General features: G+C 38.5%; 1 protein-coding gene across 2 annotated transcripts; it reads right to left on the bottom strand.

Moving 5' to 3' along the window:
• Window positions 1-14614: 14614 nt before the first annotated feature.
• Window positions 14615-209037, bottom strand: LOC147314478 (leucine-rich repeat and fibronectin type III domain-containing protein 1-like protein). Of its 2 annotated transcripts, XM_086261430.1 has the most exons (12): window positions 207640-209037; window positions 124758-124861; window positions 93569-93785; window positions 91141-91292; window positions 90752-91005; window positions 90352-90595; window positions 90044-90201; window positions 88886-89266; window positions 36226-36872; window positions 30655-30753; window positions 26604-27570; window positions 14615-15509 (listed from the first exon to the last, which is right to left on the bottom strand). In XM_086261430.1, the coding sequence occupies exons 3-10, from the start codon at window positions 93759-93761 to the stop codon at window positions 30701-30703; spliced, it is 2082 nt and encodes a 693-aa protein (XP_086117556.1). In that variant the 5' UTR covers window positions 93762-93785; window positions 124758-124861; window positions 207640-209037; the 3' UTR covers window positions 14615-15509; window positions 26604-27570; window positions 30655-30700. The 2 variants fall into 2 exon arrangements, with proteins under 2 accessions (XP_086117556.1, XP_086117557.1); XM_086261431.1 differs by lacking the exon at window positions 30655-30753.
• Window positions 209038-288358: the final 79321 nt, after the last annotated feature.

Raw genomic sequence — 288358 nt, forward strand, 5'->3', positions numbered from 1 at the left:
GCTATGTCAAAAAGATTAAAGTAGGAATACCATGTAATATGGATTTAACCTGATCTTTATGGAGGGAGTATTCACACTGCAGGATCACAGATGAGTTTTAAAAGGTTTGAGCAAAAAAGATTTAGTATTATGAATGTTGTATTATATGAGTGACACAGGCAGAAATAAATCCTAACTTTAGAAACATCCATCCATTCTCTTCCGCTTATCCTTTTTAGGGTGGCCAGGGGGCAGGGCTAAAACACACTCATATTCACACCTATGTGCAATTTGGAGTTTCCAATTAACCCATACATGTCTTTGGACCATGGGAGGAAGCTGGAGAGAACCCACACAAACATGGGGAGAACATGCAAACTCCACACAGAAAGACCCCGGTCTGAATTGAACTCAGGACCTTCTTGCTGTGAGGCAACAGTGCTAACCACTGTGCCACATTGCTGCTTTAGAAGCAATGTTTTACTTCATGATCATACTAATTGCTACTACATGGGCTATCTTTTTTTTTTTATATACAGATAAGCTTTGTAGTATCCAGTCAGTCTTTTAATTACACAAGTATCGTAAACACTAAGTCTGAAACTGGCAGACATGATATCACAGTGGATTAAACCATGCCTGCTACATGATGTGAACACAAAAGCAAAGCCTGTTCTTTATAAGAAAACTTATGTAAAACTTTCTTCTGCACTCAGGCTCATATTTCAGCTCCGTTCTCACTCAGCTACACATTGTGATTGTGGTCTGTGAGCTGCCGTGTTGAAAGAGTGATTAGCAAAAGGTTACAAAATTAGGGCTGGTACGAATGGCTTTTATACTAATTGGCAAATTTTGGATGGACGTAATGAAGGAGGTGCTGTTTGTAAAAGGAATTCATTTATGGAGTGCAGTAAACACACAACGTTCAAATTAAACACGTGATGCTGCACTCCATACAGAATGGAGGTAAATGCAAATTTCAGATTTTTCACAACAATGTTTGGACAGAAAAAGTAAAAAAGTTCATTGGTTCTGAGAACTGATGAACTCATTTTTGGTAGGCTGCCCTGTTCTCACTAAATTATTACTAAATTTCTTCTGCAGTGGCAGACATTCAGGCTTACCCAGCCAAGTTCAGTAAAGGCAGCAGTTAATTAGGGAGGGCTGATGATTAGAGAACATTTCCTAATGCTAGACAACATGATTTCAAGTCCTGCATGTGTGTGCCTCTGTAAGCGTGTATTTGCATTTGCCCCGTGAATATTACTGCAGTGTACTCATTAAGATATAATAAAGGAAAAATAGTGAGACGTTATTATGAACCAGTAATAGCTGCATGAATCAGCCTGCAATACTGGAGTGCTTTCAAACTAATAAACATAAAGAAACAAAGCAGGTGTCAAAAATCACATTATTTTGCAATGTTTTTTTCTTTGTAAACTTTAAATGCTCCTCCAGCCTGTGCTGCTATACAACAGTTATGTTCAGCCTTATTAAAAAAAAAAAAAGAAACATGAATCGATCTTCAAAGGAAAACACAGCTCAAAGAAAATGTAAAAGTGTATCTAAAGAAATTACAGTAAGATTAAATAAATAGTTGTCATGCCGGAAAAGAACGGTGATGGCAGATAAGAAATAGTGGCCTAAAAGGCACTCGCAAACATATATATATGTTGGCTTGAAATGACTTGTGCCACAGGCGGTCTAAAACAGGTCCCTCTGAGTCCAATCTCTGCATTTGCTATGATTGACTGACGGGATTGCTTATCTTTGACAGGATCATTTCGATAAAGTTGTCCTCTAACTAGGCTCTTCTTTGTCTGTTTTCTCTGCTTTCATCTATTTCCTTTTTTTTTTTTTTTCATCTTTCATCTTTTCCACATCTGTCTTGTGAGTTAAATCTTGAAACTGCTCGCTACTGTTTATTTGAATGACTTTTCAAGCATAGCCATTGATGTGAAAGTTATTCCATTTAGCAAAATGGGAAAAAACTGAAATAAAAATCATATTTCAAAACACCAAATGTTTGAAAGATTCCCTGTTTATTGCTCTCTTGTGTTGGACAGCATATTGTGTTCTAATATTGCTTTTCTGTTACTCACAACAATCACCAACAAGATAACAAGGCCTGTCACTGTCTAAAACTATTATAGTTTAAAGCAAACATCTCTTTTTGTCTTAAATTAATTAAGAGAAAAAAATATGACTGAAGTTAAAGAATCAGTGTGAGTACACTAAACCCAGGGAGCTGGTGGAAATGTCTCACTTTTTTCTTTTTACTGCTTCCTACAAAACTGCATCCTGTACATCAGCCAACAACATGTTGCATCTTTTTATTCCTTAGTCTGACTGTAACCGTAAAAAATTTCACTCACATGTGAGATGGAGGGATTCAATTTGTTATTCAAGTAAGATTGGTGTCTGCCTGCCTCTATATTGTGCTGCACTCTGTGCTGACATCGGGTTTCACCAACTGTTGTCAAGTTTCCACTGAAGTGAAGTGAAGCGAGCAGGAGCCACGACTTGATTATTTTCAGATTGTTGCAGAGAGACAAACCTGATAAAATTCCAAATTTGATGCATCTTCAGTACAGATATAGCTTTGTCGCGCAACTTTGTCAAACCAGTGATAAGTGATATTTCAAAATAACAGTGTAAAAGTAGTCCTGCAGAGAATATTCACTGGAATCTTCAGCTTTATAAGTGTCACGCCGCTGTTTTGCTAACAAGCCTTCAACTATTTTGGTTGGTTCTCACCTCCCTTACTTCCATTTTCAGTCCCTGCAGGGAGCTCTTTTTCAAAGATAATACTCTAAAAGCCACTTTTACGCTTTAGCACCAAACAGCAGAGACACAATTAGTGATTGACATAATGGGGCATGTAGCAGTTTGGAGAGAAAGTTGTGAATATTGCATTTCCACCCATCAATTGGCCAGAAAAACAACAGATATGATAAAACATATGATAACTGTTGGATTTGTAAATACTACTAATTCCATATGCAGATATATGCCCATAAACAAGAATAATTTGCATCAAAGGGACATATTTGCGATACTGACAGCTTTCTGGTGTCCTTTTGAAGGAACCCTTGGAGTCGGGTGGCATGCAGAGATTGCATTTGCTGAAATGCCATCTTGAAAACAATGGATGTTATCTGAAGATGGAAACAGGGTTTCAAGAGAACCAGTGGAGAGTACCTTTGGACAGATCTTCCCTATCCCTGGCTTCCATCCTGTGGACGCGGCGTGGATCTCATCAAACCTCGCAGCCTTGCCCATGCTCTACATGTTAAGATCTACACCCTTTAAATGGCTTTGTTTGCTAGCAATCTAGCATTTAATAATTTTTTCAAGTCACAGCAGCTGGATTATCTGTATCTGACAGAAACGTGGCTTCAACGTGGTGAGTCTGTAGCTTTTTCTGAACTTCTTCCTTCAGATTGCTCATTCTTCAGGCTCCCTCGGATCTTGGGTAGGGGTGGAGGGTTATCTACAGTGTTCAACACCCATTTTCATTCTCCAGTTTCAGACTCTAGCTGTTTGAGCTACACCTGAACAGCCCTGTGCTGTGTGCTCTCATTTATTGTCCTCCTAAATGTAATAAGGACTTTATCCAGGAGTTTTCAGATTTAATGGCCAGAGTTGTTCTCAGTTTTGATAGTCTTTTAGTCCTCGGTGATTTTAATATTCATGTCTGCTGTGAGTCTAAACCTCTGGTCAAGGACTTTCTAAATGTTATAAACTCTTTTAACCTGACACAGTGGGTCACTGGCCCCACTCATGAAAAAGGACACATACTGGACTGGCTGCTGTCTCAGGGGTTGGATGTGTGCAGAAATATCTGACTTGCGTGTCTCTGATCATTTTCCTGTGCTGTTCACTATAATGTTACAATGCTCTGTAGATTAGCTTTGCACTCCAGCATGTAAAAGATGAGCGATTAATGGTTTAATGGCTCCTCAATTTTATGCCGCATTTCTTGATCCTGGGATAATTAACTTAAGATGTGAAATCATCAAGGACTTTTCTGATATTTTTAATTCCACCTGCACTGATATCTTGGACTCAATCTAAGCCAATGTCAGAGCCATGGTTGAATAAATATATGCACACCCTTAGACGTGAATACAAACATGCTGAGTGGAGATGGAAAAACTACAGGTTGTATGTTTCTTTACAGATATTTAGGGACTGCCTCTCTGTTTACCAAGAGACTATAAAGACTCAGTTTATCTCAGACCTAGTGTCCACAAATAGAATATATTTTAACGTTTTTGTCTAAGTGCTTTGAATCTACTATTCACACATAGGATACATCAGCAACTTGCCCAAGGTTATTTGGCATGTAGACTGGAGCAGCCAGGGATCAAACCACCAACCTTTTGATTACTAGATGATCAACTCGACCTCCTGAGCTACAGCCACCCCAAAACCACCCTTGGAGCAGTCTGAGCCTGTTTCCTTGAATCATATAATTATGGTATTTGATCACCTAAGATCATCATGCTGTCCATCAGATTCTTCCCCCAAGTATGCTGACTTGGTTTGGGTCCTACTTATCTGGAAGGACCTTTTTATGAGAACATGGGCTAAAGCTTTAAAATAGTCCCTCTTAGTTATGGTGTGCCTCAAGGCTCAATTTTGGGTCCAGCCTTCTTTGCACTGTATATGTTGCCACTGGGGTCTATTTTTTTCAAGGTCTAACTGGTCATTTCACTGTTTTCCAAATGACTTGGAGATTTATTTGTGTTTAAAAGAAGGGATATCTTCAATTTAGCTGTTATAGGTTGCCTTGAAGACGTTAAACAGTGGGTGTTAAGTAGTTTAAAACTAAATGAAACTTATCCAGGGCCGGGTCATGGGCTGCTGCCCCTGCCGACAAGTGGAAGAAGATGGATGGACTAAATGAAAACAAAACACAAAATGTCATTTTTGGCAATTCTGTTAGTAAATATAAATTCAAATTCAAATTCAAATTTTATTTGTCACGTACACAGTCATACACAGTACGATATGTAGTGAAATGCTTGGACAACTGCTCGTGACCTAAAGAAAACAAAAAAGGAAAAGGCTATGAATAAGATAGGAAATAAATATGAAAAATTAAAAAGGGTAAATTTAACTAGGAAGGAATAAAATATAAATTAAGGTTAAAAATGAAATAACTGTACAACATAAATTAGAATGAAGGGTAAATTTAACTGGGAGAATAAGATAAAATATATAAATTAAAGTTGAAAATAAAATAACTGTTCAACAAAATACACAATATAGAACTATATAAGAATGTATGAAGAAATATAAATAAATATATACACAATAACAGCAGCATATACACAATAACAGCAGCGTGATTTAAGTAATGAAGTGAAACAATGTCCAGAATGTCCAGTGTGTGTAAGAACTGTATGTGTGGGTCAGTACTGTGTGGTGGTGTGATTGAGAGACCGTATCGCCTGCGGGAAGAAGCTCCTCCTCAGTCTCTCTGTGTTGGTCTTCAGGGAGCGGAATCGCTTTCCTGACCTCAACAGAGAGAACAGTCTGTTGTTGGGATGGCTGAGGTCCTTCACGATCTTCCTGGCCTTGGTCCAGCACCGCCTGCTGTAGATTGAGTGCAGGTCAGGGAGCTCGGAGCGGATGGTGCGCTCAGCTGACCGCACAACCCTCTGTAGAGCTCGTCTGTCCTGCATGGTGCTGTTCCCGAACCAGGTTAAGATGTTTCCCGCCAGGATGCTCTCTATGGTGCAGGAGTAAAAGTTCCTGAGCACCTTGGAGGGCAGTTGGAAGTCTCTCAAGCGTCTGAGGTGGTAGAGACGCTGACGGGCCTTTTTCACCACGGTGTTGATGTGACAGGACCATGACAGGTCCTGCGTGATGTGAACTCCGAGGTATTTGAAGCTGTCCACTCTCTCCACTGGGCACTCGTTGATGACAGGGGTCTGGTAGTTCCTCTCCTGCTTAGTGCTGAAGTCAACTATCAGCTCCTTTGTCTTACTGACGTTTAGAAGGAGGTTGTTCCTCTGGCACCAGTTCTCCAGATTCCTAATCTCCTTCAGGTAGGCCGTCTCGTTGTTATCAGAGATCAGGCCCACCACGACGGTGTCGTCAGCAAACTTGATGATGGTGGTGGAGCTGGTAGTGGCCACACAGTCATATGTGTACAAAGAGTACAGCAGGGGGCTCAGAACACACCCCTGGGGGGCTCCAGTGCTGAGAGTGGTGGAGGCTGAGACATGTCCGCCCATCCTTACTGCCTGTGGTCTGCCAGTTAGGAAGTTGGAGATCCACTGACACATAGATGAGCTGAGTCCCAGATGCTCCAGCTTGGTGGTGAGTGTGGAGGGAATTATGGTGTTAAATGCAGAGCTGTTTAGTCTATGAAGAGCATTTTAACATAATTCCCCCTTCTAGTGTCCAAGTGAGTGAGTGATGTGTGGAGGAGATGAGAGATGGCATCGTCTGTGGAACGATTTGGACGGTAAGCGAACTGTAGTGGGTCCAGTGTGTCTGGTAGTGAAGAAATGATGAAGTCTCTGACCAGGCGTTCAAAGCACTTCATCACTACTGAGGTGAGGGCTACAGGGCGATAGTCATTGAGAGAAGCAGGGTGGGGTTTCTTCGGGACAGGAACAATGATGGACTCTTTGAAGCATGTGGGGATCACCGACTGAGATAGAGAGATGTTGAATATCTCAGTGAACACAGGAGCTAGCTGGTATGCGCAGTCTCTTAGGATATTGACGGTGCTCTTGGCCCTTTATCTGCTCATTGTAAAACTAATGTTAAAAACCTCAGTGTGTACCTTGGCGATTCCTTTAAAGTGTGTAGGTGAGTGTAGTAGTCCAATCTAACCTTTTCCATTTCAGACAGCTAGCCAAGGTACAGCCATACTTTCCAGCTAATATCTTTGAACGTGTTATTCATCTGTTCATGACTTGCAGATTGGACTACTGCAACTCTACTTCAATTTGGACCAGTACTTTTTTTTTAAGCCTCAGTTGTTGTTGTTGATCTTAGTTGTTTTATTGCCTTATTGTATTATTCTTTCTCTTTTATATTTTTATTGCATCGTTGTCATGTGTTTTCCTTGTTTACTTGCCTTTTAGTTTATAAAGCACTATGTGCAGTATGAGCTGTTATAAATGTGCTATATAAATAAATTTGACCTTTACCTTGACCTTACTCTAAAGTCAGTGTCACTCTCCTATGCAACCATGTTATCCATATTATCTAAAGGAGACAAATTACTTGTGAAGTTATGTGCTTCCTGTATTGATAGAACTAGTTATTCTTGACTTTTAGTCCATTACACTTCACAGCTAGTAATGTTTTTTTTTTTTTTAAACCCACTAATGCTAGCATTGACATGACACCTTACCTTACAATTCTCACAACCTTGTTAAATACACATAAAAGAAACATAACAAGCACACATTAAAATCATTAAAATATTATTAAATACGATTTGTGTGATCTTGAATTTTTTTATTTGTCACAGGGTTTTTTTAGTCATTCATGTAAAGGAACCTCATAAAATATGTTATTATTTTAAATTCATCAAAGCAGAACTCTGTCAAAATGAAAAATATGCTCTTTTATTTTCATTTTAAAGTCTTTTACTTGTGTTTTTAATATAGCGATAAGTCTGTCTTGGGCCACTGTCTATGTGTCTTTCGACACTGAAAGGAAACTGTAAGACCTCTCCCCCTTAAAAAAAATGCCTTTAATGAACATCAAGTCGTGAAGCCACACAAGGTGCAAACACATTCCAAAAAAAAAAAAAAAAAGGTATGAACAGCTGCAGACAATAAGTGAAACATCTTTTAATTCTCCCTCTCAGAGTTTTACACACAATCCTAAGATTATGCACTTTCCATATTAATGTTGACAGTTGTTTTATGCAACCATTCTGTTGTGCAGGTGTGACACCAGATGTAATAAGTCCCAGTACAATGACAGAACTGCACAGAATAATGTGACACAAATCAGCATGCTGCACTGGTTGGACAGGTTTCCCCGCTGTTCCTTCAGATACAGATTTAGATCCCTGCAACCCCCCGCTACTTTCTGCCAAATGTGGACAAACACTGCATACTTTGACTAGATTTAGCCCCAATTAAGGAGTCATATGCATACAAATTCAGAAAATATTTTCAGAGTCCAACCATATCAATGTTTTTCCTTTGTGGTTTTTCTCACAGCAGCTCCCTCATCTGTAAAATTTGGGCTGGGAGAGTATGGTAACTTTGGGTTTAATTAGTTGAACTAAACTTGATGAGATCTTGTGGTGCGCATCCAAGCTAAGCTAAAACCAGGGGAGAGCTGAGTTTTCAGTTATCTTGCACCGTGAGCTGTCCTCATTAAAACACATCTGATGGTTGTCTGCAGAAGATTAAACGAAAAACACCATGAGGTGCTCTTATTATAAATACTGAGCTCTGCTGATTACAAACAATTGCCTACATCACCCCTGCTCTTTTTGCTTAGCAAGTAGATATCCCCTTTAAAGTCCATTTCCACTTTAATTATGGTTTAACTGTAGACACTGTGGAGTTTGTAAATTAAAAAAAAAAAAACAGAAAATCAGACAATGACACATTCAGAGTTATTCATAATCTGTTTAGCAAGAACAAAACCACCTATTTAGCCTTAATTCATTCAGTGACTAAACCACCAGCCTGACCCAGGTGAAATGCAGGCAGGTAGATGGAAAGACATTTTATTCATCCAGTGAGTCATTCTGTCACTTTTATAGCTCGAGTCGTTATGAAACACAAGGACACATGGGGCAGGGTGCATAAATGATGTGCATGCATAAAGCCCATACATATGCTCATTCCTCCACATAAACAGGTATTTATTAGGGAAGTCTGTGAATGTGCAAAGGTCTCGGATTCTTTAAATTATAATATTTTTTATAATATATTAATATTTATAATGATTTTTTTTAACACAACCCCAGCTTGATGTTGGGAAATATGTCAACAAAACATTTAATGTCGATTTATGTTCATTTTGGAAACTTTTTTTGTTCTTGTATTTTTTATAAGGTTGCTAGGAAAAAATAATACAAATTCTCCCTTTTGTGTGCCCACAGTTTAAGTTGGGAATCTACTGAGTGTTCAACAAATCCATCCAGCGGTGGCTCGGTTGCTTGGCTTGTGCAGGGAGTGCCATTAGTTGAACTTCATTTCAGTGGAGTGTTGACTTCCCTCCACTGTGAGAGGCAGCCTCCGTGTGATGTGTGATCTGCGTCACGTGGCGGACCACTGGCATGAAGGGGCAAAGAGGGGGAGTGCATTTGGTATAAAAACTGAAATGGCACAATGTCAACCCGTCACCATTTAATGCTCTGTTACTATGGAGACATCATAAAGGAGCGCTGTCATACCCAGTTAAAAATATGAAGTATTTACCACTCGTTGCCATGTTAGTTCATCCTCATTGTTTGGAATCGTGAAACGTAGACAAAAGGCTGAAGTCCTTGATGCAGCTAAAGCATGAGAGGATGAGAAATCCTCCGTGCAAACATGGTCCATGATTTCAACAGTTTTAAGCCTTTCTTCAAAAGATCCTTTTAAGAGAATTTAAAATGTAAAAACTTTTTAATGCAAAGAGGAAAATCATGGTAATGAAAGTATTATTTTTATAATCTTTGTAAATAATTTGGCTAGGAGATTATTTGCATACAATAAATGCAAATGACCAAGAGCTCAAAGCCTCTAGTCATTGATTGTCTTCTATACTGTGTGCACTTTATTATACTTTTAACAACTATGTAAAAAAATTAAAGCCAGCGTTATTACCGCCACTCAAAGTAAAGACATAAAGCAGATAACAAGTCAGAAGTCTGAAGGACTCTATCGCAGTTTCCTTCTAATTTCAAGCCCTGTGTAATTTATGATAATTCAAACAGATGGTAGAAGGTTTAGTAAATGTTAGCGTTGAGCAGTTTCAGCAGTGTCCTGACAGTTTATTCTTCCATGAAATTTGTGCATATATGTGGTATTTTGGTGCCAAGCACAGAACGCATGGTACACAGGTGGGAAGACAGGAAGAAAATAGGTAGGGGGTTGTTCAAATAAGGCAGTGCAAAGCTAGTTATTGGCATTCTGGCAGAAAACGTCTATTTTTGCATAGAAAATAGGAATATCAAACCTATGTGTGTTGTTGGCACCACTCTGATGATACTTTGCCAATGAATGTCTATAAAGAACGAAATCCAAAATGTAATTTGCAACGGATATGTATGGACTACAAAAATAACATTTATTGTGGACCTTGCTGAAAAAGTCTTTGCAGGAGCAAAGATTAGATCCTAGAATAGATGTTTGAAATAGGCTCTCGAAGAGCGTCATAAGAGACTATAACACTCTTAAACAAGGATTTGCAGTACTATCTAAAACTATCTGGTAATAAGGTGTAAAGAAGAGGGTAATAATTACTAAATTAACAACCAACTTATACATTGTATCACCAATGGTTAGTAAGGTAATACTAATTGAAGCTTTATTTGGGTAGCAACTTTTTAATAACGTGGAAACAGACATACAGCTGGCTAAGCACATTAATACGAGTATAGTTACATACTGGTAACAATATAATAATCTCTAGGTAATAAAACAGCAACATCTCTGTATTGGGATTTTCATTACCTGTAGTAACCTCAAGTTAATTGTGTATTGATTGATGTTTTAACATATTTGGACATTATTAGGATGTTATGAAGTTGGAATAAATGCTACCTTATGTCCACCAGCTTTCTTTACTGCTTGAAGGTAACAGTGTAAATATTATGTATTAATTCTTCTTGTTTTTTTTATTGTAAATGTTTTATTTACATGCGTTATTTATTTATTTATTTATTTATTGTTAATATGTGTTTTTGTATTTAATTTTATTTCCAGCTATGTTGCTTTTAAGGTGCTTTACAGTTGGGATGGACTGGATTGGATGATGCTGTGGCTTATCACCTGGAAACATGCGTGTTATGGCTATTTTATATTACAGCACTAGGAAGTAAACAGCTATACAGGCAATCATAGCTCAAAAAAAATTAATGGTGGGCCAATACAAAATGCTTTGGTTACATAAACACACTCTCATTAAGCCATAAGACCTATGATTGTAACCAAAAATACATTCTTTAAAAAGCACACACTTTAGCATCCTGACTATATGGAAGTTCAGTTTAGCTGCCACTGTAAACACTACTATAATGAACATATTATTATCATTATTATTATTACTAGTGTATAATGATGTCGTCCTTACTTAAAAGTAATCAGGACAAATAATCAAGTGTTGCTTTTCTCATTGACTTTGTTTTTATTACATAAGCTTAGTCCTTTGTTTTAGGTTACAAGACTAATTATAAGCACAAAATGATGACCATATGTAGGGCTTGACAGATGTGCTGTCCTAGCAGTTTTGCTAGTTTGTGCCTCTGCGAGTGCAAAACCATCTAAGTTTTCTTTATGTGGAAAATCCAGAAAAATAATGGGCAACACTGATTTGGCCTGCTTGTTTCCTGTGTAGACTGCACGGGAGAGAAGGGAGTCCTCACAGGCAAAACACATCCAGGTGTAACAATGGATGCCCCAAGTGTGAACGAGGAGGGGATGTTTAACACTTGCAAATGAGATTCCACCAGATGTCGTGGGTTTAAATCTAGCTTAGGATGTTGGCCACATGTCCTCCGATGCTTTCTTTTCCAGCATTTCTTGTATCAGTCCACTGAGACTAGATCAAGAAGGGAAAATATATTCAAAAAGAAACTCAAAACATCAAGCCACTGAGTGTGCAGGCAGTCTGGGGGAAAAAGAGGTTTCACAGTTAAATCATTCAGCCACACAAGTAGTGATGGTACATAAAGTAAATAATAAAGAAAATGAATATTAACAACCTTTAAAAATACATTTTTAACAAACCCTCATTCATATGCAAACCTTTCTCTGAATGTCTTTCCTTTCTGATTTTCTATCATTCAGGCCCACAGATGTGAGACATGAGGATCTAAGGTTGTTTATGGACCTTTCCTGTACTGTTTCTATTATACCCTACAGCACCTTGTACAATTCCTTTGAAAGGTCCAGTACAAACTTATTAATATTTATGTGGGTGTTTTTCAGATGCACACTATCTACTAATATGACTTGGTGTTGCATTTGTAAGAGGATTTTCAAGGCTCTCTGTGGTATATCTTCTAACCTATTAAAATTATAATTAGATTTTTTCCCTACTTTTCAAGGTTTAGATTTAACAAGCACTAGAAAGAAACACTCACTGCGGCTATGCTGATAATTTCGCGACCTGCCCAGGACACCACGATAAAAGTTCCTGCTCTTTGTATTTCTTCTTCTTCTTAATTCCATCGTGCTGACACATATCTGTGTGCACACTTTTGTTTTACTTTACTTTGTGTGAACATTAACTTGAGAACATGACAAGAATTCAACATGTACACTAAGTCTGGCCCCTGTAGAGAAGATGGTCTGATTAAATTTGGAGTGCCTTGCTGAATTGATTTACATATTAATAAATGTAAAAATAATTTTCCTGAAAGCACTAGGACTATTCAGTGTAAGATACAGTTTAGCTTAATACTTTCCCAAGAATGTTGACATGAGTATCTGCTTTGATTAATGAATTCGGCAACACAACTTATTACATTTATTATACAGTATCCTGGTAATTGTGATGGGGTGTTGTCATCTTAAATGCCTCTTGTTTTATTCATACTCCTTTCAGGAAAACTTTTGAACATGTACACATGCAAAAGTGACCGTTTATAAATAATTAATTCTTCGTGATGATAATGACTCTTAGGATGGTTTTGATTTTGTTTTGTATTGCGTTGTTCTACTCTGCTGATTTCCCGTTTTAATCACATTCGCTTCCTGCTGTAAAACTCCAAGAGTGAAACATGAATCCCAGTTTAATATTGGGTGCTTTCTCAAAAGGAGACTCCAGGTTCTACATTTTCTAGAGCCTCTCATAACATACAGGATGACATCTTTTTACCCCCTCTTTTGGCCCTTTGTTCCCTTCTGTAAATCTAGTAGTACGGATATATTTTTCTTTAACCTTCATTAAACTTCATCCATTGTAAGTCTTTATGCGTTATGAATAAAGACAAAAAAATATGGAATGGACAGGAAATAGAGTTAACAGGTGGTGATGAGAGTAAAGGAGAAGGGGGAGACAAGGATGTTGAAGAGCTGATCTGGCGATGGCTGCCTGCCAAGAACTACGGAGCAGAGAACTGAGAAATGGAGTAGATCAGGGGAGCAGAATGGAGTTGTAGAGATCAGACTGGGTATTACATATGAGAGGGAAAACAGAGCAGGGGAGAGATGGAGAGATGTGTGGCCTGAAAGTTGGGACAGTGCAGTATGAGGGAGAAAAGCAGTGGTGACTGAGGTGAATAGATGAAGGGAGGAGATAATGGGTGAGGAGGGAGAGGAGAAAAGCAGACAGATATATAGCATGGTAACAGGAAGCAATAAGTGGGATGGAGAAACGCACAGCACTTCACTTTTTGCAAATGGTCACCTCCCTTTTGAAGGTTGTAATGCTCTAGTATAATACAGTGTGTTAGTGTATTAGTCCCCATGTTGGATTAATCCATCTGTCAGCATATGCAAAAAATAATGTGAATAAATATGGATAAATTTGATTAGAATTTCCTACCAAAGCTTTGCTGATTTTTCATTTCGGACATCACAAACACTATAATTTAATACATGAAGCATTCCTCTACTCAGAAGTGCTTCTTTGTGAAGATTTAAACACTGATGAGTGTTGATCTGAAGGCATCTGAAATTTCTTTTTCTCCCTTTGCTTTTTCCTCTGAACTCAGCTGACAGGAGAATCGAATCGTGAATCTGTCTGAAACAAAACCCTGGTCCCAACAGCAATCGTTGATCTCGGACATTCAATGTGAGCTCTAACATACCGCACTCCTGAATTTCATGCAATTGCTTTAATTAGTGTAATAGTATAGTAGTACTATTGCTTTTTGCTCAGTGAAAAGCTGGGTTAAGCTCCAGCCCCCCTCGGTGACCCTGAATTATTGGATAAGTGAATAAAAAATTGATTGGTTGAATAAACAGGTAGTAGTATTATATTCTCAGCCCAGAAATGAGAGCGAGTGACAAGAGAAGGACAGCTGCTGCTGCATTAAACAGCACACACACAAACACACAGACTCGCACAAACACTGTTTACACTGCCCAGCAGGTCTCTTGCATATATGTCAAAGTACTATAGCTCCCTCCACCTGTTATGATTACGTGTGAATGGAGAATAACAGAAAGCTCCATCTAAGACTGAATAAAATAACGCTGTACTGTCAAAAATGAGGGGTCTGTATGTAAAGGATGTAACTCTAATCCCCCCTTTATTTTACTTTTAATCTAACAGAATATTTCCTAATTATCTCATATTTTCAATCAGTAGATGTTCATTTTGTAAATGATATTACTAAATAGATTTAAAACATAATATCCCATCATATGTGCAGGTGTGCAGCATGCCCTAAAAATGTTAGTTTTAGTTTTTTAAGGTTCATTTTAGTTTTAGTTAACAACTACAGCTACAACAAAAAAATCAAATACTCAGAGTGGCCAGTCTGGAGAAGGTCATCCATTTTTGTTTAATTTTATTAGAAAATATCCACACACCATAAAAATTACATGTACAAAACTATAAGATTTGAAATTGCTTTATGTACACATACAAAAGATAAAGCCCAAAGAAAAAAGTAAGAGGAATACAGGAAGGGGAAAAGTGAAGACAATGTGTTTTTATTTTTTTGGGTGGGGCGTGGGATGTGTTGCTTCTGGAATAGGTCAAAAGTTTTGAGGTTCTCCATCTAGTTCCTGGTCTTCTACCGATCTGCAGGGAGCTGTAATCATGACGATAATCATTATGGAATGGCTGGGAGTGCAATTCCATGCACAGATATGAATAATGCATATCCGTGATGCCGTATATATCACATATCCCTTTTTCACAAACCAGAGTCAAAGCACGAAAATGGTAAGGAGATGCTAGTAACAAGCACCTGGAATATTCTGATGATTAATATAAAGGGATATCTGCCAGACACATGAAGATGGAACTCCTCACAGATAGAACATTAGGTGAGATGTGGCCTGTTATCGCTCATGCCGTGTGCACGTAAATGCACTCCACTGTGGTAATAATGAAAGAGATAATGGAGATGTGCAAGGCCTAGATGACAACAGCTGAGCTATTAGCAATGTAAGTTGTGCAGTAATATACAGTCATACAGCATTTTTCTTCACATTAAACTATTCTGATTTGTAGTGCAGAACTCTTTTAGAACTCTTGTAAACTTATTCTGTGATGAAGGTTAAGGTTGATGATGTTTCGGATAAAAATCTTGGATGATATCAATAATGACTCATGATTTGGAACCCTGCTACTTGGCTTGTTTTCTCTTAACCATTAATTTGTCTTTCTGGACTTCAGACATGCGGCTTTCCTTCTGGTCACTGGGTCTGAAAGACAAAAAGAGAAAGAAATTAGTTTGGAATATAGACCCAGAATTGTTTTAAAATTTCAAATATACGAGGGTTTAAAATGACTTGTCCTACTTATTTCCTCACCACAAGACACGCTTTGTTACCACCTGATATGCACAGCAGCCATACTTTTAGCCTAAAGCTAAAGGAAATGTGCCTTTTATCTGAATAACAGCTGTTCTTATTGTGTCAGGGGCAACATATCTGAAATGTGTTTTTGTTTGTGTATAAAAAGATTTTTTCTAAAAGGCCACAGGGATTTGACCACTTTTTATTTTTCATTTCTTCTGTCAGTTACATCTCTGCGGATTAGATCAAGCCAAATCCACAGACGATTACACTTCAAATTGAAGAGAGCTCTTAAAAGAGGTATTTCCTGTGCAGCCCCAGTGAGAACACATCTGCATCCCGCATGGGTTGGTTGTGCCTTGTTCCCATAAAAAGAGACAAACTAGCAACTAGGTTAGTGTTAATACAATCACCACAAACTAGACAGCTTTGTCACTTTCAGTGCTCTAGAGCACATGGAAAATCAAGTGTTTGACGTGATAACAATGATAAACCTCAACTTTGTGCAGTCAACTGATCACGTACAGCTGTTAAACCTGCAAAATAGTTATTTAATATTAATGTGCGTTTCAAAAGCCCCTAATCTGACAACAGCTACAAAATTACATAATGGGGCCTCATAATCCCCTGTTTAAACAGAATGAATATGTGCGCAATACAGTATTAAATGACTATAGATTTATTGAGAAAATGTGAACAAAGGCATCATACTCTTTGTAAAACTGGCCTCATTAGTACTGTAATGTTAGCATGCTAAAATGATTACAGTAGTGGTCACACTGTAAGTATTCCATGTGGGGGAATCTGGTGCTCATTGATTGGAGTGTAGGAAAGAGACGATTTAATGGTGATGCTTAAAAATAAATACATAAATAAATATGGAAAAGGGGTGACCGACTGGACCGGTGGTTGGTGTGTGTAACACATGGGTGACAATGCCACAAGCAACGAGCAACAGGTTAGACACCTAATAAGTTACTGTGCACACCAATAGGGCCATATTGTGCTCTTTGTGAACACCTGAAAGACTCACCCTCCAACACCATCCACACCTATCCTTCCTAAGACAAGCACAAGAAATCAATCTAACGATGGGAGTTTCTCTTCTGCCTGCATGAGCAAATTATTTTCTTCTAAAAGATAAATGCAAGGGTTCTAACTTAAAGTCTGTCTAGTTGATAGATGTGCAAATGCTTTTTATACCACCGAATTCCTGCCACAACAGCCTGGCAAATGTGCGTGTGCGTAGCCTCGGTGACACCTCCTGCTGCAGGAACAACTGCAAAGATGTGTTTTAATCATTTTGCAGGTATTCATAAGCCCGGTTGCCCCGATAACTCCCCATCAACGTCTTTATCAGGTGTATAACAGTTTTCTAGTATGTAACATTAGATTTTCAAACATGGGTGCTCGTTAGCATCACAGATGGTCTCTTGCTTTTTTTTTATTGTCACTCTGCATTCAGACAAACACATTGCATGCATTATCCTGACTACTGTGTTTAAATGCTTGAAATGAAAGTTGAATTATCAACTATAGGTGACGAAGTTAATTAATGTCACACTGTATTAAAATGTATTGAATTTCTAATTTCTGTGAGTATAGTCATAGAAAAGCAATTAATCTGCATTCGCTATACTTTATCTTACTCTATGTACTAGAGCAATTACAGCCATGCAGAATTTCATTTATCGGGAAGAAAAATGCAAAGCTGTAGCTAATTACATGGAAATTGATCAAGGTGTTTTATGTTTTGAGTTGCCATTTTGTAACCTTCTGAAAAGCACTAACATATTAGTTTGTTTCTGTCCCCGACCCACTCCCCCCAAATGCATCCTGAAGGTGCACCATACATCAAACAGAGCTGTGGCCTGCTGATGAAATACAGGTACAGCTTTTGTGCGTTACTAGAGGGCGGGAGGGAGAGAGAGAGAGAAGATTCTTTTTATACACAGGACATATATAATTATATGTTCTATATCAAGTAATCAAGTAATGCTGAGCAGCAAATTTGCAGCATTCAATTATCGTTTTCCTTTTTCCAGCTACTGCTATTATAGGGATTGTCTCTCTCTCACTCGTGCTCTCTCTCTCTCTCATGTGCATACACGTTCCTCTGATGAAACACAGTTGACTTTTACAAGTCCGTGTATCACTAAATGTCAGCCAGTTTCACTTGCTATCATGTTTGATTTTTAACATGGCTATAAATATAATCACTGCTCCCACATGCGAATCACAGGCTCTCAGTGCCAATTAATGATTATTCGGCTGTCCTGAGTGCAGCGTTGTGCTGTATACGGCAGATAAAAACAAAACAAAAAAATGCCCACTGCCAACAAATCCATCCAGCAGATTTAAATAGTGTTGTCGATAAATGGTGAAACTCTGCCACGATTGCTGAGCGCTACAGTAATATTTATAAGCGGGGACCAGGTGAAGGTAAAATTACTGCTTTGCTTATTTTTAGCTCTGAAATTCATATTCCAAAAATCACTTGGTTTGATGTGATTGTGGTGGTAGGCTGTCGACACAAATTGACAGCAATGCTTTTAAATGGCTGATTATGCTACTGACCTTCACAAACTGACACTGGAGCATTTAGAGCAATCTCTTTTGCATAACAAATCCTGCTGGTGCTCAGATGTTGCATGAAAACACCCCACACAAAACAAGAAAAACAATGGCTTTTAACATTCTGCAGCCCAGTCCTAAAAATGATTTTAGTACTGAACGTGGCCCAGAAAGATTAATTTTGTTATCTGAGGAATAGTTTACTACTCACAGACCTTGCTCCCAGGAATACAACAGGCTAAAATGCAAAAGTTTTGAACTGAATGACACATGCACCAGTTAGCTGCGATATTAAAATGAACACAGGACCTCTGGGTATGTCCCGTGGTGTCTCATAGAGTGCTGGCAGTAGATCTTTCAGGTTCTGTGAGTTTGAAGGTGGGGCCATGGATTAGGCTTGTTCTGTCTAGCACATCTGGCATATGCTTAGAGCGGGCTCCTATTTTAAGCCATTTCTGAACAGGAACATTGTCCTGCATGTGTCATGGAATTATTGGTAAAAAAAAAAAACTGAATAGTTGTTATATTCAATGAAGGACCTCTTCTTGGCATCACCTTAATATATTTGTAAATGTAAAAATTTCATTTTCTATACTATTAAAAACTTGCATCTCTTTTGGTTTAATTGACGAAGAGATGGTCTAGGAAACTGCAGGGCACGGCATGTAAAACCAGAGGTCAGGATGATACGGGCAACTGGCCAAACGGGCAGTTAGCCAAGCTAAGAGAAATGATGAACCAACCAATGCTGACGCTGGCCTGACAGCAGCCACTAGTGGGAATATGTATTTAGGTGGTCAGCTATATTCAAATGTTCTCATGAATGAAATGTCTGGTGAATGCCCTGAATTATTAAACTTATCTATTTTTTCAGAATTTGGTACAAATGTTGACTTAGACTCAAGAAAGAAATAATTAGGCGCTGTCAGTTAAAGATCAAGGTCAACGTGACACATCTGTCTCGTTCTTGCAAATCTCTCAGGAACACAGAGAGGAAATGTTATCACATCTGGCACATTTACCTTCACTTTGACTCACGGGTGAACAGATCAGAATTGGGAAGTCAGAGTGAGAAAACACATTTTAATGATTTTTCATTTTCTATTCGAAAAGGACAAAGACCAAGTCAACACTCTAATTTTCTGCAAGAACACATTTGTTTACCATTATTTGTTGGGAACAGAGGGGGTGGATTGTGACCATAAGTCAAAGCTGTTCAGATGTTTGGTGTCAACTTATTGCATTTTGCTTTAATTTATGTATATCAGTCTAGACAGATGTAAGCTGCAGCTTGACTGGTTGGTGGTGGCATCAGGGAGTAAGTAAGCAGAGAGCAAACTTATTTAGCCTCTGAAGTCTCATCGGACAATACACATCTTTTTTTCATCATTCACTTCTTCATCTAAACATATTCACCAGCTCTGTTAGCAATCTGTGGAGGTCTGGTGTACTTCACTGGGACATATAATTCGATATCTGTATCTTTCTAAGCATGTCTGTCTAACCACCTTAGGTGAATATTAGTAAAAAGACAAATCATCCAAGTTCACAAAAGCTGACTGGTGATTTTCCCTCGGATAACGCACTGTAAATGACTGATGTGCTAAAGTAGAACATTAGTCATCTGTAGTTTCTTTTAACTCTGTGTTGTTAATTACTTTCACCTCTGTGTAATTCCCCTCCTGTCATTCCCTCATCAGCCCTCAGTGTATAAGTAGTCCTGTCTCCCTCTTTGTCTGTCTATGGCAGTTTTTTTTAATATCTGCTTGTTACCCTTTAGAGTTTGTTTATTAGACTTTTTTTTTTAGCCATTTATTCTTGATTTTTGTTGAACCTTTGTATTGTGCATCTGGGTCCTTGCCTCTACACTCCACACACTGTGGCACAATGAGCTTCTGAAAGGAAAAGTGCTGAAGCCAATCTTTCATCCCAATTTATTGACACAGACCTGTGATGTTGCATGTTCTTTCAAAATGTTTATTTTTTTTCCATTTTGGTTACAGTTTTGTCAGATAAGCCCAACTGCTTACTCTCTATTTAACTTCCTGAAAAGAGCTATACTTCTTTCCAGAGCTTTAATCCTTCTATTGAGAAAGAGCTCGTGAATTATGACCAATATGGATTTAGGCATTAAAAATGCTCAAGATTTAAAATTTCTAACCACATTAAACACTTAAATTATTATTAGTTTTACAGTTTAAAATTACAGTTTATCAAATATTATGATTTGTGGAAAGACATCTGATAACACCACTCTCACTTTTGGGATCCTTCAAATATATTCTAGAGCTACTCCAATTCATTGTCACCTGACTGCAGCAGTACTGCCCTTCTCATTATTTAGCACTTCAAATGCAATAAATAATCTCATAAGAATCCAGCGTTTTATATTTTTAATAAAAAAGTGCCATTGTAAAACTCTTGGCTCACAGAACTTAATTATCAAGCTTTCATCCAAGTCCTTGTAAGTGATGAACCTTGGTGACAACCAAAGGTTGATAGGGAAAAATGTGTATTGCTGGAAAGCTGACTTTAGGTGCAAAGAGGTGTGAGAAGATGCACCAAAAATCTATCTAGGGACTGTTTGCAGTCAAATAGGCTTGTTCCATTCACACTACAGGTGACCAAAGCAATCTGGGAGTGACCAAAACAATAATTTGCAAATTACTCCTTCTACAACTTCTTGATGCCACCAACTAGGTTGCTGGCTATCTATTAGTTGGGTGACTGAGGTCAGGGAATATCCATTTTCCTCTAGCTGCTGGAGGTTGCCAAGGGGCTGTTGACCAAGCTCTGGAGATGTGTGATTGGGGGAAAAGTTATAAGATATATATTTAATTTTTTGGAGTATGACGTTAAAACCCTTGGTACTTATTAACTGTTTATGTATCTCTCCACTTCCACATGCCTTGATTTTACATATTTGATAGCAATGTGAACCATTCACCTAAAATATCTTTAAAAAAAGGGGGGGAATTCATTGTATTAGATTATTCTGTTATTATATGTTACCTTATATATATGTAATCAAAGTAGTTGAATTAGAATACTGCTGTAGATCATATTATACCCTTTAATATAGAGTGTGTGAGCTGTATGTAGTTTAGTTCTCGTTATACTTTTGAGTTAAAAGAACATATTCACTTATTAGTTTATTAGACAAGTGTGCATCACTCTGTATCCTTGATCTGCTGTGAATGTGTTACATGCTTAACTGTTGAATCATGAAGAGAAGATTGTAAGCAGGAGACTCTGTGTCTAAGACAGGGGAGATAGACAGACCACATTCCATACCCCCACCTTACAGAAAGCAGAGAAACAACTGCCGAGGTCATAACTTAGGCGCTGTAACAGAGAAAGAATGTGATGTTTTGGCTTTTACGACTAGATGGGGGCCACTAGAGACTATAAAAAGCTGAGCAGCCCGTCACCATTTTGAGACTTGCTGTGACCCTCTTCAGGCATGTCTCCCCATCATGATGGTTCTTATGCTCTTAAGTGTTGAATTGTATGGAAATAAATGATTGTTGATTGAGCATAAATACACCGAGTATTGTCCTTCCTTCAGCCCAAAGATTCAAAGAATTGGGAGATTTCAACAACTTGGTGCCGTGACCCGGATCTTTGGTGTGCTGAGGAGGGGCAGATTTGGCCTTTGGTGAGATCGTGAGGCGAGGTGAACAGAGGACCGGTCCAAATATAAAAAGGTAAGCACAGCCTGTTGTATTATAAATACCAAATGTGCATATTGGGCTTTCCAAATTAATCTGTTCACTGAGTCACATGTATTTTCACAGTAAATTTGTCGGTGTCTGGTTTTTGGCGCAAGATACTAACAACATAAGTTGAGGCTGAATCCCAGTGTGTTAAATAAACTGCTTCTACCGAGAAACTAATAAGACACTACGTTGAGCTAGTTGCAGTAAACTGCTTCTACCGAGAAACTAATAAGATACTACGTTGAGCTAGTTGCAGCCACTTTACCTTCCACATTTAATTTTGTCTAATACTGGCTTCTGTAGCAATAATACATTAGAATTTCTTCTGAAGACGCGGCCATTAGTTCAGTACATTGAAGTCGAGGTTTGAAGTTTGTTTATGGTGTCGGTTACGTCCTGGCTCTTGCCGGCTATGAAATAGAAGTTGATTTAAGGAAAAGCAGATGCTGGCTCACGGTGCAGTTGAACGCTGGCAACGCGAGAGCGAAACACAAACTATATTTTGCCCAACACAAAAATATCTCCTCATGGTGCACTTGTGACAGAAAAAACACTGTCCCAATTAAAACTAGGAAAAATAAAGATGAGTGTTTTCTTGGGGGGGGAAACACCTATAATATGCCTCGTACGTTAGTGAAAATGCATGTTATAACATCACACAAAGAATGAAACATGCTCAGAATGTACTCGTTAAAATAGATGCACATATCCACTGCACGTGACATGACGTTTCCATAGGAATATCTCGTCTTGCTGAATGTGTGTCCACGTGTTCACACATTTGTTCATCTGTGCACATCATCTGCCTTGCAACAAGATCTTTCATTTGCCATCTAGAAGAGGCATCATACAATAAACACGCTTAAAAATAAACATGCATTGTGTGTATGCATTGTCATCTGTGATTCATACTATCATTTTTTTTCTTTCTGAGTAACCAAAGACACCCTTATAGCACAATACAGCTGTATCTCAATAGACACTGCATAATCCTCCACACATCCCACTTGCTGTTCTCCTGTCTTCTGTGTATTCTTTCTCCTTTCGTTCTCCTCCTATTTCACTCCTGCCCATCGCCGTCACGTCCTCTCTTCTCTCCTCTTCTTTTTCAAACTGTTTTTCTCCTTTCTGCTCTACAAAATCTTCATTTACGTAGCTTCTTATCATCCTCAGATTCTCCTTCTCATTTCACTCTTCTACCTAACAGTCCAGTTCAACAAGCCTTACTGGCAGGATAAAATCGTGCCTGAAGCACTTGTGTATACCAGAACACCACATTAGCCTATAGTGGAAAAGCATGCATGGATATTTTGAATTATCTCACGGAGCCCGCATTTCCTGCTGGTGTTAGCATTTCTTTCCTACATTTTCACATTATTCTCCCTCTGGTACATGTGAGCTTCTCTCACTGTTAGGACATGCTCTTGTAGGATTCTCTACTTATATCATTATGGATCAGACACCACAGTAGTACACACACACACACACACAGACACACACTCCATGCTCACAGCGTAGACATTTTGTGTATTAATTTTGTGTATTTTCCTTTTCTAATATCTTGAACAGCTGTTTTTAGATATGTAAGTGTAACTGACAGAGACCTCATTCACTTGTACAAATAAATCAAATATAATAATTTTGATGATGATGATTTTCTACCATTTTTGACATGCTTAAACTGATCAATATGCCTTTTTTTCGCATAGAGGTTATAATTAATGCACAAAAATAGGATCTTAGCATGCTATAATGACCTGAGCTTAACTTTAAACATAAAATAATGTCTTTCATTTGCAGAAACCGTCATTCACTTTAACAACTTACAGAATGGAAGGTAAAAAAAATGGCCATCGTTTTTATTAGTGAAGATAATGTTTTTTTCTTTGTTTCTTCCCCCAGCTGAACGATCTTGTCGTGGAAGGGATAAGCACTATATTCATGTAGGATGATAAACCAAACTGAGGTCATTAACATTAAACGTTAAGGATTATGTGAACCCCTGTCACATGAGAAAAAACAATGTCATAAATCAGTTTGACACGTCAGTTAACGAATTACATAAATTTGTTATCAATCATGTTGCATTATGTAACAATGCAAAAGACCAACCAATGCACTTTTGAGATAATGCTGTGCAGTCTGAAGAGGTCATTACAAAAATCAATCACTTTGTGTTTAATAACAGCGTGCTAATTGTTAATTATTATGATCAGAGCTGAGTTTGCTAGTGTCAGTGTTGCTAGTGTGCAACATTTGGCTTTTCACAAAAGCTGGAATGACATCAATACCCTTTATGTCATTGCAACAATTACAATGGAATGAATCAATTTCTGTAGTTCATCACACACTAACAAGTTGGCAAAGATTTAATGTGAATGTACAAAATAAAAAGAGCTTCAGCCAAAGGCGCTAAAGGCTAGTTGGAAGATAAAAGAAGAGAAATGTTCGCTTATCAGTTTTGTCTTGTTTCTCTCTCTCTCTCTCTGCGGACAATCATCAGCATCAATAGTCAGAGGAGATGCTTACGGGTGTAAACAATTTGTGATATCTAAACCACTTCTGCAATCACACTTTCACATAGAAAGTGAGTTCACATAGATGCACACAGACAATTACTACGGTCATAGGTATATAAAAACTGTTAACTGTGATTGAAGTACTCTTAACAGCCACTTTGGTTCTTGTGTTTGTGTGCCAGACCAAGAACACTGACTGATTGATTCATTGCTGGTGCCATTACTGAATGAACAATGAAGGTGTCTGTGTCACTTTGTAATTGAAATGCAAATTTAAGCTGGAGACACCATCATTACTGGTTGTCCCTGCAACATCTCATAACCATCACTTACCAGAAGAAAATAACATCTTTGTTGTGCTGCCCAGTCAAAACACAGCAGAAATCACACATTTCCTGTTACATTTCCTTTAACGTTATATACAGGAGTAATTACATGTCTGTAACATTTTAAAAATTTCTCTTGTTTTTATTTTACTTACTGAATCCTGTGTTCAAACTGCAACTACATTTAGTTTCTGATGTAAATAAACTTAAACTGGACTAAGTAATTACTGTAGGAACACCCCCCCCCCCCCCCCCCCCCCAAAAAAAAAGCACAAGCACGTTCTTAGAAAACCATAGAAAAAACGTCAACACTTTCTCATATTCTTAATTTATTCTTAACTTTCCTATTGTTTCTATTGTTCGCATCTTATTCCCCAACTCATATCAGATCCCTTGTTACCTCATTTTAAGAGAAAAAGCTACTTATAGTTACTTATAATAGGAAAAAAGTCTTATTTTGATTAAGCTGGCAAGTCTATGGATGGCCATTTAACATTTTATGTGTATTTATTGCACTGTTTCCCCACAATCAAGCCAATTTCTCTCCATTTTTTATGATATTTATGATATCAAGAGCTATCCCTCACAGTGAGCTAATTTCCCTACATAAACACCACTGCAAAAGCAACTAATCAGATTGTGCTCTGCACAGAACTGCTGTTAAAGAAAATTATTGTTTGTTAAACGCAAAGGTAAATGCTCTCAAATTATGAGAGGAAATAATTCTGTTTGTATTTCATGGCAATTACACCACGGCCTTAAATTGCCTATTTTTTTGTGTAAACACAATAATTGGATCAGTTAAATTAAGACTAGTTGATAAAATGCTCTTTGTAGAATTATGAATCTCTTATAAGCAAGTTATTAAAGCAGTGTTTCCATCTGTGGCAAACAGAGAACAGTACATCTACTATTTGATTAAAATTCATTTGAAACAGTGTGGGTGCCATTGACACTACATGGCAGGGGGAAAGCCAAATTATGTGGAGAAAGATATACTTTCAATGAGCTAAAGCTGCATGACCATTCTAATCTCTGCTGTTTTTCATTTAAAGCCATTTAAGATAAAAGGGGCACTTTCTTTGTGCCTTTTTATCTTTTGTAGATTTCTGTCAAATAAAGATCAACATCGCTTTATGAAGTCTGGAACAAGATTTCTAAAACGACAACAACAAACAAATATTGTTGTGATTACCTCTAATAAGAGGATAAATTCAATCTATAAGTGAAGATCTCTTTTTAGGCTGAGCGCTGGATAAGTTCTGAAGCTTCAGACATCAGCTTCTGTGCTGACTAAGCAGATATTATTGACCCCCCTATCCTCCCATACAGGCAAAGACCATCCCCGGGGCTGTGCTGTTCACTCATAACCATATCCTCCTGCAGCATATTATATTCTCCACCAGTATTCAATCACAGGCTCAGGCGGGAAGGGAAAAAGTGATCTGATGGACAGAGGGAGTGATATGTATGAGATAAGGAGTGACTCAGACAGTAAAAGACCAAGAGACAAACAGGATGGGGAAGCATTTCCTGTCGCCTGTTGTGATATTGCCATAGGAGAGTATTAGGAAAGCAGATCGTTTAGCTAGGATAGCTCTCTAATTGTCTAGGTGACAGCAATTAGATAGGCACTCATTAAAGCATTGCCCTCATTAGGTTACAGACTACTCACTACAGGAGGAGACACTGTAGAATCTAAGTGTGTCTTAAACTCAGGGGCAGGACTGTGGATGGCCAAGGTGACTACTGGTGGCCTACCATATGTCACGCTAATTAATGAGCCTGGATCTTTGGGCTCAAGAACTTCTCATTTGGCTCCCACTTTGGCTAGGTTAATAAGCTAATTAGCAGATTACTCACCTGTTTAAGGGGGCGAGGAAAGATGTAAGGGAGGTTGGTAAGGGTTCATCAGGTCCTCACCTGTCCAGTGGAAAGCAGAAGACATAGAGGCCAGAGCTGCAGAATACACACACTAGACCCAAACCAGTCCTTGGTAATCTGGTACAGTTTAATCAGTATCAGAACTCTGATCACTGTACAGTTCTAGTTAAGGTCCTGTTGGGTCCAGGTTTTTCAATTCAGTTCAAGTTTTACTATGTACTGTTTTTTCCAAGGGTAACATTTTTATTAAAAAAAATCAGGGTCTGGTGAGTTAATGTCCATCTCCAGTTCAGCCCAGGAACAGTTTTGCTTGGTTCAATTTAATTGAATTATTTTATTCCACAGGGATAAACACTGGCGAGCGCCTTGAGCCAAGAAAGCTGTATATGTTCATGCCCAAAACAGACCCCTCCAGAAGCTTTTTTAAACTCTTTTTTTACCTGTTTATGCAGTCTATTGCATTGTATTCCTAGGCTGAATGTGATTGTCTATGCATTCATCTTGCTTGCTCACTGTTCGGCCTTTTCTGTCCATGCATGTCGAAGTCTTTGTCCATTCTTATGTTGAAACATATCCATATGCCCCTTTATACGTCTCCGCTTCAACACTGGTGCAGAGGCTATAAAGTAAAAACAAATCTCCTTCATGAAAACTGATTGGTATGTCACACTGCCAGCCAGATCTTGCACCAGCTGGCCAATCAGCAACCAAGCAGACACCAGGCCTTGACACAGTTGTCCAATCCAGAAATGAGAACCAGGAGAAGCACTCGAATGTAAACTGAAGACTACAGGTCTATAACCCTGTGATATTCATGGCGACAAATTAATGGGTACAGTGAACAGGAGATACAGGAACATAAGCTATAGGGCCTTTATTCTTCAGGTGGTTTCACCAGCTTTTCCCAGTGGGCAGCATCCAGTCTTCACACAACAACATCAGGGCTCTAAGAGAAAAGAAGATTGAAAACAAGGTTTGAAAATAGAACCGTGGGTATACAGTGTTAAGATTTGGAAAAAGCAAATTACTATCAGAACAAGAGCAGGTATAAAAATGGGTATCTAGAACCAGCAGATCTTTTTTTTTTTAGCTGCCTTAACTTAAAAGTTTAAGAAAAAAAAACTACTGATAAAAATTTCTGACAGTACCTCCTAGGGTAAAACACACATAAACTACTTTTATAGGTAGTGAAGGTTCAAATGTTATGTTGTTGCTGTCTTTGTTTTAAAATCACACCTGGCTTAGAGCCAGACATTTGAAAAGGACAAGGCTCCAAATCATGTTTGGATCAGTTTAGTGTTTCTAAAGGTTAAAGGATGCAATGTCTTCATATCAAAATGGCCCTTAAGAACAAATATGTACACATTAGTATTAAAAGCGTGTAGCTTGTGTTCTTTTGTATCTTAAGGTGCAACTGCTATTTGTCGAGAGATATAATAAATGCCCACGTAAGGAGGGTTTGCTGACAAGAAAAAGCAAAGATGAGCAATAGCTGGGAGAGTGATGAGGTTGTACTTGTTGTGGCAGTATGTTGCTGCAGGTGTTATTTGTAATGTGTCTGTTTGTCGGGAGAGCATTTCTTAACTGTATCTGTCAGCAAGAATATTTCATAACAGCATTTATGTACAGCCAGTGCTTATTGTGTCGGTTTAATAATGAAGAACAGTCTTTTTAATGCCTCGGACTGTATTCATCCATCACAACCACTGCATATCTCCACAGTTTTCTCCTCCATCATTCTGCACTCCACTCACCTCTTCTCCTCCATCACTCTTTGAGAGGAAAAGGTAGTATATGATGATCATAAAACAGTATGAGGGATGAAACACAACCAGACAGACAGAGGTGTTATAAATTTAAAACAGAAAAGAAAGGAGACGTAATAATGGATAGAAGCAGTTTCAGCAAAACAGCAGCCAGGAGAAACAAGATGAAAGGAATGTCGGGAAGAAAGGAAGAAGGGAGCATAAAGTAAGAAAGACAACTACTTATTTATCCTGAGAATCACTCTATAGTTATACAGTACAATGCAAAAGTCTTAAGCCACCCATTATTTCTTTATATTTTGCTTCCAAGTACCCAGACTTTCTTGTAATTTTTGAATGTGGTCTTGAGCAATAATTCTCCAGGCTTTCTGGAGGCGATTCAAACTTTTTCTTTGAACATTGCCCTTTTTCCCTCTCATTTTCAGTCCAGTGCCTATATTTTACCATTTTCAGAGGACTTAACACTGACCTATAAAACATTCAAACATAAAAAGGCATCTAACTAAAGGGATGAACCGGTGTTGTGTCTACACATAACAGAAAACTTAGCAAAGTGAAAACTGGTGGAATTGGTGGAACCTATAAAAAATGCCAAAGATTGCACATGTTGACATGCATAAAATAGTATTTTTGTGCTAACAAGATGATTATGTACAGCAGATTAACAGCATCTAGAAGTCATATCTTTATGAAAAAGAAAATCCAACAATGATCCAACACACGCCCTGATAAAATGCATCTTGCTATGTAGCTGATCCATCTACTATGAAGCCTCTTAGAAATGGTCTCAGTGGACGGGTGATTGTCACGAAGCCATACTTACGGAAGAGAAGCAAAGAGAAAAGGCTTAAATATGCCAAATTATACACCAAAACCAGGAAAAACACAAAAATCTTTCCAAATGTTCCCTGTTTACGCCAAACAACTACTGTTGTACTGCTGTCTGGGTAGAGACCATCAGCCATATCGTTCTGCAAATCTTGATTCTGTAGAAGACTGCCTATAGTTCTTAACTGCTGACAGGATGAGAAATTGTCTTCTTTTGGCGTTCTCTTTCTGGGACAGCCACTTTGCATCCTGTCTCTGAAATCACCAGTTCTATGGAACTTGCCCTTCAATTGGGGGATTTACCTAGGGCTCACTCCAAATAAAGCTGCAACTTGGTTTTGTGGAACATTAGCTTGAAGTTTTACAGTTGACCTATAGCATGGGCCCTATCCAGATTAGTCAAATATAGTATGCTTGGAGCAGATTCCATACTGTTGTAGCAGGGTCCATGCTCACAAGTGCTGGTAATCAGACACCAATAAGCCATCTGGGGCACCAGAAGCTCAAGACAAGAGTCAGTAGCAGAATACACTGTTTGGCATTGTCAGAGAAGATCTGGCAAGTTTTCATGGGTGCAACACACAAACTCAACTCTCCTGATCAACCCGCAAATGCATTTTCCTTACAAATGTCCCATCATTTAGGGGAAATACACAGGCTTTCAAGTGATTAAGATTAATGCCAAGAACGGTTGTTACAACAAATAATTTCCTTACTTTTCATAAACTAAGGGAAGTAAAGTTCATTAAATAATAAGGGATGACTCAAGATTTGTGCACATTCCCATAGCTGTCAACAATTAACCGATTATAACTAATAATTTCTCAGAATTGTTGAAATAGAATAAAAAAAACGAAACAACCAAAAATGTGGTATAACTTTACTCAACAAGATTTTTCAAGTAACTGGCAAGTTTGTCCAGTAGCCAGAAATGTAGAGCATTTTCAGTTTACTTCCACACAGGTCTTTGAAAAGCAGCAGAATTTCAAAAATGATAAACAGTAAACAAAACGTGCTTACTTTAAAAATGATAATTAAGTAAAACACTATTTAAATTAAATGTGCCCTAATCGTCAGGGGCACATTTATTCGCACTAATCAGTCATCTAAGGGACTAACTATAGGTAACTATAGGTATTTTTATGATTTTAAGATGCTATTTTCAGTCATTATAATACAGCAGAGGCAGGAATTTCAAGGATACATCTCTCAAATGTCAGTACTCAAAATCACTAGATAATGAAACACAATTGTGGTTGCTGTTATTTAGCTGCAGTTGCTAAAGGGTCAGATTGCAGCATGCTGCAAAGACGTGAGGCTGCAGTAGGGAAAGACACGTTAGGAATAATGACACAGGTAAGAGAAATGAAGAAACTGCTTGCTACAGGAGAAAACAAAAACCAGGGAGTGCTAAAATTTAAAGTGGCAGTCATTACTCTGTGTGTTGTAGTGGCGCAATCTCTTTGAGAGGCTGAGAGACCTTCAGATGTTAAAGTCCCTCCATTCCACACTACGAGGCCGCCTGTCGTCTGCTGCTGGAGGCGTCCAAGAGTCAGACAGAGAGAGGGGGAGAGAAATGGAGAATGAAACGGAGAATGAAACGGAGCCAAAAACAGCGAATGAGTGAAAGGACACAGAGAGAAAGAGGAAGCAGAGGAAAAACACTGATATAGATACAGCTAAACAGCAAAAGAAATAAAAAAAAAATCTATTCAGTGGAGAGAGAGAGAACAAGCAACAATGTGAGGGCAGTTGGAAAATGGGTAAAGAAGATGAGAGAAAAGCATGTGGGAGCACTTGTGAACAGCGGGAGGGGAAGAGGCCTGGCCGATTCCAAGAGATGTATTCAGAGAGACAGACGGCAGTGAAGAATGAGGCCGGGCATATGGGATGACAGTGAAAGGAGTGATGATAGATTAAAACACACAGAGGACAGACAGGCTACAGGGTCATGGATGGGCCACGGGGAGAACACACACTTGCACTTCACACAGACTCGCACATCCTTGCGCTGTGCTTAAGTATTTTTCTATCCTGACTAACCTTGTGGGAACATATGTACTGGCTCAAGGCAGATAAACCTTGTACATAACCACACACAAATGCAGGCACAAACCTGCAGGGATTTAGTGACTGACCCTGAGCTTACATACACAAATTTTTTCCATCTCTTGTAAGGACACTGCACACTGCATTTGTTACCTGATTTCTTGTCCTTAAATTAACCTAAATGTTCAGTCTTAACCTCATAAAAGAAATGGTTTATCTGTTTTTTCCCCCCAACAATGTGTGCGTCTTTATGTGTTTGTGCTCTAACACACACACACATTCAGTGTTTGTTTGCCTGTTATTGAACTAATAATGCGTTGCTTGACATAATCATAATATGTTTGTGTCAAGCATATAATTACTACTAATCCAGATAGAAAATTCCCCACTTAGTATTCAGGTTAAAGAGCTGCTTCTAATCCTGAACCCACATGCTGCATCCTTGTACCATAGAGCTAAAAAGCAAGGTGACAACTTGACTGCTAAAATGATCTCTGATGTGCATTTCTTCTTTGATTCATTTTCAAATTCTGTGATAGTTTTACATTTTTCAAGTTGAAAGTGCCTATATTTTATTAATTTATGGAGTATTTATATACTGAACATTTCTATGAGAATATTGTTTATTGTTTTAATGTTCAAAAACCACGTTTATCTCGTAAGTGCATCTTTCCATTTAATGCCTCCCAACCAGAAAAGCCCATTTGGTTAGCTTTATTAACAGTTGTCACAGATAGTAGTAGCTTTGTTATGTTTAAAAGTGTGTCTTTTTTAGTCCAACACTGAACATTTTGTCTTTGTGCCATAATCGTGGGACTTCTCATCCATTTAATAAATAAATAAAATACTGCATTCAATTCCTATGAATATATAAGAGCAAATAGTCTTAAAGAATTAAACTACCATGAAGAAACATGTTTATTTTTTTCACAACTGCGGGCATTTAATGGGATTTTCCTGTGTATCTGTCAGTTGCTCTGTTCCTCAGGCGCTCTGACTCACTGTGGCTCTCTGATCAGATCAATGTTGCCTTTCTCTGCAATGCAGCAACCAGTGAAACACATCACAGACACAGTTACACCCTGAGAAACTCCAACAGCCTTTGTACAAACACATGGGTATTATCCCTCACTGTAGGTTTCCCTCAAAGTGCCAACGATCCTGGAATCAAAGGAAGGAAACAAAGAACATAAAAGGCCAACTGTAACTTTTTCCTCCTGGGTAAAATGTCAAAATAAAAACAATAATAATTGGTTTATTTGCATGTCTTTTAGTCTGGGATGTTGTTTGGAGGCTTCCCTGACTAGCATACTTCAGTTAGATAAGGTTGAGATAAGGTTAATTAGGCCTATAGGGGGAATATTTGAGTTTATGCATATGGTGTTACCTCAATGGTGCAACAAAATAAAATTCAAGGGTTTTTTTTCTTTCACAATTCCCAAAATTCTAACCAGTTTTAATGAGCGCTGCCTAACTCATCTACTTTGCAACCGCAATGTGGCTATCAACCTCCTGGCACACTTGCTGAACTGTATGTGTAAAGTTGTCGTCAAAGCTTTATTAGTATTAAAAAAATTAAAACAGCTTAAAACAATGTGTTTGAGTACAGTACGGTGCACAGCTGTGCAAAGCCTCATTTCTTCATATTTGGCTTCTAAAGATCCAGACTTTCTTGTAAAGTTTTAAAGTGAAGTTAACCAGCAGTTCTCCAGGTTTTCTGAAGGTCTTTGAACATTGAATGCTTTTTCTCTAACTTTCAATCCAATCCTTTTACCTGGCCATTTTCAGAGGAACTCATAATTATGGGAAGAACATTATTTGTTTCAGAGAGACACATTTTGTGGATTTTGTTAAATCAACAAAATATGTCAGAGGCCGGCATAAAATTATATTTTTTGCACAAACAAGGTTATTTCCAAAGTGCTATCAGCACATTGTGCAGTGTATCCTTTAAACAAGTTAAGAAAATGGAACAAGTAACAGACAACAAACGTGGCAGGCCTAAATAAAAAAAAGTGTGTTAGAAAGTCATGTCCTTAAGAAATAGGAAGAAATCTAGCAAAGACCTGACACAGGACCTGAGACCTACTGTTCACTGAAGCGTGTTCAGAAATGGTCCCAGTTAATTACACGGCAACTGAACTGAAAATTCAAGAAATTCAAGAATCCTGGAGATCTATTCCTTAAAGAAATAAAAAGACTGTTCAGGCTGTGTTAAAGAATAAAGGTGGTCATATCACATATTGAGTTTGATGTTTGTTAGAATTGTGCAAACTTTTTTTTTTTTACCTCATATACAGTATTTCAATGTACGTTATTTCCTATTTCCCATTATCCTGGCAATACAAGTGGGTGGCTTGAGATTTTTTGCACTATAATGTCCGAAGTCAAAAACCAATTAATATCAATGGTACATTTTTTGTTAATGCTGGACACAATGAATTCTGATAAAAGCAACATCTAACATTGTTGTATTAATATAAGAGAGACAACCAAACCGTCAAAATTGATGAAGGTGAAAGCGCTCCCTCACTTTGCTGGCTAAGCTCCTATACTCTGCACAGATCTCTCGTTTCCTCCCTGCTATCAACATGAGGCTCAATGACACCTCATTTCAGCTCATTCACAGAGGCCAATTGAATGACATATCAACCGCTGATAAAGTATTTCCACTCAGCTCTTTAAGCCCCTCATGTGAAATGATGTCTTCATTTATTCATTCCAATGAAACCCCCATTTCCTGAATGGATTAGTGTTAAAGGGGAAATGCACTGGAGTAGGCTTAGTACAGGGAAATTTTACTTCCCCCCAAATATCCACATGATTTTCTGGATTTATATTATAAGGGATCCATTGACGGTTTCAAGCAATCTCTGAGAACATGTGCAAGTCGTTTCAGAAGTTTGGAACAAGGAAGTGCTCTTGATTACACAAAGTAGGTTTTATCTAATAGCTGGCAAAGACTGTTACGTAAAAGCAATTTTCCACCAGTATCTTGCATGCTAAGAAAACTACAGTAGAATTATAATCAAGCAGATTTGTGCATTATTGCAATCATGTATTTTGCACTACTTGGATAATTTACTCTCTTCATTAAATGATTACAATGACAAATTATCTCTCTATCGTTCTATTTCTTTCAGACTGTCTAATAAAGCTATTTTCTGATGGCATGCCAAAGGCCACTGCTGTAAAAACTAAAAACAGTATTTTCAAGCTGGCACAAGAGGCCGATCGTTGATTAGACCAAAGAGCCCAGAGATAAAAAAAACAGTGAATGGAAGCCTAAAGCTCAAGTAGTACTAATGGTTCTGAGGATTTAACCAATTTCGGTTCAGCAAATTGGTCGTGACTAAGCTTAATTTCAACCCGTCATGTGGATCATGCATATCTTCAAAATGTCTTTTTCTTATTTCTATGGATCAAACAAGCACATTTAAATATTTAATCATTCATCTTCCCTCCTCTGTCCAAGGTAATCCAGCTTTATTTATTTACATTTCTTTGTTTTATATTCCTTCTTTTTGATTGTGTGTTTTAAACTTTCAATTATACATCATCATGAAGTACTGTATAAATAAACCTAGCTGTAGCTTTTGCTGAGTGTTTTTGCTGCTCACATGAGCTTGCATGCCTATTACACGAGATGAAAAGGTTGACAAGTACAAGTTGTTGTCTTATATAATTTTACATTCATTAATAATAGCTGTTTCTGCATTGATTACTTTCTGCATTATGTATAGTGTATTACTTCTATATAACACATGTGTGCCAGACTCTGATAATCCTGGAGATTCTTCAAGTAGACTTTTCATGAATCTGCTGTAAAACACATTTCTTGGATTCACATAAAATGGTCTGTTGCATGGTCTCCCCCTTTCTCCTCTCGCTCTCTGCAATACAGTATTTAAACTAATCTGGTTATCTGTAGGGTCTTTAACACTGTAATAAATGTTTATTACAAAGAGGAAAACACAAAACTTTTATATACCCCCCCCCCCCCCCCACCCCCAACAGATCTAGCATTCAGTGCTATTGAAGTCACATTTAACTTTATAAGTGACTTGGGCTTTTTCCAGCTTGATATTGAATGTAAGCCAGTGCATACAGCCTTTCTTTTGTACTGAAGTAGCTTTTTCACTCTTTAGCACTTGGGATGTGTCATTTCTAAAGGCAAGCAGGCTTTCTTGGAGTGCTTAAAGACTAATAGTTTGCAGCGCTCTAATGTGAGAGGTGTTAACTGGAATAATGTGTGACAGGTACTCCCACATGCATTATCAAATCCCTCTCTCCTCTAACACAAAAACATGAAGATTTATTTGGTTATTATCTGTTGTCTAGCCAAGCTTTCCAGAAACTAAAAAAAACTAAAATTTTGGCAACAAAGTTGCAGCATCATTCTTCATCTTCTTCACAAATTTAAAAACTTTGAGTCAGCATGTACCCCTTCTGAGCGTTCAACAGAAGAAGTCTGGCATTTGGAAAGAGCTGAAAACAAAAATAAATGAGCATGGGGAGGTTTTCAGTTCACTATAGGAAGATTAATTCAAGACTTTTTTTCCATTCATTTTTTGGAAAAAAGGAATATGCAATCACACAGAAGAGATTTAAAAACAACTTGAGTTGCTGCTGCAGCCCTACAGACTGAAATTTGATGAATTGTCTCACCCTCTGTCTCTCTCTTACTTTCATTCTAGTGCACTAGAATGGGATCTCTCGTACTCATTTTCTCATTCACACAATGCTCTTCTCTTCATTATTATCTTACTCAGTTTTACACCCTGCATTTCACATTGTCTATTTCTCATCCACCAGCTTTTCCTGTTTGACCGAATTTCTTTGTGTCCTTCCTTTCCACGTTTTCCCCACTCCTACTCTGTCAACTTTTACTTTCTCTAAACTCTGCTCAGTTGCTTGAATTTGCTATGTCTGTATCTTTTCCACTAGCTCTCTAATACCTGCCAGTTCTTTGGGAGAGGTGGGCTCTTTGGCAACAGATGGCGGTCGAATTTTCATCTCAATGGCGACCCTGGAGGAGAAGCGGGACTTCGTGGGTGAGAGCAACTCCTCGTTTGCTGACGAGTCAGTCCTTGTCATTAGGCTCTGTCCACTGCTCTCCTCCTCGACCAACGTGACAGTGTCTCGCAGAGTGTTGCTAGGCGACATTGCCCTGGACGGTCCGAGGACTTGGTCGTCATGACTGTCAGTCATCTTTGAGGCAGAGCGAGGAAGGACTTGGACCTGACTGCCTCCTTGTCCATTGCTCTGCGGTCTTGGCGCAGTCGCAGTGATGGCTGCTTTTCCATGGCCTGCCCCTTGGTGGCTGTAAACCTTGTATCGTATCATTAAGATGATAATAAAAACAAGCACAGAAGCAACAATAATCCCTCCAATGATGATGATCATAGTACCACCCAAGAAGTGGCTGTGCAATGCTTGGCACTGGCTGAACTCTGTGTCTGTGGTAAATGACAGACAGCCCAAAGGACGAGTTGCAGTCAGCGATGTGATGACGTCATCAAACACGGCCAGGACACAAAGATCATAGCTACGTCCAGCAGCGAGGTCCCGCACCAGGAAGTCGTTGCTGCTGGATGGAATCATTCTGCCATGACAAGAAAGAAGAACACAAAGGAAAAGAAGATGTGAGTTCACCTTCACATATTTTTTTCCCTACATGTAGAGCATGTTTAACTGATTCTTCTCTATTACAATTATTCATCTTACTCGCAAGTTTGTCCTCAGGCTTCATGGTTGGTATATATATGGTTAAGTGGACATGCAATTAGTGTGATACAAGCATATTTACTGATAGCTAATTAATTTCCTTGGATTTTCAGGCAATAGTATGACCAGCAAAAACGTATCAGCAGATAAACAAATAGGAGATAATTTATCTGAATTTCAAGGGTGGGACCACACCTTCCATGAGTACATATGCCTTCCTGCTCTATAGGCTGTTTATTTTGCATTTTTGTGCTCCACCCTGCTCCCCTTGTCTCAGTTCTCAAGCCTCTCGTTAGTACATGGGAATCTGCCCAGCCCAGGAGCCACTCTCTTTCATGAAACACCGTCAATCTAACTGAGGATGTGGTCCCTGCAAATGAAATGTTTGACAGAAATTGCCACAAGTGGGATACTGAAGACAACTTAAAAAAAGAGCATTTCTATTTTTATTTCATTGAGTCTGAAACTTACTTTATTTGAGGCTCTTACTTTGTGGCTTTTCACTGAAATAAGCATACAGATTTAAACAACCTTGTCTTGTAGAAAGATATTTCTATAAGCTAAAGGTCATCTCATTGAATAACTTGCATTTTTAATTACTTTGACGACAACAACAACACTGTCAGCCAGTTTATAGTTCAGACATGACATTTTGGTTTGAGTGGATAAAGTACTACAATTGTGAACTTCAGCAGAGTCATTAGGTGGTAGTTAGGGTAATTAACTTAATAAATTACAAGAAATGAACAGTTATATATTGGCTAATTGTTTACTAGTGTAAGCTATTGGACAGAGTGCCGCAATATCTTGCTTTGGTGATTTCAGTGACATTGCACAGCGCTCTCATCGGACCAACAGAAACCCGGTTTATCCAAACCTGTGACCATTTACTACTACACTGTACCAATTAAACCAGCAAGGAAGAGCCATGCAGCAAAAAAGTCCTTTCTGAAAATGATTTATGGATCTTCTTGTTTTGCTTCCTTGTATTTTTCTGTGTTATGTTATAAAAGCTGCACTGATGACATATGCACTATCATTAGATATTTCTGTGCTGCCTATGGCACAACAGTGACCTCAGTGGCCTAATTTCCCCAGAGAGTGGGAATTTATAAGTCTATGACTTGACTAACACAAAGAGTCATCCCTCACAGCTGTAGAATTCATCATTCTCTGATTAAACACTCCTGATTCTTCTCATTGTGCACTTCATAGAATAGAATAGAATAGAATAGAATAATCCTTTAATTGTCCCACAAGGGAAAATTTGGTTGTAACAGCAGCCAAAAAGACACATATACAAACAGAGAGTACACAGCACACAGAACAGAAACATACACAATTTTTCTTACATAGTTACATTAAGGACAATGGTTACTATATACAGAGTATTGTACAGTTATTAAATCAAATAAAAATAACTACAGATAAGAGGCAAACCAGGTTGTTGTGCGAATTGGTTAATTAACTTATTGCAGTTACAGCATTGATGTAAACATCTATGTTTGTTGGGAGCAGTTCTGATTGTACAGTCTGACAGCTGCAGGGAGGAAGGACCTGCGGAAACGCTCCTTCATGCATCTAGGATGCAGCAGTCTGTCACTGAAGGAGCTCTGCAGTTCACCAACATTTACATGCATGGGGTGGGAGACTCTGTCCTGTTCTTCAGTCTTTCTCTTCAGTCTTTGTAGGAGCATGGCATTGGCTGGTCCAGTCCCAATGCCAAACTCATCAATGGCATCAACCCCAACCACGAAGTACAACTTGACAGATAACACTCTGTGTGTCGTTCTATATTTGTGTGTGTGAGTGATTTCTCATGTGGTCGTGAACTGCTGTGAAAGGACCCCTGAACTGAGATCCTAAGAATCAAATCTGGAATCTTCAACAAATAATAGCATGATCTGAGATCACGCAAGGGGGTTGCTAAAAACAGGTACTTGTCCAAAGGGGCTAACACAAGGCAGAACTATCCTAGTCATGAAGGATTCCCACAAGGGCACAACACCATTAAACTACTGGATGATTACCTCCCTCTCCACAGCATATAAGCTTTTCTCAGGCATCATAGCAAACAAGCTGAGTAGGCACATGAGTCGATACATGAGCACAGCTCAGTAGGGCATTAAAATAACAACATGTTGCCAGTGCAACAGTTCTTGGTTGATAGCAACATACCAGGATTCTAAGATCTGGCAGACCAACATGAGCAATGCCTGCACTGACTATAAGAAAGCCTATGAGTCATCCACACATGGATACAGGAATTCTTGGCACTGGACAAGGCCAACAGTGTGATAACAACATTCATCAAGAACTCAACGTGACTGCGGAAGATGACACCAGAGGCCAACTTAAAGTCTGTTGTACCAAGTAAGTCACCATTAAGTGCAAAGGTACCATAGTGACGCACTGTCCCCACTGCTGTTCTTCACATCCCAAAACCCACTAAGCCAGCTCATCAATAACAGTGGATCTAGGACACAGATCTAGGAAAGGAGTCACCATCAACCACGTTCTGTACATGGATGACATCAAGCTGTATGCCAGGAGTGAATGGCATATCGTCTCACCATCTCAACAGGATCTATAGAAAGGACATCCAGATATTATTCGGATTGGATAAGTGTGGCTGAGGCCACACTTATCCAAAGGCTGGCTTAGGAGAAATCACAGAGATTATGATCATGGCAGCAAAAGAACAGGCCTTAAGTATCAGATCCATAGATCCAGAAGTCTACCACAGTCAATAGGACTGTTGTTGCAGACTGTCTAAAGATGCACGGAGACTATCCAACACATAGTAGCAGGAAGGTTGGACCATGTACTGTATGCTAAAAGGCATAACCTTAACCATAAGTGGTGGGGATAGTGTACAGGAACATCTGTGCTGCATATGGACTACAAGACAAAATATGAGACACCAAGATTGTTGAGCACAACAGGGCTAAGGTCCTATGGGACTAGGAGTCAGGACTAGGATTTCGGCTGTTTGTTCGTTGTTTTGTAACCTCACACAGTTGCCATGGTCAATACTGTGAGCTTGAAGACATGAGGGTAAGCCTGTGTCTGGTTTTATTGCTAACTTAATGATGTATCAGTACAGAAGCTTTAGAGAGTCATAGATTATACAGAGACATGTTGCAACAGTTTGAAAAGACTTTCTGGTGGTTTTAACTTCTTCTCATCCTATACTAGCACTGAGAGGTTTTGTCTCAGTGACAACACCTATCATTCAGTACAATGCTGCAGCAAGTATATGCACCGTCAGTGCTGATATAAATGGTACAGAGCTGTGGCAAAGTCAGTGTTTGCACACAACACAAGCACTGCGGTATCTATGGTTGGTCTCTAACCGGCAGCTTGGCAAAGATCCTATTTTAAATTGTATATAAACTGTATGTATCTATAAGTAAATATCACCTCTGTCCACTTTAATAAACTTCAAACTACTGCAAACTGGGAGTTCTCCTCAAGCTGTTTAGACAAAATGATAGCTTTTTGTACCTTTTCTCATCTTTGCAGTGTGAGAAACTAAATCATAGATTACCAGGGGAGAAATTTTAGAAAATCTGTAGGAGAGTGGGGCTGGCAATGTCCTTTAGTGAAATCCATGAGGCACATGTGGGCTTCCAATCCAAAATCTGCAGTATGACACATTGCTTTCAGTTTTAACAAGTATCTTTTTGGTTAAACTTACGCTGTGAAAAGATGCAGCGTGTTTCACATGATGCAAACTGAGGTGTGTAAAAATGCCCTCAGGAGCTAAACAGTGTGACTCAAAACACATTATGTAAAAGTCGTGACTGATCAGAATTAAACTGTCATGGAGACAGAGGGAGCAAATTTTTAATATTTGTCACTGTATTGCTTCCAATTATAGCTGTGAACTACTTTTCATAATAATATAAAGTAGATAACAATGCTCAGTGAATGCTGAAGTTAGAACATACTAGCGGTGATATTCCTTCAAAATGAAAGTGCAGTATAGGGGATAACTGTGCCAATATACTGTGAAACAATGGAGAGTAGTAATAAAGACACTCCAGTGTGTAATGTGCTGTGTTCTTAGCCAATCCTTGATATTTTTGGCTTTGTTGTGATTTGCTGTCATTTGTTTTTGTTTCAGTGAGTTCTTTGTCATATTGATTTGATTTGTTTTATTCTGTTTCATAATGATTAGGCTGAAAAATATGACAGATGCATCCTTCTGTGGGACATAAGCTCATTGAAAGGAAACTATTTGTATGACTTTACATTACAATAGACAGAGACATTTTTTCTTATCAATTGGCACAAATAGTAATACATGTTAAATGAATAGGTTTTGGGTTAAGCCATAGTTTGTGAAGTCTAGCTAAAGTGGATGAAGGGCAGACAGAGTACAAGGAGTAACTGATGATAAATGATCTTTAATTTAACAGAAAAAATTATATTTTTTATTAGGTTTTATCTTCACAAGGAAAACACACTGCTCAAGCTGGCTCGCAGTCTGCACTATTGAGTTAAGTCTTGAAACCATACAGACCACAGGACCAGAGTACATGTAAGGTCATTAATATTATGTTGTAAGGATCAGTCTTATGCAGCCACACTGCGTATGAATGGATCTGTGAACCTTTTCATTCCATTCAAATTCTCTTTGCCCATAATCATCATCTAGAAGGGAAAATCTATTCCAAAACACTAGGGGAATCCCCCTGCCTATAAGTGCTCTTTTCCTAATAGGAATTAATCCAGGAAATGTCAACTGCCCTGAGGCTTTGCTAAAAGGCAGCTGCATGTGAATCGTAAAGCGAGTGGGTAGGTTGAGGTGAGGCGAATTCTAGGGAGAGATGTTATTCAAACAAAAAATACCACCACCATCTTGCTATGTTAAACTTTAACAAGCAGGATTTGTTAAGTAGAGGACTATTCATCTCCGTTTTGTGTGTTGCATTTGTGAAATTGACCTGTTCTTATAGAGATGCTTTCTGACTTATTATTTATTGGGCGATCGTGGCTCAAGAGTTGGGAGTTCGCCTTGTAATCGGAAGGTTGCCGGTTCGAGGTCAGAGGGCCCGGTGGCGCAGTCTCGCCTCTGTCAGTGAGCCCCAGGGTGGCTGTGGCTACAATGTAGCTTGCCATCACCAGTGTGAATGGGTGGATGACTGAACGTGTAAAGCGCTTTGGGGTCCTTAGGGACTAGTAAAGCGCTATACAAATACAGGCCATTTACCATTTCACCATGAATGAGTTCAAATAGGATCACTTACAAAACAGTATTGGAGAAACGTAGGATTTAATGCCTTTGGCAAGGAGTCTCGCTCAAGGAATGTTTGCTGACACACGAGGGTGAACATATTCCTTCAGCTTGGAGGATAATTTTCTTATTTACCACTGCACAGTTTTGCCAGATACACAAATGGTAGAATAAACTTCAATTATATCAGAGTAAATTAACACATGGCATTTAATTTGCACATTGGCCAGCATCTGTTTGTGTTTTGTACATCCGCTATTATACAGATGCATGAGGATTGATGCAGCATTTCCAACCAATCAATAATTAATTGTGCCGCTGAGTTTTTGATCCTGTGTAAGTGTGTCATGACTTTAAAAAGGACAAGGACTGCTGGGCCAAGCAGAAATGCTTCAGCATACCCATTTGACACTGCAATCATACTGGATGGTTTATTCAGTTAATGGGTTCAACCATAGTTGGACACACACACACACACGCACGCACACACACACACACACACACACACACACACACACACACACACACACACACACACACACACACACACACACACACACACACACACACACAGAGTTAACTTCTTCCATGATTCACATTCACACAAGCACACACTACTACTGATCTACACTAATGGTCTGTATGACTGCTGCTCTCTTGCTCACTTGCGCATCACACAAACAGATTAACAGTCAGTCATGTTTTGTCACTCTTCGGTTTGACGCTCACACCCCCAGGTTAACATGGAAACACACATACACATGAATCTGCGCCTACACATAGCTATACTAGATCCATTCAAGTACACAAAAAGAACCAATCAGATTACCGGATATTATGCGTACACGTTTAAATATACCTCAAGCAAGAGACTAGTCAGATTAACGAGTCATTTGGAAATGCAGAAAATGGCACTTTTCATTTCTTTAACGTCACTAAAATGACACATGGAAGCTACGCAATGAGCTATTGTTTATATAGAGAGAGCAGTGAGACGGGGGCCACTATTCAATCCTCGTCCTTGCAAAGCAGTACTGTAGGTCTTGGGTGCACCAACTATGTGGGTGTCTCCAAGCACACCTGCTATTTTGGTTCATGTAGGTGCAGCACAGCAGTCTGATTACAAGCATATTTGTTCCTGTGAGGGTGCTAGAGTTTTTTGCTTATGTTGCTTATGAAAATTAGAAGTATATATCTTATAAAGATCAATATTTATATCAAAGTTGACCTTTTAGGTGCTATATCGTCTGTGAGACTATTTCAATTCAATTCAGTTTTGTCTAAATAGTCCCAAATCACAACAACAGTTGCCTCAGGCAGCTGCTTGGCAGTTCACTTTTTAAAGAGGTTTAAAATACCACAAGTGGTCAGAATCTCAACAGTAAGTGTTGCTAACTTTGGGTACATACAGTGGGATGATTGCCATGCTGGCTATAACTAGTTCACTGTAAATTTTATGTCATCTGAAAATTCCAGAGATCCCAATTCTTGGGGACAGTGACTTTGTTTCTAAAAATTATCTATGTGTATGTGTTTTTGAAAATAATCGTTGTGGAAAATCAGGTTTTACTACTTTGAGAAAACAGCATGTAATGTGCTTTTTCCTCACACCACAACTTTACATGGAAACACTTACACAAATCATATCGATTAAAAAATAAACAAAAAAAATCAGATTACCCCTTAAACTACTATGTGGCTGAGTGTACACATGTATAAAAATACTGCATGCAGCAGAATAATCAGAATAACAAGTTTAAGTGATTGCATATGCTTAACAGTCATTTCTACATTTCTTTATCACTTTATCACTCTTTTAAGCTTAGAAACAAGCTTGAACCACCAGACTTCTCAGGCTTGTAAAATTACCCGAAATTCAAATTCCACTTCTATATTCCCAGATCCTGGAAGTTCTCTATGGTGTCTCTAAATTCCTGTGAACAGCCTTTAACCTGAATTTCTGTAGCAAGTTACAGGCTTCTTACTGAAAAAAATCCTACTTTTCACACAGTGTCTTTGAATCCTGGTTTAAAATAATTCCTATTAATATAAAATGCACTTCACTCTCAACAGACTACTTATAATCTTTACCGAGAGCCGAGGGAGATTTCACAGTGACCTGTGATCAGTGCAAGACATCCCCTGGGCTCTGACACAGAGCAATCTGTCACAGCACATGTATCATCCTGAATACTGAATAACTACGATAATGCTGCCATCTCTGCATATACTTTTTTTGAGGTGCAATCGGGTTCAGAGGAAATTGTTTCGACCCTTCAATCTTCTGATAGTGTGTTTTGAAAACCATCAGTCCTATTCTCTCATGTATCGCCGCATTTTTACAGAGACTTTATATTGACAAGTTTCCCACTCCTTCATCAATGTTGTTTTCATGCCTTTTCATCTCTAACGCCTTTCAATGCAATTGCATTCAAAGACTAGTAATTATTGTAGATTGCTGTCATTTCCGCAGGTTATTCCTCGCTTGTGTACTGCAAAGCACAAGTTATCTGTGCAATTCCCATCTAATGACTTGTATTCCAAAGCACACTTTGAAGATCTAGGGACAGACGCACAGTGCAGTGCAGCCATAAATGTGAGATCGCACGTATATGTATTTCAGGTTGTTACACAAAATAATTTCTTCATGGACTCGATATAAAGAAGGGGCGCTAAAAAGGTCACAAGAGTTCTACACTTCCATAAACTCACGAGATTGACCAAATCTCAATAACTACATATATTCGGTATTCAATGCCAGCAAGTAAATGTTACATATTATCACAAACATCTAGACTCAACTACCAAGTAACAACCTTATCTGTACAAAACACCAGTCAAAACATTTAAGATCAGAACCTTATGGTACTTTACAGCATCCAAAGTGTTCATAGGATGTCACAGTCTAATGCTTAGAGTCAATTACTACGTTATATAACAGACTGCAGTCGGAGTTTTTTTCAGCGGAGAATGGCACAATATTTGCTAGAAGACTTACAGCAGAGCTATAGGCCTCAGTGTCTGTAGCCACAAATAGCATTAATACATGGTAATAGACCTATTCTCAGCAGCTCTACTTTGTTAGCATGTCATTATTGTCTTGTCTCAGGCGAGAACAGTGACAGGTTTGTTAGAGGCTCTTGTTACAACAGCAAAGTGACGAGGGCCGCTGCACTGCTCAGTCCTTTGTGTGCATGTTCACGAGTGAGTGTGCCCACTCTGAGTGTGGCTGACATTTACATAAACAGTGCAGTTATGTGTACACACATCTGGGTCTGTCATAAGCCTGACATTTTCATGCTGTCTGCATTTACTTAGGTTGACTGGCAGGAAGAAGCTTTGTTTGTAAATACTGTCAATCAATCAGCCCTGGGGCACCCGCAATGGATATCCACACAAGCATGCGCGCACACAGACACATGCAGTGTCGCGGAGTCACATCCAGAGCTTTGGCTTGCAACTGTTGATCTAAGCAAAACGTCAAGTGAATATTTATGATAATGTGCCCTGACTGCTTTTTTAAATAATTTAATGTGCCAATTATTCAACCAGCGCAGACAGTCCAGAATAGAAGAGGGCAAAGGTTTGACAGCAAAGTCCCTGAAGTACACAAACTCTGTCCATCTGCTAGACGCACTGCAAAAAGAAAAAAAATCACACTAACTGTGTCACTGAGCAAAACATGGATGTTATATTAACTGGTGGATTCGGCAGAACCTCATCAAGCTTCACAGCAAAAGAAGCGGATTTCTTACAACTAACAAAAGTGCCTGCCAAAAATGGTATCATTTATTGAAACCAATCATTAAGAAAAAAAACGGACTTTCAAAAAATACGTCAAATTACTTTCAGAGCTTGTCATGTTTTTTTGTTTTTTTTGCAGCGTACCATAGCCATTAGGTATTCACAAGACCCAGGGGCAGAATTTGATGTTACAAGCTTTAATTATGAAAATAAGTGCCACATAATGATTCTGAGTGGAACTCTCCTTTGGGAGCTGGCAAACTGAGGGCCCTGTCTAGTTGCCCTATCTTAAGAGGTGAGATGTCCCCCTGCAGCATCCCCAAGGGAACTGAGTCAGTATTTTTAAAGTCCTACTGACTGGCTCGATCTGTTCGTTTTTCACAGCAGCATTCATTTTGAAATAGCCGTGCTCTTTCTTTTCTCTCCCTCTTTTTCTCTATCGCTACACCATGCACATAATTTTCCTCCCAAATGGTCCTCAAACTTCTCTTTTCATGTCTTTCCATCTCGCTCAATCCTCTCCTGATTTATTTCTTCCATCAAATTTAATTTCTTAGCTTCTCTGTCTGTTTAACTTCGATTCATTTCCTCATGCTTCGCTTACACCCATATATTGAGGCAGATTAGATGTGTTTAACTGCCTTGCAACAACAGTTTCACCTTTATAGATGATGTAAGTGGTGGTTAAACCATCAGATATTGAAAAAAAAATGTCAGATCGAAAATAAATAGCTGTCATACTGAATCAGTTTTTTTTTGTTCATGCAGTTTTGCTATGCCTATTTATCACAGTTTAGTTTCTCAAAGCTAAAGTCTAATATCTTTTGAAAGCATATTTTTGAGAGCTCATTGTTCTTCCTCCTAGCGTTATTTCCGCTCTGCGGGTTGCTTTTCTGCAAAGCCGCTTCCATTCGGCACGGTAAAGGGCGTTGTTCAGGTTGGCGCCGATCTTCTTCACGTCATCTTTAATTCAGTCCATCCATCGCCTTTTTGGTCTGCACTTTGGTCGCCGGCCTTGGGGACTGAGTCGCAGTGCTGTTCTTGCCACTGAGTTTTTGTCACTTCTGACCACATGCCCATACCATCACAGTCGTGCTCCTTGCATTTTCTCTGTGATTGGTGCAATGCCCTGCCGCTTTTGGATGTCGATGTTCATGACGTGGTCCCATTGTGTCAGGCCCAGGCACCATCGCAGCATCCGCATTTCCATTTCCATTGTGTGAAGGGTGTGTTCGTGCTTTGCGGTGGCTGGCCACCACTCTGATCTGTAAAGGGCCACAGGGCGCACTACGCTCTTATAGATCTTCGAATTGAGGCGGTCGGGCATTCGTCGATCGCACAGGACACCAGTGACCACTTAATCCAGACTGCATTAATTCTGGCTCATACGTCTGGCAGGATGTCGCCATTGTTGCTGAACATCAATCCGAGGTACTTGAAGTGAGATACCTTTGCCAGGTCTTCTCCATCGACGCTGATGGTGCTGTTGGTTTGGGGGCTGGCTTCTAAGTACTCGGTCTTCTTGGTGTTCAACCTCAGCCCATACCCACGCCTGAGCGTGTCTTCCATTGCTGCGTTTGAGAGCTCATTAACATTAAAAAATCTTCTCATTGTCGAAGTTACAGTTAGATATATAATTGTCTTCTGGATGTCTTCAGAGCTCCCCTTTAGCCCCTATATGTGTGACAAGTTGATTTTTATTTGTCAAAGCTGCAACAACTTTCCCTAGAAAATAAAATACTTCGAGAGGAAAACTATGAGGTCTAAAGAAAGTCTGTATTATTTTCATCACATGGTGATCTGAGACAAAAAAAAACAAGAAATAACTCAGTTTTGTGTTAAAGAAAGTCATACAACTCAACATTATTGCTTAATTTAGCAGTAATTGCAATGCATAAATGAGCTGTGGAATCTAAACTGATAAATCCTGAATATTTAGCTATACAAAGTTTTAACAGTTTAAATAGTAGTCATCCTGAGAAGGTGAGCCTGTATACTTTTACAAGAGAATAAGAAACTGTTCTTGCATGCACTTTGTAGATAGTTTGTTCAGGGGAGAAAGTCCTGTATCAAAACTAATTTAGACATTTCTTCTATAAGTCTGTTGAGTTTTTAAATGTATGTTAGATAGCTAATTGCACTGACTCTGAGACCAGAATAGGTATCGGTTCCTGTTTCTTTTTACTTTCAGTACATGTTGGAGCCACACTATACTGTTTTCTATAGTCAGGAAACAATTAGGACATACTGCTTTCATGTAACACTGCACGCTAAACTTGACCTTCTTACTTCTTACATCTCTGCTGTAATCTGCAGCACAAAATTTAAAGTAAATCGAAAACTGAAAGTGTTTGCTTATCAAATGGGTGCTGCATTACTTAACTGTCTGTGGATGAGAACAACCAGAAAAGCATACTGACTTCTGTAGTGCAATGTGGAAGACCTTAGTCTTTTAGACATTAGTAGCAGTATACAGTAGTTATGAGTGAGATTCATTTAAAGAGGGTGAAAATCTTGATGATGCACTCCCAATATTGTCCTTACACTTCAGGTTTGTTGATCTTCAAAAGGGTATATGTTTCAAATTCATTTATGTTAAACAGTCCTTAGTCTGAATTGCCATCCTGTTCCCTGAGAAACACATGTAAAAACCTATAATTACAGTGTATTGTGTTTTTGAGGTTGCAAGTATCAAGCTGCATCTGTGTTGCTAGCAATTTACTCACACCCAAATTAAATCTCCTTGTGATCCCATAATTGGGTATTGGTCATTGCTGAAATAAACTGTCTGTCTCTGTCTTTATGAATTTGCACATTGTTACTACATCACGGTGAGAATTTTATACTCCTGTTGGTTCCCTTCTTGTGGTTTCATGTTAATTTACCTAGCTTAGTAGATCTGTGGAGCTAGATGTGTCACTTCATAAATCTCGAGCTACTCACCTCTTTACCCACATAATCCTTTGCTTCCATTTTCCTGCTTAAAATATTCTTCATAACACCTTTTCTTAGGCAAGGCAAGGCAAGGCAAGTTTATTTGTATAGCACAATTCAACAACAAGGTGATTCAAAGTGCTTTACAGATATATCTTAGAGATGGATTATCATGGAGAAAGCAGATAATTACAGTGGAAGAGACTTTCCTATTTGTTTTCCATGGCATATGCTCATTTTAAATCAATTTATTTTATTTATGGCTTTAGAATAGGAGTTTTATTGATTAATTCGGGGCTGATGGAAACTAACATTAATTTGTTAATGAAATCCTTCTTTCATGTCTTTTTAATGACTTTATGAACATCAAGTTACAGATTATATGAATTCATTTTGGGAGCCAGAGATACTAGGAAATTTCATATTTCGCTTTTCTATGTTATAAATAAGCTGTTAGTGGATGCATAGAAGAAAATATGATTAGCTTACATCTGTACATGATGTCTATTATAAGCAAAATAACTCACTGACTCACTAGGTTAGAGATGTAGAGCAGTAAACAGCACTCGTCAGACTTTTTAATCTCTTTGACTCACATTTTCTGTCTTATTATTTACCTCTTGTCCTCAGTATGTTGCACTGGTCCTTTTCTGCTCTAACGAAATAACCCATCTGTTCTGGTTCCTCTGACTCAAAGGAAATCTTCTTAATCAAGCCTTCCATTTCAGATGTCAGCTTTAAACATTAAGCATGGTCTTCAATCTTAAATGTTCTACTCATTGCAATCAGCACCAATTTTAACTCTTACACAGATGCTGAAGTAGGGTACGGGGTAAATACAGAACATATAGTCATGAACTTGCTTCATTGTAACACCAAGTGTCATGTTTGCCAAGTTGAACCTAGTAGACCTTTCACTCCACAGCTGTCCCCGTCTCCTTTTTTAAATTCTAGTGACAGTGGATTTTACACTTTCACACACACACCTTGAAAAGTGACCAAATGATTACACATTTTATCATAACAAAGATAAATCTTGAACCTCTTCCAAGTCCAGATTTGGACAGAGTTTTCCATCAGAGATACTGAGTTGTGTTGTCCAATAGCCTAAAAATCTCCTAATTTGTCCCATGAAGAATATCAATCGAGTACAAATTTCTGAGGTTTGAGGTAAAATATCTTTCTGTAAATTTGATTTTTATTACTCAGTAGGGCAGAAATTCAACATGTGCTGATTCAGTTCTTTAGAGTGAAATGACACAGAATAACCCCTGATTACTCTTTTGTTCACAGATTTTGTCTCATTAGAATCTTTTCTCCATTCATGATCTCCTCTGATTTTATTATATAAGTACTAGTTCTACGCATGTCACTGGAAATGCATTGCTCATTTCTAAAGTTTTAAAAATACACAAAATACACACCTGACAATCGTATTGTCATCATTTTCTTTCCTTCAGAACAGGTATTTATGAGCACAGTATGGACACTTTCCTTTTATAGCTAATAACAATTACGGTATGCAGAATACCAGTTTAGACATTTTTTGGAAACTATAATGAGATGATATGTTTGTTTTGTTTTAGATCCCACTGGCTGCCAAAAGCAATTATAGGATGCCAGGGTCTGTGATGAGACATTTGGTCTTTATACCAACTTTCACAGTTTGAGCTAGACAGTGATAGGAAATCAAAGCTGGACTGAAGTCTGAAAGTGTCCAGTGACGATATGATGGTATTTTTGTTCACACATAACATTCTCCTTTTGCTTAACAGACTGTGATTTCCTGTGTGCATTGGAGCATTTCACTGTTGAATTTTAGATTGTGTCAGAATTAAGCACCAGCTCTCTTTTAGAAAAGGGTCATACCCATGATCTGATGGGTAGATGAAGCCGCTGCATAAATTCAAACGCTTCACTGAATGATGGCAGAAGACAATTCAGGGGAGATGCATAAATCTTTATCAGTCTGATTGTGTTTTGACCTGCACCTTAGTCAAAAGCTTTGGGCAGTGACCAACCGAATAGGATTATGGATTCAAGCAGCCAAAGTGAGGTTTGTCCACACACTAACTGGGCTTGGTATCCGTAACAAAGCGAGTAGCCAGACAATCCAAAGGGCCTCAGAGTTAAGCTTGTTCCAGTGCATTCAGACGGCCAAATTATATTGTTTGGCAGCTGGTAAGGATGCCAACCCCGTCATGTGCATCCCTTTCAATGTATACCATCTACGGCTGATTGAGAGAACAGTCCACCGTAGGCCGAGGATGGCTGGATAGGCACGCTGGAGGGGCTTCCAGCTGGCAGGAGAGCTCAGTGGGACTCCCCATAAGGAGCAGAGTCTGTAGGAAAACAAAGATGAATACACTTCCTTTTTTGCTGGTACCTCGAACATGACGTGAGGTATAAAAAGACAGGCATCGAATCATGTACTGTCTGGCATAAAACCATAAACAGTAGGCACAGCTTAGTGTGCAACAAATTGAGAAGAAAAGGGTTTTATTTTTTCAAATAATGTGCGGCAACTGAAACGGCTCCAGTTCCTTTTTAAACTACTGGATGTGTGTTTTCTGCCAAAATGATAAACCTTCTGTTTATTAATACCATAATCAATCATTCTGCAATACCTAATGATTTTGTTGAAACAGCTGAAAGTCACTGACCACTTTGTTAGGTACACCTATTCAAATGCTCGTTAGCACCAGTCACCTTGCAACTCAGTGGATTTAGGCATGTAGGCAAGACGATCTGCTGAAGGTCAAACCCAGAATCAGAATGGGGAAGGAAGATGATTTAAGTGACATTGTTTTTGGTATTTTCCAACACAACCTTATTTGGAGTTTGCAGAGAATGGTCTGAAAAACTGAAACTATCCAGCAAGCTGGGTTGCAAATGCCTTGTTGATGGAAAGGTCAGAGGAAAATGTCCAGACTGCTTTAACTGATAGGAAAACAACACTAACTGAAATAACCACTCCTTTGAAGGTCTGCAGAAGATAACTCTTAACACTCAACACGTCAAACCTTGAAGCAGATGGGCTACGGCAGCCGGAACAGGAAAATGAAGCTACAATCCACATGGGCTCACCAAAATTGAATAAGAAAAGATTGTAAAAACCTCCTTGGGTCTGATGAGTCTAGATTTCTGCTGCAGCCTTCGGATGGTTAGGTCAGTATTGGACTTAACATGAAAGCATGGATCAACCTGGTGCCATGTCACAAAGCTCAAATCAACTTATACTGGTTTCTTGAAGACGTCACTGTACTCAAATGTACCCCACAGTTACCAGATCTCAATCCAATTAAGCACATTTGGGATTCGATGGAAAAAGATTTACATTATGTACGAAATGTGTAATTTCATCCCATCATAATTCTACATAATAAAGTGTCTGAGTGTATAAAGGCTTTATTTCTAAAGTATTTTCACCTACCAGAATATTTCTGATTTAATGTTGAGAGCATTGCACAGAAAATAGCACCAGGAGCCCTTAAATGCCAGACTGATGTAATTAATAAAGTCAATGATTATACACAATCTTTTAAAGCTGGAATATAGTTATATGCCCTTTTTGATCAGGTAGAGTATTGAGTCTTGATTATGGTATGCTCGAAGAAGGAAAACACCCTGCCTTTGTCATAGATGGAATTAGAATATGGCATCGCATTGCTCAATATGGCACATACCTCAGGAGGCGTTGACTGGAACTGTCGTTGTTGTTGCAGATTTCTTATGTCTAGTACAGGCAAATGGATGGCACTAAAGCACTGTTACAAGTAGGTCAGTTGTTTTATTTATGCTCTTCAAAAGAAACTGCCATGTTCCAATATACAATGGCAACAAATGCAGGTGTTGCTCCTGTTTCTTATAACTAAAACGACTTAATTTCCCCTATTACCATGGTGCCGTTAAAGATTAAATTAATCAGTTTTACTTGCCGGTAGACATATAATTCAATGCTGTGATATCTAACCTTCAGCACATTGTGTCAGAGGTTAAAGGATTACCAATATGAGATTAAGTCAGCGTTAATCCCCAGTTTTTGTCTTTTCTATAAAAAAAATAAGCCAAGACTTAGCATCCAGCTAAACCCTTTATTTTTTTCCAGTCTCCTCACTAAAGCTATCCGTCTTTGGATGTCAACAACAAGCTAAACACAGAATCCGTGGTAATAATATATGCAAGAGTTACCTAAGTCTTTATCCTGTGATTAAGGATAGAGGGAGTACTTTATGAAAAATTGCAATTATAATATAGTTAGGTTAATACTTCAAAAATAATATGCTAGCATGTTGAGTATGATTAAAAACATCACTTCATTTTATTTTTATTAACTATTTTCTTCAACAGAATATTGTCACGGTGTCTTTTATTAATGTGTCGTTTTGCGTCCAAATGTACTACAGTGTACATTTTACAACAGTATAGTGCATAGTATTAAATGTACTATATCATATTTTATATATCAGCATTTTATTTTCATATATATTGCACTCACCATACAGGGTTGGCAATTCATCCTCAGTTTTAGGTACACAAAGAAGTGTCTTGGTTTAAAAAACACTGGATGTGACAGAAATAGACTAAAAAAAAGTTATTGCGTTTTAACAGGAAAAAAGTAAATAAAAAAATATATACAAGTGGAACTGTGCTAAAGATAGAACATGATGATGTCAGATGCGATTAGTACAGGAATAATCTTCTCTGCTGCTGCTCTACAGTTATGATCTTTGATTTAATACTACGACCTAACCCCGACATTTGAGGTCAAATGATGACCTTTATGGGATCATGTTATGACATCATGTCATCTTTTATATTAATACTGTACCTCAGTAAATGCCTGTGTTGTAAGATGACGCTCCTGTCGACCTCAAAATCTGTTTTAATCCTAACTGAAGTGTAAAAAAAAAAAAAAAAAAAAAATAGCAGCAGCATGTGTTACAACAGATTTTTGCTTCACAGTCTGGTTGTACCTGCAGTGGAACTATTTTTTTTTAGTTTTCCTTTAACATATTTATTTTTTCATGAACATGGTGAATAATAATATCTGTAAAATACAACTTTTTTTTTCCAGTGACACCTATAATATTACCTATAAACATGAGATAAATAAGGGACTTACTGTATAAAAATTAACACATTTTTGAGGGTGCCCTACAAGGCTCAGGCCCTGCTCTGCTATATGTTATTGCTAGGCAACATGATTATGTTATAAAATGACACAATATATCACAATATTAAAGTTATGTGGATACATAAAAGATGATATTGTCATGAAATCAAATTACACAATGTTTTTCACATGTGTTCATGGTGCACAAATATAAAAAATATAAAATAAAATCCACATGAATTCCAAAAACTAAATAAAAACACTTCAGTACAAGATTAATAGCGACCTCTGCATGACAGTTGGTACTTCAAAACAACAGAAGGGGCGTTTATATACATCGTAGACTCTTTTCTTTTTTCTTTTTTTTTCAATTTATCAGATTACAACTAGTTGGTCAACCCAAAACCAGTAATAACTCATTCTCTCATTTCCTGTGCCGCTCTCGCTAAAGTTGTAAGTCTGATAGAGCACAGTTACCCAATCTGTGAACGTCATATCTGTATGAACTACAGAAGTTACCTCATAACTGTAATCTCCCTCTCTCTCTTCCTTTCTCCCGCCCTGCTGTTTCCCATTTCATTCCCCTAGTAAACAGGAAGAGATAATCTGAGCGGAGATTATTGTAAGATTAGTTGTGTCTACTGTATGTTATTTGTTTGTAATGTGGCGTAGGGCACAAATTCATTGGCAACACATAGTCAGATGATATACGGAAGGAATGACTGACACAGGAGAGATGGACGAATTGTTTTCATGGTTAAGAAAAATTAACAACATCTAACCAAGTCGTCTGTGAAGGTTCTTAGTCATCCAGGTCATCGTAGTCAAAGGAGCTTGCAAAGAAAAGCGTCTGGACTTCTTTAAGTTACTTGAAGACGTTTCACCTCTCATCCGAGAAGCTTCTTCAGTTCTAAGGTCAAATGGTGGAGAGTCCCAGATATAAACCTAGTGGGAGTATCCCCCCACAGAGGGACAAAAGGACCCCCTGATGATCCTCTAATCGCCTGAGCCAAGGTGTGAAACTGGGTGTGGGTCCCAATCAGCCAGAGTTTCGGGTGAGTTCATTGTGAAACCTGGCCCCACCTTATCATGCGAATTCCTGAGATCAGATGGCCCAGGATGTGAGTGGGCGTTAAGGCGTCTGGGGAGGGATCTCAAAACTGGATTATAGATGGCAGAGAGTTGGTGTCGTAAACCACCGCCTCTATTCAAAGATGGTCGCTCACAGTGGACATAGATGGCTTCTTTCACTCCTCTTTCAAACCATCTGTCCTCTCTGTCCAAAATGTGAACATTGGCATCCTCGAAAGAGTGTCCTTTATCCTTAAGATGCAGATGGACTGCTGAGTCTTGTCCTGTGGAGGTAGCTCTTCTGAGTTGTGCCATGCGCTTGTGAAGTGGCTGTTTGGTCTCTCCAATGTAGAGGTCTGGGCATTCCTCGTTGCACTGTACAGCATACACCACATTGTTAAATCTGTGTTTTGGCGTTTTGTCTTTCGGGTGAACCAGTTTTTGGACAGAGGCGGTGGTTTACGACACCAACTCTCTGCCATCTATAATCCAGTTTTGAGTTCCCTCCCCAGACGCCTTAACGCCCACTCACATCCTGGGCCATCTGATCTCAGGAATTCGCATGATAAGGTGGGGCCAGGTTTCACAATGAACTCACCCGAAACTCTGGCTGATTGGGACCCACACCCAGTTTCACACCTTGGCTCAGGCGATTAGAGGATCATCAGGGGGTCCTTTTGTCCCTCTGTGGGGGGTACTCCCACTAGGTTTATATCTGGGACTCTCCACCATTTGACCTTAGAACTGAAGAAGCTTCTTGGATGAGAGGTGAAACGTCTTCAAGTAACTTAAAGAAGTCCAGACGCTTTTCTTTGCAAGCTCCTTTGATCTAACCAAGTCAAGAACACTCTGGAGATGGCAGATGCATCACGGTCAAAGCCTTCAATCAAGAGATGCCTGAAAGTAAATACATTATAACAAGACGCAAAACACTGATTGCACTCAAGACCAGGAATGCAGAATTGTACTTTTTGAGAAAATGTCAAAAAGAGCATGAAAGGTTCTGGAAAAAACAAACAAACAAATAAAAGGTGATCAGCCAGTGGCTCAAAGTGGAAATGGATAATGACCCAGAGCACACGGCAAAAGCAACCCAAGAAAAAGCCAAGAAAAAGCCTGATCTTAACCTAACAGTGTTATGAATAATGGAATACAGAAAGCCCCACAAACCATGGTTGTCTACACTACAGGTATTGGCTGCAAAACTTATAAAAATACACTGTTCCAAAAAATAGTAATGTCAAAGTATCTTACTGTATATTTTAAAGTTTTGTACTGTCTTTCTAGGATATCATTAAATTTACATAAGTAGACTGTGATCTTACATGTCAAAGGTAAAATAACGTAACAGCTCTTTAAATATAGTAAAACACAATTTACTTGTTTTTTAAATATATTTTTGTACATATGCATATTTAGATTGCAAAAATACATCCAGAAATGTATCATAATTTCATGAATATTTGTCTGTTATGTGAGAGAATGATCTGTTAAGTTCAAATGTAATACTATGGAAAAATATATAAAATGATCGAAAATTAATGAGAATAATCAATAATTAAAGGAGTATTTGAATTATAATTTTGCTGAAAATTTCATGTCACCTAGGTCTGATTCAATAATTAAGAGGTAACAAGGGAAATATAATTAATAGGAATAAAAACTAAAAAAAACATATTGTGGCGTGTTGAGGGAACAGCTAGTTCTCTCCCATCATGCCTTGGGACATGTACTGCTGTTTAGATGTTCTTGTTTTATTGTTTATGGTTACGTTACTTTTAACTGTTATCTTGAATGTTGTGTTTACGCTGTGGTGCAGCGTCACTTACAGTTGTTGTTTTGTAGAGAGAGTGCTGTACCATGAGTGACTTCTGTTGTGCTGTTTTTGAAGCTTGAGGCACATCGTAGCACCAGCAAGTGTTTTAATAAAGCGCTCCCCCTACCAGCTTGGGGTTGGATAACAAGCTCAATCTCTCTCTGTGAGCTTCTTTGTTAAGATTCCTTTGCATGCCACAATATAAAATATTGCACGGCCGCGCTGTGCTAATTATAAATTTAGAACAAGAAATGTATAGTTACAAATTGCAATTAATATAAATCTCAGAACAGAAATGGGCCTCTGCACCTGGGTTGAGGGTGTGGCCATGAAAGCAATGTGACATGCCATTGGATGTTGGGACACATAATAACATGACGCTAAGCATCGGCCAATGAATGTGAACTAACAACAACAAGGTCGCGGGTATGGCTGCGACCGTAGGAAAAAATCCTAATATGAAGATATTTTACTGTGCATTTTACAGTAATGTTCTGTTCTTCTAGAATTTCATTAAAGTTACGTAAATAGACTTTGACTTCACATTTCAAATGTAAATTAACGTTAAATCACTGTAATGTAATGAAACATAATTTTCATGATTATTAAATGTATCTGTCTGTACATATGCGTATTTAGATTGTTAAAATACATTCACAAATGTGTCATGGTTTCACAAATATCTGTCCGTTATTTGAAAGATTGAACTGTTGAATTCAAATGTAGTGCTATGGAAAAGCATATAACATGATCCCTATAAGCTTGTGTTACATCACATAAGTATTGTTATCATTGCTAGTTAGGGCCATCGTGGCTCAAGAGTTGGCAGTTCGCCTTGTGATCAGAAGGTTGCCAGTTCGAGCCTTGGCTCGGACACTTTCCGTCGTTGTGTCCATGGTCAAGACACTTCACCTACCGCCTACTAGTGATGGCCAAAGGGCCCGATGGTGTGATATGGCAGCCTTGCCTCTGTCAGTCTGTTCCAGGGCATGCAATTCATTATTATTATTTAAACCAACTGTTAACTGTATATTTCTGTACATTTACGTATTATGATTCATATTGCCACATTCATTGACCTTGTTTATAGGTAATTTCATTGTTTGATCACGTTAAAATGTTCCTAATTTAATGTCTAAAAGCACTTGGAAAGGCAGAATCCCATGTAAAATTAGCGCAACAAACTCTATTTTCATTACTGAAAATGACCGTATTTTTATGGGACAGTTATTTTCTGTTATTTCATGGTCGTATTTTGGCGCCCCAGCTGCCGGAATATTACCGTTTTTTTAAGATGTTTTTTTTCCCTATTTATAGATGATTTCATTGTTTAATCACATTAACATGTTCCTAATTTAATGTTTAGCGGCACTTGAAAAAGGCAAGATCCCATGTCAAATTAGCGCAACTAATTGTATTTTCATTACTGGAAATAACCGTATTTTTATGGGGAGTTATTTTCTGTTATTTCATGGTCGTATTTTGGCGCCCCAGCTGCCGGAATATTACCATTGTTTTAGGATGTTTTTTTAACAGTGTAGGCTTTATATGTAAATTTAGATTTGTTTGTTTGTCCCCCTGAAATAGGATTATGGATGACACTATATAATATGAGTTTTAACCATTGACTTTCATTTTGTCATGAAAACCTGTCAAAGCAGTGGTACAGCGATCTTGGACCTAAATTTTGGCTCACAAATATGGGCCAAAACTGGTGAATTACATGTGTGGCACAGTGAAACCGTGGTAAGTACTGTAATGTCCTGAGTTTTAAACCACTGGCTCGCTGGGTCCTTCAGTGTGGAGTATGCTCTGTCTGTGCCTGCAAGGGTTCTCTTCAGGTAATCTGGCTTCCTCACATAAACCAAAGAAATGCATGCTAGGTTCACTGATGATTATAAATTGGCCGGAGGTGTTATGGTGAGTGCGAAAAGTTGCCTGTCTCTGCAAAAGATGAATAACCTGTTCAGGGTGTACCCAGCTTCTTTCCCATAAAAGCTGGGATGGGCCCCCTCTAGACACCGAACTGCATAAATGGGAGAAAATGGATGGATACGTGGATGCATGGATTGCATATAAACTAATATTTCTTGGCTGTATTTGATCAGAAGCTTCTGTTTGCTGTCTGTGCATTTGGGCACCTATGTGTGCTTTCTCCACTGCCAATCTTATATTGTTTTAAAGGGCAGCTTAGAGGCCCTGGGGTGTCTGGACTGAGGAAAATGCAATATATCAACCTGCTGAATGTTGTGCTGTTAACACTTTGGTAAAATAACCCCCTGGTCATAAAGATAGATAGCCTTTTTTGTAGCAAATTTTGCCGTTCTTGTCTCAGAACACTTTATTATTTGCTTTGACTTTTAGTTTCCAAGATATAGATAAAACTGCAAATCACACTTGAAGCTTCTTAATTCCTCATTTTTTAACAAGACATTTAGGGAACGACAGAGTAGGGCGAAAAACACTCCAGTATGGGTTGAAGGTTCTGCAGGTGATCTACCAACAGTTTGCTAATTTGTAAGTAAAGTCAGTTCCTTTCAGTAATTACAGTTTGATCTAGTACACTTTGCAAGGTAAAAAACCAAACAGACCTGAGGGAGCATGCAATCTACAACAACAACAACAAAAAAATAAAAGTATCATTTTCACACAAGTCTTTAATATATCCTGATATGGGGCAAACTGATGGGTATCGTATGGCGTCTTGGGGGCTGAACAACTGCTCTCTGGATAAATTTGACAATTTGGGTGGCGTGCAGGATTCAGAGAAGCCTTTATTAAAAACAAGCCCACCTTATTTTATATCTATGTGTAACAGTGACTGAAAAACTGTACTTACTATCAGATCCTCCTGAGAGCCCCATGTTAATGAAGTTATTGTTACTGTGCCATGAAGTAAATTCAGGCATGACTTATGTTTATGTATTTATTTTGTTCATGGGGTGTTTAAGTTTGAATTAAAGATGAAATGAAATAAATGGATAAACAACCACCTGCAGACCACACCCCAACAGTTTCTGCAAAACCTTGGAATTCATGTACTGATACATGATACATAAATATGCACACTCTGAAATTGTAAAAGTACAAAAGATTGTTGTTGTTTGCACTTAGTCTTATGGCTTCAGCGAGACGTGGCACGTGTTGAAACCGGGTGTAAACCATATGCCTTTGCTATTTAATATTATTTGTCAAACTATAGACACTATGTTGATTTTGTGTTATGGAATTTGAAGACGTCATATGAAGAAATAATAAATTTTAAATAAACTGAATTTGTAAAATTTAGGTCATAGACACATAAACATCCACAAAAATCTCTGTCCTTAATTTACTGTTCATCTATACAAGCACAGAACACAAGGCCATACCACAATCTAAAATACCGTGCTTCTGAATGAATTATGTTCTTGCAACATACAGACAGATATAAGGTTTTGTAGCACAATGTAAATAAAAAAAACTCAAAGACACAAGCACAGTCACTCGTACTGTGACAGTCATAACCACGCAGGGGAAAATGCCAGTCTCTTTGTCAAGCAGAAGAGCCTGACAGAATCAATTAGCAGGCAGGGAGAATGGAGAATACTGGATTCAATTAAACTGACAGCTTTCCCCATAGGCACACCACTCACTGGGCCATTATTCAACCAAACTGTGTGTGTGAATGAAAAAGAGAGAGAGCGACTAAGAAGGTGTGTGTGTGTGTCTTTGTGTGTGTTAGAGAGTGTGTCCCTGTCTGTTTATCTTGAGGATGAACTCATTTCACTCCATCCGCTCCGAGGTCAGCTAGCTCTGTTAGGGATTTAGACCAACACAAACGCAGTCAAAGTCTAATCCTGCCTTCAGCCATCCCCACCAAGCCACACACACAGTGTCCATAGTTCAAAGAGCAGCTTTGGTATCAATACAGCAGATTCGTGGGCTACATTAGCATTAGCAGGAAAATGGCTTTCTGACACTGGCTTTTGAAGAGAGCTCCAGCAAAGGAGATATTTCTATCAGTCTTGATTATAGCCATATTTACAGTCACTGGCATGGATGTTGTTAGCAGAATTTGTGGCTTAGCCCTGAAAACTGTTTCAGAGCCACGGTAGGAGGAACCAAGGGCATTCACCCTTGCAGAAAATATAACTTTTCATAATCAATAAGGAGAATGTAGCTGGTGGTATACAAAATGTACTTTATGCATAAATGAAATAGCACAGCAGTTGAGTTTGGGTGGGTGTGTGGAGGTTGCACTTGATTGTTGGTGTTATTATTGTATGCTAAGCAATTTGTTCAGTCCATCTGTAATGCGAAGTGTTGTTAGCTATTTGAAAATATTTATCTGTAATATAAAAATGTCTTGGTGCCTGTTAATGTGTGTTTTTGTCTGGTCATTTCCATAAACACATAGAGCCCATCTACAAAAAATTACATTTGAATACAGATTATATTAATTTACAATTACAGGGAAATATTTTCCTGGATTATGTTTGTTTGCCCCATAAGTACGTCTAATCTATTTATTACTTGCTTACTTAGTGCTGGACTGTTTGCCCTTAAAACCCAGATGACAAGGTTAACAAATATAGGTTTATAAAATGCTGCACAATTAATCAAATTTACATCTTGATCACCATTTTGGGTATCCACATGCTTCACCAGCACAATGCAAAGCAAAAGCAAATCAAACCCAAACAAACAAAAACCAGCCTGGCCACATTTCTTCATGTTCCAGTCATAATAGTCCCCGCACTGTGCACGTTGAAGTTACTGGGGTGGTCTGGGCGAGTAACACTATGTTAAAATATAGCTATACAGCAAAAATCAAATGTCAGACATAGCAGAAGCATAAAAGCTTGTCCCTCAAAGCAGATCATCAAATCATAAGCAGAAAGTGCTGCACAGTTGTATCTGCGCTACACAGCAACACAGCTAAGTTATTCAGCTGCCTAAAAACACCATAAAATGCTGTTTAATACAGCATACAAGAAACACCGTCAAACACAATGCAGTGGTTGCTAACATGCACTCAGACATTCATAAACCTGGACCGCACAGCGCGTTAATTCAGATTATTTAACTATATGTACCTTAATGTATCAATGCATGATTCATTTAAATACTCTTCTGCCCAAATGTTGTCGTTTACAAGCAAAAACAGTTCAGCCACTAATATGACCACAATGCAGTGGTTGCTAACGTGCACACAAATGTCCAGAAAAGTGGAACATACAGTGTGTTAATCCATCCAGCTCACAAAGATGCACTGGAGTCACTAATAAAATCACATTTCCTTTAGCCATAGCTATTTGTTCACTAAGCACAGTGAGCAAATGGTCAGCATTCTGGACAAATGGTATCTCATCCCCACCCATTACTTTTGTAAAGTGGTAAAATGTCACAGAGGAAATGCAGAGTGATCTCACAGCTGTCAAAGACTTTGGTAGTGTTTTTCACATCCATTATGCAAGCACAAACAAAGTGACACACTTTATGTATTTTGCAATAGGACAGGCAGTTAGGTCAGGTGAATAAGGATGCATCTTCAAAGATATTTTAATTAAGAGGAATGCAGGACAGTGTACCGTAAAGCTGAAAGAAGTGCCCTGTTCATTAAATTTTGTGTTTGGTTTTGGTATATTTTTTCTTGATTCTTCTTGATTCATATGCATTTCTGAATTTCTGAAGGAGTTTCAGTTGTATTTCATGCAAAGATTTGGACATTACCAGAAATGTCGGACAACATGAATGTTCAAGTAGTGTTATGGTTATGTGACAGAGAAATAAAAATAATCTTTCTAAATATTTAACAAATAAAATTATTTTGGCCAAAATCATACAGCCCTAAAAACAATATAAACCTTTTCATGTGACTTGCTATCATAAAAAAATCTAAATGACAGAATTTCTACTTTCATGCTTTTCTTAGACCTTGGACCTTAATAATATAATTTTTCATCACTGTATAATATAATAGCAAGCATGCATCCATGTTTTCAATGTCTGCAGCTCTTGTGTCTAATTGTACAATTTTTTGGAGAAAAAGTGACTTTTTCTTTAAACGTAATCGAGAACAACATAGAATTGTGTGGGAATGTTAGTTTGGCACAGAATATCTTAGCCACATGCATTACTACACTGTGCAATAAACTGTAGTTTGAATTCTTGCTCATCTGTTGCTATATCTGTCAATCTACCGCCACTGACATGAACAGAACCTCTAATCTAATCTTTCTCCATCTCTGTCTCAAGTCTCATTGAGTTAAACTTGTGCCACAGATAAACAAGGAGAAGAAAAGCAAGTCTGATGGCCGAGTATTTAGGTGTATACCACACGAGCACCAGTGCTGTCACCTGATATCTGGCCAGCTGGACCTTTGCAGGCCCTACATGTTAATAACTGATTCTGGCAGCCGAGCATTACACAGATCTCACAAGATATTTATGGTAATTTCTGTATTATATTGATTGTGGTAAAAGATTTTTCCAAGTTTTGTGTATTTGATACAGAACAAAGTATGAATGCAAAATGAAAATCTTAAGATGAATACCCATGACTTGACTTAATACGCCCTATATCAAAATGAACTACAGTTAGGAAACTGTTGAAACAAAAGTAAGCCTCGTTGTCTATGTGTGTGAGGTGTATTGTGGGGGCTACAGAAACTCCCAGAAGCAGCACGATGTGACTCTAGTGTCACTGTCTTTTATTTTTCTCATTCATCACCTCACAGTATACCTGGAATATGGTGGTTTCTATGTACTTAAACAAAGCATGGTTACGGAGGAGCAGCTATAGCACTAGTACACCCTTTGCTACATTGGTTTTCTAGCATGAAAAGGTGCTAGACAATACAGGGACAAATAAATTCAGTGCAACCATCCAAATTTATGCAGAGACACAACTTACACACATAGGTTTAACAAGAGCTGGAGTGATGGAACATAAAGCAGCACAAAGGGAGGAAAAGCTCTCTAAACTGGAGCTGGTGGCAACTAGTTCAAAATGAATAAGTCTAACCCATACCACAGTCTGTGTGCATACATTTGTTGTCCAGTAGGTGTTTTCCATCTTAACAGAGATAACTGACTGTCGGTCAGCTTAAGGCACATTAATGACTATTGCCCCACACCTTCTGAAATGGTGAGGAAACATCAATGTACTAAGAAAGGTGGTGCTTTCTCACACTTATAATTCTAAAAAGTAAATAAACAGCAATCAAACTTAGAGTCAAGAGCATTTTTGAAAACGTTCTTTTCCCAAATCCTGAGTAAGATGGAGCACAGCTGCAGAATACAGTTAAAAGCTTTTCAGTGGCACCGTTCGTAAATTTCATTTCATTTCAGTTATCAATATATATATATCAGGAGGTTGTCAGTGGAAGAAAGTCCTTATAGTTAGTAATCCTTGGTCATCGCTGATCTAAGGACTTCAAGCAACAACTTAGTCAAGCTGTAGTTGATCAAGTGCAAATGCCCAACCACAGAATAAGTCAAGTGCAGCCAAATGTAAGTGAGTTTGATACACTGAGGGCTTTTCTTTCTCTGTATAGTAAATAGGGCAATTTTTCTGTCATGCAAAAAAAAAGAAATGTTGATACATCTTAGCACACACCTTGTTTCTCCTAATGACAAATGGTCTTGAGACTGATAGCATTATTTGTGACTCCAGCCAGACAGCCTTGTTTTGACAGTACTTTAGAGTTTTAAGTGCATTTTATTTAACAAATTCTGAGTGTGTGATAAAGTTAGTGAAGAGCAAAGTTTTTTAGGTGTTAGCTAGCTAGGTGGGAAGCATGAGTGAGACAAAGACTCACAAAGACTCAAAAGTACACAGTAAGTTGCAGGTTGTTGGCAACACTTGACGACAGGACAAATAATAAAGCACAAACGCATGTCAACCACTATATAGTGTTACACCACTAAAATGACGGGCCAACTCATCTCCCGTGCAACATTTTTATTTTTACAGAAAACTGTAAAAACAGGAAAATGTGACATTGATCAGTTCTCTTCGGCTACACTGCCTCTTCACCACTGACACTACCTTCTAGTGTAGATAACATTACTTTTTTCGAAACGTATACAGTTTAATATTCACATGCACCGCTGTTATGAACTGCTTAAATCACAAAAATACATTTTACTATACACATGGATAACATAGTGAACTCTCATTACAGTTTTATCTTGTTCTTTACTACTGTTTTAATCTATGTATGAATCTGTCTTATTAACTGTATTTATTAAACTAGTTCTCTTTCAAATAAAGGTTTTAATATATTACTATAGCATTCACTATTCATGAACTAAACATGCAGCATTTTCTCTTATTGTGCAAACATATTAAGTGTGGCTTTAACCCAAAAAAATACCTGCAATGAACTGAAGACTTTCGGTACTGTCTAACAACTGAATTGGCACAGGCTAACAACTGGGCCAACTTGGATTTAGCCTTCTACTGCATGACTTTTTAATTTTTGAGGAAAAAAATATTTCACCTTATTTTGGGCCCCCATTAATATATCAATCATAAAATTTGACACCCCCCCCCCCCCCCCCCCCAAATAGATATTGGTTTGTTGCTTCAAGGTAACACTATGAGACAAGGGTAGTCAAGCACCAAGTTATTCTATAATGAGCTTTATTAGTACAACAAGGATGAACAAATAAATAAACAACGTAAACATTTCACAGAACAATAAAACACCAAAATACATCCAACATTTGATCCTAACCCCATGCGCACGCGTACACACACACATACATACACACATGTTGTGTTTCCATCACTTTTGGGGACATTACATAAACTTACATTTATTTCCTGGAGACTTATCCTGACGCTACCCATCACAAGTCCCTGCCTGAACCTAACCCTAACCCTGACCTTATCCTAAACCTAACCTTACCATAACCCTGACTCAAGCCTTCACCCTAAAATTGAATGATTTACCTTGCAATTTTTACCCATAAAGTAGGCGAGACCTCACAATGTGAGTGTGTAAACAGATTTGTGTCCCCACAACAATAAGTAATACACTTCCACACACACACACGCACATAATTACTTTACCAACTGACCCCTGAGCTCCTAAGTGTCCCTCAAACCTGATTCAGGGATCCACTACTTCACTGTCACTCCCCCAAAGCTCACTGTCCTCACTTTCTGAGGACAGAAAGTGCACATTCCCTTGGTTTCCTTCCATAAAAGGTTTTTGCGTCCGTGAACTGTAATTATCAGTAGATTGTAAAGTAAAAAACATTGACTATGATCATATAAATGCACACAAACACATCTCTACACACATATGCTAATGCATTATATTGCCTGAAAAAAATTAGGCTAACTGCGCAGTGTTGCCTTGAGGCAACGAATGAAAATTAACAGTTTTACTGTATAAATAAAAAATAAAAAATAGAACAAACAATCAAATATGCTTCTTAACATATTCATGCACATGCAAGTATTTTTTATATACATTTATTTCACTATAAACATGTAAAATAGTGATCTTTATCTTACCTCCTAATGGAGATGTCTCTAGTGCAGCTTACTGAAAGCCCCTCCCCCCAAATGAAAGTCACACCACCTTCAACTCATCATTTTATTGGAAAGAGATGTGTCTGGTAGCATTATTTGAAAAAAAAAGTTTTTTTTTTTTTTTTGAATGGCCAGTGTGAGGCATGAAAATGTCCCATATATAAATCTTATAAAGTTTGTATCTGTCTTGTGTGAAACTTGTATGAAAAGCATACAAGAGTGAAAACAGATATAAGATCCCTTAAAAAATTATATAATGAAACTTGTATGTTTTATAATAATAATAATGGATTGGATTTATATAGCGCTTTTCAAGGCACCCAAAGCGCTTTACAATACCACTATTCATTCACTCTCACATTCATACACTGGTGGAAGCAAGCTACCGTTTGTAGCCACAGCTGCCCTGGGGCAGACTGACAGAAGCGAGGCTGCCATATCGTGCCATCGGCCCCTCTGGCCAACACCAGTAGGCAAGTAGGGTAAAGTGTCTTGCCCAAGGACACAACGACCAGGACAGAGAGCCCAGGGATCAAACCGGCGACCTTCCGGTTACAGATGTAATTCCCAACCCCCTGAGCCACGGTCGCCCCAATTTTGGATACTTACTAAAACAATATATGAAAGTAAAGAGAAAGTGGCCACTTTCATGAGTAAATCATGTAAGTTTTTACTATTTCTTTTCCATATGGGGTGGTTTGTTGCCTCAGGGCAACGCTATGCAGTAGAGGGTTAGCTCTCTAGCTTAACATTCACCACAAACAAAACATTTATCATTAATCGCCACTGCTGTCTGTCACTTTTATAACATCTGTTTTATATTATCAACCACCCAGCTTACCTGTAAAAACAGAAAAATGTGACATTAATCAGTTCTCTTCGGTGCACCGGCCGTACGCTGCCTCTTCACCACTGATGCTACTTCTTCTATTGTAGCGGCATTTGTACAAAAAATAAAAAATAAAAAATACAGCAGTACAAGTGTTTTAGTTTGTCTGAGGCAGTGTACTTCTGGTAACTTTGCAACCTATTTTCACTGCTGATTAATAGAGTCGGTAAGCTAGAGTGGCAGTTGCAGGTAGACTTTTCTCAGCTACAATCTGGAACATTCAGGCAGACGGGCAGGGCTGATAAGGTTTGCTGCTTTGCTCCCACATTAACAATATAATTTTATTATCAGCCATAGCCACAAGCTGTTACCTTAATGATACCAGCTAACATGGCTATCAGGTAATTGCTGATAGTTAAAAGGCTAACGTTAATATGTAAGCAGGTTTAAATTTATGAAAATGGTTTAATACTTAAATTTTGTCAAAACGGGAACTTTGTTGACCTTCGAAATTCCTCATAAAGTGTTGTTCGGTGTGGTGAACAATGACTCCTTAAGTTGCTAATGAGGGGATGGGTTCTATACCTGCCTGTCTGAAGATGTAATAGCTAATCAGATATTATTATATATTTTTCTACTTTAAATATTATTTTTTAGTATTATTTTTGTGACACTAGAGAGTGTATGCATTATTTTTTGCTCTGAGTATATTGTTGAAGTAAGAAAACAAGTGTTTCCATAGATGAGATACCTTGGTTGCCAGTCCCACCCTGCCCAGAGCTGGAACACTTCCAGACTACTAGGATCTACACTACTAGACTATTTTTTTCTTTTCTTTTCATTTTTTCACAAAACACAGGAGCAGCGTCTAGCTGTGTGTCTGGGGTAAAACCGTATTATTTTTCAGCTACAAGCACACTTGATGTTACAAACTGTGAACCGTTTGGTCAGATCTGTTTATTTGAATCTGAAAAATTGAGCTTTGTTCGAGTCTGAGTCTGAAATATGTTTTTAATGCACAAAATATTTTTCAGGTCTGGTGTGTAAAGGCCCTAACACGTACTAGGGGCAAATACCTGTTAACTGATATGAAACCCATACATTCAATTTCAGAAGAAGTCTGCAATGCATATAAAGTGTAATTCTAGACCACAGGGAATGAGATCCAGTGAGAATATTCGTTATATCTCTGTGCCAGGTGAACAAGTAAGCCGTACTCCAAGTCTGCTTGCCTGCTTCTGCCTTTTTGTAAGTAATATACACGCACACACACAAACACACGCACACACACACACAGAAAGGTGGACAGACTTTCAACCAGTTAGCTCCTAAACCAACTGTAATAGGTTAGATATTGAAGAACCACGGGCAGATTTCCTCCTATTTTTCAAAACTATCGATCCACAAGCCGCCCAAGGCCCATCAACCACAGAGAGAGTGAAATGGGCAAACAAGAGAAAAAGATACAAGGGGAGGGAGATAGAGAGAGGAGATTAAATTCATTTTAAGCGCACTGTTGACAGTGGGGGCCATGTGCTAATTATAGCACATCTATCATAAACAAAACCCGTGACGGGAGAGAATGAATGAACGGACTACAAAAAGGAAACATAAATGTAGAAGAGAAAAAGATTAACTATCATGGAATGAGCGGTGTTGACACTGGGGAGCATGTATTTAGTTCAGCTGGCGGATTAAAGCCTAATTTTACATCCATCTAAGTGGGCCATAGGGGGAGAGAGTGGGGCTGAGGGTGATGCTTGTTAATGGCTAAAGAGTCTTGTAAGGGCTGGGACAGACTTTGAATTCAATGACAAGTTGTGCTTGATACACGATAGAGGTTTTAGAGGCTTAGTTCAATAGTGTTAAACAGAAGATATACAGCAGCTGAATCGTTCACTAAATGCGTTTCTGAAACCCAATCAAAGCCAAACACCTCAAGTTTATTTTCTATACTTGTGTCTCTAATCTCATAGCCAGGAAAGCTCACTGAAATTTGACACTAACCACATACTGTGATGGCACTAAATCAATCACTCTGGAGGACAGCTGACAAAACCTAAAGACGTCTGAATAGCCTTGACCTTCATGGCGATTGTGTTACATTGCTTTTACTACTGCACGTTGAAGTAGAGCCTAATTTAAAGGTATTAACTACTTGAGAATATAAGAAAAAACAAAAAAAGTGTCTGAGTTATAAGCAGAGGAATTAAGCGAAAAAAAATACAAACAAAATAAGAGAAAAAACAGTGACTATAACATTGGACTGAAAGTGAAAGAAAGGCTCAGTTTTGAGCTTGCTGGATATTTTAAGCAGGGAAAACACGTAATAGTTCTGATGTTCAGCACCGACACGAGCAGACTTAGTTATGTGTTTACATTCTGACACATTTTTGCAAATGATCTACTTGGCTTATGCAACACTAGCAGCAAGTGCAACAAGATTATTAAATCAGAATGTATCCAAACGAAAAGTGCCAAGGCCCTTTAAATGCACATGTTTCAAACACATTCAAATCCCAGCCTTTACATAATTCATTCAATCCATCAATATATGCACGCCAATCATTAACAGACACTGAGATGCACTGCATGTTGTGAGCAATGAAAATGCAAAAACAATGTAATATAATACTCGTTTGCTTGTTTGTTCGTTCTCTCCTCCACAGTCTCATCTCGTTTCATCTCTTGCTCATTCCATGTTGTTGTTTGTGAACTTCATAACTTCCTCATTTTCCTGTGTTCTGTCGTTGATAGTTAAAATCATGGCCATGCAAATATATTTGGTGATTATTGATAAACCAGTCGTTACTGTGGCTGGTTAAAAATGAATATATGGTGATAGAGAACAATAACCAGAGCAGAAGAGAGCGTGAAGAAGCAAAAGAAGAAGCATGAACTAATTGACACAGACAGAGAGATGGGGCCACAGCAGGAATGCTTCCATGATTTGATATGTACGGACCAAATGTACACAGGCCAGCAGAGTATAATGAACTGAAAAGGGCCAATTAAAACAGGATGCTACTGAGACTTTGTCCCATTAGCAGGGATAGGACACTGTTTTAACAATTAACAGTGACTGCTGTGGCCCAAGTGAGGCCATTAGCTCATAGCACAAAAGGGACTCTATATGCTTAGCTTTCTGTGAATATAGTAAAAGACGACCTCATTTCCAGGAGTCATGAAGTGTCAGAATTCTTTAATGTTCCATCCATTATTACTTAAAAAAGGGCACAGATGAAAAGTATTGGCACCCTGCATAGTCAGCATTTGCAAATGTCATAAACACGCTTTGAACCAAGCTAAGAAAGTAACAATTTTTGGTGGTGAAGGTAGTTGGAGGATTGGGGGTGGCGGCATTGGGGTTATATCGGTTATAATCTTTTTCTAATATGCTTCTAGTTCCATGAGACTCCTTGTTTTGATGACATTTAGAAGATTGTGAGAGGTATATCTTTAAGGGAGGTTGTGGCTGTAGATTGCGGTGTACAGGCATTTCATCCTGTTGTTGATGCCATCCTCGTTTAATCTTCAGGGTGTTTTGCTGAGGTGTGATGTTATAGGATTATGGTGTTTAAATGAATCTGTATACCAGTGAAATGTTCCCTGTGCCAGTGACTGCAACAGACGCCTGAAGCACCATCGATCTAACTCAGTGCTTAAGAGTTAGAGAGGTGCCTTTTCATTAATTTCTGCAATGTTTTTCCTTCAATCATATATTTGGTCACTGTGGCATGAAATGCCAATTTTCTTTTAGAATTTCAATTTTTGTTAACGCTGGGCTCATCTGGCTATTAGAAAGATATTCGGAAATGAAGCATAGTGCTGATAAGCTAATTAAGTTCGGAGAGTTTGGTAGAACATTTCTAAGAAGTAAATATGTACATAACGTAAATGTGGTAAATGGCCTGCATTTGTATAGCGCTTTTCTAGTCCATAGGACCCCAAAGCGCTTTACACTACATTCAGTCATTCACCCATTCACACACACATAACGTACGTACACATGTCACAGCCTGAAATGCTCTGTCCCCTCTAGTTTTCAGCCTTGTACAAGGAACAGCCAACAAGTTCTCAGTGTTTAATAGGAAGCTATTATCCATTTTGTGCTTTGTATGTAAGTGCAAGACTTTTGCACTGTCCTATTTTTTTCAACTTAGCAGACAAGAAAAACACAATCTTGTTCACTTTGTGTTTCATCTTTAACTCTTGGAGTTCAGTTAATCTCTACTCATCCCTACTCACAAAGTTTCTCCAGGGGAGTTCAAACCTTTGCAATCCATTGTAGGTACAAACAAACCACAGTAGGTAAACAAGAATCCACTGATGATGTACTGATGAGCTATATCGGGTGTGTTCAAGATCACAGCCCCACTGTGACTCTGAATTGGATAAGCAGTTATAATGGACGGATGAATGGATGGAAAAAGAATATCCCCACCAAATCGGATGGCAAGACAATTATAAATCCTCACTTTATACTGCCACTACAGATACAGTCAGAAGGCCATTAAATGTAGAACTCCTTATGAATCCTTGATAACGTTGTGATGGAAAATTTCTAGTTTATTCTGTCCAAAAGTTTAATGTCAAGGTTGAACTATATCACTTTGGACCTGACTTTGGAGCTGATTAGGCAATAGGGCAGGTAGCAGTTGCATTACACAGAAACAAAAATTTGATTCATACATATCTGAAGGAACTAATTTAAATACTATATCTTTGAGGCTACCGAATAATATAAAATGTCCCATATTAAATAAATATATTTGCTTCTAGTTATGGATAACTGTGTTTTCGCGCTGTCTTCAACAATGCATTGCACTCAGAATAATTTAGAAATACCTCAATTCATCTGGCTGACAACTGCATTTACATCTACGTTTGTTGATGATTTGGCATATCCTGATACTCCTCATCTCGCACCCTTCGAGCACACACACACAAATGTACGCACACACAAACACACAGACAAACAAAGAGTTGTTTAGAACCCCAGAGAACTCATTGTCTGGATATTTTTCCAAACTCAGAAAGCCAATTTTGTGACAGTGCTGGTCACCAAGAAGTCTAAGTAGATCCTTTGTTTACAAGGCAGCAAACGGAAACTCCAATATGCATTTAGCCAAAGTAATCTTAGACAAAACTGCGTGCAGTATTTGCATATCTATAGCAGACAAACAAAATTCATTGTCTTTCACAGCATTCACTGTCCAGGTATGTGTCTTCTAAATCTCAATATAACTCTAGATGTGTGTGTGTATAAGTATAGAGTTCTGTTTTCCTGTTGGTTATATGTCTGAGTGCATCTCTGAGTTTCTTCAAACTTTTTTCCATCTGAATGAATAAGTCATGGAGGTCGGGCATTCAAGAGCTCGGTGACTTAGTAGTTGTGCCTTAGAGCCTTTTCCATGTGACCCCTGAAAACAGGACCTTTGTGCTGAGGCAAGCCAGGGTCCTCACACTTAATGAGGCATCCATCTTCCCAGCCTTCTACCTTCATTTCATCTTTCTTTTATCTTTCACTCCCTTTGCACCTTTTGTATATCTCTCCCCTGTCTCTCCTGCTTTTCATCTTGCTCCTTGCCCTTCCACATTCCTTTACTGTTTTCTTTCTTTCCCCAGTCACTCTATTTCTTTCCTTTTCTCTTTTTTTACCCACCACTCTTGTCTTCTCTTTCATCTGTCCTTAACTCGAACCTGTAATGTCTCCTCTGATTCTTGCAACACATTTTTCTCTTCATTTCTCACTCTTACCTCTGCCCTACTTCTTCCCGTCTGCCTTGCATTCAAAAATATGAAAATTAATGAGTAAAAGTGAAATGAAAATGAATATATGCACCTCTTTGAAGTTATTGTAAGTCACTCCAGATAAGAGCAACAGCCAAATGCTTAAAAAATGTTTATGTAAACGAGGATCAAAGCACACTACACTCAAAGCTATATTTGTCTGCTGGGTGTGTTTGGACCAAAGAGAGATGATATTTGTGGGAATAAAGCTCCCAAATTACATCAAGTGTCGGGCAGCAGACACAACATTAGCAATGAGTTTATACATTTTGTTCATTATCAGGATTAGAGGAATGAAGAAGTCATTCAATCTATTTAAAATGCTTCAGTGAATTGAAAAATATATTTCGTGGGGTTTACATTTGTTACATAAAGTTTTAACTTGTTGTTTCTCTCAGAAAGAGAAACAAATTAAACTGCTTTTCAGAAATAATGACTGATTTCTGTGACGGGGGAAATAAATCTCAGCACGATCAAAATGTGTTTCACAAATTCCAAAGTAATACTTAGATGCAAATAACTATAACTAAATTATAACTATAAAGAGCGCACTTACCTGAACTACACTTTAACACACTGACTGTGTGGCGGTTCACACTGAGGACAGAATCCAGAATCTCCTCAGCAACACCTCAGAGTAAATCATATCACAGAATATGACGAGCGTATGTTATGTTGAGGCGAACTGAAGAGGAGGACAGGGACAGGTGCTGATGATGAACTCTGCATTGTTAAGTGATAAGAACAAGTAATCGGATGTTCTGTAATCATTATGATGCTATCATTTGAGATACAACAAATAAAATACGTTTCTGTACAAAGTATCGGTATTGGATCAGTATCGTCGATACCACCCTGAATATTACTCGGTATCGGATCGGAAAGGAAATCAGTGGTATCGCACATCACTACCAGAAACATGCTTTGCCTTCTCACATTGAAACAGACGTCAGCGCGAACGATCGCATGTCCGCCATTTCCTGCCCGAAACCGGAAGTGACGTCATTATCGCGGAAAATGTAGTTTTTTATGTGTAGGCCTTAAAAGCCTATACTGGTGTTTTTATAAGTCATGTTTGACTTTATGCTTTTCTGAATAGTTTCTGGGATGCTTAGAACTCGAATTGCACTGCTGGAAATAGTTTATTTTGATGCACATGCTGTTTTCTTTGCAAATTTGCATCATAGGATTGTTTTTAGTTTTTCCTGCAGTATATAAAAATTGGTGTATCTCAAAAATAAAACTATGAAGACACTCAAAATTAATTTCCTGTTGTTGTAAACTATTTTTTGCAACTTTTTTGTAGTTAAAGTTTTGAGGGATAAACCTCTTAAATTTCTCCAAGTAGAAACTTACATAAAAAAACCAAAAACGATTTTCAATTATTTTGTAGTTTATTGCACTTTTTTGCAATTAATGTAGTTACTATGGACTTAATGCATACATATTATTAAAATATGGGCTATAACAGTTGTATTGATGTATCGCAACTTGAAATGCTCCCAGAAATGGCACTACAACATGTAAAAATATAAAGTAAGCTCTGGCGGACTTGGTTCTATGGTAGGTCTTAAAGGGTTAAGATATTTCTGAGTTAAGAGAATTCTAAAAATAGCTCACTTCATCAACTATCATATAACCCTTCCATCCATCTATTGATGTTGGGGTCATGGGGGGCTGGAGCCTGTCTCTCACATTCACACCTAAGGATAATTCAGAGTTACCAATTATCCTAACAGGAGGAAGCCAGAGTAACTGGAGGAATTCCTTGCAGATGAAAAAGACCAACCAAGAGGTACGTATCAGGAACCTGTGAGGCAAGTGTGCTAACCATGGTGCCATCATGCTGCACAACCATGTATCAGCCATTCACAATTATTATCTGGGTTTAAATTTTAAACATCTACATTCATGAGACAATTCCACCCCTGGTGACTGGAACAGATTGTGGCTGTGCCTGTACCCCACTTGTACCCCAACACGATTTTTAAATGTCATTTATATAACTGTTTTGCCTTTATTAGTGTAAACAGTGGGTAGAATGACATGCAGAAAATAGCCTGGGGCAGACTCAAACCCTTGGTACATGGGATGCTGCCTGAGCCAGGAGAGCTATATTAGCATCACCACTTTTTGTTAGTTTGAGCACATGAATCTGCCAGACTCTGAACTATATTGGATACAGATCGCCCTGTTTACAGAGTATTTATAATGCAAGACACTAAAAGCCAAGCATCGGATCAAAATAGATTTAATGATCGATAAAAAAAGACGGACAGCAAAACAGAGAGAAAATGTAAGGAGCAAAGGTTTTCAGTTCACAAAAAAATGCTAACAGATAACACTGCAGGTAAGTGTTACAGCAAGCCACTTCTGAAAATAGAAAAATATGACCCAGTGCAAGATGATATTGGATCACTTTATACGTAAATGCAGAGGCATGTTTATGTGTATTTATAGAGGGAATTTAGAAGACACTAAGAAATAAAAGAAGTCACCTGGGAAAGTAACAAGAGGATAGTTATCCTTTCATGGATAATGAAGGGATCAAGAGAATGACAGAATAAGAGGAAAAATGAGTCAGAAAGAGTGTTGTGTTTCAACTCTATACCGACAGGAAAAGGAGATATCCTACTGTACACATCTCACAGAGCATAGCATCAATAACTCTGTTGTAATCGCGTTTCACTGACCCGCAACAGACATGTTTCTCATTATGGATTCACAACCATGTCCTTGTTCTGTATGATATACAAGCAGTCGTGAATAAAACACTCGTTTCAAAGGAGTTTTTGCTCTGAACAACTGAAATGCTTTTTAACAACCATTCTGTTTCATCAGTTTCAAGAGGAGTGTTTCAAGGTTAGAATAACTGCTCTGATGATACTGTAACAACTAAAAGAGTTTAGGGACAAAACAAAAACAGATGGACTTTGAATAAAAGAATTACAAAAAAGTATTTTTGTGTTAAAAAAATTCTTCATGCAATATTGAGGCATACAAATACGACAAACACGATTTCTGATTTTCTTTATTTCTTTCAGTTAGAGATATATAATGTGTTTTTTGTTTAAGGATAAGGCCTGAAAAGCACAGAGACCTGAATTCAGATTTAACTATGTGTTCATCCAATTCACCCAAATACAGTGCAGTGCTGTGTGACTGTTTATGGTTCTTCTCTTTCTTTGTTTACATAATTCCATCTTAATTGTTGTAATTAACAAAAATGAGTGACTGCAGTCATGAAAATTACAATCTAAATAGTATGCCATATAAGCTCAAGTAGCTGATGTCAAACTTTTGAGTTGGATAATGTGACCAGTTGCAGTTATTATGTGCTGAGAGAGGTACTCATGCATTTCTTAGATTATTGCTTCATGTTACTACGGATCTTTGGGTCTTTACTGTTTTAAAAAGTAAGTAAAATTTCCATGACTTCATTTAGCTAGCTCAACCGCTGCTATACCAATTAGAAGCATTTCATGAGTCGTGTGTTATCCACTTCATTAGCAACAAGCATTGCTATACTACTTTGTGTTAAAATAAACACAACTGCACTAAATTGGAGGGTGCTCAGTGGCTACAGTTACACTGCCACTAGCATGACAGCTGTTTAAGATTTTTTTGTAGCTACATTACTTATATTTCATATAGTAAAGATTTGTTGACTATGTTTTATAAACAAATAGTAAATATAAATAAATAAATAAAAAATGAACAAAAAGTGTTTGTTAAAAATGTTTAACAAAAAAGAAACGTAGGTAATATTTTAGAATAGCCTGAGTGCTCCCTATTCCACTGGATCTAATTCAGTTTCTAATGAGCTGAGTAATAATATTAGACAGACTGACAGTTGTGAAGTAGTGAATCCCGAATAATTATATACATTAACTGATGATTGATATTGCAAACTTGATTAAGATGTCCTAACCTCTCACAGCCACTGTCCTTATACAAAAGACTAAAACATAGCTACCCAAACTAAAATATTAAGCTTCTGCAAGCGCGCGATTAGAAACTCCATCATTAATGAAGAGTTTGTTTATTCGTATTCCACTGAGTGCTGCTGGATGCAATCCATCCGGCAGCTCGTCTCTTATCCCTGCTTATCATCCAAATCCCCTCTTCACCTTACCTCTCATCCTCTTCAGTTCCTCTTTTCCTCTGCTCCTCCCCCTTCTGCCCTACAGTCTCCTCCTCTATCACACTGCCTCTTTTCTCTAATGCTTACCCATCCTTTGCTCCAGCTTCTTCTCTCTTCCACTTGCCTCCCCCACTCTTCCTTGCACACTGTATGACGTGTGTTTTTAATTACTCGTCCCTCTGTCCATGAAGACGTGAAAGCTTGGTGGGAGGCAAAGAGAGAGTGAGGCTGTGGACATGGGGCCGCGATGAGGGGAAAGAAACGAGGGATAATTAAGCATTGATTTGGGACGATGATGAAAATGGTAACATGACACCAAACAAGGGAATTATGGGTCAGACACCCAGTGAGCTGTGCTGCTGAGCTCAGAAAATATACAGGACATCAGAATCAGAATCAGAAACGGTTTTATTGCCAAATGTTGAGCAGGTTTACAATATTAGGAAATTGCTGCGGTGCTTAGTGCAGAGGTATAGCTATAGAAAAAGGAGGAAGAGCAGAAACAAGGGTCAGTATGGGATTATGGAATAAGAAGAGATAAGCAAAAAGCAAATCAGAGCAGGAAAGGGTAAGACAACAGAAAAACGATGCATAGAAAAGGCAGGAAATGTAAAAAAAAACATTTATAAAGGTGGTGAGTTCAGTGAGTTACATAACAAAATTGTCTTTCAACCTAACCTCTCTGATCTGACTCACTAGTGTTGTGTTTAATTGGTGTAAATACAGTAGATACTAGTAATGCAAGTTAAGTAAGGCTTGCGCGTGTTTCTATGTGTGTGCATGCAGTCCTTTGTCATTGTTCCTTTAAGCTCATTAGTACATATCGTTAGCTTCATAGCATAATTGCCTAAGTCATTTGACTAAGTCAATGACTTAGGCACTTATGCTATGAAGCTAACGATATACAGTGAATCATTCAATTAAATGTCAATGACCTACAGCCACACATTGCCATGAGTGCTGTATGGAGAAGTACACACATCTCTCTGTGTGCGTATTATGATTGGGATGAGTTATTTTTCCTGATACTGTATTAAGCTCAATTGACTACAAAGAAATCAACTGATAGCAGTTGCGGTAATAATAACTGTAAGTGTAGGGAAATAGCTGTAAATACAGTATCAACAGTATAACTTTGAAACAGTTCTGCTGTACTAATTTAGCATTTTGCATTCCAAGATCACATGAAATTGACCAGGTCTCACACATTAAGCTATACTTTAGTGTGAAATGAGGCCAGGCAAAACACAATCATTATCCACATCATGCAACTGAACAAAGAAAGTTTATATTATAAGAGTTTAACATAGCTTAAACTAGTGGTTGTGTTATTGTTGCGCGCACATGTGTGGAAAATAGCAGCATTTACTGTGTCTGCTCGTTTATGACATGCTAGAGGAGCTGATGGCTGGTCATCCATCGATCCATTTTCTTAACCACGTATCTAGCATAGTGTCATAGAGGCTGGAGCTTCTGACCACAAAGTTAAAGGGCAAGTTGCAGGAAACAAGCCGGAAGCAAAGAATAACAAGCAAATTCTTGGACTGCAGGTACAGAACTGCAAAGGAATTTAAGTACGTGCTAAAGAGCATGTTGTTTATTACTGCAACACTGTACTGCTGTGTTATGGCAATTCTTACAACACAAATATGTTGGTAATAAATGGTAAATGAGGTTGCAAACCCACCTACTGTTACATATCAGTAGCTGTTTTCTATCGTTTTTATTGCTTTCTGTGTTGTATCAACACATTTGCCACAGTAATAAAACAATCAATATAAAAGTTCGAGATAGAACGCTACAGCTTCGGCTATGATGACATTGTATTCTGCTATTATTGTCTATTATTCAATAGAGCCGGAAATGTTATTTTCTGTATGAAAAAACTGTCATCAGTACGCTATCTGTTAGACTATGAACTAAAAATACACGAGCGATAATCCTGCGTCTCATATCGCTCACATTGTATCAACCAGTTCTCACTTGACCTGACTCAACTCGACAAGCTCAACATGATCTCTAACATTGATTCCTAAACCTAAACAAACTGTGGCAGAAAAGGAAAAGTCAAAAACCACAGGGGTGAAAACATCAGTCCAAGATGAGACTTGACCTCTTCATATTTTACATAATATTGCATGATAGTGATTTATTTAAGAGACTGAAAATGTAACCCCCCCCCCCACCGCCACCCCTCTGCCAACAAGTGTGTATTAAGATTAAAAAGAGACAGATGAGTCACAGATGTAAGGGCTTATTTGCGTTTCATATTCTGTACATTTAAAAAGATCTGCTATATTTACCCACCTGATCGATTACATAAGCACACATTCTCTTTTTCTCTCCTGTTCTCTTTCTCTTCCACCATGTCTTCCTCATCCGGTCTCCTGCCTCCCACCCTACTCCTATGACTCTCCAACATCCTTTTACTACCAATCAAACACACACACACGCACGCATGGACACACACTTACCATTCCAAATTCTGTTCTATCCTTGACTCTAAAACCCTTTCCCACTTTTTCACAGGTCCTCAAAAATATAAATGTGCAAAACAGAAGCACACAGAAAAAAATATTGTACTGAATTCTTTCATACTTAAGTTTGATGATGCTCCCAGTTCACTAAAATCATCATACAGTACACAGTCTCCAAATCTGATGCATATGAATATCTCAGGACTGCTCGTTAAGAAAAGAACATGCATCCATCCAGACTGGAGCGTCATACAGGATATAATTAATTAGAAATATACAATGCTTACTGTCAATAGAAAATTGTATTTAGTAGTCAGTATAATCTTTTAGTGATATAAGTTTGTATATGGTAGAATACTGCATGTAGTTATTTGTATTAGGAAATATTCAACCATGTATACTTAGAGGCATATAATCAATTGTGTGTGATCTTTAACAGGCTGCAAAGGCTTGGTGTGTATTCCACACTAGGATGCACCCCCACGTCCTGGGAGCATGAGACTTATACCTTGTCTTATTGTTTTACGGCAGGATTAACGTAGTTACGTCTGTTCTAGTCTAAGTGCTTTAACTGCCTGACTTCCTCACTGTGTTATCTAGGGTGAACCATCTAGGGTGAGGGGGAGGCTACCCTCTCCCTGACAAAGGATGTTTGACCCTTTGATCAGCAGTAACACACACACACACACACACACACACACTCAATGGAGTATAAAATAAAGACCAGGGGCAAAGCTCAGCGCGAGTCTCAGTCTGGAGGCTGCCCTTGCTAGCAAGAAGTTCTGTGTGTTTCTCTTCTCTGAGTCTTTACTGAAGAAGTGTTTTAGAACATTTTCCCTAACACTTACAATCAAGCAATATATTTCTTAGCAAAGAAAAAAACCTGCTTATAACAACTACATCTGCTCTGATGACTAAGTTTAACAAATAACAACATGATGATCGGATTAGTGTTATAGGTTCACATTAACTAATGTTACATAATGTGCCGAGTATCCTGAAGCTTAACAAAGTACCTGACAGAGAGGATACACATGAATGACAGTAGTCATCCTCTCCTAGTGAAATGAATGTTATCGGTGCACGATTTCATTCACCATATCCTTAGTTTGCTGGCTTTTTCATGTGCCTGTCAGTGCAAAGATGCACAAAGCATAGACAGAGCACACAAGTGAGACCGAGAGGTGTTAAGTCACATGACTGGACAGATGTCTCGATTGATGGGTGCATGTGTGTTTTCATGTGTGTATGTGTGAAAAAGATTTACATCAACCTTTTTCTGCCCTTGCCAGTGAGCATTTGTATCAGTAAATAAGAAACTGTACCTATACTTTCTGCACTTTTACAGAGCAAAATAAAGGTTTTATATATTGTTGTGTTCAATGTATAAAAGATACGTCTCACTTTAAATGCCACTTAAAAATATACACATAAAGACACAAATTAGACAATGAAAATGATCTAGTCATGTATCTATTTTTCCGTTATTTTTTTGTCTGTTAATTAGATTGATTTTAATTAATATGTATCTGGCTTGCAGTGGTTCCATAGGTTTACACATTCACCTAACAAGAAAAAGTCCCTGGGGGAAGACAAAATCCCTTTGGAGTAAGGCATCCTGTGTAAAAAATCTACCTATTTGAACATGTGGAGCTATCGCAGTAGCAACACCTTGTAAATAAAGGAGCAGATGACTGGAGTTTCATGTATCAAACTCACCATATAGGTAACAAAACAATGGGAGAATCAGAACAAATTCACTAATCTGCTTGTTCATACATTCATCCACAACCAAGTAGGTACTGATTATAAAGGATAGTCAAGGGATTTTGAGGAGAATATCTTAAATAGAGTGAACTAATACAACAAGTAGGGCTGCCACAAACGATTATTTTGATAGTCGACTAGTCACCGATTATTTTTGTGATTAGTCGACTAATCAGATCATACATCCATTACAACGTACAGCCTATTGCACCAGCATGCATCTGCTCTTATATAACTATCATTAGCTTACAGCTTTAAGTGTTTAAGGTATGTGCTAGCTAAAAATAAAGATAAGATGATAGTTTGTTAAATTTTAATGAAATTTGCAGTTTCGGTGAAATTTAATAAACTCCTTGCTATCTAAAATATAACGGGACACCGGAGTATATTCTCCAGCATCTCACACTTCTGATAATCAGCTGTCTGCTTGACGTTTATTCAGCTGTGTAAAAACTATAACTTTAATCTCAGCCAAACCGATTTACTCAGGAACAAATAAAATACTAAAAAAAAGCCAAACAATAACATTTTTAAGTTATCTAAATGACTTATATATCATGTTTAACCTGAGTAGCTAAAGATGGCGGTGGGTTTGAAAATGATTTGCCGGGAGTCCGGTGTTCTCACGGGCTCTAGTGAGCCTTGCCCCCGGCTAGCTATCGAGCTGGTGGGTAACAGACGTCTCCGAAAACGTCGGAGCGCTTTTGAAAATATGTGGTGTCTTGATAAACTGAGCAGATATTTGAGGTTTACACAGCTACATTCTCGCCTGAAAATATGTTAAACGTTTATTTTGTGATCCAGAAAGAATAATAAGAGTAATATTAAAACTAACTAGCTGCCGCCATTGTTGGAAACTGAGCTGGACTGCACTATGAATTCTGGGACAGAGCTACTTCTTCTTCTTCGGGGTTTAACGGCAGCTGGCATTCTTGTACATGCAGTGCTGCCATCTTCTGTTTCAGTCTGTTATTACACTCTAAAATCCTACTACTTATTCCTGCGACTTTTGTGATCTTACAAAGCTTCAAACAACGCGTCGACTATTAAATCAGTCGTCGACGATTTTGATAGTCGACGTAATCATGACTAGTCGACTAATCGTGGCAGCCCTAGCAACAAGTACACATATGCATGCACACATACATGCTAACAGATACTTGATGTTATAATAATATTGATCATGCTTTTGAAGCTATATCAGGTATATTTATACCATTTACAGCCTGGACTTGGACTTGAAATGTTCAGATAACATGGCATATGTTCAAAATGGAGATGCCCTAATAGGACTTAAAAAGTCTGTGAAGGTTCTCAGTCAACCATGTCATCGTAATCTAAGGAGCTTGGAAAGAAAAGCATCTGGACTTCTTTAAGTTGCTTGAAGACGTTTCACCTCTCATCCGAGAAGCTTCTTCAGTTCTAGGGTCAAATGGTGGAGAGTCCCAGATTTAAACCCTGTGGGAGTATCCCCCCAAAGAGGGACAAAAGGACCCCTTGATGATCCTCTACCTAATCACATGAGCCAAGGTGTGAAAGCGGGTGTGGGTCACAATCAGCCAGGGTTTCGGGTGAGCTCATTGTGAAACCTGGCCCCACCCTATCATGTGATTTCCTGAGGTTAGATGGCCCGGGATGTGAGTGGGCATTAAGGCGTCTGGGAAGGGATCTCCTTCCCAGATGCCTAGATGGCAGACAGTTGGTGTCGTAAGCCACCGCCTTTGTTCAAAGATGATCGCTTACAGTGGACATGACTTAAAAAGGACGCCGAGCGCGGATCCTCTGGCTGATTTGACTTAACCATGAATTGAAGTTCTGTTTGTGCTAAACATGCATGTGAAAATGATACAAAATTCTAATAATGCATGTGTGGCACCCCTGTGAGGGAATGACCACATTAATATTATTTTTTGTAAAACACTCTAAAACACTCATGTAACGGGACATTTTTCATTGCTATATGTATTTATTTTCAGTTTCTTTAAGAGGATAGAAAATCCATGTAACAGGGATTCATTTTATGTTAGAAAGCAGTGAGGGCGGAACTTTGGTGCTTGCTCCGGGGTTCCGGGGTGCAGTAAGTGGAGCCCACCTTCCGCTGCTTCCTCAGACACGTTCTGGAGGAAAGCAGAGACGCATCGTGTCTTCCTTACTCCGCTCTTCACCTGCTTTTACAGGTAACATATTTGTCATCGTGGTCTTCATCCTTGGGACCCGTAACACATGATCCTAACAGCAAACCTGTGTCACTCAGCAGCAGAGAGTTAAATGGATATGCTTAGCTATGGTTTCTATTTTGTAGAACACATTTTTTTTCTCTTTCCAAATATTCTGTGCTCTTGATGGTCCTCAGCACTTTATATCATCTCCTCCAGACTGCTGCCTTACCTCCTCTCTCTTCGTGGCATTGTGCCTTATCCCTCCTAATGGATATCGACCATAGAAAGACAGAGAGAAGCTGTTCACATATGGACACAGTGGGTTGTTCCTTTTTTTTTCTTCAGCTCAAAGCTAAACTAGTGCAGCATTGATGCATTCTAATGGATGTTAATTTCACAATAACATATGGTAACATCAGACTTGGATTTTTAGCCATGATCTTATAAAAGATTTTCCATCACTCCATCCATTAACTTTTGATTATCCTTATCAGGGTTGCGGGGTGGCTGGAGGCTATCCCAGCTACCACAGAGCGAGAGGTGCGGTCTACTCTGGGTTAAAATAAAGTTTCTTTTAACAAGCAAAACAGGAAAAAAACAAAACTATTGCAATGGGTATAATTTTAGGCATACACTCACCGACTACTTCATTAGTTGCATCTTGCTAATACTGGGTTGGACCCCATTTTTCCTTCAAAACCATCTTAATTCTTTGTCCCAAAGATTCAACAAGCCTTTGGTCCATGTTGAAAGCATCACACAGTTGTTGCAAATTCATCTGTGAATCTCCTGCCATTCTGAGGGAGCGCTATTGGATTTAGATGTGGTAATTGTGGAAGCTTTTTTAGTGCAGGGAACTAAGTTTGAGATGATCTAAGCTTTGTGCCATTATATGTTACCCAGCAGCTGGATACACTGTGGTCATAAAGGGAAGAACATGGTCATCAACAATACTCAGGCTGTGGTGTTTAAATAATGCGTGGTAATAAGTGGCCCAAAGTGTGCATATCCCCCACTATTATTCCACCATCTGACCTGTTGGTACAGCGCAGGATGAATCTATGCATCATGTTGTTTATGGCAAATGTTGACCCTACCATTCAAATGTCACATGTGAATTTGAGACTAGTCAGAACAGACAACATATTTCCAATCTTCCGCTGTTCATTGTGCCTAACAAGTAACAAGTGGTTATTTGAGTTCGTCTTGCCTTCCCATCAGCTCAAAGAAAGAAGCCTAAAGAAAAGCTCAAAGTCTGCCCTTTTACTCTGACCAGAGACCTGCTGCTTACTGGATATTTTCTCTTTTACTAACCATTCTCTGTAAATCCTAGAGATGGTAGTGGAAAATCCCAGTAGATCAGCAGTTTCTGAAACACTCAGACCTGCCTTTCTGACACCAACAACTATCATGCCATATTCAAAGTCACTTAAATCACTTTTATTCCTGATTCTGATGCTTAGTTTGAACTTCAGCAGGTCACCTTGACCATGTCTACATGTTTAAATACAGTCTATGCAGTCATTACCCTGTGATTAACTGATATTTAAACAAACAGTTGAACGTGTTTACCTAATAAAGCAGTATAACAATAATGTTACATAGCATAAATACATATGATGATTTTTTAATGAATTAATTATTGTATGTAAAGATTAATACTTACTCATGAATACGTACTAACACATTGGAATTAGCTGCAATAGGATATATTTTTAAAATACATTATAAAATTACAAAGTAACTGTTTTTTCTAAAGAAACAAGGAAATATTTTGGTATGATGTTTATACCTCAATGTAGATTATTACTATGCTCCTCATATGTTAAATATATATATATAACTAATAGATAGTTAAATAGATAGTTGAAGCAAAATATTTTCCATAACCACGCATCTTATCTTGCTTTAGGACCTAACATAGAACCAAGTCCGCCAGAGCTTATTGTCATATTTTTACATGCTGCAGTGCCTTTTGTGGGAGTATTTCAAGTTGCTATTCATCAATACAACCATTATAGCCTAAATTTTAACAATATGTATGCATTAAGTCCACAGTAACTACATAAATTGCAAAAAAGTGCAATAAACTGCAAAAAAATTGAAAATCGTTTTGTTTTTGTTTTTTTAACAAATATTTCTAGTTAGAGTAATTTAAGAGGCTTAACCCTCAAAACTGTAAATACAAAAAAAGTTGTGCAAAATAGTTTCCAACCACAGGAAATATATTTTGAGCGTCTTCTTATTTTAATTTTTGACCGTTTAGCTATGTTTTACGGCTAACCGTGACCTAGGACAAGCTGATGGCATAAGATGTAAGTACAACTCCTCTGGTTTCATATGGAAAAAAAATTATTGCGCTAGCTTATGTGGCTGCAGTTCTGCCCGCTCCGACCGGTCTTAAAAAACAACAACATTACAAGGACATTTCTGAAAACCCCATTTCCATCTCACAAGTGTTGCAATTTCACAAATGAAGAGGAACTTTCTTTCTCCTGTCAGCACGAATGGATTCAATTCTGTCAAAGGTTCTTTCAAGACTTATTTCCCCCGAGACAGAATTATAACTGTTGATCAAGACTAAAAAGGCTAAATTGGACTTTAGATAATTTTGTAGAGCGGTAAAAACATTGTTGATTTACTTCTTCAACCACAGAAGACAGAGTGAAATATTTTACCATTCAATTTGTGGCTCACATAATAAATAAATAGTCCAAAATACGCATGTCAGATATTATTAAAGCCACCTGTCACTCACAACATTGCATCTAACATCTGGCAGATTTTCCAGACCTGTTGCCACGACAACTCCTTATATGTAAAAACCCCATAGAACTGAAAATAAGTAGGGCTTACCCAGGCTTTCAGAGAGACAGAGTTAGGCAATAATTTTGGTTTTTACACAGCAAGAGCGAATGTGAGAGATTCTAAGAGCACTTTAAAAAGAACAACTTAGAAACAAATTTAACTGGAACCCCTGGAAGTGATTCGTAGTAGGTAACTATGCGTTTTCCTTGAATGCCGATGAAGCAGTAGAGGGAAAGAAATCTCCCTCACTGAATTCCAAAGAAACATCCTGTATCAAAGGTATCAAAGAAACCCTTTATCAATAAAACTCAGAATATGAACCACCAACAGCAATGCATCCCTATATAAACCCAAGGCTTTAAACAATCAAAAAAATGATGGTGTGGTTTATACACCAACTTTTTTTCATCCTGCTGATATTTTTTTTCAACATGGCATTAAATGCATAGGCAGCACTTTACAATATGGTATACAAAATTGCAAGTATTTATCAAGGAGCAATTTTTTAAGAAATGAGAAGATCTGCTCCTTGAATGATGCAAATCAGATGTTTAATGTAAGCAAACTGTCAGTTTATATGTATCTAATTCAAAGTGGTGAATGTCTTCATTTGCTTATTTGAATCAGCGGGGATTATTTATTAAGGTCAAGGTTTTATTGTTCCCAAGTCTGTCTTAATTTTTGTCTTTTATGCCAAAGAACCAAAAGAATTAAGAGGGTGAGAGACAGAGAGGGTTAGAGAGAAAGAGAAAGAAAGTTGTTCCAAAGAGAATCCATCTAGGTTTTAAACTAAGCACTTGTAGCCAAACCACATGCAAATCTGAGTGCTGCTGACCTCAACTGAGGATACTGTCAGGTGGTGGAATGAATACTTCAAAGGCCTCCTGAACCTCACTAACATGCACTTAGTACAGGAAGTAATGCCTGGCCAATCACTGTGCCTGAGGTGTTTAAAAGAAAAACTCCCCTGTGGCCAAGCCCCTGGATGAGATTTTCCCTGACTTCCTTAACCCTTTAAAGCCTGTACCATGAAATAATTATCAGAAAGCTCAAATGTTTTGAAAATGGGGTGTTTAGTGAACCTCCCAATGAAATAAAAAATAGTAAAACAAATTAAAGATAGCATTGCATGTATGAGTTTTAAATTGTATCAAATTTGCTACATCAGACTTTTTTTGTTTGCATTTTATTCCTTAAAAATGTATTTTGCAATTTATTTTGGTTTTTCAGATTCACACTGGTGATGTTAATGTGTCAAAAAGACACGTATCTGGGAAGGTCTACATCTATGTGAGGTCGCTTCTGGTGTCTGTGGTCGCTGTTCCGCAAGTCATGTGGTTAGGTCATCTGTCTGAATTTAAGCTGATGATGGTCTTTAGTATCACTTGTCTAATTCTAATTATATACTATGTTTAGGGGCTGTAAAGCAGCCATAACAGTATTAAAGTCCATCTACCATCTGCTCATATTGTAGAATGCAATTGGATAAATGCACAAAGAGCACTAAACCTCAGAGTTGCAGCAACAACATAGGTCACATAGCCTGTCACAGTAAAAATCAATTCTGGGAGTTTTTTTGAGGTGAGTAATTTTAGTCTTCCAAGATCTCAGAAGACTAGAATTCGACCAAATCCCACTTAAAAGCCCTGCTGTCATAAGAATGAACATAATCATGATTTACTCATTTAATTTTGAGGTCTCATAAGAGTCTAACATGGCGTTACTTTTGTGTGATTAATATGTTTAACCACAAAATCAACTCCATCCATCCATCTTTGAAAGAATCTTTGATTCTTCTACAATTTCTATTGACATGACAGTTTGTTCTAAATAAACCATCAGAGCATGTATCTTCTTGATTCAGTCATTTCTTAACGTAATGTTCCTCCCTTTTCCACATTAACACGTTAACTATATTTGACACTCAGATCAAATCAGAGTCACATCTGACATAGTGCTGACATTGCCGTCCTCCTCAAACAAAGCCACAAAACATTTAATACTAACTCATTCATAAATTTATAATGTAAATGCTGACAAAGAAAGCATACAGCAAACTCATCAGGACAGCAATAAAGCAAACTAAATGACAACCGTTGTAACTTGTTCAACAGACATTTGTGACATTTGGCCCTTATTCCCCCGTATTCACCGTACCCAACAATGGCTCTGTTCCACCACAGATGTCTTTATCATTTCGCCTGATTAGACTTTTACGACTGGATGACACTATCATTATCATCTGCCCTCATCCTCATTGCATTTGCTGATGTCTCTTGATTAACTTACACAAAGCTGCAGATACACACAGAACCATGCATAGAAACCCATACACACACTTACAAACTCATAAAGGCAGATAGATAAATGCATTTTACTATTATGACACCATAGAAACATCAGACAGAAAATTTAAAGACACAAGGCAAATAATGAATTGACAGTGCAGACAGACAAACCTGTAAACGAGTGTGTCGTCCCCAGAGCTGTTGTACTGGACTTGGAACATCCTGACTCCAGATGTAGGGGTTTGACTGCTCCATCTAATGAGGGCAGAGTTTCCTGTCAGCTCCACCAATGAAACCCTCCTGTCTGCTCCTCTTGTCTCATTGTTGGGAAGTGCAACCTTGGAGGAGGTCAGGATGTCAGAAGGGGCTGGTTCAGAAGAAGGATCTCGACTGCGGCTTGTGCTGTTTGCCAGATGGGGCATTGCTGTGACGACTAGCTCCACCCTTCCCGTGGATTCACCTGCCGTGTTTGAGGCAATGCAGGTGAAGTTTCCTGAATCCTTTAGGGATGTTACATTGATCTCTAGGCTTCCATTAGGGAAGACTAATGTTCTGAAAAAAAAGTGAAATGGAAAATGAAATATCATTAAGATAGCAATCAATTGATCGATACATGAAGTCAAATGTGAATGTTACGAAAAGTAAGCTGTCTGCTGGATTCTTATTAGATAAACTGGATATTATTATAAGGTGTATCTGATACTGACAATATCATACCACCAATATCTACGGTACGTTGACAATATTTAGAATGACTGTTATGCTAATGTTTCTAACTGTGTGCTTTGGCATAACCAAAGGTGGCACTTGAGAAGAAAAATGCTACTTATGTATTTTCCTTTGTAATTTGAGTAATACAAATTACAACTGCTGAATCAAAAAAGACTTTTGAAAGAAAAGAGTTACAACACTCAAAACACTGTCAGTGATTTTATAATACATGTTTTTAATGCAAAACCATAACTAGGCACTCATACCTGTGCCAAGTGGGTTACCCAATGAAAATTTTAGCAATACATTATAGGTGAGGAGATTATGGCCTTAACAAATATTGTCCTGAACCATTTCAGATTGGCCCGCACATGTCAAGTGCCTACACCCCCCTACAATATATGACTTTCTGACATAGCACAAAACTGGAAGAGCACAATATTGCAAAAACTCTGTTGCATATGCCTGTGTGTTTGCCAGATGTATAGTGGCAAACTCAGTGGGCAAGTCATATTCCATAGATTAATACCACAACTTTAATTTTTCAATGAATTTACAATGTACAGGGAAGAAATGTAGTATACTGGATTAAACTAGACCATATGTTGTTGTTATTACCTGGATCCATTGGATATGAGTCGCCCTTCAGGGCTGATCCAGTGGACTTCAGGCTCAGGGTCACCATTTGCTTTGCACTTCAGACTGGCAGGCTGACCTTCCATAGCCACAGTATGAGGTGACTTTCGTGTTAGAACTGGTGGGTCACAAATAAACTCCTACCATGAAAAAAAGATAAGGTCACACTTCCAATGTCAAAGTGATATATTATTATTATTTTTGTTATAGAACAAAAAAGCCTAGTGTCAAACTTTGCCATTTTTTTCAATTACTGCATAAAATTATTAAAAAATTGCAAAAAGTATCACCTCTTCCGGTATAGTCCAGAAGTACTTGGCACTAAGGTCTGGGGGAGAGGCGCACGTTTCCAGATCATCTTCTCTGGTTAGTCTCCTCAACCACAGAAGTTCACAGTTACAGTGAAGAGGGTTACCTCCAAAACTCAACACAAGAGAGGAGAGGGGGGAGCCTTTGGACTTGGCATAAACTGGGATTCTAAGGAACAATGGGTCTGGGGGAATTTTCTTTAGCTTGTTCGACGTCATGTCTAACCTGTTAAAGGACGGCATACAGAAAGAAGGGGAGGGACGGACAAGAGAAGAAGGGAGTTATTTATAAAACCAATAGGGAGAGGCAACAATATACCAATTCAATGCTGCATTTGTACATCACAAAAAACACACCATTTGCCCTTTTCTATGTCCTTACCTTGCCAGTTTGTGCAGGTTGGTGAATACTCCCTGGGGAACATTTTCTATGAGGTTATGATCCATATTTAGGGTGTTGACATTGGTTAGGCGTCCAATTGTGTCCCAGGGCACCTGGGCAAGGTTATTGTAACTAAGGTCCAGGTCTTCCAGTGTGGACAGAAAGTCATCAAAGGCATGGGGAGATATAGAGTGAAGCTGGTTATTGGCCAGGATCAGATGCCGAAGGTTGGTCAGACCTTTAAAATGGTCATCCTGGTTGTCAAAAAAGAAAAACAAAAGGCAGTGAGTGGGTGTAAGTAAGAAATGATAACGACATGTGAGTGGATTATAATAAACCAGGGATCTCTCTTTTTAATTCAATGTCATCCATCCAGCCACCCATGTTACCTTTATCACAGTTAATCTATTAGAGTCTAGGTGGAGCGCTCTCAGGCGTCGCAGGTCACTAAAAGCAGAAGGAAGAATCTGGCTGATGGTGTTTCTGGACAGGGTTAGATGCAACAAGCTGGTCATGTTGGCAAAGTCCTTTCTTCTGACAGCTGGAAACAAGCGTAATAAACACATAAAAAGACCTCATCAACAAAGTAAATTAAGAATCATTATATACTGTACACAGAGAAGTCATCAGCTGGCTCATGAACTGTAAATATGTTGAGTGGGGGGCTGAAAAGTGGAATCCCCATGACATTGGGCAATAGAGTTCCTACGCGGTAAGGAGGACATTCCCCACATAGCAAAATTGGTATGTCCCCAATCTGGCCCACACAATGTGCTTACACATGGCCCACATACCACAAGGAATGATGGCCTTTTGGTGGCCCAGATCAGGTTTGCCAGAGGTGGCCCACACATGGGCCAGCACAAGACCAGCTGCAGACACACTGGTGGTCCTGTGCTGGCCCATGTGTGGATTACCTCTGGCAAACCTGATCTGGGCCACCAAAGGTCCGCCATGTTTAAGTTGTGTGCAGCCACGGGCCAGTTGCAGACACACTGCTGGCCCAGATATCAGCCTAATGTGTACCTTTATCAAGCCATGTAATAACAACATGTGCCGAAACATAATAGTGCAAAAGTAACATGACAAAACTCTGTTCGCAGTGAATGGACTGATTCTTATATAGCGCTTTTCTACTCTATTGGATTACGCAAAATACTCTATACAACATGCCACATTCACCCAATCACACACTTTCCCTAGACTGAGTGCTTCCTAATTACATTCATAAAGTAAATTGTCACTAGGTTTTGGATAAAATGTACACAATCCTGTCAAATCTGCATTTGAAATGTTGGCAACTATAGCAGTATAGTATTGCAACATGGCATTTGGATCTTCTAACTAAAATAGGAAAATAGGAACATAAATAGTGCCATCATTGCCAGACATGGCCCACATCTGGTTGATATACACCTCGCCATGACACCGGTCAGTCAGAAGTGCCAGCTTTATGCCAGATTCAGGGAAGACCTGTTTTCTATGGGCTTGGGGCACATAACCCAAACCACAATCGAGCCAGATATGGCATGCCATCACATAGACAGTGCCATCTATGCCAGGCCTGGTGCACATCTGGTTGACATACACCTTGCCACGACACCAGTCAGTCAGAAGTGCCTGCTTGATGCCAGATCCAGGCCAGACCTGTTTTCTATGACCCTGGGCCACATAACCCAAACCACAATTGGGCCAGATGTGGCATGCCATCACATAGACAGTACCATCTATGCCAGGCCTGGCCCATATCTGGATGACATAAGTCTTGCCAGAAGTCAACCAGTAGTGCCAGCTTGATACCAGATCCAGGCCAGACCTGCTTGCTATGTGGGTCTGGGCAAGTCAGGTCCCTCCAGACATCAGCCAACTTTTCAGAAAATATGACTCCTCAGCCATAAAAACTATTGATTCAATTCATTTTTCTGTTCAACCAGTTGTTGGTCCATTCATGCTATTAAACTGTTCATAAAAATAAACTCCATATGTGAATGTTAATGACATTAACAACAAACCTAACAGAAGCTAGGAAGGGGAAAAGAAGAAAGGTGATCGGAGAATGCAGGAGAATATACAGCTCGATAAAAGTCACAATTAATACAAGAAAAAAGTCAAATTGAAAGCAAATATATGGTGAGCAAATTCACAGAAAGATAAATAGACAAACTGACAAAATATAGAAAAAACAAAAGGCTAAATAAAACAGTTTAGGATAATAAGTAAAACCAACACATAAGAGGAAGACTGAATGTGGTTCTCTCAAACAGGGTAATGCAAAACTTAAATTAATTAAAATTTAAATGATCATTCAGGGTACTGTTAGATCTTTTTTTATAGCTTGTGTGCCTTTTGTTTTGGAGAACCTAGGAATAGAGCACTAACGGGAATCCAGATTAAAATAACAAGATAAAGCAGCACTTCAGTTCTTATAAAATAAGTATGTTTCAAAGTCACTCTTTGATATAAGCAGATGAATCATGAATGAGCTTAACTATGCTGAACCATAAATAACAAAAAAAGTATTAAAGTTAAAAAGAAATACTCAGGCTCATGAGAAAAAAATTAGTCATTGTCAGGCAGAGACAACAGAAAAGCTTCGTGACTGAAGCCAACATTTGTACTCACTGTTAACAAACTCTTCAGTTACAACCAAGTGTTCTGAAATAAGATAAATATGCTGCCAATTATCAGCCAGCCTTTTAGTTCATTTTCATGTATACAGCCAAACCAAGCAAACTCGCTGCAAAAGGCTGGAATACTAGTCAAATTTCAGAGGCATATTAAAATAATGAAATGCAGGACAGACTGGAACGCAGTTACCTGTAATAAAGTTCTCCTGAAGCCGTAGCTCCACGGTGCGTCGATCAATGGCAGCAGGAACAAACAGCAAGCCCGTCTTGGAGCAGAGGATAGCGAGAGATGGGGAAAGGCTCTGGCACATGCAGCGTTTCGGACACGGCTGTCCCCTGCATGCTGCTGCCAGCAACAGCAAAGAGAACCACAGCCGTTCCATTATCCTCCACTGGCAACAGGGTAACTGGAAGACAGAAAGGAAAGAGCAATAATTTAAAGTAGATATGATGAAGAAGCAGATATACATAAAAAGGATAATGTCAGAAAGTGGTAAACTGAGGTGAATCAAAGGTGAAGTCTGTCTTTGTTAGCTTGAAAAATCAGCCAGCCAACTGCAGGACTTTAAAAATCTAAACACTATGATTTGATTCACAGTTGGCAGTAGTCACCTTGTTGCATTTCAATACAAGTACATGCAATCGTAGTCATAGTTTACCAGACTGTGTGGCAGCCAACAGCTCGTAGGTAAGGCAATCTCCAAGCAAAATTATATTGTCCAAAACGGTTCTCTTCTTTACAGTTTGGGTTATATGAAAAAACAAATGTGGTTCTCAAAGTGTCAGCAAAGTCATCAAGGATGCACTTCTACATGTCACAGTTTACCAAAAAAAAGAGTTCCACTCTCACACTCTCACACCAAAAATAACTCGTGATTTTATATCTGTGTTTCAGTAGGCAGCGCTATGTTAGTCGTACCAGTTTGACTAACAGGTATATCTGTGCCATGGAAATTCTGTTCAGCAGGGGGTCTTGTCTGCTACTTCTCTAACCGGCTTCTACCTTGAAGCCTCAAAAACTCTAAAAAGAACATTATTAACAAGGCGTGACAGTCTAGTATAGCATCTGAATATTTTAAATATCCAGTGTTTCCATTTATGTTAGAGTCCAAAGAGTGAATCTTATGCATTAAAAATAGAAAGCATAATACGATCATATCCTTTTTTAATGTACACAGAACAAAAATAGTAACTTGCTTACTCATAGATATCTACTTTTCTGCCACCCTTTTTTATTTGACTCTTTCTGTGGCATGCAATGTATTTCCTTCCATTAACTGATAATTAGTGCATGCCCATGTCCTGCTCTACTACTTAAATGCCATTTTAGACCATTGTTAGGTGGTTGCCAGGTAATATGATGGTGTCATTAAAATAAAAATGATATGATGCTTTTATCAGGCTGCATAATTCAATTCAATTTTATATATATAGCGCCAAATCACAACAAAAGTCGCCTCAAGGCACTTCATAGATACAGAGAAAAACCCAACAATCATATGACCCCCTATGAGCAAGCACTTTGGCGACAGTGGGAAGGAAAAACTCCCTTTTAACATTCAGGGTAATGAGATTGTAATATGTAATATAGATTAGAGATGGCACGATACCACTTTTTTATGTCCGATACCGATACCGATATCATAAATTTGGATATCTGCCGATACCGATATGAATCCGATATAATAATAATAATAATAAATTTTATTTATGAGCGCCTTTCAAGTCACCCAAGGACACTTTACAATAGGATAAAACACTTAGTAAAACAATGGCAGAATAAGAACAATAAAATAAAGCACAAGATAAAATGAACAAACAGTGGATTCACAGTGAATATGCAGATTTGAACAGATGAGTTTTGAGTTGGGATTTAAACTGGGGGAGAGAACCAATATTTCTTATTTCAGGGGGCAGAGAATTCCACAACCTGGGAGCAGAGCAGCTGAAAGCTCTGCTTCCCATGGTGGTGAGGCGGAAGGAAGGTACAGTAAGCTGGACAGAAGAAGAAGAACGAAGTGAATGGGCAGAACAAGTGGTGGTTAATAGGTCAGACAGGTAAGAAGGAGCGAGGTTATGAAGGGCCTTGAAGGTGAGCAGAAGAAGTATAGTGTTTTTTAATCAACAAAACTGTTTTTTAAATATCTTGCTGCATTTTGTATAAGTTCATACTCAAGTTTAAAACAACAACTACACTAAAGCTATTCTGTTATACCTGTATTCAAAAAAAAATATTTCATAGTTCAGCAATACTGATCAATCTAATAAACTTAAACCTACACCATCCTCCCTATTCTGGTATTTTAAAGAGTACTTAGCATAAATATTAAGCAACCTAACTAATAGGGTTCCAACTCCCAGCAACAACAAAAATAAAAAAATAAAAAAATAGGGAACCACCCCTCACGCTCCACCTCATGATGCTTAATCGATGTAATCAACCTTAATTTGATGCAGTGTGAAAAAAAATGCACAGAAATCAATTATTTTTCAAGAAATATTAAATAGATTCAACATCTTTCTTCAACAAAATTGCAGACTGCACAGATGGTACCTTCCCAAAGGAAAAAGTACTATAGCTTACTAGGGTATATATATATTAGACTTAATAGTCACTATATACAGTAATTGACTTCTATTCATTTTACATCAAATTAAAACTTTGGGTGTCAGATAATTATTTATTAAAAGCTAGACATTTTAAATGAGAATAAGAAAGAAAAGTATGTCTTTGTGCCCCCTTTTCCCTGTTAATGCCCTATCGGCCCCCCTGGCTAAACTTTGCTAGATCCGCCCCTGCACAGTTACCAGCGTCAGCTATGTAGAAAAAGATCCTGGAGTAGAAAGTAATATTAAATACATTCTAACAACAGCTGATCAAGCTTAAACGTGCTGCTGTTGTTCAGCCGCTGGTTTCCTCTTTCTGGTGCAAAGTGGGCCAAAAGCAAACAAGAGACACGGACTTGAGACAGAAAAGCCGATCAGCTGATCGTTAAGCAGTTTCATGATTGAAGTAGCAGCAAGAAGAGGCAGTCGCTCCATATATCGTTTGTTAAGCTTAACGCAGGAATGCTTTACAAACATTCAGAGATGGACTTACACACTTGCTTTACTTCTCTCGGGATAACTTTGTCGGAGATGAAATGCCGGGTTGCTAGCGAAGCTCCAAATGCTATCCAGACCACCGACAGGTCCCGCATGCCACAGCCGCTCTATCACGTGATGCATACTGCTCCGACGTGCTAACGTTCTGAGGTGAGTTACGGAGTGTTGCAAGTTTTGTGAGGTGCTTTCGTGATATTTAATGGATCGGATTACATTTTTTATTTTTCTCCGATATCCGATCCAGTAATTTAGGTCAGTATTGGACCGATACCGATACGTAATATCGGATCAGTCCATCTAATATAGATTAGAACATAATACATTTTTTATAAGGTATATAAATTTGATGTCATCCAATTAAATAACACAATGCTTTTATAAGGTGTTATAGGTCCACAAATGCTAAAGGTGAGTCATTTTAACCCACTGATAGGTGGTTGCTAGACAACAGGATGATGTTGTTATATCTGATATACATAAGAACATTCAGAGGCCTAAGATGTACCTGTTTGCTAAGTATGGTTTCTCAACTCATCATAGCAGCTGACAGAGCGTTTGTTTATCACAGTAAGATTCTACTGTACCTCCCTCACATTTCCTTCATGCAACACATTATTCACATTTTTCTGTCATCGAGCCTTATATTTCATTTTCTCTTCACACTTAACTCGCTCCATTACTTCAACTACAAACCAAGATGAATGCATCACATGAAGCTCTTCAGTAATGTGCAAAATGTGATGTTACAAGTCTTACTCTGTCACTCTGCAGCCCACTATGCTCTAGCTGCTTGTCATTCAATATATTAATTCTATTCTGTTTAACAAAGGGGTAGAACCCAAGTCAAAACATAGCAATCATCATACTTCAAAAACAAGTTTACAAAAATTAAGAAAAAAGGAAAAAAAACAATTCTCTATCAGTTCATGTTTGAGAATATGAAACATAAGAACAGTGATTTAAATTGGCTGAAGCTACACAAAGTTTGCCTTTAACAATTGTAATGTGTTAATCTGAATCATGTATTCGTATTCTGACTATGAGTTACAGCAAAAGGAAATTTTCATTCTCTTGCTGGGACTTCAGTTTCCTTATACATATTGCCTTAATTTATCTCATGTGTACTCTGTGGCGGACAGAATCTAAACTCTGACATTGTTATTATTATTATTTTTATTTCAAGATGTTTGAAGTATTTAATTTTTAAACTGTATCAAATGTATCTTTTTTCCCTATCCAGATTGATTGTATGTCTCCTTCCTTCAAATGATATGATATCAGCTGAGTTTGGATGATACAGATCTTGATTAGAAGCCTAAAGTTTAAATGCAGTTTCTACAATTCCTGGGGCAAAAAATTGGGTTTCCCACATGGTTCTTTTAAACATGTCTCACTTCCTACCAAATTTTCATCACAGGTTTAACAGTTATAGTAATGTTGCTTACCTCTCACCACTGCCATTGCTTGAATGGACACCATGGTGACTTTTCCTTAAAAATCATGACAATAATGTATCTGTCTTTATCTACATACCACTTTCAACACTTAACAATTCTGAATGTGTCCATTCATAATAATGGGTAGCCACAAAAAAGCATTTGATCGCTCTAATACATCTCACTAGCTCTTTTTTTTATTGGCAATAAGATTAAAATAACCACGGATGGTACATTTTACATATTCGCTATACAAAAGAGACGTCCCTTGCTGAGCCTGTGTGCCTCGGGGTACTTTCTTGACAATTGAAAAGAGGCCTAAATTTTGAAAATGGTCCTCACAATAGGCTTTGTCTGAAGACTGATCAAGCTGTGAGAAACACTATTGTAAAAGTGACTGAATGAATCCCATATGTGAAAAGGGGCTCTTTCCATTTTATTGTAATGCCTCTTTAATGTGTTTATTTTCCATGAATCCTTCATGTCCTTAACCCACTCATCCAGATCCTATGTATTCATAACGTATCTTCAGTGTAATAACTGCTACACTTTGAACATTTAGATATACCTCACTTGGTTTTCTCACTCATCCAGACTATGGGGGTTTCAGGCGATTCAATTATGGATATATGTTTTTTGCTTTATGTGGAATTCAGTGGGGATGCTGGTGATGAGTCACCCACCCTTACTTACAGCCATGCCTGTTTGTCTGTAAAGAACTAATAACACCACAGAAACAAATGCAAGCTGTGTGTATTTGCTGCCACTTAGATTGGGCCATTATAATTGCTGGCAATAATTTGAAATACAATAAAAATGCTCTGCTAATGGTTTGTTAAGATACTGGTCGGAACCAGCTGAAACAGTAAATGGAGAAATTTAGGGACAAACACAAAATTAACACAAAAAAATCTGCTTTTGCTAAGTAAAACAGATCAGAAGTGATTCTAGTTGATTTCCATTTTTATTTTCTTTGTTTTGTTGGTCTTATTTCAGAACACCTGGTCGGGAAATGCTCAAAAATCTGGTCTCCACCATAATACTTTGCAGTTTACAACCACTCACAGACCAGGCCTTTCTCATCAGTTTATTCAGTCTTTTGGTGTCTGATGCTGCTCCACCAGCAGACCGCAGCAAAGCACACTGCACTCGCCACAACTGACTGACAGACAATCTCCAATATTTTGCTGTGTAATTTGAAGGATCTCATCTTCCTCCAGAAAGAAAAATTCTGCTCGTAGAGCCTCTGTGCTGGTTTTCCAGTTTAGTCTGTTGTTGATAATAATGCAAGGCCACTTGTATTCCTCCAAGATGTCAACATCAACATTCTGTGTTCCAGAACAGACATACACAACTGAAATTTGGAGGCTCGGAAGCTGAATAGGAATGGGGACAGTCACTTGTGGAGTTCCTGTACTGCACACCACCAAATCAGACATGTCACTGCTAGAGATGGACTGATCCGATATTACCTATCGGTATCAGTCCGATACTGACGTGAATTACTGGATCGGATATCGGATAAAAATAAAAAAATGTAATCCGATCCATTAAATATCAAAAAAGCACCTCACAAAACTTGCGACACGGCATAACTTGGCTCATAACCGTAGCACGTTGGAGCAGTGAGCTCACGTGATAGAGCGGCTGTGTGTATTTATAGCCTCGCTACCAAACCAGCATTTCATCTCCGATGAATTTATCCCAGAGAGAAGTAAAACAGCTTAAGCTTAACAACCGATATATGGAGCGACTGCTTCTACTTGCTGCTACTTCAATCGTGAAACTGATCAATGATCAGCTGATCGGCTTTTCTGTCGCGAGTCCGTCTCTCTTGTTTGTTTATTGCTCACTTCGCGCCAGAAAGAGGAAACCAGCGGCTGAATAGCAGCACGTTTAAGCTTGATAAGCTGTTGTTAGAATTTATTTAATATTACTTTCTACACCAGGATCTTTTTCTACGCAGCTGATGGCTGGTAACTGTGCAGGGGCGGATCTAGCAAAGTTTAGCCAAGGGGGCCGATAGGGCACGAACAGGGAAAAGGGGGGCACAAAGACATACTTTTCTTTCTTATTCTCATTTAAAATGTCTAGCTTTTAATAAATAATTATCTGTATCTTACACCCAAAGTTTTAATCTGATGTAAATTGTATAGAAGTCCATTACTGTATATTGTAACTGTTAAGTCTAATATACCCTAGTAAGCTATAGTACTTTTTCCTTTGGGAAGGCACCATCTGTGCTGTCTGCAATTCTGTTGAAGAAAGAAGTTGAATCTATTTAATTATTCTTGAAAAATAATTTATTTCTGTGCATTTTTTTCCCCACACTGCATCAATTTAAAGTTGATTACGTTGATTAAGCGTTATGAGGTGGAGGGTGGGGGGTGGTTCCCTATTTTTTTTTTTTTTGCTGGGAGTTTGCAACCCTATTAGTTAGGTTGCTTAATATTTCTGCTAAGTACTCTTTAAAATACCAGAATAGGGAGGATTGTGTAGGTTTAAGTTTATTAGATTGATCAGTATTGCTGAACTATGAAATATTTTGGGTGCAGTGTATTTTTTATACACAGGTATAACAGAATAGCTTTAGTGTTGTTGTTTATTTAAACTTGAGTATGAACTTATACAAAATGCAGCAATATATTAAAAAAACAGTTTTATTGATTAAAAAAACACTATATCATATTCATATCGGTATCGGCAGATATCCAAATTTATGATATCGGTATCAGACATAGAAAAGTGGTAGCGTGCCATCTCTAGTCACTGCCCAGTCTCACATACTGCAACCTATCTGTCAGACAGCGAGTAATTCATGAGAGGGAGATAATTTTACTGACTTTCTCTGTCTCTTCTCTCAATAACAGCAGCTTTCTTCTGGTTTGATTTCTCCAGCTGTTTCACAGTCAATTCAGATGTTTATCAGATATTGTTATGGGGCTGATCCACAGAGTTCGTTTGACAGGAAGAAGGAGATAAGCGCCAAATCAGTGAAGGTAGTGAAGGTGTGTAGACACCAGGGTGCATGATGAAGGAAGCCACAAATGGCTGTGAGCTGAACCTGTTGGAACTGTATTGTGTATCGTTCATTTGCTCGCTCCAGGCTACCCACTGGCTGCCTGCTACTTTAAAACCAATGATTTTCTTCATTACATTCAACACATCCTTCATGCTGTTTTGTAAGAATCACCTCCTTTTCTCAGTTTCACCCTTAGGTCATGCTCCTCTCTCTTTAGTTCATCCCTGTGCCCAGACCTGAAGGCTTTTAACTTTCAATTAAGCATTTCTTTCAGGTCAAAAGTGATCCATTGCTTATTGTTCACAAAGTAGTTGTGGCTGGTAAAATGGTGTATTCACAAAATTTGATATATTCCTTCATCCTCTGTCCTTCAGTCAAACTGTGAACGTCTTCTCGATGTGGTGCACTTTAGCCTGTGTCCACAAAGCAGTCCTGCAGTGTCCCCATAGCCCCATTTGCCAAAGTGTTTTACTGTTTAACAAGAAGAACACACTTTGGTGCTTTGGTCAGATCTGTCAGGGGATGGGAGTGAAGTGGCACTGGATGCTTTAGTAGCATTTGCCTACAGCAGCAATAACATTTAACAAGCAATAATATTTTGTGCCCTATGATCAACTGGCCATCTGTACAGGGTTTACCTTGCTTCTTCAATGACAACTGGAATGGATTTTAAAATACAAAATATGAGTAACTGTATTCCGTTACAGTTACCGTTTAAATGGGTGGTATTTAGAATACAGTTACTTTGTTGAAATAAATGGATTACACGGCGGTCTTTTCCTGTTTCATATGTTAGGCTGTCCCCCTCTCTATTTTTGGTAATTCCGGTGGAAACTCAAACAAAACAAGCGTTGAGAGGCTCTAATGCCTGTGTCTCAATCTCGTGGCCCATGTCACCTCACTTGCAGGCCGCATAATGACGTGAAGAAATATTTTAAAAAATTAGTCAAAAAATTATGTATTATAAAGGCAATAGTCAGAGTGTTACAGGCATAGCCCTAAAGAATGTAGCCTCATGGGCAGTGTAGTCCGTGCTGCAGCGAGAATGGACTGCCATACCAGTTTTGTGTCTGTGAGCACAAGGGAGGGAGAAAAAGGAAAAGTACGAGCTGTCACCGAGCAGAAACAGGAGATGGAAGCATGTAAATATAATAATAACCACTGCAACCAAGAAGAGTGGAGTGTCTGAGGAGCCCAGTTGTAAGTAAGGTATTAAGACCTGACTGTACACTGTGTTTGTGTTTTCGTCCGAAACAATAAGTTCCGTTGGAGCAGTCTTTCAACGCCTCTCTCTGTGTCTCGCAAGCAAAGTTGACCCAGACAACAAAGTAAAGCTAGTTTTCGGCAACGACCCTGACACAGAAACTGACGTATTAGCCAGAGGTCCCTTTACTATGGTTCGGAGCCGTGGACCTGTTTTATATACACGCCGAATAGTTTTCTATACAAGATCGCTGCAAAAAGTGCAGCCTTACCTAATGTCCACCTACTGTTACTCATTTTATATTTAGATTTAAAAATCTAAATTAGACAGAACTAAACCTTTATCTTGAGCATTTTTGCATCATCACTTCATTCCCTGCTCATTCACAGTATCATTCTTTTTATCTGACAACTAGCTTTTTATTCATTTTCATTTCTGTTATGTTTATTTATACCTGTGGTGCTTTCTGATGTTTCTCGCCTGCTGATTTTTGCTCTCCCTCTTTCTTTTTCCATTATGTGTGTCTGTAGTAATATGCGTTGCAAATTGCTTCAGATGGGACTGTAATAACACTGCTCTCTTAGTTCTCAAATCTCACAACTAATCCATTTCTGCTTGTGTGACCTTTAGTAAATTCTGCTTTGTGATGTCACATCCTTGATATTTAACCAAGATGGCGCCGCGGATGGTCGCCCTGGTGCTTCAGTGCGTTACTTTTGTTTTGTTTTTGTGCATTTCTTCTGTGTCTGGGCACTCCTCTGGATATTCGTACACCAGAGAAGAGCTCCTTAACTACAGGACTACAACGCCTGTGGATTTATTTCCAATATTTGTCGCATCTGCGGCAGATTTACTGCTGACTCTGACCAGGAAAGCGAGACGCCGAAAGAGAGGGAAGCGAGCCGGCGCACTCGTGCGTTTGAGGAGACGCGGACTGCGAACCGCTCTTCCTGGGATCTTCCTTTCTAATGTACGCTCACTCGGGAATAAGATTGACGAACTGGCCCTGATGAGAAGCATGAACAGAGACTTTGCCTCCTCCTGTGTCTTATGTTTTACGGAGTCGTGGCTCAGTGAGAACATCCCAGACTGCGCGCTCAAACTGGAGGGCTTCCATCTGCTGCGCGCGGACCGGCAGGCCGCTCTCTCCGGTAAGTCCAAAGGTGGAGGTCTCTGCTTCTACATCAATAGTGGCTGGTGCACAGATGTGACAGTGATTGCTCAGCACTGCTCTTCCTCTCTGGAATATCTTTTTATCCACTGCAAACCGTTTTATTCTCCGCGGGAGTTTGCTTCATTCATCCTGGCCGCTGTTTACATCCCGCCAGACGCAGATGCGCAGGCAGCTCAGTGCGCACTCGCGGAGCAGATTCTCCACACGGAGCGGACATTCCCGGACTCTCTCATCATTGCTCTTGGGGACTTTAACAAAGCCAATCTGAGCCATGAGCTTCCAAAATACAAGCAGTATATTAAATGCCCGACCAGAGAGGAGAGGACATTGGACCACTGTTACAGCACGATCAGCGGGGCCTATCGCGCGGTGCCCCGCGCTTCACTCGGACTTTCTGACCACGTCATGATCCACCTAATCCCCGCGTACAGACATAGGCTGAAGCTCTCCAAACCTGTCGTGAGGACTAAAAAACTGTGGAGCAACGAGGCTGTGGAGGAGCTTCGCACGTGTTTGGAGTCTACAGACTGGGACACAATGAAGGCTGCTTCTAACAGCTTGGACGAGTATACAGACACTGTCACCTCCTATATCCACTTCTGTGAGGACAGCATTGTGCCATCACGCACCAGGGTGAGTTATAACAATGACAAACCCTGGTTTACTCCTAAACTCAAAAAGCTGTGGCTGGAAAAGAGAAAGGCGTTCAGAAGCGGAGACAGGGACTGCTACAGAGAGGCCAAGTACAGGTTCACTAAAGAAGTGGACATTGCTAAACATCAGCACTCTGAGAAGATGCAGCAGCAGATCTCAGAGAATGACTCGGCCTCTGTGTGGAAAGGTTTTAGGAATATCACAAACTACAAGCCTAAAACCCCCCACTCCACTGATGACTTGCTCTTGGCCAACACCCTTAACGACTTCTACTGTCGTTTTGACGAGCCATCAGGCAGCCTTCACACCTCCAACGGCCCCAACAATAGAGACACTTTGGACACTAATTCCCCCACCTCTCCCCCCTCCATAGAGCCATCACCACCTTCAAACCGTTCACCTACAACACCCCCCTCCTCACCCCACACAAAAGAGGATTTCACACCACCTCCTCCCACCACAACTCTTCATATTCATGAAGCAGATGTGAGGAAGCAGTTTAAGAGTCTGAATGCTCGGAAAGCTCCCGGCCCAGACGGTGTGTCCCCTGCCACCCTCAGACACTGTGCAAACGAGCTGGCCCCAGTGTTTTCTGGCATTTTCAACTCTTCACTGCAGGCATGTCATGTGCCTGCCTGCTTCAAGTCCTCTACCATAATCCCTGTCCCCAAGAAACCTAGGATCACTGGACTAAATGACTACAGACCCGTGGCTCTGACATCTGTGGTCATGAAGTCCTTTGAGCGCCTAGTTCTCTCCCATCTCAAGACCCTCACGGCCCCCCTCCTGGACCCCCTGCAGTTTGCATATAGAGCCAACAGGTCTGTAGACGACGCCATCAACATGGCCCTACACTTCATCCTGCAGCATCTGGACTCCCCAGGAACCTACGCCAGGATCCTGTTTGTGGACTTCAGCTCTGCCTTCAACACCATCCTTCCAGACCATCTCCGAGACAAGCTTTCCCAGATGAATGTGCCTGATCCCATTTGCCGGTGGATCACTGACTTCCTGACGGACAGGAAGCAGCATGTGAGGCTGGGAAAGAATGTCTCGGACTCCCGGACCATCAGCACCGGCTCCCCTCAGGGCTGTGTTCTTTCTCCTCTGCTCTTCTCCCTGTACACCAACTGCTGCACCTCCACCCACCAGTCTGTCAAGCTAATCAAGTTTGCAGATGACACCACCGTTATTGGACTCATCTCGGACGGGGACGAGTCTGCCTACAGGAGGGAGGTTGAACGTCTGGTGTCCTGGTGCAGCCACAACAACCTGGTGCTGAATGCCCAGAAGACAGTGGAGATTATTGTGGACTTCAGGAAGCACACAGCCCCACTCCCCCCCATCATCCTGACTGACACCCCCATCACCTCTGTGGACTCATTCCGCTTCCTGGGTACCACCATCACCCAGGACCTGAAGTGGGAGCCCACCATCACCTCCGTCATCAAGAAAGCCCAGCAGAGGATGTACTTCCTGAGGCAGCTGAAGAAATTCAACCTGCCAACACGGACGATGATGCAGTTCTACACTGCAATCATTGAGTCCATCCTCACCTCCTCCATCACCGTGTGGTACGCTGGAGCCACTATCAGGGACAAACAGAGACTGCAGCGTGTTGTGCGCTCTGCTGAGAAGGTGATTGGCTGCAGACTCCCATCTTTGCAGGACCTGTACACCTCCAGGACATTGCGGCGTGCAGCTCGGATCTCAGCTGACCCTTCTCACCCTGGACACAGTCTGTTTGACCTGCTTCCCTCAGGCAGGAGGCTCCGGTCCATCCGCACCAGAACCTCTCGCCATAAGAACAGTTTCTTCCCCTCTGCTGTTGGACACATGAACAATAACCATATGACTGTCCCCGCCACTAACACATGAACTTACGCTGTGTTCACTGTATCATTCCATGTTTGGCACTGATCACCACCTGCACTCATGTATATATCTTTCAACGTAGCACTCTTAATTCTTACTGCCCATCTCTGCATGAGAGTAACGCATTACTTGTAACGCGTTACTGTAATCTGATTACTTTTTTCAAGTAACGAGTAAAGTAAGGGATTACTATTGCAAAATCGGTAATTAGATTACCGTTACTTTCCCGTAGGAACGCTGCGTTACTGCGTTACTAAAACCGTGATTTTTTTGCGAGAATGTCTCATGACAGTGACGTAAGCAAGTGCGACGTTGGTGACAGCAGCTGTGTGCAGATCAACAATGGATAATATATCGAGTGCGGGAGAGAGTATGAGCGTGCAGCGTTTAAAGTGTGGAAGTACTGACCTTACTTTGAGTTTGATTCCATAAAAAGTGACAAAAACATTAGCGTCCATCGTGCGTGGGAAGAAAACTTCTTTTTACAGCGAAAAAAACCCCTAAACTTCCGAGCAAGCACCGAGTAGCTATGACGTGATGGGAAACTCACAGAGACACTCGCGCGGATTCTTCAACTGACCGCAGCACACCTACACCAGGGTAAACCTCCGCCTACCACAGTCCTGCTTTACAGGTGAAAATAGAGCAAAAGGACCGCTGAGTCTTTGACTTTATTTATTTTCTGCTGTGTTTTACTTGCATCTGTTTGAAAGAGTGAGTGAAAACACAAAAAATATTTTATTTTATGTGCTGGAATGTGTAGAAAATAGGTTTAAATGTTAAACTAATTTATTCAAGTCAGAGAATGTTGCATATAATTAAATGTTTTGCTTGATGCATAAAGTTAAAAGATTAAAACTGATAAAACAAGTTAAAAAAAGAGACTTTTCCATTTGATTACATTTTGTATGATGGATTATGTAGAAAAAGTAGAATTGGGCTGAAAGATCTATCACTTTATCACCTCTTCAGGTTGTAAATCGTGTTTTTAAAAAGTAACTAAGTAACTAAGTAATTAATTACTTTTGAAAATAAGTAATCAGTAAAGTAACGGGATTACTTTTTGGGGGGAGTAATCAGTAATTAGTTACTGATTACTTTTTTCAAGTAACTTGACCAACACTGCTCTCATGTATATATCTCATGTATATCTCATGCACATATCTTTCCACGTAGCACTTTTAATTCTTATCCCTACTTTTATTTTTTCCATGTCTATTTAAGTGTTATTTATGACACCATGTTTGCACTGAAGCACCGCAGCAATCTCTTAATGTTGTAAACCTGCTCAACATTTGGCAATAAACCCCATTCTGATTCTGATTCTTTACAATGTGAATGCTGTAAATATTGTTTTTCTTTTGTTTTCCATTTTGCTGTAAATGCATTATGTTCACTGGGTTTGGAGTACTTTGATCATGTCTTGTTCTTTCTGACTGAAGAGCACAGGCTTAATCGGAGGACACAAGGGACCACGAGGGGCTGTCATCACAGCGAGCGTCAATATGACCTGTGAAGATTTTTGTTTTTTAGGGGGTTTTCTTCTCAGAAATTGGGGATTTTTTCCCCAGTGTGCATTGCTAATTACCGCTTCCTTCAGATCTCTCCAGTATAAGTGAAGTCTAAACACTCCAAAGCAATTCTGCTAGTGTGTTTGAATGTCTTGCTTTTTTTTTGCACAGAGTAGAAATCCCTGTTTTTTTTCTGCTACAATATCTGGCCTAAACACACTGAAAAATACCCTGTCTGGGAGCAGCTGATTGATTCCCTATTGCTAAGGAGAGATCATACTGTCAAGCAAAACAAAGAAACTCAGTGTGTTTGTGTCTTACTTTGCAAAAACATACAAATTCACAGTGTTTTTCTGGTAGTTTTTACAATTGCTTGTAAAAAAAAGCTGTAGTGTAATTATCTCAGAATGATGCTGGGTGCAATTAGGTGTTGTTTTTAAGCGCTGACATTTCTGGTGATATGAAGAAATTTACCAGATTTTGTTGATTTGACATCCAGTATAACAGGTTGTTTAAGGAAAAAGATTTAAATCAGTTAAGGATATTTATGTGGCACTTTTATTTAACTTTATGGCCCTATGACATTTATGCTTTTTAGATACTTTTTAGACCTTTTGTTAGCCAAAGAGGCATTTATGAATATCTGGCACATGTAACACTGATGGGTCTTGATAACATGTACACTATCTATAATTAACACATACATTATGAACACCTATGTCAATAAAGTGCTCTTGTCTGTATTATCCATCCATTCAAGGTCACACAGGGGTGTTAAATACGTAACAGCAGTACATGTATTCCGTTACTCCCAAACACTGCTTAAAGCTAACATTTTAAAAACATTTTATCACCATCTTCTGTCAGAACATGATGTCATGTGGTTGGTTGGTTGCGGCTGATAGACTTACGTTAGTTTATGTTAGCTAGCTAGTGACAGAATCAATAACTCAGAGAGAAATAAGGGCACTAAACCTTAAAATCAGGTCAGATTTGGGCTGCCCCTGGTTGAGTTTTATGTTAAGAAACTGAGGATATACTAGGGCTGCTCGATTATGGCAAAAATGATAATCACGATTATTTTCACTGAAATTGAGATCTTGATTATTTGACGATATTTATTTAACAATGACTTTAAAAAAATAATATAAAATAGTGTGCAACACCACTGAAGTTTTTTTTACCTCTCTTTTCAACCAACAGCAGTCACTCTCCTCTCCAAATAACTTCTGCTTAGCTTTCCGAGCTTCCCTCGGGTCCTCTTAATCAGTGGTCTCCAACCTTTTTTGCGCCACAGACTGGTTTATGCCCGACAATATTTTCAAGGACCGGCCTTTAAGGTGTCGCGGATAAATGAGGGAGGGGCTAATAATCGGCTCAGTCAATTTTAATGATCGTTGAAAGCCCAGATCGTAATCTTGATTAAAATTCGATTAATTGAGCAGCCCTAGGATATACCGTCCACTTTCACTGTCTGTCTCGTTAGCAGTAATTGACTGTTGCTGTTTGGCTAGCTGCACTCGAAGAGCCTGTTTGAGCCAGGTGGTTCACTGGAGTGTACCAAGTAGTGCAATCAGCTGATGCTATCAGGACAGGTAATAAAATAATCTTTCTCTTCCCAAGAACATCGAGACAGTTTACAACATAACAGCCTACTATATGTACATGACATCACAAATATAACAAAGTTTCTTACAGGAGCAGTCGGGAATCTATGGAAGAGGATTAAGGCCACTGGGGGGCAAAAAGTAGGGATGTCTTTTTTTTTAACTTATTTCTTAAATCCAGCTTCACAGACAGTTTTAGATCTAGGTCAATTTTTGAGAGCAGGGCTCAGTGGTGTAAATTAGCCTTTACATGTGTTGCATTTCATGTCCCCTTTAAGTCATCTACAGATTTAAAATCTCCATTTAAGCATTAAAAAACATTTCCAAAAACAGCTTACTCTTCAAAATACTCATAGTCACCTGGTGACTTGACTCACATGCCCCATAACACCCCAGTGAGAGTAAAATAATGACTTTTAAAAAATATATCTGAATTTATAACTGAATTTTCTGAAATGTGCACCGATTCAGGCCCCAAGTTTGCTTTCACTGGCTTAACAAAGTAAGGTCTGATTGTAACTTCTGGGTAAGCAAATGTCATCTCACTCTTCTCTTAAATGCCCATTGAAAGATATCTTTATAATGGCAGCCCCTGTCCTAGCCTCTAGCTAAGTCCTGGTGATATGATGTCATATCCTTATGAATTTCAAAAGAATCTCATTTAATATGAGGGCCTCAGGTGATGAATTTTACTCCAACTGGCAACGTTTGATCTCGCAATCAGTAAGGCTCATTCCTGCCGAAGTAACACATAAAAAATGATATACTGTATGAATATATCTTGCAGACTTTGTATATGCAAGACAGGAAGACAACGCCATTAAAATTTGTATGGTGCAATATAGTCCGCTGAATCACCAAGTTTTTTAGAGGCGAATTAACAAAAATTCACTGCTGGAATACCACGTGAATGAAAATGCTTTGAAAATCGCCAAACAATAACTCCTTATTATTCAAAACAGGTGAGTGGTTTTTGAAATCTTTATTCTTCACTGTACTCTATAGGTCATGCTTTTGCCACAAACATAGATGGAACCCATGTGTGACCTTTCGTATATCGCCACTACATCAACACCACCATCACCACATCTGTTCCTTTGGACAATCCTCAATTTTGTATTAACCAGAATAAAAAATCCACTGCAAGGCAAGGCAAGGCAAATTTATTTGTATAGCACAATTCAACAACAAGGTGATTCAAAGTGCTTTACAGAGACATTAGAAACAAAAACAAATAAAAAGCATGATTTAAAATTGATTAAAACAAGCAAACAAACAAACTAACTAAACACACACATTTCACACCTGTTCGCGCGATCTGAACCCTTATCGTAAGGGGAGCTACCAGTCCTTCTGTGGACGAGCTACTTTCTATTTTAAATTCCCTGAATTTAAAATACTCTCTAGACCCAGTCTAGACCCAGTTGGGGAGCTACCCAGAGCTCTAATCCCACACCTGTTCGCGCGATCTGAACCCTTATCGTAAGGGGAGCTACCAGTCCTTCTGTGGACGAGCTACTTTCTATTTTAAATTCCCTGAATTTAAAATACTCTCTAGACCCAGTCTAGACCCAGCTGGGGAGCTACCCAGAGCTCTAAACCCACTTAACAAACAAACAAACAAACAAACAAACAAAACAGTATATAAAATCAAAACAGATAAAATCAGAACAGTAGATAAAATCAGTAGTTAATGTAAGTTTTGAAATTTAAGCTTAACAAACAAACAAAACAGTATATAAAATCAAAACAGATAAAATCAGAAATAGATAAGATCAGTAGTTAGTGTAAGTTTTGAAATTTAAGCTTAAAAGTGTGGATTTGGTGCTTTATTCAAATGCAGCTGAGAATAGGTGAGTCTTCAACCTGGATTTAAATAAACTGAGTGTTTCAGCTGATCTGAGGCTTTCTGGGAGTTTGTTCCAGATATAAGGAGCATAAAAGCTGAATGCAGCTTCTCCGTGTCTGGTTCTGACTCTGGGAACTGATAAAAGACCGGATCCAGATGACCTGAGGGATCTGGAAGGTTCATACTGGGTCAGGAGGTCACTGATGTATTTTGGTCCTAAACCATTCAGAGCTTTATAGGCCAGCATCAGAATTTTAAAGTCTATCCTCTGACGGACAGGCAGCCAGTGTAAAGACCTCAGAGCTGGACTGATGTGGTCCACTTTTTTGGTCTTAGTGAGGACTCGAGCAGCAGAGTTCTGAATGAGCTGTAGTTGTCTGACTGATTTTTTAGGTAGACCTGTAAAGATGCTGTTACAGTAATCAAGCCTACTAAAGATGAATGCATGGACTAGTTTTTCCAGGTCCTGTTGAGACATCAGATCTTTTATCCTTGAAATATTCTTGAGGTGATAGTAAGCTGATTTTGTTATTGTCTTAATGTGTTTTTCTAAGTTTAGGTCTGCATCCATCACTACACCCAAATTTCTCGCCTGGTTTGTGGTTTTTAGATGTATAGATTGAAGTTCTCTGGTGACCTGTAATCGTTTTTCTTTGGCGCCAAAGACTATTACTTCAGTTTTGTTTTTGTTTAGTTGGAGAAAATTGTGGCACAACCAGTCATTAATTTCCTCAATGCATTTACCAAGAGCCTGTACAGGGCCTCGGTCTCCTGGTGACATTGTGATATATATTTGTGTGTCATCTGCATAGCTGTGGTAGTTTATTTTGTTGTTCTTTATAATCTGTGCCAGTGGGAGCATGTAAATGTTAAACAGAGGGGGTCCCAAGATGGAACCTTGGGGAACTCCACATGTGATACTTGTCTGCTCAGATGTGAAGTTACCTATTGATACAAAGTATTTCCTGTTTTCTAAGTACGTTTTGAACCAGTTTAGTACAGTTCCTGAAAGACCTGCCCAGTTCTCCAGTCGTTTGAGTAATATGTTGTGGTCAACTGTATCAAATGCTGCACTGAGATCCAGTAAAACTAGGACTGACATTTTTCCACTGTCTGTGTTCAGACATATGTCATTAAACACTTTTGTCAGAGCGGTTTCAGTGCTGTGGTTCTGTCTAAAACCTGACTGGAAGGCATCGTAGCAGTTATTCTGTTTTAAGAAGTAATTGAGCTGTTGAGAAACTGCTTTTTCAATGATCTTACTTAAAAATGGGAGATTTGAGATCGGCCTGTAGTTTTTCATTTGTGTCTTGTCAAGATTGTCCTTTTTCAGTATAGGTTTGATTACAGCAGTTTTTAGTGGTTCTGGAAACACACCTGACATTAAGGAAAAGTTGACGATCTGTAACAGGTCTGACTCTAAAGTCTTTGAGACCTTTTTGAAAAAACTTGTTGGCAGGACATCTAAACAGCAAGAGGAGGAGTTCAGTTGACCTAAGATGTCCTCCAGGTCTTTGCTGTTAATCGGGTGAAACTGTTTGATGGTGTTTAAACAGTTTTTCGGTGGACACAGTACATATCCTGGATCTGCTGTTGATGTACCAACTGCTTGTCTAATCTTTTGGATTTTGTCTGTGAAGAATTTGGCAAAGTCATTGCAGGCCATGGTTGAATGAAGTTCAGCTGCCACTGTCACAGGAGGGTTTGTTAGCCTGTCAACTGTAGAAAATAAGACCCGAGCATTATGGCTGTTTTTAGTGATGATGTCAGAGAAGTAGGACCTTCTTGCACTCCTCAGTTGTAAATTATAATTGTGAAGTTTCTCTTTATAGATGTCATAATGAACCTGGAGGTTTGTTTTTCTCCATCTGCGCTCAGCTTTCCTACACTCTCTTTTTTCATTTTTCACTAGTGTGGAGTTTCTCCATGGAGACTTTTTCCTTCCAGAGATAACCTTCACCTTAATGGGAGCAATAGTGTCCATTACATTTAACATTTTTGCATTAAAGCTATTGACGAGCTCATTGACTGAACCTTTGGACAGGTCAGGTGTTAATGGGAAGACCTGGTTAAAGATCTCACTACTGTCTTCAGTTATACACCGTTTTGTGATCACTGCTGTTGATATATTTGTGTGGGCTGAGATTTTACTTTCAAAGAAAACACAGTAATGATCAGATAAGCCCACATCAGACACAGTAATGTTTGAAATGCTCAGGCTCTTGGAGATCAGTAGGTCGAGAGTGTGTCCTCTATTATGTGTGGCCTCTGTTACATGCTGAGTCAGCCCAAAGTTGCCCAGAGTGTTACTCAGGTCTTTAGTCCCTTTGTCCTGAGGGTTGTCCACATGGATGTTAAAATCCCCAACAATAATTACACAGTCGAAATCAACACAGATCACAGACAGCAGTTCACTGAGGTCATTAAAAAAGTCTGTGCAGTATTTGGGAGGCCTGTAAACATTAAGAAACACAACTTTGGATGGGGCCTTTAGCTGTAAAGCCACATATTCAAAAGACTGAAAACTTCCAGGAGATAGATGCTTACATTGAAATGATTCATTAAATAAGACAGCAACCCCTCCTCCTCTCCTGCTCACCCTGGCCTCACTGATAAAACTGTAGTTAGGAGGGGTCGTCTCGATGAGAACAGCTCCACTGTTATTTTGGTCCAACCAAGTTTCAGTTAAAAACATAAAATCAAGGCTGTGCTCAGTGATTAAATCATTAATTAAAAATGTTTTCCCAGCTAAAGATCTAATGTTTAATAAAGCCAACTTAAGTGTTTTAGAGGCATTACTTGTCCCCTCGTGTTTGGGAGCAGTCTGTGGCACACAAGGTATGTTTACTATATTTAAAGATCTTTTAGAGTGCAGCTCTCTGTGTTTTGACCAGGCCACATGTCTCCTTCTGTCACCTAAAAGTACAGAAATTTTAAAACCTTCTAGTAAACAGGGTCCCAGCTTCTTCTGGGAAAAGTCACCACTGCCATAATCCTCGCAGCCCGGACCCTCCACACATCACACATCAGACTGCGGAGACAAAGCATGAAGGTGGTAAGGAGGAACTAAGGGGGGCGAGGCTGGGCAATGTGACTTCGATTGCTCTGTTGAGGGTGGGGCTCGGTGGCGAACCTTTGGCTGCTTTGGTGGGGGGTTTATGGGGGACAAAGAGGGAATCGGCCGGGGGGTAGATCTGAGCCCAGCATTGACCCGCTCCATCATCTCTTCAGTGAATTTCAGGTGTGGGGAGGAGGGAGAAAGGGAGGGGGAGGAGGGTGATGGGGGTGATGGCCTGTCAGGGGTTTGGGGGACTGGGGAAGTTCCTGGTCCTGGTCGTTGGTGTTGTTGAGAGAGTTGGAGGCAAATAGGGACCCCTCTTCTTGCCTCTTCTTGCCTCAGATGTCTCTCCTTTCTGAGGCTCTTCCTCAGATGCCATTGATGTCTCTCCTTTCTGAGGCTCTTCCCGGGTGGGGGCAGATGGAGCTCCTCCTCAAGGTTTCTGCTGGGCTTTGTCTGTTCTTGGAGTACTGTTTGTTCCTCTTTATGAGATAACTCCTCGTTTATCTCAGCCTTGGCTCCAGGCACAGATGGATGACGTATGGAATAAAACAAGTTGGAGGTGAACAGTTTCACCCCTGACTTGTTAAAATTAAATCCATTTGCTTTAAACAGATGCCTGCGTTCCCAAAAAATATTAAAGTTGTTGATAAAATGCACTGAGTGGTCAGCACATGCTGATATAAGCCATTTATTCAGTGTAAACAGCCTGCTGAATCTCTCGTCTCCTCCTCTGACCGGCGGTACAGGCCCACTGATGAATACAGCTGCATTCAGAGAGTTTACAGTGTTTAATAATCCAGTAAAGTCCCGTTTCAGAACCTCCGATTGTTGTTTGGACACATCGTTTGACCCTGTATGCAGGGCAATGTTTGTCACAGTTGGATATTCATCTGCAATTTGAGGAATTCTCTCCTTCAGGATGTTGACCATATCGTTAGGAAAGCAGAGGACTTTAGTGTTCTTACCGCACATGCTTTGTACATCCTTTACAGCAGAGTCACCCACAATCAGCGTTTCAGGCCTAGCCTTTAGCTTTCCCCGTGGATCAGTCAATATCTGCAAAGTATCAATTTATGCCAATAATAGTGGGTTTGTGCCTGTGTGCACATATGTCTGCCGAAGCTTGTATGCTCACTTATACTGTGTTTCAGGCCCTGCACTTATCCTGTGTCCACCATGCTTTCCTAGAGTACGCTGCACCATGCAATGGAGATGGATTACCCTGTCAGTATTCTTGCAGAATCACTGGAGAGCATCTTGTGTGTGTAATGTACTGTGTGTGTGCTAAAGCATGAACATGCGCATGTGTGCCTCTGCACATGTGCTTACTGACTGCTTATAGTGCAGCTGAATGTCTGTTTGAATAATTAACACATGTAATTTTGCTTAAGGATCTATTTAAGGGCGTATAAGCATGCACTCTTTACTATAGTGTTTACTATAGACAGTAGAAAAATACTTCCATTACAGCTCATAAGTGCATAAGTGTTCATGTACATAAGTGCATGCCTTTGTGGCGTCCTGTGTAACCACAGAAATGTATGTGCATGTATATGTGTGTATGTGTATGAGCGTGCATGTGTGTGTGCTCAGATGCCCTTTGGTGTGTGTTTCATGTTTTTGTCTTGAAGCATGCTCAATCACCCAGGTGGGGAAATCTCAAAAAGCTCATTCTGTTCATCTGGACCTAGTATCTAAAAACGCTACGTCCAGATGAACAGAATCAACTTTCTGCGAACTTTGCTCTATTGAGAAAACTGGGTTACTAACAAACTCATCTGTACTCACCATTAACACGTCATTGTGCAATGCTTTCCTGTGCTTAATCTCTGTATAATACTACAATGATTGATGGCAAAAGTGCACACTTTACACCTTCACGTCAGCAATATGTCAGCTGTCACTGCAACAAAACTGCACCTCATATACACCTATTTGTCTTTTCTCATGTCACCTCCTCAGTAATAAAAACCCATTATGCTTTCTTCCCACTGAATCAAGCGAAAGAACAAAGTAAAGTAAAAAGGTAAAACTAATAGCCGAAAGCTAAAATCAAGGCACAGAAAGGCATGAAAGAAAGTGAATGAAGGATAGGTGAAAACTGTGGCAAGAGCAATGGAAAGAGATAAAGCTATAGCAAAAACAAAGTGCTCCTCCAGAATGGGTTATGTGTCAAAACCAGCGTTGAAGGCAAAGCTTTCATTGGCTGCAAATAACTTGGTGGGGGCCTGTAGCTAAGCAACAGCCAATGACACATAGATGGTAACAGTGAGGAGGTGGGAAGAACGTGTGTGTGTATGTGTGTGTTATGCTTGTGGGGGTGTAGTGAGAGTGTGTGTATGGGGGCTGTGAGAAAGTACAAGATTGGTCTGGAGATCTCGCAAGTAATGAATCTGGAGTGTTGCCGTCAGAAAGGGTGAACGTGGGGGAGAGAGAGTCATAGAATGAGAGTAAAAGACAGAAAAAAAGAGAGCTTGTACTTGTGTGGCATTCAAAGTACACGAGCAGTGCAGTGGTCCACTGTTTATTTGTGTATGAGATACTATTTGCATTATTTATTTTTCAAAACAACTAAAGATCAATCAGAGAATCAATCCCAACCTTTTTAACAAAATAATATTTTATCGCTTCTTATCAGTTTGAGGTACCCCCTAAAGTATATCCAGATTCCCTCTAGAGTCCCTCTTCGCACAACCAAGCTTGCTTTCTTTTTCATCTGATACAAAATCACATGTCATTTAACAGTTAGTAAAACCTTGATGAAAAGATATATAGTGGAGGAAAAATGCTTGTTTTGAATCACAAAGTGCATATAAGAGTTTGGCAGTTTCCAGAGTATTGAAACAAAAAAAATGCAGTTAATCAGTTAAACTATTAGAGCCCCAGCTGGGTTTAAATGTGTTATTTAAATGGGTTCTTTGATTAAAGACTGAAATTAAAATTCTGCTGCCTTTTATGAAGACGATCTATCGATCTATCTATCTATCTATCTATCTATCTATCTATCTATCTATCTATCTATCTATCTATCTATCTATCTATCTATCTATCTATCTATCTATCTATCTATCTATCTATCTATCTATCTAGACAGACAGACAGACAGACAGACAGACAGACAGACAGGTTGAGGGACGAGGGCGCAACCTCTGTATAGCAAGGATCCGCCCTACCAAAGGGAGAAACTGAATTCCTGATGGCCCTGTTGTGCTGCTCTGTAGCTGACCCAGACCTTCCCATGGAGGAGAACAAGAGATGAATGAGACACTTCCTCCGTGGGCATCACTATTATTGTAGCCCATGAACTGTTCTGTTCACTCTCTGAAATGAGTTGGAAAATGTGTTCTAGTTCTTCTCCTTGCCAGGGCAGCAGCTGCCTCAGCTAGAACGTCACATGTGTTATTTCCTTGAAAAAAGGAATTAAAAAAACTATTTCCAATTAAATTTGTTTTAATTTTATTAAAAGTTCTGTGACAAATTAATGTCTTGAATAATAATTTGGGAAAATTAGCTTATTCTACACTGAGTCCGGGAGCTAACGATCTACTGTAGTAGTTAATTTTGTAATTGCTAAGTCCTCAGATTACTATTTCAAAATGCAAGGTTTTAATTTGAATGAAACGACAAAAAAATTTATTTCACTGTTTTTCTTTTAAACTTATTTTTCAGCCTTTTTTTTTTTTACACTCAGCCGTTACTCCACACTCTGCCAGAGTCTGCCACAAGAGTCATTTTAATACTTTTCTATCCAGAAGTTTTATTAACCACCTAGGAGCTGGCGTCGACATATGTGGACATCACATTTTGTCTAGACCAAAACAATAGGTTTTGCTCTACGAGGGCCTGATGTCCACTTACGAGAACATTATACTGCCACTGCTTTAAAACAAATGTCCACATATGTGGATCTCATTTTTCTCAGAATTCTTTGTTTTTATATTCATCAGGTCCCAATCAGCCCAAATAGCAAAGAGAAATTAAAGATGCATGCCGTGAAAGAGTTAGAGTATTAGGAGGTAAAATTTCTACGCTTAAATTTTTACGTTTCTACAGTATTCTATAGATATGTACTTTTTCCTTTGTAGACCATTTTAGTGACACTTGAATAAACTCAACTTGGAGCTGATGTGAATAGGTCACATGCATTGTTCAACCAGGAAGTGCAACCACATTTTCAAGTTTCATATAGTCTTGGCACAGCTTGGATTCATATTGCAGTCTGCAGACTTCAATCATAATATTTTATTGAACTTATAGTTACTGAGTGAATGAGTCTTTAATGATTAATTTCTGGTCTTTGAAGGACACATGAGTCTCCCAGGGAGCACAGAGAGATCATTGTGCATTTATTTGAGTCCTACTGTACTGTCATCCTGAACATCCTAGGCCTTCTAGTAACAGTACAGTTTTGAGGGCTGTGTCCAGTAGAGTACTTTCTTTTCAAAGTGATAATCATGAAAGCATTCACATTTTCCATTAGTAAGTGATCATTACATGTGCAGACATTATATTTCTGATGCTAATGATCAAATGAGTTCAGTAAGAGGGTCTTAACTTCAGTTTAATAAGCTTTAAGAAATATGTAGTAATTTACAGAACTGAAGGAATTTCAGTTGGCTGAGATGAACTGTCTCTTCAAAGGTAAGACACCTGTCCTCTGACAGGTAATTCAAATCTGTCAAAGTACCGGATATGTTGAAAGCAAATGCCCCCCTGGGAACAGTGACTATGATGATACATATATACATACATACACAATGCCTGCTGCACTGTGCAAGTTAAATGTACCACATGACTCCAAGCTTCAAATACAGCCATACAGCACATTAAAAATGATCTTTCTGAAAACCATCACAGGTTGCTGTGTTATGTTGTGGCAAGACTGAGGCATTTCTGATCACCTCCTTTTTCTGTGTCACTAAAGCTCAAGGTTATATCAAGTGTAGGGAATGTAGTTTCATTGAAAAGCTCCATTGTCAGGTGTTATTTCTCAATTAGATACTTTAGATGCATTTCTTTTATCTAACTGTTTGTCTGTGAAATGTAAAGAAACTTCATAATCAAACAAGTTAGATAGGAAGTTAGTTAGGCAGGGTTTTTTTCTGCCTAAACTAAATGCATCCATCCCTCCATCTATCCAACATAACTACATATGTTCTTTTTTTTTATTATAGTCTCAAGAGGAATGGGATTGACTTCTTTCTAACCCATTAGGCCTCGGTCACACAAGCCTAGAGAGTGGTCTGAGGCCCTCTGGTGATTGCCAGGAGGTGGTGAGGGATTGGGGAAGTTTCTGGCAGACCCTGGCATAAAGGTGTTGCTTTTTGAAATGGGTTGGTTGGAGTTAAATGCACAACTTCTAATTTAAAGGTGGTTTTCTCACTTTTTTCAACTGTCACTATAGTTTGGACAGTATTAAGTAAATGTTGAGTGTTTGCAGACAACTGAGCATCTTTCATGTAAACTGATTTCGCCCAACATCAGCCAGCAACGTCTGGCAACCACTCTTGAGCTGGTCTGGGTGTACACGTTTTAGGTCTGTGTGACTAATGCAACATGACTGAATGTGAGTGGTTAAAGTCATCACCTATATAGGAGATGATAAACAAAGTCGTCCTGGCCAACCTCTATTTTCACACACACACACACACACACACACACACACACACACACACACACACACACAGACAGATAGATTTCACAAATCTGAGCTGGGGAAAGTAACAGACACTTGCTAATGGCATTTTGGTTACATGAGTCCTGTTTCTATTTCTTTCTCTTAACATTTCACTTTTTAATCTCTTTTTCTCATCATGTGATAGTCATCCTCTGTTTGTTTGTTTGTTTTTCTGTTCTGTTTTTTTTTCTCTCTTTTTTTCTTTGCATGGTTCTTGGACTCTCCTTTGTAACATTTGGTTCTCTCCTGTTAGTACAATATGTAATGAGATGATTGTGGCTGCCCGGACAGTGCATTAGTGCTTGTTGTGCTGTAATACTACCATGGCATCTGGTTTATTGTAATACTAACCATACACACACACGCACACACACACACACACACACACACACACACACACACACACACACACACACTATAGTTTCTCAGTTTTATACCTACTTAACACCAATAGCATTTTGTTACTCTATTCTTCAATTACTTACTTAATAATTCTCAACTTTAACTTGTAATTTAATTGCATTAAAAATTTCTAATTCACATTTAACTTATTATACTTTTACTTACCATTATGCTAAGAAACAGTGTCCACTGTGTAAACTCAAACACTAGACAATGTGGCTGCATATGTCATTAACTTTTTATTCTTACTTTGGATTTTCTGGTGGAGTGGAGCTTGTAATAATGAGACGCAGTAGCTTTGACAAACTAAAAATGTGAAATTGTATCATTTCAAACTTTCTCTCTCATCTACTTCTGAGTAGGATCATTTCTACCCTTACTCCCTAATTCCATCCCCAAAAGCTAATCATGCAATAGCAAAAGACAGAAACAACATTAACATGACTTCTGCCATCAAGGGAATACAAAGATGTATAAGCAATTTGGCATTAGAACAGGGATAGCCATATTAAAAGGAGCAAAACTGGGGACCTATGAAAAGTGAAATAACCAAAATTTAGAGTTACTGGATTTTGTACTAATCACCAGCATCATTAAACCAAAAATAATGGTCACAGAAGCCACGCCTCCATAGTGTTTCATTTATAACCAGAACAAATATATAAATATGTGCGCTATCAACCACAAGAATTCATTCACAATCAGGAGCCCAAGCTAAAAATATAAATGGATTACCATATATTATTACTATAATGAATAGTATACTGGATTGGATACCACAATGCTGAAAGGAAGATCCCAGATTACAACATGGACACACTGGGAGTTCATTGTCTGCAAAGGACATTATTAAACTACATTATCTTTTGTTTCTTTAGAAAATGCTCATTGCTAAATTAATTATCAACTTGGAAAGAGCTAACTGCAAGATTTAAGCATCAAGATTTAGCTAAAGTCATGAAACTGTGACGAAGACAATCATCTACCTATTTCCCTATGGATGAAAATGCAGGTTTCTGATATCATGGCCTTTGAGTAAAAAAGGACTGATATACGGTTTTATCCATCATCTACCATATATCTGTTTTCTTTCACTCTTTTTTTCATTCCGTGATTCCTCTCATGCTTTCTTCCATCTGCTCCTACCTGTCCTTGTTCTTATCCTCATTTCCTCATCCTCTTTCGTCTGCTTTTTCAAGGTATTATACAAGTTTGGTGGCGAAAGATGTGTCTCAATTTGCAGATAGCAGTACCAAGCAGTTCTAATTTAAGGATTATGGTGATTGGAGAGTAATATTATTACAGGAGAAAAGTAAAAGGTAAAAGTAAAGCACAAATGAGAAGACTGAAAGAGTAGAAGACAGAAAGAGTAAAAGAAAAGAGGACATCAGGCACATTGAGAAAGGAAGCTGATCAGCATGCAATCACTGATGAGAGAGGTAAAGGTAAACGCAAAATATCAGGAAATGGTTCGTAGAAAGAAAGGGGAGAGACATGCTTGCCACTTGGTAGTCATTACAGAGAAGCTTTCTCCATTCAGGAGCTCGGTGTGCAGCTGTCGCTTCAGGGAACTGATCACATACACCCTGAGTCACAGAGACAAACACACACATATATACAAACACACACACATGATTTCTATTACACACATGCACACATGCCTTGGGCTGTGCTTTGAACTGATCCTTGCCACTAGAGAGAGGCACTATGAGAGCTGGCTGATAATAATATTATCCTATGGCCTTCATATGGTAATATGGTTTTATTGCTATGAAGAAATATGAATATTATGGCTTTCACAGGCAGCTTAGGGAATTACATGGCTGTCATGGTTCTCAGCTTCAATAGAATGTTTAGATTCTCTATTTATCTAAGGTCTCTGGGTGGGAAATCTATTAAGTTTTGCTCTGATATCTGCTGGCATGTTGTATATACCTACAAGTATGGATAAAGACAAAGTGCAAGACATGCCTCTCCACCAAGTAAAGGTCACAGTTTAGCACACAGACTAACACACTTCTAGACAAAAAAACCCAAATGAGGCTGTGTCATGATACAGCTGAATAAACTCAGATACAGGATCATTTATCCCAACATATTTGCTGATAAAGAGCAAATAAACCTGGTTTGTGCAATAAAATAATTATACTTTTAAACTATGTGTAAATTTGCCTCTTTTTTTCCTCAAGTCCCATTTTGGTGGTCTAATTATCCGAATAAGGGCTTGCATTTATAAAATTGCATTAATTCAGGTATAGCCTCTTGCCTTACATCATATTTTAAATGTATGGGGTGTTCCATAGTATCTGTTTAATTACTTTTGCATTAGGAAACAATTCATGTAGGAGAATTTGGAGAATATAAAGTGAATGTACTTTTTCATGGCAATTTTGAGAGTAAAGAACATGCTCTTATTTAAAGTGTCACACACATACAGCAGGGACTTGAGCCTATTACACATCTTGTATATGTCACCAGTCTGTCGTACAGTAGGGCTACCACCAAGTCATCCTTTACTATTTATTTATTTTATGTTATTTATGTTTTTATAATTACACCTGTTTAACTTCTGGTAAGCGTGTCCCTTCTCAATCAATGAGTTTTTCCTAGCTAGCTTGCTAAAGGAGTAATCAGTAATAGAAACTTTATCTGTTAACATGAGTGCTTGTTTACTTGTCAATACTAGCTCTGTTTTCCACAATGTCCACCTCAAAACTGATCCCAGAGCAGTAAAAGCAGTGCCAGGTGCAGCTTGTATTGCATGCTAGTCTCCCATTGGTGTCTAATTAAAGAACACATGTTTATCCACAATGCACGCACAAAGTAGAAGCTAATGGCTTCTGAGCCTTATAAGCTCAAACTTTTTTCAACAGGCTATGGACGTGCCCATCAAACTGACAGATACTACTGATTTCAGTGGAATCGTAGTCAAGCAGAGTCAAGCCTGCTTCTGAAGACAAAAGTCAATTATGGCCAGTAATTTAAAGGATGGGTGCAAACAGCACATTATGGTGTTTGAGATGTAAGAAGAAAGATCACTGAGAAAAGCGAAACCTGTTTTGTAATAGGTAAAAATAGCCAAAAGTATGGATATCACATGGTTTAAGGACACATTCATTAGAGTGTGTCATAAAAGTAATTAGGCAGATAAGAAGTAAGTTGACTGACTCTATGTCTCGTACAACCAGCAAGTCAAAAGAAAGAACTGAATCTGCATACTTTGTCCCTATAGGCTTTGATGTTAAACAATGACTCAATAAAAATTAATCATCATAGGACTACTGCATTCACACAAAATTGCTGACTCTTTTATATGGTATAAACATTTCTTATTCAGTGTATAAAATCTAAATTAGCTGACCGTGCAAAACTAAAAAAATAATGTAGAGCAATTTGTTATACAAAAAGGTAAATGGCCTTGCAAGAGCGTTATCTTCCTAACGAAAATAAACGAAACATTAAAGAAATGTACAAGAAATATGCAGATGTGATGTGTTTTAAGTGTTCCTATATTTTTTTTAAATGCTGTCTATTTGAACAATATATAGAATGGATAATCATAGGTCTATAATTACTTGTTTATAGCTTTTCCTGTATAGCTTGTCATGTTCGTCTTGATAACTTCTGGTTTGTCCCTAGTGATCCAAAGGACAAAACCATTCCATAAAATCCACAGTAATTGTGCTTTGGTAACAATCCCAGACAGTTTAAAAAATTCTCCTGGCTTGGTTTCTGACAAAAAAAAACAAGACATCCTCAAATAAAGGAAAACATAACAGTAACTATACCAATATTATGTAAAAAAAAAAACCAAAAACCCAAACCCAGACATACATAGATCTCTCTCAGGGACTTCAAAAGTATCCTTTTAAAAGACAACTCTCTGTCCTTTGTGAATTTCAACTGACAAACAGGAATCTGATGGATGCAACTGAATGACTACTGACCTGTGCTCAGAGTATGTTTTTAATCATTGCTACTAAAAACAAAAACTAATAAATAAACACTGAGGTTATGCTTCTGTTAAGCACAAACACCCTAGTAAAAGACAGTATATAATGTAAAAATATAATGGAATTTTAGATAAAGGCAGACATGTGGCAGCTAATCATCTGCAAATGTTTTACAATGAAAACTTATTTATCTCTCATCCATCCATCTATAGTCCTTCTATCCTGTATCAGGGCCAGCAAGGGCAGTCTCCCTGCTTGGCGTAGCTGTCTGACTGCCTAAAGCAGTGTGCCTAATATGCCTGCAATACAGGCAGAGAAAAATGGAGTAAAAAAAACACTGCTCTTATCACACACACACACACACACACACACACACACACACACACACACACACACACACACACATTACTTTACTTTCACATGTGAATTTGTGCACTCAAGGGCACATGCCTTGTTTTCCCATTCACTATGCATAAGAAAACCAAGGCTTGCAGCATGTCTCACTTACTGCTGAACTTGAAAGTATGAGGAAAAGAAACCATAAAACAGCTGAAGTTTATTTAGCAAACCTAACAAAAATGGATGTATATGTGTGTGTGTGAGCGTGTTCTAATGATATCAATTAGAGCTTAATGTAATATCCTATACTTACCCAATTTCCCAGAGGATCATTAAAGTTTTATTAAAGTTAATTGGCAATAACTGTTTATGTATGTTTCAGGTATAATTAAAGCAAAACAACAGTGTCACAGCTCCCAAATGAGCCGCTTTTGCAACCTCAGTTAGCACACTTTAAAACTCTACAGTACAACAAATACCAGTTAAAGCTGTAGCTAAAGCCATGCCTACCTCTATCTGGTGTTCTGTGTTTTAAGACTCAACATGAAGATAAACTGAGGTGGCAGGTAGATGGACAGAAAAGCAAGACAGAACAGCAAGCTGGATCCACAGACCTGTTGAAAAGAATAAAAAAAAAAAGACAATATTAGAGTTCAAATGTTTATAGCGATATCCCCAAAGTTGACATTGGTGACAATTTAAAGCCTTTATGAAACATCTAGTTCATAGAATTGTAGCTGAGTAAGTTACTGAGAAGTATGAATGAATAATTGCTAATTATAATCTGCAATTACTACGTGATTACACTTTAGGATGCCAGTGGGGCAAATTGACAAACACAATGGCGATTGGCCATCAGTTGTTGGTTTCACTGGGGTAATTGTTGGCATCAGTTTTGTTGTTCTATTTTGGCTAATTTAGTAGCCGCATACACTGACACTGAACTGTGTCTGAGGTAAAGGGCTATTCAGGAGCCAGTAAGGGGATGTGCTGCACGCAAACCTTTGTGAACATCAGCAATCACAACACATCCCCAAATCCAGAGTAAAACTTAGCATGGAAATGTTTGCATGAATATGTTTTCCACATATTATAGTAATCCATCAAATAGTTTTTCACAAGCTTTATATGTGAGATATTAAACACTGATACAACATCAAAAACATATTTGAAATTTGCAATGTATGCATGAGTGAATCAACTGCGCCTTTTTTTATCTCAGTGTTTGGAGTCTCTGCTGCTGTCTTTAAAGAGATCATCGCTTCTCTGTCTCCTACTTTTGTGTCTTCTCTGCTTCACACCATGTGTCTAACTGAGAAGATATCAATACTACAAATGTCATTCTCAAGTAGCAGTGCAGGAAACAGCTGTGGATGATCCAAGTCAGTAGGGTTAAACCTTAATGGATCATGAATGGGAATCTATTAAATACTTGCATGTATTTAATTGATACTACTGTATAGACTAACACACTCTATGAACTGGAGAGCTAAAAAGTAGAAAACTAGTTTCCTTTTCAGGAAGCTCTACTATATTTTACTTGGATATCAGTATTTTCTTCATGCTATAGAGGGAGGCAGTTCAAATATTTTCTAAAGCTTCCTGTGACAGTAGTTAAAGACAATCCATTTGCCATTATAGAAAATATTGATTACCTTTTGCATGTGTCAGTTTTTAGTACAAATGAGAAAAACCATGGTGGGAAGCTTAACTGTCTAAACCTACCACCATCTAATGCGGGTATGTGAAATATAAAACCTCCCACGGCTTTACTTTGACTACTCTGTAAACCTATTATATACTTTAACAAGCATCTTCAGTCACACTGTGTCTCAGCCATTATAAGTTAAATATACAGTAAATTCTTTCATGTCATAAGAGGGAGGACTTCTTTCATTGCTACCCTATATTTTTTTCCACTTATCTCAAAGTTAATCTATACCAAAAGCTTTCTAAAACACGACATCAAGTTACCAATTACATCCATGACGAACACAAGCCTAGAAGTCAGGGCGTGATGTGAATGTTCAATGCTTTAACTAAAAATACTTTTGGCATAATAAAATGTGGGCAGCGATGCAGAAATTATGTCACTTTTTAACAATTCGTCCAACATTGATCAAAGTGTTATCAAATTGAAAATGACAGTGCATACTTCTGTGTTTTGGTAGTGTACACAAACACACAGACGCACACATCAAACAGGACGGAGACACTTTGGCAGTCAGTTCCCAAGCCAGCTGAGCTAACAAGCTGCAAGTTATTAGAAAATCATTACTCACATCACAGGCCCAAAGGCGTCTCATCACTAAGACATGGAACAGCAATGTGACACAACGGTGGGACAACTGATCATTTTGTAGACACTTAACCTGACTTTCTTCAGATGGAAGAATGCAGACCAAAAAGCTAAAATACCATACTAAGCTTTTTCTTGATTTGAAACATCATGTCAAAGAGCAACGACAGCATCGAAGTTTTTTCTGTATGCACAACATGACTAACACGTCAGTGTTGCAGTTTACCTGACAGCACACAAGCACACACAACAAAGGCTGTTTGACAGTTAAAGTATTAATTATGTAATTTCATGAACACCCCCCCACACACACACACACATTCTTGTTTACCTCACTTAGTGAGGACATCTAATTGACATAATTCTTTCCCTGGCTGCTTACCCAAAACCTAATCATAACCTAATTGTAACCCTGATATTAAAACCACATTCTGAGCCTCAAAAATGCCTTCAAATTCGTGAGGACCTTGTGTGTCCTCACAAGTGACTGTTGGTCCCCACAAGTATAGTAGAATACCAATTTCTGGTCCTCACAAAGCCGTCTAAACAGGAATACACACACAAACACCTTTTGGATTGCCTCCTTTTATTTATGTGGCCTTTTAAGCTAAACATGTTTTGTTTTTCTTTGATTTCTTTAAAAAAAAACTGTATTCTACTATCAAAACAATCAAAACAATAATACACAAGGGGATACTTTGCATTATGATAGCCCTTACATCTGGTGCTACTTGCTTAAATGAGGTAGAGAAAACTATAGCAAGCTTTAGCTGAGCAGCTTTTCAAAAACAGTGTAGTTCATTTGAAAGTAGACAATTTTAATAGGCAAAAAAGGAAAAAAAAAATCCTACCAGAAAATGCGTTAACTCTGGTGAGTCTTAGGGGAGGTAAAAATAATCCTCAATCTTAAAGTAATAATTTCCCAGCGTGTATTTATAATTAGTAATGTGGAATTACTTAATTCATCTTATCAATTTAATTATAAATAGAGCCCATTGAATTACAGAATTCTGCTATTCAGTTGTTTAATTTGCTCCTTTTTTTATGAGGTGTAGCTCTTACTTCCTTGCACGCAGTACTGTGCAAACTCACAGCAGTCTCTTGACATCAACAACTAATGAAGGGCTCGGGAATTCTGGAATCCAGATTTCCCAGAATCTTGTCAAATAATCACTCATCCCTTAATTTTCCCATAATGTAGTGGTTGCTTTTCAAATAAACAGGAACGTGTTGGCTGGATCTATTGTGTTTCATTTCATGCCGTCATTTAGATTCTCTGACCTTTCAAAGGGCAGTGTTTATTTTGCTCATCATAACTCAACAGCATGTGCAATTGTGCTCATGTACAAATGCCTAGCGTAAACAAAGAATGATGAAACAAATACATAGAAAATGGAGGAGAACAGAAAACAATAAATGAAGGTCACAACACTAACTGAATGAATAAATTCAACCTGATCCTATAGCACTGTATAATATGTTCCTTCCCGAGTTGTCTTAGATTTAGGGTAATTACTGTTATTAATTACTATAATTCTGAGTATAATATTATAAGGTTAAAAAAATATCCAACTTTGAAATAGATAGTACAGGAAATAAATGATGATGCCTACCAACAACAAGATCTATTATTTGAAATGTAAAAGACCCACATGAGTCACGTGTTTCACTATAAGTCAGTGTTAACATGGATACATTGCATTTTAAATTACATTCTAAAAAGCTTGACACATTTTCCACATCGGATTTGGAAATATACTCCTCCCTTTGTTTATTAGAAATTGTTTATTATCCGTATACACCTTTACATGTAAAACAAGGCAGTTTTTAAGATAAACCTATTTCAGACTTACCATTAATAATTTTTCGGTCTCATGCTTTGCACCTGCCTTATTGTTTTATCTGAATCACTGCTCGGCTGTTTTGTAGGATCTTGAGAGCCATTGATATTCTGCTTAGTTTTCCTCTATATTTAGCATCTGCACTCTGCACTAGATACATTAGATGGTGGTAAAATGACCTGTCAGTGAGTTGGAGTGCATATATATGCGTGCGGTTTTGGGTGTGTAGGATCATGACTGAGACAGGGAAGAAGCAAAGTGTGTGTATAAAGTAGAACGTATAAAAATGAGCATCTTTGAGGTGTTCATGTGTTTGTGCCTGGATATGTGATGGCTACCACACAGGTAGTTTGGAACAGCTCTCCATCAAAAGGGTCAGATCTTAATACTCTTATTCTAATAGGAAATGGAAGCCATTTTAACAGAGACACGCATAGCTCTAACTACCTACATCCGGTTTCCATACCTCTGATGACCCAACTCATCTGAGCAGCCCTGTTAATTAAGTTTAGCCACCAGCCACACCCATTAACAGCAGCTCTCCTTGATTGATCCTTGCACTTGGTAAAATGCCAATTTTGCATAAAATTATGTTATTGGCCAGGATAATAGACCTCGGGGATCTGTTAATTCTATGGCCTAGAGCAACCTATTAGAATCATTAAAACAATAATACTCACGTACAAGCTTCAAGCTTTACTGTTTACTGTTGAAGACTAAAAGAAGGGAATACCTGTATTAAATACAGTTTGGATATTTTAGTAAGTGATTTTGGCAGGTGCAAAGTAAACTGGTCAATTATATAATATAATGAATCACAGAGTCCAATTGCATAAAATCACTTGTTTATTTTTAACCAACCTCTAAATTTGAGCCAGTTGATACTACCAGTATACGTCTTTAAAGTTCACAAAAAGATATAACAACTTATGCTCAAGTTTCAATATTTACTCTGTATATTTTATTTACTCAAAAAGAGAATGTTGGCTTCCTCAAAGTTCAGAGTCTAACACGGCAAACTGAGCAGAGTGGAAACAGTAGGAATAGTTAGCTAAATAGTTAGCTAAAATCTCAGATTACAGGTAATGGTTAACCCTCCCGCATTCCATGCAAATCATTATAACTCCTTCATCAGATGTAATGAGACAGGAAACGACTAATGACAGAAGTCTTCCAATACAGTTTTTCCATATACAGTGGGGCAAAAAAGTATTTAGTCAGCCACCGATTGTGCAAGTTCCCCCACTTAAAATGATGACAGAGCTCAGTAATTTGCACCAGAGGTACACTTCAACTGTGAGAGACAGAATGTGGAAAAAAAAAATCCATGAATCCACATGGTAGGATTTGTAAAGAATTTATTCGTAAATTAGGGTGGAAAATAAGTATTTGGTCACCTCAAACAAGGAAAATCTCTGGCTCTCACAGACCTGTAACGTCTTCTGTAAGAAGCTTTTCTGTCCCCCACTCGTTACCTGTATGAATGGCACCTGTTTGAACTCATCATCTGTATAAAAGACACCTGTCCACAGCCTCAAACAATCAGACTCCAAACTCCGCCATGGCCAAGACCAAAGAGCTTTCGAAGGACACCAGGAAAAATATTGTAGACCTGCACCAGACTGGGAAGAGTGAATCTACAATAGGCAAGCAGCTTGGTGTGAAAAAATCAACTGTGGGAGCAATCATCAGAAAATGGAAGACATACAAGACCACTGATAATCTCCCTCGATCTGGGGCTCCACGCAAGATCTCATCCCGTGGGGTCAAAATGATCATGAGAACGGTGAGCAAAGATCCCAGAACCACACGGGGGGACCTGGTGAATGACCTGCAGAGAGCTGGGACCAAAGTAACAAAGGTCACCATCAGTAACACACTACAACGGCAGGGAATCAAATCCCGCAGTGCCAGACGTGTTCCGCTGCTGAAGCCAGTGCATGTCCAGGCCCGTCTGAAGTTTGCCAGAGAGCACATGGATGATACAGCAGAGGATTGGGAGAATGTCATGTGGTCAGATGAAACCAAAGTAGAACTTTTTGGTATAAACTCAACTCGTCGTGTTTGGAGGGAGAAGAATACTGAGTTGCATCCCAAGAACATCATACCTACTGTGAAGCATGGGGGTGGAAACATCATGCTATGGGGCTGTTTTTCTGCCAAGGGGACAGGACGACTGATCCGTGTTAAGGACAGAATGAATGGGGCCATGTATCGTGAGATTTTGAGCCAAAACCTCCTTCCATCAGTGAGAACTTTGAAGATGAAACGAGGCTGGGTCTTCCAACATGACAATGATCCAAAACACACCGCCCGGGCAACAAAGGAGTGGCTCCGTAAGAAGCATTTGAAAGTCCTGGAGTGGCCTAGCCAGTCTCCAGACCTCAACCCCATAGAAAATCTGTGGCGGGAGTTGAAAGTCCGTGTTGCTCGGCGACAGCCCCAAGACATCACTGCTCTCGAGAAGATCTGCATGGAGGAATGAGCCAAAATACCAGCTACTGTGTGTGCAAACCTGGTAAAGACCTATAGTAAACGTTTGACCTCTGTTATTGCCAACAAAGGTTATGTTACAAAGTATTGAGTTGTATTTTTGTTATTGACCAAATAATTATTTTCCACCCTAATTTACGAATAAATTCTTTACAAATCCTACCATGTGGATTCATGGATTTTTTTTTCACATTCTGTCTCTCACAGTTGAAGTGTACCTCTGGTGCAAATTACTGACCTCTGTCATCATTTTAAGTGGGGGAACTTGCACAATCGGTGGCTGACTAAATACTTTTTTGCCCCACTGTGTATATATATATATATATATATATATATATATATATATATATATATATATACATATATATATATATATGTATATTTTTTTTTTCACACACACACACACACACACAAACACACATATGCAGTTTTACATTTTATTGAACTCTGTGTTACTTTAACCATAAAAAGGATAGGTGTTATATTTCTTTTGCCACTTTTTCTGTGAAGGTGAACTGGTGGGTATCAAACCTTTTGACAGATCCTATCAACTAATAATATAGCTTTTGAATATAACTTGTATATTGAATTTCAATATTTTTTTATGACTCACAGATGAATTGGGTGAATTAGCTGGGATGGTGTTAGTATTAGTAGTTGAAACTGGTCTGACTGGTATGCATCCAAAGTAGCTTAATTATGGACCTGCACAGAATGCATTAATAAATTAATCTGTCTTTTTGAAAGGTTTCCAAGACCAAAAAATTCAAACATATTCAGTATTCAGTACAGGGGAGGTGAGCATTACTCAACTTAAAATAGGACCCTAACAGACCTTGAAACTATAATAAAAGACATTTCGTTCTTTCTATCAATGGAGTGTCCTGCTTTCATCTCATTTTCTTTACTCTACTCTTTTAACATTTCTCATGAAACACATCCATCTCTTCTTAACCCCTCATTGTGTAAATGCACTCTTCTTTCTCTCATCCATTTCAGCCTGTTTTTAAACCACCACTTCCACTCCCCCACTGCTTTCCTCCCTTCTTCAGATGTGGTATAATTATCTGGTCATTATTATCAGAATCATTCTGTTTCCTCATTATAAACCCATCTGCTCTGCTTTCCAGTCCAACCAACACAACATAAACACGCTGCCATACAGATACTGATTCACAGGCATACTCTTATCTGTTTTTCTGTCTCTCTCCCACTCTCACTCTCTGTCCCATTACAGTCTCATCTGCTAAGCCACTTTAGTGACTGCACATCAGAGTAACTGGTCCGAGGTAATTATGTTGAGATAGAGGTAAAGATGTTGGACTAATTTACTGAGATCCATCGAGGAATGAAAAACTGTTGAGTAACCTCTCTCTCTGGTCATGATGAAACTGAGCCAAAAACACTTCCTCTTCTTCCTCCAATCCCAATCATTTGTCTATAATGCGCTTACAGGCATTTAAGTTATAAGTTTTATTTAAACATATTTTGAAATTAATGGAACAATATGTGTTATTTTAAATCTTTAAATAATAAATTACAACTGGGATAAGTAAACCCTGGGATCAGCTATCAGTCCCCCAAAACACAACTGCTTTGCCTTGGCTGGTGGGATAAAGTATTATCAAGACTAGCTATCACAGTACAGAGGAAAGAAAGTGCCTGGGTCTTTGGGTTCAATTTTATATTGTTAGGGGGAATACATAGTACTAATCTACTTGTCAAGGTGGGTAGGGCTGTAAATAAGAAAATGTATTATTGACCGCAGTTCTAATGGAGGATAATGATAAAATAGCAAGAAAGGAAGGATAAAGGTATAAAATTGCAGACAGTTCTTCTACTGAATGACAAACACCAAACAGAATGCAGAAGAGATGAAGAGAAGCTGCTACCATGTCTCCCTTGGTTTACTAATCATGAACTGCATTTAATCAACAAAATTACAAACGCTCTTTTTATCTTGAGAAATCACTGTCAATATTCAAAATGCCCTCATTACACCTACTTTAGTGTTTATCAAGTCTAAATTTGATTGAAAATAATAATCTGAAGCGTGAGATCATTTAAGTTTTGATAAGGTAAGCTTAAAGTAAGCATGTACAGACAGCATTACTTGAGTTTAAGCGCCAAATTCTAAAATCTAATTTATTTATCCTGCAATGAGGGGATGGTTGTTGAGATTTCTCACTACACAAATAAAATTGAATTAAATTGAACTAAATTGCTTCTTTCCTGAATAGGCTGCGTAATCTCTATTGCTTGTGTACCTTTTCTACCACACTTTTCTCTTCCAGTAAACTTAGTAAATTATTACACATTGATACAACACTCTGTGAAATGGCAATCCTTTCACTGACCATCTGTTGCTGCTCCTTTTGGAGAGTGTTGGGGATTGTCATCTGAAAAATAAAATAAAATCAGCAACCATCCCCAATGCCAGTCCATTGTGGTTATAAGTACTAAACTAGACCGACAGGTGAAATGATATATTCTAGTAAGGTGAAATGCTGAATTTCTTATTTTTTTATAATCATGTGGCTAAAACTTATATGAGATAATGACTAAAATAAACGCATATTTCAGATACCATATATTGAATAATTAACGTACAAAATTTTACGTTTTTAAATACAATAATAAAAAGTAATAATAACATAAATTTCAAATTTTTGAAATGCAGTATAAAAGTTGCCTCTGATAATTAAAACAACAAAAAAACTAATCTTTGTAATTGCCAGGTGTTTCTGTACACATCTTAACTGCAACACTGGATTTGCACTAAAATAAAAAAATTTGATTGGTTCCTTATCTCTTTGTAATAGACCAAACATAGTGGCAGTATTAGAAATACATTTCTCTGGCGGTGTCAGAACCATTTTCTATTGTCTTGTATAAACTGCTAATGATGGCCTATATATGCATAAAAACATATCATCAAACAAGACGTCCTCACTCTTTCAGACACACACACACGCACACACACACACACACACACACACACACACACACACACAGACAGACAAGCACACTGTGCCCCAGCTGTGCAGGGGATTAGAGATTAGAAGGGAGGAAGGGATGGATCTATCTAAACACAGCAGCCTATAATATAACCACAAAGATACATCTCCAAACATTTATCTTACAAAATAGTAAGCGATAAGTTGACAAATTTGAACAGACATAATGCACATGTCTGTTCAAATTTGTGTCTGCCTTACAGTGCAAAACATACAATAAACCTTCTACATTTTGGAAAACATTTGTGTAATTCTCAGTGTATGAGTATGAGCATGATAATGTCACTTTGGCTTTGCTGTTACAGCATCTCCAAACTGTTCTTTAAAGATGTTGCATTTTTAATTCCATTTTCTTTGTGTGATCTTGTTTAAATGGAGTAAAAGCACCAGATTAGGCATCAATGTTGTTTGATGCATCAATTTCCACTATTCCTCAATATAAGAAAATAAGTATTCTTTAACCCTCTGAGGTCTAAGTCGTCATATGTGCTAATGCTAACCCTAATGCTAATCCACTTTGGGAGAGCAGCACCAACCACTGCTAGCAAATGGTGCGTTCCAATATCAAACTTAAAACAATGAATCCCAAATATATTTTGAGACAATCTAAAACAGAACACTAAATTCTACACATTTTTGCTTTTTAATGAACTATTTAAAAACAAAATAATTAGCATATCATACTATCTGAAACACTTCTGTGTTTTTTACAGTAAAATGTGTCCAAGGCATAGATAACAGAAGCATGGTTATTTTGTGGCTTTAATCTATTTTCATGGTTGAGGACTAGAACTACTGACCATCCATCAAACTGTCAATAAGGATTAAAAACTGGTATATAGTTTCAAGTCCGCACTTTCGACACATCTTGTTGCTAGATCATACCTGAATTAAATGCACTGGTGCACTGTTGACTCCAGAGCAGTGTGCCGCCACTCATTTCTTTCTATTGTGCTTCCAAGAAGCCAGACTTTCTGGTGATTTCTAAAGTGATAATGAGCAATAGTTCCCCAGGCTTTCTGAAGTTTTTCCTTGTACATGCCAATGCCAAAGACAAAGATGCCACAGTTAAACATGAAATACAAAGTGATTCCCAAAGAGCTATTAGCCAAAAGCATATCTCAGCATCCTGTGCAGTACGTCCTTAAAAGATTTGAGGAGAACAAAAGAAGAAGTAGCAAGCCTAAAAATTCTCTACAGTACATAAACAGTATCTGAAAGTCATCTTCTTGAGAAATAGGAAAAAAAGTCCAGCCAAAACCTGGCACAGGACCTGAGAAGCACTTGAACTTTCAGTTCATCTATTTACTGTTCATCAAAACCTCATCAGAAATGGTCAGTGGAAACATGGATGTCAAGAAGACATTCGTAAGGAAGGCAAACAGGCAGAAAAGGCTGAGGTATGCCAAATAATACAAGAGGTGGATTGAAAATTGTTGTCAATAGGTCTTAAGAAGTGATAAATTCATATTAAATGAAATTCTTTGGTTCAGTTCATGGCCATTGCATGGGTTTCACCTGGGTGGGTGATGATGAATCAGAATCTACTACATCAGCCTTGACTCTTCTTTTTTGTCCAACTTTATGGAAATGCAATACAAAATCACAGCTGAACCTTTTGCCTCAGTGCATAGAGCCATTTGTATTTTATTGCATCATACATAAGTGCTTGCAAGTCCACAACACAAATGCAAGTGCAAGTTACCAAAAATAAAAAGTCCACATTTTGAAGTACACCTATATACACCTAGTCACGAGTATGATCTTGGACCAGTGTATGATCCTGGCCCCCTGATCTGAAACAATTTCTTCACACTCCCTTTCTTTATCTCCAAGCCACTTACAGAACCACTATTTCTCTCCATTTGGCTTGTCCACATCACCAGGTTTGCCCCATGTGTGTGTATGTGTATGTTCCATCAGAGTGAGTTGATAGGTTGTGATAGGTCTCAGTGAGAAAGCCAGACTACAGCAGTTAACACTGACCCGTCCATTGCTTTCTTTCAGCCTCCTACATAACTTGCCTCCTTCATACTATACCTCTCTATAACTCCTTTTCTTTCTTTCAGTATCATGTCTCATGCTACTGTCTTTCCCAAATATCCGACTACCCTTCCTCTATTACACTTTTTACCCAAAGCTGTCTCCTAACGTTGTTATCAATTCAGGTAAACTGCATTCCTTTTTTTTTTTTTTTCTTTTATTGTTTATTTTATTTTCACTTACTGAATACGGGACAGACTTGACTGGGGGAAAGAAGGGGAGAAAGAAAGAGGGAAAGAGAAACAGCTGAGAAGAGGGACGGGGGAGAAGGGCAAAAGACAAAAACCAACAGAACGGGCAGAGAAAAAAAATGCATATATCAATCACCTGGATCACCTGCTGAGAAAGAAAAAAGAAAGCAAGCAGAAGAGAACAAGAGTAATAGAATAAACAACATCACAATGATATATGGGAATATGACAGTAAATACTAAATGTTAAACATTATTGTGCAGCACATAAGATCAACAGAACACAGTGTGCTTTGAGGTAGGAGCCAAAAAGGGTGTAGTTTGTGGGTGTGATCACCCGTGTGTACACCTGTGAGCATGGACGCGCTTGTTTTTTGTTTTTTTAAAAGGTTCCTTCATGTAATAATCTGCTAGAGGGTGTGGGGGGGCCACAGCCCCGTCCTCCAGGGCGTGAAGCAGGTGTGGAGGAGATCAAAACTCCAGACATCCAGAGGCCCCCAGAACACAAGAGACCAAGGAAGACCAACAGAGGGGCAGCTGCATTCCAAAACAAGAATGGTGCGGAAGGTGAGACATATTGCATAAAACATGTACAGATTCTCATTCTTGGAATTAGCTTTGCATTGTTTTTTTCTGTATTTTTATTTCCTTTTTAAATGTATAGTGGTCATTTTTTTTATTTATATTACAGCACATGTTAACATTTTGTCTCTAAAGGGAATAGCAGTTGTAAATATATGCAAGTAATTTCTTTTCCTTCAGCCAGTTTTGACTAGGAAACCTTAGTCCAACATACCTTAGTACAGTGGTTCCCAAACTTGTTTTGCTAGGCCCCCCTTTGTTTTACAAGAAAAATGTCCCCCCCCCCCCCCCCCCCCAATCCCACGCGTGCACGCGCACATGCATGCACAAACACATCCTCCAATCATACACACCCTTATTTTGCTCCACCTCAAACATTTAGTAAACAATTAAGCAAATACAAGTAATCTGCAATAAATTACAGGTAGTAATATAATAAAATACTAACTCTATTATGCTACATTCACACCTAAACGAGTATTTTTGACAACGCAGCTGTTTCGTCCACACGAAACTATTTACTTGTCTTAGTTGTAGACAAGGGCAAGAATGTTAAACTGAATAATTATTCCACTTCCATCAAATGCATCAAATCTCTCGAAGAAACTCCAACTGTGTTAATAAAAGGCTAGGAGCAAAACCCCTCCAGACTGAGCATCACTCTGCATCTGAAATATCAAGCACGGATAAACAGGCTTGTGGCATTATATATACGAGATAGAGGAAATGCTTGTGTGTTTGCCATCCATTTTTTTTCAGTTATTTTTTTATTATTATGTTTTTGATTTTATTGATTATTTGTTAGGTCAGCCATGCACCACACAATTATATGATACAGCACAACATTTAGAGCCTAAGACATGTTGCAATGTATACTTCAAGAATACTTATTAAATAAATAAAATATATTAGAATAACAAATACACAATATTTAGTACACAACACAGAAAAAAACTAAACAAACAGCTACACAGTGAAGTGCTATCTGACTGCTCTGAGCTACTTTGCTGTTTGAAAGATTTTGGTTTTAGGTTTTGGAAATGTTATCCTTAATGGAGTCTTGTGTTGAAATGAGGTAGTTACTTTCAAGAGGTTAAAAAGTAAAGTAATGGATTATTGACTAATAACAAATTACTAATACGTCATGTAATTTGGAAAAAATTGCGGATTTTAGGATTCCTTGCTAAAGAAAAGAATTTGGTTGGGTCTGGAAAAAAATAGCATGGTTTGAGTTCAACTAGACACTTGTACATGTGTTACATATGTTAACCACATTAGAAGTTTCTCCATCATTAGCTGGGTGACCAACTAATTTTCTGCCTCTTGAACTGTATGCTAATCAATAATATACTGTGGTCTCATTGGTAGTTGCTTCAGTCTTTTGCAACTACCAAGTTGGGAAACATTTATCTCAAGACACGCCACCTCCACATCACCAGCAACTGTTTTCTGCCAGTTATTTGCCTGAAGCTGGAAAATTGTCATGACTTTGTGTGGTCTATGTTCATCCCACTGCTGGGAAACGCGATCGTGTAGATGAAACTTTAGGGGGGAAGGGTCTTCCAAATTGGGTTTTAGAGCTAACTAGACCTAGATAGCATTGCAACTCTAGCATCTATTATTGCTCTCTCTACATTCTCACTTTATTCAATTCAATTCAGTTCAATTTTATTTATATAGCACCAAATCACAACAATAGTCGCCTCAAGGCGCTTTCTATTCTCTCTCTATTCTAGTCCTATAACTTAAAAAAAAAGCTTTAGGCCCTGACAGACATTAAGATAAAGGCAATGTTTCAGGTTTAGTGTATTGTGTGAAATAGGTCTAACAAAACCTTGGTCATGAAGTCTTTAGAGTTGTCAGATTGTGAAATAAACACTTGTTGAGTTGTATCATTAACAGCATAAATGGAAGAAAATGTTTTGCAGCAAAACAGAAAAAAGGACATAGTACTAGCATGTCAAGTTAAACATCCAAATAAGGGAAAACTTTGTGTGTGTGTCTATGTGTGTTTGCTCCACAAAGTAGGTCAGTCGATAGCCATAGCTATAATTCATCGCCTGGGTATCTGGACCACTGTCTGTATAATATTTCATGGTTGTTATTTCAACTTGGACCACACTGAACAAATAACCAACTGGCCAATATTATCATCTGTAGCTGTGGCTGTAAATGGTAGTTAAAATGTTGCCAGGGTATTCTGCATAATTAAATTTTATATTCCAATCACTTCATTTACATACACACATCACAGGAAAAATCACTCTGTGAGAATTCGGCCACAAATTTCTGAACACTGTCCAAATTTTGACACGGAGTATCACCAGTACTCCAGCTTGTCTATTACTAAACATATCTCAGTGCGATTGTCAGATTTTTCCAGGATAGCACAGATACAGAACTTCTCAGTTGCAATAAATGCAAGTTTTAGGTTTCTGAGATTTCTGTTCCCTTGAAAATGTCCATGGCCTACACTTTGATCCTTGTCAGTACTTGATGATATCTCCTTCCATCTGTTTCCCCTTCTGTAACTTTTCCCCTTTCTAACTCTATTTTCCTCACTTGATCACATTGTTCTCAAATTGCCTGCCTTCCATTTTTGCTCCATTCTCTATCTATTACCTCCTCATTTGTGCATTTCACACTAATCTATCTGAAGAGATCCTATAATTACTGCCTAAACTTAAAGTTAATTTTAATATGTTTTATTCAGCCTGTTCCCTGTGCCTCAATTTCTGCACTGCCATTTGTACATTTATATAGATTTTCTTTCCTCCCTTCTTCAATGTCACGGCTGTAATTTTTCCTCCCTCCCACACCTCTGTCTCACTCCCCTCTGTTTTTTTCTCTCTCTGTCTCCGACATCTGCTCATCTCTTCCCTTCACTGTGCTGTGGTCAGTGCTAATCATTTATCTGTTTGCCCATCCCACACCAGCACATGTGTGTATGTGTCTGTGCAGTGATAATAAGGAGGCTGGCTGATCTAAACTTGCAATATGACCTAATCCACCCACACTAATAAAAAAGCTTCCACTTACACACGCAAATACATACACACACACACACATAGACACACACTGCTGCAGTGAGCTATGGCCACTAAGACACATCATATATACTGTTGTCCATTCCTGAACACTTGACTTCCCCCACACCTCATTATTGTGCAATCTAATGGGCGAATTTGGTCTTTCACTGTTTCATTCAACGTCTCTGGTTTGTTTTTCACTGTTATTTTCCTGACCTCCTCTCTTTTTTATCTTTATTTTTATCTTAGTGTGTTTGTTTCACCCCCCTTCTGTTTCAGTCCTCTGTATTTATTTCTTTATTTCTTTTTTTTAATACTTTAAAGACACTGACATGTCAAAGGTTAATGCAATGGTGAGAAAATGAATGAATGACAATAGCATCTAGGAAATTAAGCAAAATGGTTTACTATGAATCAATTGATGGAACCTTTTCAGTAATGCTCAGTGATCAAATATGAATATGATTAAATCATGACAATCCCTTGTACCTCACATTAACGAGATGTATCTCCCGAATGCTATCTACTTTCTTCTTTTTAAAAAAAATCTTATCTTTTGTCGAATGTTCTCCAGTTTCTCCTTTCTGTAGCTTCCTGCCTCTATCTCTGTTTTCTCTATTTCTTCCACTGGCATACCCTTCTCCATGACCCTTTCAACTTTTAATTATTCACTGAATGCTTTCCACCATGACATGCGGATCCCTTATTTTGCCAAGCGCATTCACAGACACTTACATTCAGGGTTGTGATAAGCGCACATAATGGGCATTTATCTGCAAAATTACGGGCATTCATGCATAAGCACTTGTAGGACAGCTCTCAGGCTGCTATGTGCTGGGCAAAGCTTCTCAAAAGACTGCCATTTCCTAAAACAAAATTCTCCAATGTTTACTAAATAATCTCTGCTTTGCAAGCAAAAAATGGCTTAAGGGCAGAGGCCACTTAATATGTTTGATTAGACTCACACAGCCTCATATAAAGACAATGATTTTGTTAATGCACCCTAACTTATATGTTATTCAACAGAGGCAATCTCTTAACCCTCAAGCTATTTTTACATTATGAGTTGAGGATAATGTTATCTTGTTTCTGTTCTAGTGTTTCTCTTTTTAAGAAAAAAATATTTTGAAAGTCATTAGTGAAGAAAAGCCTTTATATACACAGAGCAGATTTTTTTTTTAGGCATGTTTGTTTTAAAAATGAGAGCTTTGTCCCTTGGAGGGGCACGACTTACCATCATAATAATATATACTTTGCATCAAGATGCTGTGCTTTGCATTTGAGTAGCACACATATAGTGGTTAATACATACCTCTCTGACTTTTTTCCTCCAAAAGTTATAATATTTAAGAAGTTCTACTCGAAATTAAATAACAATTTAAAAAAAAAAATAACTGAAGAGCCACTAAGAGTGTCCAGAACTGCTTAATGTTTTAGTTATCTTCAGTTTGCTTTGGGTCAAATAATTGTATAACATGTATTCCATTTTCTGTATCAAATTTACGTTTTTAGAGTTTATACAGGTAAATTAAAAAGTCTGAAGTAACTGTATAAGAGCTTTTTCCTGGTGGCTGCTACCTATTGTGCTCTTTCCAAAGTTCCCAGAGGCACAGCTGAGAATTAAAAAAAAGAAAACGTTTGAATTACTTTAAAATGTATTGCAGCCCAAGTCTGAGACACAGCCTAAGCAGATGAATATGCTCACACAGAAGGCATTATTGAGAATGAATTTATAGACTGGAGGAGGTGAAAAGCATTTCTTTATGTATGGCAGTCTGAAGATGTTTTTATGCCATGTATGTATGCATGCATCGTTGCATCGCATAAAGTATAAGGAAATCAGCTCAGGTTGGATTCACTACAGACCAGAGCTGTGTGTGAAGTTTTGGTGTCTGACAAGAGATGACAGGCAGTGAATTTAGACAGTTGTTAGAAGGGCCCTTTAAATATACACTTCAAGGACACAAATGTGTTTATTATGAAGCACTTAAATTGTGATGTGATTGCACAAATTTGTAGTTTTCTAAAGGCATATGCGAGTAATTTCTTATAGTAATTGTGAAAAACCATTTATAAGTTTATCCTCTGCAAGTATTTTCATTGCTAAGTATTTTGTGATGAGAGTTCCAACTCCACCATCTTGGGCTACAGCTGGCAATAGTAATCCTTCCCTGCTCTGCGGCTTTGCTGAGCTCTGCACAGTGGCACATGAAGCAGTTCTCCACTAGCTGCAGGTTCTGCTTGGACTGACCCTCCTGCTCACTGCCAGTCTCCAAACCAGCTGCAGTTCAAGATGGAGGTGATAGAGTGCATCCGGTGTGGGATGAGAAGTAGGTGTGGAAAGGCTAACATTGGTCTCTTTCTTGCAGTGATATTTTATGGCTTATGTCATATTTTGGAGACTTTTAGGTTATTTTAGGTCACTTTGACAGTGCTGTATTTATTTATTTATTTTTTTGTTCCTTAAGTTTAATTTTCGTTTTTGAACTTTATACAACATAGCGCTACATCATCTTCATCCATCTTCAATGGATAGGGAGACGAGGAATGCAACTGATAAAAGAAGCTTTGCTTTACTTTTTATTTTGGTACTTTTATTCTGAATCAACATAATTTTTAGGAGTATCGCACTTTCCACGGCCTTTGCCAAGTTATGTTGGATGTAATTCAGTTCAGCAATAATGTCAATGGTGAGCAGAGAATCCAATAGCAGGCTTAACACTCACGGTGATATGATCCATAGTTTATTTATATATTCCACATTAGATTTCTACCTTACAGCAGCATATTGCATGTCACCACCAGCCTGTGTCTTTGTTTCTCTTTGCATGTGCCCATTGCTTAAAGTTTTTGTCCATCTCTGCTGCTATCCTCTGAACCTCATTTTGTTTATCTCTTTTATTCTGCTTTTAATGGGCTGTTTTCTGAGCTTCTGTGCCTCAAAGAGCAAGTTGATTAGAAGGACGATGGACGGGTGGACTGACATGAAAAATAATGTTTATTTGTGATTTAATGGTTACCACTATTAGGCAGCAGCTCACTAAATTTAGGGTTTACAGTGAGAGCATTATATTTAAAAGAAAAAGAGCTCCCGCACATAAACAACATGCACAATTGTTAGAGAAGTGAATTTTCTGACTTAATCATTAAATCTGTGAATATTTTCCAAAACCCAAGCCAAATAAAAATGCCTGCCTATTCAATTTAATCCTTTTCAGGTGTCATACATTTGTACATTAAGAGAAAGTGTGGCCTTAAGATGTATACATCTGAAGTTCAAAAGTGATATTCAAATAAAATCAAGATTAAAGATTAAGATAAAATGAAATAAGAAAGAGTGTAATTATTTCATGTTTGTGAAATAACTAAATAATGAACTGCAAGGAGGATGATCTATCATTATGCATAATATTATATTATTAATATGACCTGGCATAAATTAGGCCAAAATTAATTTTAAGCTCACACTGTAACAAAGTAATTGGCTTTGAACAGATGCAACATTGAAGAAATGCATCAATGTTTGAGGCCTCATGAATGGACAATAATTGGGATCAGAAGCAAATGCATGGTGAAGAAAATGTTGAAGTTTCCTGTATGTGTTACCAACTCACAAGACACTTTACATCGTGAGGAAAAGACCTTATAGAATTAAAGAGAGAAGCTCAATAGTTCCCTTTACATAAATTCTTTGTGACAGTGAGGACAAGTTTTCCCTTGCTACCCTCTGCCAGTCCTCTTTTATGCAGCTAGAGCCAATTCTGAGTTATTTAGAAATAGTCCATAAGGGGTAAAAACAAATAAACAGCTGCAGTCTAAATTTGTGCATGTATCTAAGGTTTTTTAACCTTTCACAGTAACAAAAATTTAAAGTAATCCAGGGAGTTGTCTCTTTAATAAATGCTTGTAGTGCGAATGAATGAATTGAATCTAACATATTACTGCAAAGCAAAGGAAATGCATGCAGTAAATTCTGTTAATACAACTTACCTACATATAAAGTGAAAGGGAATACCTACCACATGATAACTTTATGTGAGTGAGGCCTGTGAATTTAAATCAACAAAGCTAAATCTATTTAATAAATATGACTAAAACCAACTTAATGTGTCCAAATCCAAAAGATATGCTTTAACTGCTAGGGTCAAACGAAGCACTGATATCTGTATTAGCACGAGAAGGATAAAGACGAATCCATTGACTGAGGCAATGACAAGACTGATGATGACTTTCACCCATGCTGTTTCTATGCTATTATGTACTCTAAATCCTGTCAAACAAACCATTTCTGTGCATAAATTCACAAAATTTGCAAGGCCTTCAATAATTTTCTGCAAGGTCTCAAGGGCCCACTTCTATTCTAAGCAAATGTAACTACAATCAGATAAAGAGAAAGAAAACTAAGAAGAAGATGCAGGTTAATGATAAACAAGTTATTTCTGCATCTGAGAAGCAAAGATTGTGCCTTTAAAATGATTAACAACCAATTTGAGGTCTTGGGTTGATTATTAAGAATGCTGCCACTCCTCCTTATTGGCCTTTGCTTTGAGAATTGATAGCTACATTCATTCAGACAGTTCATTTAGACTTGCACATTCTTTCTACAGGTCAGAAGCTGCATTTATTTTGATTACGTTTAAGTGGGTAACATAGTAGTGCAGTTGTCGCACTGTCACTTCACAACAAGAAAGCTTTGGGTTTGAACCTCCTGGTCAGCCTTTTGCTGTGGAATCTGCGCCTGCGCCTGCGTGTTGCCTCCCACACTGTGAAGTTATGTGTATAAGGTTAACTGGTGAGTCTAAATTGGCTGCGAGTGTGGGTGTCAGCCCTAAATGGACTGGCAACTATTGTGTACCCTGCTGCAGCATGAGAAATGGGTGAATCTCCTGTCTTCTAATTAAATCAGGCGCTTCCCAGAATGTTTTAAAATTGCCTACATAAAATTTTCCCATAAACCACCATGACAGTCAGGCATTGATGACTGACAGGTGGCTGTCATCGTTGGTTGGATTAGAGTCTGATAATTTTGTGATAAAGTTAGACATTGACTGATCATTTAACTTTAATGCATTTTGTTATTGTCTATAACAATTTTAATGTTTTTACATGCACATGGATAAATGTTCACTATACACTTGCTCTGGAGACATATGAAACCTATGAAGCTGTACAGTATGCATTTTATTAATTCAAATAGCTAGAAGCAAAACAACACAACTTAGGTTCCTTTTAACTTGTTGTCAAACCAGGATTAGGAAACCTTTATTGGTGAGTGTTGTTAAAGCTAACATAATCATTTGTTTTCCAGGGACAACTGACTTTGGAGCAAATGCTTAAGTCATAAATCTAACCTAATACTTGAAGTGCCATTACCATCATTGCTAATTAACTGCAGTAGACTTGAGAAAAGGTTTTAATGGATTTGCAGGTTTCCTCTAGTGCCACCATATTCCACAACTGGAGCCCGAAAGTATAAAAAAAAAAAAACCACAAAGCAAATGTTAAATTAATTTAATTCTTTTGCCACCACAATGTGCTAAATGCTTGGACACATGGCCAAAATAAAGATCACTGACATATGGCCGCTAAAAAGGAGATTCATATTTAATGCAAAGTATTGGACTAAGATATACGTAAAGAGAGACTTTTCAGAGGTTTAACAGACGGATGAAATGAGCGCTGACTGAGTAGCTCACTTTTTCTACATGACACGTTACCCATGAACCTCCTTCCATCATGTTTAAACCACTGAATTTCAATCAACCATGCTCTACTCTGCTTTCTGTTTGACATACTATAGCCATAATATAGTTACTTTTATTAACTATATTTACAAAGTTAGTATTTTAGAAAGCGCTCATTCTGTACCAAGTAGCTCTTTTAAACTGCTGTTTTTGCCTATTAGCAATTGAAAATACAAGAGTGAGCTGATTCAGCTCCACAGGCAGCCAGCCACAGACAGTCGAGTAACCACTTTCAGCAGTAACAGTTCAAGTATGAGTCACTGAAGTGGTTGGTGAATAGAGATTTAACTAGTCTGGAAGGCTGCTGCAACAGTTAACAGTCATACTAAAACAACTCTTCACGTTTCATCTTCAAGATTAAGGGGAGTCAGTGGCAGCCAAGTGAAACCCATATATGAGCATTTAATGACTTAGGTGAAAATATTTTCCAGAATTACAGGTTTATGATACTAACAAGGAAACTAAATTTAGTATTCAGACACTCAATTGCTTTGTGTCCTCAAGTGCTTTGTCTTGACCTCTTTCCTGACCTTTCCACCTTCTGCATATAACTATATCCACTCTCTCCAAGGTTTCTAATTTGTATTTCCCATATCTTCTCTCTTACTGCCCCTTTTTCTATTCTATCATGCCAACCATAGCTACTCGGAGATAGCAAAAACAACCCTTTATGAGAAGTTTTGTGTTTGTGTGTGTGTGTGTGTGTGTGTGTGTGTGTGTGTGTGTGTGTGTGTGTGTGTGTGTGTGTGTGTGTGTGTGTGTGTGTGTGTGTTGATCAGATTCCAGCTGGCCTGTGGTGAAGCAAGCTGTCCCATTAAAGTGATCCTATGTGCCCCTCCAACCTGAAATTTGTTTTAAAACAGCAAGCACACAGAGGCGCAAAATAATTTCATCATATTGTAGGATAAATTATTAGCGTGACAAAAGAAGTCAAATCTCTAAGCTCCTTACAACAAAACAAGAACCAAAACAAACTGAATCCATTTTCTTTGAGGTTTCATTAACAAAGACTACTTTGCTTACATTTTAGTAACACATCAGACTACAGACTACAGTCGACACATGGCAAGATAATAACAGGGTTTTAAAAAAAACAAACCAAAAAAACCTGATAGAATTGCTACTAGTGAAAAAGGACCAATTTCTTCAGGGAGTCTGGAATTCTAAGATTTCCAAATGACTTAAAAAAATGTGGCGGCAAAATTGTCCCCCCCGAGTCCATTTCAAGTAAGGAAAAGGTACATAGAAAACTAATAAAAATCAACAGGCATCAATGAAAAGGTTCTAATGAGCAAAATCAAGAGTAATTAACTGTTAATGGCTTTGCCAGCGATTACACCCTCACTGATAAGCTTTCCTGCCTGTAGGGAAATCTATTCTCTAGATTTACCAACATCCTCAGTGCTAGGAGCAGTGGGCAGCTATTGTGTGGTACCCAAGCTGTAAGCCAAGAGCGCGGATGACAGGATAATATCCAAAGCATGTTTTGTTTTGCTTTTTTCATGCAGCAGAAATTATACACAGAGAGGTTAAAACCCACCCACTTTAAAGGCATCAGTTCCATCCACTTACCAACTGTGTTGCAGAAATAGAACTCACAGATGACTGCTTGAGATTCCTGATATCTATTCAGAGTTTATTTAGCTTTAAATCTCACCTTCCTTACCGGTACAGTTGTCAGATGAGGAAGTGCCACAATACTGTGAATCATTATCCATTACCCATATTAAATTGAGTCTATTCATTTTCTTTTTTAATAGTGTTATGAAGAGTAATTGGGAACACTGATAAGATCCTTGCAACATCAATACGATTATCAGAGTACCTAATCCGATCAGAGTTAATCTTATCCTAAGTTTAATCAACTGACATCAGGCCAACTAATTCCAAGATCAATATTTCATTGAACTGCATTATTGGAAAGCCGTCCATTGCCTTACAATAATCCAGCGTTGTTATGCTTTATATGTTACCTACTGCCTTCTCTGAACATGGCTGTGCCAGTTGGTCTAGCCAGTGCTCTGGTGGAAACTAAGATATCTCACTAACTACTGGGGTAATTGCCATTAAATTGGATGAAAATAACACCAGTGCCCAAAGGGCTAATAATGACTGTTGTGATTACTTGACTTTCCCTTACTTCTACCATCTACTTACTGTCTTTGGTGAAAGTACATTTTTTGATGGAGGACTTAAATGTCTTGTCCTGCTTGGCTTTCGGCAAAGTACTTTACAATTAAATTTTCATATCGGGCACACTATTAACATTAAATCACATTAGGCATATATATGAGGGACTTAGCTTAGAAAAGCCCTTTTCCACGCGGCATCTGCAACTGCAGAATCAGCTTTCAAAATCAGAAAAAACTGTGCTTATGAAGGCTAATGTCAAAAGCGTAGGAGCCTTCAAGTGTTGAATTATCAGAACAGTGTACATAATTTAATACATAGTTAATACATATCGCGGCTCTTTAAAATGAGTAGCTCATTTACTAGTAAAAGACTCAGCGCGTTCTTTTTAAACTTAAGAACTAAGTTATGTAAAGAGGCAAAAATCTTAACTACAGTTCATGTCATCAACCTTACTACAACTCAGACAATTATTTATTCATTATAGCAAAATTCATAGAGGTATCCTGGCTCCTTATATCATTATTTGAGTAACTGTTTATCTCTTCTCTGTTTTATTACGAGTACATCTTAGTTAAGCAAGTTTTCTTTCACGCCAGTGGACCGCTGAGTGTTTTGGTGAGTCAAGATGAGTGCACAAGCATTCGCAGGTGTAATCTCTGAAATACTCAGTTGTCAGGTTTTAAAGGTGTATGTAAACAGCTTAACAGAATAAGCTTTGCCCTGAGAATGGCAAACAGCTGATTTACTCTGACGATCTCCGCTGGTGTAGGCTACACCTGGCTGAGAGAGAAGAGAGAGATAGAGAGAGAGAAATCATTAGTCAGTGGAACTGTCAGGACTCCTGCTGAGACTCCACAGCTTCTCCTGTATGTGAATATGTGTGTTTTAGGGAGGAACACAGCTGCATGTGTGAGATGAAACAGGCTTGCTCGGAGTAGCTCCGTCTTTCATTCGGCACAAAAACACACTCACCACACTGATTAAATAATACATTGGCTTTAGATGATATATTCATGATATAGCCCCCCACCACCCTCCCGCACACACACTGCCTGCGGTGTGTGTAACATGTGTGACTGTAGTATTATGTTCCTTCAGGTGCTATCATGTAAGTGTCATGCTTCTGGCTTCTGTACAAGTTTTCAATGATATTCTTTCGATTCCATTATATTCATTTTCATAGTGTCTCCTGTATTTCTTTTCCCACTTGTTTTTGCCTACATGTTAGTTTTCACATGTTCTATTGTTCTCACTTCCTGTTGTACTTTGGTAATGACTCTTTTTGTGTGGTACGTTATCATTGATAGAGTTTGTAGGATAGCAGATGCTAAGATGCCACTCCTCTCATTTACTTTACTTTCTTCTCTCATCCAATTACTTTGTCTAACTCTATCTGTACATGCAGTCTATCCCATCTCTTCAGAAAGAGCCTAAAGTTGTATTAATTTAATCTACAACAACTGAAAACAAAATTAGTTATTAACAAACACTTTTTTCGCTCGTTACAATAAAATTAATTCAGTCCAAAGAATCTCACACTGTTACGCTACAGTGAGTTATCCCTCTTGACATTTACTGCAATATTGCCATAATGTCACCTTATTCTAAACTCTATTTCCTTGCCACTATACCTGCTGTGAGTGAAGTAAAAATATGCAAGCAAAGCTTTCTGAGCACTTATGACATATACTGTAAAAATGGAGGGAAGTAAACACATTTGGGTAATGTTTCTCATCAAAGAATCTGCTGCCGAAAGTGTTTCCTGCGAGCAATACTGCCGCGCTGTCCCCGAGCTCAAGAAATTGTAATGAAGCAAATGCTGCATTGCAGAGACAGCAAAAACAAAAGCGTACTGATGTGACCGATCATAATGCCCTCACTCTTCAAAAGCAAAAATCTCTTTCATCTCTCATTCTGTAAGTGAAATATGGATTTCTAACATCAAGTCAGGTGTCGTCAATGTATAAAACAATCAACCAGGATGGCTTTGTTGAACGTGAAATATACAAAAACTATCATTTTAAAATAATGTAATACATTTAATTCATTAATAAAAAAATAGTCGTGTTCAAAAATGTACATACTGTAAGCGTAATGAAACATAAGGTATTAACAGAAAACAGTAAAAATATAAATAAACACATATTTTACAATCCAGATCACAATGCTGTATGCATGACATTTAAAAATTAAGTAAATAAAGATGTCAACACAAAAGTCTCAGAGAGAGCATCTCCGTGGAAGATGTCATGTGGCAAAAAGGAAAGATTTTGTTTTACTTCTTTGTGTATTCAAAATATTTATTTTTGTGTGTTGTCTTAAAGGTAAGACTTTCCCTTGACTTTAGTATATTGGCCTCTTTATATACTAAAACATTGTGATGAGACCCAATGTATTCAACGTATTTAAGTTGCCTTGTTTAATCCTGGAGTAAAATATTAAGTAATAATTTCAAAGCAAAATATTGAACTGCCTTTAGTCAAAACTGTGAATTCCTGTTTCTTTTTTTTTTCTTTTCTAGTCTGCATGTAGTGACTGATGGAGACGGTGAAACAGTAAAGATGGAGGGATGGATCATGAAATCAGTTAAGACTGATGAATCAATGGCTCTCCCATCATAAGAACCACGGTAACCTAAGAAATAAGCCAGAACTCAGATGTGCATGTCACAGGTGCAATCAAGGTGAGATACTGTTAAACCCATTAATACAGACTATTAATAATAATTAAGCACTAAATAAGCCAGCATGGTAAATAATCCAAAGCAACACATTTGTAAGCATCAGAGATGGGAGATCCGATTACTTTTTTCAAGTAACGAGTAAAGTAAGGGGAAACTATTGCAAAAACGGTAATTAGATTACCGTTACTTTCCCATAGGAAAGCTGCGTTACTGCGTTACTAAAACCGTGATTTTTTTGCGAGAATGTCTCATGACAGTGACGTAAGCAAGTGCGACGTTTGTGACAACAGCTGTGTGCAGATCAACAATGGATAATATATCGAGTATGGGAGAGAGTATGAGCGTGCAGCGTTTAAAGCGTGGAAGTACTGACCTTACTTTAAGTTTAATTCCATAACAAGTGACAAAAACATTAGCGTCCGTTGTGCGTGGGAAGAAAACTTCTTTTTACAGCGAAAAAAACCCCCTAAACTTCCAAGCAAGCACCGAGTGCGCAACGACGTAATGGGAAACTCACAGAGAAACTCGCGGATTCTTCAACTAACCGTTGCGGCACACCTGCACCAGAGCATACCTCCGCCTAACCCGCTCCTGCTTTACAGGTGAAAATAGAGCAAAAAAAGGACCGCTGAGTCTTTGACTTTATTTATTTTCTGCTATTTTGAAAGAGTGAGTGTAAACACAAAATATATATATATATATATATTTTTTTTTTTATGTGCTGGAATGTGCAGAAAATAGGTTTAAATATTAAACAAATTTCTTCCAGTCAGAGAATGTTGCAGATAATAAAATTTTTTTCTTCATGCATGAAGTTAAAAGATTAAAACTAATAAAACAAGTTTTAAAAAGAGACTTTTCCATTTGATTACATTTTGTATGATGGATTATGTAAAAAAAAGTAGAATTGGGCTGAAAGATCTATCACTTTATTACCTATTCAGGTTGTAAATCATGTTTTTAAAAAGTAACTGAGTAACTAAGTAATTAATTACTTTTGAAAATAAGTAATCAGTAAATAACGGGATTACTTTTTGGGGAAGTAATCAGTAATTAGTTACTGATTACTTTTTTCAAGTAACTTGACCAACACTGGTAAGCATTTGAATAAGTTATTGCATATGACTTTAACCAAAATATTAATTACACCTTTTCCTTATGCTAAAACAGAACTCAGAGTTTTTTAATACATCCCCAAGCCACTGTGCGTTGTTCTGCGCCAGGTTACAGTGCACTGAAAACACACACCTTATCTTTTCTTTGTCACAGCTACACAGTCATTGCTGCCGAAATGCTCACAATTTGCCTGTGACTTTTCCTCAAACTCAAATTCAAGATTATGAGATGCTGTTTTGACCCAGTGGAAGATATCCACTGCATGTCACTAGATGTTCACTTTCAAGTGGTTGAACACTAGGTTTCTTTTAGTCAAAGCTCTGGTGTCCCTTGGCAGGTTAAGAAAGAATTTAAAACACTTTCTAACTCACACTGCACCTTGACACACAAGCTATGACATTGACTGTCCTTAGAAGTCCTGTTTTAGCATTAGTTTCTGTCATTACTCAGAGTGGAACACAGACTAAAGAGGGAGTGGAATGAATCTACTGACCTGGAAAACAATCATCTGATGGATCTTTTTTGTTGTTCAGACACTCAGACAATAAATCTCTCTACAAAGTGCAAAACCTTCTTAGAGATCTGTCTATTTGTTGTCAAGACCAAAAAAAACTTGTGACTTAACATCATTGACAGCAGCTGACTCACACTACTAAACACACGCTGGAAAAACACATATCCATCACCTCTCACACAGTTCTCACACTTGCACTCACGCACCCTTTCACGACCCTACTCAGCATGCAAAAAGAGTAACTTCCTTAGCTGAAGGAAAGACACTGCTTTAATTTTAAACACTGTGTACTTGTGTGTGTATGGGGTTAATGTAGATGTGCGTTATTAAAGAACGATTAAGGCACTGCTACTACTAGATATAAGACAATATGGCCAGGTTTTGTTTCCTTATTCCTCTCTGTACTTTGACTTATATTGTATATTCTGCTGGCTCTGATGCTACTATCACAGGAAGCTGTGGCTTGTAAAGGTTTGCACACGTCACAACCCAAACATCTTATTTCAGAGTTAATACTCCAGTTACAATGAGCATCAGAAAGAGAATTACAGTATTATTATTGTTTTTTTCTGAAGCCATCTTCACAGCCCTTCTCTGTGAGTACATACAGTATGTGAGAAAGTATTTAATCCCTTTTTGATATCCTAGTTTTCTGTGTCCTGTGTCACACTTACATGGTTCAGATCATCAAACTGATTGTAGTATTAGACAATAATACAGCAGGTAAACACAAAATGCATTTTAAAAATGATGCTTTTATGTATTAAGGGGAAAAAAGCTATCCAGACCTAACTGGCCCTATGTTAAAACTATTCACTCCCTAAACATAACAACTGGCTATGCCAACCTTGGCAGCAAGCACTGCAATCAAGTTCTGAATGATTTTAATCCAGCAAAACTGAAGGGTTTGGAGGGTTAAACTAGCCGTTAACAGGTTGTTTAAGGTCATGCCTTAATATAAAAAAAATGATACAAATAATTTTTCACATATATGTAATGCCTCATCATGATAATACATAGAAAAAAACAAGGTAGCCTTTCAGTTGTGTCATGTGAGTGCTTAAATTTAGCCAAAAGAGGTTTGTTAAAACAGGCAGACTAAAAATATACTCGACACGAGCAGTTTAAAAGCATGTTTTAAGGACACGAGTATATCTTTATGTGGTGAGGACAAAATATTTGTTAAAGCAAAGTTCAAATGTTGTTATTATCAGGAGAAAGATTTTGAATTTTTTATGCTGGGCTTCATGTGTGCAGCTTTTTACTTGCTTAGATGTGTATGTGCATCTCAGGTTTTGTGGCCGTAGTCAGAGCAGTGCTTGAGAGCAGCCTCGGGATAGAAAACACACAGTGCTCCAGTACCTACCATTGGTAACCACTCTGTGGTACAACTTAGTGCTGGAGGGCACCTTTTACCCACCAGTGCAACATAGCATCTGAGTGTTAGCAAAATGAATGCTATCGAACTCCCCCTTAAATGGACAGAGTAAGAAATCACAAGCTAGAGGAAGAACCTGAAAAAATACTAGGCAGAAAACAGGAGAAAGCAGATGAAACAGTCTATAGAGCTGAATTTAATGAAACAACAGGGACAAAAAGAGCAGAGATTTGTTTTAAAAGCATCCACATCGTTCTGCTCTCCATCTATACTCCTCCACTCCTCTTGCTGATCAGTTTCCGCTGGATATCGATTACTGCAATAACTGCACAATACTCATCAAATGCCCTCTAGAATCACTCTCACTCTGTGTTTCTAGTTTCTCTCAAAGCCTTTTATTTCTTTTTCTTCTGGTTTAGATTTCTAAGCAGTTATTTTTCTTTCTTTGGTCTCTCATAAAGAAAAGGAACTTAATCCCTCTATAGTTTTTGCCACACTGGAATTCGTCTCTCATTTCTTTCTCCTGTGTGACATAAGCCCACTAATGGTATGATGCTGTATATATTTCATTGCCATCTAATCAGTATTATCATCATTAGGTACTCAGAAACCCCAAGAGATAATCTCTATTTGCTCATTTGCGCAGCCATGTTGCTTTTCACACTGCAACTGTTCAGGGATTAGTGCACTTTTTAAGCTAAGAAAGAGCCGTGTGTATTGGAAATGCAGAGCTCTTTGGCAACAGACGAGTCAAACAGCAACCAGGGACACTGTTCTCAGAAGTAACGCACTGTGGCTGAAGACCTTTAAACCAATGCATTGGTTAGATTTTTAGCACTTATTTAACATGCTGCAGTTGCTTAAACAAAATAATAAACATGCTCATTTGAGATAAATGCCCGTTGCATTGAGTATTTGGTGTGTATGATTTTTAAAAATTAAAAGAACATTTGATCAAGAAACACCAAACATCTTAAAGACTTCTTTGTTTACTTCAAATGGAGACACATTCACCTAAACTGGATATTTTCTGTGGTTCTGCGTTTAAGCTTTGGATAATTTTCTATTTCTTTCTCTCTCTACCTGCATTTCTCTGCATGTATCGTGTTTTCTGTTCCTTTCTCTCAAAAGCTTTCCTTCCCTTATGTTGCTCTATTTTCCATTTCTCTGCCAGTCTTTATGCATTTCCTGTCTCTCAGCTGAGTGCGTTGACTTTCTTGTCCATCAGAGAGCTTCATCCCCAGAGTGGTGCTTTTATCCTCCTATCCCATCCATGTTCTCCCCTACTGCTTCTGTCTGTCTTTCTGCCTTCATATGGCTCAGTCTGTGTCTCTGACAGAGTAGTTCGGACAGTTTCCTTTCCGCCTGCATTGATTCCCAACTGGAATACATTTTGTTGTATTGAACTGTGGCATACTGATAAAACCTCTCTTGCAACCATGGAAAATCATAACTTACTTAAAGACAATTAAGTGCTTTTAACAATGTAACATGTATATTGAGTTCTGCTGTTCCAAGAAGACTTACCGCTGTCACTGAACGTGTGCGCGCTCCCTGACTAGCTGTCAGCATCTGGGTGTGGATGAGACCTGGCTGTGTTAGTGTGTACATGCATTTGTGTATGTGCGATGTCACATAAGCATGTAAGTGTGCTCCGTGTATGTGTGTTTATGAAAGATGGAGTATCTGTCACCTTAGTGATCCAGAAAATATTTAAGACAACCTGTCGCCAACTCTGTATTCAAGCACACACAGACAAGCACACAAGAGCTTTAATCTCCTTTAGCACCACTAACCCCTCCCCCTACTCTCACACACACAAACCACACACAGGACAAGCAATTATATTAACCCAACACAGGTGACCCTATCTAATATTGTGGAAAATTAATAACAAATGCTTATATATACTTCAATAAAAAGGAAGTGTGACAGGGTGTGGGTGTGACAGGAGATGGTGGACATGTTCATTCATTTCATTCATTCATTTATTTATTCATTTTCAGGCACAACAAATACCTATATTGAACATAAAATACACAAAACAAAAAACAAAACTTGCCTGAAAAAGGAGTGGGACGAAGAAAACTTATTAAATCCCACCCCTATACTCACTCATCAACAAAAAAAAAACAATAAACTTCCCGCAGCTACGCCCATCATTGCATACAGACCCATCAACAGCCCCGGGCAGATACAAGCATCTAAGCGGCAGCTCGCAACCAACAATTAGAGCCTTCATAACTGAATACAGAATATATAAATTATAAATTGCATTACCACAGGTAACAGGCAGTAATAACTACAAGTAACAGACACACATACATATACATACATATATATCTACACACACAAGTACATATATGTACATACATACGCACACTTTATTTTTTATGTTCTGTTTATGTTCTGTTTTCAAGATGATCCAAGTAAGCATTTGATGGAGGCAGCAAGGCAGAACAAAGAAAGCCTGTTGAGTACAGCGCTCAGGTGTTCGTCAAATCCTCTTTTGTATCACATGATAAGACAAGAGTGCAGTTTCTAGATTATAAAGCATTCTACATCACAGTGGATTACAGGACAAAACTACTTAAAAAGCTAAAGTTTTAATTACAACTTAATTACAACTATATTTTCCTGCTGGACTAGGAATTGATAGGAAAATGAGGAAATGATCACTTCACAAATCCCACGCCTCTGCCTGTAATCTCTTAATTTGCATTGGCTTATTGTCAGGTAATGAGGCTTACTTGGCTTAAACCAACAATCAAGATTTCCTAAAAATATAGGTGGACAATTCAGCTGTCTATGTTCAAACCTCCATAGGGAGGTTTATCTAAACAAAACCTCAGCCTGCCTCCCTATGTGAAGCGAGTAGAGGTAGTGGGGATGGGCACACTAAACATTCTTGCACCTGGGTCCAGTACCTTGTAGCTATGGCTGAAGTTGGCACTATGCTTCACAGACAGCTGATACACTGTCACTTTGTTTTCTGGGTGATGGCTGTTATTAGATAGACAGCCAATACTAGATCAAGATTGTAGATTTTGCCATAAAGAAGAGCTCTTATAAATACTTGATATAGGGGTTTAAATTCTCTGCAAGACACATACCATACCTGACTGGTGAAATGTTGCATCTGCTCTATGTGAAAACAGCCTCCATCTGAAACCATACAGGATATTTTGTCCCCATTAGTGGTGATAATTCTTATGTAAAAATATGCTGCTGCATTCTGCACTACATCTACAGTGTCTTCATTAGGTACCTCTGTTTAACTGCACACTAATGCAAATATCTAATCAGCCAATCACATGAATTTAGGTATGTAGACATGGTGAAGACAATCTGCATAAGTTCAAAGCAAGAAGAATGGGGAAGAAAGGCAATTTAGGTAACTTTGATCGCTGTATGGCTGCTGGTGCTAGACAGGATGGTGTGAATATTTCAGAGACTGTTGAGGTGCTGGAATTTTCATACACAGCCAAGTTTTACAGAGAACTTTACAGGACTTTACAGAAAATGTTCAAAAAAGAAAAAGAGCAGTTGTCTGGGCGAACATCTCTTGTTCATGCCAGAGATCAGAGGAAAATGGCCAGATTGCTTTAAGCTAAAAGGAAGGCAACAGTAACTCAGTACTTGTTGCAACCAAGGTTTGCAGAAGAGTATCTCTTGAAGCTTGAAGCAGATAAGCCACTTCAGCATAAGGCTACACCAGGTGCCACCGCTTACAGTTAAGAATAGGAAACTGAGGCTACACTTCACACAGGTTCACCAAAGAAGATTGAAAAATGTTGCCTGTTCTGATCGTTCTCAATTTCTGTTGCAACAAACCTAATGGTAACATCAGAATGTGGTGTAAACAACACAAAAGCATGGACCCATCCTGCAATGTATCAAAGGTCCAGATGGTGATGATGTGGTGGAAAAGGGTATTTCTTCCTAGCACACTTTGAGCCTTTTACATGCCACAGACCAACTGAGGATTGTTACTAATCATGTCTATTCGGTTTTGACCACAGCGTTCACATCTTCTGACATCTGCTACCAGCAGGATAACACACCATTTCACAAAGCTTAAATCATCTCATACTACTTTCTTCAGCATCACAGTTTTTACAAATGATTTGCCGTATGTCCTGGATAAATCTCATCTTGTAATGTACGCTGATGATTCCACCATGTTTTATTCAGCCAGTAGCCACTCTGAATTGACAAGCGTATTACAACTAGATTTGCTGAATGTGTTTGATTGGATAAGTAAAAACAACATGATTATAAACGTGACTAAATCCAAATCCATGTTAATAGGAAGTAGAGCACGCTTAGTCAACAGTCCACAACTAAATCTTTCCATAGCTGGATCGGCATTAGAACAGGTCACCCAGATTAAATTACTTGGTGTTACCATAAACCACCACCTTTCATGGTCTCAGCACATCAATTCTGTTATTAAGAAAATGGGACAGGGCATAGCTATAGCTAGGAAATGCTCCTTTTATATTACTTCTTCAGTTATGAAAGATGTGATTAACGCATTAGTATTATCTCATCTAGAGTACTGCTCAATCATCTGGTCTGCAGCTAATAAGACAGATCTGAATAGACTTCAGTTAGTCCAAAATAGGGCGGCCAGATTAGTGTTAAGGTGTTCATACTATACAAGTATTGACAAAATGCATGATAAACTTTCTTGGCTTTCTGTACAAGCTAAATTATACTATGGCTTACTTGTATTTTTAAAGAAAACAATACTGTTAAACACACCACACTTTTTTTGTGCTCAGTTGCAGTATCCAGATGAAATTCATAATCATGCCACACGATTCTCAACCAACCACAATTTAGTAATTCCTCGTGTCAAAAGTAACTTTTTGAAAAACTCTGTTATATTCAGAGCATCTTTTCAGTGGAATAAGTTGCCTGAGGCAATAAGAGAATTGGCTTCAATTCATAATTTTAAAAATCACCTAAAAGCCTATTTAGGCAGTTTTTAATGTATTTGTAAAAATTGTAGAGGGTAATATCACTTGTAATGGAAATTGTGTAATTTGTTTGAGTGTTTTGTTTTGGTTTTCTGCTTTTATATAATTTTTAATATTCACATGTTTACATTTCAGAATTGTAAAACTTTACTGTAGATCTAATTGTGTAACATTTTATTTGGAGATATTTGATGGCTTGGGCCCCAGGAAGACTAGCAACCACTGTTGTGGAAGCTAATGGGGTTCCTTATAAATAAACAAATAAACATTGAGTTCACTGTGCTCAAATGGTGTCACCAGATCTCAATCCAGTAGAGTATCTTTGGGATGTGATGACTGGGAGATTCACATCCTGGATGGGCAGCTGACAAATCTGCAGCAACTGTAAGGTAAGGTAAGGTAAGGTAACTTTATTTATACCTAAAGGCAAGGTAAATTTGCTTTACAGAAAAAACTGTGAGATGTTATCATGTCAATATGGACCAAGTTTCAAGAACTTTGCTAAATCTATGCCATGAATTAAGTCTACAGGTCCAACGCAGCACTAGCAAGGTTTGATAATAAAGTAGCTAATGAGTTTATATTGCTTAAGTGTTTCTGATCTACGTTTGAAGTTCATTTGAGAGAATCCAAATATATATAGTTAGAATATATATTTATATATAGTCTTCTGTATAGTCTTATATATATAGTCCACATATTTTGAGGCAGGACCAGTGTCATTTTAAACCCACATGAGACCAGAATAGCATTAAAGTCAGTCCAGCAGGCATTCCCGTCAGGCCACCTCACCTCACTCATGTCGAACTGAAAAGAAATGTACTGTTGTACTTCAACTGAGCTCAACCTAAATATGCAACATACTCACCAAGTCTCTAAGATACAAGGCACCCTAGAAAGCAGGGCCATTTCAACCACTTTCCTTTATTTCATCCTGTCAGTCACCACTCAAAGCATATGACCAGAAGAATGGTTTGAATTGAAAGCTTCACCCTGACCTCAGCTTACACATAAAAGCAGTTCCGACTCTGCACCACCTCATTTCAAAACCCTCACTTTTGAGGTACGCTGAAAGTACTTTCACGCCATTACTTGGTGAAGCAACAAGAGCCAAACCATAAAGACACATGTTCCTCTTACATTTTAAAGGATACAAGATGTGATGCCTCATCTGCACCACCCTTGTTTTTAAAGATAATAATGGAAGGTGGCCACATCATAATGAAAACATCACTAGTACAGTACAACACAGATAAAACAGGTCCTTGCTTGCACCTTGAAATCCACCCCATAATGTGGACACAAGCACTATAGATAACAAAGGATCAAACTTGAAAAATCAGTCCTGCAATGGTCCACTTCCAGAGCATCTCACGTGAAACTTCACACGATTTATATTTACGCTACATTTGTGGATTAAACTGAGAAATTGGAGTGAATTGCTGGCTTTCACTGTTCAAACAAGCACTCTATCACATCTCTTTAGCACACTGTGAATATTCTGTGCATGTGAACTGTCGATGTCATTATTATTATTAATTGTTTCTGGCTTCAGTGGTACAAAAAACAAGAACCTGCTCGTACCCCTTTGCCTAATTTGCAACTGAATATGGACTGCATGCTTAGTTCTAATGAACATTATACACGACTCCTGCCATGATAGCAGTATTCTCATTACTACAGTTAGATATATGTAGTGTTAGAACAAGGAAATGAGAAAAAAAATAATCCTCTGTTTGGAAAGTAGTGTGTGTGTGTGTGTGTGTGTGTGTGTGTGTGTGTGTGTGTGTGTGTGTGTGTGTGTGTGTGTGTGTGTATGAAACACACTAAGTGGCTGAGAGATAATTAGAAATAACAGTCTATGCCACATGCATTCTTAAACACATTTGGAAATTCCACCAGAGTCATGAGCAGCTTTCTATTATACAACCCATTAAGTCATTAAAATGTAATTTACCGCATCCATGTTTGTGAAAGAAGGAGCTAAGACAGAAAATATAATTTGTGTTTCTGAGGTGGCATGGGAGTTCAAATTAATGCACGATGTTATAAATAAATGACAGCGACAAAGTTGCTAGCAGGAGATGAGGTTGTCTTAAGCAGTAATGAATCACGTGAGTTGAAATCAGGCAAAGAGCTGTGGTGAGAAGCAACTAGGATGCAGGTTTGTGTGCTACAGGGGAAAAGGTCTATAAAGGGATTTTTTTTCTCTTTAAAAATATCTTGTTTTTCACATGGAATGAATGATTGAGACACATTTTCTGTGGGGAATATGGTAAATAGTGATTAAGACTCAGAAACTTCTCCCACATGCCAACAATCAGCACACTTCCTCCTAATAGCAACCCTTAGCATTATTGCTGTCTTGTTAAATAAAACACTTTTCAGCAACCAAGGCATTTCTGGGTCACTAAAAAAGAGGCACAGATCAAAATCATGCAAAGTGAAACACACACACTTTGTATAACACGTATACACATTCGCACACTGTGCTCACAAATGTATGCAGTAGGTAAGCGCTAATGCAACAGTCGACACTGGTATTCAGTGCATATTAAGTCGTCTGAGTCAGCCTGCCTGTCTACACAGTGGCCTAGAGAGCTTACAAGATGTAGCCATTTAAATAGCTTTTTGACTTTGCTGCCTCATGATTTAACTAACCTTAAAAACAGTTTATCGTAAACACAATAATTCTTGTCGTCTTATTGGCAACTGAGTCTCCAATTTTGCACTTGCCGCCCTTAAAAGTAGGATGCGGTTCAGTTTCTTTCTTCACAACAGACTTTTACTACTCACTAATGTCATTAATCAGTGTTATGTCCAGTTTAGATAGAGAACCCAAGTAGGATCATTAGTAACACCATCATATTATGTCATGGTATGTCATGTCACAGCATATCAAATTGGCTGGTGTGAAAAAGGTAAATTACAAGGTTATATTAGCTCTTGCAATCTCTTGTAATACATCCAAAAATTAAATGTTTACTTAGGAAAAAAGCTAATTTTTCAAATCCAAACAACTTCTCATAAGCACTCAGTGACTCACTGACCTGTGGGAACTCTTCTGACATTATTCGTTTGAAGTCAAAAGCCATTCTTGTAGGGATATATAGATAAAAAAAAAAAACGTTGATATATGGAACAGATTTCGCAACCACAAACAAATCACTTTAGATATCTGATCTTTTCCCACCCACTGTCACTTTCCCTTAGTCTGCCTTTTCCTCCCTTCTTCCTTTCTCTTACATCTTTTGCTTCCCACTGATGCCTATCTCTTACACACATGTATCCCCGAAAAAGCTATCTATTACCTCACAAACACACACCTCTGTCTACATCCTTGTTCCTAAAGTCAAAAATAAAACAAAACAGTTTGTTACTACTTTTTCTGTCCCTTGGTTTGGGTATTCATAACACTATATTGAATCCAACTCAAATCAGAAGCCTTTCAAAGCCTTCATCTGAACTTGTGTTACTCGTTAGGTCTTTGTGACACAAGCCAATGAGCAACCTTTGATCACCAGGGAAAAAGGACCATTCTCTAACCATTTGCCAAGTGGTTGCTGGATATCACTGGATGAAACTGTTACAAAAAAGACTTCCTAAAATTGCTTAGGGTTAGAGTAAGGGTTTACTGACCTATTTACTGGCAGAGCATATGCAGTCAGAGTAAAAGTTGTGCCTTACTGCAGAAACCAACAAAAGGTGCAGCTTTAAAAGAGAATGGTCTGCATTTTAATTTTCACTACTGCCTAGCGAAGAGCTGACAACTTGGTGTCTTCCATGCAAGCAACCAAAGCAATTGCAAGGAGGATTTTGGTTCAGCACCAGACACCTTTTTGTGACTAATTTCACCTGTCAACATAGCAGAAAGTAACCTTGTGAAACCTTGAGCCTTACATATTACATTCAGGGTACATATGAATTTACCCTGTATATCTTATATGTCATCATCTGAAAATATTGTTTAAATTCCTAAAAATGTAACTGTGACTGTCAACACATTTGAATATGACATACCCACCCGATCACTTCTTTTATGAAGAGTCAGCTTCAGAGCAAAGTCAGAATGTGACACCACTTACATAAGCTGAGAGCTCCATCCCCCTCTCAGCTCGACTAAGCTCCCACTTCACAAGGTCACACTGGAACTGATGGGCCACTCAATCAAGCAGCCTGTTTTACCCATCATCTGTCCAAAATCTGTTAAGTACATACTTAATCCTAACTGTACATAGAGTAGTACAAAATTTTCTCCAGCAGAAGGAGGCGGAAAATGCCAGGATGCTGCATGTGAGCTCTAAACCATGTGTTAATGTGCGTTTATCAGTAAGCCACATGACTCGGGTGAACTCAAGACAGGGGAATCTCCTTATTTGTGAACTTATAGTATATGCTAGAGCATTTGACACTTTCTTGAATTCAGTTACAAGGGAAGATTGAGACCAGTTAAATATGAACGTAGAACCAGCTGCTGATTGTCTTATGTTGTCATCAAGGCTTTAAAACGTGTGAAGCCACAAGGCTGGCTCTGTCTAAAGCATTGGTGGACAATTAATCTTCCCAAAGGGTCACATGAGAAATTGGGACTATTGTGGAGGGCTACACCAATAAGCTTATAAGGAGATAAAATTAATATTGAGCAGAACTGAGTCCAGCTTATTGGTGAGGTCTTTCACAACAGTCCCAGTTTCTCATGTGCCCCCCTGTGAAGATTAACTGCCCACACCTGCTCTAAAGGAAACTGAATCCGCCTGCCAGTACTTATTAAGCTTCTCCTTAAGCCATATTTTACCTGTTTAATTTGTGCTAAAATGTAAAATCGGTGTTTTTTTTGCAGGACTACAACTTTGCAGTAGTGTCTCATGAGGTTGCCAGGCAACCCACAGAGCCGCCAGCATGTCCTGTCCAGGAAAAGCTAAAAAATACTGCTCCAAATAACCTCACAAAAAACTATTTAAGAGCAATGGCAGTTTAGTCATTAAAATCCTTTGCATGAAAATTAACTACATATAATGACATTAAAGAAAATGATTAACTGATGGACCAGTTGGTTGACCAAAAGACAGCAGTGAAAGCTCACTACAATTTAACAGTTAACATAATTGTGCATTTTGCTTTTCAAATGAAGCACTCAATTAAACTGTAGAAGTTATTCCGCGTGTGTTTGTGTGTGTTTGTGTGTGCGTTGTAGTGAACTGTATTAACGCAAGTTGCTAGATTTGCTGCAACATTATGAGAAAAGTGTGTATTTGTCTTAGCTTTGATTATTTTGTCATTAAACATTAAAAAGCATTATACTAATGGAGTGTGTGAAGAGAAAAGCGAGACAGGGAGGGAGATGATAGCTTGAAAGCCCACTTTAATACATCACTTATCAGTGCCCCTGTTTTGTGTATGTCTGCAACTGTCTCGATCACTTACAAAACCACTTACATTTACACAGTGGCGTAACACTGAATTTCCTAAACGTGTGTGTCCATATGTGTGTGTAATAGGCTCTCCAAAAAATCTTGCTAAGCCTGAAAGTATTGAGAGCTGACACTTTTTGGAAAAATGATGCGCCATCACAAAGGAAATGGATAGAATGGGAGAGGACATACTGGTTATAATCTTCCAGCATTCAGGCCTTTGTGGGAGATTAAAAACAAAATACACACATATGTATTAAATACCAAGAGAGGTCATTACCACATTAAATTACACAGAGACTACAGTTTCCAATTGTATAAGCTCCAATAATTTATGTAAAACCAGCCTTTGAAGTTCAGTCGGTTTTAAGATGAATACGTCGTCTACACACAAAAAAAAGATGTTTTAGAGACACTTAATCAAATGAAGACTTCAAAACTTTCAGTACTAACATAGTACTTTTAAGAGCTTACAGTTTCACTACCCCTCAGCCTCCTAGACAGACCTATGATATCATTTTCCTACGTCGCCTCATTCTTGAGTTATCATATTCACAAACGTAGGTGTCCACGCCCACTGCCCACCCACCTTCTGACAGGGTGAGAAGAATAACCACATAAAAACAATAGACGAACCCTTAAATTAGCATGAATCCTTAAACATACAGATGCACAAAGAAGACCAGAATGATTTGATATATAACTATTATAAGATAAAAAATGAACAAACAAATATTCCATATTCTTTTTAATTTCGATTCATAATTGCCTTTTAAGGAGGAGAAAAAGTTGAATGCTGACTGACTAAAATCAATTTTTACCTTGAGAATTTACTGTACTTGTATGGCTTGAGATGACTGTTGCTGATACCAGCTCTCAGAGACTTTGTGTTTTGTTGAGAGCTGCTTCATAGTGTTAACGGAGATGATGCCCCATTTAACATTTTTATAACATCTGAATAAAATAATTTTACTGTTTGACAAACACATTGAGTTTTAAATGTCATGGCAGAATTTGAATAGTTTTAGATTTTAGACATACCTAATATTACAGTTACTGACCATGGCTATATTAAGAAAATCTGGATACCATTCAAACATGGCACCCCATTTGAAAGTTGATCACTTCAGGTCTATATCATAAAACCTTAGTCGTGTTTTGCGACCTACTTTCTACAGGCTCGCCTCCCATAAGCACAGTATGACATAACTTCATCATATTCGCAAACTCAATGACAACTGTGAAAGTAATAAAACAACTGTGCAGCTGAGTGAGGAGTGAGGACACTTCTGTTTTTATGCTTCAGTTATCACCAGACAATAAGGCATTAATTGATTCATTCCTGTGGCAAGACGTGTCTTTATAAGATGTCTTATAGGGAGTTTTTGTGTTGTTATTTAATCATATTGGATTGTTTTGTATTTGCACCTATGTAATTAGTTTATGAGTCTGGGGCGTCAGATCAGATCAGTTCAGCTTAAGTAATCTAATTTCCTAACATTTGGTTAAGTGTTCCAACCTTTTGTGAAGTGAAATCTTTATCTGTTGACATTCATTGTATACATTAGTAGTACTGTGATTCATTAATTGCATAGATGATTGTAAATGATGGCATTGTGTATACATCAGTCTACTAAAAGACCTAATTGTTTGGAACTACTTTTCCTTGAGAACTAAGTCTGTCTGGACACCATATTTTTGCCTTTTGTTCAACAACCACCATTCTTAAAAAGTTGGGACACTGTGGAAAATTTTAATTGAAAGTAAATTTTAAAAAAATTGCTGAAACAACTAAAATTGGGTTAAGAACTATGTCTCTGGAAACTGCTGGACAGATGATATTCTTAGACAGTCTTCTGTCAACACTGATACACATCACCAGCTGCTTCTTTTCACCTGTCAGTGAGGAGCTTGCTAGAAGGGCACAGCACATGTCATGGTTCAAGCTGTCCCCCTGGATCTCACATGCTTCATAATTCTGCTCCTTTAGGGTCTTAGGCATAATTTAGATTCTGTCGACCATGTTGCCCTGAATCTTCAACAGTGAAAAAACAAACGGGTTCTATTCAGTGACCGCTGCATTTTCAGTTAAAGTAAATATTTCCAAATGTCGGAAACTTTTCTCTTTTGTGTCATTGCTGGTCTGTTTTTGCCTTTAGTTATGTTTCAAATGGTGAAATTTGTGCCCTTGAAGTCTGCAGTAGAGTACTATTTGCATTCATAAGTGCACATAAATTGTGATGTGCTGAATTATTAATTTGCATTTGGGTAAAATTATTGCTGCTCAAAGCATTTGAGCTGCAGAAAAGCTAGGCTAACTATTAGCATTTAAACTGCACGTCTGTTACCATATTAATGAGACACAGTCTGACTTTACAAAATTGAAGTGGACTGCTTCTAATCTACCGAGACAATTGTAGGCTCCCCGAGGGATGCACAGGGGTTTTTTTTTGTTTGTTTTTAATTTAAAACTCAACGGTGACATTGACTGCAAAACCACACATTTCTCTGGTGCAGTCATCTCTTGATTCCCAAAACATCATGCAGACAAGCAGCTTCAGGCTCATTAATAATGACTACAGGTCTAGGCAGGCTTGCTCTCTCGCTCTTTCTCTGCCTGCTTAGGTCTGTGATAGAAACGAGACGCCTCTACAAGGGTTTCTACAGTACAGCTGTTAACACAGCCAGCGCTGGTAAAAAAAATGACCCGTTTCCCTGCAGACATAAAGTCACATTGATAAAAGTCTCTTTGCAGCAGTCTTTCGTTCCAGGACCTTTCACAAACATGATAATGCTACTGTAGAAATCAGCAAGAATGCTGCTACAGTAGGGAGTAACAGGGGATGACAGAAGTCATCCATTGGGTTAAGTAAAAATAATAAACTATGGGAGACAGTAGAAGAAGAGAGATGTGAGGTGCAAGAGAAAATTTATAAATTAAATGAGCGCGAGAGTCAAAACTACACAGCAATAGAAGAGAGCAAGGGACAGTGAGTGAGAAACAGAGTTGAAACATTGTGCTGACAGTTACAGCCTGTCAACACACACGCTGTGGGATTTTGGTTTTTGTTTTTGCATGTGTGTGTTTGTGTGTGCATATGCGTGTGGTGTGATATTTGAATATGCTCTGCCAGCTATCACAACGAGTAAAGGCACAAGTGACATCTCTCTCTCTCTCTCTCTAACTCTCTCTCTCTATGTCTTTCGGAAAAGCAAGGGATATCACTGCTGCCTAGCAACCACGTGTTAGCCTCAGAGGCTATGTCAATATGTTATTTTACTTTCTATTTTTGCCAAATTTCACACTTCCCCTTGATTTAGATCAGTGGCCCAGCTAATACAACGGGTCGACACAAGCACGTCAATGTTTTTAGACATTTGTGTGTGAGTGCATGTGTGTTTTTAGGTGTGTGCATGCCCAAACTATTTAGATTAGCTTCATCTGTGCCAAATCAAATGTCAGTAGTAACTGGATAGGATGGCATGATAACAGACTGATAAATATCCCTGAGATACTATAACTACTTACCAGAGAATGTATTCATTAACCTGTTCCTGGCTCAAAGGGAACAGTCACCCTGGTCTCCAGTGTCAGCCTTCATTTCATTCACTGCTTCATTGTGCTTCACTGATTGAAACTCTGCCCCTCAACATAGATGACTAGAGCACATGTGTCAAACTCAAGGCCCGCGGGCCACAGCTGGCCCGGCGGACATTTATATCTGGCCCGCGAGATCATTTTATATAGAATTATTATTATTGCTATGCATGGACCAGCGATATGAGGCGCTATTAACACACAAACTACAGATCCCATAATGCAGCGCTGCAGCCTCCTTGTCAAACGCTAGGCTAGCTTGGAACATTCCCGCATCAATCAAGTCAAACTTCTGTTATTGAGAAGCTAGCCCCTCACATTGGCGAAGAGAAAAGTTGATTCTGAAAACAAAGCCTGTCAGCACCGGTGGGTGACTAAATATATGTTTACAAACATTGCCGGTAAACCCGTGTGTCTTATTAGTGGAGCTAATGTGGCTGTAATTAAGGAATTTAATTTATTATTATTTTTAAAAAATACTACTACTACTACTACTACTACTACTACTAATAATAATAATAATAATAATAATAATAATAATAATGGATTGCATTTATACAGTGCTTTTCGAGACCCTCAAAGCGCTTTACAATTCCACTATTCATTCACTCTCACATTCACACACTGGTGAAGGCAAGCTACAGTTGTAGCGACGCTGCCATATCGCGCCATCGGCCCCTCTGGCCAACACCAGTAGGCGGTAGGTGAAGTGTCTTGCCCACGGACACAACGACCGAGGCTGTCCAAGGGGCTCGAACCGGCAACCTTCCGATTACAAGACGAACTACCAACTCTTGTTGGTGTAGTGTGAAGGTTCTCAATCATCCAGGTCATCGTAGTCAAAGGAGCTTGGAAAGAAAAGCGTCTGGACTTCTTTAAGTTGCTTGAAGACGTTTCACCTCTCATCCGAGAAGCTTCTTCAGTTCTCAGGTCAAATGGTGGAGAGTCCCAGATATAAACCTAGTGGGAATATCCCCCCACAGAGGGAGAAAAGGACCCCCTGATGATCCTCTAATCGCCTGAGCCAAGGTGTGAAACTGGGTGTGGGTCCCGGGTGTGGGTCCCAATCAACCCAATCAAACCCAACTCTGGCTGATTGGGACCCACACCCAGTTTCACACCTTGGCTTTTGTCCCTCTGTGGGGGGACACTCCCACTAGGTTTATATCTGGGACTCTCCACCATTTGACCTTAGAACTGAAGAAGCTTCTCGGATGAGAGGTGAAACGTCTTCAAGCAACTTAAAGAAGTCCAGATGTTTTTCTTTCCAAGCTCCTTTGACGGCATTTATGATGCGATGAAGGCATTTCAAGTGAAGCTGTCACAAATGCACCAGTACAACTTGCCTCACTTTCCCTGTTGCCAAGTAATGTCGAACCAAGTCAGCCCAACGGTGTTCCCAAACACGCACCTTACTGATAAACGCAGCGCACTAAGTTTGCATGGCGCTTTGGTGACTTTGAAGCACAAGATGAGAATTTCGAGCTGCTTCACAACCCATTTACAGTTGACGTGGAAACTGCACCTGTGCAGATTCAGATGGAGCTGCAGTGTAATGATACACTCAAGGGAAGGTACGACACTGAATGGCCCGCAGAGTGTATTAGTTCCATTCCTGAAGCTCCAGCTCCGTCTACATGCGGCTCGAAACCTTGTGTATGTTTTCATTTATTCTTTCTGGGGTTTTTGGCAGCATGTTCATATTTCTAACTTGCATAATTTTGACAAGATATATTTTTATGGACAGCAAAATATTTAAAGTTAAAGTTGATTTTTTAAAGTTTATTTATTCTGGAATTATATTCCTGTCTGTATTCATATTTATGTTTACAAAACATTGTTTTAGTGTGTTCAATAAATGTTTACCTTGTTTGGCCCGTGACCTAAAGTGTGCCTTGAGGTTTGGCCCCCTGTGCAATTGAGTTTAACACCCCTGGACTAGAGGGTCGAATCAACCCAAAGCAACCGCAAGATGGTAATAAAGGGGGCCACGATTCTAACTGGTTTCAGTGCTAACCTCTGTAGACAGACTATATAGACAAAAGTATTGGGCCACACCTCTTAATCTTTGAATTCATGTTTTTAGTCCCAGTGCCACAGGGACTCAGGCACCAAACCACGCTGTCTGTCAAACGTCTGCGCAAACATTATCACTCTAGAGATCACTGAAATTGTGTTCAGCATTGTAAAAGGATACCAACACTTCAACGAGTCAGTTCTACCTCTGGCATTAACATCAGCACAAAAAACTGCATGCAGTGATCTTCATGTGACCAAACATTTCCTGTATGTGTAATACAGCGTCAGGTTGTTCTTTAAGAACTTCTGAAAGCACAGTGATACTTTGGATATGGCACTTCACTTTGTGGTGTTTTGTTGCTCTAAAACTGAGTGAATTGAGGTATCACAATGCATTGCTACAAATCATATCCTGGAAGAAAAAGCTCTGAATTCATGCTTGTGAATTTTACATATAACCACTTGTGCTGGTAACAGTCAACTGAACACTACTGCTTTGGCTGTTCACGTCTGCAGTTTGTGTCTTTATGTTCATGATTAAAGGGAAATCAGTGAGTGGAGAAATGTACAGAGATATGGAGATATGCCTACACAGGGGACAGGGATTCACTGAATGTATGAAAATGCTCGTCTTAAACTCATATGTAGTGACTTTCAGTTGCAACATATGAACCCAGATGAACATGTGGGAGATTTTCTAATTGACAGCACTCTCTGCTACCGTTATGAAAAGACTAGGGCACTTTAAATTGATGTCCTTGAGTTTTCTTCTCAAATTTTGACTTTGTTGACAGTTAACTGGGGTGAACTAATGAGGGGAAATACAATTCATAAATCTATGGAGCACATTTCACTCCCCTATGATATAAACATCCACAGATTCATTTGAGCCTTGATAAATTTGTTTTCTTGGTTTTGTTTTTAGGTATACATTTTACTTTTCCTTACTTTTCATGGCCCTGCTGAGTTTTCTTTCATGAACTGTATTTGTGTTTTTGTGAAAATCCCAGAAGGGTTGATTGTTGGTCTGACACCAACAACCACTCAGAGGGATTTGGATTCCCACTGTAATATGCAGTTGAACAGCGACTGAACCTTGTAACCTTCTCCACATACCTTATATATTATTTATTTGTAAGCCATTGTCTGGAGAAGCTACAGAAATGGGAAGTTGTACATAATAAAGTACCTTTGACATATAAGTATATACATATTATTTGATATTTTTTTTATAAGCAGGTACAGGTTAAACTTCTGAATAGTGATTCATCACTCTTACACCTTACCTATCGGTGTCCTGTTATAAAGCAGTTTTATGTTCTGGCTATGAAATTAAGTGCTGTCTAGAACGGGGCTGTTTTATGTTGATGTGTTGTGGATGTTGCCATTAATGCGTAGAACGCTGGGAACAACAGCTAATGGGGATCCTGATTAAACAAAACAGACAAACAAATACGACCTCAACAAAAAAAAAGAAAAAGCAGATATCAACTGTCCACATATACACTTACAGGGAAGAACTTTTCTTAATACTACAGACTTAACACTCAGAAACTCACATAGTGGTGCTGCATAATTTATGTTTACCTTAGTTTCTGTTTCGCTTCTAAATCAACTGTGAGAGGTTTTTCTCAAATGCTTTTTCAAACTAAAGTCTTGTTATTTGTCAAACTGCCACTGTTTTTTTTTTTATTACCAGGCTCAATTTCCATCTGAAGTGTCAGAAAATATTTTGTTGCCAATTTGTGTTAATACACAAAGCACTGTTTTTTTTGGGGGGGTTTTTTTCAAGTCATAAGTCCAGGGTATTTTATGCAAATAGGCACTATTATACTAAGGGCCAATATTTATTTATTTAGTTTTTGGCAGACCAGCATGTGACCATTTTCTTTTGAGTGTATGGTACTCCATAATCATGGAGCAGTCTGGTGTAGTGAGGTGGAAAGGCTGAATACAGTATTAGAATTGCAGCAGTACCCACTCCAACACACACACACAGGAGGCACACACAACTTTCTAAATAACTTTCATATTGTCAATGGCTTTTCTTTTTTTGTTTTTTTGTTTTTTCTTCACTGACTGTACACTGATTACAAAGGAAACTAAATTGCCCGTGGTTTCCACAAATTTCCATTTTTCCATAACTGAATTTCGATTTTTTTTTTTTTTTAATTTCTTTCTCACAAGGCAATCCAAGAACATTTTCAGTCGAGAATCCAATTAGGTTTAGTCTCTTGCTGTGAAAACAAGGGTTATTAAAGCATATTGTGTCTCTTGTCGAATTGAGAACCACAAGGGATAAGTCACTGACCTATTTTGGGCTTTGACCTAAAGTGTTAAAAATACCCCATCTGTGCTTCGTGGAATTTCATCCAGTTACTGTTCCTTCTTTCCTTTAGGGCTCCCAGGACAACATAAGGCACCACAGAGATACTGAGAAATAGAGCAGAACTGGCAAAATTAGATCTTTCTTCAGACTCAACTTAGCCAGCTCCTTCCTTGAATGCACACATAGGAGGCCACACAAAGTAATACAAAGGAAATGAAAGGATGGCAGACAGAAGAAAACAGACAGGGACAACAATATACATGCAGAGAAATTGAGACAGAAAAGCCGTAAACGCAGTCAGCCGTATCCCCAGCAAGTAAGTTTGTGTAGTTTTCTGTTTTTGCATTGTGAAAATGTCTACATGAGTAGAATTTTTTGGTCAGCTGAACTGAAAACATTCCTGTAAGAGCGTGTTTTGAAAATCAGACTACATACAACACCGGTGTTTTACATAATTGATGCTAATACCATTGGGGTTTTTTTGTCTGCCCTTTGTTAGTTTTGAACATTTGGCCAGCACGCAGTTTATTGTCACATCATAATGTCTTATTTCGTTAAAAATAATGGCAATCAACAACAGCAAGGCCGAGCTCGTATACCGATACATCCCTAGTATCAATAGTATCCCTAGAAGTAGGCAGGCTATCCAGCTGTACGAAATGCTGTTTCTCTGCATCTCTGATTTGTTTTTTCTTGTCTCCCCTCCTTTCCCCGTATCCCTCTTCTCTTGAGCTGTGTTGCCTGTCTCCATGTCCTCCCGCTCACATCCTTTCAGTTTCAGCTTCTTTAAAACAGTTGGTAGTGTGAAGGAGGACCAGTGCGAGAAATCCATTGCCCTCCGTTGCTCTTTTCATCTTGTATTCACCACTTTAAATGCATACTTATGATGCATATCATTTCTATACCACTGCACTAAAAAGGGAAAGGAATACGAATCGAGTTTGAAAAATGACTCCTAATGAATTCTCTGCAAGTTTCATTGACTCTAGTGTCATGGAAATTGCTAGGCACACCTGATAAATTCTGCATTTAAAGAAAATGTAAGAAATCAGGCCGCATAGCTGGGTAAGCAACTGAATTAATGGATGGATGGTTGAATAGATTGATCAATGGAAAGCCTCGGGTCGAGACGGTACCTGCTTTAATACCAAAGCACCATCCCATCATTTTTTCTTGCTTTTCTGCTACCCTGCCCGGTGCATTCCCTCCAATCTAGTCCTGCTGTTAAGGCCACTTTGCCTTTGCATGTTTTTGTGTGTGTGGGGGGGGGACATTATGGATTAATCCTGTATTAATCACATTTTTTGACACAATAACCATTTCATAGAGTAGTAAAGACTAATCCTGATGAAACCTTTCTGGGATTCAGCAACAGATCACGTCACTTTTGCATATGAAAAATGCAGTATGCATACTGTTATACTATTTAAGTAGTGAATCATATGGGTGAGTTCCTTTATTAATCCTTACTGTTTATTGACCATAAACAGAGGAAATGAGACTACCCATATTCTTCTCACATACCCCGCTTTTCATTTTGCAAAATATCTTTCTTATGAAATTTTGTTCTCTTCCTATGAGAAGAACTTCGTAAAATCATATTGCTCCCCTCGTCATGTGCAGAACCACAAGGGAAGGGATAGAAGGTAAACATCCTCTGTGTTGGAAATGTAAACTGTTGCTTATATTCTTCCTTGTAGGGGTTTGAGGACTGAATGAAACTTCACACAGATATGAAGAAGTAACGCAGAGATGGCAAAATTGGATGTTTCTCCAGGCACAACCATAACTCACTCCTTCTTTGAGCGGATGCATTTAGATTTTTTTCTCTAAATGGAGCATAACAGCTTTATCTATGTATCGTTACGCGACTGGTTAGAAAGTCCCAGTGAACAACACAAGATTCCTGCAGGGCACTGAGGCTACGTAAGACACGGCAGCGCAGTGCAGTAAAGCAGGTTATCCTGAATCTACGCTTAGTGCCACCAGCCAGCTGGCTTAACACAATTGCTACTTTACAGAGGCCACAGTAATGCAATGTCTGAGCCAACAGGCTGACATGGTTCACAGCAGTCACACTGACTAACACACACAGAGGTGAGCAGCCTTTGTGTAGCCAGATGGTGACACAGAGCATCTATTTATAGCCTTTCAGAAAAAGTGGAAGGAAAGACAGTGAAAGACACAAGAAAGAAGCATTAGGAGCAGCCTCACGCAGCCGGGGGCATCAATCCTTTTATTTGTGACGTGTGCATTGATTCAACGGTTTAAAATGCACCGTTTGAAAACCCGAGTTTCGAGTTAATGTACCGCCTGAACTTCTTTCACATTCAGATTAGGTGAGATGTGACAGCTGTGAAGACCTTAGAATGTTATTCACATCATTTTCATACTCATCAATCCATCCAGAAAGTCCTCAAGCCCCACCGATAGCCTTTTATCATTCTAGAGGCGACCACTCATATCGGGGTAGAATGCATCCATTATGGGATAAAGGTGATCACTCAGAACAACAGCGTATTGATTTGCAGTGACCTTTCCCTGAGGAGTACATGGGGAACCTGAATGTGCCAGCAAATCTCAAAACAAAGCATTTATTGCCACTAAATACAACACAGAGTGTCCGGGAGTGATGTGTTTCTTTCAATTTCTAATAATGTTTGAAAAATTCAGTGTTAGATAAAAACTTAAATTTCAAGAAGTCATTCATATTTCCCTGTTATAAGGTGCCCAAAATACTTTAAATAATTAAGACAACTTATAATCTATATTTATATACAATATTTCATGGTTATGTAGTGACATAAAGTCGAACCATACTTAACTTTTATCTAAGTTGTAATGTCTCCTTGAGGGTATTGTATTTTTATAGTAGCTGAACCAAGTTGAAAATGTTTTCTTTTTCTTTCTTTCTTTTTTTAACTTGCATGTTGCATTTTCTGCTACGCCAAAATCACAGAAATGACAGAACTATTCCCAGATTATTTCTTCTGTAGGGTTTTATATGTTAAATGTCTTTTCTAGGGAAAATAGAAATCTGTTTAAGTTCTCTGAAGCATAATTTACTGAATTTCTTTGTTTGAATCAGCTGGCAAACCTTGTTGACAAACCCATGTGGTGTTAATATTTCTTTCTAAACATAAAGCTTCCACTTTTATATTAAAATAACCATAAAATCCGACATACAACATCTGACCTGGCTACTATATGTTTAGGCTCCCATGTTGTCTTTTTAGCGATGTTTCAGATATTCGGGGAATACAAGTGCTGCTTTAGGTAGTACAGGTGCTACGGCTGGTGAGTCATGACTAATACATAGGGACCAAAACAATGGTGGAGAGCAGTGTCGAGAGAAAGAACAGCGAGGCATTATGTCAGACTCACAAGCCCTGTCCAGAAACAAACGTCAAACTCACCAGTGCATCTGTACCATGGATTCTCTAGAATACTTTGGATTACTCATGAAACTGACAAACAAATAACATGCAGCTTGTGAGTTAAGTGTTAAGGAATGACGTTGGCACTGAAGAAAGACGTAAACATCACGCACCACAATGAAAAACTCGAATACTGGAAATCAGTTGCAATTATATGTCTTTTTGTGTGTGTCACAGATAACGTCTCTTACAATGTGCCATTTGCTTCTGATGTGACATTTCTTATCTTCTGCTGAACTAAATCCGTATAAGCCATTTAAACTCTCTAAATGGTTGATCCTATTAATGTGCTGCCACGTGCCGTTATTTTCTGGAATTGTTGCTTTTATTTATAGGCCAGTCACAGCTCTTCAGGGACATTTTGAAGGTCTAGAAAATATCTGCAGTGTGATCGCCTTCGCTCACGTCAGTATGGAAGCAGATAGGTGAACAGTCACTGTGTTGTAAGAAGCAGGAAATGGTAGCTGTTTAGGGTTTTGAGTTTAAGGGCTTTGAATTCTCTGCCGTTATTAAATATTCTCGCTTTTTTAGTTCTTGGTTTCCTTTTTACATTTTTGTCTTTACGTATTTCCTTAGTGTTTTAAGTTTTAGTTCTAGTACGTTTTCAGCTATTATTAGAGTTTATTACTTCCCTCAGAAATGACCTCTGTGCTTTCCTTCTGTCATTAACCCATGTCAAGTTTACTTTTGTGTCTGTCCCCTGTTTCTGTGTTTTCAGTTATGATTGCTCACTTCCTGTTTTACTTTTGTAGTTAGTTGTTCCTTGTGTGTTGCATTTAGTTTACTTCTTACTACCTACTTACTTTTTTCCCTCTGCTTTGTTCCGTTGCCTTATTATTCCATGTGTGGGTTTGTTTTTTGTGGCGGCGTTTTTGCATTATTTTTTTTAATGGATAAAAACCGATGCTGTGTGTTTCCTTCCGGTCTTGTCTTTCATTTGTTCTAAATCCTCCCTTCTTTAATTTTTGGAGCTTTCAGGGTTTTTTGTTTAAGAACTTTCTGCATCGCCATAAATAATGGATTATTTTTATGTTTATCCACCTGTCTTATGTGTCTGCATCTTGGATCCACTCCCAATCCCTGGGATTCATGAGTTTCACATTGTTACACTATGCATTATTTTTGGAAAGGCTGGACTCATTTCTAGCAATAAAAATGACTTCAAATCACAAATATCTGCAGCTATTCTTTTAAAGAAGATGTTCTTTAAGGTTTCTCGATTTCCTCTTGCCCAGACATTTTTTCAAACATGTAACTCTGTTGGCAAGACACCAAATGCACCAGATTAAAAACTTTCTCAATGCATACTTCAGGTTTGAGAGTGAGATTATTTGGCACTTTTTTTGTTTTTGTTGTTCTTTCTTCTTACAGTTTTTTACAGATGCTAGGACACATTTCTCAATACTTAGGTCACGTTTGCAAAACTCCTCACACAGTGAGCACAACAGAAGTCTATGTGGGCTAAACTGAGGACCAGTTATCATTGTTTTGGCACAAAATGCATTCAATGACTACATCTCTCAAATTTCATGAATCATCTTCTCACTCAGACACAACAACTGCCAAAAACCTTTGTACGTACAGGACATTTTGCATGTGCTTACATACTGTTTTCAAAACTGTTAAACTCATGGTCAAAACAATAACACAATGCAAAACTTGAAAAGACAGCAAAATCCAACGGCAATATTTTATTGAAACATATTTTAAATCTAACAATGCAGTTTAACCAGCCACAGCTGATTCTCATTGTGGATGAACATCTACACAGTTGTTACTCCTTCAATTTTTCAACTCCTTCAATTCTGGCAGCCAGAAGATTCTGTCCTAGGTGTATTACCCTAGATGACATAAGATGTGATGTGGATGAGAACCTGTGGCCAAATAGGGAAGACCGAGTAGATTAGCATTACTATTGTATGTGTATCAGTGGATGGTGTGTATACAAATTCTTGTATTTTGGGATTACTTAGTGCAAAAAAATAAAAATACATAAACATAAATACATGATGTCTGATTCATTCCAGTAACATATATTGAAATTATAAACAGAGATGTGTCCTTGTTTTACACAGGAAAACACTGTGTAATGCTACATGTTGTTAGTGTTTTTTAGGTCATTGTTTTGTGGGTGACAAAGTGTGTTTGTCGGCTGTCAACCTTTGCTAGTGTTCTGGAGGAATGTGTTCATTTGAGACCTGAATGAAGTGTTTTGGTAGTTGTAGTGCATTTTGAATGTGAAATGAACTGCTTTGCCAGGCTGAGGGTCAGTTAGGAGAAATGTGTGAAGAGTTTTGCAAAAGTGACCTAAGTATTGAGAAAGGTGTCCTAGCGTCTGTAAAAAACTGTAATAGTGGATCTAGGAACCTTCCATCACTAAGCAACTTGAAATGTCTGTCACATGAATTTCAGAGCAGGTCTGCTTTTTAGTGGAACACTCTTATTGTGGAGTACCCACTGTTTCAGGAGGATCCGCTGCTGTGGTCTGTGTTTGATTATGTAATCATCAAGTGCTACAAAACATACTAGAAAGACACACACATGAGTATTCACTGCTGATCATCCACAGAGGGTAAATAAGAGAGCGCTTGCGTATTTCTTTCTTGTTACTGAGTCTTCTTTGACTGAAATGGTATTTAAAGGTGGTAAAGTATAGAATATAGTATATTGCCTGGGTGCTTTGTGTCCATATTTTTTCACTGCAGGTCAATTTTACTCTTGTTATTGTAGTATTTATGGCTACAAGCTGGTCGGGGTGGTTAGTTCAAAGAAATAATGACAGAATTATATATTTAACTATATTAAAATGACACCTTTTTCTTTTTTTAGTTATTGTAAGCATCTTTTTCTTGGTCAGACTGGCACTCAAGAAAGCTCCAAGCCCATACCAAGCCTGTCAATATTTTGCCAACCCCTTACTTGGTTGCAGTGGGAGATCACAAGCTGTTCTCCGGTCTTCTGCATTGTTAGCTGTACTTTACCATTTGAGGTTATTGCTGTGCCTCTGGTATTCTAATTTGAAAATCCATTTGTTACAGACTTACTGGACTAAAACGTCTGAAAGAGGACTTGGTTATAATTAGTGTACTTATGAATAAATAGAGACACTCTTTCTCATTAGACAGTATTTCTGCTGGACAATTAGAGAGACTTCACTAGTGTTATTGGCACCGCAAGAAAGACGAGTGGATGATTTCAATGTTGTATTTAGTTAAAATGTCCCAGTGATTTGTAATGTAGAATAATCTCTCAATATCCAGAAGCTGGGGTAAAGCATCTGCTAACTATTCTTTTTATTGTCTACAGCTTCTCATACCTTGGTAAAAGTATGGATTGCTAGCCTGAGGTTAGGCAGAAAGAGAAAATTAAAATATTACTTCTAGCAGATGCACTCAAACATTTTGACCCAATTACATCTGCCTAGAAGAGACAAAAGAAAAAAAAGATGAGGAAAAAAAGAACCAAAAAAAAGAGTTGAGAGAAGACAAAGAACAAGTCTAAAGCAAAGGACAATGAAGAAGAAAATAAGAGGGAAGGAGGGGAGAGATGAGTTGTTTATGTGCTGCTCAAGGAGAGGTCAGCTGTGGCCGATAGACACTCGTTAATCTGTCATTACTCTCATCAGGCCCCTGGCACTGCCACACTGAAGCTATGTGTGCGTGTGTGCGTGTGTTTGTAAGGGCAGTGAGTCTGATTGGGATTCTGGTCGCTGGCTGGGGAAAAGCTGAGTCACCATGGCGACCTGGAGCCAAGGAGAAGAGAAAATGGGAGAGGAAGAGGAAGACGATATGGTGGGATAAGATGAAGGAAATTGGGAGGGGGCAGAACAAAATAAAGGCAAAATAGGAAAAAGAGTGCACTGGGTAAAGACATGGCAGCTTCTCTGTATTTAGCTTATTGTGTTTTGTTTTTTTAATTATTATTATTATTTGGCTGTTCAGTGAACAAGTCTTGTTAAAAAAGAGAAAACACATAATCGGGACAAACATGGTTTTCTCACCATCTCCTTGTTTGTTACTGTGTATTTGTCACATTAATTGATTTTTTACCTCCTGGACAAAAAAACAAGATATTTTATCCTTTTTGAAGGTGTTCTTCTGAAACAAATTTCAATGTAAAATTGACCCTGTGTTAACTTACACAGAAATGTGTTCAATAATATGTTCAACATACTGGCCTTCATGGGAAAAGAGTTTAACCCAAGGCCAATCTGACTTGATTGGGTACACTGTTACACTGCCTGTTAACACAAAGCTCTAATTATATACTGTATATTTAAAAAAGTCAGCATGGCAGAAACTCAATCCATTTAGGCATGAATACATGGTCAAGCTGAAGTTCACACTGAGCATAAGAATGGGGAAGAAAGATGATTTAACTGTCTCTGAACCTGGTATGGTTGTCAGTGCTAGACAGCCTGGTTTGAGTATTTCAGAAACTACTGATCCACTGGGAAGTTCCCACACAAGCATCTCTAGAGAATGGTCAGAAAAAGAGAAAATATCCAGCAAGCAGTAATTCTCTGGGCGAAAATGCCTTGTTTATGTCACAGGTCAGAGGAAAATGACCAGAGTGCTTTGAGCTGATAGGAAGACAACAGCAACTCAAATCGACACTTATTACAACTAAGGAAGACGAGAATCTCTTTAGAGCAGATCGAATCTTGAAGGAGATAAGGTACAGCAGCAGAGGACTGCACAAAGTGCCACTCCTGTCAGCTAAGAACAGGAAACTGAGACTCACAAAAACGTGATAAAAGAAGAGGGGAAAATGTGTGGTATTATGAGACTTGATTTCTGCTGGGGTATAATAAAGGGAAGAACAAAAATTGACATTAACATGACAGCATGGATGCATCCCGCTATCCTGGTTCAAGAGCATTGTTGCTGACCATGTCCATCCCTTTATGACTACAGTTTACTTCTGATAGCTGTTTCCAACCAGCTAGCACTCAAAAAATATAAAACTGGTTTCTTGGACATGACAGTGAGTTCACTGTACTCAAATGGCCTCCACAGCCACCATTAATCTAACAGGGAATGGGAGATTAGAGTCAGAGTCATGGATGTGCAGCCGATAAATCTCCAGCAAATGTTTGATGCTATCACATCAGTGTAGTTACTTGCCCCTTGTTGAATTTATGTTCATTCATGAAGAATTAAGGCAGTTTTGAATGCACAAGGTGACCCAACCAGGTACTAACAGGAGGTACCTAACAGAGTGACTGGTGAGTGTATATTTGCCTTACCAGACCATAACCTTGGAGTTGTAGAGTCTTTTGTGATTCAGCAACAAACAAATTCAGAAAAAGTCACAACGCTAATCATGTCACCACATTTATTAGGCGGGGTGGAACTCATCACCTCAGCACTCAAGAAATAGAGGAAGCCCATCTAGCACATGATTGATGCAAAAATGCTCTATTTAACCCAATCTGTGATCTTTGCCCAGTCGATTTGGTCCCTACACTTAATGAAAAGCTAACCGAAGGCAATAAAAATAATAATAATGAAAGAGAAAAGAATAAAAAAAGAATGATGATGATTACACCTGAGACATGGGTTTGATTCATACCACTAGCACTCCTGCCTCTTTCTTTGATTGCAGACAGCATGTTTTTTTTATACTAAGTTCGTGGCAAAAAGACTTTCCTGTGCAATCCATTCAAGTTAACTATAAAATTTAATTTGTGGCATGGTGTCATTATAGTGCCCAGGTCTTTCTGTTACTTCGATTGTATTTTCATCTTTGTGGTAAACAGAATGATATTCTTTAGGGGGGGGTTGACAAACCTCTAAACAGTGAAGAAATCCAAAATGACTTTGAGCAACACTAAAAAATATAATGCAAGATTTAAGTCTTGGAAACAACTAGGGGTTGAGAAACACTCAAGTATCATGAAGCTAAAATTAATAACAGTAGCTATTATCATTTCACAGCAGAACACAGAAACACTAGAGGCTAACTTTCTGAATTGTGCTTTAGATGGATTACTATATATCTAGAACCTATTATGAAGACGCCATAGTATATAAAATGCAGAAAGCAATCGTAAAATGACATAACCAAAGATTTAAATTCCCTCATAGATTGTCCACTATGGGGTTTGCTTCCTCATGTCAGCCTGGCTCATATGACAGTGTAATAGCACTCCCATCCCTGTGGGATCCCCACAACTCCTGGGATTCAGTGGGATGCCTGCCTCTCAATGGCCCAAAGCCATGCTGATACCAGTAGAACAAAAACATTGTGTTACAGAGGAGTTATTCTGTTGCTCTCCTTTACATTGCATTTATCTGGCTAGAATTGCTACTTTCGTGTGCAGGCTGAAGTACTATATGTCTACAACTGCTGGATGGATTGCTGTGAAATTGTACAGACAGCTCTGCTCCCTAGAGAATCAACAGGCAATCCGCTGACTTTTCTTGTAATGCAATGCTTTTAGATTTAATACTTGTTCTCATGCTGCACCACCCGGTAAACTATAACATGACCTGGATGGATTAGGACAAGAATGTGATTCCTAAACAGCGTAATGAAATGTCCACATATGTGTATTTCTGTTTTTGAGTCAAATGTCTCAAACTGTCATGGTCCAGGACCTGGACTCTTGGTGTTTTTTAGTTTGTGGACTTTTAAATTCCTCTTTAGTATTTGATGTTCCACTTGGTTCTTAAGTTAGCTTGTTCTTGATTGACACTGTCCTAGGACTCTTCAGTCTTAGTTCTTTGTTTAGGTAAAGATTAATTTCAGTTAGTACTCTGCTTTAGGCTATTTGTCTCTAGTTTTAGTTTTCTTAGTCTTTCCCTTCTTGCCAAGTTCATATGTTTAGTTGTCTCTATGTTACTTCCACTTTTATTTTGAGTCCTGTGCTTGCCCTTGTGCTTTGTATTTCATTTCACATCCTGTCTTGTTCTTATTGATTGGCTCCATCTCATCTTGTTTTCTTCAGTTCTGTCTTGTCCTTCTCATTATCTTCAGTGTATTTAAAGCTTCAGTTTACTTTAGTTCCTTGTTGTGTTGTACTGTTTGACTGCGTGTGTGTTTCCCCGTTTTGATCGATGGACTTTGTCTCTCTGTCGCATGTTGGCATTTCAAATCTGTGTTTGGGTCCACATTCCACAATATTTGACACTAATACCTTTGGTGGGGCTTATATTTTTGTATTTATCACTATTATTAGGTCACTGTTTAATTTATACAGCATTTAATAATTAATATCAGTACCACTGGCTTCAACTATACTTTAGGGCTAATTGCTATAAAGCAGTAAACTGAGGTAAAAGACAGTGAACACTGCAAAAAATGTATCTTGCTAATCACTAGGTTGTTAACACTGATCTAGAATATAATATTACACTGATATTAGCATTTAGCTGAATACCCCAATGTGGCCAATTACAACTTTGGGGAGCTTTTAACCTCAGGAAATCATAAACTCTCCATATTACAGAAAGACAACAGACTGGCATGGGGTGTGCTCTATATAGGATGGAAAATATTCTATTACAAAGTCTGTAGCATAAAAGTAATATACTATGCAGAACTTATTTGTACTACTGTGATCTCACAGTCACAGATATCTGACTGATATCATATCAAAGAAACCTACCATGAACTTGAAAGGTGATTCTTCTTCTCCTGCCTGACAGACATTTAAGACTCTTAAGCAGACAAGGAGACAGACACTCTGGACAAGGGAAAAACTTTACACCACCGCAGACATTGACATGCCAGTCACTGGCTATAATTGATTTTCTTTTAAGGTGTAAAAAAGGTTGCAAACCCCAGTATTGATGTAGCCTCTATCTTAACAAGAAGAGCAAGTGTGCGAATGTGAAAGCCTTCAAGAGAAAAATAGAAAGAGATGAACTAAAAAACTGAGTGAAGATAAGGGACTGAGTGAAAGCGTTTGGAAGATATAATTTGTAAATGCATACAGCAAACAGCAGATAAGTGAGCAATTTAGACTGTTTCACAAGAATAATGGCAGTTGATAGGGATCAATTGGTAAATTACATACAGCACTGATTGCCAATCTATAAAGCTGCTGATCTTGCACAGCTATTGCAAACACACAACCCCCCCCCTCCCCCCCCCCCCCCCCCCCACACACACACTTGTGTATATAAGGCTAGGTGAGTGATCACATACAGTAACTTGCTTGCACATGCATGCACGCACAACTATGGAGTGCAGTGACAAAAATAGTCTGCGAATTGCACTGTCAACAACACCAAATTACGAGACAAGCAGACCTTTGCACATTGAGACAGAGTACCGGGCTGTGGTCGACTCCTTTGTCACGTGGTGTGGGCAGAATCATCTGCAGCTCAACGTGGCAAAGACCAAGGAACTGATCGTGGACTTCAGGAAGACCAGGAAACACTTGACCCCTGTTTCAATCCAGGGGGTCAGTGTTGACATTGTGGAGGACTATAAATACCTTGGAGTACACATTGACAATAAACTGGACTGGGCTAAAAACACCACAGCACTTTACAGGAAGGGCCAGAGTCGTCTCTATTTTTTGAGGCGACTGAGGTCCTTCAACATCTGCCAGAAAATGCTGAGGATTTTCTATGAGTCTGTGGTGGCCAGTGCGATCCTCTATGCTGTTGCATGCTGGGGGAGCAGGCTGAGGGTCGCAGATGCCAACAGACTTAATAAACTGATCCGTAAGGCCAGCAATGTTGTGGGGATGGAGCTGGACTCCCTCAAGGTGGTGTCGGAGAGGCGGATGCTGTCCAAGATAAAGACAATGTTGGATAACACCTCCCACCCACTCCATGACATGTTGGTCAGTCACAGGAGCTCGTTCAGTGAGAGACTGAGATTACCGAAAAGCACCACTGAACGACACAGGAAATCATTCCTGCCTGTGGCCATCTCCCTGTACAACGCATCCACTTAACACACTGTTTGCTGCTACAACTACACATGTTTCTTTTCCAACTATTTATTTATAAGTGACTTATGTATGTATGTATGTATGTATGTATGTATATATATGTATATATTGTACTATTCTTAGTTAGCGTATTGTCTGTCTTGTCTTAATGTTGGTTTAAAATGGAGCACTGTAACAAAAAATAATTTCCCCCAGGGATCAATAAAGTATTCTGATTCTGATTCTGATTCTGATTGAAATCAAATGCCTAAAATGAAAACTGGTTCTTTGCATTTTGCCTGTTAATAGTCAAAACACTCATTTAGTTTGGACTTGACATCATTCCACAGGAGTTTTTTGTGGTGCTTTTAAGCTGGTTTATCTTACAGTAACAAGAAAGTAATGATCCAAGAAAATACAATATGGGGAGAGTAAGGAAGTAAGTAAGGAGAGAGGAAAAAAGAAAAAAAAAGCATTCAAAAGATTTAAGGCTCTTGATTAGGATATCACACTCATATGATATAGACTGAAGAATACTGGGACACAATGAAACCCATTAATGAGTCTCTTGGATGCTGTCAAAAAGATTTTTACATTTTTAAGGCAGAATCAAACTCCACAGTCTGAGACTGTAAAGCCAAGCCAGACCTCTGCATCCACCCTTTAGACCAAAAGTGGTGATTCATACAGTATCTATCCTGGAAACTTGTAAAAAGTAAGGTAACAAATGTACTGAATGATAAATAATATTGCTGACATGACATCACAGAGTAAATGAACAGGATTAAGATGTTAAAAACTGTACTGCTGACATGAATTCATTTCATGCAAGTAATGCTGCTCGTTAGACACTGCAGCTGCTAGTATAACTATTTTCATAAAAATGCCAAATTTGATCATATATGGCAAATTGAGCTTGTCTCAATACATGCTCAATGATCCAGGTGAGAATATCCTGGAAAGTTGACTCAGAGAAAACAAGTTCATTTGTTTCCAGATGAACTGAGTCAACTTTCTGGGAGAGTAAGCTTGCATTTATCTTTATACAGACAGCTTTATTTTAGCTTGTCTATAACAGTTAATATGTTTCTGAAAAGACTGCCATTGTTTAAATTCTCAGTGCAGTAAAACATAGTACTTTTCTACATGTTTGAGTTTGTTGAATCGGAATGCTTTTAAATCAAGGTTTTGATTGCAGATAGAAACAGTTATTCTTTAGTGTCAGCTGAGGCAAAACTTCTGTTTGCTGTCTCCACCTTCTCAGCGCTGTCAATTGAATGTGTATGAGACAAGCTACAGCGTAACTATTAATGCGACAAAAGTGCAACTAGTTAATGATATGATCTGTAGAGTTCTTCTAAAAAGCAGATTATATGCCTCATTAAAATCTTCCACAACATAAGAATGTCAGATCAGTTCTTGGGAGACTATCCTCTCACTAAAACAACCCCAAGCAGTCGTTAACCTACATTTTCAAAACATAACCTGTTACATAAACTGATATGGATAGGGCAGCACGATGGCGAGGTGGTTAGCACTGTTGCCTCAAAGCAAGGTTCTCAGTTTGACTCCACCATCTGTGAGGAGTTTAGATGTTCTTCTCGTGTTTGAGTGGGTTTTCTCCCGGTACTCCGTTTTCCTCCCACAGTCCAAAGACATGCAGTTAGTAGGGTTAGGTTAATTGGTGATTCTAAATTGCCTGTAAGTGTGAATGGTTGTCTGTCTCTCTGTGTTGGCCCTGCGACAGACTGGCGATCTGTCCAGGATGTACCCCGCCTCTCTCTGTGTGACAGCTGGGATACGCTCCAGCCCCCCTGTGACCCTGATAAGGATAAGAGGAAGTGAATGAATGGAACCAGTAGATTCTTTTTAAAATCAGGAAACTTCCACAAATCTGCTCTGTGAATGTGTATATACATGTCTGCTGTTGTCAAATCTTTAAATGCACCTTTATAATCTCAAAAATCGATTTTTTTTAACTTAATATTATTAATTGTATATATATATATGATGATTTCCTAACATCTGCGACATGTCATTTACGGCTAATTGTGCCAAGATTCACAATTGAAGAAAGCGTCTCTTATTTTTGTGCTCGATATTGAAATGAAGTGACTGTGCCCATGTTTAGAAAACTGCACAACCTTTGTAAAAATTAACCCATAAAACTGACCACACATCTATCAGAACTATTAAGGGATTGTACTCAGGTGCTATTTTGCCCTTTTTAGTATATCTTTTAGTATATCTTTTAGTATATCTTTTAGTATATCTTGCAGTTTGTGTCTAAACTTAAGCAAATAAACAGTGACTGAAACTGAAACTTTAATATGGGCATGAATGAGAGTCAGTCCCCACACCACAGGGTGACAGATATGCCTCTGTGTCTCACACCTACCACCTCCCTCCTCAGGATGGGACTTAAATTTATACACTGCTCTTTCTTACAAAATAAACCTGTTTGGTGGACTTGATAGTATTTCAAGTTTACACAAAGTGTACATACACAGCTCTGGTTAACAGCAAAAGGCTCTGTTATTGTATTTCTAGAGAAGCATCAAAAATGATTTGTCCCGAAAGAAGAAAATGAAGTGTGTATAAATGACTACAAAATCTATTGATCCTTGGTATCTTTCATAGAAAGGGCAACACCTGAGGGGTAAACTGTAGCTAAAATGAGAGCTTATTGCTTTGATTAACAAAACTAAATCACACAGTAAAATAATATTTTAGATTTTCTACAGGCGGTAGGTGTATTTTTAAACAAGGTTCAACATGAACATTGAAAGCAAAATGCCTGTTTAAAAAAAAAGTAATTAGCTAAATTATGAAGAACGCTCTTTTTCTATACTATGGGAAATTCAACAAAGCATCGTCTTAAAAGTTTGGACCCCAGGTCATTAATAAAATAATCATTATCTACAACTGTCACTATCCCTGTAAGATTATAAACTGTCTAATTAATAATGCATACGATGATAACAGTAGGGATTAAAAAGAATTTGTTCTCTGCCTTAAGCTACAGCTGTAGACACATCTAGCATCAATGACTTTATCTCTGCACCAAAATACACACATACTGTAACCTTGCCACCTTACTGACAGTGTAATGAAATATCGCTTTATCTGTCTACCATGATTAAATAATCATCACCCGGTGCTGACGATAAAGCACTCACCTTGCCTCAATCACACATCAGGTCTTCCTGAGTCTCCTTCAAAGTAAAGAAGAAGAAAAAGAATTATAGAACAGAGACGGGTGAGAAGAAGAAAGAAAGAGTTTGGTTTCAAGCGATTGTTGTGGTGTCCCAAATTGAAACACAGGATATTCAAGAGAGTGTAGAAAAAATAAGAAAGGACCCATGATGATTTTGTCTTAAAACACTTATTATACACCATCCCACATCACTGTGATATAAAGCAGGTGTTTATTATGCAGTCTAGGCCAAATGAAACACTCACGGGAATGAAAAACCACAGTACAATTACGGAGATTAACATAGTGAACAGTCTGTAAATTTTTTTTTCAAATAATCACACCAGAGAATAAAAATTTGAAAACATGCTGTTTTACTGATAATGAAAAAGAAAGATCACCAGTTGCTGCATTGTATCTAGTATCGCTAAACTCCTTTGAGTCTGTGTGTGCATGTGTGTTTGGGAAGATGGGTGGGGGATTATCATTGCAAGACGCAGTCTGCTGTAGTGGGAGCTAGCACACAGGCGGATACAAAGGTTAGGACTCTAGCAGGCAGGCACGTGTGGGGGGGGGGGGCAAAAGGGCCTTGAGCACCCGCCCCTTTCCTGATGGGTGCCCAAAGTGCCCTTTTGTTGAGGCAATTTTTTTTTTTTTTTTTTTTTTTTAATGTGTGTGTGCGTGCGGAGTCCTGTCTGTGCCCCTCAACGATAATATTTAACTATTAATCACAGTTTTGCTAAATAAAAGGATCTGGTTTGCATCAGTCACATGATGGCCATTAACCAATGATCGCCCTTGACGGCAGAGCGCACTGGTTACGAGCCGGGAACGAGCTCACAAAGAGCACCCGGAGCTGTAGGAGAAACACAAATTAACTCAGAGACAGACTGATGCGACAAAAACCAGTAAGTAGGTGTACAGCGTACACTGTTGTCCATAGCACACAGGAGTTATGTACACGTTGGTAAGTTGTCTTGTGTCAACTGACGAAACAAACGAGCGTGCTGTGTGTGTAACAGCGTGACAAACATTACCTGTCCTTTTATTAACTGCACAAGTAGTGCTGGTCATAGCTGCTGGCTACCTGTGTCAGGCTGTCATGGGTCTGTAGCTCTGTCACCGTTTTAGTGAACATATTTAGTTTTTAAGTAAGTTACAGGGCTTTTCCTGCTTTTCAGGAGGGCTTATATTTCACTAAAAACTTTCTAATATGCATGTCCACATAATTATGGATTATTATAATTATGATATTTAAACACACACTGTATTTTAAAGAACATACATTAAGAATCAGATTATATTAGATTTATATTTTAAATAAGAGAAAATGTTGATTTTACAGCAGTAAAATTATTGTATCTCTACAGTTTACAGTTTTTTCTGATTGCGTAAGCACATTTTTTGTAACTATTGGCTAATTTTGCAAAACTCTACACACAAATAAGAAAACCTGTCACCCAATAATCAAAACATTGTAGTTCTCTTGCAAAAGCAAACACAGCTGGATTAACTCTTCACACCTTCGTAAAAATGGTGTTTCCGTATCAAACAGTACACACAAGCCATCATCTACTAAGCACACAATGCGCCAACTGCACACTGATGGTATGAATACAAAACACATCTGGCTTTTGCTTTCTCTGTGCACAAGGTAGGCTATGTCAGTTTGAGCTACTTCTGTCATAGATCCATAAGCATAGAGGGATCCAAACTTCAAGTACTGGTGTTTATTCACACACATCAAAACAAACACAAGTGTTTATTTCCAAGTATAGGATTATTTGCAATCGCTATAATGACTATATGGGTTACTTGGTCTGCAGTGAACATGCTTTCTCTGCCCCCAGCATCTGGTCATCTAGCAATTCTGTAAAGTAACAATTTCAGTATTTTTACATCAATGGTATTGGTGTGTTTCTCATTGGCATATGGCAGTGCTACAAATCTTTGTGCGAAGTGACTGTACTAACCGATTCTCATTTCAAGATGTCCTTATGATACTTGCTACAGTGTAGCGGCTCGAGTTAGGCTGGACCCGTTGGCCAGCTACCCTCAGGGTCATTCCACGGTTGATTACATGGTCCACTATTGTAGCTCTGATGTCATCAGCAATTCTATTTCTTACTCTTCCTACCCTTCCTCTTCCCCCTCCTCATCTTCCTCTCCCCCCTCCTCGTCTTCCTCTTGCTCCTCCTTGTCCTTGTTGTCCTCTTCATCCTACTTCTTCACCTCCACGTCCTCTTCCTCGGCCTCCTCTACTTCTCACTCTTTCTGCTCCCTCCATTGTACTCCGCACACACAGCTTACCTGTAATATAGTGCTTAGGCTGATTGCAAAGTGAACTAATTATCTAAAAAAGTTTTCACATGTGAAAGTGTGCCAGACAGTTGGCAAATTAGTGTTAATGATAGCCATACATGTGTATACTTTTGCTAGGAGTGTGTTGGAAATTTGGTAATTGAGTGTTGTGCAGTGAATTGTGCCTACAGTTTTGCAAAGTGTGTGTTACAAAATTGCAAACTGAGTGCAAAGCAGTTTTTGTGCTTTTAGTTTTGCAAACTCAGTGAGTGGTTTTGCTATAAGTCTGAATAGTTTTAGAGATTGTGCTACAGGAATCACAGTTAGGGTTTAAGCATTCAGAAAAAACTGTAAAAATGTAATAAGCTTTGCCCCTGCACAGAGTGGATAGTGAAACAAATGGAATCATCATAAATACATTATTTCATATTCATTACTTTTTTCCCCTCACTGCTTTATTATTGTAGCTCTAATAATAAATAATAAGGGAAGGATTCTGGATCAGCACCATGATGGAAACTTGTGGCCATAGTATATACAGTATTCTGAAGTGTTCTGAAGAAGGTCTAAAATGTCACTGTGTGTGTGTGCATGTGTGTGTTTTATGTGTATAGACTTTTTAAATTATTACTCGTGATATAACATTGTCCAGACATGCCTGGTAAGGACATGAGGAGGAAACAGTAACAAAAGGAGCTGTGTGAGGCTGCTAAAGGCAGTGGATCCCTCAGCAGCTGGATTACAAAGAGCACAGGTAACATTAACACATGTACCAGTTGTTGGAGAGGTATTCCAGTATAAAAATAATAATAAGCACAACTGGAATGTTTTGCTTCTATAACATTTTTCTGTCATCATTTTATTATAGATTAAGTGCAGGAGTTGTTAAGTGTGGATAATTAAATAATAGTTTATTGCAATAGCAAATTGTGCTTTGTTCTCAGATGGACAGCAAGTGGAGAGTGATAGATGAGATGAGGAGATGAAGGAGGAAGACAACAAGGCCACCTTGCAACAGTGATGTAGTATGATGCAATCCCATATTAGATTCTTGATGAATGTGTTGTTATTCAGCCTGGTTCAATGTGCCCCTTTTTAACTTTGAGCACCCGCCCCTTTAAACGTCTCTGCACGGCCCTGCTAGCAGGTGTGTTTGTCAGTCTGCACTTGATGCAAACTGGACGACAATATTCACATATGATGTCAGAGCGATTTGCTACAATACAATCATAAAAAATTAGATGGTGGCGATAGTTTAGATTAAAACGGAGACAGAGTTCAAAGACAGGTTTGATCTACTGATTACTGAGTGTTCATGTAATAAGATAGTAATTATTAAACCATACCCAGTGTCTTAGCCAATGTGATCCCATGATAATATGACCTCGGATTCAACTTCTAAATACATATAAAAAAATTAAACATGAAAGTGTAACAGCTTTAAAAAAAAAAAACAAGTAGAAGATATAAAACTGTATCTTCTTTATAAAGAAAATCACAGTGAAAGGCAAAAAAACATGTTTGCTTCAACTTTTCAGCTGTATGTCTCCATTTTTGTGGTGGATCGACACCTCATTTAACTGCAAGCGCAAGTTCCCCACTTTCACTGTAAATAAAATAAAGAGTGAGAGAATAAAAGATCCAAACCTTGGTTCAGAGTGACAATAAGCTCCTGTGATCATTTAAAACCCTGGGGACTGAAATCAGAGAAAAGTCACTATAAAGAAGATTTCATACACACAGTTTCTGTGATCTTGAGCAGTGCAGTTTATGTCCATGGATCTTATTCCTCAAAGCTCCAAGACAGTTCAGTCTATGTGGACTTTCAACTTTTCTGTTTAGTTAACAATGCATGTCTTCAACTACAACGCTGCGGTATTTTAATTTTTTTTTTATATTTTATAAATAATCACAGGAATCTTTAAAACCAGTCTAAGAGAAAGGGAATTCACTCTGGAGGTCACACTTTCATCTTAAGTTTTTTTTTTAAACCACTTGACAGGAAAAGCGTGTTCACTATACATCTGAGCTTTTATTCAATTAATCAGTCTTAGACTAAGCTGGTCGGCCATAATCCTTAAGATTTTGTTTATTAAAAAACAGTTGAGGTTTTTTTTAGTACAATTTGTTCACATTTTATCAGCAACGGATTTCAGTGGATTTGCATTCCAAGTACCCCACGATGCTGTAGTTCTTTTTTAAATTGCTGACTTAAAGGCATTTATACCAATAATGCATCCATTGGACATGTCATACACAAATTATGCGTTGTGCATGCCATGTATTTGTCTTCTTTTATCAAATGTGGTTCATTTAAGGTTAAAGGTTAAATTTGAGAAAAGATCATGGTTTTGTCTTTAAGAGCACAGTTTTCTTGTTTGCAAGGATGACTATTTCATGTTTTGCAACCTTATCAGTTACTGAAGTCTCTATAAAGTCAAAGGAATAAAAAAGAAACATTTGAATACTGTACAAAAACAAACAAAGAACAAAAAAACTGACATTAATGTAATCGGATGCTCTTGGGTAAAATTCCACTCAGGATAAACCCACACATTTTACCTCATTTATTTACCTTACATTACCTTGTTCAGTGAGTTGCTAAGTTCTAATTAGCAATACGCATTTGTTCATGAGCTGATCCATTTAACATATACTATGTGGTAGGAATGTGGTTTCTAAAGAGGACATGAGGGACAGCTATTAGGTGGGCATGTGCATTTTAAATCAACACACCAACACTGCCTCTTCTTACTGAGATGAAGATGCACCTTATGTTGAAATCTTAGTTCCTGCACCATGGCCATTTAAAATACCCTAATATTACTGTCCTCCAGATGCTGTCCTCTTTCCTGAATCATTTCAGGATAGACTGACTGAACGACTTTGCATGCCCCCCCAAAATACTGATAAACATTCTGTCATTTTCTCCTCTAGTACTTTTTACTTTTCCTAGACTGCCCTCGAATATCACTAAAACTTTAAAGTATTCACCGTGATTTTAACTTCCCAGATTATCCGCTTCATGATTCATTGTGGTGACTCTTTAAATAAATAACATGAACTGAAGATAACGAGCCTAAAGTAAAGAAGAAACTCCAGAGAGCACAGTGCACACAGCATGGGAAAAGAAAATCAGTTACAACAGAACTGACATACCATTTAATAGTAATATTATAAGTGATTTAAATAATAAATTGTGTATTGTTTTTTACCATTAAGTCTCAGTATTGCTGTAATCCTCACAATAGAGTGGGCTGGCAAGTGTACAAGCCAATACCAATACCAGATAAGACTGATGAATCTGGAGTATGAATAATCCAGATTTATCACAGTATTTTCATGGGAAAGAATAGAGACAACACCCTATAACTTTATTGTAACAGCTGCCAGCTCAATGAGTTGGCTGCAAAGCAGAACAGCTGGGACAAGGGCATCTACAGCTGTCACACACTCGACTCACACACACAGACTCACACAGTTTCAAACCTGTAAAGGCTTGCACCATTAAACCGAAGCTATAAATGTCCCGTGAGCACCGATGATACTCACCCTGAACTAGAACACTAATGTTGGGAAATCTGCATAAATCAGACCAATCAGGGTTTGTTTTTGTTTTTTTGCAAAATGCCATTCGTAAAGGCCAACATCTTGGCTTAACAATCCTTCCATTTTGCTTTTGTTGAGTAATTTGTACTTCACTACAAAGTGATTTATGGAGTATATAGCACAACAGCAGCAAATAGCTCCCAGATGAAGATAGCTTGATCTAACTGAGGGCAAGCAGAGGGGAAGGGCTCGTCCAGGTGTTTAGCCACATGCTGGTCTAGTGAACCAGCTGGTTATTATAGGCATTATCCATCAGAACTGAACCATCATCCATCAGAACCAAGGCTTCTGTCACAACCAAAACCTAACATTATTTCCCTGTACAAATACCTATGGAGTCAGCGATACACTGAGGTGATACTTCTTTGTTGAATCATCATGAAAGGAGCTCTTTGTCACATTTATTTACATAAATGGAATTTGAAGAGAAAGTCTACTGAGCCATTTAACAGGCAGTGATGAATTTTTAAAAATGCAAATAAACCAAAAGAACCCTATAAAATGTTACACAATAATGTTAACTCAACAATAGGTATTCATTATCATAGATATTTAGTATTTTTAGGGTACATTTGTGGTACATTTTGTGTTTGGCTTCTTCTAGCTTCCATCAGTGGTTCCCCACCTCATGATGCAGTGTCAGCTGTTTACCACATTAGCTCCTGCTTGTGCTCTCGCACACAGGCACCAGCACAAGCCACTGTCAATCAAACCAACACTCAGCGTGCAGCAGGAGCTTCACAGGCACCTTTAAAGTGGAGAAAGAGGTGGGGATGGTAAGCCTGAACCGAATGTAGAATAAGAGGTTAACCATATGCGTATATATAAGTTGTGTTTTGCTGCATGTCTACATGTAAACACATGGAAAGATTTTCGTGTTAACCTGCACCTGCAGACAGTTTATGTCATGTACACATACATATTCAAAAGAAATCTAATGCACATTCTGCTCTTGTATAAATTAAAAATCTCTTAGATGCTGAGAGCAAAAAGACTTTGCACATATATTTTAAAAAGCAAATGTAGGATGGCTTTATATTGCAAGGGGTGGCAGGAAGGGCAGTACAGTACTATAACAGTTAACACTGTCAAGAGGGTCATAGGTTCAAACCCACCAGCTGGCTGGATCCCCTCTCTATGTATCGTCTGCATGTTAACCTTGTGGCTGTTTTTTCTGGCTGCAACAGCTTCCTCCCACAGTCCACAGTAGGATCAGATTAACGCTAGAATTTCAAACTGAATGCCAATACACAAAATAATACCGTGTCAACTACTATTTACATGTTCAGCTGCTAGTGAGCAGGTTAGGTTTTTAAAAGGACCGTAGGAGTGAACAGTTGTCTCTCTGTGTTGCTCCGGCAAACTAAGGTGTACCTCTCCTGACCTAGCACATTGTGCTCCCACTCCAGGAACTGGATAAGCAGATAAGGAAAACTGATGGATGGACGAGGTCTCGGTAACATATTTGGGATCCCTCCCCATTTGTCTGCTAACAGTTGGTTCTGGCTTCTTGGTTTAGGAGCCAGTAAGCAGAGAACAGAAGGACTATTACCTTAAAAAATGGCATACAGCAATGTAATTTGGACCTCACTAGTTATCCAGCTTGATCACTGACCTCTCTTTTGTTCTTTAAGGTCACCTAGCAGTTTTGTTTTGTAGCCTTTGTTGATGTCATTATCCTGTTTGTTTATTTATTTATTTAGGTTCATAATAATCTTGTTTACTTTTTCTCATGTGCGATGCCCCGACCTCGCGCCCAGTTCATAACACTATACATAAATGAAGTGTCTCATTACCAGCTTCACGCATTATCTGATGCTTTACTGATCTAAAGAATTTCCGCAGTGTTCTTTTCAATCTATTTATAATGTTCACATACGAACACACTGAGCACTTACAAAGTACTCTGCCTTTCAGAGGGAGCTAAAAATGCAATTTCTGATTAGCACTGCCAAGCTTTCCAGAAAGCAACAGTGAGATAATTCCCACAGTGTGTCATGAGGGAATTGTAACTAGCTAAGCATACAATACAGTGACTGCACAGTCAATACTGCGAATGTGAAGTCAGAGAGCAACAGTGTTGAACAGACATTCAAAATGCAGTGCAAGGACATTTTGATCAGACTAAGAGTCAGATTATAAAGTGGTCCAGATTAAAGCTATGCTTCCAGCACCGCTAAACAATTATTATTTTATTTAAGTTTCTTAGTTCATTAACATACTTTGCACAAGCTAGAACTATTGCTGAGCTTTATAAGCTTCCTGTCCTTAAGAGTGCCATTATCTACAGAAGATTGCCCTCTAAAGTCTCTAATTATTCCTCGAACTATGTTGCAGAGTATCGGGTTCATGGTGCGCCAAGTGAACCATTTCAACCCAGCAGGGTCTGTCCTTTTAGCTTGCGTTAATAAACACCCACTCTGTGAACTGCTGAGTGGGCTCAGCATCAAGGCTGAGGGGTAAAACTTTTGTTTTTAGCTGCTGCTTCAAAAACCCATGACCAGGTGTTTCTCCTGAGTTCAGGTGTAGCTAAAATGACTTCAGGATGGCAAACTGTTTATCTGTTGTTTGCCACAGATAATGCAACAACAACAAGCCCACATCACATCCTATGGTAAATATTCACTGTCATTAAGATCACAATGAGAAGGTTTATGTATTTAAACAACAGCTCATGATGTTTTCTTTTGCACCTACATATTTGTGCAATTTCAGTGTTTTAACAAGCATAATCAGGGGACTGTCTATCAGATAACACGTAAAAGCATTTGACTGCCTAGTTTTTTTTATTTTTTATTTTAGCCTGTTTTAGATGCTTTCGAAATCTAAAACAGGCTTCAGAAAGTATGAACTTTAGACAGAGACACAAAGATACTCCAGCACTTCAAAACGTGTAAGAATAATTATACCTTGTGTAGTGATAACCCTTCAAACTGGGAGGTTAAGGAAATTCTCTCAGCCTCTCATCCTTCCAACAAGAATTGATTAGCAAGGTCAATTTTATATTTATTTTTTGTTTATTTTTCACAGTACATGCAAAGTCTTAGTAACGTGACTCCAACTGCTGGTGTTACAATGTAACATGAACAATTTATACAGCAAACTATATAACTGCAATAAAAAACACACAAACAGAACAAAAACGAAAGAAAACAACAAAAGAAAACAAAAACATCAGTAACGCATTAGCTCATCTGGCTCATGATATGTCACAGGCTATTATAATGTGTGAAGTACAGAAAGAAAGTGATAGGTTTTCTTGGCTGTATTGCACAAACTAATGTGAATTAAAATCCACTGAGAAGTCAAATCGGTTTGTAAACAGTCATCTCTGGGAAAAAACAGTCTTGTTTCACTAAAATCTGACAAATCCTCTATGGGAAGCAGCAATTTTTGTAAAAATGGAAAAGTGCCCGTAATATAACAACCAATATGACCTTGACTGTGAACACAATTTGGGTGAAGACCCTTTAGGTGATCATCGTGTGCAAGCTGCACAAATATTTGACCAATAGCCTTGGAGGACTAGCAATTCTGGTCAGTTGTGAAGGGACGGACACTTCGCCTTTACATAACCTCATCATTCCTAAAAAAGAAAAATAACTGTGGGAACCCATTAAATAAAGCTATCTTACAGGCTATATTTTCAACCCCAGCCAATCAAACATGTCTTTCAAACTGCATCAGATTTCCTGTTTTTACCTTCTGTGCGCTGCACTGTTTCATGTTCATTTACTATGAAAAACCGCCTGCAGCACTGAGTATAGAGAAGTGAATGTAAGCAACAACTGATAAGCAGCAACAAAGTGATAGATCATTCTGTCACAGTAATTTGAAACTCCAGCTGCAGATCTCTACATTATCACTTCAACGCTTGCCCATAAACAAACACATACTACCACAACCGTGCCCCTGCTGTCACCAAAAGTAAAGAAAGTTGATCACAGCGGAAGAGAAATATATAGCGGAAGAAAGACAAATTACAAAAAAAAAAAAAATGGATGCACGCAAGTGACAGGTAGATGAAGGAAAACCAAGTGGTGAAAAATGCGTGAGTGAGAGGAAAACAGTGAGCGGAGTGAGAAGTGGATAGAGATAGAGTGGAGCATCCATCCATCATGCAGTGCTGCTTCTGTCAGACACAAGTAATAGATGTAGAGATATAGAGGAGAGAGCTGACACTCCTCTTCAATCTATCTCCCCTCACTATCTGGGTTAGCTTGTCAGGTCTGCACTGTCACCCTGACCAGGACGTGACATGCGAACACATGCCAACAGACAGAAAGACCCACATTTATACGGAGAACATCTGTTTTAAAGAAAAATGAAGTGAGTTGGGGAAACATTTTTTCTAAATCAATTATCCATTTTCAGCTCCTAAATAATTCACATAACATTATGCAACTTAATATTAATAAAGTTTGAATACAAAAAACTGGTAATCTAGTTTATGTAATGTAAAAAGCAAATCAATGCAGTAAGCATGATGTCATTACTGTGAGCATTGCTAAGAAATATTTGTTCATCCGTCAATACGTCAACAAAATTCAACTTTCAGTTCAAATGCTTCTTTAAATGATTTATATTTATTATTTAGTATTCAAACGACTCCAGTGCAGTTTGCATGCTGTTAAATGTTAAACGCATAAAGGATGCACTCACAGTAAAAGCCTTTCATTAAAAACAACTGATCAATACTGTAATTGCAAAGCAACAACATATGTCTTTAGTAATGGCAAGTGTGTTTAACTGCAGTTTGCAGCTCATTTAAAAATTCTGCTTTTTTATATATATATTTTTTTCATGACTTAATCTGGAGCTCTGTTTAATTTCAGCGAGCTAACCATCTCCACTATAGTCGTGGCCATAAGCAAGATTTGTCCAATGTGATTTTTGCAAACGCCCTGTTATACACATAATTAATGGAAGCACCAGTGGGACAATGGGAATATATTAATATTTTAATGCAATATGTTGTCTACATATCTAAATATGACCAGATGTATTTTTGTGGCTTCAATATAGCTGTAAAATCTTAGCTGATTTATTTATTTATGTATTTATTTTTAACAAATCAACTTTTATCTCTCAATTCCAGGCTCCTTTTACAGCAAATGTCTTACCAATACAGGAATACAGATTATGGAATTGTCACTGTTTGATGCTGAGTATCTCCAGATATCCAAAGCAAAGGTATTGTATGGGAATTGGAAATAACTGGACAAATCATTCTACAGGCAAAAAGATTGCTGATGCACACCAGTATATAAGAGACAAAGGCAAGGCAAGGTGGGTCAAAGGATGATAAAAATAGATCCCCATATTATTCTTGACAAAAGAGGTATTCATAGCTACTACAACCTATTTAGGCCGATGTTCTGTACATTATGTTAGATGGAGGGTATGGAAGAAGGTTAACATTTTCTACACTGACACAATTGATTTACATGGTCACAATAAATCAGCAAAAATAGCCCATGTTGTACCTGCTGTAGACAAAGTTAGAAAACTGACTGTGGTTTAGCTGAGCAATATTGTATACCACTGCCTGCCTGCTCAACACAGCACCATTCTAATACCATGCTGCTTGGCATTCAGCACACAGCTCCCTCTTGCTCTCCCTCTCTTTCTCCTGGCACCATCCCCCCCCCCCCCTTCTCTTCACCTCTCTCTCTTTTCAGCAGCATCTCTCTCCTGTTCCTCCCTGGTGAGGTGGGATGGCGCCACTGAACCAGCATCTGTTGCCATGCGCATGTACAGAGACACGAGCGCACACGCACAGACTGTGTAGACATTTAAACCCCTGCCGTAGTGGACAGCATGTCACTGTGTTGAATACATCAAAAAGACATAAAACTATAAAACAGCACGATGCCATATCGCAGTCTTAACACCTACAGCTTTATTGCAAAATATTCATTATTTTTTTCCATCTCCTCGTCTCTCCCTAAGTTTCTGTCATTCTTCTTCCGTTACTTTTTTTAAACTTTTTTTTTTATTTCATTCTCGTTTGTCTTCTTTATGCAAACAAAGAATTTGGTCTTAACTTACCTGCCTCACTGAATAAAGGTCAACTCCTGCACATAATCCAGTTGGATTCAACAATGTAAACATTACAAAAACCACTACATGTGTTTTCCTTGCACCCTATAGATGTATACATTGCTTCCCCACAGTGATGAAACAGATTTTCCGTGGTCTCTAAAACTCAGTGAGTTTCTCTGTGTGAGTTCCATTTATTTTCTGCTGACTTTTTCACACAGAGGCATCAATCAGTTGGTCTTACACTCCTCCAGAATTTACACTTCTCTTCAGGTTCATTTTTCAATCTGACATTGACAGAAGGAGAGGATTTTATATGATGCCAAAAAATAAATGGGTTTATTGTTCCAAGTTACTGTATTTTGAGCAGGGTTTTGATTGCTTTTCTAGCTAATCATAAATTGATAAATTATGAGAATGAAAAGTCGGACTCACACTAATGGAGCACTATTGTCATTCAGTATTCATCACTTCTGTAATGTATCGTATGATTTTATTAATAGAGACAGTACCTGATTGTGCTGCTGTAAAAATACACAAGACTGAGACAGATTCTTGTCCACGCTTCTGAAAACCTCGATCCACTCCTTCCTCGCCAAATCAAGCTTTCCGTTTTCCAGCTTGGACTCAGCATGGTTCAATAAACTGTAAACATGATCAAGAACCCTGCATTGTCAGCTGGCAGAAGCAGCAGTGTTATGGCTTTTTTTTATAGTCGCATGTCTCCCATCAATCACCCACCTCTGGTGCTCTCAATCTGAAAGAAGGACCCACCTGTTTGATTATCTGAATTATAATCACCTGAATTATTGTACAGTACACATTTGACTACTGTGGTTAAAAGTAATGGCATAATAGAAGCATTTACAACCCAAATAAATCAGAGCAATCATGAAGGGACACAAGTCTCTGTCCCTCCACTATGTAGGAAATATTTGCCTCAGAACTGTTTACACACAACATGCAAATCCACTGTCTTTACTAAAGCCATTTCAAAGTCTGTTATTTACATTTTTCAGAAATACGCTTAATGGCTATCTTGCAGAGATATAGATCAGATGATTTGCTGTACAGATGAAATTCTCTACAGCAGGAAATTGTGGTGAAAGTTAAGTACAAGTGAAGCAATGTTGCCTAAAAATTGATACATAACTAAATAAGATAACATAAAATAGTTTTGAGAGGGATTTTTTTTTGTTCTAAAATACATTTAATTAATATGTCATACGCATACACAATCACCAAGGAGCTGAACGCTGTTTATGCATCAGATTGTGGAGCCAACCATGCAAGACCCAGTGCATAGCAACAGATTGGATTCAAATTGCATTAAAGAACATGATATATTAGGCACACAGCACGACAAATATAACATAATATATAACATCATTAATTCAGTGAGCTGTAAAGATGCTGAATTTTCTAGCAAGAGCAAAACCACCACTAAGCACAAAACTGTCCAAGGTGGACTTAAAAGAGAGCGTGGTTCTGTCCAAAATCCTTGTCATGCAGTAATCTCTACAGCCTTTGTGGCATAGAGGACTACATAGTGAGTTATTTGCAAAATTGCATAATTGAAACTCATCAAATGAATCAGCAAAACAAATTAATACTGACAAACATTCCTCTAGTAAAACCAAAAATTAAAAGTTAGTAAATCCAATACTCGTAGTACTACTCACATAGGAGTTGATAAGCATACAGCCACATTACACATAGCAGTTGTAATATTTCACTTTCTGTACACTTGATTATCTGAGGCCGGCATAATGGTAAGCAATGTCTTGCCAGTCGCTTGGATAGAGATCAGTTGTAAACTACTTTTCATCACACAGTACAAGAAAAAGCAAAATGACTGTGTACGCTACTACCCAGTGGTAGTACATAGAGTAGGTAGTGATTTTGGACCAAGTCCATGTGTGGCCAAGACTTTTTGTTGGTTCCCTACACACATGAATGGGATTAAAAAATCAGACAGATCACGTAGGCTTTCCAAATCTTCTTAAGCCTAATGGATCCCATTCTCTGATACAAGAGTCGTTTTGTGAAGCTCTTTACTGCTTTACACCTATTTCTTTACCAAATACTTTGTGTAGGAAATACCTCTTTTATGCTAGTGCGAATCGTCTAATAAAGTGGTAAATTAAAATTTTGTCGTTCACTGTGGAAATCCCCACACAGCTATATCCCTGGTGCTTTGTCAACATGTCTCCTTGTTGCTGTATCGATAGCTGACAACCAGGTAAGACTCAGTTGTGTAATTTTTTTTTTTTTCAAAATGTAGTACCATTGTAGGGACATCTCAATACCCTATGACATAGGCAGCCATCACGCTTTCCTCTGTCTTTAACTTTAACCAAATTCAATTCAATTCAGGTTTATTTATAGAGCACCAATTCACAAGAACAGTTGCCTTCTGGTGCTTTATACTGAGACCCTATAAAATTCTGTGGTTGGGGCAGCTATGGTATTAGGTTTATATTTACCATTTTTAGCATCTGTATACTGAGGACTGGGGTGTGATGAAACAGATGTTATACTGAAACACCGTAATGACCAATAAAATTATTACTTTTACTTTATGAAATTAAATCCAATGAACCTGTGGTCTGTCATTTATTTCTCGCTTTCAGCAATGAGTTTGGTCTCCACTGCACTTAACGAACAAAGGCATTTGCATGTATTCTGATTTTCTGACTCACAAATGGGTAAAGGTGTTTTTTTCAAAATACCCAAAACAAAACAGTTAAATTGGTTTTCCACTCGTGAAAACAAAAAGCTTTTCTCACATGAATAAATATATTAATATTCAGAGCAGTGTCATGGATTCTCTGACTTCAGAGTGCAAATTGGTCTGTTTATGATCATTAAACCATCCATTTTTTTAACCAACCAACAACATCATTCATGGACTCAGAGCATCTGCTTTTGGGAAGATAACCTATAGTAATAAATATACATTCATCCACATATATCTCCAGTAATTCCAGGACACAATAGTTTATATTTTTAACTGCTTCAGGTGAAAATATTTCATATTTATATTTCATGTCATATTTTCATAAAACTGTGCTTCTTGCCATTAAGAAATGAAAATAAAACATGGCTTTCATCCAATTTTAGTTTTTCTTAACCGCCCGAATGAACTCTCCTGTTGTTGGCAAGCACAGAATTTAGATGTTTCCTGTAGTTAGTCACCCGTTTTACACATATGACGGGAGGGATTTTGGCTCACTCCTCTTTACAGAAACTCTTGGCTGCTGCTTGGCAACTTGAAGCTTCAGATTTTCTATATGATTGAGATCTAGAGGCTGATTAGGCCACTCCATGATGTGAATGTGCATTTTCTTTAGCCACTCCTTTATTGCCTTTGCAGTTTGTTTCAGTGTTATTTTATTGTTCTTATTCTGCCATTGTTTTACTAAGTGTTTTATCCTATTGTAAAGTGTCCTTGGGTGACTTGAAAGGCGCTCATAAATAAAATTTATTATTATTATTATTATTCTGGCTGAGGGAAGGAGGTTCCCATCTAAGATGTTGGCCACTCACTCTAGTGAAGTCGTCTTTTATGTTCAGCAGAAAAATAGCCCCAAAGCATAATGTTCCCACCTCCATGCATCACCATGTACCCCAACCAGAAGCCTTGGACGAACCTTGATGTTCGTCTCCTCCTGAAGGCCCGCTACACTGCCTTTAGGTCAGGAGATGCACACGCCTACAGCACAGCCAGGGCTAATCTAAAGAAGGGCATCAAAAGAGCCAAACACCATTACAAAAAGAAGGTAGAAGAACACTTCTCCAACTCCAACCCCCGACGCATGTGGCAAGGACTCCAGACCATTACAGACTATAGGACCACCAAACCCTCCCCCGCATCCTCTGATGTCTCCTTCCTCAACGAGCTCAACAACTTTTATGCTTGTTTTGAGCGAGGGAACCACACAACCACAACAGACATGACGCCAGACCACCAACCTCTGACTCTCTCCCCCACCGATGTAGGAGCGGTGATGAGCAGGATCAATGTCCACAAGGCTGCAGATCCTGATGGCATGTTCTCAGAGCGTGTTCTGGGGAGCTTGCAGGAGTATTCAATCTGTCCTTGGCCCACACTGTGGTACCGGCCTGCTTCAAATCCACCTCCATCGTCCCGATACCCAAAAACTCCAACCCATCTAGCCTCAATGACTACCGCCCAGTAGCACTCACCCCCATCATCATTAAGTGCTTAGAGCAGCTGGTCCTAGCACACTTCAAATCCTGTCTCCCCCCCACCCTGGACCCCCACCAATTCGCATACTGCAGGAGCACAGAGGATGCAGTCTCCATCGCACTGCACTCTGTCCTCTCACACCTGGACAACAACAACACCTATGCCAGAATGCTGTTTATAGACTTCAGTTCAGCATTCAATACAATCCACCCCTCACAACTCATCAGGAAACTGACAGACCTGGGCATCAGTTCTCTCATCTGCAAATGGTTACTGGACTTCCTGACCAACCACCCCCAACATGTCCGGCTGGATAACAGCTGCTCATCTACAATCACAATGAACACGGGTGTACCACAAGGCTGTGTGATGAGCCCTTTCCTCTACTCCCTCTTCACCCACGACTGCAGACCTGCTGATGGTTCCAACACCATCATTAAGTTTGCAGATGACACCACAGTGATTGTCCTCATCAGTGACAATGATGAGGCCGCCTACAGGGAGGAGGTAGATCGTCTGGCTGAGTGGTGCGACACAAACAACCTGCTGCTTAACACCGAGAAGACCAAGGAGCTCATCGTGGACTACAGGAGGAATGCTGACCCACATCCACCCATCCACATTAAGGGGACGGCTGTGGAGCGTGTGAGCAGCTTCAAGTTCCTGGGAGTCCACATCTCCGAGGATCTCATCTGGACGACCAACTGCTCCAAGCTGGTCAAGAAGGCTCACCAGCGCCTCTTCTTCTTGAGGACTCTGAGGAAGAACCACCTGTCCTCAGACATCCTGGTGAACTTCTATCATCGCTGCACCATCGAGAGCATCCTGACCAACTGTATAACAGTCTGGTACGGGAACTGCTCTGCCTCGGACCGGAAGGCGTTGCAGAGGGTCGTGAAAACTGCCCAGCGCATCGCCGGAGCACCACTTCCTGCCATAAAGGACATCTACAGGAAGCGGTGTCTGAAAAGGGCTGGGAAAATCATCAAAGACCCCAGTCACCCATCACATGGACTCTTCACCCTCCTGCCCTCTGGGAGGCGCTACAGGAGCCTCCGGACTAAGACCACCAGGTACCGGAACAGCTTCTTCCCCACAGCTGTCAGACTCCTGAACTCTGCCTCCTGACATCTGACCCACGTTAAAGTCATGGACTGAACATACACACACCCACAACCACCTACACACACACACACACAATGGACAACTGTACCCTCAAACACACAATAATAACATGGACTGAACCACCACTCACAACCACTAGCATTTTATATAGCCTCTGTAGAAATTATCCACATATCTCACTTGTCTTAACTGCACTACTGTATAGCTCTGTGTAAATAATCATTCTGTACATACGATAATTTTTAATCCTACAACTGTTTATAACCTGCATAGTTCACATTTCTGTATAACTGTATATCTCAGATTTCTGTATAGTTTTTTATTTCATATTTATATCCTGTTCATAGCCTGTACATAGCTTGTACTCACTACAGCCTGTACATACTTATAGTTATAGAATATTCATAACATACTTCATACCGTGTACATTATAACATACCATAATAGACCCATTTCTGTAATATACTTACATATCTATATTATTGCTAATATATATTGTAATATATCTATATCATGGCTAAAGCACTTCTGGATGGATGCAAACTGCATTTCGTTGTCCTGTACCTGTGCATGTGCAATGACAATAAAGTTGAATTCTATTCTATTCTATTCTATTCTATAACTGTTGGAACAGTGTTCTTTGGATCATACTCAGCATTTCTTGTCCTCCAAACACAGTGACTCAAGTTGAAGCCAAAGCCAGCTTGATTTTGGTTTGATCTGACTGCAGTACTTTCTCCCAAATCATTTAGATGTTCACTGGCAAACTTAAGACAAGCCTGTACATGTGCCTTCTCAGCAGGGTGCTCTTGTGGACACTGCAAGATTTCAATTGATTACGCTGTGGTGTGCTACCAGTGGTGTTCTCAGTGACTGTTGTCCCAACTGTATTCAAATCACAAACAACCTGTGTAGTTTTGGTCTGGTCCATCACCTTTCTCATTATCATCCTCATCCCATGAAGCAAGATCTTGCATGGGGCTCTACACCTAGGGAAAGTACGGTTCATTCTATATTTCTTTCATTTCTGAATAAGCGCACCAGCAGTCGTAACCTTCTCACCAGGCTTCTTGCTGATGGACTTGTAGCCCGTTCCAGTTTTGTGCAGATCTACAATTTTGTCCCTGATGTCCTTTGATGGCTCTTTGGTCTTGCACATGATGGTGGAGAGGTTGGATTTAAAGAAATTGATTCTGTGGACACATGCACTTTTTGTATAATGAATTGAGCTCATGACTATGTGCAGTTGACTAACTATGCAAGCCAGAATTCTGGCTAGGTTGTAGGGATTCAAATATTACTTCTCTTAATGGCATGCAGATCAATTTATAACTTTTATGCAATGTGTTGTTGTTTTTTCTGGGGTTTTAGTTGACATCCTGTCTCTCTCCATTCAAATGAAACTGCCATAAAAACTAGAAACTCTTCATTTCTTTCTAAGTAAGCAAACTTACAAATTCACCAGGGGATCAGCTAAGTCCCCTCACTGTACACGAGTTTTAACTCCTATTATACAAAAGGATGAATGAAGAGTATGTTTGTGTTAGTTTGTGGAAAAAAGTCAGCTTTAAGTTTTTTTGGTTTATACTTGCCATGTTTAAGGCTTAAAAGTTTAATCTCAACAAAATCTTTGTTCTCTACTAGAATTTTACTGCTGCAGTCTAAAGTGGGTCATGATCAGTGGTACAGTATGCTGACAGCAAGTGCTCTTCATGATTCCATTAACTTCCAACTGTGTAATACTGATCATATGCATAAAGAACTTCACTGTGATCTGAAAGGCATTAAAATATCATCATCAATTGAATCTTTCAAAATATTCTGCCTAGACAGCAATTTGAGCTACATTCAAACACGCTGCACTAACACGAGCCAGGAAGAATGACACAACATAGGCAGGAAAGATTGAATTATCAGAACAAAAAAAGGCTTCAGCTAAGCCACAGGTATACACATTCCAATGAAGACAGGAAAACCAGAAAAGCCCTCCCTGCAAATGTTGTATATTCTTGCATGTGTGTTTACATGTGTTTTAAGGTGGCTTAGAGCCATTGCAAAACCCAATCAAAATGCAAATGAAGCAGTTAGGGATAGGAAGAATTTACCAGGTAAAGAGGAGCTGATGAGCTGACACAGCAACTTAAATTATTGGCTTCGTAAATCTATCCTTCCTGCCTTTTTTTTTTAATGGTTTCTCCTCCTGTCTTTATATCTTTCTGTCTCCATGGTGCAGCAATGGCAGTTGCGCAGCAATCCATTGGATAATACCACATAGTGTCTCCAGCATAGATTGATGGAGTGTTCTACACTTGGCCTCCATCTTTTTAGAGCTTTCTTGAGCTCTAGCTTTCCTCACTCCTCTTGCACAGCGTCTTGATCCTTCTCCCCACCTGCACCAGTAAGCTAACCCCTCCTCACCTCACCAACTCCCCCCTCATTCTATTTGATTCCATTACTTTCACCCTTCCCCTTATATTCTCTCTACTCACCTTTCCAGCAGAACCCTCTCTCTGGCCATTATGCCCTGCCTTCTCCCCCTCCCTATCACAGAGCCCATCTCCCCTTCCTGCTGCTTCTCTGTATTCCACCTCAGCACCCTCTCTTCTGCCCTCTTCCCCTATCAGATCCCTTTAAGCCCCTCCTGTCTCACTTCTCTCCCTGTTTGTTCTCGTCTCCACAACGGTTTGGTTATTCAGTTCTGCCTTTCTTTCACAACCAAGTCACCCTTTCCCTCTTTAAACTCTCAGACTTCTCTTTTCACCCCATGTCCTGCCACGGTCTCTTAACATATCTCCTTATCTGTTTGACACATGTTACTTCACACTTTACCCCTCAGCAACATCATCCCTTCTCGTCTCACCGTCTCTCTTTTCCTCCTGTGTTTAATCTGGAGAGAGGATATCACCATCTCTGAATCGTAGGGGAGAAAAAAACCCACCAGCGCCATTATCTTCCCATCTGCCATCTCTTCTGTCTCTCTGTCTGTGTACTCAACTCGGCTCTTCTAAAATTACAAACCAACCTCTAAAAAGCGATGCGGCATTTAAAAAAACAAACAAACAAAAAAACAAAAAAAAACGAGAACATGCAGACGGGGGAAGGTGGTTGAGGGAACGGGGAGAGAAAATGGTGCGATAATCGGACAGAGGGGAAAAGTAGATAGACACTATCATACCTGCGCGTCTGCCTCTCCTCCTGTTGTTGAGGCTATGTCTCCTCTGGTTATTTGCTCCCTTTTCAAGCCAGGTGAAGAACTCGAAAGAAAATACTAAATAATCCCCTTTCTGATCGGAATAATTTTCAAGCCCAATAAGAAAATATATCCACTTTTTTATGTTGTTGTCTGACACCGCGCAAGGCTAACCGCGCTGCGGGGCTGCTGGAGGGGAGACGGGGCAAGGCAAGCGTTTCAATTTAGTTCCCGTTGAGTTTGCATCAAAAGCCCTTTACGGGTGCAAGGCCGGTCGCAGTCTATAACCTACAGCTATCCACTGTCCGCTAGTGATCCGCTGGGACAGGACTGTAAGAGAGAGGGGGGAAACGCCGTTAAACCGGCGCACCGCTGCGTTGAGCGCTCATTTGGACTCCATACGAGCTCCCCCCTGTTTCTGTTTAGACTCCGTTAATCGGTCATTTGAAGGAAAATACACAAACGCTGGAGGTTAGTATCGCTGGGTTCCCGTGTCTAAAGAGTGGAGGAAAAGCGATGTGTAGTAAAGGAAACCACGCTGGACTCATTTGCCGGTCTCCCCTATGGGTGATCTCCGCTTCCCCATTCAGCAGCTGCCTCTGCTGTCCTAAGGTCCAATCTTACTCCTTCGCAGCTCTTCGTGTTTCATCTGTAGACGCCTGAAACAAAAATCCTGTCAGGGTAATGATGGGTAGGTGTTATCCGTCCCAAGGTCTTCCACAGGTAAAAAATAAATAAATAAACAAAATAGGTGCACGAATTTGTAACTCTTCTCTCCACCCCCCAAAAACAGAAACTATAAAATCACATAGCTCAGTGAAACCGCTGCTCCCCTTTTTCCTCTACACAAGTGACTTTGTCTTGACCTCTCTCTGCTCTCGGCGTTGTTGTCTGTGAGGAAAAACACAGGACCACACCGCGGGCAGCCGGAGGATGGTGGACGAGGCGTTATAGGTCAAAGAATAAGGTGAGCTTCAGATGGAAGGAGAAACAAATTTCGCAGCGAAAGAAAATCCCACATTTAACGTCCTTTAGCTCATTTTAAAAACCCGCTCTGATCCGCTACGATGAGCAGTCCCTCCTGCAGTTACTTTCACACTGTGCGGCGGTTTTTCCCGGGAGGCGATACGCCCACCAGCCCCGCTCCTATCTGTCTCCTTCCCTCCGTATCTGTGTCCTGCTCTGTCTACTGACAAGTCGCTGCTCCGGGATTACAAGCTGGTGATAACAGATGGATGCCTTATGACGACGGTGGGTGATGCCATCGCCTGGACCTCAGCCTGCAGTAGCTGAAGTTTAGGGTCTGTCAGGACACACAGTAGACAGCCACACTGTCAATAGGTTCTCAACGTGTGGAGCAGGGACTTGAAGAGGACCACGTGAATGCAGTTCCAGCTGCAAAGCAGGAAAAAGCTTACATTTTATCAGTTGTTATTAAAGGTAGGCTATCTGCTCATGTTCTGGAATGCACTACTGTTGACAATAAAAATCACTGCCAGTAGTCTTGGTTCAAGCCAGTACATATGCACAAACACTGCTCACTTATATCTGCATATCGCTGTTTGACCCTAAGCATAGCTCAGGTGCAGCTGCTCTAGGTTGCCAGTGGAGGCAAGAGAGATGAGATGCACAGCTCTTGTCTTTAGTCAGGAACCTCCATGTGATGGGAATGACTGGCTTTACTTTCATCATATGTGATGTCAAAGGCTTTATGCCTGATAAATACTTGTAATTACCACTAGGAGGAAGAGAGGAGCAGACACTGAATTATGAAACATAAATAATATTAAACGGGTTATGTTAATAAAATTAAATATCACATTCATCAAAGTCTTTCCGTTAGGTGTCCCGGATACTGCGGATTAAGAGCTGTGGTGATGAATGTTACCATTAGAGATGGCTGAAACAGCAAGCGCAGCGGCAGATTAGTGTGCTCACTTTCCAGATTCTGCAGGATTTCATAGATTAAAAATGTGAGTGTTCTACAATTATCTGATTAGCAAGAGGGATAAATTATATGGTGCGTTATTGGCAGTACACCAAACAGTTCAAGGTTGCGGTTGCTAGTGGTGGTGGGGCCGGGAGGACAGGGGATAATAAAGAGATAAAGAGAATAACAGAGGAAGGCAGAAATAAACAGATTTAGAGAATGGGCAGAGATCAGACAGGGGTCAGGAAAAATGAAAACTCTTAACAGTTTGTTTCATCTTTAACCTCTGCTGAAGTACTGAGCAATATAAGCTAAAGGCTAGTGTTATAAAATCAAATAAATATGTGCATTTTTGAGAGAGATTGGCTAAAAGGAAGTAAAAGGGGAGGTGTAGAGGCTTTGTAAGTGTATATAAGGGAACTATATACAGTAGTAAAAGTAACTCCTGGTGGCATTTAAAAGCAAAATGTGATGAGAATTTAATAAGCCTACAGCAGTATTGCCTTGGCTACTGGTTAGAGACTCTTTTTTTTCCAGATGCTTCTTTCTTTATCAATGTTTTAATTAGACCGGGTGTCCCCAGGGTTTAAACAGCATTAGCAAATTTTGGAATCCTCAAATGAAGAATTATCACTGACCTAAAGGATCCTGTCAAGTTGCATTAGTGAGTTGTATAAATACTGGTGAATAAACTAGTAAACCAAACAACTTTTCACATACAGATCGAGCCGTGATGCTGAGTGAGAGTGAACAAAAAGCGAGAAAGAACGAAAGAAAGAAAGAGTGGGCAGAGGGTGAAAGAGATACAAGAGACAGAGGAGTGCTCATTGTAGAATTCTGTGAATCGTCGCTGCCTTCAGAAAAGCCACAAGGATTGCACATGCAGGGCATCACTTGGTCAGTGTCCTCCAATAACAAACCTCCAATTATTTTATCAAATTTTTCACAAAGTTAGACTAAAATAACCTTTAGTTGTCACGACTGCACAAAGCCCCGAAATGTCAAAGCAGCTGGTTGTAGACACTCATTGAGTCAAACCAAACTGTTACAAAAGCATCTGCACGGACCAGATTTTAACAAAGGAAAGGACAAATATGGAGAGAGTAACACAATCCTGACGCAAACTCTGGCAACATGTTCATCCTTAAATAGAGAGTAGGCCTACACGATGGCAAGCCACCAGAGGAGTGTGACTAACAAACCCTAAGGAAGGAAATTGTTGGAAAAATTCAGACTCAAAGAACAAAGAACTGGAGGGCAAGCCATGGCCAGACTTCTCTCAAGAAAATGCATAATTAACTCTTATTTCCAACGCAGTTTGAAAATCACAGATGTTTACTTCCTCTAATTCTAATCATTACACTTGTTTTTCTCAAAAATATGAACAAAACATTCCAAGAGTTACACTCCCTCCTGCTCTGTTGCCACAAATTAAACATATCTACAGTGCACAGTTTTGTTAGCTGAGCAAAACTGAGGATAAACCAATTTAACAAGTTCAATTTTTAGTCTTTTCTCTTTTTTAAAATTATTGTAAAGCGACATAGCTTTGGGGATGTGGCTGTATGGACAGAACCAGTCATTTAACACCAAGCGTCTCTGGGAAATTGAGGTAGGCATGTTTTATGATATGAAAAAGGTTTTGCAGCTCCAACTATAAAAAGCATGAAAAGCTCACAGCATAAAAAGGCATACCCGATTTAAATGTAGCCAATCTCCTCTTTAAAGTAATCTCCTTGTGCACCTTTGCTAATTTGAGATTAGCCCCCTGGAAGTCCTGTTCTGATAACTTCCATGTGTGTATCTCCAATAAAACAGGATCTCCTCCACTTTATCGAAACAACCCACCAACTTGAATTTTACTTTGAGATACAGGACAAAGTTTAACTGTGGTACTGTATGAGTATAAGTATGTGATGACATATATGAGGACAGCAAGACAGTGTCGAGGTGTCCTTAGTAGCAACAGATGGATTAAAGGTGAGGGTGGGATTACATCAGGGATTAGCTCTGAGCCCCTTTTTGTTTGCAGTGGTGATGGACAGGTTGAAAGATAAGGTTGGGCAGGTATATCCGTGAACTATGATGTTTGCACGGGCATTGTGATCTGTAGTAAAAGTAGGGAGAAGGTGGAAGAGAGTCTGGAAAGGTGGAGGAATGCACTGGAGAGATGAGGAATGAAAGTCAAAAGAAGCGAGACCGAATACAGATGTGTGACTGAAAAGGGGACATGTGTAGCAGTGAAGATGCAGGGAGCAGAGGTAGTGAAGGTCAACCTGAGGTCAACCATCCAAAGCAATGAACAGTGCAGAAGGTAAATGGAGAAGAGAGTGCAGGCAGGGTGCTATCTGAAAATAGCAGCAGATCTGCTAAAAGTTCAGAAGTGCGCCGAGAGACAAGCCTGAGGGGGAGATTGCCCAAAGCTGAACCAGGTGAGGTTTTTGCTTTTTATGGGCAGAGGTGCAAAAGTTCATTTACTAAATCCCAGAAAGTTGACCTTATTCATCTGGAAGTAGGAATCATTAGAATGAACAGAATCAACTTTCAACAAATCAACTTTCTGGAATTTTCTTACCTGGATTATTGAGCATTCACCAAGGGTTAATGTACTAAAACAAAAATGACAAATGTTTTGAGTTTGCTAAGTTTATGTTTAGCCTATGTGTTGTGACAAAGAGGCCCACAATTACTACTTATATTATGATTATTGATTGCTAATTTTAACTTTTATTTATTTATTTATTTTTAAATGCCACCACGTTATTGTAAATCAATGTTTTACATAGTTATACTATCCCTTGCTGCTTTGTGGGAAATTTTTACTGTGTTTTTACACCACTGTGGCAACTTGCTGTGTTTCACAACAGTAAAGCCTGTGAAACTGAGATAGAGTTGAGATAAACACAAGAAGAAGTAGAGACAGTGTAATAGAGGAAGGAGGAAGGGAGGGAAGGAGATAAAGAGAGACGGAAAAGCCTCCAACCAATTCAGCACCACGGACAGTGCTGCAGCGGGATTCAGCTGCACAAGGCCGGAACAAGCTTTATCCTCATAGAGAAAAGCCAAAAGCTCTACTCAACACGGTCTGATCTCTCTCACTCCAACTCTTCCGCTCTCTTACACACACACTTATCCTTGTATTTCTCTTGCTCTGTCCTCTCTTAGACGCATACTGATGCGCATGCACTTGCAAACACACACACATACTGTACAGTGTGTTTTTACTCTTTGTGGATCAACATCCCGAAGTAGTCGACAATATGTCAAGCACGTGTGTGTGTGTTTATGTAAAATTCGATGCTCAGCGTGGTAAGCACTTTTTTTCCTCCATCATTAGTCACCAAATTTAGAAACGAGGCACAAGTATGAGACGGGTTCAAAAGGACACAAGTGCATTTGGACTTAGTGGCAGTAGGGAAAGGAAGAAGTGTGGAAATAAAGAAAGTTAGTGTGAGCTAAATAGATCTGGGGTAGCAAAGAAGATAACAACAGGGTATGCGACTCCTTTGTACATTATTATTGGTGTACGGTGCATATGTCATTACCCCCAGCTCTTCCCATACTGGTACTTGAACAGCACCCTTTGCCTCTATTTACTCCCCTTGCATCAGTTTTTGATATACACAGTGAAATCTGAAATAGGAGAGTCTGGAAAATTTCAACTTAGCATTATGAAAGTGGAGGTGGAGTGGGTGGCATAAACTGCTTGACTGATTTAGGTTAAAATATAGCCTGTTGCACTATTTGCAAGACATCAGAAGAAAAACTTCTTCTTCATTTTGTACAAGTGTTTGGAGACATTAATGGCACCAGCTGAGAACACTTAGCTATGGATAAATAGATGCCAAAGCATGTTGAACAGAATTCAGCGATTTCCACTGAATTCTGTTCAACAACCCTCCATGCTAGAAACTGACGGCAAAGAGATACTGACAAGAGTCACTGTGTGTCAACCTGGGAGTGAGACTTCCCTCTGACTGGTCTCCCAGTCATGTCTTTTGCTATGGCCTGCTTTTAGAAACAGCTTATCGGAGAGGAGCCTCGTGGTACTTTCCAATAATCATACAGTAACAGACTAAATTTGGATTTAGCCTTACTGCCATGTCCGCTGGGTAGTCACACATTTTTTAATCCCCTTAACTCTGTAGGTCCCTGTACAATGATCAAGCATCAATCAACATCCTGTCTCTTTCCTATGGTCTCTCTGTTTAGCTCTGACAAGCAAGTTACCTACAAGTCTGTTTCACAACAATGACTGGGTGTGAATATTGCTGTTCACTGACTTGTGAAGTACATGCTATAATATCAAGATGTGTTTTTTGAATATACTATAATAATGAAAATAAAAATAATGAATGGACTTGAAATTGGGGTTACTCCATAAATTCAAACCAATGATAGACAAATATAAAAAACAGGAGTTTAGTGGCACTTAAAGAGTAATACATTTCTCAGTGCTAAAGTTCAATATGTCACTTCTTTGTATCCCTAAAATAGTCAATTTTCACAGACTGCAGGTAAGCTCAAACATTGGGATGAGATTTGTTTTTTGCAAAGTATGTGTCCTCATTCTGAACATACAACTAACCCATGGTAGATATGTAAAGAAACTAAAATACACTGGGCTGAGAAACCAGTTCATGCAGGCCTTTATCCAGCAGTGTCACACTGATAAATTAAAGTATAATGAAATTGGAAGAAAGGATCTGTTCCAAAGAAACAGACAACTGGCACCACAAAGGGGAACTTCTTCACCTCAAACCTGCAAATTAAAGAAACACATGCCTCAGAGGAACTGGAAAAAGCTTCAGCTCAGTGCCATTCTGGGTGGCAGGAGAAAATGTATTGCTTAAATCATATGCTGTAAAGAAAAAAGAAACTGAGTCTATGCAGTTTGAAATTCTTTACACTTTGGCCTCTTTTTAGTTATTTTAGTTATTAAGCCTTCCAGACTTTTGAGTCCAGACTTTAGAATGTTGGCCTCTCCATCTGACTTTGTCAACATTACATTGAACTGTTCTCCAATGGAAAAGAAACTGTTTTTGTGATCCAGGGAGATATCCAGCTTATGTCAAAAGAGGAGAAATATGCTGATAAATAAACTCAGAAGTTTATTTCAATGCAGCGTCTTTTTGGGTGACTAGCTGGTCACTTGTCTCTATGGAAAAGCAAGTGCTTTGTTCAGATGGTGGGCAATCTTTTACTGTGTGGACTTTACTTCTGTGCCAATGCAGGAAAGTGTTTAAAGTAGATCTAACTTTGCTTATACATTTACTTCAATCTTTCTTCTTCTGCCATTAGACCTCATGGCAGTCCTATGAACTTTTTGTGGAACACTGATTTTGGATTGAGGACTGTTAATGGGTGAAGGTTTTGAACTTTAAACCCTTTAAGAAAATGTTGCATAATTGGTTTTATTTGGTCAAAGAACCAGATATGTTTATATTTGATTTTGTTTTGTTTGTTTTTATCAATTTATGAACAATAAGAATGTTTCACCAAACCTGCCACATATTATCTTCAGAGCTCAAAATGTTCTTTTGATTTTGAAAAGCATTTGCTATTTGCTATAATGACAAAAATAAATAAAAATGGAAAATAGAAACCTTACCTTAGCATCTGTTTCATGTATGGAGAGTCCAACTTAGTGCAATGAATTGCACTCTTTTAGGCTTCAATAGGTTGGAACTCAGAAGCAAAACACAAAAAAGGCAGGACAAACTGAAAGTTTGGCAGTTTTTGAGTGTCCTGGCCGGACTGGCTGAAGGGGAGTGATACAGGTGATGATGGCGTGAGGGAGCAGTGAGGCGTGCCAGCGACTGGCAGAAAGTGGACAAGCAGGTTGAAGGTTACATAGAGCTTGTAAGCGGGTTGATGAGCAAAAGAGTTGCCTTAAAGCACAGAAAGAGACAGTTACATTGACAGTTACTTGAATAGATTTATAAGAAACTAACACATTAAAGTGTCTGATACCTCATAGCTGAAGGAGAGGTGACTAGCTGAAGCACCAGTGCGGACACACTGCCAATACCATAATGATAAGCAGATGTACCAGTTGTCTTCAGTGAAGGATCTGAAGGAGGTACCATGCTCATGGTGCACACAGGGACAGAGAAGAACCGAAACAGAAACACATAGAGGAGACGATGGTACCTTTGTGGCATTGCCAAAAACAAACAAACAAACAAAAAAAGTGTCATTTGACCACAGGGGGGAGGGCATTGCAGTTTGTAAAAAACATGCTTTCCCTATCAATGCTTAAGGCTATGCTTTTAACATGATCAGAGCATGTTGCTATGGCAACTGTGCCCTGCTCACCTTATTGCTGTATGAGTTATTTATAAAAAAGAAATTCCAATTAATTGTGATGTGGGTAGTTATTTAAGTTATTGTATAGTGATAAAGATATTAAGTAATTGCATTTTAGTAGAAAGGGAAACTTTAAAAAAAAATCTCTAGTGTAAAATCAGGAGAATAAAATAATTTCTTAAGCAGCCTGTTTATTTCCAGAGAATTGGAGAAAGGGGATGGGGAGAAAGAGATGTTATAGTGCTGTCCTTCAGACTAGCAAGGTTGCAGTTTAATGGAGCCAGCACGAATGCCTCTCCTGACACATCCACCCCACCATGACCGTCAGACAGAAACAGACCAGTGGCCACAGAAAGAGAGAGAGAAGAATAAGGACAGAGCCATACTGAGCATCATAGATAGATCGACAGATAGCTAGGTAGGTAGAGAGAGAGAGAGAGACTGCCAGGTCATGGCCTGATGTACTGATGGAGAGAGTGCAGACGGAGAGAGGGATAGGGGCCCTGACACTACCATAACATGGCCATTCATTATATGTGAAAGAAGACAGAGTGATGAAGCAGAGACAGGAGAAGAGAGAAAGAGGGGTGTGTTTAACATAGTAACATATGTGTTACACTGGAAATGTTTACTTAAATTCTGAATATGACTTGACACTTCAAAGCTGTATTGCTTTTTGGTATTTTTTGTTTTTAAGAGAAAGATGAGAGGGGTGTTTTGTAAATAGCTTGTTGTAAGTTGGACTTGACTTGAGCAGATCAGCAAATTAAGGACAAAGGGATTTAGAGAAATATGCAGTGGCAATAGTACAGACATTCTGTACTTACGCATACGTACACATAGTGTTAAACTCCAGTAAAAGTTGAAGTACTGATTCAACGTCATTACTCAAATAAAAGTGAAAAAAAAAATACTCAAAGTTAGAAAGTAAAAACAACTCTTTGGAGAACGTTTGTACCAGCTATTTTTGTGCAAAGCTGGCTGAACCTGCTACATTAATGTTATAATAAAATAATATTAGTAGATGGCAATACAAACTTTGTTTTAATCCACAATTTAATTCTAGTAAATTTACTCAGCTCGACTCAGTTAAGTAGAACATGAATAGAGAAAAGGAAGGAAATTTTTTAAAAAGCTCTGTTTTCTGTTGCCTACATAATAGAGGGTCTCTTTACCTCTAAACAGGGAAATGAGTACAGTCAGGGGTTAAAGTGGATTCAGCAGGTGGGGCGTCATAATTATTTCTATTGTGTGCTCCAGCAGATTTTGTTAATGTACAGGCTGCAATCAGCTGACCTGTGCCGCTGCTGCTCTGCGGTTGAACCAGATGTCAGCAGGTGTTTCATTTCAGTACACTATCTATGCTGTCTTTTTTCTAGACGGTATGAGGTTGGTATGAAGATGGAAGTCAGTCAATGAATTTAAGCATCATCAGCTAAAACTCATATTAATCTGTGCTACACTTGATGTTGCCTGACCCTGAGCATGAAACCACAGCCACGGTGCACCAGTCAGACACTGTTCTTTACTTTAAATCCATCACATTACATCAAACTAACCTGTTTATCCTTCACTAACCTGCAGAGTATTTTATGCAACCTTTCAAATAACACAGTCTGACTCAGTTTGATGTGCAGCACATTTCATAGTATAAAAAACATAATGTCACATGTAGAGACCCATGACATGATTTAAAAAACATGAGGACTTACTTGTAAACTTTTCATTTTCGGTTTATCATATACCATTGAGCAGTTCTTACCTTCAAATCTAACCTCTCTTGTTCCTCTCTTGCCCTTTTCTTTCTTATCTTTCTCCATCTCAGAGTGAAGAGAACTAATAGAGACTGCCTTTGAAATGACCTGTTATTTTGCTTGTCTTCTGTAGGGCTAGCTGAAGTACTGCAACCGCACCTTAAGCTCATTTGCTCTTGCTCAGATGTTGTGTCCGAGCAAGAACAAATGAGAGTGCACAGTGAAAGACGGTAAGTAAGTAAGGAGGATCAGTAAGGAGGAGAGATCCTCCCCCACTCAACATCTTGAACTCTAGACTCTGAATTACTATAACGCTTGCTATTATATTCTGTTTTTCATTTATATGTCACATGACATGGAAATTTCTGTGACTAGAGATTAAGAGATCTTCACAGATTTGTCTTGCTTTTGAAGTTGTTTTACATGTATGAATTTTTACAGCCCCATTTGCAAGATGTTGAAACCTGTTTCTGACATTAAAATAAAAAAGCAAAAATGAATTTAATTTAGAGCAATTATGATTTCATAAAGAACAAAATTTGCTTGTTACAACATTTTACATGTTGTCTTTAGTATTTGTAGTTTTTTGAAATGAGGTTAAAGTAAAATTCAGAAGTTATGCGGCAGTTCCATCTCACTAAAATACAATTTATGTATAAATGTATTAGTGTGATTGAGCTGCTCTTCAGGAACGTGCTCTAAAAGTGTATATCATGTGTGTAGTAAATAAATACCAAAACACACTGAAAATAAACCATGAAAGAAAAAAGACCCCCCAAAAAATGAAATGGAGAAAAGCAAAAATAAAAGCAGCTACAATTTAATTTTGTGGCAGTCATGGTCGTGGTGCTTCATAGGTACTGGAGCTCACTGATTACACCCATGTGCATGATTGAACTGTAACTGGTTGCTAAGGTTAAATACAACTGACTGAATGAAAGGGCCTGTGATGAGTTGTGTAAAGTGTGACATCATTTTGAACACCTTTAGATTTCCTGGTGCGACAGGTAGATGTACATAAAAACATGACAAATGTGTAGCTACTACTATACTCTAACAATATTTATTTCTACATTATTTTTCTTTATTTCACATGGGTTCTGCTGCACACTAAGCAGTGGTTGTACTCGACATGTTGGCTTAAGGATTTTAGAAAGTTTGCCAACTTCAGGTATGTTACCATAGTCTTCTGAAATACTTTTAACAGGGAGATTAGTGGAATGCATGAGGACGAATATAAAGACTTGCAGGTTCTCATTGTGTTTCAGATCTGAATTATGATGCATAAATATTATGAACACTTAACACTGCATGTAAGTGAAACATCTGGCACATGTTTGAGGAAGATCTGCAGTTCTCTATGTATTTGTAATCTTATTCCATTACCCTCTATGTCCTGAACCTGTAAAGAGTTCCTTCTTTAGAATTTGCTCTATTTTTTGCTTCTCTTAAATCAGGACAGCTTCAAATTTGGAGATGATCCAAACCCATATTTTCTCATATAACCCACTGGTGAATGAAGCTGGGACTCTTAGTCCACTAGATTAAAATCACCACAGTCACTGACCAGCAGCACTTTGGTCACAAGATGAAGGTAAGAACAGAAATTGCTTTATTAGCTTCCAGGTTGTTGTCTTATTCTGAGTATATGGTTTGAGCATGTCATGCAAAAAGGAAACACAATGTGCAATGAGACTAGCGCTCACTGAAAAATAAAAGAAAGAATGACTGTAATCAATCATGCACGATGTAAAAGACATAGCACACTTTTACTCACTAGTCAGAAAAACAAATGAAAAACAACGTAATTAGAACAGACTGCTCTTGTAAATAATAAAATAAAGAAATCACATTTATAAATAATGTGGCAGTAGCACTTTCTTTCTGGGTTGAATATGCATGTCCCTGCAGTGGTTGCATGTGTAACCATGGGGAAAGTCTGCTGTGCAGGATGTTTGGAGCGTGGCTTTCATCAGAAAATGCCCGTAAACGGAACATCACACAGGGTCTTATTACTGTGATCTTGAAAAGGAGCTGTTTACTTTGACGGGACATGGTCTCCACACTGAAAGAGATAGTTTTCACATCACTATGTAGTCTGTGAAAAACAAAGTATAGCCCACCATTCAAAAGCTTATAAAACTGACTTTAGCAGCAATAACTTGAAGTTATTGCGTTCTGTATGATATTAATAATCTCACACATCATTGTGCAGGAATTTGGGCCCATCATTCTTTACACTTTTGCCTTAGTGCATTTAAGTTTCAGGTGCCGCCATTGCAGCCCAATGGGGCTGAGGTGTGGACTTTGGCTGGGCTACTAGTACACTTTGTCATTCTGTTGTAGATTTGCTGACGTGCTTTGGATCTGCATGATCCACTTTCAAACAAACTTTAGCTTTCAGACAGACGTCCTCACATTTGACTCTTGAATACTTTGATACACAGAGGACTTCACGGTCATTCGTCTTTGGTCTTGTCTGTCCAACAAAAATTGTTCTGAAAGTCTGGTGGATTGTTCAAATGCATTTTTGTAAATTCTAAGGAAACCATTAATACAGACTTCATAAATGAACCCAAACAGTCCTCTCCACCCTGACGGCAGCCACAGCATTATTGACCTATTTGCATAAAGCTTTATTTAAAACATCGTGTTATTCAATATAAAAGTTCAGTTTTACTTACCTCTTGAGTGAAAGTCCTTGTTTCAAATTGGTTCTGAGAAAAACACAAAGGGCTGAGATGTGGTTTTGACAGCTTCAAAACTAATAAAGATATGAGGTTTCTAAATGATCTGTTGTCAAGATTTGAATCAAGCAGTGTATTTAAAATTCTGATATGAAATATTTACTGATTTTGTTTGGTTTTAGCTCTTCTGCATGAGATAGGCCAACAGTGTCTTCTAGTGGTTTGAAAACTGTATGCGTTATGCTCAATCATCCAAATAAGAAAATGCCAAAAAGTTGATTCTGTTCATCTGGATGTAGTGTTTTCAGCAGGCAATAAGTATACTTAAATGCTACATCCAGATGAACAGAATCAACTTTTTGGGATGTGTGTTATGTGCTTCATGTAGATATATTCTTTCCACACTTGAAGAGTGGCAGAAGATTATTCCTGATACAGATTTTTAGGATCTCACAGTCAAGCCCAGGGAATCATCTCTGTAACTTGATAAGTGGTGGAGGTCTCTTTGTGGTCTAGAATCCCCTCTTGGGTCCCTGCCTTTCTTGGATCTTGGTACATCTAGGTGTTTTTAAAGACTTGTTTTCTTGGCAACTGTCTGTTTATCGGTGTTTCCAGCCATGTAAAAAACCGAAATTTGAACTCTAGAAATTTAGTTTAAAGTAAATTTTCCCCGGGCGCTGCATTGGTGGCTGCCCACTGCTTCACTGGGTGAATGGGTTAAATGCAGAGGAACTATTTCCCTATGGGGACTAACACATACACATTATTATTATTACAAAAAGTCAAAGAACAGAGAATTACAGTGATAATAGGACCTATAAAGATCTTTAATTGCCCTGATCCTACTGGGTAACGAGAAAACATAGTAAATTCTAAAACTTATATTTAACTCACCTGAAGCATTATTTCTGCATCCGTTCCAGTTCACTACATATTTGATGATATTAACATGATCCTTGTAAATGCACTAGTAAGTATGCAGAACACTAACGTGTGCCTGCATTTGCAGGTAATTGTTATGCATTTACAATGTAAAATTGTATGTATATGGGGTTCATCAACACTTTATAGTCTGAGTGCTTTGTTAAAGCACTCAGACTATAAAGTGTTGATGAAGATGCTCTTTCCAGAGTGTTTGTGCCAAGATTAGACACTCAGCAGGTAAATAAACTGAGTAAGTGTGTGTGTGTGTGTGTCAGATAAGAAAAATATTTAACATGGACAGGAGCATACCCTAAACAGAGATAAAGATGGCAGTGACTCAAAATCCTTAAAATTGAAAGTTTTATTAAATGCATTAAGTAAACAGCAAGTCTTTGGAAGAGAAAGGTTGAATACCAAAATCTTTAACGTCACACAGAGACAAAAACATATGAGTATGGATGGGAAAAGGGTTTTACCGTTTTTAGACAAGATGGTTAAGAATTAGAAATGAGTATATTGGGGGGACATTTATGGAGACTAAGCTGGAGAAACAGGGGTGAGATGGTTGGACATGTGCAGGGATAGTGGATATATATTGTACAAAGGATGTTCAACTGCCAGGCTGGAGAAACACCTCTGAAAGATTCATGGATGTAGTGAAGGAGGACATGCAGAAGGGACAGGTTGAGATGGAAGCCAGAGATTTGCTGTGGCGACCCCTAAAAAGAACAGCAGAAAGACGAATAAGTCAATATGTGCCAGTGAAGTGTTGCTCCCTGAGTTAAATACTTGAAGGTCAAGTGTAATCTGTGACTCATTCAGTGATTTCAGGTTCCATGTGACTCTTCTCATCCCCAGTCTTGTGGATTATTGCGGCTTAGTACATTATTGTGCCTTTATGTTGTATATTGTATTCATTCCTTTGATAAAATCACCACCACAGACACCGTAATAGTCACTAGCCAGAGTGAATATTTGCCTTCTGAAAAGATCATTAGTCAGTGTGTATGCGTTTGTGCGTCCGTCCGAGCACGCATGCGTGTGCCTGTGAAAACCCAGATTCAATCAGTCTAGTTAATTAGCAGCAGATGTGTTGCTTCCCAAATTAGAAAGTGATGATTCAGTGAAAGCACACCAGCACTCTGCTGTCTTTCTCAAATACATTTGGTGAAAAAAAATCAATGGAAAGATATTGATTTGTTTTTTAAATATACATTGAAAGGAAAGCGCTCAGTGCATTTTCAAATAATTTAGCCTACTCTAACATATGCAAATATGAGGTATGTAGTTTTGTGGTTTCCTAGTGTTTATTATGAGAAGAAAGCTGGAAGGAGCAGTAATGGTAGTGATAGGTGTCAAGCCAAGATACACATCTGGAAGCTCTGGTGCTCATTGTACTACATTTACTTGTAAATACTTAAGATCCGGTACTAAAAGCAGAGTTAAAAAGATATAATTGTAATGTTTTTCTCAACAACCACCTTTTTCTGTTTCTTCGCAGACCTGCATTTGAGATGAAGACAGTAATTTATTGCTATTAATACACATTTTCTGTTGGGAAGATGTCAAAGTTGGGTGTATCTCCTGCCCTACCAGAACAAATGCAATTATCAGCTTCTGAACCCTTTTGTTACTGACTGCACATTTCCAAAACTGTCACTGGTTCACTAAATCTGAGTTGGTGTTAAACACTTTTTATTGTTCTGAAGTGGTTGTGGCATGGCTCCAAACTGCTCATTAAATAATTTTATAGTTACAATCACCCAAGCGTGCTGAGCTGAGCACTGCAGCAATGCTACCATCATCAGGACTGCAGAAGAGAATGGCGTGGCACAGCCTAGCAGACCAGCCTAGTATGGAACAGCAAAGAAAAATTACATTTAGATGACATTTCAGCACAGCAGAGAGTGAAAAACCATAGCAAAGCAAAGAACAGCGAGCTATAGCATAGGATATACAGTAGGTGTGCTTGACTAGATTAAGAGAGAAAACGCTGCATGTTACACCTTAGCATGCCAGATGAAAGCACAATATTTCAGAGAAGATGGAGAAAGAAAGAAATGAAAAAGGGTTAAATGTGGGTTTCCCCAGGTGTTCTGTTTCTCCCACCAAAGGCAAGCCTTTTAAGCAAGACCAAAACTCTCCCCATGCATAGTAATGCCCTTTATTAGACTTAGCCTTACAACAGACTACCACAAGCTGACCTTGTACATGTTACGGTAGTCTCCAGGTTCACTGAGACCCTGATCAAATGAGCAGAAACTTTATTAATTATTAACACCTGTTTTAATACTTACTTAATACTCCGAGTCAGCGCTGTGTTAACTGCTCTGTGAGGGTGCATTTAGGATTACTTTGTGCTAAATGCTAGCATCAGCGTGCAAAAATGCTGATAAAGAACAGAAAGGGTTATTGTCTTAGTTAAGACGTTAACATTTGCTAAACACAGCACTATATGGTCAGTTAAAGGATGAAATGATTTCAGTTCCTCATTAGTTTATCAAGGCAGAAATTTCAAGACACCCAAAAACTGCTGAAATGCTTCCTCTAAAACACCAAATGCTAAATCAAGTAGATGAAAAGTCAGTCGTTACTGTCAGGTGGCTTTATGCTGCAGGTACTGTATGCAGTTTCAAGAAAAATCCCTCCTATAGCTGTTAAGATATTTGCAGGTTTTATAGTGCATGTCCTCTTGCATATGCTGCAGCTGTCTGGATAATTTCGTGCAAGAACCGAAAACAAAACAGGTGTGTGTGTGTAAGAGAGTGGTAGCAATGTAAAGCAATAGGTTATGCTCTGGACTTGAACTCACAACATGTCAAGTACGTGAGATGCCCCCTCTGCTCCACAAAGCGCTCAGCCCTGCTGTGCTCTGTTGTGTTCTGTGCTGAGGCATTCTGTTTCATGCCAAGCAGGCTAACTACACTGTTATGCTTCGGTGGTGCAGAACGTCAACTGCATCTGCTACACTAGCCTGTTTGTGTATGAGAGAGGATGAATAAGTATGAGGATAAAATGAGCAACAAAGAGGCCGAAAGGAAGCTGAGAGGGGTAAAAACAATAAGGAAGTATGAACCATAAGGAAAGTGTAAAAGTCTGCATGGTGAGGAAAAACAAAACAAGTTTGGTGAGAAAGAAGACGAAGAAATGAGGCAAATGCTGAGAGATCAGTTCACTGCACAAACTATTCGTTCCAATCTGCTTTATTTATTTATGTATTTTTTTTACTGGGTGAATCTGTAACAGTGTGATTTGGCACAGTGAGGTTGGAGAAAATTTTCACATTTCTGTTACGATATCTGCATCACTGAGGTCTCTGTGTTATCTGTTGCTGCTTACAATACTATATATATATATATATATATATATATATATATATATATTGTAAATTAGTATGAGTTTGGTTCCTTTTGGCAATTTTGTCTTGTTTGGCTCTCAAACACTTCAAGACTATTGCTGTTGTGTCTCCTGACTCTAATATGAGCTCAATTCAAACCTGCACTGTTGTTCCTGAGGGTTTTTTTCTCAACTTAAATCCAGCACATAACAAAAAGACAAAAACAAAGAATAGAGTCTAATGGGTAATTTTTGAAATCTCATAGTTACCCACTGGTGGGAAAAAAACAAACAAGATACCTTGCGGACAATGGCAATTACTTTGAGAAAGGAGATTTCGCATGTACGTAAAAACATAAGTGTTGTGAGTCTGTTACTAATAATGCTTTGAACTGGAGTCAGGTGAGGTGAACCACAGTGCAGTCATACCGGGGTGTGTTGACTCCTGCCCATGGCGTTGTTTTTATGGGCTCTCCAAACAGCTATCTAAAGCCTTCTGGCAGAATATTTATCAAGAGCATTGCAGGTTTCTTCTAATATAATATTTTACAGCAACACAGCAACTTGGAGAGGAAAAGGATGGAAAAAGAAAAACAGATGAGACTAAAGAAAGATGCGAGAGCAAAAAAGCCAGAAAAAAATAACTAAATTAAAGCCTAACAATTTAATATCTATAATAACAATAATAGGTGGTTTTATATTATGTGTGGTGTGGAAGGATTTCCTAATAGAAAAAAAAAATCCCCTGCCTCTGCAGTCCCCTCAGTCCTCCAAATCACTTTAGCATTTTTCAGCTCAGTGTTTTGGTTTCCTGCAGGCTTGTTTCCAGTTGCACAAGGCATGCTAGCTTGTGGCTTTTTAGAGATTAAGGAACATTTAGCAGCTAAAAAGCCAAGAATTTCCCTAAGGAACCAGACAGAGATGAGACCACTGCTAAAGGGAAGGTGATTATTGGACCTAATGTTAATTAATGCTAATGTTGGTCTGTGTCAGCTGCATCTGTAAATAGTATGCAACTAGGGATATGCTGATCACTTCAATAAAATTGGTTTCATAAATGATTAAACACATTTTTTACATTTTAATTTTAAACTGAAACAAACACGAACTCTAGTTATTAAAATATGGATGCCACCTTCAATTTAATTAGAGAACAAAATGATAAAGGAAATGAATTGCTCTTGTGAATTAGTCTTGAAAACTCTGTTCAACTTTTATTAATAATCAAATTAACAATTATCAATAACAACAGTAATTATAAGGACAAAAACTAATAATGGTTGAAGGATTTCAGAGTCCTAAAAAGCAGAAAGCATTTGTGCAAAGGGTTGTAAAAGTGAAACACTACACATGTAATATATTTACTAACCTACACATGACAACGGGTTGTGTGCAAGAAAGTTAGAGAGGGAATGTGTGTTTGTAAGTGTGAGTAAGTGTGCACATTGAGTCATGCCTGCATGGCATGAGCATGCATGTTAGGACAGAGCAAAAGAACGTGTGAAGCCAGAGCTTTGAATTCCCACTCTGCATGTGTTGTTCATTTAAAAGCAATCCAATGTATGATCCCAGTGGGAAATTGGTCTCAAATTAGCAAAGTAGATAGTTAGACCCTGTGTCTGTGTGAGGCCTCACATCATCTTAACCTTGTGGCAAAGCCAACAAACCATTAATCACATAATCACACATCAGTGGGCCGAGTCAGAAAATGCACATCAGCTGAAGCCAAGTTTAACTCACCCAGTTGTGTATCCATGTTTAAAGCTTGTGATTCTGGCTGTCTGTTCATTGCTGTGTTACCCTCTCAAGAGCTGTTCTGACGTTTTTCTGTCCTTGTTCCTGTCATTTAAAAAAGTTAGCTGTTGGCTTATTGCTAAGTTTTGTTTTGTTTTTTAATTTAAGCAAATGAGTGTACTCATGCTGACAAAAAAAGTGTGGAGTTTCATGTCAGCTGTCACCAATATGGCTAAGGTGCAGGATACTTGGATACAGGATACTGGATATAGTGTACATGCAAGTGTACTAAGCAGTTCCATAGTTACAGACCATAAGTGGTGTGTAACTGGCCAACGATAAGTCTTTGATGTACTCTCGTCTCTTACTACACTGCTTTAAAAAGACATGAAAAACTTATTCTTTTTTTCTTCTTCTTGTTGCTTCCTTTAAGGGTTGCCACAGTGGATCATCTACCTCCATCTCCCTACATCCCTGACATCCTTTTCTGTCACATCAACCCTTTGCATGCTCTCCTTCCTTATATCCATGAATCTTCTCTGTGGCTTTTCACTTTTCCACCCATCTGGCAGCTCCATATTGAACATCCATTGTCCAGTATATCCACTATTCCTCATCTGCACATGTCCAACACATCTCAGCTTTGCCTCTCTAACTTTGTCTCTCAACCGCTTAACCTAAGCTGTTCCTTCTGATATACTGTAGGTGTCTTGATGCATGCTCAATCATCCAGATAAGTAATTCCCCAAAAGTTGATTCTGTTCATCTGGACATAGCGTTTTCAGTGGGAGAAACGTTTCATCACTCATCCAAGTGACTTCTTCTGTCTCAGCTGACTGGAGGTTTCCCCAACCTTATAAACAGTACATTTGCATAATGACTGAAACTAGCACCACTGAATGAACAATGGGCTGGGAGGGAGGGAGGTTCCTTGATTATTATTATGCAAATTCTCATGACCATTGATCAAAGCCCACTGATCTGATATAGATATTTTTTATCCTGTTCCTTTTGGTCACTCCAAAATAAAATTTTAGGATCTTATAGAAATGCTGCTAAGCCACCACATATGTTAAACGGCCTTTTCTGATTAATGCACATGTGCTCTCTCTCTCTCTCTCACTCACACACACACACAAAGCCACACTTTCCCCCCCTTACATTTCCTTCCTTTTGCTCCATCTATCCTTCTGTCCATCTGTTGTGTCAAAGCCTCCTGAGAGATAATCCAAGACATAGGGTAATGGTTATGGAGACAACTGGGAAAATATTACAACTCCATCGGAGGCGTAGATCTGAAAATGCATATCTAGGCTTGTTTCTCTCCCTGTGTGACTTTTAGGTAAATCCTTTAATTTTCTCAAAAATTGGCAGTGCACCTTATAATCTGGTGCATCTTATCTATGAATTCTGGCTGTGCTCACTGACGTCGAACCGATTTTATGTGGTACACGGCACTTAAAAATCTGTCCAAAAATGTTTTAGTAGGACTTTGCTAAGCTACGAAGCCGCACCGCTTGATGGATTGTCTGAGTGTTATGGCTACCGTAGTCAGGAGCCTCGTGACTCATAGTAATCTGAGTCCAAAACTCCGTCCGCGGCAGGTCCCAAAGTCAAACACTGTGTAAATTCTTTCATCTTTAATAAAATGATCAGTGTTGCTGCTTTACCAGGTGTAGCAATTAAGTTTAACATCCAGGAATGCATGGAAACAGAATTTATTAAATTTAACAGAGTTAGAAGTTAGCAGGAAGTTAGCAGAAAGTTAGCTCGCTAGTTTTGCTAGTTACCTAAACATGATATACCAAGTTCTGACTGAGAGATTTCTGGGCAAAAATAAAACGTACAGCTCTGCTATCACTTCCAACATAAATGAAGGCACGAAACTAAACAGCAGTAACGTTTGTAGGGTTACTGAAGTTGGGCTAGCTAGTATATAATGCTGTGCTAGTGACACAGCTATGTTAGCATAACACAGTGAACCTGGAGAATGAACGCTAACTTTTTTCCACTTGATAAAAGTTCCCGATGGTTTTTTTTTTACAAATGCAATCGCATGGAAAATTGCTGTAAACAGACCTTCAGTAGGGGAGAACAACTGAGATAATCCAGCCACAATATGAGGTTAGTCATTAATGTAAGATAAGATAACCTTTATTAGTCCCACACATGGGAAATTTGTTTTGTTACAGCAGAAAGTGGACAGTGCAAAGTTACATAGCAAAAATTAGAAAAACACTGGAACAACATATACTGTTGTTCTAGTGTTTATAGAGCGGCTACCAGAGAATTCAACATTAATGAATCAATGGTACGGAAGTGGAGGAAGCAAGAGGAATTAGTCGAGTAAAGTTTGGCTTATCTTATCGGTGCAAGTCTCGGACGTCAGTACACCTAAAGCTGGGCAAACACTGTGCGATATTTTCAGTCACGTTATTCAGCTTCTGCTCAAACTGCACGATTGACTCGCAGGGGTTAGAAGTTCATAGGTCATGATGCAGGGTCTCACACTATACGGCCCGATGCTCTGATGCGACCTGAGTGCTCACACTGTGCCTCCATAAAATGAAGGTTATAACAGAAAATCTGTCGCTCTCTCTCTCTCTGTCTTTCACTCACACAGACACGCACACCACCACCATCAACTTTGCTAAATTGCTAATGAAAAACATTGATCAGGCAGCTGTGATTGAGCAGCAATGTAAATCCAACTATTTTCACGGTTGTTGTGGTCGTGATAATTTTGTGAGGCCACATCGAAAAGGCTCGGATGAGCTTTCCAAAGTTCTACAAGTTGTGCCTCCATCGCTTGTGTCCAGATCACACGCTGCACAGCCGTGCTGCTCCATCTTTTTCACCGACGTTTACGTGTGTTTGCGTGTGAGCAGTGTGAGCGGCTGTGGTGACACCCTCACGAGCGATTGATGATCGGGAGCTGGTCGTGAGGTGTTAATCGCTTCTCGTTACCCCATGTATACTACACGATGCACGATGAAGGCCAAAATCGGGCCGATCACCAAATCGGTCGCACGACTCAAAAATCGTCTCAAAATGGGCCAAAAATCGCACAGTGTAAGCCCAGCATTAGACCAGCAATGTTTGATCCCCTCAGAGAAAGAAAAAAAGGCTGCAAAAGTACAGGGAGGAATGGGAAAAGGAAAACACCTGGCTGGAAAAGTGCACGATAACACCTTTAAAGCTCACTGCACTGTGTGCTGGCGCACTTTTTCCATAGGCATGCTTCTAATGGTGGGCACATGAAGAACATGAGGGGCGTGAAATCTCGGGGAACCCTTAACCAATTTTTTGTCCACCAGGCCACGGCAGAAGCAGATATGGTATGTAAACACTGGTTTGTTTTTTTTAAACCCTCTGGTTAAGGTTAATATGGGCATGTGCAGTGAATATCAGCGCTATGTGGCCAGAAGTGTGATAATATAATTTATTTTGTGTAATAAACAGCTGCAAGGATAGATGATTACAACAAATAGATGACTAATACATAAAAGTAATACAGTACATAGATTAATAATGATGATGAGTTATGATGCGTAATCATGGGAACAAGTGGGTTTACAAACGGGAGCAGCTGATTAGCATTAGAAAAGCTGAAATAATACCTCAACTGAAGCCAATTGTACTAAATGCACTAAATGTGCACTGTTACAAGAATATTTTTCATTCTATTGTTTTCTATTAATTTATATAATTTTAAGTTAAGCAGGACAGAGTTCTTTTAAAGAAAGATTTACTTATTTTCTCAAAAGTTAAGCATGACAGGCTTCTGTTTAAGAAAGAGACCTGTTTTACTGTGTTAATGTTGTCATTTTGAGCTAAAAATAAATGGCTAAATGATCATTTGTTTCCCATATGGTCATATCACAAAGAATATGCATCTGCTTAAATCAAATTCAAGTTAAATGGTTAAAAAATAATTTCACACACAAAAAAAAAAGAGCTACAAAATTCACCACACTGGGAAGGGTGAACTGGGTTTCCCGGCCCTGGCCACGAAGTGTCCCTTATTTTTTTTCAAGGAGTTGGCAACCCTAACAGTGCGTCTTATAGTCCGGTGCGCTTTATGGTCCGAAAAATATGGTAACTATGTCTGCTCAATTCCTTGATTTCCTCTGTCCATAAACATTGCTCTGAGCACCTCTTTACGTCATACTAAAATTGTACACGTAAATTCTTATCACTGAAAGATTTCATGTTTTCTTGAAATTCAGATGGTGAATGGTGAATGAGCTCGGTTCAAAATCATGAGTTTGATTCCCTTCAGTGTCCAATTTTCCATCCTTAGTGACGCGATACCTTGAATAATAACTGTATTTTAGCTCGGAATAAAATGACGCATCTCAGCACTGACGCTAATGTCAGATCAAGTGAAAATGAAAGCTCCTCTGTGCCTTGAACTGCAATTCCAGCTTCAAGATGTGACACTAATTTCTGAGTTAATTTATGAAACCATTCACCTTTAAACTCAACGTTTACATCAGGAACATTGCTTTGCATTCACATTTACATAAATGCCTCGTGCATCCTCAGCCATCCATAACAGATATAGCAGGCCTCTCTCCACCAGGAACAGCTCTCTACGGGGAACAGGTCGAAAGGTGAACCTTGACACAAACACAAATGAAATAAAATGTCGGTATAATATTTTTGTTTATTCTAAATTTTTCAACACACACAGGCCTCTTTTTTCAGGTTTGGGATTTGTTCACTTGGAAAAGAGAACCTGTAGTCCCTCACCACCAATAACTAGTTCAGTGGATCGCAGTTCGCCAGATAAAGAAGCACTGCTTCAAGGACACAGAGCTGATACACACATGCATAGTCATACCCATGCACAAGCGCACACAAGCATTCAGAGACCTTTTTTTGCATGCCCAGACATTCATCCTCTCATGCCCACCCCCACATTACCTAAACACTCTTAAACTAAGATCCACACCTGAGCACAAACCTACATACTGAATGGGTGGCTGAATCGTGTTAATCATGTAATATCTCTTAAGGAAATAATTAATTGGATTGACTGAAAAATGCTGCAGCACAGAGAGCTCTGCAAGGGTAGGTGTTTGTTTCTGCATTGCTGGCGTGTGTGGACGTATAGTGCATGCATGCTAAATAAAGGCACTAAACAATAAGTTCAATGTAAACAGGCAGTATGCAAATTGCTGGCGGTTGCAGCAAACCAGCTGCTGGCAAAACAAACATGATATCTGGTTTAATTATAGCACCACAAGTAGGTGGACAACTTCATTTTGTATAAACAGTATATCCACAGTATCATAGCTTCATTACATTTTACTCCTCAGTTTGAATTTAGACGTGTGTGCAAAGAAATGCTTTTTAAAGCTAATGGCAAATGGCCAGAGGAGAGGGAAATTCAAAATAAGATCTCTTCTTTTTCCAGCCCGCTTCTCCTCGGTATAAATGAGTCTACTCTTTTCGTACTTTGTAGTTTCAGCTCCCCAGAAACCCCTCCCAAATTTACAAACTTGATTGGTTTGTACTGTAAATAAGCCTGTGCAATATTTTGTCTGTGATCAAATTCAAGTCTGATCTCTGTGCATTTTATCTCCTGCACTTTCTGTGATTCTCTGGTTATTCTCAGACTGGACAGGATAATTTGTCTAAGAATGATTTATTCTTTTACTTCTTTTTTCTGCTAGAGGGGGGGATTCTCCAAGTAGGAAGATGATTTATTTATGGTGAGACAAAGAAGCAACTATTGTGAGCAGCAAAATATTCCTTTGGGTAATGTCACTGGGTATCACATTTAAATTGGATTTTGTCAATTCTCAAACATAAACCAAGGTTATTTCTGAAGCTATGGAAACACATTTGAATTCACTTCGGTCTGAAAAGTATTTCATCATTAAAACACAGCAGCTTTCATAAAAAAAAGAAAGAAGAAGAAATCAAAGCATAATAGAATAGACTTGCTTAGGGGCAGTATCCAACTTTAAACAAAGGGGTAGGTGGTTAATATTTTGTTTTCTCCCAAGATTTTCTGAACAGACTCTTTAACTAGCATTTGTAGACAAGATCATAAATAAAACAAAGAAACAACAAACAACAAAACCTGACTAAGCTTTACAACTGTATGACAGGATATTTCAGGATGACATTCAAGTAAGAAAGCACTCCCTCTGAGGCCACTGAGCTGATGTGTTCAGCCTAAATAGTGAAGCACAAATACTTTCTTCAGGGGATGACACAACAATTGCATAACTAACCTAAAAAAAAACGCCAACAACAAAAAAAGCTGTAACAGTGCTTCACACATCATTTGTTTTCTGTATTTAGCTCTGTCACCTTGACCCTTTATCATTACAATTCTCCAAATAATTAGAAAGCATACATGCACTGTAGCCCTAATGCTTAATTATCAGTTGAATTGTTAATGCCTATATTCATCTTAAACTGGTCATAATTCTCTGAAATAACAATATATCCTTACAAACTATCAGGTTTTAATACATTAGGCATGTTGGTTGCGTGAAATATAAGTAGAAAGTTAGTTGATGTTAATGCTCCTTATTCAATACTGGAGCCTGGATCACTCATCACTCTGCTCAGAAGTCTGCTCTCGGAGGACGGAGGGCTTCAGCTGCCAAACTGGAACAGGTCCTTAAATAATAAATATTTACGTGACTCACCCCAACACTGGCAATGGGGCCAAACAGTCACTCCAAGGTGGTTACTAACCCAATAAGTTAATCCGGGGTTTCTCAATCTAGCTGTGAGCGTGTTCATGTGACACGCATGGCATTAGGTGCATGTGACTGATCAGAGATGGACAGAAATACTAGCAGCAGGATCTCTGATTTTTAATACACAATGTTACAAACATTTAAAAATACATATATATATAAATGTAGAGGTTAAGCACACAATAGAGGCTGAAAGCAACACTGCAGCTGCAGGCAAATTATTAAGTATGGGCACTAGTATTTGGAAACACAGTTTATAAGCACTATATGGATGTGTGCATGCTTTAAACACATTGGTCAGTAAAATTGGCCTGCTACATTCATATAGTCTTGACTTTTTGAAACCAGGAAGAAAACTTGACTGTGTAAGTTAACATTTGCTATTCCATCAAATTATTAAAAAGACATGCGTAAAGACAGTTTTAGTTTTTGTTATTTCAGCTTCAGTCCTGGTGGTGTTTGATGGACTGAGAGCAAATACAGTAAACAGTAAATAGAATATGAAAATAGAATTCAAATGCACACTTAGATTATGTACAAACTTGACATAATTTCCACAAGTACAAACTGGCACCCCTGTTTTAAGATCATATAGTAAGGCATTTATAAATAAAATATAATAAAGTTGTATAATAAAAAAGTTGATTGTATTCTTCTTGTGGTCAGTCTCGTCAGACAGAGGAAGTCGGTTGGATGAGTGACGAAACGTTTCTCCCACTGAAAACACTGCATCCAGATCAACAAAACTTTTTGGGATTTCCTTATAAAAAAAACAAAAACAAAACAAAACTGTAGACTCTCCTGCTGTTCATCCAAAGAGGTCAGAGGGATCTTCTAGAAATGGTGATGCTATTTTCCAGAGAAATGAATGGCCAGTAGGCAGTGATTTCATACCTGCTGATCTTTTTTATTGAATATAAACCCACTCGAGCCAAATTTGGTCTGCAGCATAGGTTACCATGGCAATGTACCCAGGTAGGAAAGGAACCACCTTCATAACAGCGAAAACACATGGCTAACCCTGAAGTTACCTGCATAAGATATTAGGCTATTATCTCATTTAGATTCATTTTACTACAAACTGTATCCTCCGCAGTCCATAAAGTAATACAGTAATGGTGTTATCACAAATAGTTATTTGCCATTTCTAACAAAATGGCTTTTTTGTGCATGGCATTTTGATTTGTTTCATAACCTATTACTGCTGCGCCTGAGCTGTGTGAGGCTCTTTGGATGTGAAGTACTAAGCAGAATCTCAGCTAACAAGACAGAGGACACTTGAGGACATATCAGCTTCTTATCCCAAACCAATGTAGTGAAGAGAAGATCAAAGCAATGAATGTTCCTTTGGTGTCCAGAGCCCTTCAATCTAACCCCGAAATCTTCTGCACGTTCAAGAATCTGCATCTTGACAAATCTCATTAAGGTCGCTGGTTCATTGCAAAGACTAATATTAGACTGAAATAATAATACAGGGTCTTAAATTGGATTGAACTGATGACATTTATTAGAAGGTAAAAATAACTGGCAAGTTTCCCTTAATGTCATGTTAAACTTTATCTTTTGCCTTTTGTGTGTTTTGTTATTATCCATTATGGTCTGTTTTGTGTTTGTTGTTGTATTTATTTTATCTGTTTAAATTGTAATTTATTCAGTCATTGTTTGTTATTATTATTATTATTATTATTATTATTATTATTATTATTATTATGTTTTCTGTCACCCTGGAATATCCTTAATTAGCTGAAGAAGGTGAACCAATAAATTTGCAAGTTTATTTTGCCTCATTTTAGAACACTGCCACCACTGCCAACTAGATTTTGCATATGAACACTTTGAATTGATTATATATAAAATATAAGAATATGAATTTTCTGCAAAATGTCATATTGATTGTCACATGAATGGCATGTGTTTTTAAAATGATCATAAATAAGCATGACTTTCTCTACTACTACTCTTTATATTTTGTAAATTTCAATTAGCATTTTTCTTTTAAACAGATCATCTTGTGTGTGTATATATATATATATATATATATATATATATATATATATGTGTGTGTGTGTGTGTGTATGTATATATTAGGGGTGCAACGATACACAAAATTCACAGTTCGGTTCGGTTTGGATCGGTTCGCTATACTATACGCTATACGCTTCTTCTGGGCTATATTCTCAGCAGCATATTAAACATATCAGGTCCCCATAAGGAGAATCATGTGCTAACGGCTGTCTAAATGACTCGGGTAAAGTTTGTAGCATGCGTGCTTGTTGTTTTTGTCTGCTTCCACTTGTCTTTGCACTAGGATGATGTCGGCGTAAATGTGCAGTCATATTTGTTTTCTTCCCACTAGTGCTGTCAGCGTTAATATCGTTAATCTCCGTTAACAAGTTACCGCGGATCGCCCCGTGCGTGGGGCTGGACGGCATCAACACGTTAACAAGCTAACTGCGCTAACGCACTAGTTCCCACAAATTGAGCATTGCGTGGCACATCCGACATACTGTTTTACTTTTGTCAATGACGCGCTTACCATCAGGGTCATACTTCACATGAAAACCAAGACAGTTCCAAACACCAGATCTGAATGAGGGTGGGGGAGGTTCAATTTCGGGTAGCGTTGAGGTAGTTGCCATGTTGCAACGAGCTTAGCTTCTGTCTTGCTAACTTGCGCTGTGCTCAGTGGATCTGCACTCGACAGTGCAGCCTTGGCGGAGTAGTCGAACGCAGATCCACTGAGCGCTCAACGCAGACAGCATCGTCAGAAGAAAAGTTGATAAAACAAATAAAAAATGTTGTATTGTTTGATACATATGCGTACCGAACCGAAAGCACTGTATCGAACGGTTCAATATCGATATGAGTATCGTTGCACCCCTAATATATCTATCTATCTATCTATCTATCTATCTATCTATCTATCTATATTGAATATATATATGTATTGATATGCTATATTTCATAGCTTTCATGTCTGGATGATTGGTAAGTCCAATCTCCCTGAGCCCTGCCTCAATGGTGGCTCTGTGCTTAGCCTCCTTGCCATAGGTGCTAGCCTTTTATACATGCAAACGGCTGTTGCTATGAAGCTGTGCTGTAACTGTTAGGTGATGACAATAAGTGTCAAAGCTTCTAGTCTTTTAAATAACCTACACTGTAGAACGCTCTTGTTACTTGAGCTTGGGGCTAGGTGTTAGCTGTTTAATATGCAGGCTGGTGGCATTAAGGGGTATGGCTGCTGGCGCTATTGTTAATATGCAGCATAAGGCTGGTGATGCAGAGTGCTAAAGCTGCTAGCTGTGATGCCCAGGGAAATCCCTGCTGCTGACCTTTCACTGACAGGATGAAACCTGACACAGACACACACATGGTAATGAGGGCTGGGAGGGAGAAGGGAAAGAGATGGGAGGGCATATAGGAGGGGAGTTAGAGAGGAGGCTGATGGGAAATGCAAGCAAGAGACTAATAGGGGAATTAGGGAAATAAAGGAGATGGACTTGGGAAAATAAAGGAAGAAAGCTGCAACAGAACATGTGTTAGCTCTAAGGAGGAGAGAGAGAGAGTGGTGGGGGAATGAAAGGAGCTGATCTGAACTGCGGGGAATGCCTATTGCAGCATGTCTGTGAAATTAACAAAGAAAATGTCAGCAAAGGAGACCAGAAAAGGAGAAGATTTAAAAAGATGTGATGCAAGATGAACGGATGAAGGTAGATGATGATTGACCCAAGAGAACAAAACAGGTGAATAGAGGAATTAAACGAGACAAGACATCAAATGATGAAAACACAAACAAAGGAGACCAGAAAAGTGGAAAACAACAGGTGAGCAGAGAAGAGCTCTCAGAGTGAAGTGGAAGATCAGTAAAGATAGAGAAGAAGGACAGGGAAAATGAGGGAGGGTCAGGGGATAAGAGACAGCAAGCAGAGCACATAGTGATTCCCTCACAGCAGTGTTGTTGAGGCTGTAATTTAACGCTCCGCCAGGTCGCAATCAGAGCCTGTGTGTGCATGCAAGTGTGTGCGAGTCTGTGTGTTGGCAAGCAGGCTGGAACGGGGGACAGTTAGCCCGACACTAAAGTTGGAGGGATGGAGGGGACGGGGAGGGAGCGAGGGGAACACAAACAAACGAATAAATGAACAGACGGAAGGGACTGGCAGGCAGATCTCTGGGCTTTGTCAAGATTTTGTTTTCCACTGCTCCATTTAGAGACATGTCGCTCTGGGATAGGAAACTGAGTTGGATGAGAAGCTGAGAAGTAAAAGGTCGAGGGGGAGGAAGTGAAGGGGAATGAGAAAGAAGAGGAAGTGCGAAAGGAGGCATGGCAAGAGGGTGAAAACCAGAAAATATTAACAGGCAAACGGAAGTAGAGGATAGAGCAGAATACAGCAGAGCGCGATAAGAAATGTAAGGAGAGTGAGTGATGAGTTTGGGAGAGGAGTAAAGGAGGAGTGAAGACTGCAGAGGAAATAATAGGAGAGACTGTCAGAGGATCAAAGCAAAAATGGATGAGGGAAGCAATGAGGAGGAGATGAAGAAGGAGGGTATTGAAAGAGGGGAGAGAGTCAAGGAGAAATGGGGATAAGGGGGAGGTGAGGACTGGAGAAAATAGAGGATGAGATGGGACAGTAATGGATAGGAGAAGAAGAGAAAAGAGGGAAATTCAGAGGAGAAGAGAGGGGGAGAAGATGGGATTAGAGGAGGGCTGGAAAGAGGAGAGGAAAGAGAGAGCCATGAGGGAGGGGAAAGAGGAAAAAACGAGTTTCTTTTTCATCCAGAGAAGAATAATCCCCCAAAACTGTACAGATAAAGAGAGTTCAAAGGACTAGTGAAAATACGAAAAAAGAGAAAGGCACTTCCTTGGATCGAAGTTCAGAACATTGGAAAAACATTGTTCATATCTAAGAGATGTTAGATCATTGTCAGATTGCAATACTGCAATACTACAATTAATATCTAGAAGGGAAGAAATTTCATGGGTGACACATTACAATGCCATGCTCAAATTCTGTAAAATCTTAAGAATCTTTAGTCCATTCTCCCACAAATATTTGTAAAGCCAGACTGCATGGCTTGAATTTATATTCAGTGGGACTGAAAAGATTTGAATTCATAAGATTAAGATGTATAGCCCAGTACTGTACTTTATGTATTGTAGCACACCAACAAGAGAGAGAAAAATACACTAATGTTGATACTATATAGTCAGTGACTCGGCTGTAGCCAGATATCAAGCGAAGAACCTCCTGAACCCTCCTCACGATGGCCTCAGGTCTTTGGAATATATTTTTTCTGTCTGAATTTGAAATCTCATCAAAGCTTTGCCCAACCTCTCATGAGAGAGTCATCTATCCAGTCTGGATCAAGATTGTTTGAAAATGTTTGTCTACACCTACAGTTTTCTTACTTTTATTAATTATAAACATGAAAACTAAACGGGTTAAAATATCCACTTATCTGAGCTTTGAAGTATACTAGCCTGTGGCTCCGGCCCGGGGTGGGTCGATTCATATTTAGACTGATATTTTGCCGTATTCCGTGGTTACCAGTGTTTTTCTGTTTTGTTTTATTTACTGTATTTTTTGACCAACAACATTCCACCCTGAGCTGTTTAATACTCAAATATTTTTGTAGGTATTTATTTTCTCTTTGTTCATAATTTTCCAGAGGACAGACACTATACAGTAAAATTAATGATAATGAACACAAAGGTTAAGAAAAAGTAAGAATGGATGTTTGAAAACAAAGCCAAGGAGCTGAAAGGCACAAGAAAGCACTAAAATGCACACAGAAAGATACAGTGATTTGTGTCTTGAGATGCCACTCACTCACTTGTCTTATCTTATCTTCAAATACTTTGTTATTAACAAGAAACGCATCATTTGTTCCCATTTTTTTTAGCTGAATCTAGAAAAACTACCAACAATAACACAGCATTTTTTCATCATTCCCAAAGAGCTGTTAGCGGAAAACTTGGCATCACATTGGTGTGGTGTGCAAAAAAAAGTTGAGTATCTGTATCTGGATGTCATATCCTTAAGAAATAGAAAAAATCCAGGAAAGACCTGACTCAGGACCTGACAGATATATCTGGCCCTTTAATTTATAATTGATCTATCTACTGTTCACTCGAGCCTCATCAGAAATGGTCTCATTTGAAGGGTGGCTGTCTAGAATACATTCCTGAGGAAAGGAAACAGGGAGAAAAGGCTGAGGTATGCCAAAGTACAGAAGAACTGGACTAAAAATCAGTGACATTATGAGTTATAGAGTGAATGGAGGAAGTCAGCAGAGAGGTACAACTGTGTTTACAGCCATCTGTAAAACATGGTGGTCAGTCAAGTCAGTGTCAAGTACTACCAAACTGCCTATGTAGAAAAACACACGCACACACACACACACACACACACACACACACACACACACACACACACACACACACACACACACACACACACACACGCACACAAAAACCCTACAAAAAACAGTGGAACACTATCAATCATGGATTGGCCTGGATCTTAACATCCGGTTAGGATCATTTTTCATTATCATTATAAGAAGATAAAACAAATGACAGCCAACATCAGAAGAAGAGCATTTATGAAGAGATTTCATGCTTGTCTTGACAAAAATTGTGGTTTTACCAGATATTGACTTTCAGGTTTGTTAGAACTTACAAACTCTATTTGCCCTGTATATACTCTATTTATGCAAATTTCAGTAAACTGCTGTATCTATTTCATGTTACAAGCAAAATATAAGGAAACCAGGGTTTCTGAAAAATTGTTGCCCAGTATTGGAGATAGCTATGTTTAGATGCATGTATAAACTTTTCATCTGTTCAAAATATTCTGAGGTATGAACAGCATTCAAAAGATCAGGCGCACAGAGAAAAATGAGAAACACACACACACACACATACACACTTCATCAATTTCACAAGAATGATTTATTTATAATCACATCTTGACCAGAATTTGCAGATCACATTAATATTACAGACGGAATAATAAGTCTTCTTGTAACCCCACAGTTCCATGTGTGTTCACAAAATGAGTCAAAATGCGGAGAGAACACTGTGAACTTGCAGACGAAAAAAGGCACAAAAATGAATTCTACCAACTTTTTTATTGGCAACTTTCAAGTCAATAATTGGAGAAACAATTAACAGAGAAGTTTACTGATGGTTATAGATGGTGAGTCTGGTCAGTTAGTTTTACAGACAGACAGACAGATTTTTAGAGTTATACATTTTTAAAACAGTTTTAAAGTTTTTTTTTATGTTTTAACAATTTTTATTTCTTTTCTTTAATTTCAGCTGCTTTGCTATTAATCTATGCTTGGGCTACACATTGTTGTGTTTGGTGATGATGTCATTGTTGTGTTAATAAATTAGAAAACCCACAAACTGGTTTCCTGCTGCGCATGCGCCCATCATGCAGACACGCTCACACATATAGAAATGTCGACTGCAGGCTCAAATGCTGATTCGGTGAAAGACAAATCTTAAAAAAAGAAAAGCTAAAACAGCTATGCATGTAGAGAGTATGTGAATATGTTTATGTTGAAATTATTCATGTTTATGCAAACAGTACCATAAATGAATGACAAAATGCGTCCTTGCACTCGGGAAGCTTCGGGGTTTGACTAAAACTGTTACATGTGGTTTCTTATGTCAAGGACGGGCTTTGAGACAAGATCTGTAGTCTTGTTTCATACATAATAAACAGATGTGACACATGACACTGGGTGACAGATAGAGTTTTTTTTGCCTGAAGCGTTCAAATGTGTGTGTGCCAGAAGAAGAAAGGGAGCATGCAATATGAAACAAAAAGAAAACAACAAGAAGGGACAGATAGATTTTGTATCCTTTCCACAACAATTTTAGCTACTGAAACTTTTCCTCGAAGAGGAACATAGTTCTATAAATGTGTACCACTATGTTTGCTGGCTTCCTTATGAGCATTAACATGGCATTTTGATTTATTTGACTTGTCATACCTGCTAGTTTCCTCCCCAAACACTCTATATGATTTAAAGGGACTTATAGAAGGATGTAAACATATATACTGACATAACTTATAAACTAATCAGCAACTTTGTTAAGTCTGGTGTGTGAAGGCCATCTAATTCTGACCCTACTATCTGAATATTACAGCAGAAATCAAGATGCATCAGACCCGGTGACATTTTTCCAGTCTTTTGTCCAGTTGTGGTGAGCAAACTGTAGCCTTATTTTACTACACCCAGTGTAGTCTTCTGCTGCTGTGGCCCATCTGAATTCAGAGATGCTCTTCTGAATAGGTTGGTAGTAATGAGTGGATACGTGAGTTGCTGTTACCTTCCTATCAGTTTAGAGCAGTTTGCCTGTGCAACATCAAAAAGGCATTTTCACCCTGAGAACTGTAGCTCGTTGGATATTTACTCTTTTTCAAAAAAATTCTCTTTAAACCTTAGATCAGTGGTTTTTCACCAACCATGCTTTGGTCAAAGCAACTTAAATCATCTTTTTTCCCAATTCAGTTTGAATGGCAGTAGATCGGTCTGACTGTCTCTACATCTCTACATGCATTACAGTACTGTCATATAATTAGATGTTTGATTAGGTATTTGCATTAACAAACAGTTGAACAATGTAGCAAACTAACCATTGAGTGTTCATGCTGGCCCATTTCCCACGCACAGAAACACACAGACATGCACTGCACACAAAAATAAATGTATAAAGAAACCTATAGTAAATTAATCATCATGACATATAGCTATGGTACATACAGACTGCTCTGTCCTAGCTTAAAGAAAAAGAGCAACTGTTCATATGGTTCATTTTTCATGGTAAAGAGACTCAGCAGTGAGATATGAAGTCCAAATAAACAGCGTGTTCACAGAACAGAGGAAGAATACACTGAGGTAGTTTCCAAGAAAACAATTATAAAAACAATGATGTGATTTATTCTGTGGGATTTTGGGGCCACAGCACCCATTTAATTCTTCATGGAATGAATTTTTTTATGCTTCATCTCATTTGTTTTGAGAGGTTTTTTTGTTTGTTTGTTTGTTTTTGTTTTGTCTTTTTGTGATTCAAAGACCAAAGCTAACATATTTTGCTTATTGCTAAGGGATGATATAAAAACCATTGGAAGATGGTTTTTGGTCAATATGTTAATATGTATTCCAGAAATCTCATGCATTTATCCATAAAATATATGCACTGCCATATACTATTCAGTTTAAATCTGCTTATAAAAACACATGATATCTATATATTAACTGTGCAAAAAGCATTCAGTTGAAGTTGAACACAATTCTCTGTCACTTTCTTTTTTAGTTTTAGATTTAGTCATAAGGAATAGCTTTTTTGTGGGAGAGAATAAGTGAACAGATTGTTACCAGCACACGTTGGTTGACTTTTAATGCATACTGGAGATAGAGACATGCTAAAATGGAGTGTTTAATTACTCTTTAAACTGCCTCGGTGAACATCAAAGTAATCTCTGAAGAGCTGCTTTTCCATCAGGTACTTGTTGGCGCATTAGCAGGTCAAGGTCAAGGGGTCTTTATTAGTATTGCTGGAGTACACAAGTAATCAGAACACAAACATCTAGAAAAGCAGGGATGAAGAGGTTTTGTCTTTCCCACATAGAATGCAAAATTATGACCAGCAGCAATGAAACATTGAATAAATTCTCTAAAGTGGAACAGAAGCTGAAGCTTAACAGGGCTCTGGCCTGCCAGACACTGCTGAAATCCTTTTCTGTATCACACTGCTCTGTTAAGGGTCAGGAAAGGGATGTGGGCTTTTCAGACAGACAGAGAGGAGAATCCAGACCTCCAGGAGGCTGGAAGAAAAAAGTCTGACTCATTGCACAACTGTGTGCACACAGAGTGACAGGGAAAGTTAATAATCTTAACAGGAAACACTTGTTTGTGTATACGTTTTTATTCAAAAGAATCAGGAATTAGTTCAGTTTTAAATCAGTATATTTTTTTCCAGCTACCTGTTAGTACTAAACTAGTTAATAAAAGTTAACTAATGGTTCTAACATAAATAAGTCAAAAATGAAACCCTCATAACAAGATTAAGTATTTTTGAATAGAAATCAGTGTACAAGGGCTTTAGGGAAAAGCCACAACTTTTTAGTCAGTTGATTGCTTGCATTCAGTGGTGGGTACTACACGTGTGACAGTGAAACTAACTGTATCTCATATTGAATCAGCAACAAGAGAGTAGATTGTTTAAAAAAAAAAAAGCTAATTACACTGCAAGACAACATTAATAACATTGGCAGAAAAATACAGGTGCAGGAGCAATTGTAAAACTAGACATTAGCTTTTGAAACAGGTGCTGAGCTCAGTGGGTATGTGGAAATGGCTGTTAAGCAAAGCTTCATTACAATTTGAGAGGGAATCTGAACATATAACTGTATTTTGTAAAACAAGAAGATGCAACACTTTAATTTAAATGTAAAACCTCACTTGAATTAACAGATGCACACTAGATTAATTCCCTAGTGATAATTTTTTGCACAAATTAAATCTTACCTCTGCGCTTTGACTTTTCAGTATCTCCAGCAACACGAGCCCCGACACTACTCTCGGTCATCATTTACCAATCATCACCTGCATCGGGAGGTTAGGCTCAAGTTACAGATCTTAACTGATATACACAGCTATCATCTTCTTGTTGCTTTTGTTATTGTTCTGTATTGTAACATGTGGAAATTGCATCTTTGATGGCATTCTGCTCCTTGTGTGGAATTAATTTGTGAGTTCTGTGTGGCACGTATTCATTCTCCAGATCAGCTATTTGTGTGTGCACAAACACACATGAAAAATATGCATAATAGAAGGAGGTGTACTTTATTGGTCCCCGTGGGGAAAATCCCTCTCTGCATTTAACCCATTCACTCAGTGAAGCAGTGGGCAGCCACTGGGCGCCCGGGGAGCAGTGTGTAGGGACGGTACCTTGCTCAGGGGTACCTCAGGGTAGCTGTTCAGGGGAATCGAACCCCCGACCTTCCGATCATGGGGCCACCACTCTACCTAATATGCACAGTGCATATGATAAATAAAAAAATGGCCATTTCCATGTATATGTGCACATATGCTCTGTTTTAAGTATATAAATGTGCATTTTCTGTGATCATATTTCTTCATTGGATTTTCTGTTTACTCCTTAACTGAAATTAACTAGAAAATATTGCCATAATTTATAATCACAGTAAATATAAACTATTATACAAACACAAAAGCTAGTTCTTTGTCACCCCGTGATTGAATGGTTTCTGGCGCCGTCTAGTTCAAAATTATTTTTGTAAACTGTAAAGACAGATTAAAATGGTTGGAGTATGTTGTTTGACTGAAGGCAATGAGACAAAAGAAGATCACAGATAGACATATAGACACACAAAGATTATTTGGAGTAAATGATCTATATCAGTACAACTGGTCAGTGTTGGGAAAGTCTGTTCAGTGTAGTGTGAACTTCTTATATCTGAGTTTAGTGGTTGTCTTTGGGGTTAGTTCCTGTTTTACTTTAAAAGCCTGTTATTTCTTGTTTCATTCCTTGATTGCTATGTTTTTTTCTATGAATGTCTTGTTTATGTTCTCCTGTTTATAATTCCAAACAGTCAAAATACCATCTAAATCCAGAACTGGGTCACAGGTCGTATTAATTAAACAGACAAAAATATTGGGCACGACTCTTTGAATTCAGGTGTTTTCAGTTCCATTGCCTCAGGTACATAAAATAAGCACTTAGCCAAGCAGTCTGCCTTTACAAAGGTTTGTGAAAAAATCGGTCATTCAAAAGAGCTCAATGAATTCAATCAACTGTAAGTTACATTAGAGAAGTTTTAGGAATCACAGCAACCCATCCACAGTTTGGCAGATCATGTAAAGTAACAGAGCAGTGTCACCAAATGCAAGTGGTTTAGAGTCCCCAACGATCTGCTGACTGAATACCTGTAATTACAAATGTCATCCGGGATTAACATCAGCACAAATACTGTGCACCAGGAGCTTCATAGTGTGGTTTTTCATGATTGTGCGGCTCTTGACGGTATAATGTGTAGGTGGTCCAGTACTTTTGTACATTCAGTGTGTGTAAGTCTAACTGCTTGTGGCCCTTCAGTGACAACTGTGTTAATGCAAAATTAGCATGCATTTATTCTGCCAGTGACAGAAACATGATTTAAGCATGTAATACAGTTGTCAGCCTCCTTTTATAAAATACGCTATGACTATATTCCTTGATTGCATGAATGCCTTTCATGGCTTCAATATGAAATTAACATGACAAAGGGAGAAGTGACAGGAAATTAGAGAATGAATGAAAGGGAAGAGGGCAAAGCAAAAGCGGTAGCGATTAGAATAAAAGTTGTTAGACATGTTTATTCCCATCAAACATCCAATCATTCTACTTCCACCTCATAGAGATTAATCTCACAAACACGTCAGGAACAGTCTGAATTCTCAGCCGTATTATGTGAAATTCATCCATCCTTATTTCAGATCCATCTTATCCTGGCTACTGTCCCTCACTTATAAATACATAGTTACAGGTTCAGAATGTGAATAGGTGAAATGGGTAACCCCATTAAAAACCCCAAACTGAATGGACCTTTGACAGGTACTCTGAACGTACCATAGCCTTTTTTAATTCTCTTGTGGACATTCTTGAAATTCATTAAAAGCCTAAAGTAGGCTATTAGTAGTAGTAATGTAGTTTTCTACACCAACATTGTGGAGCGTGTACAAACACAGGCTATTAAAAGGTAATAACATACTGACCAGCTATACACAGAATGCTGATGTCAAAGTTTACATAAAATAGATACTTATGATAAAATAAATACTTTTAATACTAATACTAAATATGTGTATTTATTTAAGTTTTGCAAATGGACATAAAAATCCCATTTAAAAAATACTAAAGCTTGCCATAAGATTCATAAACACTCAAACTAAAAAAAAGATAAAAATGGCATCAGTATTCATCGTTTTAGAGCAAAAACAATAAAATAAATTAAGAAGACTACATGAGCCAGCTTGCTGAAGACTTTGACTTGTCTTATATGAAGCATATTAAATCTCGTGTAGTTCCAGCTTTTTACCAGCTACCCACTTTGAACTCAGCCAGTACTTTTGGAAGGTCTTGCTGTGAAATGCAAAACTTATTCCTCAGAAAACCAAGGGACCTATTTAAAATTAACACATTGCGTTACTAATAATGGATTTTTGTCTTTAATGTGCAGGGATAGCTACTCATACATGAAAAAAGATTTTTAAACAGAGTGCTACGCTTTTAGCTGTGGAGAAGTGTGGCTTTGAATCCAAGTAGATCAGTCTATAGATGGAAGAAGGAGCACATTTGTTTTTATGTTCTCAAGAGGCAATCCAGCAGAGAAGAGCCGCTGGCTTCTTAATGTAAAAAAAAAAAAAAAATAGTGGTGATGGGTGGTGGTTGTAAGCACAGCAGCACCATTACGCCACCAGCACGGCACTCTTTTCAAGAAAAAAATATTGTAATATGTCAGTTTCATCATACCCTCCGAGGGGAGCAGACTCTAAAAACAAGCTAGTGTCTTCATCCAGAATGTTATGTATAGCTCATCTGCACTATCTGCAGTAACAAGAATGCAGTAATAAATTGGAAACTAATATGGTAAATGGCCTGTATTTGTATAGCGCTTCCCTTAGTCCCTAAGGACCCCAAAGCGCTTTACACATCCAGTCATCCACCCATTCACACACTGCACTGGTGATGGCAAGCTACATTGTAGCCACAGCCACCCTGGGGCGCACTGACAGAGGCGAGGCTGCCGGACACTGGCGCCACTGGGCCCTCTGACCACCACCAGTAGGCAACGGGTGAAATGTCTTGCCCAGGGACACAACGACCGAGACGGTCCAAGCCGGGGCTCAAACCGGCAACCTTCTGATTACAAGGCAAACTTCCAACTCTTGAGCCACGATCGCCCCACAATATATTCATTGATCGCTGTAAGAATACTTATGTGAATAAGGTTTCGGTTGTCACTTCTAATCGGGATGGTTCTCGGGTGGAGGACAGGAGAATTAATGCACGGTGCTTGCTTGCTTGCTTTACTGGACTGACTTTGTTATAAAGAACTGGCAGGGTAATAATAGCTTCATGTCCAATTTGACTGATTGAGATATTTGTGCTTTCACACAAGGCTCCACCAAATAATGGCTTTCAGTTGTAAAAGCCTCTGTAGTCAAGTGCCTTGCTTAAAGGTTCTTCAATAGAAAAAGGAATGTTGTACTGATAAATATACATTAACTGTATCTAATTATGTCCTTCAGAGTGGACACCAATTTGTGGATTCTATGCACCAAATTGCCCGACCTGCTGGCTAGAGACCGGCCACACATATACACCTTATCAGTTATTAGCTTGCAGATCAAACCATTTATGACCATTTAACATTTGTGTATGTATATTTTCATCATCTTCAGGGTGACAAAATTACAGACTTTTTGTACTTTAGTAGAAGTACAGATACTAGTGGTGAAAAATACTCCAGTAAAAGTTAAAGTGCTGATTCAACTTCATTACTCAAGTAAAAGTGAAAAAGTACGGGGTCAGAAATGTATTCAAAGTTAGAAAATGAAAAGTAGCTCTTTGGAGGACATTTCTATTAGCTATTTTTATGCAAAGCTAACAGAACCTTGTCTTTCATTAATGCAATAATTAAAATAATATTAAAAAATGAGAATACAAACTTGACTTCAACTTAAATTTTAATTCTAATAAATGTACTCAGCTTGACTCACTTAAGCAGGTATTAGCAGAGAAAATGACGGAGAAAAAAAGCTCTATTTTCTGTTGCCTCTAAACAGAAAATGAGTACAGTCAAGGGTTAAAGTGGACTCAGCAGGTGGCTACAGCTCCCAAAAATCAGCTGTAGTGGCTCAGTGTGGGGAAGAGAATCACAGTCTATTGTAGGCTCTAGTAGATTTTTTTTGTGTGTACAGGCTGTGATCAGCTGATGTGGGCTCCTTCTGCTCTAAGGTTTACTGCTCTTTGTGGATTTACACAACTGAATTTAACAAGAGTGGGGTGGTTTATGAGATGTCCTGTTCCATCCTCTACGTCCTCAACAGTACAGTGTTTATGCTGTTTTTCTACTAAACTGTATGAACCCAAAAGTTAGTAAATTATTAATTACTGCAGGTCAACGGGTTCATCCTGCAGTAACCTGCAGATTATTTTTATACAACCTTTAAATAACACAGTTAGTCTACCTTAGTTTTGTTTTTGCCACACATTTCACATCATGAAAAAAGATACTGTCACGTGTACAGACCCAATATCTGATATAAAAACATAAGGACTTACATGTAAGATTTAAATGTCCATTTTATCAAATACCACAGTGTACTCCTTACCTCACCTCTTCTCTGCTTCTTCTTCCTGTTCTGGCTGTCTTATCTTTCTCCATCTCTGAGGGAAGTTGCTTTCGATTGCTCTGTAATTCTAGACTGACATAGTAATTTGGAAATCAAAGCTCTATGATTGCCCTACCATCTGTCACAAGTCTGCGAATTACTTTATCTTATTTTAGTTTATAAAACCGTTGAACATTAATGTACAATTAGGGTCTTTGGCAAATGAGTTCGCACCACACTCAGTCTTGTCATCACATCACAACTCTGTCTTCAGAGAGTACTGGACAAACTTCCATCAGTGTTGTCTCCCGACTGATGATGCCTGCCAGCAAGCACACTCCAGCATGTCTGCAGTTCCTACTGCATCTGCTCATGGCTGATGATGAACTGATATAGATCAGTGATTGTGACCAGTAGCCAGTGTATCACAAGTTCTGATAAAGGAGGTTGTTGAAGGGTGAGGATGTTTGCTGTTTCCTCTGCTCAGCTGGTAGCAGTGAATTACAAATGACAAAAAAAGGCGTCTACATAATTTGTCATGGTTATTAATACTTACAGCTCACACGTATACAGTGTCCGCTGATTCTTTCTATTATTGTTTTACAGAATGCTGGTTTAATAGAAACAATGGGTCATAAATTTAAAAAAAAAATCTAATATGTATTCAGTCATGAAGTAGTGATAAGACTAAGTCAATATGTTCATTTCTGAAGTCTTCATGAGAGGATCTGTAGCTGTGATCAACATGCTAATAAACCAATCAGCTTCTCACTTGTTGCTAATCAGCCAATCAAACTATTTGTTCCTGTCTCCTACTTCATGCTGGGATAATTCCTGGTACAAAGATGACTGATGGGATGTGACTGAAATAGTTAATATTGGTGCATTACAATTTAAAATTAGATGAAAACATACCAAACTTGTCAGTTAATAAGCAATGTCATACTGCCATCTATCATTTATAAACCACAGATATTAGTACTTATAGAAAGGTCAAGTTTACGGTTTTCATGCAACTGTATTATGTATTTTCCTTTAAACTGATTTAATCTACAGGGGCTTTAGTTACTGCTGAGGAATGTGATTGTTTGTCAGTGATGTTTCTGAGAGTGAGGTTGGTTTCAAGTTCTTACATTTGCAATTACACACCAAATAACATTATGTAGAAGACTCACTGAAGGATGTTTTGAAACTAAAACCACTGCTGGGGCTCAAGCTGCACCTGCCTCCAGTGTCATCAGCCTATTAAATGGCCATCGTCAATTATTATTACTCTAGTTAATTTTGCCAATAAGGGCTCTCCTTTATCTTCTTGTTGGTTCAGTAGACCATTGCCACCTATTATTAACAGGGAGATTTCCCACTGAAGAATGCACTACAGATCTATCCCACAGACTTTGGACTTTATTCTAAGAGTCTAAGGCTCATTTCCCAGGTTAATTTCTGTTTTAAGTCAGTGTTTAAACAAAATGTAAGGTTTAATTAAAAATAAATGTATTTTTTTTAACTTATGATGTCAGATATGCAATTTTATTTTCAGATGTTTATCTTCTGTGTCAAACTGTTACTTTCATTTACCAAATAATTCTAGGAAAGCAAAAGACATAATGTTTCTTACAAGATATGTAACACCACTGCCGATGGCAGAGGCAAAGGTAGTGAAGAGGTAGATTTATGCTATACTGTTGCATTTGAAAAGAATGAATGCTAGAAGAGAAAGAAAAATCATTTTTCTTAAAACAAAAACAATAATATTGAAAGCAGCAGTAACCTAAAACATGCATTCAGAAGGAAGATGGGGTGGTTAGGTCTCAGAGCTGAAGCTGCAACTAGTATGAGAGAGAAGAGCAGATCAGTACCTAAAAAACAGAAACAGTAACAGTAAGTACTGTAATTTGAATGTGACTCCAGTGCTCTGCTTAAACTAACTGCATAAATGCCATGCTCCATTAACGGCAAAAATACTGTAGTATTCTCCACTTGGTATAGTTTTAAAATAGGAAGGCACGTATGGAGTGATCGAATTTTTCATGAGCAATAGTTCAGAAAAAGGATATTGGGCCTCATTCAATACAACTATAGTAAGAGCATGGTCTACATTCAGTCCTTGGGCTGTTATACGAACATTTTTCAGGCTTACCCAGGATACATAAGGTTAAGTGGCCTTGGGATCACATCTTTGCTTCTTTTCGACTCTTGTGGTCTCTCTGGCTTCATTGAGTGATGGCCTCCAGCTCATATTTGGGTTGTTTGTAGCTGACTATGAAGCAACTGAGAGAAATGCCTTGTCTGACGCTATCCTTCTTAGCAAAGGTGTAAAAGTGGAGTGCTCACTTCAGTTTTGGTGCTTCCCCATAAGGAGGAGTTGAAGAATCTTCAGGAAATTGACAGATGCATTGGTGAAGAGAGCTGGGCATAAAGGCAAATTTGTCGATTTACTGGTAGTTTGCCATGTGCTTTGGGTTAGCGGCTGAATAAATAACAGGCATTATTTTGCTCTAAAGTATGGGTGGACAAAGAGTTTTTCCAAGCGGCAGAATAAGAAACTGGGACCGTTTGGAGGGCTTCACAATTAGGTCTATAAAGAATTGTCCACCTGCTTAACGATCTCTGGGCTCCTCGGGATAGTGATAGGTTGAGGAGCTGAGTCATTTGGGAGGGATTAGAGTACAACCACTGCTTTGTCCTGCTAAAAGGAAGCAACAGTTCAGGTATATGACTCAAATGCAGTATTTTGGACAGGTTGGTGCAGACTCAGCAAGCTCTCAGCTGGCTTGAGGATTTCTTTGTGTTTCCCTGGTAGGTGGGGAGATGAGTGTTTGGACTCTTAGACTCATAGCAGCTATGGATTTTTAGTGATATTCTAATATTTAGTTATTGTTAGTAACATCAGCCATTTATTTATATTAGTCTACAGATATGGCTGCATTACTGCTGGCTGTCTCTCTTGTCCACACACTCACACACGCTGTGCTGTCTATGTTAGAGGCACAATTATCAGGACTGCAACCTTCAACTCCCTTGCCAGTCAGCTCTCACTCATTTACTGAGCAAGTCCCACCAGGCACTACGTCACACACTCCTATCAGCCAGCAAAAACATCAGTGACTTGGAGAGACTCAACAAAGAAGGGAAGACCGACAGAGAAAAAGAGAGGCTGGTGACACTGAGAGCGAGGCACGCAGCTGAGCTGAGTGCTGCTTGTCATCTATCTCTACCCCGACATTTCCGGCCCGCTGACAGAAGACATCCTGATGGCAAGGATGCATTTTTGTGTGATATTTTAGACCATTATGTAAAAACCCTTTGATCTGTGGAACTGACTGATCTGAGTGACTGGACAGAAAAGTAAAAGCTAGGGCACAATTCTAAACAACAGGACAGAGTGGAGCAGAAAAGATGACTATACATGTGAATTAGTACATAGAAGAAGCTTCAGCAGCCTGATGTGTGTTGCTATGGACACCAATCAACTGACAAGATTTATGTCAATTCATGGCATTTCATTTCCTTCATTACCCTTTTTTTATATAGCATGTGAAAAACATCAAAATTTGATTGTATTTCTTGATTGTACATTATATATGTGAACTAAGCAGGAGAAATTGAGAAAAAGCATGGAAATCAACACAATACACTGCTTTTACTGTCAAACTTATTTGGTATTTCTCCAGGTACAGTTTCATATTTTGAAAAAAACAGCAGAAGAATAAGACAAACCCATTACACTTAACTTACACATTACCTCGTTGGAATTTGAACATCTAGAAAAAGTGAAGTTTTTAAACCTAAAAACTGCTTGGTGGTGGTAGCATCATGCTCTGTGGCAGGTTTTGGAGTCAGTACTAATTGTGTAAATACATTGTGTAAAGTGGATAGAATAATGAAGAAGGAGAACTACCTCTAAATATTCTTAACTTCGCCTCAAATAAACAGCTAAATGGTTTAAACTTGGACATAGATGGGGAAAATGATCCCAAACACACATCATATTCTGGTTTTGGAACTGATATTGTCCACCCAATAGGAATCCAACCAATTTAAACATTTAAGCTTGTAGATTGCTAGCAAAACCATCTGGTTGCAAACTTGTTTAGAGATTTTTAACTAAATATTAGTGGGTGTGGATATATATATTTGAGCCTGGATTAGAGAAAATCCAAATTAAATTCACACTACTTCACCCATTTCTTGTTTTTAAAGTCTTGTTTGCTGTAAATTCAACCCACCATAGAAAAAGAACAGTTCAAAGAAATCATTACAATCCCCAAATTACCAGGACATCCATGTGTATGTAAACTTCTGACCACAAGTGTGGACTGATATGGTGGTATTGCCAATGGGGATCAGGGATTCAAAAGTGAGAAAGCTTATAGTGAGGTCTGTCTCGACTCTTGTTTTGATTACTGCGATGCTGGATAACACCAGTTCCTGTGAGACTGGAGTTCGTGCATCAGTGAGTCTCGATCTATATTTTAGGCTGAGTGTACACTGCAATACTTCAGGGGCTTTTAGCTGTTCAAGGGAGCAACCAAGATTTTTCAAAGGAATGTTAAATCCCCATTTTAGGATCACCTCACTTGAGACTGTTAGGTGCAGGATTCTCCCAAGCATTGTTGCCAGACAATACATCTGCAAATTTTAATTATTAATCACAAGAGACACTGTCCTGAAAGTGTGATGTATACTGAATAACACTGATTTAAATTATTGCCACTTCTTTATGTCGTTGGGGGGAGAAGAAGTATCAGTAATGGAGGAGTGTGCATATCTGCTTACTCTGCATTCTTGCTTTTCATTACCAGTAAGGTTGCTGATTTTATTTTAAAGTAAGGTAAGGCAGTATGATAAGACAATGGCAAGAAACTGACTAAAATCTAAATACATGTTATCTGCCTCATTGGCAAAAAGTGTCTGAAGGTCACTGGTCACAAATCCACAATCCCAGAGCACAGTGATAATGAAGGTGGACCAATGTGCACAAACGTGACAGCCATACACTATAATTAAACTATCTTTAATTAGGGAGCATCTAGAGTAAAGCAAGAGCATTAAAATCACTTTCTTTTTGCCGTAGTTATTTTTGCAGTTTGTAAAACTGGATTTATATTGTTTTTAGTGTGCATAAGAAAACTGTTTATAACTGTTCTAAATAAATTCACTTTTCCTAACATCACATGAAATCCAATCATTTGTTATGAGTAGAAGACGAATGGCTTACAGTGGTCAAAACTGATTATGTGTGATAATTATCTTGTTTTGGATTTGTGTCATCTTCATATTTATACTCTGATGTTGATTTACGTTAACTTTCTTTTGTATGACTTGATCTTTTCAGTAGATTTTTTTTCTTTGGAGGATTTTGAATATAACTAAATATTACAATATTACCTAACAATCCATCAGGCCGCTGTTACAGACCACACAGAAGCACAATCACCAGCATGATAACACTGCTCTACATCTATGCAGTTCAAGGCAAGTGTAAAACCCTATAAATGCATCTCTTTTAAAAGATCATTAAGTATTATTTTTTAAAATTGAATAACTGAATAACTGAATTACTCAGAATAAAGTTAACTTCGTTTGAATTAGACGAGTGGGAGTTATCAGCCAGTCAAGTCAAGGCCATTTCTGTTCATTTTGTCAGGCCTTAAAGCTTTGTTTTGTAGTTTAAAACAGAGCATAAAGCACAGTCTGTAACACGGGTCAATGGAGCAACAATAATATTCATGCAAATTATAAGAAAAAAATACTTTTTGGGCAGTTGGGTATCAGCAGTTGAATATTTGTCATTGCTGAAAAACTTTCCAAAACTTCGTTTTTTCTCTTTGTAATTCAGGATTCTTGAAACTTGCATGGAAATCCATTCTTAGGGCTAGCTTCCTGCAGTACAGTTCCCTAATGACTAATTTCCACCTGTAACACCTTTTATATTTTGAATCAAAGAAAGAAAGAAAGATGGCTTATAATTTCTAATTAATAGACGACATTATTTTTGCCGTCTTCCTGCATTTTAAAAGGTTGAAATATTAAACAGTGCTTTCACTTGTCATTGGAAACTCTTCCCAGATATTTAATCCACTTTACACAAATTCGTGTGGAGTTCAAAATGTTGCTTGAGTTTGCTTTGATATGAGACCAGTGGTCTCAGTAGTGAGAGCAGGCAGCAGTTGGAAGAAAGCCTAGAGGGGTGGAGTTATGTACTGGAGAGACAAAGAATGAAAGTCAGTAGGAGCACGACTGAATATGTGTGCGTGACTGAGAGTGAGGGAGGTGTAACGGAGAAGATGCAAGGAGCAGAAGTAGTAAAGACGGATATGTTTAATACCTGTGTTGTTACATACAGACAGTGCACGAGAGAGGTGAAGGAGAGAGTGCAGTCAGGGTGGAGTGGGTGGAGGTGAGTGTCACGGGTGATTTGTGACAGAAGGATAGGCGCAAGAGTAAAAGGGAAAGTTTAGAAGATGATAGTGAGACCTTCTATGATAAATGGTCTAGAGACAGTGGCAAAAAAAGCTGGAGGTGGCAGAGTTGAAAATAATTATTGGGAGTATTCAGAAGAACAGCATTAGAAACAAGTCTATCAGAAGGACAGCTCAGGTTGAGTTGTTCTGAGATGAAGGTAAAGAGGCAAGGCTGAGATGGTTTGGAGGTGCGCAGAGAAGGCATGGTGGATATATTGGACAAAGGATGTTGAAAATGGAGTTGCCAGGTGGGAGCAAAAGAGAAAGACCGCAGAGTTGGTTCTGTGCAGCTGGATAGTGTAGTGCAGCTGCGCAGTGTAGTGGTAAGACTACACTATCCAGCCCCATGCAAAAAACCAAGCCCTGGAATGGTGCGGCTATGTCTCGGACACAAGAATTTCACTACATGTTGTACTCTGTATAATTGTGTATGTGACAAATAAAGGTCGTTTGTTGGATGTAATTAAGGAGGACATGCAGAGGGTTGGTGTGAATGAGGAGGATGGTACGGATAGGGTCCGCAATAAACCTGTTTACAAAAGGAAAGATAATAATTATAATAAGATGATGTGTAACATATAACATCTAGCAAACTCTCTTATCCTAAATGATAAGAAAACTGGAATCGTGGTATTTGGCAGCAACGTTCCTCGTGGCCAACTTCGTGATGCCTTTGGTTCCCTTACCAGCTCCCTTTCTGACACTGTTAGCAATCTGGGCGTGTTGCTTGACAGCTCGTTCAAACTCGATAAACAAGTGTCTGCTGTAGTTAGATCTAGTTTCTACCAACTCCGTCTCATCTCTAAGGCTAGGCAGTATGTTCTGCATAAGGATCTGGAAAAGCTCATCCACGCCTTTGTGACCTCAAGGCTGGATTACTGCAACTCACTTTACTTTGGTCTTCATTCTGCCCTCCTTCATAGACTGCAGACAGTCCAAAATGCTGCGGCACACATTCTGACCAGAACTGGGAAGTTTGCCTGTATCACTCCTATTCTAGCTGACCTGCATTGGCTACCCATAAAATACCTCGTCCAATTTAAAATACTGCTGCTTATGTTTAAAATTACCAACAACACAGCACCGAGCTACGTTAAGGAACTCCTTAAATCGTATGTTTCTGCCAGAGCATTAAGATCATCTACTCAGTTACTCTTGGTGCAGCCTAGATCTCGGCTGAAGTCTAGAGGTGACCGGGCGTTTGCCCTGGCTGCACCAGAGTTGTGGAATAACCTTCCGATTGTGATCCGGGCGTCCGATTCTATCCAATCTTCTAAATCATGGTTAAAAACCTATTTGTTTAATCTCGCCTTTCCTGCTTGTTAATGCTCGTACCTGACTCTTAGACTTACTCTATTTTTCCTTATACATATTTTTTATGGCTTGTGCTTTTATTATGTTTTTATTTGATATGCATTTTATATTACCCCTGTGTATTAGTGGCATAGACCTGTGTGTATATTTGATACTTTGCTAAGGCCTTATAATACTCGTGTTACTTCTCTGTCTCTTATGTTAAGCACTTTGGTATACCGGTGGTTTTTAAATGTGCTCTATAAATAAAGATTGTTGTTGTTGTTGATATAATGTTAAAGCAATGGGTTTAAAACCTCTTAAATGTGTCTTTTTAGTCTTATGAATAATTGCTTTTACATTTTACAGCATTTTTACTGATCATTCATTCTGAATGTGTGTTACAACTTTAATATTCAGGGAGTATTGTTTTCTGGCAGTTTCAGTCATGGTTCAACTTTATTTTAGATCTTAAGGAAAGGACATAAGTCATTTATGTATAGCACACTTGGTACGCTCATCTCTGTGACTGGGTGTCAGATGTGTCTGAGTGTGTGTGCTTGAGTGTTATTAAATGTGTGTGTTTGTGTGTGTGTATGTGTTAGAAAGTGAGATGACATTGTTCAACCCACAGAGCCCTTTTAAGGGATTATGAAGACATGTGTAGCCTCCCTGACAGTCACTCAAAACTGGAGTTCAGAATATTATGACTGCTATTATCAGATTGCTAAGCCAACAGGACATGTCACACATCAGCCCACACAAACACCACATAGTAAACAACATTTCATACCATGTCTCACAGCACACCACTGCCCATTAGAAAGAATATAGGCAACTGCTAATGCACTGCCACTCATTATAAAAGTACTAAGCCAAATGTCGAGAAAATATTACGCACAGCGAATGCGCCAAATGCTAACAAAACATCACATTTCAGAAGGTATAGACCAAATATAAATGCCATATTACTCATGAAGAAAAAAGTGCCAAGTGGTAAGAAAACATCACAGACTGAAAAAAGACTGATATGGGTAGTGCACGAAGGACTAGAAAGAAAAGAATAAAACGTAATTGAAGTGCATGCATACAACACAGAGCCACATAGTAATGCAACATCATAGTATTGAAAAAACATAATGGGGATATACGGGATCACATTTTAAACAACAAAGGCCGAATGCTAACATATGAATAATAACTTATATATAATATATATAATATATAATATTATTAATTATATATTAAATTATATAAAATTATATATTATATATTATAATATTATATATAATAACTTATATAATAACTTATATTATAATATATAACTTATAGTTATAATAGATAATAACTAATAATAACTTATGAATAAGCCTCCAAGGAGAAATTAAAATGGAAAAGTTGGGCTACTGCTAATATGCCACAAAGAAAAAAACACATGAAAAGTGACTTTAAAAGCATAACAAAATAAATATTACCAGTAAAATGTCTATCACAGAAAGAACAGGGAGTATACCTTATTAAAACAGACTAACATGGGCATAGCACATAAGAGCCTAAGAGAAACAAATAAGTCAGAACACATTGCATTTTGGGTTGAGGAAGGACATAAACAAGAAGCTGAACTTTCTTCATGCTCCTCTTCATCATGTGTTATTAACAGCACATTGCACAAAAACAATAAAACAACCTAATGTTAAGTGGATCCCACGCATTATGCTAAGTTACAGCTGAGATAAAATGCATTATTATATCAGTGACAATTTGCCCGCCCCGGCAACTATAGCTGCAGCATTTGGCTCATTTCTCTGAGAACAGAACGTCAGATACTAACACTGGGATATCAGGACAACTAGACAGCATCCTTGTCAAGTGTGTTTGGGTAGCTAGACAGAGTAAAGCCTCTTAATGAGAATGTGTGCCAGTCAAAAACCTCACTAATGTGATCCAATAGACAATGCTGAATATCATTAAGAGAAAATGTATGAAAAGTGACATGAAAGAGGTAAATGACTTGCATGAAAGGAACCCAAGAAGAGATGGAGTTATATAAAAACTAAATGGATGTACTCAGAGCTCAGCCACACACGAGCCTTCTCTCTTTGTCACTGTTCTGCTGCTTTGGCCTTCAGCTGAAGCAAGAGAAATTAAAGACACAGCAGAGACCAAGAAGGGAAAGTAGATGAGGATGAGGTGGGAAGGATGAACAGATTGCAGAGATGCAGGGATAGGGTGGAAAGAAAGACCGAGACAGAGAGGGGCACATAGAAAGGTGACGAGAGGAAAGAGGAGTTGATTAAATGGAGGGGACCAGGAGGCCGTAGAGAGCTGGAGCTGTTTAATTGTTTCCAAGTTATTGTTTGTTTGCTTAACATCTTAATCCATGATGTAATTATTTGATTGCATCTACTAGATGTGTTTTCAGATTACTGTTGGTTAGTAATGGCACAATAGCAAATTGAATGTGAATGGGCCTGCCTTTCAGTTCCAATCTGTTTGTGTAAGAGCAAATCAGGGAGAAGGAGTGGAAGAGGAAAAAAAGGCAGGACACAAACAGAAGCAGGGGCAGGGCGTGTGCATGTTGACTATGTAAATTTGTATGATTTCATGCCGCAAGCCTCTGTTCTTTTTCCAGCACTAAGCACCCCTCTCTTTCCCTGAAGTCTAGCTGTTTATAATTAGCCGTTAACACGATTCATATTCTATTTAAATGACATTGTTAAACTGGCTGCACCTAGTAGGATTTGAACCCTGACAACAGAACTGAAGGCACGATCTGTTCTGAGCACATACAGCAACGTTTCCCACGATGGAATCGTTTTTAAAATATTCCTTGACATATTAGCATATTTTAATAACTTGAGCTAAATCATTAATTCCCATGAAAAATACAATTTGCACTTCTTGATAATTCCACTGATCTACAATTTGGAACAATGTATAATTCTATGAATTATTGATATGCTGCAGTGCAGTTTCTCTCGTGTTGGGTTTCAAAGCTTCAGTCAGGTAATCTGTAGTTGTGTTTCCAATGAGCTCGCACATATGTTTGTCTGTGTATATATATTTAACTGCATAAGACTTGTAATGTGAGTTTTAATGCACTAGAAAATCTTTGATACTGACTCAAAAATGGAAATGGACTGGTGATTATAGGATTTTGTATTCTGTGTTTGGGCGCATAACACGAAAATCTGCTCCTTTTAGTCAATTATGAAGCCACATGCAGGGTGTGAAGGTCCCTTGTTGTCCTTTGAAATTTTCATGTTTGATCCAGTCAAGTCAGTGGAGCTAATTGGTCCTGTTTATGGTCATTTAAACAGGACCAATTAAATCCTTAAATGCCTTAAATCCACCATCATAAACCGTACATTACTTTCTACTTTGAGGAACATATGCCCGGCAAAATTTCAACTTTAACATGTTCTGGGTACACTGCCATTGCTGCGCTAATAGTGTATAAATTCGAAACACTGGTGAATGGGAGACAACCCTGCACAGTGGCTTTCTCCAGGACTATATTTGTTGTGACACACACACACATACACACACTGAGAGACAGCTATTGGCTGGTAAACGGTGTCCTCTTTTTTCTATCCAGCATAGTAAAAAGTTTCTATGTAGCTGCGTTTGACTTCCATTGTCACTAACAAGCTTTTAAAGCTGATGCAGATATGTACTTTGTTCTTTTAGTGCTTCAGCCTTTGACACGACACGTTTTGTGTTTTTTTTAAGGCAGGCTGAGGCACCGATATTGCTTTAATGGTTTTTGCCCTCATGTCTGTCAAAGAGCTTCATTTCTGCATTTGCAAATACTGTTAAATCTTAAGTAGGCTGCTCCTTACAGGCCAGTATAAGGGTCATATTTTACTCTCCTGTTTTATCACTCCTCATTTATGCTACCGTGTCTCCCAAAGTCTAACTCGATCAGTCTACTGGTGTCAACCTGTCAAACAGTCTGAAGGCTATAAAGTGGCTTTTAAAAAAAAAACTTTTGTCACCTTACATGCACTTTATGTCATCCTCAGCTACAACGCTTTTCATTTGTTTATCAGCGATGGGAAATTTTTGGTGATCAATAGAGAAAAAAAAAACAACTTACTGACTTCTGACTAAGGTGTTGGATAAATGTCTTATACAGCGTGTCTCATGATATAGGTCCTTCTCACATTTTTCGTCATAAAATAGCATGTTAACTTTATCCTGCTTAATTCTTATTGTTATATTTATTAGTGTGTGTGTGTGCGCACGCATGCACGTGTGCATGTAGAAACCAGCTGAGACTGCTGACTTTGGCTCAGAAACACCAAGTTTATATTTGGTTAAACAACCCCTGTGTAACCTTCAGCTTGCCCTGTAACCACCTACACAGACTAATAAACAATTGTGTTTTTTTCACTCCAGTACCCACAAAAGCCCACACAGCTACACACTCCTCAGTCATTCTGCCCACAGCCCACTGTCCTTTAATTGCTAATTAGTTCCACTAGATTTAGGAGGAACACTGCTGCTGAAACACACAACATGTGCAACAGTAGCTGCGTTTTTCTGCTTTGCATGTATTTTCGTGTGTCTTTGTGCGTGTTCAGGAACGCACACGTGTTTTTCTGTGAAAGACACAGACAGGTTTAGTGCCGGAGGCGATCACAGTCCTGAAACATTTATATCTCATTACCCTGAGAGAGAGGACTGGAGAGAGGGAAGAAGAGAAAGACAGAAGAGGACAAAGGGAAAGAGAAAAAGAACGGCGAGGATCAAAAGGACACAGGAGAGCGTGGGTAGAGACAAGAGCAAAAATAAGAGAAAGACAGAAAATGATGATGAAATGACATCAAGGTCTGACAGAAACTGAATGAGTTAAAGTTAGTTACTTTGGACATTGTGAATGAAATCTAATAATAGCATTCATGTGTCTGTATGGCTGCATTGTGCTTCAGGTTTATAAAGACTGCCAGTGCTTGATTGCAGTTCTTGCTGGTGGCACAACCAGTTATAAGGTTTAGGGGGTAAATACTTTTTTCACATGGGGTCAGGTTGGTTTGGAGTCCTTTTTTCATAATTGCCATTTGTATTTACTGTGTTTGTCTTTGTCCAATGTTTTTTGATGATCTGAAATATTTGGAAAGCAGAGAGAGCAAATACTTTTCACAGCACCATATCTCCTTTTTGACAAGTTAAAAGATTTCTATGTCAAATTACAAATGATCATTTTCTTCATAATGTTGTTTGCATACTTTGAAACTTCTGTTTTGTTTTGTTTTGTTTTTTGTAAGGTTCATAACGCAAATTTTTTTCCCCGATGTGTTTGATTCATGGAGTGTAGCGTTCTCATTTCATTTCATACAACGTGTTCTCTGTCAGACTGATGAAAACGGTACAGTAGGAGCTTTGTTTGCTTGTTCCCTGAACTGAACTGTTGTGTTTTCAATTACCTTTTAAACATTAAATTGCATCTTTTGTTCGGTTTTATTTGTCCACGAAAATTGTATTTTTGTATCTTCACTCATCGTCGATCATGCCAGTGAATTACATGGTTCATGGATGGGCTATATGCTCAGTGAAGTATGCGATACAGACCATTCTGTCAGGTTAGAAAGAGTCTGAAAGTACCGACAGCTGTGAAGTACCGACAGCTGATACAACATTTTGTAACATTTACATGATCACAGCACTTCTTGGGCTTTGGACCTGAAAAATTCCCAGTTCTGGTCCAGTTAATGGAAAACTAAATCTTAAATCTAATTCTTGCAATCATGTCTGCAAGAAGCATATCTATTAAGTATGTTAAAGAACATAAATAACAAAGTAAAACTTGAGATGTTAGAACATAACTAAGAATAGCAGAAAATGCACACCAACCCACATCCTATCCCAACAAAAAACCTTTATTCTGTTCCTTTCCTCCATCTTTCGACATTCATCAGTGCACATAATCTGCGATTTCTTCCTCAGACACATTCTTGAAATAACAAAAGCAACAGATAAAATAAGTCGCATGCATGGACAGGCAATTTCACTGAGTAAAAACAGGGCTTTTGTGGCCAGTTTGGGTTTTCTTCTTTGGCTTCATAAATACTGTGGAGGGATTTATGCAAACAATGACTTCAGAGTGGCACGGGAAATATTACGAAACATATTTGAAGTAAATCAATTTATACATGTTTGCCTTATATCCTTTTTTCCCATGTGTATTTGCACGTTTCAACAATTTTTTGCATCCATTTCCTCTTTTTCTAGCAAAATATTTAAAAAAAAATGAGAGGTGACTTTTTGCACAGCACAGTTTGTGATTCAAATATGATGGCAGCATATTCCCTGGCTCTGTATAATTTGCATAAAAAACTTCAAATGAAAAAACATGGTGCTTTATTTTTTCTTCATTTCTCTAGTGTCCCTTTCCAGTTTAGTTACACCCCCTTCTGTGCAGTAATTGTGGTGATGAAGCATTAAGTGCCTCCAGTGGTGCTGTTGAAACAATATTTTTACCACCATTAAGGTAATGCCTCACATCTGTGGCTCACCAATGAATGCAAACACAAACATAAATTCTGGATAAAACTTAGCACCCAGCGATGGCTCTGTAAAATACTATAACTGTAATGAAGTATTTAGTTTCCATGTTGATGTGAAGCCATGCTTTAGAGGTAGCTTCACCAAGATTTCATTTTAACTCTGCTAAGGTTTCTTTGTTCTCTTCGTCCTCAATAGAGACACTACACAGTCCCGCAGGTGGTTTCAGATTTTTTGACTGATTACACCTCTGCTCAGGTTGAAGTTGGGTAAAGCTATTCTGTGAATTGGATAAAGTACTTCACACACAGTACTGAGAAAAGGACTAATCAGCCAAAAGTCAGCCAAATCACCTGTGTGATTTAACGATGGGTGTGCGAAGCCTGTCACTGTAGTGCAAAGGAACCATGTCCTGAAATGCTACACCAAAAAAGAAAAAGTACACACAGCTGTGTCTCTTTAAACCAGATGCTGCAAAAGTTAGGGTTTCATTGTGTTTCCCCCAAGTGCTTGGCTTGTTTAAATTTGCCTGTAAGCAAAACTAAACCTTTGAAAGTTGCACCTGATTACTCTCTCCTCCACTGTACCATTAAATCTGATTATGTTTCTATAGTGTGGCATATTTTTACCTTGTTTGTAGGTAATGTTCCCTCGTAGTGTGTGTAATGGCTTTTAAACCTGCGATTAGAATCGTTCAGATCTGTGTAATTAACCTGAGTAACTCCCTGCAACATTTGCATATGCATCATTTACATTATAACACTGGTATACTGTAAAATGTCCATCCTCACAATACAAAAATGTCATATTGAGCTCTAGGGCATGGCAATTTTATGCATCTTTAATATCAAAGTATATTTGATTCATTTCAAATGATCAAAACTATGTTTATTAGGTAGAGCAATTTTCCTGAATCTGAGGAGTCAACATTACTGTGAAAAAACACTTCCACTATTCATTCAGTGAGAAAATCTCAGATTTGGCACAAGTAATGCTAATAACCTCTCCAACACCCACAATAAATTAGGAAGGAATTAAATGGAACTCAAAAAGCAAATGAAACTAGATGCCTAAATCAGCTGAAATTACAAACTGCAAAACAGGCTAGGAATTTTTTGTTCTAATGCTGAATAGCAGCTTGCCGGTAAAAATATGCAACAACTTTCTATAAACTAATTATAACTAGCTGTGATTGAAGGCTGGTAAAAGCGAAAAACGTCATTTTTATGGAATAAAAAAAAAATCCTATGATGCCCATGAGAAACCATACCAGTTTTTGCTACTTTAACAATGTTGAACACTTTTGTATGTGCACAAGATGAAATTTATTACATCAGTTTTACTACTTCTACTAATTTAAAAAAAAAAAGAAAATAATCAAAACATGGTAAATGGACAAAGAGAAACAAAAGAAATAAATTTCATTAGCTTGACTTTAGACAACAAGATGTAGTTAACATGTGATGTGAAATATTGTTAGAGTGAGTTCATAGAGTGAGTTGTAGCCTTCTTAAATGTTCCCTGCATTGTCTGTGCAATAAATTGTATCTTCAGCCATGTTTTCCCTTAAATATTTTTTGCCAAAGAAGTGAGCTGGTCCAGTTCACTTCTTACAGGATGTAGTCACAGAAAAAAAATTATATGCAGTTGAAATATTATAGTTTAGAAATATTATTGCGATCGAATACAGGCAGCAGTGCGACTTCAGCACCACGGACAGTGCCATGAAAACAGCAAGGCAAGGCACTGACTGCGATACCTGACTGTATCAAATTACTAACCAGCAGGGCATAAAAGGACCTGTACGTGTGTGTGTGTGTGTGCGTGTGTGTGTGTGTGTGTGTATCCTAAAGGCAGTGACAGGAACAGGGAGAGAGAAAGTAGTCCAGTAATCACAGGCTGCCCTATTGCAGGCAACATTTTTCTGACTATTATACTCTGTGTCACTTTTGCCCTAACCTGCCAAATCTATGCTGTTTTCTATTAACTTTACCTGAATCCACCTGACCTGCGCGGAACAGGAAGGTTAATGCAAACATCTGTAAAATGTTGGATCATTTTCTTGAAAATTAACTTGTTGTCCAACTTTCAAAAGAGATTTTTATTATATTTAGCAAATTATGATCCAGGGAGGTTTGATTTTGTAATTGTGTCTCTAGCTAAGTAGCAAGTGTAGTGTACTTCAATCTTCTTCTTGAAATGCTGGTTTTCTGCTGGCACTTTGTGTTTTGACAGATTATTAATACATTAACAAAAATACAAATGAATCACATTGTGCAAGAAATAATCAAAATGGGGAATATATTGAAGTTCAAGTGACATCTTTATAATTTTGTGTGCTTATTGTGGTAAAATGTGCCCTTAAATGATCTCCTTTCCCTTCATGACTTATTGATGAATTTCTAGAAGCCATTTGTAAGTTCTGAATTAACCAAGTTGGCTGATGGAAAGTGCTGTGTGTACTTGTATGTCGTTCGGAGCAGTCTTTGAATTGACTTGACAGTCTTTGAATCAAGGGACCATAGTTAGCTAGTCAGCTAACTATGGTCCCTTTGACCTGCAGAGACAGCAAAGCATTTTTAAAGTTGTTCCAATGATGATTGTTTGGAGTAGAATGCAAACTCACACAGCCAATAAACACATAGCTCCGTAGAGGTATTCAACTTACCCCAAGAGGACACACTGTATCACTCAGTCACACTACATTAAAAATGTCGGCAACATATCATGCTTTCCCCTTTCATGATACAGATAAAATCACAATATAAAATATAAATTACAGATAAAAAATAACTACATAATATAAATGCAGAGCCAGATGAAAATCACACTAATTAGCCTCGAATGGCAGGTTAAACAAGCACGTTTTGATGTGATTTAAAAGATAAAATAGAATCTGATGCCCAAATGTCTAGAGGAAGATTATTTCATAATTTGGGTGCGGCAATGGCAAAGGCACAGTCTCCTCTGGTCTTCAGCCAAGACCTAGGTTGCACTAATAGCAGTTGACCCGATGATCTTAATGCTCTCTTAGGGCTATACAGACAGAGGAGATCAGCTAAGTAATCAGGTGCCATATTATTTAGATTGTTTAAGTAAACAATACGATTTTAAAATCAATTCGATATTTGATAGGAAGCCAATGTAAGTTGGCTAGAACAGGGGTGATGGAATCATACCTTCTAGTGCTGGTTAATAGACGTGCTGCGGCATTTTGGACCAACTGCAATCGCTGAAGGAGGGAAGATTGGAGGCCCAAGTAAAGAGAGTTACAATATTCGAGTCCTGAAGTGATGAATGCATGGATACGTTCCTCTAGATCTTTGCGTGGTATATAAGGTAAAATCTTTGGCACTCGGTGATCAGTTGTTAGTAATTGTAGTGAGCAACTAGTTGCCCAGAGACTGAGGGTTCAACAGTGACTAAAAATAACCTTAACTTGTCAGTGTCCAGTTTTTAAGGGAATTGTGGCATGTGACAATCAATCAACTTGTCTCAACTGATTATATTCCTATATAACACCAAGGTGTCCTGGCATCTAAGCCATATTAAAGTTAAGTCACGATCCTGCAGTAACCACATTTCTGTTTGTGGAAGAATTCCTGTTTTTCTGTTCCATATCTTTGGGGTTCTGGCAACAGATTTGCAATTTTCAGCAATATATCACAGTTAAACAGTTTGCCGTATTATCACAAACAGAATGAACTAAATTGCAAAATTTTCCCCATTTAATCACAAAATGACTGATAGCAGCCTGAATCAGTGTTATTTTAAAAGTCAAAGCCAAACCTGCTCCCTGTCACAGAAGCAGCCATTCCAAAAGACAACAAGATCACAAGCTCATTGCAAATGGCCACAAGACCTTTGGCACATGCCATAGTAACTTCAGTGACACAAATCATGTTGCCATTTAGGTTTTCTTTCTCAATAAAGGCTTAAGAGTTTAATAAGTTGCTAATCCTAGCAGAGCTGAAATTCTGAGCTGCTAATAATTGTATAAATGACAGATTAATGTGTCCTAAAAGTTGGCCTTTGCTTGCTCTGTGATTAATTTGACTGTAAATATAATTCACTGAGTAAAAACAGAATTTGTTTTTCGTTATCGGTTTTGCATCAACTTAACTCATTTGCAGGAAAGGAAGAGAATTTTAACATCTAGAAGGGAAGGTGGCATGAAACGTCACTCCCTGAACAGTTTCTGTGTTCTGAAGGAATATTCTAGACTTGTTTGCTTCAATCACGTTTAAGAAATGCGGCAATGGCAGAGTGCAACATAAAGCAGCAGCAAGCTGTCACATCTCAGTGACTAGAAAATGACATGGTTGAGGTTAGGTCTTCATTGTTTTTAGAAGCGGGAGGCAAGTCTGTTGTCAGTAGGAAGTGGGTTGTTTTATGTGTAAAAAACAAGAACAAATGTCAGATTTTTACTGCTGAAAACAGTCTCACATAAAGTGTCTCGTACACTTAATCATGGGTCATTTTCACCCATGTAGTGAATTCATTGCAATAAGATGACTGAAGTCTTTATTTCTGCACTAAGGGAGGCAATCAAATGCCAGACGGCAGAACAGCTTTGCTGAATAAGAACCATCTTTACATTTGTTGGTTGTTATAGAACTCCAATAATCATCAAACTGATTATCAGCTCTTGCTCTGCGATGGGACTTTTATAGATAAGTTTTTCTTTTCTTCTTTGTCACATGCTTGTAGAGACTAAATTGAGAGAGTATGTTTTTATTCTGCCTTCAAGCTCTACAGACTCTGTGGAGGTTCTTGTGTATTTTTATAATTAAAAATAATCTACCTGCTTAACAATCCAAGCTCTTGTTCTTATTTGAAAAAGGAGGAAACCAGGAAAACAGTGAGATAACATGAACATTGTTAAAAATAATCACTCTCCTGACCCACCCACAGCCCAGTAAAAGCCTTTGTAGTTGGGTTATTGTTCCCCAAAGACGCATGAACATATAGTTTAAAAGTAAGAAATCTGGCAACAGTGCTAAAAAAACAAATTCTAGTAAGGTGGATGATGCACACAGTATTAAAAACTGTGAGTGCTCCTTAAATATTCTTAAAGGTGTGCAAGAATTTGAAAATCTGGCACCAGACTGATAATGTGGTGCCCAATACACGCATTGAAGACACCTTATGTTCCCAAATCAATTCTACTGAGATCTGTTTAAAATCCTTTTCCAGTCTGGTGTGCAGAAGAAGAACAGAGTTGTGTACTTATTTTGCTGGCGCCTCGTGCCATGCAGGAAGATTTAATTAAGGCACCCACACTGAAGCATGCATAATTGCACTGTGTTTTTGGAGATGCACAGCACATTCCTCAAATCAGAGACTGCACACAGTATACAGATGTAGGAGAGTGTAGCAACACAGTTCTGAGGCAAAAGTGGCACAGCTGAGCACGACTCCAATCTGTGATTTCAGATTTCATTGCTTAATCAGTGCATATGGTTGTATCAGAGTCACTTCTGCTTTTGTTATTTTGCATACTCCTGGCAGTACTGCAAATCGTCCCGGCAGGTCAAGGAAAAATTCTACTTCACTCTGTAAAATTGGAATGTCTACACTTTCAGTAGATAAGCCATTTATTTGTATTGAATGTCAGAAATGAGTTGTTCACCTGAATAGCACAAAGAGCCATGATATAATTCCATGGCAGCAGGACCATTTAATTCCTGCCCCCAACGTGTGCCACAGAATCCTTCCTCCCTGACAGCAACCTTCTGCCAGTATTTTATGGCTGTATTGAAAGTTGATCTCACCTACACTTCTCTCTCTCTCTCTCTCTCTCTCTCTCTCTCTCTCTCTCTCTCTCTCTCTCTCTCTCTCTCTCTCCTCTCTCTCTCTCCCTCTCTCTGACTCTCTATCTTTCTCTCTGTTCCCCTTTCTATTGGTATTTCATAAATGATGTCTCTTTCACTCCGTCTTTCTCTCCCTTTCCATCTCTTCAGTATTTTATAGCTGTTGTAACAGCCACCTGACCTTTCTTCTTGGTGATTACTTTATAATGAGACCACAACTCCCTCCATCTCTCTCTCCTTACTGCCCGCCACCTTTCCAGTCTCCTCTCATCACTGTACATGTGTCATTTCTCTTTTTTAAGACTATTTTTAAAACTTTTGTTATGCAAGTAGAGCAGAAGTAGAAGAATGAGAAAGAAGAGTAGATTAGCAACATTTTTGCAAATCATATTAATGCAGTAACGACTTAGGTGATGCAATAATTCTCCAGTGAGTCCTATTAAACAACACTATGCCAGCGGTTCTCCATCTCCTGGAGTTTTCTATCTTGCTTTATTTTTATTTCTATTTTTATTTTTTATGTGTCTATGTGTGTGTTCTTCTTCTGAGAGCAAAAACATTAGATCCATCAACTTCTCTCAAGAAAAAAAAGAGAAACTACCACTTCTCCTCTCAGACAGCCAGAGGTAAAGCAGTTATTAATCACTTGTGAAATACTGAAAATAATCAGGGGCATAACACTGTGGAGGCCCAACGCTGGATCCATGGCAACAGACTTGGAGACAATATTGATCAGTGGATAGTGTGTATCAGAGGTGTATTCGTATAGTAAATGGCTTGTCATATTAAATGAACTTGCATTTAATATTCATTGCAGTTACATGTATGTGTGTGCATGTTGTCTAACTGCTGTCTTCAGTAACTTGTTTGATAGTGATCACCATAACAACCATTGCTCTGTTTAAATTAACTGAGCCCTACTAAGATAATTAAGTTTACCGAAGAAGCAGTATCAAAACCTGTTGCCTAAGAAGCCTGGATTGCGTACATACTGTTTACATGAAAGCACTTTACATCCATGGTTACTAAAATGATAAGAGATTAGGAACATAACTGGCAAGCTCAACTGATGGCTGTCTTAATGCTGAGCCTCCTATACACACATCCTGTAACTACCTAACATTGGCATTAGGATCCTGTTAATATTGTGTAACTTAATGAAAAATGTTTTAGCTCCTTGATATCTGACAAAGGGAAACAGTTCTTTAGCCTTCTGAAATGACAACTCTTTCCTGCACAATTTCTCAGCCGTATCAAACTACATAATTAAGCTAACTTTCACTCCATAGAACTTTCTTTCAGAGCTGACATTTTTAATCATCACAGCAGGAAAAGCACAGGTGTAATAAATAAGCCGTAACAGTGACTAAGTTCCATTAAGAATTCCATTAATCCATGTTGGTCAGCAGGCATGTACAATAACAATCACCTAGAAAAGGTGTTACTTGCAGCCGTCAAAATCCCAGGAGTGAAAAAGTTTCAGTGGATCAAGAAACTTTGTGTGCTTGTCATTATGCTTCCTCCCTCTTTACATGGCCCCGAAATTATTCCTGACAGCAAATATAGCGTGAGGCTTTCTATAGTGACAAAAATGTGAAGTCTTTTAACAAGTACAAATGATGTGTGATGTGGCATGTGACATGGCTTGAATGTAACCTATGGTAACCAAACGAGTTATAATTATCATCTGCAAACAATTACAGCAATTTCTGTATCATAACCATGAATCAGGACTACTCTACACCATTTCTTTCTACTTCATTTGATAAATACCCTGTTTAACACTGAAAGCTAAGGACAAGAGAGTCATACCTGTATTTAGTAAATTTGTATGTTTTACTTTACACCACAAGGTAGCAAGACTTGTATCCATTCGTGTTATCTTATATATAGGGTTACAGGCTGAATGATGATGTAACTCTTACATTGATAGTTCAGAAAATTTTTATTTGAAGAGCAAATACCCTGAGCTCTGATCGCACCAGGAGCATGCCATAACAGCTATGAAGGAGGAAAAAAGTAGATAAATTACCCGGGAATACATAGGAATTTCTACATTTTCAGCTTTACTAATAGTTTATGGCCCCATAATTACCACATTGCCTGCAAACTGTAATAAAGTGCATTACTCAAATCTAGTGAGGTGTTGAGAAAACCACACTTTATGGTTATGTGGGCGAACGCAGCAAACTCCTGGATCAAAAGTGTCTAGACACAGCGTGTGTTAATCTTCAGGCATGCGCGCACACAAATGCAATCAGGAAGCCTGTGATGTGTCAGACTCACTGGAAGACAGTTATTCTTGTTTTGACTCCCACTCACACATAACCAGTACACCCCTGCCCACCCTCAGCCCCCGATCTCTGACAAACACCACCCAGGGAGAAGAAATCAGAAGAGAGCAATCAAGCATAGAGGATATGTCTCTGCAGGAGGGACAGTCAGAAAGAGACAGAGGAGAGACGAGGAAAGACAAAATGAGAGCGCAGAGAAATAGATTAAAAACACTGAGGCAGAGAGAACAACAGAATCAGACAGACAAACGTCTGTGTAAAGAAAACCTGTCTGTAGGCCTGATTTTTGTGATGTTATTGATTATTTTCTGCTTTTCAAAAGACCTCAAATATACCATTCTCTTTGAACTTTTTTTGTTCTTATTTCAAGTTTTGATAAGTCTACTCTGATTATAGCACAGTATTAAAAGAATTACACAATTTTCCCATTTTGATTTAGACACCCATCTAGAAATATTTAGGGAATGTTTTCAAACAGAGAGTTTTGATGACATTATTTTCCTTTGTGCCACATAATGTCTACTCCTGCATTTTTTTTGCTATTATTATTCTGAAAAGTCAGAGGGGGGAAAAGTTGTTTTGTTAGCAGGTTTGTGACACGTTTCTATTTTCTTTTTGCTTTCTTCATTTTCACCCTTACTTTTAAAACAAGTACACATATAAAAATGTACTACTTCAGTCACAGCCACTGCAATACAAGTGAATACTACCATGTGTTACCCTTGTGACTGTCTAGATCTGTGATAATGCTCAAAAAAGTACCAAGTGGATTATGCTAAATATCTGACTGTATTATTATATTCTCCATTACTGATTTTACATTGTGGAAAAAGTTGCAAGTCTTATTCCTAGTGAGTAATATGACTTTCACATGTCTGATAATATGAAAACAACTGTTTACTGAGTTATTTTGGATGGAAACAATGGTGTTGTTACAAGTAATCACAACAGATACATCTATGAAACTGCTGAGCTTATTCAGTACACATCCACCACATTATTAGGTACACTTTGATACTAACCCTTTTGCCTCTAGAATTGTTGTAATTCTTCATGGCACAACTTCAACAAGGTGTTGGAAACAATCCTCAGAGATTTTGGTTCATATTGATAGGACATCAACATATAGTTGAGGGAGGCCATTTAATACTGTGAACACACTGTCATGTTCGAGAAACCAGTCTTAGATCATATGAGCTTTGACACATTCTGTTTTGTCCTGCTGAAAGCTGCCATCAGAAGATGGATACAAGGTGGTCATAAAGGGATAGTCAGCAACAATCATCAGCTAGGCTCAATTATGCCTACCATCTGAGAGTCACAGCAGAAGACTCACCAGACCAATCAGCGTTTTCTTCTATTGTCCAATTTTGGAGTCTGTGTGAATTGTAGCCTCAGCTTCTTGTTTTTATCTGACATGAGTGGCAGCCAGTGCGATCTTCTGCTACTGTAGCCCATCCGCTTCAAGGTTTGACATGCTGTGGATTCATAGGTGCTTTTCCACATGTGCTGGTTGGTTATTTTAGTGAGTGTTGTTGGCTGGCATGAGCAAAGCATTTTCACCTGCCACTCACCGGATATTTTTCTTCTTTTTTAGAACCATTTTTTGTAAACCCTAGAGATGGTTGTTTAGGAATATCCCAGTAGATCAGCAGTTTCTGAAATAACCAGACCAGGCGATCTGGTAGCAACGACTGCTGCGTTCAAAATCCCCTAAAAACCCTTTCATCCCATACTGATGCTTGGTTTGAACCTCAGCAGACTGTCTTAACCATGTCTACACACCTAACCGTGTATGATTCGATGCCATGTGATTGGCTGATTTGATATTTGCATAAATGAGCAGTCATAATAATGTATCTAGTGAAGTGGCCAGTGGGTGTACGTGCTGTAAAATAGAGACTCAGATGCTTCAGCTGACAAATAAAAAGATAAGTGCTGCTTTTTGATCTACAATCTAAATGAGTAGTCTCCCTCCTGTGGGACATGTTATTAAATTAGATTTCATGTACAAAGAAAAACATGAATAGACACAAATGTAGTAAGAAACAAGTTATTTTACTGAACAGCTTTTGTCAAACTGTGTTCAATCTCAGTACTGATTGAGCCATGAAACATCTAATTAAGGGTTTCATACCAGAACTTATCAATTCTGTATTTAATTGTATTTGGATGTATTTAAGAATCAGCATCATCCAGTAAACTATTCCCTTCAAAATATTCAATTTAAGAGGCATGTTTCACCAAAACAGTGGCATTTTGCACAGTATTAAATGTGAAAAATATGGCATAATATCAGATTGCTGTTGAAAACCCTTGCCACTGTGTTGCTAACACCACTCTTAAACATCTCAATTACAAGCACAAATAATGAGGATGTGTTCCGCCACTAAATACATTACAGTCTGTAATTATCTTAATTAAGTACTCTCAATATATCAACAGGGGTACACAATAGGAGGAGAATGAGAGAGCAGAGAGGTAAAAGGTTGACAATAGTATTGAGAGGGACGGACAGAGAGTAGAGAGAATGGTTGTGCAGAGTAATCAAAGCAAGATGATGAAATGCACTGAGAGTACGGCAGGGCTGAACAGGAAGAAGTTGCAAAAGAATTTAATAACGTGTGCTGCATTGTGAAAGAAGCTGAGGCTGCTCTCACATTGGGAGTACAAACATCCATCAGCGGTTATAAAACTGTGATATGCTACTTTTTGATAATGTGACAATATTTTTGTGCTGTGCTGTTTTTGTTACACCCTTTACAAACAACAACCTGTCAAATTAGCTATAGGCATGCAAACGATAGATTGTTTTTAATGTAATTTATACGAGTTTTCAAATGTTTTCAAATGAAAAGAATGTAAAAAAGAAAAATAGAATAACTGAAAAAGGGGGGAGGGGAATGAACTGAAAACATCAAAAAGCAGCAGTGTTACAAAGTAACAGACACAAAAAAGCAAAAGGCTTCTACTCTATCAAGCTTTCACAAAGTGTTTGACTATTTATTTTCTGTTATAAAGGCTTCCTAAATGCTCGCTGGGTGTGCCTGCATATATTCAGTTTTTCAAATGTCTTTGAATTATACAGCGCTTTAAAAATTTACATGCCCCTGGGCACAACATCACTAGCAGTTAACCAGTTCAGAGGTGGACAGGGTTTAAAGTCGGCTTATATTTTATCACAATCACACACAAAAAATGTGAGAAATCGGTAACATAACTTGGAAGACATAAATCTCTACCAAGTAGCACTAAAAAGGATGATGATCATGGTTGAAAGTAGGATGGGTGTGGACAATGGATCAAGAAGAGAAAAGATAGATTTGTTAGTAAATGGGGGGACAAGAGGGAAGAGATGTTGGGAGGGGAGGAGTTATAAAGAGAAGAAAGGTTCTGAGATAAGATCTACGAGCTCACGTTGAATTCTGCTTTTGTTTAGCATTTTAAAAAGTCACGACTTTCACTGTGTGTGTGTACAGTACTGTGTGTACAGTAATCACCTACATACACACACAAGCAGTACAGACTTTTCTGCCCACTGGAGACCTTGAGGACCACAACAACCCAGCAGAAAATGTCTCTGATGTCTCCTAGCAACAGAGAGGTAATTGCAGAAGATAATATAAATGAGAATGGGTCAGTGAAACACAAGGACGCAGACGAGAAGTAAAAGAAATAATAGGAGACTACAGTTTGTGCAAAAAGTCATTGCTTTAGTCAGATCGCTACACCATGAGTCAGTCAGTTGGCGTATGAGCCAACAAGTCAGTTCACTAATTATTTCGGAGAGTATTCAGAGCTATTCTCTTTTGCACACTATTGAATTGTAAATTAAATTTCAAAAGAACAAAACTGCAATTATCCATCAATCTGCACTTTTTCTATTTTGTTATTTTTCTTGGAAAGCTGAAAGCTCTCGTTACAAAAAATATGTAGATCCTTTGTTGTGGGACTCCATACTGTGCAGGTCATTCTGTTAGTTTAAAAGAAATCCATGAAATGTGACTAGGATGTAATTGTTGTGAACCTGGTACAAATAAGCTGAGTAGACTGAGCATTTTAGAAAGCCATCTGTGTATAAATTTATAATGCATGTCAGTATAAAAACTTCACTGTCATAAAACTGTAAGGGTAAAAAAAATGTTTCTGCAGTCTTGAGGGGTCCCACGGGCAAAGTTTCCTTAATTATCTGTGAATGAAAGAAGTTTTGAAGCCAGGGCTACTTTTAAATTTGGACTTCCTGTCAAACTGAGTAATCAAGCAAGAAGATCAAGAATTCTATCGGGGACGAAATAGTCACTCAAACAGAGCTTTAGAAGTCTTCTGCAAAGATAGGACATTGTGCAGAAGAACACTCATTTCAGCAGCACTTCATTAGTCTGGCCTTTATGGAAGCAGCTAGAGGGAAACCAATTAGAGTAAAAGGCACATGGAGCCTGCTTGGAATTGTCCAAACTTTGTTTAAAGGACTCTGAAAGCACAAACAAATCATGTAAGTAACCTGCAGAGTATGTTTGGCAAGCTTCTCACCTAATATCCTTCCGAAGGAACCAAGCCTGATGAGGCATGGTGATTGCAACATAGTTTAATACAGTAGGGAGACTAGGGAGCATTTAATGCAACCAAACACAGAGAAGCAAAGGGAACCTGCTCCGGGCTGCACACACTCTGAAATGAAGGTAATAGTTAACCTCATCATCATTGCAGTGAACCAAAGTCTAAAGCCATGATTAATGCTGAACTAGCTCCAGGACAAGCCTCTGGCAGCCCTTGTGTGGCCGAAGTTCAAGCCTTAAAGCCAAAGAACATCTGTAGAGACCCTGCAGATTGCCGTTTGCATCTTGATTGTTTGTTTCCCTGATCGTGCCTGCGAGTTTATGTCAAACAGAATAAATTGCCAAAATTCAGGGGTGTGAAAAAACAGACTTACATAAAAAATTTTAAAAACTGACAAAGAGGTTTCTACCAAGCACTGAGGTAAAGTTATGAACAATTTTGTAAATTAGATTTAATGTGGTGATTCTAATCCATTTTTTTCATAAAAGTTGAGATCGTCATCCACCCGTTCCTGTCTAAAAGGCCATTTTAATCTATCGCCAAAAAGCTGTAATCTGTAAATTAGAGGTGTAGGAACTTTTTGCTCACTCTGTTAAGCTATTCTGGGAACTGTGTGACATCCTGACCAGTTTGGGAAAAGAAGGTTGCGTCATCTATGCAACACTCTCCTTGATTTTTTAAAAAAACCAAGAAGTGATTTATATGAATTTACTTTTATAATCTGATTGAGCTGGATGGTTTACCCTTGCCTAAATGCTAAAATAAATATTTAATTCATAGTTAAATAATACATTGTGGATGATGACTTTGAGTTTTCAGGAAAGGTAAAGACTTGTGTATCTGTTGTATTGTACAGCCATTGTATTCAATGGCTCTAACAGGTTGCTGTAGCGAATGAAAGTCGCAGATCTTTGGCACCTTATTTCCTCGCCAGTACTGTAATAACATGGCAGTTCACTAAGTGCAGTGATCATTAAAGGGAGGCCTGCTTTCAACATGTGTGTGCTTTAACTGTACCTGACAAATAGGGCTCGATTAGGTGCATTACCAAGAGAAGAAGGATGTGGACAGTTAGAGCTCAGCATGTGTCGCTGCCACACACTTAAACTACTTTCTGGGGATCCCTATTTGAGGAATAGCATTTAGGAACAGAGACTTAGACCCTTTAAACAGAGAGTCAGTCCAGAACCACTTGTGCAGGGGTAGCCATGCAGGTGGTTTACAAAGAAATGCATAAAAACATGCATTTACTTTGCCATAATTGCTTAGTGATGGCGTAGCTTGAATGAAAAGGCAGTTTTATCTTTATTTAAGTTTAAATACACAATCCAATTAAATATGCAAAAGGTCATTGGGTCTGAATCAACTTAACTTTCAATTAAGGCATAAAAGTTGCTTTTTGCACCAAATCAGTGAACCAAAAGCTTAATTATGATGTCAGTTATAGAACTTTAGAGTCACTGATAGCTACAGTAAAGAAATGAATCAGTTCACCGACCAAATAATTGGCAGGCCGATGAGTGGGTCTGGATGACTAGCATTGTGATGTGATGCTAAATTTCATTAGGAATAGCATAATTTGGGGACTAATTCAATTACATTCCCATTGTGAGTAAAACTCTTTTAATATTAATTCTTTGTCTGGCTGACACAAAAATTATGAGAGCAGAATAATAATGCAATTAACTATTGTATAGATAAACAGCAACACATTGAAACTGAAGGGAGAGAATAATTTAAAGCCATTCAAAGATTTTATTCAAGGAGAGGCATGCTAAAAAGCACCAATTCACTTTATTTTCTCTATCAGAACTGCTAAAGTGCATATTATTAACGCTCATTTCTGTTTAAGGGCTGCAGCATGATGAGTGCACGGGCTACTATTGTAATCCTCTGTCTGTAAGGGCTGCTCTATGGTGTGCTTTTATGATTTATTCATATGTCTAAATAACGACTCCCAGAAATGAAATACATTTGGGGCAGGGATAGCTCAGTAGGTAAAGCGGTTGCCCCATGATCGGAAGGTCAGGGGTTCGAATCCCCTGAATGGCTACCCTGAGGTACCCTTGAGCAAGGTACCATCCCTGGGCGCTGCACTGGTGGCTGCCCACTGCTTCACTGAGTGAATGGGTTAAATGCAGAGAAGAATTTCCCCACGGGGATCAATAAAAAGTGTACACTATTATAATTATTATTTATAAAAAGCAGGAATGGAAAGGTATTCATTCTCTTTTTCCAATAGACATATTGAATGGGATCATTTGTGATTTTTATTTTTAATATTTAGACAGATGTCAAGCGGAAAAACGCATTATTTACAAACTGATCGGAAGCTTAACACTTTGACAACGGGCCCAAGTCACAGAGGCAAATGTTTTTTGGCTTCAGTTCTAACAAATTGCCATTCAGTGCTACAATTTGATAGAGAGACACTAAATAAACCAATGCACTCACAAGTATTTGAATACATTTTTTAAAATTAGGAAATGGCTAAAATACACTGCAAATTACAATATGGATCCAAGAAACAGTGTAAATAGACTTTTTCATAGCTTCATTTTGCTGCATTGCATTGTATTTTTTTTTATATTCACTCACTGGATCATATTTAGGGCAACTTCTTGAGGCGGATGTCTGTGCAAACATTTCTTAGTTATTGGCTGCAGTATTCAGAAATGAAAACTATATAGCAACAGTTGATGCTTTAGTTAAATAAATCCACAAAATCTCAGCGTGTGTAAAATCCTCACAGAAATGCTCTGCCCAGTTTCAAACCCATAACCCATCTTGCTTTGAGGCTAACTGAGGGAAAAGGCACAATGCTATGTTCTGTTGTCATTTAGCCTAAATAATAAAATTTAGACTTGTACATTTTTAGCCAAAAGATAAAAACAGGGCTCACGAGAAGGAAAAAGACTAGTATTTACATCTGTGAAGGTTCTCAGTCATCCAGGTCATCGTAGTCAAAGGAGCTTGCAAAGAAAAGTGTCTGGACTTCTTTAAGTTACTTGAAGGCGTTTCACCTCTCATCCGAGAAGCTTCTTCAGTTCTAAGGTCAAATGGTGGAGAGTCCCAGATATAAAGCTAGTGGGAGTATCCCCCCACAGAGGGACAAAAGGACCCCTGATGATCCTCTAATCGCCTGACTAGTATTTACATTTGAAAAGGGCAGTCACCAAAGACAGCAAGGCCAGGCAGTACATACAGGCTGTGATGCCTGTGAAGCTGGATTAAAACTGCAAAACTATGTTGTTTTATCCAGCTGGCAGCAATAAATACACCCAGATGAAAGAATACACTCACAATAGCTCTAATGTTAATAATTATTAAAGTATAAAGGAAATTTTGATGAGTAATCAAAGTTTATATTAGTTTAAAAGAGGTTGTCCCTGTCCTTCAGCTGTGACACCCATCCTATAGAGATGCCTGCTCTTGAGATCACATTCCCCTTCCTGCTGCCACACAGATGGTGATGGCTCTAAATAGGAGTAAACAATGTTAGTTCCCTTTCATTCTGTGTCTGGTAATGTGCTATATCCTCAACTGCGTACAGCAAGCCCCAAGGGTCAACATTACTCAACACAGTATAACAGGGACCAAACGATGTAGAATGCAACTTTGAAATTGGTTTATGTGTGGACCAAAAGTAACTCAGGACACCAGTAAATTGAATTAGTTGTACGTTATCACTATATGAGGTTACTGTCAGCACAAGATTCCAGAATCATGACCTTCGTAAAGCCCCTTTAAACAGCGACACTCTCTCTATGTGCATTTGTGCAGCGACTTGTGGTGAAAACTCAGGCTTCCCGGGGGATTTTGATGCTACTGAGGAGCTCGTTTTTGAACAAATAATCTATTAAAAGTCTTTCAGGCAGTGCTGGGGAAGGCAGACTTCAAGACACATTTTGATTTCCCCATGCCATCAGTCACGATCAGCAAGTATTTAAAAATAAGTTAATGACTGCAGTCTGCAAAGCGAAGTTTCCAGCAGCAACAAATGCTATGGAAACTAAATTGCAGGTACATGCTGGTTTATTATCCAGCTTGCTACATAATAACTAATTACTGAGTTTTCAATGATGAGCAAATAGTAAATGAAAGGATCAATTCTGTTCACATGCACTGAATTGTGTGTTTATGGTCTTTGCTTTGCTACTGCTACTGCTTTGATTGAGTGTCAGAGACCAGATGAAGAACAATTGTGATTAAAAAATATATCTATTTATATCTATATAACAGACTATGTGATTTGGGTGCATGAACAATCACCTTCAGCCCCAGCGTTTAATCATAACTTAATATTCTGCTCGTACCCAGCCTTGTCCAATAAAGCACTGTAATTTAATTTTCCCACAAATTAATAATAGATTATATTCAATATACCTTTGAAATATGGCAGTTTTAATAGAAAGTTACAGGTCATCACTGTGTAGTGGAATTGGTTTAGCATGGTGTTATTTACCTCAGTGTGGCCAGCAGACCCGTAGTTATAGGGTTCATCCAAGAGTAAAACAAGGAACATATAGTGTTCTGTTTTATAATGAAAAGAAAGAATTTCCTTTAATATTTCAAAATCTGGGCTCAGCCAGCGTACTTCATCCTACAGCACGTTAAAATCCCTTTCATAAGTTGCTGTTTCCCGCTTGTCCTTAACTCTGTGTATTACAATATTGTGCCAATAATGTTTCTTCATTTAGTTCATAGAATAGCAGTTTCCCTTGTACTTTGATTTTGTTTTTGTTTTTTTGGTGTTCATGACTCAAGCTAACTCTGATGCAATAATTTCATAACATTAACTAATAGCATCATCCTTTCAGCTTGCATGCTTATTTTGTGCTTGCTCAGAAAAGCTAATTCCAGACTTTGACATTAAATTAAACGGAACATGCTGAAAGTTGTTGATGATTTTTTTTTATTTTCATTTGAGAATGTTCTCATTTAGAAAAAATGCTGTAAGCAAATATAACACATTCATCTATTTGACTATACATATGCAACACACAGAAACACGCTGTTATTAAATCCATCTTGTTATACACAGATCCAATCCAATTTATTTATAAAGCACTTTAAAATACTCAGCACAGGACCAAAGTGCTGTACAGTAAATAAGTTAACAGATCCAGCTGTTCACAACACTCACAGCAGTCAGAGGTGCTACAAAGTGATTTTCCACGTATCTATAGTAACTAAACACCTAGCTTCACTGTTTCTTCACTAATAATGTTTATTAAAGTGGCTGATTTACGTGTTTTGATGTAAGTGTGAAATCACTGAGCCTTGATCACACCAAATTCAACTAAAACTGGTTTAAGTCAGTCCAGAAAATACAAAGAAAATGTGCAATTCACAGGAAAATTTCACGTCAGTCTATGTTTTTATTTCCTATGTCTATTTTGTGTGGGTTTCTTTTCTTTTTTTTTCCATAAAAGCTTTTGCTTTTGGATGCCGGCCTCATCACCCTTACTAACCACCCAGGTCAATGCACTCACCCAGATGGGTCTAGGCTCACAATAAAATACCCTGAATCAGACACCAGAGGGTTGAATTGCATAGCCTGTTGGAAGGCACACAGTCATAGCACTTGAATAACCTGCAGGTAACAGGAAATACAAGAATTCCATCTTCTGTTTGTGTGCGTGTGTCTGGGTGTGTGTGTATGTGTGTGTACATGTCCCTGGGTAAGTGCACGTTTCTGAGTGTGAGAGGGACGCCATCAACAAGAACAGAACGGGTCCGAGAAGAAAGAGAGAGGGGAGACAATGCACTGGTGTGTGAAATGCGTGTTTGCTCACAGCCCCATAGTGGAGAAAGAGTTATGTAAGAATTGCATTAAAACAAAGCAGAACTAAAAAGGATAGACACACAAACACACTCACATGGAGACAAATATAATGTCCTTGAATAGGCGTCTTTACAGAGAGGCCCTCATAGAAAATGTAAATGCACTCACATACCATCAGGTTTCCTGTTACATCAAACTTTCTGTCTTTCTTCGTGTCAATACAATACAAAAACTTTAATAGTGGAAAGACACACTGATTACAGCAACACCTACAGGATAAAAAAAAAGAGAAAATATCCTGTATTCTACTTTCAGATGCATAAGTTAATTTCCACTGAGATTCTCCTCAGCTCTTCTGGTTTTCAGAAAACGTAACCAGCGTTTACCAAACGAGGACCTGACCAGCAAATGATGAAGCTCATTGTGAGTGTTCACTGTTTTTTTCTTTTTTAAATTTTGGCCTTTGTAGTGAGAAAACAGTCACTTACTCATCTTTGTTTCACTGTTTACTCATCCATTCCACCCTACCCCATGCAAAACGTGCTGCTGACTTATGATTGAGAGATTCCCTGCTTTAGTCATTGAACAACTTTTGTTTCAATAAAAGTGCAGATCATTCCCATGTAAATGACAAAAACAAAATGATTAACAAGAGAAAATTACAAAATAAAAGTAACAAAATATAAGCAGTGACAATATTAAATGCATGAAAAAAGACAGTTCTATGAATTATGTCATATTCAACAGAGTTCAAGCAATGTACCTTGACATTGGAATCGTAGCCAGTTAGTTTGCCATATAGGAAAATTGAATCTATACCATTGTTGTTTAAAGATGGATAATGTCTTAAGAGTTAAGGTGGTTATAACAAACCTGTCCCACTCTGTTGAAGAGGAAGTTTTGGCTGTAAAAACTGCAAACACTTTAAAGAAATAACTTGGGTTCAGCCTTAAATAGGCACGAATAATTATCAAACTAAGCAAAATCAACCCGGCAACCAAATACAGTGTATTTGGACTTAATATTAAAAAACACTTTTAAGCAAAACGGCAACTTTATAAAGTTATCAATAATGACAACGACATTTATTAGATAAAGATTGTATCTTCTTTCTCTGATTCTCCTCTGCTTGCATCTTTACTGCCAGATTTCATCCCCAGTGAACTGCAAAATTATTTATCGAGAGAAGTTCTGGCACAGTGTTCGACTCTGCAACTGAATCACATTCTGGCTGAACACACTGTGGGAGAGCCTGAGCCTGAACCACTGAAGATGTTTTAATTTAGAGGACGTTTTGAGGGCTGAATGAGAAACACATGTGAATGAGGAGTTTCTGAATGTGAGCTGGTAGTGAATGAAGTCAAATTCAAGAAGGAGAGGAGGGAGAAGTTTAGACTAGAAGGAATGTCAGGGCTATAAAAAAACATTCTGCAAAAATGTCTCTGAATGTTGGAGGATTTTTTTTTCATAAATTACCATGAAGACAGTCTTTCCCTCCACTTCTCAGTTAGTCACAGCCACCCATGACCTTGTTCCTGGTTTTTCAAAAAAAACACCCAGTCGGCAACAGTTCTCCAGGCAAAAATTGGTTGTTGATATTGGAGCAAGGCAACAGTAACTCAAAGAACCTTTCATCACAACAAAGGTTTGCAGGAGATCATCTCTGAACACACAACACGACAGGTAGGTACTTAAGGCAAATAGACTAAAGCAGCAGAAGCCCATACTTGGTGTCAGTAAAGCGTAACACCTGTATGTGTTATGCCTGTTAAGGACTAGCATGGGTACTGGCATGAAATGATGAGACAGGTAAATGGCCTGTATTTGTATAGCGCTTTACTTAGTCCCTATGGACCCCAAAGCGCTTCACACTACATTCAGTCATCTACCCATTCACACACTGGTGATGGCAAGCTACATTGTAGCCACAGCTGCCCTGGCGCACTGACAGAGGCGAGGCTGCCAGACACTGGCGCCACAGGGCCCTCTGACCACCACCAGTAGGCAACCGGTGAAGTGTCTTGCCCAAGAGCACAACAACCAAGACTGTTGGAGCAGGGGCTCGATCTGGCAACCTTCCGATTACAAGACGAACTGCCAACTCTTGAGCCAAGATGGCCCCCATGTGATAGTTCCGGGTTTTTAGTACCAGCTTATTGTAATATAGAACTACAAAAAATCCTGAGCTCTGTGTGTCGTGCGTCTGCTCGGCCTGACTCCCCTCTGAACATGTTAGAAACCACTATAACCTCTAATTTTATAGCGAACATTTTAATATATTAAATAAAAACCAAGAAACTGGTTCTTTAAATGTCAGCTCCAGCTCTTAAAAGTTGACAAGAAGCATAAATATATCACTGAAAAAACAACTTAGAAAAATAACATAAAATCATACATAAACTCAAACAATTTGATTATGGTGCTTTAAACGGCAAAATAAAAATTTTATATTAACAGACACTACAAATTGCATTAAACAATCACCATAAGTTAATTATAGAAGTATAGAAAACACTGAGCTTCGTGTTTTAGTGTCTATTAGGCTGTTACTTCTATTGCTTAGATTTCTGTTACTCGCTTCTAGCAGCCAGGCTAACTTAGAATGCTAGCATTAGCCTTATGTCATAAAGATAAAACACGTCACAAAGTTCAGATCATCTTCATTAGGTATCTTGAATGCGAGTTCATGTTCATGCTCCTATTCCACAACTGTACTGTGGTGGTTCAGGAAATTTACTGCAGTTGACACATCTGCAGCACACATCTGCAGTAACGGTGTGATGCTGTCATGTCAACATGGATCACAGTCTCTGAGGAATGTTTTTACCAGCGTGTCAAGTCTATGTCACATAAACTTAAGGAGGTTCTGCAGCCAAAAACAGTAGCAAGTTGTTCAGTGAGTGTATATTTGTGTAAGTTTCAGCAATGTGGAGTGTCAATAAAATATTGGCTTCAGATTTGGTCTGGACCATGCTTGGTCTAGCTGGGTTTTGCAATAACGTTTCTGGGCATAGACTCATTGTTGCTGTATGGCATTTAATTAATTTATATTAATTAAATACATAACACAGAACATTGTGGGGTTATCTGTTCTCAATGGTGTTCTGTAGTGATTCATTTCAAATCATGCACTCTGCTGGTTTGACACCAGCTTTAAAAATAAGTATATTCTGTTGCTTAGCAAAGGACTTGCTGCAAATGAAAGACTGTTTACAATCTGTATCTTTTTTGTAAACTCTTTTTGCAGACTGCTGTTATTGAGTTTGTTACAACTTGACATTCCATGATAACGCTGCATTCAGTCAGCCATGTCTCAAACAAAGAGAAGTTAGGAAAGATAGAAATAACAGAAACTTCAAATCCTGCTTTTCTTCTCCAGCTGTTGATTGCCCGGATTCAGCTGACTCTTCAGGACTTGCCTTACTTTGGAGGTATTTGGGGTATTTGTGGTCCTCAGGGTTCCCACTTGCCTGTTGGATGCCAAGATATTGTAGCTGTTCTCTATGCCTGCAATGGTGCCTTCTTTTAGTGCAATCAGTTCTGACTGCCTTCCCTCTTTTTCTTACCACCTGACTACACTTCTCCATTTCAAATGGCATTCCAATGTTATTGCTCTAGGTCTAAGTGGTATCTAGACAGACAGACAGACAGACAGACGGACAGACACAAAAACACTCTCTTTTATAACTATTGGCAGATATAAAATATTTATTTTTGTGGCCCTCTTTCTGCCTTTCTATTAACCAACTTCTTCCAACATGCAGTTTCCCATCATGCCCCTTTCTCTACTTCATTTTGCCATCAGCTTTCACCAAACTTTTCCTTCGCCTCTGATCTACCACAATCTCTTCATCCTGTGGATATGGACATTTTTTTAACACTTTTCAAGTCTTACTGACCACTCAAAGCAGGCTAGACAATCCACAGTGGTCCAAACATTAATGCAGTACTTTTATTCTGTATTTTGCACTTTAATCACTGTATCTAGCACACAGTTGAATTTAAAGTCATTAGTTAACCTAGTTTGCATGTCTTTGGACGATGAGGAGGAAGAAGAAACAATCTGTTTTTTGAGTTACACTATCCATTGCATCACAGTGCCTCCATCCACAAGTCATCCCGTCTTCTTCTATCCCACCTTGCTGTCCCCTTATGTTGCCCTGATGTTTCTCTTTCTTGACCACATGTCCTTTTCTTTCCTTTTCTATCCCACCCTTCCTCCCTCTGTCCTGCCACTCTGTGGTGAAATGAAATGAAGTGTCAGCTGAGTTTATCATCCCTCCAGCTGCTGTCTGCCAACAGCAACTCTCTTTCCCTAATGTGTCTCTGCCTTTCTTTCTCCCTTCCCCTTTGCCTCTTTTTGTCACTCTCACCGCCCATCTCTTTTATTCCATCTTTCACTCTATCATGTCTACTCCCCTCTCTTTCTCTCTCACTGAATCCATTCCATCTCTGCTGCCACTCTCTCTTTTATTTCCCCCACAGACAGGCCTGTCAGGAAGATTCAGCCACTTGTCCACATGCAGTCTGGTGTTGTTCTATCTGCATGTGCATGTGTCCGTATTCTGCACGCCATGAGCACATAGTAGTATGTGAAAGACATTGCTTGTGTCCCTTAGACATAAACCAGGTATGAGCTTGGGTCTCTCTCTCTCTCTCTTTGTTTTAGTAGGACACAGAAAGAAATCAAACTAAGAAAGGGATACTCATTAGGTATATTCCTCCATGCATGCAAAGATGAAAAGACAGAAGAATGTAAACAAATTTGAAGCCCTGGACAGATTGCATAGGGAAACGAGGGATAGAGGGAGAGATGACTGAAAAAAGAACAGTGGCTGTAAACAGATTTAGATCCTCATGCACAGATGGGAGAGGGACAGAGAGTGAGAAAATATGTTAGATGGATAGATGTGGATGAATATTACCAGACTCATGTGCTCTCCAGAATAAGAAGAGGTAATAGATTGAAATATCTCTCAGACATGTCATATTCTTGCTCTGTCTCCAAAAAAATATGCTCACATAAAACTAAATTCTCAATTACTTTTCAAGACAAACATATTTTCTCCTGAATTACATGTGCTTGTGATGTATCACAATAAATTTGCGTTGCCATATTTTTGCTACTTTCTTACTTTGAGCCTATTTTAAACAACTAATCATAAATGGGGTAGGACTAGTCAACCTGGTTACTCAGAAAATTAAAGAGAAGCTTGTAAAACCCTTAACACTGTGAGGGCGTTAGTTCTAAACTGACGTCTAAATACTTTTAACTTAACACAACAACATGTGACAAAAGTACTAAAAAACTCAGTGAAAACAAAATTTATAATTCAAAAAATATTTTGAAACTAAAGAGACGGTACCAGACAATCTTCTGCGTTAGTCTCTTGTGAAAGTCGTGTGATTTACAACTTTTACAATACACAGAATAAATAGTATGTGCAGTTGTGCTGCTGCAAAGTATTAAACAGGAAAATAATTATTGTCTGTGAAGGTTCTCAGTCATCCAGGTCAACATTGTCATCCCCTATGTAGTCGGTGTATCAGAAAAACTCAGGAGTTTTCTCCAAGCATGACATCCCGGTGTATTTCAGACCCAGCAACACGCTTAGACAAAAACTGGTTCACCCGAAAGACAAAACGCCAAAACACAGACTTAACAATGTGGTGTATGCTGTACAGTGCAGCGAGGAATGCCCAGACCTCTACATTGGAGAGACCAAACAGCCACTTCAAAAGTGCATGGCACAACACAGAAGAGCCACCTCCACAGGATAAGACTCAGCAGTCCATCTGCATCTTAAGGATAAAGGACACTCTTTCGAGGATGCCAATGTTCACATTTTGGAAAGAGAGGACAGATGGTTTGAAAGAGGAGTGAAAGAGGCCATCTATTTACACTGTGAGCGACCATCTTTGAACAGAGGCGGTGGTTTACGACACCAACTGTCTGCCATCTATAATCCAGTTTTGAGTTCCCTCCCCAGATGCCTTAACGCCCACTCACATCCTGGGCCATCTGACCTCAGGAATTCGCATGATAAGGTGGGGCCAGGTTTCACAATGAGCTCACCCAAAACTCTGGCTGATTGGGACCCACACCCGTTTTCACACCTTGGCTCAGGCGATTAGAGGATCATCAGGGGGTCCTTTTGTCCCTCTGCGGGGGGGGGATACTCCCACTAGGTTTAAATCTGGGACTCCCCACCATTTGACCTTAGAACTGAAGAAGCTTCTCGGATGGAAGGTGAAACGCCTTCAAGCAACTTAAAGAAGTCCAGACACTTTTCTTTGCAAGTTATTTTGACATGTTTCTTCATTTACACAGCCCTTTTACAATTTGCTGATTAATTAAGTTATAATTACATAGTTATATAGTTGTTTTATATCTACTGGATGTCCAGGAGAACAAAGATAAACATTTTACTTCAGTGCTGACCATCAGTGACTTTTCTTATAACTACGTCCTATATCTAAGTAATCTACCAACACTCAGCCAGGCCGCAAGTTACAAAAAATGTTTTAGGGTGCAGAAATTACATCTGCAATGGTGCTGAGAGATTTGTAAATTGGAAATACTGGATAAGAAGAAAGTCAGCCAATCAAATTCAGTAACACTAAAGTCACAGTCAAAACTTTTATCATGTAACATGTGTGTCAGTAGTTTCCCAAAGCTCAATAAATGCTTGATCACTTTCATCTGTTGGTTTTTGCTTGATCACATGAATTATTTTCCTCTTGCTAGATAGGGTTGAATACATTTCCCGTGGTTACACACAAACACAAACAGACACACACACAAAAATCCAATCATCATTGGTTTTATGTGGACAATAGCCAATCACCAAGCTGTGAAGTGACCAATGATGCAGTCACACTAGTGTTAAATGTCAGTCATGATTGGTGAATTGGCTGAAGGACAGCGCAGCCAGCTGGCAAATTAGTCATCTGAATGGTGCATCTACAATCCCATACATGTGAATAAACATGTATGGGAGTCAGATAAATATGCTCACACAAAGGCCAGTGCACATAGCAACAGCAAGCTTTAGTATATATCTTGACACACTCTCAAAGTCAGATTACTTCTCTTGGGAATTATTCTACTATAATCAACATGAAACAGTCTTCAGTAATGTGTCACAGTGTGCTTATACAAAATGCCT

This window comes from Aulonocara sp. 'chitande type north' Nkhata Bay, linkage group LG14 (assembly GCF_057382095.1).
Source record: "Aulonocara sp. 'chitande type north' Nkhata Bay isolate Kocher_YH1m ecotype deep benthic linkage group LG14, A_spYH_male_GT1.1, whole genome shotgun sequence".
Lineage (NCBI taxonomy): Eukaryota > Metazoa > Chordata > Actinopteri > Cichliformes > Cichlidae > Aulonocara > Aulonocara sp. 'chitande type north' Nkhata Bay.

Coding starts and splice junctions, on each gene's coding strand:
- LOC147314478 (XM_086261430.1), bottom strand. CDS start 93,761: ATGGAACGGCTGTGGTTCTCTTTGCTGTTGCTGGCAGCAGCATGCAGG. Junction 91,006..91,140: donor ATAGATTAACTGTGATAAAG/GTAACATGGGTG, acceptor TTTGACAACCAG/GATGACCATTTTAAAGGTCT. Junction 30,754..36,225: donor CTCTCCCAAAGAACTGGCAG/GTATTAGAGAGC, acceptor GGACGCCTCCAG/CAGCAGACGACAGGCGGCCT.